Source organism: Cajanus cajan, chromosome 10, assembly GCF_000230855.2.
Source record: "Cajanus cajan strain Asha chromosome 10, NIPB_CcT2T_4, whole genome shotgun sequence".
In the NCBI taxonomy this organism is placed as follows: Eukaryota; Viridiplantae; Streptophyta; class Magnoliopsida; order Fabales; family Fabaceae; genus Cajanus; species Cajanus cajan.
The window spans coordinates 52,424,215-52,707,996 of NC_138526.1; the positions used below are offsets into that span (position 1 = coordinate 52,424,215).

General features: G+C 31.5%; 25 protein-coding genes and 1 long non-coding RNA gene across 53 annotated transcripts; 12 read left to right on the forward strand and 14 right to left on the reverse strand.

Annotated features, from left to right (window-relative positions):
- Positions 1–16,223: 16,223 nt before the first annotated feature.
- LOC109812644 (CBL-interacting serine/threonine-protein kinase 25) lies at positions 16,224–18,141 on the reverse strand. The gene has a single exon (XM_020376646.3). It carries the CDS (start codon positions 17,748–17,750, stop codon positions 16,407–16,409), a length of 1,344 nt encoding a protein of 447 aa, XP_020232235.1. The 5' UTR covers positions 17,751–18,141; the 3' UTR covers positions 16,224–16,406.
- Positions 18,142–40,099: 21,958 nt separating this feature from the next.
- On the forward strand, positions 40,100–42,151 carry LOC109812663 (putative WRKY transcription factor 40). Its single transcript, XM_020376674.3, has 5 exons — positions 40,100–40,403; positions 40,506–40,568; positions 40,837–41,163; positions 41,267–41,383; positions 41,474–42,151. Exons 1-5 carry the CDS (start codon positions 40,329–40,331, stop codon positions 41,822–41,824), a joined length of 933 nt encoding a protein of 310 aa, XP_020232263.1. The 5' UTR covers positions 40,100–40,328; the 3' UTR covers positions 41,825–42,151.
- A 6,615-nt stretch (positions 42,152–48,766) lies between these two features.
- Positions 48,767–51,720, reverse strand: LOC109812651 (ACT domain-containing protein ACR11). Of its 2 annotated transcripts, XM_020376656.3 has the most exons (10): positions 51,406–51,719; positions 51,006–51,066; positions 50,748–50,873; positions 50,551–50,645; positions 50,083–50,167; positions 49,903–49,962; positions 49,678–49,733; positions 49,348–49,453; positions 49,104–49,172; positions 48,767–48,977 (listed from the first exon to the last, which is right to left on the reverse strand). In XM_020376656.3, the coding sequence occupies exons 1-10, from the start codon at positions 51,546–51,548 to the stop codon at positions 48,915–48,917; spliced, it is 864 nt and encodes a 287-aa protein (XP_020232245.1). In that variant the 5' UTR covers positions 51,549–51,719; the 3' UTR covers positions 48,767–48,914. The 2 variants fall into 2 exon arrangements, with proteins under 2 accessions (XP_020232245.1, XP_020232246.1); XM_020376657.3 differs by lacking the exon at positions 49,104–49,172 and having other exon boundaries at positions 51,406–51,720.
- Positions 51,721–53,320: 1,600 nt separating this feature from the next.
- LOC109812652 (beta-ketoacyl-[acyl-carrier-protein] synthase III A, chloroplastic) lies at positions 53,321–56,868 on the reverse strand. The gene is made up of 8 exons (XM_020376658.3): positions 56,574–56,868; positions 56,211–56,359; positions 55,549–55,685; positions 55,191–55,296; positions 54,995–55,113; positions 54,578–54,642; positions 54,268–54,490; positions 53,321–53,813 (listed from the first exon to the last, which is right to left on the reverse strand). Exons 1-8 carry the CDS (start codon positions 56,723–56,725, stop codon positions 53,592–53,594), a joined length of 1,173 nt encoding a protein of 390 aa, XP_020232247.1. The 5' UTR covers positions 56,726–56,868; the 3' UTR covers positions 53,321–53,591.
- A 17,801-nt stretch (positions 56,869–74,669) lies between these two features.
- Positions 74,670–99,602, reverse strand: ABCC13 (multidrug resistance-associated protein 11). Of its 6 annotated transcripts, none has more exons than XM_020376626.3 (36): positions 99,451–99,601; positions 98,982–99,022; positions 98,798–98,897; positions 98,330–98,485; positions 98,099–98,230; positions 97,852–97,952; positions 97,449–97,512; positions 96,307–96,558; positions 94,329–94,398; positions 93,933–93,993; positions 92,818–92,905; positions 92,515–92,633; positions 91,276–91,373; positions 90,713–90,779; positions 88,957–89,074; positions 88,682–88,798; positions 88,482–88,562; positions 88,148–88,393; positions 87,733–87,834; positions 87,592–87,659; positions 87,319–87,450; positions 87,072–87,219; positions 86,565–86,848; positions 85,603–85,762; positions 84,968–85,143; positions 84,776–84,887; positions 84,627–84,680; positions 84,244–84,366; positions 77,366–77,464; positions 77,089–77,181; positions 76,892–77,002; positions 76,645–76,806; positions 76,369–76,556; positions 75,713–75,902; positions 75,356–75,523; positions 74,670–75,036 (listed from the first exon to the last, which is right to left on the reverse strand). In XM_020376626.3, exons 1-36 carry the CDS (start codon positions 99,490–99,492, stop codon positions 74,956–74,958), a joined length of 4,404 nt encoding a protein of 1,467 aa, XP_020232215.1. In that variant the 5' UTR covers positions 99,493–99,601; the 3' UTR covers positions 74,670–74,955. The 6 variants fall into 6 exon arrangements, with proteins under 6 accessions (XP_020232215.1, XP_020232217.1, XP_082922153.1 ...); XM_020376628.3 differs by having other exon boundaries at positions 98,798–98,833; positions 98,962–99,022; XM_083066027.1 differs by having other exon boundaries at positions 98,653–98,833; positions 98,962–99,022; positions 99,451–99,506.
- A 1,825-nt stretch (positions 99,603–101,427) lies between these two features.
- On the reverse strand, positions 101,428–104,053 carry LOC109812658 (EKC/KEOPS complex subunit tprkb-like protein). The gene is made up of 7 exons (XM_020376664.3): positions 103,893–104,053; positions 103,338–103,421; positions 102,728–102,794; positions 102,325–102,447; positions 102,161–102,244; positions 101,983–102,069; positions 101,428–101,883 (listed from the first exon to the last, which is right to left on the reverse strand). The coding sequence occupies exons 2-7, from the start codon at positions 103,403–103,405 to the stop codon at positions 101,797–101,799; spliced, it is 516 nt and encodes a 171-aa protein (XP_020232253.1). The 5' UTR covers positions 103,406–103,421; positions 103,893–104,053; the 3' UTR covers positions 101,428–101,796.
- A 2,518-nt stretch (positions 104,054–106,571) lies between these two features.
- On the forward strand, positions 106,572–110,299 carry LOC109812680 (galactoside 2-alpha-L-fucosyltransferase). Of its 10 annotated transcripts, XR_003805399.2 has the most exons (6): positions 106,572–106,799; positions 106,981–107,320; positions 107,436–107,519; positions 107,865–109,330; positions 109,517–109,614; positions 109,709–110,299. XR_003805399.2 is itself a non-coding variant. In XM_020376699.3 (5 exons), exons 2-4 carry the CDS (start codon positions 107,026–107,028, stop codon positions 109,328–109,330), a joined length of 1,845 nt encoding a protein of 614 aa, XP_020232288.1. In that variant the 5' UTR covers positions 106,572–106,799; positions 106,981–107,025; the 3' UTR covers positions 109,441–110,299. The 10 variants fall into 10 exon arrangements, 4 of the variants coding, with proteins under 4 accessions (XP_020232288.1, XP_020232289.1, XP_020232290.1 ...); XR_002240939.3 differs by having other exon boundaries at positions 107,865–109,893; positions 109,960–110,299; XR_002240938.3 differs by having other exon boundaries at positions 107,865–109,893; positions 109,963–110,299.
- Positions 110,300–111,547: 1,248 nt separating this feature from the next.
- On the forward strand, positions 111,548–115,000 carry LOC109812670 (uncharacterized). Its single transcript, XM_020376682.3, has 2 exons — positions 111,548–111,696; positions 114,576–115,000. Exon 2 carries the CDS (start codon positions 114,635–114,637, stop codon positions 114,806–114,808), a length of 174 nt encoding a protein of 57 aa, XP_020232271.1. The 5' UTR covers positions 111,548–111,696; positions 114,576–114,634; the 3' UTR covers positions 114,809–115,000.
- A 3,521-nt stretch (positions 115,001–118,521) lies between these two features.
- Positions 118,522–121,557, forward strand: LOC109812677 (Protein kinase superfamily protein). The gene has a single exon (XM_020376697.3). It carries the CDS (start codon positions 118,714–118,716, stop codon positions 120,931–120,933), a length of 2,220 nt encoding a protein of 739 aa, XP_020232286.1. The 5' UTR covers positions 118,522–118,713; the 3' UTR covers positions 120,934–121,557.
- Positions 121,558–123,613: 2,056 nt separating this feature from the next.
- On the reverse strand, positions 123,614–126,228 carry LOC109812649 (Tetratricopeptide repeat (TPR)-like superfamily protein). The gene is made up of 2 exons (XM_020376654.3): positions 125,649–126,228; positions 123,614–125,274 (listed from the first exon to the last, which is right to left on the reverse strand). The coding sequence occupies exons 1-2, from the start codon at positions 126,164–126,166 to the stop codon at positions 124,269–124,271; spliced, it is 1,524 nt and encodes a 507-aa protein (XP_020232243.1). The 5' UTR covers positions 126,167–126,228; the 3' UTR covers positions 123,614–124,268.
- An 873-nt stretch (positions 126,229–127,101) lies between these two features.
- Positions 127,102–131,776, reverse strand: LOC109812662 (magnesium transporter MRS2-1). Of its 3 annotated transcripts, XM_083065221.1 has the most exons (7): positions 131,513–131,776; positions 130,283–130,892; positions 129,096–129,224; positions 128,661–128,993; positions 128,530–128,577; positions 128,338–128,411; positions 127,585–127,725 (listed from the first exon to the last, which is right to left on the reverse strand). In XM_083065221.1, the coding sequence occupies exons 2-6, from the start codon at positions 130,871–130,873 to the stop codon at positions 128,358–128,360; spliced, it is 1,155 nt and encodes a 384-aa protein (XP_082921347.1). In that variant the 5' UTR covers positions 130,874–130,892; positions 131,513–131,776; the 3' UTR covers positions 127,585–127,725; positions 128,338–128,357. The 3 variants fall into 3 exon arrangements, 2 of the variants coding, with proteins under 2 accessions (XP_020232262.1, XP_082921347.1); XM_020376673.3 differs by lacking the exon at positions 128,338–128,411 and having other exon boundaries at positions 127,102–127,725; positions 131,513–131,775; XR_014430029.1 differs by having other exon boundaries at positions 127,650–127,725; positions 128,338–128,577.
- An 11,530-nt stretch (positions 131,777–143,306) lies between these two features.
- Positions 143,307–147,483, forward strand: LOC109812653 (shikimate O-hydroxycinnamoyltransferase). Its single transcript, XM_020376659.3, has 2 exons — positions 143,307–143,886; positions 146,361–147,483. The coding sequence occupies exons 1-2, from the start codon at positions 143,446–143,448 to the stop codon at positions 147,252–147,254; spliced, it is 1,335 nt and encodes a 444-aa protein (XP_020232248.1). The 5' UTR covers positions 143,307–143,445; the 3' UTR covers positions 147,255–147,483.
- Positions 147,484–147,839: 356 nt separating this feature from the next.
- LOC109812632 (uncharacterized) lies at positions 147,840–148,958 on the reverse strand. The gene is made up of 2 exons (XR_014430197.1): positions 148,235–148,958; positions 147,840–148,156 (listed from the first exon to the last, which is right to left on the reverse strand). It is a non-coding gene; the product is annotated as an uncharacterized LOC109812632 (long non-coding RNA).
- Positions 148,959–150,425: 1,467 nt separating this feature from the next.
- On the reverse strand, positions 150,426–154,499 carry LOC109812669 (putative leucine-rich repeat receptor-like serine/threonine-protein kinase At2g24130). Its single transcript, XM_029274244.2, has 2 exons — positions 151,458–154,499; positions 150,426–151,180 (listed from the first exon to the last, which is right to left on the reverse strand). Exons 1-2 carry the CDS (start codon positions 153,982–153,984, stop codon positions 150,765–150,767), a joined length of 2,943 nt encoding a protein of 980 aa, XP_029130077.1. The 5' UTR covers positions 153,985–154,499; the 3' UTR covers positions 150,426–150,764.
- Positions 154,500–166,286: 11,787 nt separating this feature from the next.
- On the forward strand, positions 166,287–170,929 carry LOC109812661 (uncharacterized). Of its 5 annotated transcripts, XM_083065767.1 has the most exons (7): positions 166,292–166,424; positions 166,567–166,626; positions 166,714–166,833; positions 166,991–168,283; positions 169,259–169,333; positions 169,424–169,936; positions 170,496–170,929. In XM_083065767.1, the coding sequence occupies exons 4-7, from the start codon at positions 167,047–167,049 to the stop codon at positions 170,705–170,707; spliced, it is 2,037 nt and encodes a 678-aa protein (XP_082921893.1). In that variant the 5' UTR covers positions 166,292–166,424; positions 166,567–166,626; positions 166,714–166,833; positions 166,991–167,046; the 3' UTR covers positions 170,708–170,929. The 5 variants fall into 5 exon arrangements, with proteins under 5 accessions (XP_020232260.1, XP_082921894.1, XP_020232259.1 ...); XM_020376671.3 differs by lacking the exon at positions 166,567–166,626 and having other exon boundaries at positions 166,287–166,424; positions 169,472–169,936; XM_083065768.1 differs by lacking the exon at positions 166,567–166,626 and having other exon boundaries at positions 166,290–166,424; positions 166,714–166,796.
- Positions 170,930–175,483: 4,554 nt separating this feature from the next.
- Positions 175,484–177,530, forward strand: LOC109812656 (Eukaryotic aspartyl protease family protein). Its single transcript, XM_020376662.3, has 2 exons — positions 175,484–175,701; positions 175,998–177,530. Exons 1-2 carry the CDS (start codon positions 175,548–175,550, stop codon positions 177,254–177,256), a joined length of 1,413 nt encoding a protein of 470 aa, XP_020232251.1. The 5' UTR covers positions 175,484–175,547; the 3' UTR covers positions 177,257–177,530.
- A 5,203-nt stretch (positions 177,531–182,733) lies between these two features.
- Positions 182,734–185,515, forward strand: LOC109812642 (ent-kaurene oxidase). Of its 2 annotated transcripts, none has more exons than XM_020376644.3 (8): positions 182,734–183,048; positions 183,190–183,350; positions 183,597–183,758; positions 183,871–184,011; positions 184,104–184,358; positions 184,442–184,603; positions 184,697–184,891; positions 184,976–185,515. In XM_020376644.3, the coding sequence occupies exons 1-8, from the start codon at positions 182,913–182,915 to the stop codon at positions 185,288–185,290; spliced, it is 1,527 nt and encodes a 508-aa protein (XP_020232233.2). In that variant the 5' UTR covers positions 182,734–182,912; the 3' UTR covers positions 185,291–185,515. The 2 variants fall into 2 exon arrangements, with proteins under 2 accessions (XP_020232233.2, XP_020232234.2); XM_020376645.3 differs by having other exon boundaries at positions 182,913–183,048; positions 183,152–183,350.
- An 8,060-nt stretch (positions 185,516–193,575) lies between these two features.
- On the forward strand, positions 193,576–198,123 carry LOC109812679 (AP2-like ethylene-responsive transcription factor At1g16060). The gene is made up of 8 exons (XM_020376698.3): positions 193,576–193,816; positions 193,917–193,999; positions 194,131–194,139; positions 194,213–194,301; positions 194,397–194,470; positions 194,588–194,638; positions 195,270–195,346; positions 197,571–198,123. The coding sequence occupies exons 1-8, from the start codon at positions 193,722–193,724 to the stop codon at positions 197,975–197,977; spliced, it is 885 nt and encodes a 294-aa protein (XP_020232287.1). The 5' UTR covers positions 193,576–193,721; the 3' UTR covers positions 197,978–198,123.
- Positions 198,124–200,250: 2,127 nt separating this feature from the next.
- TLP8 (tubby like protein 8) lies at positions 200,251–202,602 on the reverse strand. Its single transcript, XM_020376676.3, has 8 exons — positions 201,905–202,602; positions 201,647–201,823; positions 201,525–201,580; positions 201,349–201,445; positions 201,126–201,215; positions 200,943–201,035; positions 200,663–200,730; positions 200,251–200,577 (listed from the first exon to the last, which is right to left on the reverse strand). The coding sequence occupies exons 1-8, from the start codon at positions 202,361–202,363 to the stop codon at positions 200,502–200,504; spliced, it is 1,116 nt and encodes a 371-aa protein (XP_020232265.1). The 5' UTR covers positions 202,364–202,602; the 3' UTR covers positions 200,251–200,501.
- Positions 202,603–203,567: 965 nt separating this feature from the next.
- On the forward strand, positions 203,568–205,532 carry LOC109812686 (protein FAR1-RELATED SEQUENCE 6). Its single transcript, XM_020376706.1, has one exon. It carries the CDS (start codon positions 203,568–203,570, stop codon positions 205,530–205,532), a length of 1,965 nt encoding a protein of 654 aa, XP_020232295.1.
- A 30,220-nt stretch (positions 205,533–235,752) lies between these two features.
- LOC109812645 (P-loop containing nucleoside triphosphate hydrolases superfamily protein) lies at positions 235,753–242,402 on the reverse strand. 4 transcript variants are annotated; one of them, XM_020376647.3, is made up of 12 exons: positions 242,018–242,393; positions 241,853–241,938; positions 241,736–241,745; positions 241,284–241,346; positions 240,752–240,865; positions 240,358–240,419; positions 239,470–239,524; positions 239,118–239,319; positions 238,732–238,838; positions 238,289–238,344; positions 236,959–237,051; positions 235,753–236,081 (listed from the first exon to the last, which is right to left on the reverse strand). In XM_020376647.3, exons 1-12 carry the CDS (start codon positions 242,307–242,309, stop codon positions 235,974–235,976), a joined length of 1,248 nt encoding a protein of 415 aa, XP_020232236.1. In that variant the 5' UTR covers positions 242,310–242,393; the 3' UTR covers positions 235,753–235,973. The 4 variants fall into 4 exon arrangements, 3 of the variants coding, with proteins under 3 accessions (XP_020232236.1, XP_082922019.1, XP_082922020.1); XR_003805398.2 differs by having other exon boundaries at positions 236,025–236,081; positions 236,959–237,073; positions 242,018–242,402; XM_083065893.1 differs by lacking the exon at positions 236,959–237,051 and having other exon boundaries at positions 242,018–242,401.
- Positions 242,391–245,219, reverse strand: LOC109812646 (putative pectinesterase/pectinesterase inhibitor 46). 2 transcript variants are annotated; one of them, XM_083065895.1, is made up of 2 exons: positions 244,628–245,219; positions 242,391–243,221 (listed from the first exon to the last, which is right to left on the reverse strand). In XM_083065895.1, exons 1-2 carry the CDS (start codon positions 244,908–244,910, stop codon positions 242,530–242,532), a joined length of 975 nt encoding a protein of 324 aa, XP_082922021.1. In that variant the 5' UTR covers positions 244,911–245,219; the 3' UTR covers positions 242,391–242,529. The 2 variants fall into 2 exon arrangements, with proteins under 2 accessions (XP_082922021.1, XP_020232240.2); XM_020376651.3 differs by having other exon boundaries at positions 242,391–243,209; positions 244,628–245,189.
- A 2,167-nt stretch (positions 245,220–247,386) lies between these two features.
- Positions 247,387–250,431, forward strand: LOC109812676 (4-coumarate--CoA ligase 1). The gene is made up of 5 exons (XM_020376696.3): positions 247,387–248,443; positions 248,526–248,724; positions 249,203–249,416; positions 249,496–249,601; positions 250,091–250,431. The coding sequence occupies exons 1-5, from the start codon at positions 247,466–247,468 to the stop codon at positions 250,217–250,219; spliced, it is 1,626 nt and encodes a 541-aa protein (XP_020232285.2). The 5' UTR covers positions 247,387–247,465; the 3' UTR covers positions 250,220–250,431.
- Positions 250,432–255,290: 4,859 nt separating this feature from the next.
- On the reverse strand, positions 255,291–264,536 carry LOC109812637 (vacuolar cation/proton exchanger 3). 2 transcript variants are annotated; one of them, XM_020376631.3, is made up of 11 exons: positions 264,029–264,533; positions 263,877–263,944; positions 263,758–263,786; positions 263,409–263,605; positions 263,092–263,304; positions 260,431–260,562; positions 258,010–258,126; positions 257,881–257,934; positions 257,574–257,690; positions 256,546–256,639; positions 255,291–255,630 (listed from the first exon to the last, which is right to left on the reverse strand). In XM_020376631.3, exons 1-11 carry the CDS (start codon positions 264,296–264,298, stop codon positions 255,620–255,622), a joined length of 1,302 nt encoding a protein of 433 aa, XP_020232220.1. In that variant the 5' UTR covers positions 264,299–264,533; the 3' UTR covers positions 255,291–255,619. The 2 variants fall into 2 exon arrangements, with proteins under 2 accessions (XP_020232220.1, XP_029130079.1); XM_029274246.2 differs by having other exon boundaries at positions 255,532–255,880; positions 264,029–264,536.
- A 2,337-nt stretch (positions 264,537–266,873) lies between these two features.
- LOC109812673 (DNA-dependent metalloprotease WSS1) lies at positions 266,874–270,116 on the reverse strand. The gene is made up of 5 exons (XM_020376689.3): positions 270,073–270,116; positions 269,696–269,826; positions 269,414–269,609; positions 268,363–268,803; positions 266,874–267,383 (listed from the first exon to the last, which is right to left on the reverse strand). The coding sequence occupies exons 2-5, from the start codon at positions 269,737–269,739 to the stop codon at positions 267,195–267,197; spliced, it is 870 nt and encodes a 289-aa protein (XP_020232278.2). The 5' UTR covers positions 269,740–269,826; positions 270,073–270,116; the 3' UTR covers positions 266,874–267,194.
- A 6,316-nt stretch (positions 270,117–276,432) lies between these two features.
- Positions 276,433–278,988, forward strand: LOC109812684 (D-3-phosphoglycerate dehydrogenase 2, chloroplastic). The gene is given in 5 exon segments (XM_020376704.3): positions 276,433–277,079; positions 277,190–277,566; positions 277,651–277,857; positions 278,024–278,419; positions 278,421–278,988. Coding segments are annotated over 5 exon segments (1,782 nt in total). The 5' UTR covers positions 276,433–276,553; the 3' UTR covers positions 278,697–278,988.
- Positions 278,989–283,782: the final 4,794 nt, after the last annotated feature.

The window sequence follows — 283,782 nt, forward strand, 5'->3', positions numbered from 1 at the left end:
TTTTTACCTATTTTTTATGTGTCCCTTGCATTACTAATTTTATATGTTCTATATATCTGATTTATATATAAAAATATATAATATGTATAACTTTTTTAAAATAAAAATGTTAAAACATAATAATAATTATAAAATAAGAAATTTGTGTGTATTATAAATTAAATAAATTTATGTATAATTGTTACTAACATCAAGAAAAGTGAACATAATTACGTATAGAAATTATATTAGAAATATTTGAGTTAGTATGAAGTTTATGTATATTTTGTAGAAGGAGAAATTTGGACCGTGGAAGGTGTGGTGAGGAACCATTCTGTAGCCAAGAAAAAAGCACGCGAAGGCAAGTCGCCACGTAAGACCAAAAGTTCAAACTTAGGACCCACCACCAATAGATTATAAATAATTGTTACCATTCCCAACACACTGACGAATGGTTCAAATTTATATTTTATTTAATGAATTTCTTTATCATAATTTTTAATAAATTATGTTAAAACAAGGAGTATTATCATAGTTTTAAAAACCGGACCGGTCATCGAACCGGTTAAGGTACTGGGTCAGTGGGTCAAAGGTTGAACCGGTGGGTCACTAGTTGAACCGCATGACTCGATTTTTATTTATTTATATTAAAAAATTATTCATATTAAATATATTTTATACTTATAAATTTTAATAAATTTATATCTTATTTTAAATTTCAATTTTTCTATCTTATTTAAAATTATTTTTATTTTTATTTTGTAAAAAATATATAAAAAATTACATATTAAACTGTATATTAATACAAATTAAAAATACAAATAATATGTACATATATAATATGCTTGCAATTGATATCACAAAATAATATATGTAATATTTACATATATATTATATTATTAAATATATAATATAAAATTATTAATATATTATAAAAGTTATTTAAGTTGTATATTATATAAACAAATACATTAGAACAAGTAGTTATTGTTATATTTAATAAGAATTTTTGTTCTTCTATTAAAAGATTCAATTTTCATTATTATTTTTGTGGTTTATGGTCCCTTAAAAAATAAAAAAAAATAAAAAAAATAAAAAAAAAGTGGTTGAACCGGTTTGACCTACCGGTTCACCAGTTGAACCGGAAAATTGACCGATTCAATCCGGTTTGAAACGGGTCGACTGCATAACCGATCCAACTTAAGGTTCGGACCGGCTGGACCACCGGTTCCCGGTCCAACCGGTCCGACCGGCCGGTTCGGTCCGGTTTTTTAAACACTGAGTATTATAGTTCATCTGTATAAGATTATATTAAATTATATATTCCAGATAGTTATATTATGAACTACTCTTTCCGTTTTTTTTTTCATAGTCATTTTGTCAGAGTTTGTTGTTTTTTTTCATTGTCATATTACTAAAATTAATGAGTTATTAATTTTTTTCTTCTATTTTTATCCTTGATAATTAATACATGTTTTCTAAATAATGTGTGTATTTATTTTTAATGTCTACTTAATTTTTTTCTAACTACTCATATAAAGTTAATGTACATTTATAAGAGTAATATGTTTCTAACAAAATATTATAAAAAAATTAAAAAAAAATGGACAACTATTTAATGAAATAGTTCAATAATCTAAAAAATAAAAATAAAAAAAGATAAAATAAAAAAATAAGTAATAAATATTTTTAAAAATTAAAATATCAATAATTTTCTTAATTCCCGTGTAAAATCTAAAAAAGAAAAATAGAGGGAAGGGCATCGACAATAAATGACATGGAAGGTCCTATGTTGTACGCAACTAGGCCCAGTTTGGATTCTGCTAAAGGGACAGCACCACCACAACTCATTCAATGGCACACCTTTTTAGGGTCTTCAAATTCCATTTTTCTACAAATTCTCTTTCACTTCGTATAATTTGTAATTAAACGATAATAGAAGTGGGCCCCTAACGCATAGTCCATGGCTGTGGGCTAAAGACAGATCCATTCCCACAAAATTCTTTCTTTTGAACCAAAAATAATATCTACAAACAGACCAAACATTAAGAGCCAACAAAAACACACCTTTCTGATCAAAATCTACAGTGCAGCCCAAAACACAAAAAGTCTGACTGCCACAAGCGTTTTATAATTCAAACAAAAATATTCCTTCAAAAATATAATATCTTTTCAAATCTTTGATGTCGGAGTTAAAAAAAAAAAAAAAAAAAAAAACAGCGGATTACAATTTAAATGTGTGTAATTTGACTTCTTTGCTTTTAATTTCGTGATGTTATAGTTTTCTATTTCTTTATATTGAATACAATTTTTTTTTCCTGTGTGTAAAACGCTTATTTGAAAAGTTATTTTTTATAGATATTGCTTAACATGTTAATAATAATCTTATATAACTTAAACATATTACATTTAAGACAGAGGATTTTGTTGTTTAAAATAGTTTTACTTAACTTAAAAAGGATTGTCTTCTGTGAAAGATACTACCTATGATTTCTATAAATAAAAAAATATATATATATATATATATATTGAAAACAACAATGGAGGATTAAATTTGGATTTTTTATTAATAGGGTTTAAGTTGGTAAAACAGAGTAGTGCAGGTCTGAGATAACCATGAAATTATTAATTTTTTTCAATATTCACTCAACAAAAGATGTTCATAGTAAATATTCTGAAAATGTCGAGACAAGAAAACGATCCAAACCATTTTCAATAGCACAAAAAGAGGGAAACGAATATGCCTCCAAGAGAAATTTGAGGGCATCCAATATTAAGATAGAACTGAATACATATATTCCCTAATTCCATACTTAGGTTCTAGTTGCTAGTCCTTAGTGTCTTGGGCCTATGAGATTCTTTTTGAAAGCAAATTGGGCTTTATTATTTCAAAGGCTTCACCATAAGTGCGTCTGAGTTTAAGCACTAATCAATAGCAAAGCATACAACAGCAACATCACAAACAAAGTTTTATCGGACCAAGTGAAGTTATCTACATTAATTACGCGATGTCCTTAGACTTGATTGAAGATCAAAAACTATGCAAGAGGGAAAAATTGAGAACAGAGAAACCTTTTTTCTGCATTCATAATCATCAAAATGCTTGCAAGTTGTGTTTATTTGATCATCAAATTAACTAACTATTATTAAAGTGGCAGGAAAAATATTAAAGAATAAAGTATAAGAGGAGTGTATATAAAGTAATAGATAGAAAAATGGGATAAAAATAATGTGATAGAGAAAATACATGTATATAAGAACTTTCTTTAGAAAAATCATTTTAAAAATTTAAATACATCAAATTTTATTATTTTGATCAATATTTTAAAAGTAATTATACTTTATTAAACACACATTAATCTTCCTTTTATCCCTTTATTTTGTGCCGTCCATTTTAAGGTCAATTTGCCTAAAACTAAAATAAAATGTTAAATGGTCAGGGGATGTTTGATAAAAAAGAAGTTATATAAAAAAAATCTTAAAAAGATAGTTTAAACAAATACATAAAAAAAATTAATTATTTTATTAAGAGTTTTATTTTAGAAAGAAAAAAAGATTACTTGTAACACCATGTTTTTTTAATTATATTTATTTTTATAAATAAAAGTAAGTATTGTATTTCACTTTGTTTTGTTGTTGTAGCTTTAGTGAGGTGAAAGTTAGAGTTGAGATAACTTTAAACTTAAACCATATAAGATAAAACTTAAATATATAAGAGTTGGTCCAAAGAGGACTGAGGTATATAAGGAGAATTTTAAGAAATGAATTTTATAAGTTTATAACTCTAGAATTGTAAAGAGAAATTAGAGAGAGGGCTCTAGAAGGCTGAAAATCAAGTGGTGGTGGTTCTGCGTGATGTTTCACGAAGCTTGTTTCTTCTTCCTTCGTCCTTGTTCTCTTTAAATTCGAGTTAAGGGAAGCTAAATCCTTTATTTTTTGGTGGATTGTTTGGTTATTTATTGATTTGTGAAGTTGAATGTCTTTGACTCCATGAAATTCATGGTTGTGTTGGCTAAGTTTGAGTTGAGTTCATGTTGAAGTTGGGGGCCTTGGTGTTCTTTAATGAGTTGGGCAAAACGGGTGATCTGAAATAAATGTTGGTTGCATGTGTTGTTCCTTGCTAGAATTGAGTTGAACATGATGTCTAAATGTATACTCTTAAGTTGCATGCATGTATTGTTGTATGGGTTAAACGAATTTGAGGTTGTTCTTAATTTGTTGGATTTTCTCGAAGTCATGCATGTTTTTTGGGTTTGGTGGCTTAGAGTGTTTATGGGGGGCGGGGTCGCTCAAAACAAGCTCTAATGGCAGTTCAAAGATGCTATCTAACTTGGGTCACTTTGAACGAATTTTGACCTCTCCAAGTGAGTTGTTAGGCATTCTAAATGAATTTCGACCACTTAGAGCGAGTTGTTTGGCAACTCAGCTCTAAGTTAGATGTCTAGTAGCTCTTAGCTAACAACTTGGTGGTTTCAAGCTAGTTCTTGGTAGCTTTGAGCTAGTTGTTGGTAACTCCAAGCTAGCTATTGGTAGTTTCAAGCTAGGTGTTTGGTAGCTATAAGCTAGTTATTGATACCTTTGAGCTAGTTGTTGGTTATTTACATGATACATGATGAAGATTGAATGTAGTTCTTAGTATACAAGTATATTGATCTATGATGATTGAAGTTGCCTATTGTCGTTTAAGTTGTTAAGGTTGAAAGTTTTTTACTATTGAAGTTCATGATGTTGATTTAACCTATTCCATTATGAATTGAACTATGATGAATCAGTTGCATGATGGAAACTTGTTGTTTAAGTTATTTTATTAAAAAATGATGATGAATAAGTTGTATGTGTGATGAGGTATGTTGATTAAATTATATGTTATAAGTTGTTAAATGATTTATGATGTTATGGCGATAAGTAGTACGATGAAGGATGTATGATGATATTTGTGTTGTAAGTTGTAAGTTGACATGTTAAATGTTGATAAAGTTGTTAAGTTGTAAAGTTGCTAAGTTGTTAGGCATGTGGTTGAAATATATGTTCATTTAAGATACATAAAAACTAAATGAAAGTAAGTGATGATTTTGAAAACTAAATATCCTATTGTGCGAATATGAGTTATGGTCCTCTAAGAGTTTAAATGTTAAAAAACCTTTAGTAAGTGAGTTGACTATTAAACGGTAAGTTGTATGTTGTTTCCTCTTGAATTTATGTGAGATTTATATGGGTTCAAGTCGAATCATACATGTATAAATTGACCAATTGAGTAAAGTATAAGGTCAGGGATTTAGTCCTTAATCGAGTATTGGAGGGGCGTAGTATTTGGAAAGTAGTTAGTTGGCTAATCTCGTAGGTGGGTTAGTGATGAAAGCTAATGTCTTGGTAGACCTATACTCAAATTATTCTATCCTGATAATAGTATTAGACTCCCTAATTTACGTGAAAAAACCTAAGAAATTAAATTGAGTTTTTAGTTGGCTTGGTTGAGATAGGTCACATGTTATGATTTGGTAGGGTCTATTTAAACTGCTTACCTATGTTGTATGAGATCTTCTAGTTGAAATGTGAGATGATACATATAATTGTTGTGTTGTGCATATAATGTGTTGATTGGGCTGTGTTGTTCATATGCAATGTGAATTTGTGATAAAATGTGTTGTTGTGTTGTTCATATGCAATGCGAATTTGAAATGAAATGTGTTATTATGTTGAAATCTGAGTTGTTGAAAGTTCTGATTCAAATTGTTCACTTGTGTAGTTGTTCTCAAATGATTTTTAGCATGTTTCTGTTGATGTTATGCTTAAGTTGAAAAGCTGGTCTGATGTTTAAATTGTTATATTGCTTTGATATCTTTAAGTTGATGTCTTGCCAAACTATGTCGTGTTGTAAGTTTGCTACATTACCTTTATATTGTGTTGAGATGTTGTACAATTGAAACAATAAAATTTTAGATTAGAAACTTGGTGGTTGGACTCAATTTTTTTACACTTATAGTTATGATATAATAAAAAATTATTTTAGTTTCTACTAGTATTTTAGATTGTGCATGTTAATTATGTATATATTTAAAATTTATAATAAATATTATATTTGACTATATAGATTTATTTTCAATTTATATAAATATATTTTTAATATATATTATTATATATGTATGATGTATATTTATGTTACGAGATTATATTAATTATTGATCATTTATTTATAATATTAAATTTTAATTTATAAATAAATATGATAAATATAAATTATATGAAAGGAAACATATAATTTTTACGTAATAACATGTTATAGTGACAAACATATGATTGCTAATTGTACATAAACAAATATATGATTAAAGAATGATTTAAATATATTTTTTAATATCTCAATTTTAAGATAATTTATTTTAATCAAATTTAAAATTGCTCTTTTTAAACCCTACAATTTAAAAAAAATAAATAAATCCTTATATTTAAATTTTATTAGAGAATTAGTTAAACATTATTGCATAAAATCTATTTATAAGTGTCTATGTCAGTAAAAATATTACATTAAATTTAATTAGTTTTACATGACTGTTTCAATCAATCATTTTAAAATGTGCAATTGGTGATATGATGAACTAAAATAAAATTTTTAAAAATTATAAAAATTAAAAGCAGATTAATCATAAATTTAAGAAACTAAAATCATAGTTATTAAAGTATCAAGGAATTCATGTTTTTAACTGAATTAAGAGTGTTGTCAGGCATTCCTATTTGAATAGGTTTCTGTTCTGATGGGTAAAAAAGCTTCTCTTCTCATATAGATAAGAAAGCAGCTTCAGGTGATATGTGAGCATGCAATGCTTTGAAGGCACTATGAAGTGTGAAGAAATATGTAATGATTAAGAAAAGCATTGATTTAAAAGTAGAAATTAAAGTTTGATAATTCATTAACAATCGTTACCCTGGCGGGCCTTACAAATTAATTCGACCATCAACCAACCAAATTGGTTCCCTGCTCTAACAACATGGTAGGACAAAACAATGTCCGTTTTACATGGGTTTTCATTTCTTTATGTTGTGCAATCAGGTTACTTAATACGCATATCTTTATATAGATAATATATTGTCTATTTTGGTTTAAGTTTTCATAACTTTTTTTTTAGACATCATCCAAAAGATTTTTAATTAATAAAACGAATTATATATAAACTGATATTATTTTTTTTGTTTACATAGTTTAAAACTTTACTTGTATCTCAATACTTTAATTATCGAAACAGACCAGTCAGTATTCGCAACTAATTTGAAAAGATTTGACAAAGTTATTAAGGTGATCAAGTAAAATGAACACGAAAATTGACTAATTTATTGCATATTATATTAGTATGAAATAAAATAATTAATAGTAATACTAAAAATGTTAAACTAAAAATAAAAGGAAAACAAAATTAACTTTTAAATATATTTTTTTTACTATTTTATAATTCAAAATTTAATTTTGTTAATCTTCATTTATGTAGGTTTAGATTGAAGATGCATTTCTTTCAATAACGATCCTAGATCGGATAAAAAAAATAAAGTGAAAATATATTAATTTTATATTTGATGTAATTTTTTTTTTGTAAACTATCAGTAAATATTAAAAGAATTAATAAATGGCTTTAAAATATATCCAATTAATTCGTGTAAATAAATATAAACAATTAAAATTTAAAAACAAATAATATAAGAAAATGAAAAACTTAAAGTTTAATGAAAAATAATTCTCAATATAAAATAAATATTAAAATATTAAAAATATAAAATATTAAATAATTATGAAATCATGCATTATAAAAAAATATTATAAAGAATAATGATTATAGTGATGGTGATAGTGACGATAGTGGTAATAATAATTAAGAATAGTAGATAGATTTGGGTTCATGGATCATTTCGTAAGTATGTGAACTTCGCAGATAAAAGATGCACATTTTTTTCAAATTTGTATAATTATTTTGAATTTTTTTATTAGTTTGATTTGTGAAGACTGTGGATTTGACAAACTTAATGTGTAGGTTCGCGGGTTAGCCTACAAACTTTACTAATTTAATTGTATATTTAATCTTTTAAATTATTATCACATTAAACTATATTTAGTTAGTATGTATTTGTTATTTAAATTATTTTTATAACATTATGACACTTTTATTATTAAAATTTTGATATTATTATAGAAGTATTTAGTAATATTTTTTGTTTTAATATTTTAATATTTAATATTTAAGACCATTTTAAATGTTGATAAATTTTATAATTAAATTTTAATCTTAACTATTAATTATAATCTTGAAGGCAAAAATAGTTATAATCTTGCAAGAAATAGATTTATAATTGAATTTTAATCTTAACTATTACTTATTTTTGTCTATAATCTAAAGTTATTATTAAACTTTCATATTTTATAATTAATAAGATACGATTTTGATAGACTTAATTTAATCAATAACTTTTATATTATATTAAATTTCAATGATCTAATCGTTAAATTAAAAGATTTTAAATCATAGACAAATTTATAATTAAAAAAAAATAAAAATTATTTAATATTTTATTTTATTAATTTAAATTTATATTAATTATAAAATATTTTATACATCGTAAAAGAAAAAAGAAAAAGAAAAACCTTGATATTTTAAAGAAGTTATTTATTGTTTTTAAAAATATCTTCCTTTTTCTAATTTTCCACAATGGATTGGGGTATCGTACATCAAATAAAATCATGAAGGACTGTGGACTGAAACAATTAAACAATTATGTAAGCCGATAGTACTTGATATTGTTTGCTGTTGGAAGGACATCTTGAACTTATTAAAGCCAACGGAGTCAAAATATCTTCCCATACTCATAACTCATAACCCTCTATTCTCTATGTGTCGCCTAACACCCTTGTAAATTAAACACGTCTTTAACTTATATTTTACTCGCGGACTCCATATATATTTTTCATAAAATCAAATCAAATCTTTTAAATAATTGTGTATAAAATATAGTTAAAAAATATGAAAGTCTTATGATTAGAAGAAAAGTAAGAGATAAGAAAAGGAAAAAAAAACAATTATGTAAAGAGTGAAATTTTTTTAGTTGCAATAAAAATATAACGTACAATTATTTAAGAAAGCTAAAAAATTAAAATATGAAAATAATTTTTTTATACTTATTAGTAAAAATAAATGAGTTTATTGTTTTATGAAAATTTAAAATGATAAAATAATTTTATTGAAAATGGAAATAAAAACAATCGAAAAATAATGCATATCTTTTATCTATTATTATAAATACTTGAGTTATTGATATAAAACAAGTCTTTAAGTTCACTAATGGACTGAAACAATTTGTTTCTTTTAGGTTTTATTTATTTATTTATTTTTATTTTATTTTTTTACTTTTAGAATGCAAGTAACAGGTCAAAACTTCTTAAATATAGGATTAATTCAGCTTATTTATGTAAGGACTTATTCGACTCTAGCTTATTTTCATACTTCAGAGTAACAACAACGATAAGTTATACACTTAATTATCTTTTTAGTTTTTTTAAATTTGGAGTAATTTTTTTTAATTCTTTAAATTTTAAAAAATATTTTTAGTCCATATAATTTTAAAAAATAGTTTAATTTTTGTGTGTGTATATATATATATATATATATATATATATATATTTAATTTCTTAAATTAAAAATATGGATTTTTAGTTCTAAAATATTAAAATTATTATTTTAGTCGCTCAAATTTAAAATTTATATTTTTAGTCTTTGATTTTTTTTAAATATAGTTTTAGTTTCTCATGACCACTAATAATATAATTTATAGTGCTAGATTGGGACAATTATGTTTAATTATATCAATTAATTTAATATGATATTTTTAGTTTTTTACTAATAATGACACTAGCAAAATAATTCTAGGCAACAAATCTAATAATGATATTTGGTCAGATAATTTAAATTTTTTTTTTATATATTTTAGACACTAAAAACACATGTTTTAAATTTAAGGAAAATAATATAAATAAAATTTAAAAATTTATAAAGAAAAAATAAAATTTAAATTTAAAAGATCAAAATAATAAAAAAATTTCATATTTTTTAGAGTAATAGCATAAAATTTAAATTTCAAGAATAAAAAAATGTACTACTCAAATTTAAAGGATTATTGCTTTTGTAACTATGCATGTAATGTGATTGATATTATCGTTCTTACAATATTACCTCTATTTAATGAATGTATGGTAGGGTCAAGGAGTAGTTCGTGGAATTATAGCCCCTCTTATTATGTAGTGAGTCTCATCATAGTCATTTATAACAATTTAAACTTATATGTAAAGCATGAGATTGACATGTGTGGATATCATTCTTATGACATTAATCATATGCCATAATGTCGAACGAAGTATCTGTCTCAAAGAAGAAAAAAAAAAGTTGGGAAAAAAACAAAATTAAAATTTCTTAAAATAATTATTTTTTAATTTAATAAAAAATATTGTTATACATGTTGTTTTACCTGCTCCTTCTCCTTAACTAAATATAATGTAGGTAAAGTAAAACTCGATGGTTAACGATATTTAAATTTAAAGATAGTTTTTGCTTATTTATAATCTTTATTTAATTTTATCCGATTCCATTTTATTAAGCATTATGTTTAATAAAAAATAAAGTAAAAGAAAATAAGATAAAAACTTAATTTCTACTATTTATTTAAGAGAAAAATTAGGGAGGAAATTTTTTTTAAAACTTTTTTTTCCACTTATTCAAAGAAATGACTTCTCCTTTTTAATTTCAAGCAGCTGTAAATGGGATAAAAAATAACATGCATGAAATTGAAACAAATGAATCGTTAACAGATCTGATACATTGTTATAAGAAAAAAAACAAAAAACTAATACATCTTTTAAATTCTCTTAAAATAGGTATTTGTGTTTTAGTGTTATTAATTAATTATATGATTTATATAATTAATTGATAAGTTATAATTGCTGTTATTTTAGAACTTTGAAGGTAAAGGGACCCTTGACATTTAAGTTGATTAAAATAATTTTATTTAAAGTTAAGTTAATTTAATTTAAGAAATGATATATAAAATTTTTCTTAAGATAAAAACTATATATTTTAAGAAAAATAAGGAGAATTTAGAGAGAGGGGTATTAGCTTGAAAAATTATACACAAAGAGAAAATAAAAATAAAAATAAAAATAAACTAAAAAAAAGAAGAAGAACAATTCTACATTATAAGACTAAAAAAATAATTTAAACCTTGAAAAAAGTAAAGAAGCCAGCATGCTTGAAACGGATTTAAAGTTGGTTCCTTAGCATCAAAAATCAAAATGATGTTTCGTCTTTAGCTTACATAGGATTGTAATTTACTCGATTATTATATCTCATTGTATTATGAAATCTATATAATTTATTTCTACTCTTCTGGTTGGTTTAAATTTTCCATCCAATCGGGTGGCCACTGGCTTTCGAATTTGATCTCGGGTCTCCTTCTTATCGTTCTGACCCATCAGCCACTCTAGTTTCAGTATTTTTTGGAGACAAATTAATAGTTAATACAGCCAAAGAAGAAAAAAAAACAATCTCTTGGCCACGAAAGAGGGAAAATAATATGCAATTATTATTTTTGGGTCAGATAAAAGTCGGTTCTGCTCCTGCACCAGATTTCTTCAACAATGGACTCATCCAAGTGGGCAAGCAAAGCAATAGTGATCACAAATATTTTGAGAGGACTCGGCAAATCCACATATTAATTTGCGATAACTAGCTTGTCCTTTTATTTTATTTAAATTCCCCCCAACGACTTAGTTTTGTATCAAGCAAGCTTAAGGATACATCATACGTTAATGTATGTTTTGGTTTGATAGAAACATGAGAATAGGACTTGTCTTTTATGCCTTATCATGTTTCTGTCACCCTATTTTGGCCAAATATAATTCTGTTTATAAATAGTTTAATATATGACATGGATTTAGATTTCACCTCAATTAATTTATCCCTTCTCAATCCAACTTAATAATAATAAAAATAGTTAAAGTGATGGAGTTTGGTTTTAATGAGTGATTAAGTATTATGATTAGGTGAGGTAGGAAGTGATGAAAGATGCGTCAAATCACATGGGAGTGGGAGGGGCAAGTTGACAAATTGAGATTTAGCAGGATTCGGAAAGGGTGGATAAGTCCACCGCAATGTGAGGCGAAACTGAGTATGATCCGAGTCAGCTTGTTCTGAAGGGAGGTCCCATAATGAATATGATTATTTCATAAAAGGGGACCCGTCGCTGTTCATGATTCATGAGGCCTAACTCGTACGCACTTTTAATTCTCCGCCACTGCCACCATAAAAAGGGAAAAGCCAGCAAAAACCAACACCAGTACAGAACCATGGACATGGAGGACACAAAATATACGGATAGCACAACAACAATGCCACCCTAACCCAACCCAATTTTATTTTTCTGCATCGTTAAATCAAACTGAGAAATACCACAAATAAAAATAACTAAATATTTATTTTAAAATAAGGTCGGTGTCATTTTAACAAACTCCAAAAGAGGTTATGACAATTTCTCCTTCATTTAATTGTAAATTTATTTTACTTTACTTTTATTTTTTGCAAAACAAAAAATGTTCCTTTCACTATTTAGGCACGTTGTTCACATTCTCCAGAACATTACTCGGAAACAAAGGGAAAGTGGTAAAAAAAAAATACTCGGAAGATGGAGAGAAAAATTAATTTTTATTATAGAAGTAGAAGAGTGAATGAATAATGCCAGAGTAATTATAATTCGACATTTGTACGATTTTTTAGTTGTTGTATATTACTCTTATAATTTATGATTAAATATCTCTTTTGGTCCCTTATAATATTTTTTTGTTTCAATTTAGTCTCACTTTAATTTTTTGTCTCAATTTAGTCCCCAATAACTTAAATTAGTAAAATTTGGGACTTCCGTCCAAATGATTTAGACGGAGTTAACTGTTGGCCACGTGGCATCTACGTGGATGTCACGTGGATGCGCACATGGACGCCAAAATTTCAGAAAAAAAAACCTGAAACCAGAACGGCCCATTCTGAAACCAGAACCCGTTCTGCTTTTAGAACGGGTCGTTCTGCTTTTAGAACGGGTCATTCTGCTTTTAGAACGGGCCGTTCTGCTTTTAGAACGGGTCGTTCTGAATTCAGAACAGCCAGTTCCAGAGCGCCATGCTTTTTATTGTATTTTTTTTTGTTATATCTATATTAATAAAAATATAATAAATAAAAAATATAATAAATTAATATTCATTTATGAATAAAACTAAAAAAAATCAAATAAGATAAGACCTTCCAAAATATTTCTTTGATTTGAATTTATCCAATTCAAAATCTTGACTAAAATGCCGCAATGTATTTCAAAAATTGAAAATAAAATTTAGGGTTTAGGGGTACCTCCTCAAGAACAGGTTGTTATTGTTGGGGTACATCGTCAATGACTTCTGTAACGCCTGATTTATATAATAATAATTATGTATTTTCTTATATAATATTTTCGCAATTTTATCATTAATTTTTTTTAATGAAGATAAAGATAAAGAAAAAGAATATTTTGTGAATTTATTACATGACATATCGTTCTAAAATATTTATAATAATGTACTATTTTACACATTATTTCTTTCTTCCATTTCTATTACAATATTTACATTGATAGTAGAAAGAAAATTACAATTGAAATAATATGGTTAAATAAAATTATAACAGATCCACAAATAGCCTCCATATTCCAATTCCTTCTAAGGAAGACAGTAGTATAACAACTGCAAAATGATCTGGAATCCCAAGTAGATCCATCTATTTTATAATATATATAATTAAAAAAAAAAAAAACAAAGAAAACAGAGGAGTGAGAACAATATCCAATAAATACAATAACTCAAAAGAATATACAAAATTATTTATAATCAATATTAAACATATATATATATATATAGATCATATATTAGATTTTCATGATACAATAAAATTTGAATTATACTTGTAGAGTGACTAGTCAGGATAAATGAGCATTATCATAATACCAACCAACAAAAGGATATTTCACCTTAACCAACAAGAGGATATTTCATCTTCATTCCTTATCATTTAAATCTCCAAGATCAAACCTCCGGCTACAAATAATTCAAACATTATCTTCTATGGCTATAGAACAATATTTATCTTCATAAATACGTGAAGAAATAACAATAAGACGATTCCAAGATATCACAACTATATCATAGTTGATTATAAATATATTTACAATAAATATATTTATGTAAAAAGAATATATTAAAAATACCAATGATATAAATAAAAATGACAATCATTATAAAATAATTAAACAATATAAAATATGAACACCTTAATAATTAATATGGATAAAAATAATCATAGATTAAGCAAATAAATGAGGTTAGGGGCACCCCACTAAATAAATATACATAAAAAATAATATAAATAAATATACATAATAGTATATAAAATTTTAAAGAGATAAGGTTCTCCTCCCCCTTACCTAGATAAGCAAGAACTAAAACTTGAGCAAAATCGCCCCCTCTAGACTCCCTCTTTCTTTCCCTCTCTTTCCCTCTCTTTCTTTCTCTTTCTCTCTCTAAGATTTTCACCTTCTCTCTCAGTTATAATTTTTTTCACCCCTGCCTCCTATTTATAGGCATTCTGGCTACCCGGAACGGCCTATACTGAATCTGGAACGGCCCGTTCCGGAGCCTTCGAATATATGCAAAATTTTAAACTGGAACGGTCCGTTCTAAAATCGGAACAACCCGTTTTCAAAAAGCAGAACGGCCCGTTTTGGGGTCCCATTTTACATAGATTGACCATACGTAGAACGACTCGTTTCCAACTTCACTTTCTAGGCATTTTTAGAATTCCGGAACGGCCCGTTTCGCTTTGGGAACGGCCCGTTCTGGAAAAACCTAAATAAGCCTTTTTACAAATTTGGAACGGCCCGTTCCACTTTTGAAACGGCCCGTTCCAGGCCAACAAACACAAGCCTTTTTGAGAATTTGGAACGGCCCGTTCCACTTTTGGGAACGACCCGTTCTGAGCCTTCAAAATACCATAATAATATTTTTTATTATTTTTAATTATAAAAATTCCTTTAATAATTCCCATTCATAATAATCAAGTATTAAAATCTCTAAAATATTCCACATAAAAGACCCATTTTTATTAATTAATAACTATAAGAAAATAATTTTCATAAATATAATAATAATTAACCCTTGTATAAATTTTGAGATGTTACAACTTCAAGGAAACACACTGTTTCGTTTTATCCAATGTATAGTGTCAATTTGGTAGTAAGTGGTTCACTCCAGTTTGACTAACAATGAAATAAAACTTGTTACCATTGTCCTTAGTGATACACTGCATCATCCTTAATGATATACTGTATAGTCCAAATGTTTAGTAATTGAAGTTATTAATCCTCATTAACAATATTACCAAATCTAGTGTTTAAAATGTTTTGTATTTTGGTTTTTTTGTGCACGAAATTCTGGACCAGAACGGCCCATTCTGAAACCAGAACGACCCGTTCTAGTTACACTATTGGTGTGTTAATTTTGAACCTGGAACGGCCCGTTCCAGGTGCAAATTTTACACACTAATAGTGTAACCAGAACGGCCCGTTCCGTTCCAGGTACAAATTTTACACACCAATAGTGTGTGTAACCAAAACGGACCGTTCTGGTTCCAAGTGTATTCAAGTATTTTTGGATCCACCTACGTGGCATCCACCTGACATCCACGCGGCCACTAGTTAACTCCGTTTAAATCATTTAGACGAAAGTCCCAAATTATAACGATTTAAATTATTGGAGACCAAATTGAGACCTAAAATTAAAGTGAAACTAAATTAAAATAAAAAAATATTGTAAAGGACCAAAAGAGATATTTAATCATAATTTATCGTTACATGACTGTATAAAACTATTTTCTATAGGTTGTAGATGAAAAATGTCCCCATTCTCTAAAAACAGACATTGAAAAATAACACTGAAACTGGTGAATATAAGTGTTTGGCAGCAGGCACTTTTACTATGGCATATAAATTGGAGAAGCCTTGGAGACAAGGAAGGAACATGGATTTACCATTAATTAATTCTAAAAAGGCAGTGGGAGGAGTGCATAAGATTCGAATGCAAATATATTTATGTTTTCAAAGAGTAATGATTCAGATGTTGCGTTGAATTATGTAATTTGTTTGCATAAGAGAAGAATGGTTGCTATATATATATATGAGAAATGGTAGCGTTAACGGAAACAAAAGTAGTAGAAAAGCAAGATGAACAGAGAAAGCAATGTGTGTAGGAGAGTGATTATTAGAGAGAAATGGAAGTAATAAAAATAACGAGAGATATAAGTTTAGGAGAGGTGTTTAAGAGTGAAGAATTAATGGTGGGAATTGGCGTCCCCCTGCCAAGTCCAGACGATGTCCTGGAGCGAGGGTCGGACCTGGTCCTCACAGAACTTGATGTACTCGAGGGTGTCGCCGGCGGACTTAGAGAACTCAACGACGGCGACCTCCGGGGCAAGGTCGAAGACCTCGATGGTCATGGCGAGCTTGCCCTTCCTCCCCTGGGTGGGACCCTGCATCCTGACCATGAAGTCCTTCTTGCCGGTGACCTTAAAGTTGAGCTTTTTCCCGATGGCCTCCAGCTTGGGCATGAGGGCGGAGGCGGAATGCTTGGATATGAACATGGAGGGCGACCTCTTGCGAGTCTCAAACAAGTTCCTGAGATCAAAGCCGTTGGAGAGCGAGGAGATAATCTCGAAGGCGTTGTAGGAGGGTCGAGCAGGGCTGGCCCCCACCCATTCCCCTTCCCCTTCCTCTTCCTCGTTGCTGCTGTCGCTGCTGTTGCCGCTGAAGTCCATGTTTCCTTCCACCGCGCTCTCCTTCATGGAAAACGCAATGGGCCTCATGAACCCATATTGAAACCACGGGTCCTTCATGATGTCCGGGATCGAGTACCTCTTCTGGGGATCCACCACCAGTAGGTTTGAGATCAAGTTTCTAGCCTCCGGGGAAATCCAGTCGGGGAAAGCGTAATCCGCTTTGAAGGATTTGCTGTAGATTCTCATCACATTCTCACCCTGAAAGGGTAAATAGCCGGCCAGGAGAGCGAAGAGGATAACCCCGCATGACCATATATCAGCCTTCGACCCATCGTAGCCCTTTTTCTTCAGAACCTCCGGCGCCACGTAGGCCGGCGTGCCGCACGGCGTCACCAGCATCCCGTCCGATCTCCGCTGGTCCGGCAGCGCCGACAGCCCGAAGTCCGTCACTTTAAGGTCTTCGTTCTCGTCCAGGAGCAGATTCTCCGGCTTTAGATCACGGTGGGTGACGCCGCGGCTGTGGCAGAAATCGACCGCGCTTATGAGTTGCTGAAAGTATTTCCTGGCCACATCCTCTTTCATCTTCCCCTTGGCCACCTTGGCGAAAAGTTCACCTCCTTTGACGTACTCGACCACCATGAATATCTTGGCTTTGTTGGCCATGACCTCTTTGAGCTCGACGATGTGGGGGTGACGAACCAAGCGCATGACGGACACCTCTCGTTTTATCTGTTTGACCAGCCTCTCCTTCTGGAGCCTCTCTTTTTTTATGACTTTGATGGCCACGCTCTCGTTCGTGCTGAGGTTTCTGCCGTGGTAGACCTTGGCGAAGTTCCCCTGCCCCAGAAGCTTCCCTATCTCGTACTTGTTGAAGAGGATGTTCCTGGATCGCCGATCCATCTCGCCTCACTCAACCACAACGCTAGCTCTTTTCCTTGCTTTTCTACCTTGTTTTTTGTTTCCTTTTGTGGGTGGGTTGGTTTCAATTGTAGGATTTGAATTGGAATTGGTGGAGGTGGGAGAGACCCAGATCGAAGGGCTTCACCCTTTTAATGAAGAGGGTGTCGAATGGACACACCACGTTCTGGAGGAAGCACTTGGAAGGGTTGAAGATCTTCATGGTCGCGCTCGCATGCAGGGGGACTCAGGGGTGAGGCGTGAGGGACAAAGAAAAGAATAAGGGGCCTGTGTTATATACCACTTGATCTTTGGCCGTGTGCCAAAAATAGAAGAAAAATGCTATGTTGTTAGAATTGGATAGCCAGAACGCGGTTTTATGAGGACTATGAGCTGAATCACGCGTGACACGGGATGCGATATTCATATGCGATGCAATCATGCAACAGAAAAAAATAGATAAGAAAACACACCACAAAATATCTGGAAAAACCTAAATTAAGATAAATCTGCCCCCCCCAAACACCCACTTTATTCGTTGCTTTCTTCTAAATTAATCACATTTTTGTTTTACTTCAACAATCTTTCCTCTTAATCCAAATCTAATTACAATACCCTTACCCTACTTCCATTTTTTCCTGTTTATTACCTTATTCATTTTCTCTTAATTTATCATTTTTTTCATTGTTATTTATTTATTAATTTTTTTTCTCATTTTTACTCTTGATAATTAATGTATATTTATTGAATAATGTGTCTATTTATTTTTAATGTTTACCTATTTTTTCTCCAATCACCTATATGAAGTTAATGTTGTATTTAAAATGATAATATGTTTTCAATGAAATATTATAAAAATATAGAGAATAAAATAAAAAAATAAATAATAAATATTTATAAAAATTAAAATATTAATTATTTCTTTAAATTTTACTACCTATTCTATATATCAATAATTAAATGGTAAGTATTTATGAGTAATTACAAGCATAAATGCATTAGATAAGATCAAATTTTGATGAGGAGTCGTGGAGATTGGAGAGAGATAGGATTAATGATTGGGGATGAATGATGAGGGGGTGACGTGGATGTGAGTCGAATACAGCTAAGTGCTTGGTTCGTGCGAGACTTGGATCCATTAACCTATATCCAATGGAAATTCGACGCGTGTACTTTGAACGCCGGTTTGAACTAGAGAATTCACAACTCATACGCCCATAAAATAAAACTTTGGGGTTGCCATCCTCTGCCCTAGAGTTGTATTAAAACTGTAGGCGTGTAAATGCACATCGAACCGTTAAAATTAATATTATACAAATTGAGTGGATGAGATTCTCGCCGTTCTTATTGGAACCGCACTGGATCCAAAACCCACAACTTTGATATTTCAAACTTCAGGGTCGCCGCAGAACACAGATTTTTCATTTTTCCTTTCACACGCACGCCCACGTTCTAATATTTGTCTTCATTTATTTATTTTATATTAAAACATACTATTCACCTCTAATGTAATTTATTCATTCAATTTAATACCATTATTATGCACTGTGTATTATATTTTATTGCATATTTCAATTTTATTTGATAGCCACTTGACAACTTGTAGTAATCTGTAATTAATTCATTCAAAGTATCATTCATACCCAAAGTTTACTATTTTTCTCTTTTCCTATATTTACTTCATTTCACTGTCATTAACAATCAAAGAGTTATCCTCTATATATATATATATAACAAAATATAAAATGGAAAAAAATTAAGTGATGCAATATATATCAATCACAAATTATTATTATGATAATTTTTTTTAATTTTTATAACAAATAAATAAAATATATATTAATAGTAATATCAAAATTTCTTATTATCGTTGAATGTGAAAGTATAACTTATTTTTACTGAATTAATATTTATAAGAGTAAAATAATAATTTTAGTCACGATACTATATATAATATTTAGGTCAAACTTGAATGTTACGTTAAAAAATATAAATAAATAAAAACTTTGTCCATAGAATATTTACGATCGATAGCAGTGACTAATTTTCTCGCTATATTAGAGGTATTTCAAAAAATGAGATAGTTATCCACGTTAAAAAAAACATAAATGCATTATCATTAAAATTTAGAATGGAACCAATAATAACATCATAAGTTTGAAAGTAAAATTAAGTTAATTTTTCAATGAAAATTAAATTATTAAGACATGCTTATTTTAAATTTGAATAGAAGTCATTTTAAATTATTGAATATAATTCATATATCACATTAATTTCAAACATGAATTTATATTAAGATTTATACTTTCCAAATTAATTAAAAAGTTCCAATTAGTGGGAGAAAAATGCATCGATTGGAAACAGCCTTAAGTTGAAGGCAAAGTTTGTCCCCAAAGAAATAAAATTGGATGTACTTCCAAGTTCCAAGTCCCAAGCAAAGATTAGAAAGGCGTGTCATTAATTTATATACACAGACAATAAATTATTTTTTGTCTACGCATAAATTTATCACACTGTTTATTACATTATTAAAAATATGTGACAATAAAATACATTTCTTCTAGATTTTTCAATATAAAAAAAATTACGCGGGCAACATAGATAAATTAAATAATAAATTTGACATTCTGTATCAATATTTAAAAGAAACAAAAAATCAAATCAAATCAAATAATTAATACAGCAAAAATCACGTGATTAATGTATTGAAGAAAAAATAATTTCTATAAAAAAACTTTCATGTGGAGGATTCAAATTTATAATTTATTAATTTATTAATTTATTAATAGGTTTCCGATAAATTGTACAAAAATTCGAATTTAAATGAAATTAAAAAATATGAGAGGAATCATTTTTATTCAATCAAGATATATAAATTTATGCTTCGATGTAAATATAAGCTGTTTGGAGTTTTAAAATTAAGAAAAACAGTTTTGAAAATAATTTATTTCAATCAAGATACATCATTTCTTTGTCTATTAATATGATATTGATTGCAAAGTAAAATTTTCATTGAGTGAATATAAATATAGTTTTTTTGATGGATTTCTTTTTAAATGTTTATATAAAACAAAGAACGAAAATTTACATATTTATAGTATAAAATAGCACAAAAATTATTATTATTAATTTAATTAAAATACAGGTGTAAATTATCAAAATTACACTTCATTACTAAATTTTGAAAAAATTTATTGACTATACTGTAACATTTAAAAAGAAATTGACGAATTTTTTTTTTTTTTTTTTAAGATAGCATCAATTCTATATTTTTTTTAAAAAAAAATTGTTCATCTTTTTTTTTTTTCAGAATATCTTCTGGATGAGTACCAAAGAATATTTATTTTTTAGTATTTATTGGCTTTTCTCTAAATTTAAAATATATAATATACAATCATTTATAATTACATAAGAGTATACAACTTTCTTTAGAGACTAATTATTCTTGCTTAAAATAGTGTGATGATATTATTTCCTTTTCAATAGCTTGTTAGTTTTTTTTTTTTTTCCCGATGGTTCCTTGTTAAGTGATTTCTTTATTATGGCCAGAAAGACGTGATCTTTGTATCAACTAATCTAAGATACACATCACAATCAATCAGTAATTCAAACTTTAAAGCACACAAAACGTGGCAATATTAAATGTGTGAATACACGCATTCCTCTCAATTGGGTTTGAATTGTAATTTTAAATTTTAAGCAATTACTTTATTAAAGAATTAAATCGTTTGTATATGCTTGATTGTAAGTAACAACTTGGGATCGTGATTTCTAACACCACAAATTATACGAGTATACAGCAATAATATGCTAGCTAAGAATTAAATGAATTTTAAGTTAGGTATGAGGATTGAGGATGCATGATATTCTTCCTAACTTTATATCTTTGTATTTTTATTACCGGTAATTCAATAATTTGGGTTTAAAAGTTTGTAAACTTAAATTTGAATGATCTTCAGTTTGCAAATTGCAAATAAAAATTTGATGTTGCTTTCAAATAAAACTTAGTTTGAAGCCAGATTTAAGAGTGTAAATGTACTTTTGAGAGAAACTAAACATATCACCAAACTAAGCTTACTAGAATAAATATAAAGTTGAAGTGTCTGCACAATTGTTTAGATATTTGGTAGCATGAGCTACAGAAAACTATGCCAAGGACATAACCCATCTATGCTATCGTTGTGACATGGCGTGGCCCCTTAGTCCGGGCCCAGCTTTATTGACAATTCATATCTTTGGGTTTAGCAGCTACTTTTGGGCCTGGAGGACCACAGTCCAATTAAGAGAAAAATCCCAGTATGCAGGGCTAACTTAATGGAAAAAAGATTATTTTGGTTCTGCATAATCCATGGTGCAGATATAGATTATAAAAAATAAAAAACAGAAGAGGGGCTCCATGGTTTAATTATGGGCCAATTTGCAAAAACTTACGAATTAAACAGGTTTTTTTTGGTGAATTCGTTGATAAGATATAAAATATTTTTAAAAAAAGTTTACTGTAGTAATCTTTAAGTTAAAAAAATTGTGTGGAAATGGAAATTGTTGAAATTGTTTTAACTTAATCAATGACCTTGAGTATATAATTGTGTTAAATATTCAAACTGAAATGTCTCATGTCTTTCATAGAAAATACTTGTGGTCCATTAAAAAAAAAAACTTATTAAAATGGGCTATACATCATTGGGAGCTATACAAGAAACTTTGTAAAAACAAAAACAAAAATGAAAGAAATAGGCATGGGAATTGGTGGATGGTTGGATGATGTAAGTCTAACCACAGATTAAGTAGGCATATTAAATAGGAGCCATGGAAACGTGGTACTATTCAAATAGGCTAAAATTGACTGTGGATATGGATTGGATCCCATGAGGATAATCAATATACCCAACTCTAGTTTTTATAAAACAAGAAATAGCAATGTACTTTTTTATCTCCTTCTTTTGAACGTACTTTATGATATTAATTGAAAAATATTGAAATGAACGAAATATGTAAATCTCATTTCATATTTAACAAATTGTACACATAATCTAATAAATGCTGATATCGGAGGATGTCTGGTGACAGTATGACTTAGTTTAAATTTTGAGGTGATAAAAGGCGAGACATGACAGATTCATAAAGCAAGCATGGCATATAAGAAAAATGTTAAAGTTTGACTAATGTGGTGATTGGACCGACAGAAGAAAGTGATATGAATAATTAGCTTTAGGCTGGGACTTAAAAGTCAATCCTCGTGCGCATTCCTTGTTTGTTTGTTTCCCATGTTTTTGCTTACTTTTTTGCGTTCGCTTGATCTGTGGTTGTTAAAATTAAACAGAAGAAGAAAGTTCCGATTTGGAGTTCTGACAAAGTGGGCCCAAATAAGTTCAACTAGAAAGAATATAATCAAGTTGCCATACATTCCTTGCACCGAATCAAAATGAAGGAAGAATAATAACAGTGATCCTAAGCAAACATGTGCTCAGGAATTTGAATTCCACGGTTTCTTCTTCTTCTTCTTCATTTTATTTTATCCCTCAAATTCAGATGTAGATAGATGAATTGAATGTGAATGCCGTAGACCATTTGAACGGAATATTCACGCAATTCTCTCTTCAAACACATTCTTCGGTCCAAAATGTTCTACATTTACACAGTTCAACAATTAAAAATTAGTTGATTTTTGGGATGATTATTATATGAATAAAAGATAAAATAAATATTCAAATAAAGAGTTTTTGTTAAAAAATTATTTTTGTCAAAGCAAGTATACAATGCGTTGAATTAATCAACAAATTTAATGGTAGTTTTGCTTGACCTTGCGTGTTAAAGAATAAGATAATGATAACCGAATAACAGACTTATAGGGATTTTATCTTATTAGATAGATAAATATTTTATCTTTCTACTGAAACAAATCTTTACTGTAACAACTTTCTGTTACAGCAGCAGTATATATATATATATATACTTGTACTCATTCATTATCAATATAATATAATCAATCTTTCTTGATTGTCTTCAATTTCTATCTTGGTATCCAGAGCTGCGTTCGATTCCTATGGCAAACTCTAATTCATCTTCCTCATCCAACTTCAAAAATATTCTTTCCATTCCCTGCTCTGTCAAGTTGGACAGAAGGAATTACAGATTGTGGAAATCACTGGTATTACCATCGCTTAGGGGTCACAATCTTGATGGTTACATATTTGGCACAACAAAGTGCCCTCAAGAATTCATCATTGATGAGACTGGCAAAAAGAACAATCCTGCCTTTGCAGATTGGACTTCAACAGATCAACTACTACTTGGATGGCTCATCAATTCCATGACCCAAGAGGTTGCAACACAACTACTTCACTGTGAAACATCACAACAGATTTGGGAAGATGCCCAAAGTCTTGCTGGAGCACACACACGATCAAGAATCACCTTCTTGAAAACTGAGTTTCATAGAACTAGAAAAGGAGGACTAAAGATGGAAGAGTATCTCACCAAAATGAAAGAAATTGCTGATGACTTAGCACTTGCTGGCAGTTCAGTTTCAACAATGGATCTAGTCACTCAAACACTCGCGGGCTTGGACAATGAATACAACCCAATTGTGGTTCAACTTTCAGATAAAGAGCATTTGACTTGGGTTGAGATGCAAGCTCAACTTCTTACCTATGAAAACAGGTTAGAACAAATTAATAACCTATCAAATCTAACTCTAAATCCATCAGCCAATATTGCAACCAGAGGAGATAATAGAAGAGGTAAAAGCAACTCTTTTGGAGGATGGAGAGGAGGACAAATTAATAGAGGTGCAAGAGGAGGCAGAGGTCGTGGCAGAGCAACCAAAGACAGAATTGTATGCCAAGTTTGCTGTAAACCAGGTCATGCTGCAAGCCATTGCTACCACAGATTTAATAAAAATTATATAGGACAAAATTCTGATGAACAAAAATCAGAAAAAGACAAAGAGCAGAATTACAACTTTAATGCCTACGTAGCGTCACCAAGTACAGTGGAAGATCTTGATTGGTACTTTGACAGTGGGGCCAGTAACCATGTCACATATGATCAGAACAAGGTTCAAGAGGTGAATGAAAATGATGGTAAGAGTTTCTTGACTGTTGGCAATGGTGCAAATCTTAAAATTATTGCTTGTGGTGATAGTTCACTTGATACCCAACAGAAAAGCTTGAACCTCAAAGACATACTTTATGTCCCCAAAATAACAAAGAACTTGCTAAGTATTTCTAAATTGACTTTTGATAATGATATATATGTGGAATTTCATGATGTTGCTTGTTTTGTGAAGGACAAGTTAACAGGGAGAATCCTACTAGAAGGGAAAATTAAGGATGGACTTTATCAACTACCTGGTGGTTCTACCTCAACAAATAAAAGACCACATGTTTTTTTTTCAATAAAAGAGACCTGGCATAGAAAACTTGGGCACCCGAATAGCAAAGTACTTAATGAAGTGATGAAGTTATGCAACATTGAAGCTTCTCCATGTGAAAATTTTGAATTTTGTGAAGCATGTCAATTTGGGAAGGCCCATAATTTACCTTTTCAAAATTCTGTATCATGTGCTAAGGAACCTCTTGATTTAGTACATTCTGATGTTTGGGGGCCTGCACCAATTAGTTCTGTATCAGGCTTCAAATATTATGTTTTATTTCTTGATGATTGGAGTAGATTTACATGGATCTATCCTTTAAAACAAAAATCAGATGTGTTTCAAGCTTTCATTCAATTCAGGAACCTTGTTGAGAATCAATTTAATAAAAGAATTAAAACACTTCAATGTGACGGAGGTGGAGAGTTCAAATCCTTAAGCAAAGTACTAATAAAAACTGGAATTCAGTTGAGAGAATCATGTCCATATACATCAGCCCAAAATGGAAGGGCTGAAAGGAAGCATAGACACGTTGTTGAATCTGGTCTAACACTCTTGGCTCAAGCCAAAATGCCACTACATTATTGGTGGGAAGCTTTTTCCACAGCTGTATTTCTCATTAATAGGCTACCTACTCAAGTTATAAAAAATAAGTCACCTTACCAACAATTGTTTGATAAAAATCCAGATTATACTGCCATGAAAACCTTTGGGTGTGCTTGTTACCCCTGTTTAAAACCATACAATCAACACAAGCTGCAATTTCATACTACTAAATGTGTGTTTTTAGGGTATAGTGGCTCTCACAAAGGTTACAAATGCCTAAACTCAACAGGAAGAATTTTTATATCACGCCATGTTGTGTTTAATGAACATCATTTTCCCTTTCATGATGGGTTTCTAAACACAAGGAAACCAGCTGAAATAATTACTGACCCTACAAGTCTATTGTTTCCTATTTCTCCTACAGGTTCCAACGTTGCAAATGAGGAACAAAGATTGTTGAATGGCAGGGACTTGGAGACAAAAAATGTTGAAGCTCGAGCCTCTCCAATTTTTCATGGCTCAAGCACTAGAAGTAATAGTAGCATATCACAAGGATCCACTGACAGACACACCAATAACAATTCTAGCAGCAATACTAAAAGCAAGCATCAAGTTGAGCAGGCAGAGAACCAAAACACAATAGATGCAACAATAAGCCAAAACACTTTCGCTAACAGTAGAATAGAAAACAACATAGAGTCCATCAATCAACATCAAATGACAACAAGAAGCAAAATGGGAATAATCAAGCCTAAGAAACCTTATGTAGGAGCAGTTGAAAAGACGTTAGAAGAGCAAGAACCCGAGACAACTTATGAAGCCTTAGAAAATCCAGAATGGAAAAAGGCCATGATAGCAGAATTCAAAGCATTAATGATGAACAAAACTTGGACTCTAGTGCCTTACCAAGGACAGAAAAATATAATAGACTGCAAATGGGTGTTTAAGACAAAGTATAAAGCTGATGGTACAATAGAAAGAAGAAAAGCAAGATTGGTGGCTAAAGGTTTTCAACAAACTCTTGGACTTGACTATGATGAAACATTCAGCCCTGTGATTAAAGCAATTACAGTGAGAATAATCTTATCAATTGCAGTACATTTCAACTGGGAAATTAGACAAATGGATATAAATAATGCATTTCTGAATGGAGAATTAAAAGAAACAGTATTTATGAGGCAACCAGAGGGATTTTTGGATAAGTCAAGACCTCAACATATTTGTAAGCTAACTAAAGCCATCTACGGATTAAAGCAAGCACCAAGATCATGGTATGACAGATTGAGGAATGCCTTACTTAAGTGGGGATTCAAGAACACTAGAAGTGACTCCTCTCTTTTTGTTCTCATGAGTAAGGCGCATATTACATTTTTACTAATATATGTTGATGATATAATTATAACCGGTAGTAGTAGCAGTTTTCTATCCTCATTTATCAAACAACTAAATATCATGTTTGCTCTCAAAGATCTTGGAAGTCTACATTACTTTCTTGGAGTAGAAGCGTGTAGAGATGCAAGTGGACTATATCTCAAACAAACTAAATATGTCCTTGATCTTCTAAAGAAATTCAACTTAGAGCATGTCTCTTCTTGTCCTACACCTATGGTGACTGGCAGATCTCTGTCTGAAGAAGCTGAATTAATGAAAAATCCTACACTTTATAGAAGAGCAATTGGTGTATTACAGTATTTAACTAATACAAGACCTGATATTGCTTATTCTGTTAATCGACTCAGTCAATATATGCAAGCACCCACTACAATTCATTGGCAATCTGTCAAACGTGTGTTCAGATATCTAAAAGGGACAATGAATCACTGCCTACATATAAAGCCATCAGTTGATCTAGACATAACAGGCTTCTCTGATGCAGATTGGGCAACAAACATTGAAGATAGAAAATCAGTTGCAGGATATTGTGTGTTCCTAGGAGAAAGTCTAATAACTTGGTCCTCTAAGAAACAAAGAGTCGTGTCAAGGTCAAGTACCGAGTCATAATACAGAGCCTTAGCTGATCTTGCAGCAGAAGTAGCTTGGATAAGGTCATTGTTGCAGGAAATTAAATTAAAAATACCAAGAACACCAATACTATGGTGTGATAATCTCAGTGCCAAAGCTTTAGCTACTAATCCAGTTTATCACTCAAGGACCAAACATATAGAAGTGGATGTTCACTATATTAGAGATCAAGTGCTAAACAAACATGTGACTATTGCATATGTTCCAACTTCAGATCAAACTGCTGACTGTCTTACCAAGCCATTGACCTCTACTCGATTCAATCAATTAAGAGACAAGCTAGGAGTAGTCAAACTACCCTCTAGCTTGAAGGGGGCTGTTAAAGAATAAGATAATGATAACCGAATAACAGACTTATAGGGATTTTATCTTATTAGATAGATAAATATTTTATCTTTCTACTGAAACAAATCTTTACTGTAACAACTTTCTGTTACAGCAGCAGTATATATATATATATACTTGTACTCATTCATTATCAATATAATATAATCAATCTTTCTTGATTGTCTTCAATTTCTATCTTTGCGTACGTCTGATCTCTGTTATAGAGTTATACAATCATTCATCGTTTTGCAGAAGAACTCGTATTTATGAGTTTCCTCATATGTATCATAAAGTGATACATCTAACCATAGTTAATTAGCAGAGAAGGGTATTCGTTGGTTGGCAAAGGTATCATTCTTTTAGACTATGCTCTAAGAATTATGATGTTGAAATTGACAATGAGAACACACTAAAGGATTGTTATTAGATAATGTTAGTATTAGAAAAAATTAAAGTCTCACATTGACTAGAGATAAAGTAATTAAAGAATATATAAGTGGAGAATATACTTTATAAGCCAGTTTTATAGGGTTGAGTTAGGCTTAAATTCACTATTCTAACATAGTATCAGAACTATCTTAGATCATTTAAAAGGGTCATCCACCATTTATTCACATACCAAACTCAATAATACTGGACATTAAGGGGTGTATTAGAAAAAATCTAAGTCCCAAACTGACTAGTGATAAGGCAAATAATATATAAGTAAAGAGCAACCCTCACCTTAGAACATCTTCAGTGGGAGTTACTTATAAGCAATCCCTTCTGCCACATCATGCCACATCAGTTCTTTTTTACTTTATGAGTTGTTTAAATTTTAACATTAGAACTTTTATAAGCAATTTTGTTAAAATTTAAATAATCCATAAAATAGAAAATAGCTGATATAGTATGATGTGGCATAAAGAGTTATTTATAAGTAATCTCGCTCTTACAAATCAATTTTATAAAATTAAATTAGACTTAAATTTACTATTGAAGAGGTATGTTTGTTTTTAATTACTGGAATAGGTTATAGTTAGGTACAAGGGCGGAAAGAGAAAGTGGTGATTTATATTAATGAATTAAAAAATGGCGGTCATGTGTTTAGCGCACGTAAACATAGAACATGAGACACGCGGACCATGGAAGTGACTAATGCACACGTGAATACGTCTAGGTCATTCTCTTCGCTATTTGACTAATAACAATTCCCCAACCAGATCCAATTCTTCTCTTCATTCCCCTTATCATACATTATATATAAATTGGACTAAAAATTATTCATGCATTTGCTGCTAGGGTGTAATTATTTTTAGCTTATCCAACAATAAATTTTCAGTATTTAATTATTATATTCAATATTTAAAGAAATTTTTTTTTTTATTCCTAGTAATCATATCTAACTTATACAGAATTGGTGTGGTTTATATAAAAAATATTCACTCAATAAGTTAAGATATGTTTTTTTAATAGAAAAACATTGACATTATCACTTCGTTACTTCCTCTAATTCTTTTGATAATCATTTACAATATTTCTTTAAAAAAAAACCAGTGAAGGAATATAATTTTACTGAATTTAATTTACTCAGGAATACTAAGTCCAGTAATTTATATAGAAAGAGATCAAAATTGTTGGTTTATCTCGTAAATATTTTGCAAGATATCGATTTAATCTTTTAAAGATAAGTAATATCAAATGTGTTTTAAACATTTAGAAGACTTAATAATAATATTTTCCCTATTGAAATTTTAAATTATTTTTCTAAATTATAATCATATTACGTAGGAAAACCAATTGCATTACAATCACAAGAACTAAAAAAACCTAAGATTGGAACGAAATAGAGGAAGCCGAATAAAAATCGTGAATATATCTATATGGCGTTTGCGTTGCTTACATCATGCATGGCGTCATTTGCGATGATCCGTTTTTCTTTTTCCAACTTGTGTTGTTTTTGACATTTGAAGTGATCAAAAGTATTTGGAAAAGCACTCTCGCGTGTAGATTCGATCGCAATAGTTATCAGCATAACATAAGCATGGTTATTGGTTAGGTTCCATGCTCCAATGAGTTACAGGTTTTGTGCGTGTCATCGTTGGTCATACATAATTCTCTTGTTGGACTACAAAATTGGTTTCTTCGGTCTTACAAAAGGCTCATAACTTCTTCTTATGCTATGCTCTCCTTTATTTAATCATTTATGCTTTGACACAACAACCCAACATCAAAAACACACCACCTCTAACAATCTCAAAACAAATAAAATCATCAAGTCATTGTTCTTGTTTGGGTAAAGGAAAACTTGCAATAAAGTATTTAAGAGTGTCTAATCTACCTTTTTTCTTTGTTAGATCCTCTTATTCTCTCTCTCTTTCTTCAATCTTACATCGTTGTAAAATATATATATATATATATATATATATATATATATAATTTTTAAATTTTTTTTATGCTTTTGGATCTTGTTTAAAATGTTTTTTTTAATTAATTTACATGTTTAGGTTAAATGATCTAATTTTTATTTTTTATAAGTAATCTTATTCGACTAATGTTTCACATAACACACTTGTTTAGTCAACGATCGAGTATATACCACTATATTATTCTATAATAATAATAATAATGTTTTGGTTTGAAAAATGCCTTAGAGATAACCTAGTTACTTGTTCAAATTCAGAAATTCAAAGTATTTTACATGTCTTTAACCTAGGATGAAAATTTTATACTCAACTATTATCTTTTATTGGATCCCCAAAATCATGGGATTTTGTAGAAATTTTGTCTTGTTATTGTATAATGTATTTTGATACTCAAACATGAACATTGATAATTAGATTAATTTAGTGTGTGATATGAGTCATTTGTCAAGAAAATGACGAGCTATTTTAAGCACAAAAATTAAATTGATAATTAACGATCTATTTCAAGGGAGGAAGAGAGGACAATTAAGGAAATGCTCGACCAAGTAGTCAACAAAGACTCCTCGAGTAACACATTTTGGTTATTGACTAAGATAGTTCACTTGCCTACTAACCTATAACATGAAATGCGTAAAGGTTAACTTAAATGATATCTTGGATAACATGTCTCGATTTCAGGTTGGGATAGTCTGCCAAGGTAAACACATAACAAAAAGTTTCCAAGTTTTGAAATATGAAGTGTGAGTCTAGTTTTGGCTAGGATTTTGTGTTGATTTTGTCCTCGACTTACACATCTTTTCCAAGTAGATGCATGATAATCGAGTTATTTTTAACTTACACGACTTTTTGAGTTGATTTTATGCATGATGGTCAAGTTGTTTCTAACTTACATGTTTTTCTAAGTCAATTTTGTGTGTGATTGTCGAGTTGTTTTTTACTAACGTGTCTCCTAAATTGATGCATGATGGTCGAGTTGTTTGACATACACATCTTTTTGAAACAATTTTGTGTGTGATGGTCGATTTTGTCCCCAACTTACATGTCTTTTTCAAATCGATACGTGATGGTCAAGTTGTTTCTGGCTTACATGACTTTTCAAGTTGATTTTATATATGATGGTCACATTGTTTTCAACTTATATGTCTTTTGAGTCGATGTGTGATGCAAAGTTGTTTCCAACTTACATGTCTTTTCTGAGTCGGTATTATGTGTGATGGTCAATTTTGTCCCCAACTTACACTTCTTTTTCAAGTTAACTTTATGTGTAACGGTTGATTTGTTTTCAACTTACACGTCTTATTTGAGTCAATTTTTTTTCATTGACATTGTTTGTGCACAATGTATCTCATTGGAGAAGACTACGAAACACAAAATTGTTATGATGGAGAAAGAAAGTGAACAAATAATCATTATATAACTTAGAGGAAGAGAGAACGTTCTTGATTTGTGTGGTCAGGATAAGTTTTGTCGAGTCTATAGTGGACACCAAAATGTTTGAGTTTGAAAAATGCACTAGAGATAATTTAGCCATTTGTCCAAAGTTAGTGTAACGACCCACCCTAGGCCGTCACATGCAGAACCAACCAAAATAAAATAATATATAATAAAGAAAATAGAGCAAGGGCCAGCTACGCTAGAGTGTAAATATACAATAATATATAAATTGTTTCCAACATATATAACATATTTTTATAGCAAAGTCATCATCCTCAGTAATGATTATACAATAATCCAAAAAGATAATATAATTACAATATTATGAAAATATCAAAATGAGACACCCTAGGTGCTGGTCAAGCTTTAAGTCTAGCCACCTCTTAAAGCAGTTACCCAAAAAGACTATTTGTTATCGCAAAGCCTCACACCAGATCTGCTCCCCCCACATAGTGAGATCATCATAGTCCACGTCATGGAAATATAAGGGTTAGCACATATAAAACCAACCATAGTACAATAAAATAGAATATCATTAAACTAGATATTCATCAACAGTATGTATCCATACCAAAGAAATGAACTTTATAAATAGTTATTTCCATGCCAAATATAAACCAATCCAAAATCTAATGTATACACATCCATGCCAATGCATACATATTTTATGATAATAAAGAATCCATAACCAATGTATACAATTCATACCATATGTATACATATTCCACATCCAAAACAAAGTCACACCACTGTATAATCCATGATGTAACCAACACATCCAAACCAAATGTTGGCCTCAACACATCCAAACCAAGTGTTGATTCGGTGAAACATGTCATCAACCCATGTCACACACCTAACCTCTCATGGAAAATATACAGTTGAATTACGTCGTCACGTAACCCTGGTGATCGTGGTCACTTCGTCCATCGGTATGACTCGGCCTTGCCCCCATACTGGTAGCAAATATAATACTTAGAGGAGTACTTCAGAATCCACCTAACATCTGAAGTGGTTTATTATATAACCTTTGGAAAAGTTCCATATTGGAATCCTCACCATGGGACTCCTAATTCCATATTTTCCCAAAGATTATATCTTGATCTCACCAAGAGATCTAATCCATACCATAACCTTACTCCTCTAAGTTCTATTAGCTTTCCAAACCACACACATATAGCATATTCCATAATTACATACAATCTTTTCCATAACCATGCCAAATCATTCAATATAATAACATAAATAATTAAACACCTAAAACAACCATTAACTTAAACACATGACAATCTTCATATAAACAAAATAGCATATTAAAAATTATACTACCCATATCATGCTCATACATACTAGATTAAGTCTTATAAGTACTACCCTTACTTGGATAATCAGGAATCGAAACTAGGGCAGAACCTCCTCCTCTCTTTCTTAAACAGGAACCGAAACTAGGGTAGAACCTCCTTCTCTGGATTTCTCTTCATCTCTCTCCTCTTTTCTTTCCCCTCCTCTCTCTTTCTTTCTCTCTCTAAGATCTCCTCCTCTCCAATTCTCAATTTCCCAACCCCCAGCCCCCTATTTATAGAATTCTGCCTACCTAACCCGGAACGGCCCGTTCCGAAAGCGGAACGCCCGTTCTGGGCCCGAAAAATCTACGTAAATTTTAGAACCGGAACGGTCTGTTCCAAAACCAGAACGGCCTGTTCCGGGACTCATCCATAATGGCCCGTTTTCCTTCCGGAATGGCCCGTTCCGCTTTTGGAACAGCCCGTTCCAAATTACCAAAACACCCTATACCTTTATAAAAATTTACGAAAATGCCATTAATAAATAATAAAAAAAATGGGTATTACAGTTAGAGCATTCAAAAAAGTATTTTGTTTATCTTTGTCCTAAGATGAAAATTTCATACCCAACTAGTATGTCTTTTTGGGCCCCAAAATCATGAGATTTTGTGGAAATTTTGTCATGTTATTAGGTAACACATTTTAGTACTCAATCATAGTCATTAATGATTAAAGTTGGTGTGTAATATGAATCCTTAATAAAAAAAATGATGAACTATTTTAATTACAAAAATGAAGTCGGCAAATTGACATACTAGTTTAAGAGGAAGGGGGCAATTAAGGAGATGCTCGACCAAGTGCTCAACAAAAACTCCTTGATTAACACATCTTGGTTACAAGTTAGGATAGTCCAAATAATAATAATAATGACTTTACTTTATTGTATAATATCACCAAGTTGATTTCCAGTTTCAGAAAGTATACAACTTGTTCAACTTTAAGGGTTTATTTGGGAAATAAGAAGTGAAAGAGAAGGACGAAGTGTGAGAAAGTAAAGAAAAATCATAAAATATGATGTGTTTAATAAAAGGAAAGACAAGAAAAATGTGGTTAAATTTCTATGGGTCTCACTCATCAAAATTTTCCCTCTAAAATGAGGGAAAGTGCATAAAAATATATTTTTGAATGTTGAGACTATTTGTGGTCGTTGCCTATTAGTATTATCTAGTTATGTGATTATGGTTATATATATATATAAATTATTATTTAATATGTAAATATATTTATTTTACAAATAAAATAATACATAATATAATCTTTAAAAAAATAATAAAAATAAATTTAATTATTATAATTTAAAATTATTTATAAAAAATAAATTTCTATTCTATTTTCATTCTATTTCTCTTTTACTAAACAATATTTATTTTTACTCTATTTCATACTTATTTCTCTACACTTCCCTTCTCTTCTTCTTCTTTCTTCCTTTCTCTTTCTCTATTTCTTTCCTCTTTATCAAACATAGTGTAAGTTTAAAAGATAAAGAATTTGCGTAAAAATCAATTTTTAACCAAGGTCAACTTTAATTTGTTTTGAGATTGGTTACTGTTATATCAAATGTGAAGTGAAACACTTATTTTATTTTATTTTGTAAAAACATATTTTACAGGGAGGATAATAATCAATGTTTTTCATTGTGTGTTTTTTTTTCCTTTTAATTCTAAAGTTTAACAAAATTATCAGGCCATTAGAATCAATTTTAAAATACTAAAAATTAATTTATAAATTTTATACACTATTTAAGATTCTAAAAAAATAATTAAATTAATTTATAAGTTCTTATATCTTTAATTTTTTTTTATTAAGTCCTTTCCTTTTATTTATTTATTTTTATTTTTCACTAAATCTTAAAAAGTTTGTAACTAAGCCATAAGAATTTAACAACGGCAAACCATAACAAATTATTATTGATATTTAGTTTTTCTTCGGAGTGAGCATGGATTCAACCTTTATAAGCATTTTTTATATTATAATATTGATATAAAGAATTCATCCTTGAATTAATAATCCTTTGAAAACTCTGGGCGTGAATAAAATGTGTATTTCCCGCACAACATAGAGACTATAAGTATCCAATCTTAACTACATTGAATGGAAAAAATCAAGTTGGTTTAATCCATCAAATTATTTTGTTTGGAGTTTAAAATTACAAACTTATTCATACGCATTATGATATCATATCTTAGCACAAGTGACTTGAGTCCACCTAATTCGAATAAAACTAATCCGAACTTGATGACATATATTGTGATGCGTGTGGTAAGCAGTGGGAGCACGGGATTTGAATTGGATGCAGAAGTAAGTATAGATAATTAGATTAGGTGGCATAATTAATTGGATGTGGACATGGAAGAAAAATTAAAGCGGTTCATGAATGTGAACTTGAAGAATGACAAATCAGGTTTTTCTTCTTCCGGCTTCAATTCAATGGATTGACTAATTTGCTGCTCAATATGGGGTGGTCTTCATTTATTTGGTCATGGTCAATCGGTGGGTCTCACTTCTTGTACTTTCTTCCATTACCTTTTCATCTTTAATAATTCCATTTATCCCATTACATTTACACCTTCAATCTCTAACTCTATTATTCTAATCATTTTTTTACACTCTTTCATTTAACAAAATTATTCTCTTTTACTTAATTTTTCCCTTTCAAAATAAGTAAATATAACCCCACTCTAAAACCAATAATACATTAATTGATATTTATTTTTTTACTTCTCAACTTTTTTCAAGAGGGTATGATCAATAATGATTGACTAAGTGATCATGATTAAGTAATTTGACGGAACAATTTGATAGACAAATTATTTAAAGGAAGTAATAAAAATAAAGAGCGAAGAGAGATATGGATTTTTGTTGGGCAGCTTGAATATTTAGCGAAAGAAAATAAGGCATAGGATTAGGAAGAAACATTTGCACCGAAAGTATGGACGTGGAACTGCGATTTGTCTTCTTGCAAGTTGTAACGCAACACCCTAACTTCACTGCATCCATTATCCAACCATTCTACCCATCTTCCTCTTTTTCCTTTTTCTTTTTCTCCACTTCAACTGCTCGACCATTTTCATGTTAACACTAATTTCCTATATAAGAAAAAACCAGAGAGACAATTCAATTATTTTTTTTAACTCTTCTATGCTGTACTTCAGAACATATTGCGTAATTTAAAACGTATACCTAAAAGTCTCACATCATTTAGGAATCGAGGCTAAAGGTAGTTTATAAACATCTTCCTTTCTTAACTTACTGAGGCGCCTTTTAAAAAATAAAACCGTGACGGTCCAATGAGGTCAAAACGGACAATATCTAAGATGCGGTGACCCTAACGATGGCCGTAGACTTACGGTAGGAACAAACATTTGGCGCTAGAATGTTGTCCCTTAGCATCGATTGGGGGATTTGTTCCGGTTTGCCTAAAAGTTCCACATCGCATCGACTGGGGGGCTACATTTGACGCTAGGATGTTGCCCCTTAGCATCGACTTAGGGGCTTGTTCCGGTTTGTCTAAAAGTCTCACATCGCTTAAGAATCGAGGCTAAGAATAGTTTATAAACATCCTCCCTCCTTAACTCACTAAAGTGCTTTTTAAAGGACAAAACCGTGACGGCCCAACGAGTGGCAAAGCTGATAATACCTTAAATGCGGTGACCCTAACGATAACAAAGGACTTACAGTAAGAACATTTACCATTTTAATCTATCTAAAATTTTAAAAATACATTATCGTTTACCTTTTATTTTACATATAATACTTGTATATATAAACAACAAAGCAACTCTCACAAACAACTCAAATGTACCAAAAAAAAAAAAAAAACACTCGTAATTTAAAGATTCATTGATGCAACGTGGAAAATGTTTGAAATAGTAATCGTGACAAGAAATAAACAATCGAGGACCCCACTAAGAAACAAAGTATGACCAGGACAAATTAAGACGACTTCGGGTCAATATAAAACTTCTATCCACAGATCATTTTTATAATATCTTTGCTTTTGGTCTTGTTATTATGTTATTATTATTAAATATATGCAACCATTGTGAAAGTGAAGGTTCTTTTTGCACAAATTCAACAGGGCATGCACACTTCAACTTCCTTTTAAAATTAAATTTAATTACCTTCTCTTCACAAGATGAAAAGAAACAAATTCTTAGTTACCCGTCACTATAAAAATAATTCATCTATATTAAGTAACATATTTTAAGTTTATAGATTTTTACGCTATAAACTAATATTTAAAATAACTTTAAATATAATTTTGAAGAAATTATTCCAAAAATTAAAATATTACCGTATATAACAATTTATAATTAAAATGTTAATTTAAAGTAAGGCAATAAGCTTAGGTGCGATTAGATGTAGACTGTAATCAGTAGATATTAATGAAAATAAAGTAGGGTGTGAAAAAAAAAATCGTAGAGAGAGACGTCGTGGATATAAGTGAATCCACAAGTTTATTTGAATTTTGATGTATAATGAATAATTTAGTGCAGATTTTTCAACTTCCAAGTTCCAAGGCGGGCTTGACTTTGAAATTAGAATTCTATCGAGAATTCACCGACATACAGTATATAATTCACGTCAACTAGTATATTCTATTCTTTTAACTTTTTATCACGCGCGCACACCCAACACAGATTCTCTTTTTTCAGCCCTTATATTTTTGCTATCCCATATGTATCACAAGATACTCTTAATCTATTGTTTTTATTACTCTATTATTTAATAAGAATTTCTCATCAATAATAAAATTGTTTGAAGGTTATACTTGTTATAATTTGTGATTGCTATCTGTACATGTATTATTTTATCCTTAAATTTGTTTACAATATAATTAAGAATTTTCTTTTTAATTTTGTATTTCTTTTTATATACTAAAAGTCACTAATCAGATTTTTAAACAAAAATCATTCACACACAAAGTTGATTAATACTTTGTTTTAGTAATATATTTAAAAATTATCACATTGTATTATAATACTACAATTATTTTCATTATAATATGATGAAATAATATTTTATTATCATTTGTGTCCATTTTATTATTACTCCCGGTTCTTTTTATAAAAAACTGATAATCATTTATTTCTTATAAAAATGGACTAGAAAAGGAATATAATTTTACTGAATTTAATTATTCAGAAATACTAATTAAGTCCAGTAATTTAATCTTTTAAAGATAAGTAATATCAAACGTGTTTTAAACATTTAAAAAACTTATGGTTTTATACTCGTATTATAAGTGTTTGTATTATTTTATTTCATTTATATTAATTATTGTGAAGTTAGTCAATTATAATATAACTATAGTAATATTGTTTAAATTAACTATCGTATATTTTAATAAATAAAGTGTTAGTATACTTTAAACCATTTTAATTTTTTTTATAAATTATAATTTAATTATATATATATATATATATATATATATATATATATATGTGATTTTTAATTAATGTTGTTTTGTCAGTATCTAAATTAAACATTGAACTAATAATAAACACTTTATTATTGCCTACATACATTATAAATTTAGAATACTCAACCACTTATTTTTTTTTCCATTTTTTTATATTTTTTATTGACTATTTTTTCTTGTCAATTTGTAACAAGTTCCACATTGGGGAGGTCTCCTTACCAGGGAGGCCTTATAAGGCGGGAGGTTCTCCAACCTGGCCGACTTTTGAGGGATGCATGGTTCCCCTCCTTAACCTTATGCTCGTTACAATGGCTCTTTCATTGAGAGCTAGCCAACTCGAGAAGGGCTACCCATGGAGGGTTCTGACCGGCAAAGGCCGAGTGAAGTACTGTGAAGTGCGTCCATCGAGGACGTTGACTTTCGAAGGGGGTGGTAATGTAACAAGTCCCACATCGGGGAGGTCTCCTTACCAGGGAGGCCTTATAAGGCGAGAGGTTCTCCAACCTCTTGGAACCGGCTTTTGAGGGATGGTTCCCCTCCTTAGCCTTATGCTCGTTACACAATTCAACTAATGTTTTCAAATATATGTTTTCTGTCCATTTGCATTATTGTTCAGTAATAATATATTTGATCTTTTCCTGTGTTTGCGTGATTTTTTCCCACTAATTTTCTTGCCCATTTTGCATAGTTTTTTCAACTCATTTAATGATGCCCCTCCCAATACATCTAATTTTTTAGTTTTTAAGTGCAAATATCTGTATCATGTATATAACTTCTTAAAAAAATATAACATTATTTATGTATTTTTTTTAATTACTAATGTAAGTATTAACAATCGAATAAAACTTGATAAGTTACTTAATTTTAACTCTGAAATTATATCTTAAATATGATTTAAAAAATATATCAACTTTAAGAAACAATATCAAAGAATGGGTTTATAAATTATTATTTTCAAAATTGGAGAACAATGAAATTTTCGTAAAAAAGACAAAATATTGTATGTAATTCAGAAATTAAGGATAAACATATATATGATTAGTAGAATATGAATTAACTTTTAAATATATATTTTTCTTTCATTTTAACTAATAACGTTATTTTAAAGGAGGTAAGTGGTTTTAAAAAATTAAAGAAAAAGTTTGTGTCCTTTAAACAAATTTCAAAGGAGATGAGTATAATTTTTCCTTGTTCTACTCATTTATTGTCCTTTTTCTTATAATATTTTCTTGTTCATTTAAATATTTCTCATAACGTATATTTTTGAGTGAATTTAACAAGTATTTTAAGAAGATTAATTTAAAAAAAGATGTAAATATAGAAATTAAAGTGGTGGGTGATTTACTTAAAAAAATAATAAATGAAAAAGACACGTTGTTGTTATATTTTGGAGTCTAATCCAATAGGTAAAAGGAGGTGTGTTGAAATTGAAAAAATAATAAATGGGAGCTGTGGAACAAGTAGCGGGATATATTCGCTTCCCTCTGTTTCCTCCCACTTTCCTTCTTCAACTTGTGCTCCTTTCCCTCTCCCATCTCCCTTCTCCCTTCTATAAATCTTTCTCTCACTTCATTTACTACAAACTCTCACCCTTTCAACTTGCTCAACACTTTCTTCATCTCGCTTTGCTTCATATAAATCTACAATTTGGCTTTCCCTTCCAACAACAAATTGCTTATCACCCTCAAACTGCTGCTTCAATTGCCACTCATGGATTGTTCATCATGGATTAACACTTCATTGGATCTCAACATTAATCCCCACAGGCTTCATGAAGATGTTCCCGTAAGTGTATAAATCATGTTGTTTGGAAGATCCTCTGGGAATTGTTTCCCTCAGAATAATGTTTTATATGGGAAATAATTCTTTCTTGTGTGTTCATTTCAGAAAAAGGAGGTGGAAAACAATTTTTTCTCATTGGGGATGAACAAGTCTTCTCTGAAAGAAGAGGTTAGTTCTGCCAATTCTTCTCTCTCCGTAATTCTTTTCTTGTCAACAATCTAAACTGATTTACGCGATGTATAGTTCAGTCAGAGTTGAAAACATTTATTTTATACATCCAAAATTGACCCTTTTGGTTCAGGGATATTGCTGCCTGTGGCACTATTTGGTTGAATGATTCTCTTGTAAACAAGTTCATTATGGATGCTAGATATAAGCCCATCTTTTTTCCTTATTAAAAGCTGCATAAATGATCATATATGTGCTGTCATTTCAGGCCTCTGGTGCCTTAGTGGAGGAGCTGAAGCGGGTGACTGCAGAAAACAAGAAGTTGACCGAAATGCTCACGGAGATGTGTGAGAACTACAACGCTTTGCGAAGCAATTTGATGGAATATATGAGGAAGAATCCTGAGAAGGAGCTCAGTTCATCCAAGAAAAGGAAATCTGAAAGCAGCAACAACAACAATAGTATTCCAATGGTAGTCAATGGAAACTCTGAAAGCAGCTCAACTGATGAAGAATCATGCAAGAAACCAAAGGAAGAAATCAAGACAAAAGTTTCAAGAGTTTCTGTGAGGACCGAAGCATCTGATACAAGCCTTGTAAGATTCTTATCAGCTACAATGCATGTAAACTCATTAAGTCGTAACTCATAACCATGGTTGAATATAGCTTGACAAGCTTTCCATTTTTTGATGTTTCCAGATTGTGAAAGATGGGTATCAATGGAGGAAATATGGACAAAAGGTGACCAGGGATAACCCTTCTCCAAGAGCATACTTCAAGTGCTCTTTTGCTCCAAGCTGCCCGGTAAAAAAGAAGGTAAATCTAGAGCTAATTAGGGACTAAGCATTCAAACTCAATTAAGGAACTGGATCTCAAGCTAAAATGTGTTTGTTATTCAATATTCAGGTTCAAAGAAGTGTGGATGATCAATCTGTTCTGGTTGCAACTTATGAAGGAGAGCACAATCATCCCCACCCTTCTCAAATGGAGGTAACAACAAGTTCCAACCGTTGTGTGACCCTAGGTTCAGTACCCTGTTCAGCTTCTCTTAGCTCTTCTGCACCAACAGTTACCCTAGACTGGACAAAATCCAAGTCAAGCACCAAAAGCGAGTCTAAGAATATAATTCCCAAAATCGATTCACCAGAAGTACCGCAGGTTTTGGTAGAACAGATGGCTACCTCCTTGACCAAGGATCCTAATTTCAGAGCAGCACTAGTTGCAGCCATCTCTGGAAAAATGTTGCACAATAATTAGGTAGAAAACGAGTGAACTGTATTTAACTGAGTGATCAGTATTTTCTATAAGTGGATCATGTTTAGAGTATAGGATCTCTATGTAAATACAACATAGGACATTAGACATATTCCTCAATTTGATCAATCCTTTTAGTGGGAATCGAGCTCCACTCAGGATAGCAAGTCTAGCTGATAATGCATTTGCTAATCAAGCTCAGCTCAGTCTTCTCTATTCTTCGACATCAAAGTAAACTAGGATAGTTCGAATCAGGTTTCCAATTTAGTTCTTGCGGAATTTCTATTATTCTATAGCATACAAAGGCAAAGAAAAGCTTTGTTTCGGAAAGTGCGACTCTGTTGACAATACATTATCTCCTTTTCATTTTCCAACTCTATTCGGAATGCTGCTGATTCTTTTTTGTATCTTAAAAGATTAATAATAGCGGTGCAACGCAACGATCACAAGTTCTCAAGATGTTTAATACATTGTATAGATTCAGTTGTCTGAGATTTTTCACTGCACAAACTATATTCTATATCAATCTTTGAGTATTGTAAGCGACAGAAAATATCTATAAATCAAACTGGAGGGAAAAAATGACCTGTTATCTATACGATGATGTGAGCTTTCACTTCTACGATATTTCGGGTAGTCGATCCAAATATAGTTAGTTTGAATGTCATAGGATGGATTTTTTTTAATTAAACCAATTTTTACTAATAATATACGGCATTTATAAATTTTATAAAACAAGTTGAAGAAGTATTTAACACAACCACTCTGAATCCAATTTCAGAATATATGCATGTCAGACTGTTGAAGAAGATTGTTTATTGATAACTAGATCAATCTTCTTGGCTGACAAACTAAATATAATAATTTCTCACAACACCTAAGTTGTGTTGAGCAAAGTTTTAAAAAAAACTCCAATAGAAAATATGGAATAATGGAAGCGTTCTTTAAGTTAATTGTGTGACTGATTAGTGAATTGTGAATGATATATAGCAGAAGTAATGTTGGTCTTTCAAGCTCCACCCAACTTAGCTATTCATCTTTCATCCAGAGTGCCATTTAATATTGAACAAAATAGTCCCGGGATTTTAGTACTTTTACACCCTCTTGGACTATGTTGGAGGTTACTCCTGGACTAATTGCATTTCACCCAACATATTCAAGTCCAAAGCCTAAATTTCATAAACCAAACTCTTTGGGAGTTTACTCCTAGACTCTATTGGAGGTTACTCCTAGTCTTGTTGCATTTTATCCAACATTTCCAGGTCCAAACGCTACTTTCATAAACCAAACTGGTCAGAATGCCTAGAACTAGCTCCTAACTGCAATATTTCAACTCTGGAATTCCTAAAAGTAGGTAGCTGGTAGAAAGTATAAAGCACCACAATCCTGAGGCGTTCAACCAACACTGCAAATGAATCAAGCCTGATTTCCTTAGATGAGAACCGACAAGGTAGGTACATAGCAGCTATAGTTGTACTTAGTTGACCGCAAGATACGATTGAGGATTCTTAATGACCCAAAGATTAGAAAAACAGAGTGGCAGGGGGAATAAAATACCTCTAGAGTCTAGACTAGTGTAAAAGGAAGCTGTTCACGACCCCATCAAGAAAGAAGAAAGTAGGTGAGGTGACAAATGCGGACCGACTCACTCTGGCCATTTCAATATGCTCAATACACAAGAACTTGAAGAACTGCCAAAGATAAATTTGCTTTTGATTTGTAGATTCCACTCCCCAACCCACCCGTTGACAAAGACCTAGTAGGCTAGGAGAAACTCAATGACCCACTCACAGCTGAGGGAGCTATTTGATTCTGCATCTAAAGCAACTCATGAATGTATAAATGAGTGTTGGTCTCACACCATATTCCTGAAACCTTTGCCTTAGCACATTTCACATGCACCTGCTGTGCGTGGATATGGGAACTGGTTGTGTAGCAATAGCATCATGGTTCACAATGTTCCAACTTCCAAATAAATGTGTCAAAGAACCGAAAAATTGCATGTTAGAGAGATAAACTCACAAAGAAATCGATTTGATTTTGTCAACTACCTTTACATTTAATATTCATCCGTGGGTCTGAGGAAGCAGGTTTGGTTCATTTTTCACACTAGTAGGTAGCGGAGAAGTTTGAAAAGAACAAGTAATTGTTTAAGGCTGCCCTGCCCCTCACTCACCTCATTGCTTTTTGTACAAATGATTAGAAAAATGAGATACATTTTTTTTATTATTATTTTGGAAATATTAACAAAATGGGACATTTAGGTAAACTCTGATGGCAATGAGCTGAGCAATTAATCCAGAGCTGAGTTCCAAGTTCCACTTTCACATAAAACCTTCACCTTCAGCTTGGATTCTTCGACCCTGTTTCAGCCTTTCAGGTTCCCGTCCAACGACATCAACATTGACATTCATGGATCCAACTCATACGGATATGTCAATTCTGTATTTAGAATTCAGAAAAAAAACCCTTCACATAACCACACTTTTCCCCCGCTGCATTGCTCCGAACACCGAGTTGAATTTAAGATAACTATGTTTTTAAAATCTCAAACCAACGCGCGCGCATATATATATATATAAACGAAGAGAGTTATAATAATTTATTTAAGTATAATTTTTATTAAGTATTATATTGCTTAATAATTTTATATTAAATGTAAATTTTATAAAAAGTTTTTTATTTTTAGTTCATATATATAAAATTTTATATTAATTTAAAATAATTTGATATTTTATTTTTATAAGAAAAAATTGATATAATATATACATTTTAAAATATATTAAAATATGAATACTTTGATTACATTCAATTTATTGTTCAATTTTAACAAAATTTGATATAAATATATAAAGTTATATGAACTTTCAATCTAACAGTTGAATTTACAAAATTCATATTTAATATAAAGTTATTAAGTGGTATAATACTTAGTAAAAGTTATACTGGTGTTATTATAAATTTTCTTTATATATATAACAATAATTTAATTTCTATCTTGCAAATAATATTTTAAGTAATTCTTTATCTTCATATTTAATTTGATTTTTATTTAATATAAATGTAATGACTCATCACATCAATATACTTAAAGGTTCAACAATTAATAGTGAAAAAATAAAACAAGACTACCTAAGATTCACATACTTATAATACTTGGATATACATGTCATAAAATATACACATACAAATAAAAGTGTATATATATATATATAGTAATCCTATAATCAGGTAAAAAAGAAAATCCTAGTTGTCAATTAAGCAACATTGCTACCATCTAGCTACACCAAGGTAGCTCTAAAGATCCGCACCGTCATCACCCTGCATGGCATCAAAACAAATTCCAATTGTAACTTATTCTTATTCTGCTCCCATATTAAATATGATAATTATAGTCTAATCACATGAAAACATGCAGGAGTAAGCTAATATTAAAAAATATTCAACAATAATCTCCTATAAACAACTACACTACTCATATAAACAACTGAACTAATCTCTATTCATCATCCACTTGCAACTTCTCAACATACAACACTACCATATGTACAACACATCAATTTACTTAAGCAACACACCATAATATATGCACAACATCAATCATCAACTCAACAACATACAACTACATGCGTCACTATAGATTCAACTACACAGATTTCGTATAACACAGGTGAACAATATAAATAGCTTGACCCTACCAAACCAACAACTTGATCTTTTCGATCCAGTTAGATCAACAATAAATTTGGATAAAAATCCACAACATGGTTTCTCAGATGTTGTTACTCAAACTATGAAGTCTATTATTCTTGCTAGGATAAAACAACTTGAGTATGAATCTATCATAAGATTAACCAGCATAAGTAAGTCACCTATGGGATTAATCAATCGACTACTCTCCAAATATTATATTTTTCCAATACTTAGTTTGAGATCTTAACTCTTGACATCACACCTTACTCTAATTTTGGTCGCTTTATACACGTATGCCTTGACATTACTCACGTATGGATTAACAATGGTCGCTTGTATTTGATATGACTCAACCTGACCCACATACCATATCAACTAAAGTTTTAGAGGGGACTCAATTACCCACTTCAAGGGTCAACTTCCTAAGAAAGATTTTCATAAAATTGGGCTATCGAAACATCACAACACAATATCCTCATAAGATATGCAACTTAAAAAAACCTCTCCTTTAGTCCTAAATCAATTAATAGCTTTCAACATCATGCCTTAAGCATTCTCAACATAGTTACTCAACTGAATAACATACAACTCAACTCAATGTTCAACCATTAAATAATCTATATACAATATCCTAAATCAATGTATAAAGATTCAACATCATACATCAACATGCAACATATAATAGATTCAACTAATCTATTCATATTCACCACCTAAGCATTCAAATAACAAGTGTCCACAAGGAATTCCATGTCTGACGTTATTCACCTAGTGTTTAGTGCCATTGAGACAGAGTTTTCTACCTCGCTCACGCTTGACGCCATTCAACTTGCGCTTAACATGGTTGAGGTGGGGAGCCCCAAGACACTCATGCTTGATGTGAAAAAGTCCATGCTCAACCTCATTTCAGATAGAGAGTATCTGCCTAACTCATGTATGACTTCACTCTATTGGCACCTAGCGTTAAGTTAGACAGAGATGATTCCCTTTCCTCACACCTAATGTAATTCAACTTAATGTTTAACATGACCAAGTGAGAGACAATTCTCCCTACTTATTTTTGACACTACTAATCTTACGTCTGACACGAGTAAGATAGACTAATTTAAGCTATGCCCAACACCATGAAGGCGCGTCTGACATGACGGTGAATTCTGCACATAATAGATTCATGTATTTGCTCAATCTGTGCCTAAAACCTAGAAAATCCAATATGCAACTCAAGAAAACATAACTACACAACATCATCAACTCTTTTTCAGCAAGAACTTCAACATGTAACTAACAAAATGATCAAATCAGCAAATTCTCTCATCATGCTTCATAAGAAACAAAAATCCCAACCTCATTTATTCAATCAAAATTCAACCGACATAAGTTTATGGACATAAATCAATATACAACTTAGATAATTCAACAAGAGTTAAAAACCTAGCTTCCTTCACCTCAAAATCATATCGAACAAGATGAAGAAGGAAGATAATGAATTTTGAGCTCACTCTCTTGGCAACTCCGCACAACACCTCAGAAGCCTCAGTTCCTAGCTTTTAAAGCTTTGAATCACCAAACCACCACTCAACTCAAATCTTCACACTCTTAGGAAGGCTAGAAAAAGAAGAAAGAAATCTATGAATCAAAGTCATTCTCTATAACTCTTCTTTAAGTTTTATGAAGAAATGAACTTATAAAGTCCACTTCTGAAAAAGGTCTTATATACCTTCCCATATAGGTCACACCTAACATCTACCTAGAGAAACTCCTAATAACAAGTAAAACTCTTAAGGAATTTCACAATTCCTCTCAACATAAAAACATGAAATCAACACAACAATATGTATTTAATAAAATCACAATTATTTTTTTTTAGAGGAAATAAAATCACAATTATTAAAAAAAGTGTTATAGTAATTATTTATAAATTAAATTTTAATTTCAAATAAATTATTAATAAATAAAAATACTTTTATGCTAATATAAATAAATTCCTATATGTTAAATACGAATTGCTATCTAGTACAATTGTATTTTTAACGACTTTTTTTAAACGAGAGAGTTTAGAGATTCTTTTAATTTCTGATCTAATTAGTTTTTATTTATCATAATTATTATGAATTACATTTTAATATTTTTAAAATAAAATATTAATAAATAAAAATAATAGTATGCTATAATATAAATTATTTATCATAAATCTAAAATATAATTTATATACTTAACAATATCTATTTATATAGTTTTTAATTATAACATATATTTATATATTCAAACATAATATTTATTTGTTACTTTTTTGATTTATTATCATGGAGTATTCTCCGTCAAACACGGGTTTCTCGAGAATTTGATAGACACCAAATAGGTAGATATTCCCTTTTAACTTGAATTTTTTTTTTTTGCATTCGTAAGAATTAGGATTTGAACACTAATCACTTGGTTGAATGACATGAATCCCTCACCACTTGTTCCAATTCAAGTTGATATAATAAATTTTAGTTATATATAATAAACTTTTATCATGTGCATTGCACATACTAAGATATTAGTTTAAAATAAATTTGTATTTAATTCTTTAAATTTAAAATTAATTTCTTAATCATTGTGATTTCAAAAAAATTTATTTGAACTCTTCAAGATCACTATAGTATAATTGAAAATGAAATATTGAAGTAATTATGATATTCACACTAACAAGAACATTATTAGATGGATTTTTTATGATATTTGAATAGGAAAACTAATAAGAAATTTTTAAAAAATTACATGAACTAAAAAAATTTTAAATTGTAGAGATTAAAAGTAAATTTACCTATATTTAAGAGACTAAATATATAATATTGAAGTTCTTAAATTTGTATTGTTTTAAAAATATTTTTAATATTTAATGAAACACTTGCTCCACAATCATTTATTAAATTAAGAAAATGTCTTTAAATTTATATTTTGCGAAAAAATAAATATTATAAAAGATGTTTTAAATTAGTTTTTATGAAAAAAATTGGATATAATTTGATTCTTATAATAAAATCGGAGGAAATAAATATTATATTGTTAATTTTTTTCTTAATAATTTTGTTAATAAATCATCATTGTATTAGCATATTACTTTTACCTTTTTAATCTATCTATTATAATAACTCGAATATAAAGTTATCCAATTCATCGTAGTAACCGAATATTGCTGAGTATGGAGGTAGACTTGACAATCAATCTATGATGTCAACAAAAGATAAAAATAAAAATGAACGGACAATGTGTTTAAATAATAAATTTGCAATGGTCAACTAATAATGGTATCCATGTTTATTAAATTATGAGTTAACTATATACCGCAAATATTGTCCTCCAAATGGAAAAGAATACATTCGAGAGGCAAATACGATGGATGCATCATGCATGCCACTCAAAAACTGCTTTCCTCAGTCGAAGGTCGCCTCAAGAAATATCGCAAGCTGTTAACAAGAACCTACCACATAACAACATCAATTTTAATCACTTCACTGTTCATAAACCAAATCTCAACAATCTTTTACATACGAAGCAATGTTGGTTTCTCATCCTTCAATAAAAAAATGTTAGAAGTAATAATTACCAGCTGGAGAGGCTTTATGAGGGATTTATCCTTGTAGTTCACATGAAACTTTGCCTTAGCCAACAGACCCTACGTATACGTTTTACAGCAAACCTAATTCAGATATATATATATATATATATATATATATCTCACCCCTTCTCTATCTCTCTAAATAATACTCGGAGTTTGAATGATTAGGACTGAAAATAAAATAAAATTTGTACACTTTGGCTATCATATACTGTACTATATATTTATTTACCTCTGTGTCAAATTCTCCGGATTCAACAGAAATGTTAATGTCAGTAATAATCTTTACAAGATCCACCAGTAATCCAGGCCGATCAGCTGTCTCCACATAGAGCAAACTGCCATCAGGAAAAAATAAAAAGGTTAACAACATCAACATCGTATACCATCTTAATTCAAAGGTGGTGTTGACTGTTGAGCATGCTAAGTACAAGGTTGTCTTGCGGCTAATTAAGACCTCCAATATTATTACATTAATTAATTAATGCGTGTTTCGGCTAAGCAAACTTCTTTTTGGATCAGCATAGATATAATGTTGAGGAAGAAGCTCATTTTGCATCACCTTCGATTTGGGCCGTCATCAGTGATGGTTATGTGGGTTGCTATCTCCACATCAACCTGAAATATTTTGAAAAGATGTAAACCAAATTCCACCAATATCTTTAATATAAAAAGAAGGTTATACCAAAGATGTTTATTAACTTGATGAAAATCAGAAAAGAATGAAAAAAGAATAATGTTTTACAACTAAAAGTTCAGCATATATGTAAGTATTGATCATCGTCACCTGCTCCTTTGGAGTCACGAGTCCAAAAGCTGCTCCTAGAGCTAATTGGGCGCTTGATTCCTTGATCACCAGTTTGAAACAAATAAACTCTAATTAAAAGCACAGAACTCCTTGATGCGTAATTTGCAACTACTTGATCATGCTCCAAGATAAGAGAATAATGAGAGTTGAGAAGCATACCGGGTGGTACTGAATCATATTATTTAAAATTGTCAAACGTATTGCCTCTAACAACTCTGGATCTTCCACTTTTCTACCAGAATCACTGCAAACGAAGCTCCACCATCATATTCAATGAATAATAATTCGTAGAAAATCTAGTTAAAAACAAAATTCAAAGGTGAAAACAAACCAAGCAAGTTTCATTACTAAATTTACAGAGGCCAATTCTGAAGTCCATTTGAAAGTAAATACTGGATGCAATTATAAGCCTCATGAGTCATGTCCAAATAAAATCTCACTTCAGAAGCCATTTCGAGGACTTCTGCTAAGAGAACAGTGCCTATTATTTTGCAATCTATGATATCTAAATCAGCAATAGTAATTTGAAATTGAATAATTCTAAATCCTTCAATATGATCTATGTTTTCGTTAATCTCCCCATCATAGGACAATACATATACATATAGCTTAACATATGATACTTACGCTTTTGTGATGCAAAGCTTGTTGTGTTTGCCAGAAGAATCCAGATAGACATTTGCCTTAACAACATTGAGCCCTAAGTTTTTTAACGCGTTCATCTGCAATCCATGTATAGTTAGTTTCTCAAAACTTGTTTTTATTAATGTACTTGTTATCAACAATGAAACAGTAAAGGGAAAAATAATAAACGGCTTAATTACAGTGTCAAGAAGAGCCCCTAGCCGATCACCAAAGGTTATCTCCACCACAGTTGCATCTGGATCAGAGTCTTGATCAATTATAACTACTGGCGTTGGAATGGTATCAGCCTCACCTTGATTTCCATCCTGTTCTCCACACACAAAGTTGAAGGCAAATGTTTCAGTGAGAGTCAAAACAAGCATGAATGAAGTGGTGCCTATTCACATGCAATATATGGCAACCATAATGGTTGGTTTTGCTAAATATATAGTAAATACCTCCACAGTACCAGTAACTGCTGTTGCTCGTGGGATGATTGTTATTCCTGAAGATGATAATCTGACAAAATGGTACATACAATTAACAGAGAATGGGCACATCATTGGGGTGCAGTCCTAGCTAGCATAGGTTACACTCACTTCTCAACTTTTATATCTCCACAAATTGAAGATATTTATTAATCAACCAATATTTTTCAGTACTCATCCTATTCCTGTCTATTAACTTAATGCAATCACACAGTGAGAGTTTGTACAGATGAAGTTTTTAGGAGTATTAATTGAATTAAGTGAAACATTACAACTGAATCTGACACGAGAAAAAAAAAGGACAATAATAAATTAATAATAGAAGAAGCTCGGGTTTCGCTACACACAATTAAAATTATAGTTGGCATACCTTGTTTTGTGAGTAATGAAACATAGTTTAGTAGCATCATAGATAGAAGAGGCCTTCAAGGCAGTGATTTTTTCGAAAGCTCTGGAGGTGTTATCGACACTCAAGTGAAGTCCAAGGCTGCAAGCAGCCACAGCCACAGCCATTTGAATTTGATGAATGTAATAATTGAGTGGAGGGGAGATAAGGGTGTTTGAGAAAGAGAGAAAACTTAAATGTGGAGAGAAGAAAAAATAAAACGAGACAGCATTGGTTAGCAGAAGAACATAACATAAGAGTGCATTGGTGTGTCTTTTTATCTCTCTGACATCCACTCATAATGTAGTTGGGCCTATATACATTTAGACAACAACGAAAACAGCGACGCGTTTGGTTGAGAATTTACATCTTTGGGAAGCTATGTAGGATGTAGAAGCAGATAAAAGCGGTCCCTCCTCACTTTAATGTTACATATCCACAAAAACCACCACCAAACTTATCGGCAACTTGTACAGATATTTTTATCAAAAATATAACACTAACTTTCAAAGCTTTTTGTTCAGACTTGAGAGGAAAATGAATCTGACATATCTTCCCATAATGAGAGAAAAATGTGAAGCATATCGCAATAAAAAAATATTAAGTAATAGGATTGCAATCATGTATTCATGTAGAATAATTGTTAGTAAAATTATTTTATTCAATAATTTCTTGCATATATGTATGTGTTTTACAAAAATTATATTACTTTAATAATTGATTATAATTAAAATTAGTATTTTCTTTGTTGATAAACGTGATTTATATAATATTTTAAAATTAATAATTAAAAACTACTATGTATTCACATGACAATACTTTTTTCAATGATACATATAATTAAGTTTGTTTAAGTTGTTGTATAAAGTTGTTTAAGGTATTAATTTATTGACCTTAAGTCCCTCTACCTTTAATTTATTATATTTATAATTGTTTTTACCAGAACATTTTTCTTATTATGGTAATCGAGCATCAATATTAAGAGAGTTTATAACATTTACACACTTCGCTCAACTTATTGAGATAAATTACTTGTTATTCTTACTAAAACATTATGCATTATTAAGATATATGTGAATTTTTGTGGAATCTCTCATATCTCTTTAATACTTAAGCCTATTTAAGTAAATATAATAATAATATTATTACATTAAATTTTACTATAGTATTTAAAATCATTTATTTGTTAATTTATATATAAAATATATACTCATTCACCTAAAGACTTGGTTTGTTAGTTTATTTTAAAATAACTTAAGCTTATTTTATTTTATTTTTTACGTTTTTTTGGGTACATGACTTAAGCTTATAAGTTATATGTCTACGTAAAAGGTTCAATTATAAAATAAAATTTTAAATTAGCTGTCACTCAATCGTACTTATGAAAAAGGTCATTATCGTGAAAGTCAAGTCTTGAATTCAAAAGCAAGAGAAATTCATAAGAAAAACTTGTGACCAATTTCCATCCTTTGACATCAATTGTGTCATCAACTTCAATGATGCAAATTCATCTGTACTTTTCAACATGAGATTTTACAGAGTTCGTTGTGCTGTTTGTTAATTTTCTTTTTGTTTGTTTGTGAATTTCTGATTTAACTTCATTGCCGTACCGAGTGTTTCACCAAAAGCAGGAAAAACTTTATTCCTTTGTGAATCCATGAATAAATTGGTTATGCATTCAGAAGCTTTTAGCTTGCGAAGGATTGGTTCATGTATTGGGCACAAGTACGGTGGTAATGTTAGATTGTTTCTAAAAATTGAAATCCCTATTCTCATCATTTCAAGTTATTAGATCATAAAACAAGTAACTTACATTGAGTGGTGGCTTGGTGTTGACTAGGTTGTATAAAGTACAAACAAGCAGACACTTTACATGTTGCATTTTTATTTACAAGTAGCCTTGAGAAACATAAATAGTAAGCCTCTTTTAAAATAAATCTGAATTACAAATACATGCTTGGGAAGAAGAAAATTTGGAACTTGAGAACGTAATTTGAAGAAGAAGAAAAAAAAAATGGACAAGTTGAGGGAGTGCTGGATGTTATTGATATCTATCCTTTTTGAATATTCCCCAAACCCTATTTTCTGTTGGTGATTTGGGGGTATTTGGACAGCTGCACTTGCAACTGAAACTCTTCTCTGCTGGTGATTCTGCTGTGCAAGAAAAGCATTCAACCCCAACGAACAATTGCCGAACCCCAAGTAAGACCGGCACCGAAGCCGGCAGTTGCAATAGTCTGACCTGGCTTAACCTTACCACTTCGAACAGCTTCATCTAAAGCCAAGGGAATGGATGCTGCACTTGTGTTACCATAATTAGCCAAATTTGATATCACTCGTTCTAAGGGAAGTTCTAACCGAGTGGCAACTGCATCAATAATCCTCTGGTTTGCCTGCACTTATGAAGTAAGACACCCTAAGTGCATGTAACCTTACCTTTCTCCAAGATATTATCATGTATGCTGTGCTGAACAATTCCCTAGATAACTATAATGATATTCTGTTTTCAATCATGGAATTGATCTTACCACTCAGCAAAGTGATAATATAAAACATGTGCAGCTAATGAATTGTTGGATATAAAGGATATGTTAGGTTTTCCACCTTTTTAATTTATATTTCACATTCTTTTACTAGAAATCAAACGAAAAGATGAACTTGATATCAGCTAGTTTGGCAAGTAAAGGATAAAAAGTTAAAAACAAAACAACCACCTTCTATCAACTAGGGTTAACAGATGAAGGAAATGGTTTGTTCATCAGTAATACTCCCAGCATAAATTCCGAATACATTATCGAATTATTGATAACATACTTGAATTTTATTTTATAGATCATTTCAGCGTACCTGATGGAGAAGTAACCAATCAATGTTAGATGCAGGAAGACCAGCCTTTTCAAGGGCAGATTCAATTGATTCTGGTACACACCGTACAGCAAAGCGAAAGACTTCTTTCCCATTCATTTGAATGCATGAATATGAAGATTGCTTGGGAGGAAAGCCAAACACCGAACCATTTGAATTCAATGCATTATTTGCCTCGTTTTCTTTAATGGCAGCACCCAAGTGCCTACACGAAGTATGAGTAGGTGCTTAATTACATACAGATTACAGGAAGAAGAAAACAGTTATTTTCAGTAATATAAGAAGCATAAACCTTCCACCACTGCCATCACTATGCAAATCAAAGCCAAATAAACCATCTTCCTCACTATTGCAGGCCTGCAAGTAATCATAGTACCAGAGCTAAGACATCAATTAACTATAAATGACTTCAACTCGTTGAATAAAAAAGCATCAGCTCATTGTCATTCTAAAGCAACAACAAAATCTTGAGAAATCCTATGGACATCAGACTTCATTTCAGAATATAAGTCATATTATTCACAATTTTAAACAGTTATTCCAGGATGGAAACAACAGTTTGCCAATCTTCATCCTCTTAAGTATTAAAAACATTCTCAAAACCTTGCCTTCATCTTAAACAAAGATAACACAAACATAACCAACAAAACCGATTTCAAATAGACATTTGCTACAAATGTTGGACAATGCCAGAAAGATATACAATTACCTGTACCAGTACAGCACCAGCACCATCCCCAAAAAGAATACAGGTCCCTCTGTCTGTCCAATCAACATATCGTGAAATAGCATCGGCCCCAATAACTAGAACATTATTAAATCCACCCCCTGCACTCACACAATAAAGGGCAATGATTTTCACCTATTTAGCAAGTATTAAGCCAACAAAAATAACCAATTCATACCCCTAATGTGACAAGCAGCTGATACTAAACCCAACACAAATCCACTACATGCAGCTGTAATGTCATAAGACAATGGATTTGTTTTGCAGCCAAGTTGTTTTTGAATCTACAAATTGTAAGGAAAATAAAATTATAGGAGAGGATACAGAAATGAACAGGAGATATAACTTGGAGAGGATAAGTGTATAACAATAAGCTCTAATCATTAGCAACAGGGCACTTGAAATCTCATAATTGCTCAAATACCCACTAATCATTTAAGTGCTAATATAAAAATAAAAAAGATTATTTGTCAAAGTTTAAACACAACTGCAGAATGTAAGAAATATTCTCAACTTGATAAATCCTGAACCCGTACCTGTGGAGCACTACCGAAAAGATCATCCGGCGTAGATGTGCACACCAATATCAGGTCAAGATCATCAGGGTCTACCTTTGCCATCTCAAGAGCTTTCCTAGATGCCTCTACTGCTAAACTTGCCAAGTTTTCTCTGCCTGAAAGCACAGCAGCAAGCAATCAAAAGCAGACACATCACTGTACTATCAAACTTACAAAAAGATTTTACACAAGTTTGGATATATACTTATTTGTAGGATTATAAACAAGTAGAGGGGTTTTTCATAAAGCAGGCAATGCGCCATAAATGGAAGCTTCACCCTCTTCAGATGCCTAGTTTTGGTTATACCCTTGCAAATTTATCCTTGAGAGGCTAAGCTAAGAGCAAGCTATGTGTGTTTGGATTAGAACTAGAAAGCTAAGTCCAGTTGAACTTATCTATCCAAACCAACATCAAAAGAAAAATAACAACCTCGTTGCTTTTGATTCAAGCGAGAATTCTTTGCAATTTATATTCCACAGAACATTAAAAAAAAAAGTTCGCCAAACATGTAGGTACTGAATTCAGGATCAACTAAATGAGGTTAAAAGATGCAAAAGTATAACCAAACATAGTATGTAACTATGTATTTATGGCAGTCTGATGATGAGAGATGGGACTAATGCCATTGACAATGACTAACCTGAAAGAACTCGGCGCGCACGAATCCCGGTGCGAACAGATATCCATTCGTCAGAAGTATCAACCATTTTTGAAAGGTCATCATTAGAAATTTGAAGAGCTGGCACAGCAGAGCCACATCCAACTAACTTGCACCCTTTGCTGACAAGCCTGTGAAGTATAGGCACTTCAATTATAGTATGAATGCTAGAAAGTACAAAACAAAGCAATGATGTTATATTTTATAACCAAGTAATGATGTTATATTTTATAACCTAGAATTAGAGCTTTTAAAAGTAATGATGGTAGAGACGGGAAAATTGTTGGGTATGATTAAAAATGAAAGCTTTAGCATGCATAGATGAAGCAAAGGAGAAAAAGTGACCTGGGTATGGGAGATTGGGGAGGGAAAACAGTGGAAGCATGTTTGTGAGCTCCTTCGATGGTTCCAAAGCAAACAACTTTGGCAGTGAGAGGGCGAACCCTGACTCTGAAGTGGGGAACCGAAGGGGTGAAGAACCCAGATGCATTCGCCATTTACAACAACAATCAAGTAATGGAAATGTGTTATGGTTTTTTGTATGAAATGGTAGAGAAGAATGAAGAAGTGAATGCAGTGCAGAGACAAAGAAGTGAAAGAGACTGTTTGGTTCAACCAGAGGAAGGAGGTACAGATTTAAATCAAAGGAAAAGTTAGAAATTCTTTTAATGGGTTTTAAGGGAAAAGATATCAATTTTTAAATATTAATTTACTCTTATAAGTTTAATTGATATTTTAAACGAATATATTTTAAATATCTTTTTTCCTTTGAAGTGCTTTTTTTTTTTTTTTGGTAAAGTATGAAAACTAAAACAAACAGACAAGTTCAAGACATAGAGTTTCTTCCTGACGGTAGCAGGATAAAGTCTGGAGGACTCCTCCAAAATACATTGAAACCTAGGTTCCGTACACCCCAATTAGCAAGCGTATGTGCTACTGAATTTATCTCACGAGGGATATGACTTACGTACACTACCTAGTCCGAGCTAACATTCGCTTAACACGACGAATGACATCATAGTGTTTATGCAGGTAGTCCCTATGCGCTGACCGATCTTGAAGCAGCGTAACAGCTCTCAGGCAATCACATTCGCAACTCACCTTCCTAAACCCACCTTCCCAACAAAGCAATAAGCCCTCCTCCAAGGCCAACAGCTCAGCACGTAATGCATCCCCATATGAAGCCCCACGCAAAAACCCCCCCGCCACATACCGGCCCAATCACGAATTGCGCCACCCATCCCCATAGCAGCAGTCTCACTCAACCAACTCCCGTCCGTGTTTAACTTGACCCATGGATGCTCCGGAGGCCTCCATAATGCTTGCTCCACCCATAAACGCCTCTTAGCATAATACTATGTGAGAACTAAAATTAAAAAATAAAAATATATTATTTATATTTTCTTTTCCTCTCATCCTAATTACAAAAATTTATAAAAACTTCTTCTTATATCTTCTTTATTTTATTTTTTGGAAAAATTGTAGTGGTCTTTCTTGAAGTCTTTTTAAATGATACACTTTTTTTTTTAGTTTTTAAATGAATATTAAACTCATATATTGTCCCTTATATAAAATAACATAATTTTGTCCATAAATATGATTTATGCATTATTTCAAAATTGACAATTAAAAATTATTTTATGTTTATAGGACTTTTACTAATCAAATATTATTTTAATATGTTTTGTACATTGTTAAGAGAGAAAATAAATTATTAATACAAGTGTCAACAATTAAATGAGATTTAATCTCGTAGTCAATTTTAACTTCCAAATTATATTATAAGTATCATATGTGTTATGATTTAAAAAAATATATCAATTTCAATAAATAATTACAAAGAACGGACTAAAAAGTCATTATTTTTAAAATTTAAAAATAACGAAATTTTTATAAAAGCAAAACATTGTACATAATTAATAAATTAAGGATAAACATGATTAATAAAATATGAATTGAATTTTTATTTATCTTAATAATTTTATTTTAAAAAAGATAAGTGATTTTTAAAAATTAAAAGAAAAATATATACATTTAAATAAACTTCAAAACGATAAGTACAATTTTTCCTTATTTTTTTCTAACCAAATCTTTCTCTACTTTTGAATATATAAAGAATTATATTTGTTAGTCTTAAATATAAGAAAATTATAATTAACTTTACTTTATTTAATATTATAACCTCTAAAATATCCATTCATTTGATTAAAATTATATTTTTAATGATATTTTTATTTCTAATATTAATAAAAAAATGTAATGTAGAAAATTAAATTATTATTTTTAAATGAGATTAGTATACTTAAATAATATTAACTAAATTTTTTAGTTTGCGCTAATTATATATATATATATATATATATATATATATATATATATATATATATTTATATTTAGATGAAATGAGTAATATAACATGTGAGAGACAATAACCCAGACAAATAATATAACTAGCAATTATGGGAGTCCAATTTGAAAAAACTCTAATGTTCTTCGTTCTTATTCTATCGTTTGTGATTATTATTATTATCTGGTTAACAGAATATATTTTTTATCTTATTCAAAAAAAATTGTTTTCGATTTTTTTTTTTTTAAAATATTTTAATTCTTTAATTTTGATATTTAATTTAATAAATCAATAAGGTTTAGTCGAGTTGATTGAGCACGATGGATAAATATTATAATTTTTTTGCCCTTGTTCCAAGTTTGATTATCGTGTATAAAAAATTTGAATTAATATTATTTTTTTGAAAAAGTCATTTTTTTATTTTAAAACATAATTTTGAATAAAATTTTATTAATTCAAAACATGAGATTTGTTTTATTAGATTCACTTATACAAAAATCATGAAACTCAAAATATGTTTAATATACATAAAAGTACAATATAAAGAGAGAAAAAGATAAATATATTGTTCGATCAATATTAGACAATATAAATAAAATAAAAATTTATTATAATATCATTTTTAATATTACTTATCTTAATAGTGATAAACGATAGTGATAAATGATAACAATGACAAAATAATAATGATAATAATGATAATATTATTTAATAAATTTTTTATCTTATTTTTTTTTATTTAATTAATTTTTTTAATTTTTTTAATTATATTTATTGTATCTAATGTGATTTTTGAAAAATCAAATAAATCTTAGTCGATATGTGAACAAAAAAAATGTTATAAATGTTAAAAAATATATAAAAAGTGAGTTACACAAGTAATCAAATAATGATATGATATTATATATATATTTTTAACTTTTTGAGTACTTAGGACTTACTATTTTAAAATTGATTATTTATTTTAGAATAGAAGATAATCACTATTTTAAAATATTAATATTAATTTATACTTAAAAGTTAAAGGACAAAATAATATTTTAAATGAAAAGTAAGAAAATATTTATTTAATATGATAAATGACTAAAATTATATTATAATTTATTATTATTGTTATTAAATAATTAAATAGTCAAAAACTCATAATGGATTTGAGCTTGGTTTAGAGGAAGGCAAATCTTATAGAAAAAGTGAAAGAGAAATAAGTAAGGGAAAATGATAATAAAATTATTAAGTTGAAAAAGACATAAAAATTGAATCATGATATTTTAAGAAGTAGTTTAATTTAGAAATAATAAATAAAATTAATAGTATTTAATTTTATATTATTAAAATTAAAATTATTTTATTTATTATTAATATTATATTTTATTATTGTTTGGTGGGATTGGCAATTAGGGATTACCGTGAGTGACTGATAATCGATTATGTGGTGAGGAGAAAGCGTATCAAATCAGCTGTGGATTACCAATACTTTATAATTAATATATACCAAAACAAATATCCACTTATTTTAAAAATAAATTTATTTTATTCAATAATTTCATATTAAATTTTATTAATTTAATTATTAAATTAAAAATTTTAATATATAAATTAAATTTATAAATTTTTAAAAATTTAAAAATTTATTTAGTATTTTATTTTTTTAAATTATATATATAAAATAATTTTGTGATTATTCATTGAGTTAAATTAATGACATAGAATATCAAATAATTTAATTTTTTAAAACATATAAATTAATATAAAATAATCGTTTGATTTGATTCTGGAAAAAAAAAATTCAAACTAATTTAATTAGTTCGATTAAATTGTTGAGTTCATCATATTGCTCTGACTCACACTTCGAAAAATATAGTGTTATAAATTGTATGTTTATAAAATAAAATAATAATAATAACACTTGCATTCACAAATCCTAAAATGGCTTACGGGATTAGGCAGTTGATGTTGGGCGTTGTGAAATTTAGAATGAGTTGAACCAACTAAATACACAACTAATTAATTTAAACAACTTAACAGACCAAATTATTGGTTAGTCTCACTATCAATTTAATTGATTATTACGAAAATGAAACAGACCCAATTTTCGGTGAGTGTCAGGTGACTATTAATTTAAGGTTAAATTAATGTATGCATTCCAGAATTATTTACATTTTTAGCAACTTGCTATACTTGAAAATTTATTATTAAGTTCCTAAATTTATAAATTCTATATAATATGGAATAAGATATATTCAAGTAAGTGTTGGTGAATGAACCAACTAGTTGCACCCACCTTCAATGTTATATAGGGTTTACAGATTGCAGAGGCAAAAAATTGAGATGTTCCATTAATCTCGATGAATGGTTACAACTCACCTAGCAGTAGAATTAACAGTTGTAGCTACCTATTAATAATATTATAAAATGTTCCATTAATATCTTCGCAAATCATAAATTAGCTGACCAACTAAAAATGCAGCTACTTAATTATTAAGAAAAATAAACAAACTATGTTGTTGGAGAGGATCGCTATTTTATCTTTTTTGTATGAGAGAAAAATTCTTCTTAAACAGGTAAGATTATTACGAGTGGTTTATTTTTTCTTTAAACATTGAGAGAAACTCTATTAATTTAAGGCTTAATTTTACCTTTATTCCCAAAATATTTCTAAATTCTTAAATAAATTATTGTCCTTCAAATATATTACCGGGTTCCTAAATTTATAAATAATTTTTAATTCGAATTCAATACTAGAGTTTTGTTAATTTAGACCGAATATTCTTATTAATTAGTATTTTAATCTGGGTAATGAATAAGCATGTTTATTATATATAATAAAATTAAAATTTATAATAAATTATATTAAAAAAATGATATATTTAAATATATAAATTGTATTTTAAATATATATATATATATATATAACATATAAATTATATTTAAATTTATGATAAATAATTTATATCGATAGAATGATATTTTTTTGAAATAATTTGGGTACCTATTAAATAATTAAATTATCAATTTAATCTTTATATTATGTAGCTAACTTGAGTTACATACAAATGAAGATATATTTATAAAGAATATATTAAAAAATTATATACGAAATATGTGAATATAAAACTATTTGAATATATATATATATATATATATATATATATATATATATATATATATATATATATGTGTGTTATAATTATATCAGTGTAATTTTTATTAAGTATTACACCGCTCAATAACTTTATATTAAATGTGAATTTTATAAATTCAATTGTTAGATTGAAACTTCATATTACTTTATATGTTTATATCAAATTTTGTTAAAATTGAATAAAAACTTGAAGATAATCAAAGTATTTATATTTTATTATATTTTGAAATGTATATATTATGTCAATTTTATTTTATAAGAATGAAGTATTAAATTTGTGAGACCCTTCCCTCTTTCTCTTTTTCTCCCCTCATTTTCACTCTTTCACTTCCACTCACTCTCATTTTCCTTTTCTCTCCTTTCCTAGTAGCTGATTCCTTCTTCTTTGTAGTGGCTGTGGTAAGCTTGGTTGTTGAGTAGGTGGAAGAGCTTGTGGACGCACAGATTTCCTTCTTCCTCCTCCGTTCACCATCTTTTCCGATCTTCTTCTCCATTCTCCGTGATCCCGAAGCTCGGATTCTTCACCGAGGTAAGGGAAGCTAGTTTCTTTTGTAGATTAATTGCTGAAAATGAGTTCTAGTAGCTCATTGTTGTCTGAACGTTGGATGATTTGAGCTGAGGTTGATGAAAATGAATTTTTCCGGGGTTTTGGGATTTGGGTGAAAATTTGGTGATCTTTCCTTGTTTGTGGTTGCATGTTGAAAAAGCTGGTATTTTCGGGTTGTATGATGAAAATGTGATGTTTTGGACCAATTGCATGTGCCTAGGATGTTAATTTTGCAGGTTTTGGGTGGAATTTTCGAACTAGGGTGAGTTGCTGTTTGAATCTGCGCCGGGCGCAGTTCTTCGCGCTGAGCGCGACTTGAAATGGGGACTCACTAGGTGAATCGCGCTGAGCGCGGGGAGAACCGCGCTGGGCGCAATAGACCTCTGTAGGTCTCTGGTTGATACGCGCTGATCGCGCATTTGAACGCGCTAAGCGCGCATTTGGATTTCAGAATTGGACTTCATAGTCTTCATGAAAGTTGTAGCCTTGGATCTTAGCTTTCCAATAGCGCTGGAATCACCCAAAAAGGAGTTTTAGAACTCCAGATATGGCCATTTTAGTGAAGAGGGGTCAGGCTGCCAGCTTTACCTATAGCTGTTGCGGTTTTTAGAATATTTAACAAGGTAGATGAATGAATTAAGACTTGGTGTCTTCATGAGAGTTGTAGGAAATTTGATTATCTTTCATATGAGATAAGGATGAACATGGTAGGAGTAGTATAACTCATGATGTGCTGTTTTCTGTGAAGGTTGCCATTTCACATTTAGTGATTTGGTTAGGTTGAAAGTTGTTCTAAGTAATTAGGTTGATTGGTGTCGTTTGGGTGGGTAATTTGACAAGATAGATGAGTTGTAAATAAGAGGATTGGGTCGTATTATGTGTTGAACATTGTCGTACGTTGTGAAATTGTTGATCATGCTATTTTATGTTGTTGACGATGAAATGGTACGTTGTAATGGATATATATGTATATTGTCGTGCTGAGCTGAGTTGTGAGTAGTAAGTTGTGTTGTATACTACCTAGTTGTACTGAATGCTGATTTTGATGTGCTGCGCTGAGCGCGGCCCTTGTCGCGCTGGGCGTGAGACTCCTTGGGAGTCTCTGCCTTGTGGGCGTCGGGCGCAATTGGTATTGCGCCAGGCGCGAGTGAGCCTTGAACTCTCTGGCTGGGTCCTGCCGGGTGCGGGCGTGCTTGCGCTGGGCGCGCTGGCCCCCTGGTGCTCTTTGGTTGCACTGCGCTGGGCGCAACCACGAGTGCCCCGGGCGCGGAGATGTGACTTCATTAATGGATGTTAGAGGTTATTTATGTTCAGTTCAAGTAAAAGCTGTTGATTATAATTTGATGACTTGTGGATAACGCTGCTTGTTGATGTTGAGTTGTGCCAGTTGTAAATTGTTGTAAGTTGCTATGTTGAGTTGTATTAGTTGTAAATTATTGTAAGTTGATATGTTGTATTGTACCAGTTGTATACTGTCGTAAGTTGATATGTTGAGCTGTATCAGTTGTATACTGTTGTGAAATTGATTTGTTGTGTTGTACTGTGTGTTGATAATGGCTGTGTGGGCCAAAAGGCTGAGGTGTGTAGGCCGAATGGCTGTGTGGGCCAAAAGGCTGAGGTATGTAGGCCGAATGGCTGTGTGGGCCAAAAGGTTGAGGTGTGTAGGCCGAATGGTTGTGTGGGCCAAAAGGCTGAGATGTGTAAGCCGAAAGGCTGAGGTGTGGAAAGAGATCTCCGAGTTGATATGCGTGATGACGCATTGTGTGCTTATTTCTGATTATGCTGTAAAATCAATGAGTGGTATACTGATGATGTGAGATGTGGGCTGTTATTGCTGAATGTTGTGGTATATTGAGTTGATGTTGTTAAGCTGGTTGATGTGCGGATAACTATAGTTATATTTTTCTTATTATTTAATTACATATTTATATATGTATGTTATTTCCTTTCACTAGCTTACCCTTGTTGTTTCCATGTGGTTTGGACTGCGATGATCATACTATGTATGGGAGCAGAGCAAGGATAGGTTGGTGGCTAGTGGTGAGTTTGCAGCTGGCAGGCGGAGCTAATCCTTGTTAATGCTTGTTGTTTCAGCTACTTGGTGTAGTAGTTTCGGATGTATTCTTGTACATTTTGAATCTAGTCAGACTTGGACATGTATATATGTATATTCTAGACACTATATGTATACACTTGTTCTTTTCTGTCCGGTTTCAGGTGTACGGTGTAGTGTGTAGTGACCAGCCGGGTCGTTACACTTTAGTGGTATCAGAGTAGTTCGAGTCTAGTGGACACTCTTTGGGGGTGGTTCCTTTAGGCTTTTGTTGTGCTGAACTCTGTGTTGTGCTGTCTTGTTGTGTTGTTTGTTGTGTTGATTGCTGTGGTGTTTTGTTGCGTTGTTGATGGTTGTTTGGTTTAGTTATTGTATACTGAAGATGCTGTTACTTCTGTAGACAATGACTATAACCAATGGGCAGATAGTCCGTGCCATCAAGATGATGGTTATGGCTGTGTAGTAGCAAAATGCTTATTTTGCTAGGTTGGACGCTGATAGAGCTGCAGTTGGTGCAGCAAGGCCATGGGGTCACAGGAGAGCCAGGATCTAGCTGAGTTTCGGAAATGTTGTCCTCCAAAGTTCAAGGGAGATGCCGACCCAGAGGTAGCTGACCACTGGATCTGTGAGCTAGAGAAGATCTCCGCTGTGTTGGGATGTTCTCAGGGGAGGAGGAGGGCATATGTTGTCTATATGTTGGTTGGGGAGGCTGAGCATTGGTGGAGAGGTACTCACCATATGCTTACTGCTAGAGGAGGAGCTGTTGATTCAGCTGGTCAAGTTGAATCGTTGTTGAGGGATGGAGCAGAGTGCTATCTTCTGCTTGCTGCTATGAGTGTGGCGACTAAGAAGGTCATTGTTGAGATTGATGTGGCGGATGATTTTGTTGAGGTGTTCCCTGATGAGGTGCCTGGGTTGCCTCCTACTAGGGAGATGGAGTTTAGCATTGACTTGGTTCCAGGTGTGGGGCCAGTGTCAGTGGCTCCCTATAGGATGGCTCCTGCTAAGTTGGTTGGACTGAAAGGTCAGTTAGAGGACCTGTTGGAGAAGCAGTTGGTGCGACCGAGTGTATCGCTGTGGAGTGCTCCTGTGTTGATGGTGAAAAAGAAAGAAGGAGGTAGTCGACTGTGTGTTGATTTCCAGCAGTTGAATAAGTTGACCATTAAGAACAAATATCCACTTTCTCGGATAGATGACTTGATGGATCAACTGAGGGGAGCATTCGTTTTCTCGAAGATTGACTTGAGGTCAGGCTATCACCAAATTAGGGTGAAGGAGGGTGACATACCGAAGACTGCTTTCAGAACTAGGTATGGTCACTATGAGTATGTCGTGATGCCGTTTGGTGTGACTAACGCCCCTGTAGTGTTCATGGATTAGATGAACAGGATCTTCCAGCTGTTCTTGGATAAATTTGTAGTGGTGTTTTATTGATAACATCTTGATTTATTCAAGGACCCTGGAGGAGCATGGAGAGCACTTGCGGTTGGTGCTGGAGATTTTGAAGGCGAAACAGCTGTATGCTAAGCTTTCAAAATGTGAGTTCTGGTTGGCGGAGATGAAGTTCTTGGGACATGTAATCTCAGTTGAGGGGATTGCTGTTGATTTGGCTAAGGTGGAGTCGGTGTTGCAGTAGGAGTGTCCCAGAACTGTCACTGATGCTCAGAGTTTTGTGGGTTTGGCGGGTTACTATCGAAGGTTCATTGAGGGATTCTCCAAGATAGTAGCGCCTCTAACCCAGCTGATGAGGAAGGAGCAACCGTTCATTGGATCGATGCCTGTGAGCGGAGTTTTGATGAGGTGAAGAGGAGGTTGACTACTTCTCCTGTGTTGGTGTTGCCGGATTCTAGTGAACCTTTTGATGTGTACCGCGATGCTTCTCACCAGGGACTGGGGTGCGTGCTGATACAAAACAGGAAAGTAGTGGCATATGCTTCAAGGCAACTGAAGAACCATGAGAGGAATTATCCCACTCATGACTTGGAGTTAGCAGTTGTGGTGTTTGCCTTAAAGATATGGAAACATTACCTTTATGGTGCTCGGTTCAGCGTCTTCAGTGATCACAAGAGTCTGAAGTACCTGTTTGATCAGAAGGAGCTGAACATGAGGCAGAGGCAGTGGGTGGAGTTTCTGAAGGATTTGATTTCCAGTTGATGTACCATCCTGGTAAGGCCAATGTTGTGGCGGACGCGCTGAGTAGGAAATCCATCCACATGTCGAGTATGATGGTGAGGGAGCTGGAGCTGGTTAAGGAGTTCAGAGACCCAAATCTCTGTGTAGAGTTAGCTCAGGATCACATTAGTTGTGGGATGATTACCATAACTAATGAGTTCTTGAGGCCGGTTGGACAGAAACAGTTGTAAAATGTTGAGCCGGTGAAACTTCTTGGTTTGATAGGTACTTAGAAGACTGTTGGTTTTGAATTGGGCGGAGATGGAATCTTGAGGTACAAGGCCAGGATTTGCCTACCTCATGATGTTGAGCTGAAGAAAGCGGTGTTGGAGGAGTTGCTGAGGACTTGTGTGTTAGGCCAGGGGAAGCTGGGAGGAGGTCCTATCGCTGGTTGAGTTCACGTATACAATAATAGCTTTCATGCTAGTAATGGGATGACGCTGTTTGAAGCCTTGTATGGAAGAAGAAGTAGGACTCCTCTGTTATGGTATCAAGATGGTGAGTCAGTGGTCGTGGGATCGGAACTAACCTTATAGACTGCTGAGGAGGTATGTTCATGACTCTGGTCATGTAGGGGAGCTAGATGATGTGCAAGTGAAGGAGAATCTGACCTTAGAGAAGTTGCTAGAAGCTATAGTTGATCATAAGCAGAAGGAGCTGAGGGGAAAGTCCATTGCTCTGGTGAAGGTGTTGTGGGATACAGCTACTGGTGAGGCTACTTGGGAGGTTGAGCAGCAGTGCAGGGAGCGATACCCGTTTATTTTCCCAAGTTAGTCTGTTTTCGGGGACGAAAACTCTTGTTGTTGAGGAGGTTGTGAGACCCTTCCCTCTTTCTCTTTTTCTCCCCTCATTTTCACTCTTTCACTTCCACTCACTCTCATTTTCCTTTTCTCTCCTTTCCTAGTAGCTGATTCCTTCTTCTTTGTAGTGGCTGTGGTAAGCTTGGTTGTTGAGTAGGTGGAAGAGCTTGTGGACGCACGGATTTCCTTCTTCCTCCTCCGTTCACCATCTTTTCCGATCTTCTTCTCCATTCTCCGTGATCCCGAAGCTCGGATTCTTCACCGAGGTAAGGGAAGCTAGTTTCTTTTGTAGATTAATTGCTGAAAATGAGTTCTAGTAGCTCATTGTTGTCTGAACGTTGGATGATTTGAGCTGAGGTTGATGAAAATGGATTTTTCCGGGGTTTTGGGATTTGGGTGAAAATTTGGTGATCTTTCCTTGTTTGTGGTTGCATGTTGAAAAAGCTGGTATTTTCGGGTTGTATGATGAAAATGTGATGTTTTGGACCAATTGCATGTGCCTAGGATGTTAATTTTGCAGGTTTTGGGTGGAATTTTCGAACTAGGGTGAGTTGCTGTTTGAATCTGCGCCGGGCGCAGTTCTTCGCGCTGAGCGCGACTTGAAATGGGGACTCACTAGGTGAATCGTGCTGAGCGCGGGGGGAACCGCGCTGGGCGCAATAGACCTCTGTAGGTCTCTGGTTGATACGCGCTGATCGCGCATTTGAACGCGCTAAGCGCGCATTTGGATTTCAGAATTGGACTTCATAGTCTTCATGAAAGTTGTATCCTTGGATCTTAGCTTTCCAATGGCGCTGGAATCACCCAAAAAGGAGTTTTAGAACTCCAGATATGGCCGTTTTAGTGAAGAGGGGTCAGGCTGCCAGCTTTACCTATAGTTGTTGCGGTTTTTAGAATATTTAACAAGGTAGATGAATGAATTAAGACTTGGTGTCTTCATGAGAGTTGTGGGAAATTTGATTATCTTTCATATGAGATAAGGATGAACATGGTAGGAGTAGTATAACTCATGATGTGCTGTTTTCTGTGAAGGTTGCCATTTCACATTTAGTGATTTGGTTAGGTTGAAAGTTGTTCTAAGTAATTAGGTTGATTGGTGTCGTTTGGGTGGGTAATTTGACAAGATAGATGAGTTGTAAATAAGAGGATTGGGTCGTATTATGTGTTGAACATTGTCGTACGTTGTGAAATTGTTGATCATGCTATTTTATGTTGTTGACGATGAAATGGTACGCTGTAATGGATATATATGTATATTGTCGTGCTGAGCTGAGTTGTGAGTAGTAAGTTGTGTTGTATACTACCTAGCTGTACTGAATGCTGATTTTGATGTGCTGCGCTGAGCGCGGCCCTTGTCGCGCTGGGCGTGAGACTCCTTGGGAGTCTCTGCCTTGTGGGCGCCGGGCGCAATTGGTATTGCGCCAGGCGCGAGTGAGCCTTGAACTCTCTGGCTGGGTCCTGCCGGGCGCGGGCGTGCTTGCGCTGGGCGCGCTGGCCCCCTGGTGCTCTCTGGTTGCACTGCGCTGGGCGCAACCACGAGTGCCCCGGACGCGGAGATGTGACTTCATTAATGGATGTTAGAGGTTATTTATGTTCAGTTCAAGTAAAAGCTGTTGATTATAATTTGATGACTTGTGGATAACGCTGCTTGTTGATGTTGAGTTGTGCCAGTTGTAAATTGTTGTAAGTTGCTATGTTGAGTTGTATTAGTTGTAAATTATTGTAAGTTGATATGTTGTATTGTACCAGTTGTATACTGTCGTAAGTTGATATGTTGAGCTGTATCAGTTGTATACTGTTGTGAAATTGATTTGTTGTGTTGTACTGTGTGTTGATAATGGCTGTGTGGGTCAAAAGGTTGAGGTGTGTAGGCCGAATGGATGTGTGGGCCAAAAGGCTGAGGTATGTAGGCCGAATGGCTGTGTGGGCCAAAAGGCTGAGGTGTGTAGGCCGAATGGTTGTGTGGGCCAAAAGGCTGAGGTGTGTAGGCCGAAAGGCTGAGGTGTGGAAGGAGATCTCCGAGTTGATATGCGTGACGACGCATTGTGTGCTTATTTATGATTATGTTGTAAAATCAATGAGTGGTATACTGATGATGTGAGATGTGGGCTGTTATTGCTGAATGTTGTGGTATATTGAGTTGATGTTGTTAAGCTGGTTGATGTGCGGATAACTATAGTTATATTTTTCTTATTATTTAATTACATATTTATATATGTATGTTATTTCCTTTCACTAGCTTACCCTTGTTGTTTCCATGTGGTTTGGACTGCGATGATCATACTATGTATGGGAGCAGAGCAGGGATAGGTTGGTGGCTAGTGGTGAGTTTGCAGCTGGCAGGCGGAGCTAATCCTTGTTGATGCTTGTTGTTTCAGCTACTTGGTGTAGTAGTTTCGGATGTATTCTTGTACATTTTGAATCTAGTCAGACTTGGACATGTATATATGTATATTCTAGACACTATATGTATACACTTGTTCTTTTCTGTCCGGTTTCAGGTGTACGGTGTAGTGTGTAGTGACCAGCCGGGTCGTTACAAAATTCTTTTAGATTAATATAAAATTTTGTATATATAATCTAAGAGTAAAGAACTTTCAATTTAACGGTTGAATTTATAAAATTCATATTTAATATAAAATTATTAAACATTGTAATATTTAATCAAAATTATACAGATATCATTTGAACCCTCCTCCTCACTCTATATATATATATATTTAGACTAATATAAACTTATACACATTGACGGATCCACATTGTAAGTAGTGGGGGCACTTGCCCCCACTACTATTTCACACATAAATATTTTTTTATTTAAAAAGATAATATATTTTTAAAAAATAATTACATTTTAATAAAATAAATAAAATATATTTAAATTATTATATGTATAAAATATAAATTCAGAAAAAAGATTCATTTATTTGATATTTATCAAACTTTTGAAGGATATTAATTCTCTTATGTGATAAAGAATATTTTTTAATAACAAGTTAATTTTCTTAAAAAGTCTAATTATAATATATATAGAGTTAATCACCTATATACTGACAGTGTAAAGTTTTTTTACATTGGTAACCAATTATATCTTTTAATTGTGCCATGTCACTGTTAAAAGTAAATGTGTTAAAAGTAAGCCCTAAACCAATTATATCTTTTAAATGTGTTTACAGTGACATGACACAATTAAAAGATATAATTGGTTGCCAATGTAAAAAAACTCTACACTGACAGTGTATAGGTGATTAACTTATTTATATATATATATATATATATATATATATATATATATATATATATATATACATACATACATATATATATATGTATATATATATCTTAATACTCACATATATAATGTAATATATTAAAAAAATTTTTTTTGATAAAATAAAATTTACAGTATGCATGTTTATCTTTTGCGTTTTCTAGTTATTGTATATTTTGATTAAAAAAATCAAAATAAGAAAATCGAAAGATTTGTGTTCCATTTAGAATTGTTATATAAAATATATTTTAAAATAAATTATCATCTAAAAATATATATTAGATATTAAAAATATTTTTATATCATAAATAAATTAAACTTGATTTTTATAAAATTTAACTTAATTATTTTATATTTTTAATAGTGTTAAATCTTTATAAAGTAGGTCTTTAGGATTGTAGTTTTAACCAAACATTTAAAAAATATCTATGATAGATAAATAAGTCATATTTAAGATATATATTTTTAAAGAAAGTTAGGTTCAAATCCATTAAATTATAATAAAATTTAGTCTAACCTAATTTATTTTCATCTTTACTTGTAATTGTAGATATAAAAACTTGTAAAAAATAATTATAATATATATTTATGCTTTTAAAAGTTATATGTAAAATTTTTAATACTACAAATATATGAATAAGTATTGTCCCTACTATCTAAAATTTCTGGATCTGTCACTGCTTATACAAGGTTTTTTTAAAAAATGAGAATTACATAAAAATTAAAATTTCATAAACCGTACACGCCATGAGTTATTACGTTAATCTTTTTACATATACAAAAGAAAGGAAGCTTATACGTTAAAAATCTCGTCCAAAATAGGATTAGGTATGATATTTTATAACAACACATTTATTACGCTTAAGATTATTATGATGAATTATAGGGTGCTCTAGCTTTGAATATGGCCTATGGTGGACTAGTCAGTAGCGCGGTATCGATTAAAAAAAAATTTATATGCCAAATGACTATTATATCCTTATAAAAATTATGGGTATTTTATAACAACTGTCGCCTAGACGGTTGTGGTCGTTGCGTTGTGTTGGCTCGAATTGGGCAGACAAAGTGGGAATGGATAAATGCATAGTTTTAAAAATCGGACCGGTCATCGAACCGGTTAAGGTACTGGGTTAGTGGGTCAAAGGTTGAACCGGTGGGTCACTAGTTGAACCGCATGACTCGGTTTTTATTTATTTTTATTAAAAAAATATTCATATTAAATATATTTTATACTTATAAATTTTAATAAATTTATATCTTATTTTAAATTTCAATTTTTCTATCTTATTTAAAATTATTTTTATTTTTATTTTGTAAAAAATATATAAAAAATTACATATTAAACTGTATATTAATACAAATTAAAAATATAAATAATATGTACATATATAATATGCTTGCAATTGATATCACAAAATAATATATGTAATATTTACATATATATTATATTATTAAATATATAATATAAAATTAATAATATACTATAAAAGTTATTTAAGTTGTATATTATATAAACAAATACATTAGAACAAGTAGTTATTGTTATATTTAATAAGAATCTTTGTTCTTCTATTAAAAGATTCAATTTTCATTATTATTTTTGTAGTTTATGGTCCCTTAAAAAAAAAAGAAAAAAAGTGGTTGAACCGGTTTGACCCACCGGTTCACCGGTTGAACCGGAAAATTGACCGGTTTAATCCGGTTTGAAACGGGTCGACTGCATAACCGATCCAACTTAAGATTCGGACCGGCTGGACCACCGGTTCCCGGTCCGACCGGCCGGTTCGGTCCGGTTTTTTAAACACTGGATAAATGGGTAAAATACAATTATATTATTTTAAAAAATATTCATTTAAAAAATTTTGCTACAAATATTATAAACCATTCATATGAACTGTTGAATCTTTTAATAATAAATCTAATAGACAAATTTCACTCGACCATGACAAATCATTTGCAAGACTAGCGACATTAGAGTTTGCACAACTTTAAATATGAAATGTAGCCATGTTGAATTCAGAGTAACTTTTATAATTTGAAATACATGTATCACCTACACATAGGCAGATGATGTTTCGTAAATCTTTAATTTGTTTTTTTTTTTTATGCTATCTATCTATCTATATGTTTAAATTTTTTGAATTAAAATATAATTAAATTTTAATTAAGTCAATTTTATTTAATATTTTTAATAAAAAAAATATTTCTTCAATAATAAATAAGAGTATTATTTTTCATGAAAATATTTTAAAAAATATAATATATATTTTATGTAAAATTGTGAAAATTATATAGTTAATAATTTTTTTAATATATATAAAATTAGTTATTTTTGTTTATACATAAGTCTAGAAAGAGTACCATAATTATCTTTTACATAATTTTGTCATTAATATCATAACTAATGCATTAAGCAATCAACATTAATCACATGAGGAAATAAGTTATAAACATTAACTATAAATTTAATGAAATTCAATCCATAATTATATTGTATTTCTAGTGATTAATATTTTGTATCAATATTATAGTTAAAAAGAATATTGCAGTGATACCTAATTTCATTTACCTAATTTCATTTATTAGATATATACCTAATAAGCGATCAATATTAATTAACTAAATTTGAGGATTAACTCTAAGCGTGTGGTTCAGCGGTAGGGGTTGATCCACGCTTAAGTAAGGCCAGGGGTTCGAATCCTGCCTTGTATATGCAGCCGCGTTAAATCTTGGGGCCAACTATCCCACCCTTTGAGGTGCCTTCAACGTAACAAGGAGAGTAGTCACTGCTATCGGCCCTGGATACTCCAGGGACGAACAAAAAAAAAAAACTAAATTTGAGGATTAATTTATTTTAAATAGTGATATTTAACTATACATATTCAAATTTAGAATATTTTTTTTTACTAAATTGTAATAAAGGCAGACAAATATTTAACTATCCATATTCAAATTTAGAATATTTTTTTGACTAAATATTTAACTATACATATTCAAATTTAGAATATTTTTAGAATATTATATCTAAGTATAATAAAATATTATTCTCAAATGGTAAAATAGTTTTCTTTAATTATCAATAATTTTAATCTTAGTATCTTTGAAGGAGACAAAAATTCATGTCATTTAACATCTTTTTTTTTTTGAAGGGTCATTTAACATCTTAATAGTATTTGTTAAGTTTTATCATAATCTATAACTTATTAATAATTTTCAAAGATTAATATTTTTGTATTCAAAATTCATTTTTTATCACAATCTATAAATTAAAATACTGAGAAATATCATTTTATTTTTAAATATAATTAATGCTAGTCTTTTTTTTTATGATGAAAACTTATTTTAAAAAAAATATATGAAAAACTGTTAATTTTAAAATATAATGTAAATTATATTTTATTTTTTTTAGTGAAATTATGTATATAACCAAGCTACATACAACTGAATATGTCTTTATAAAGAACATAATTAAAAAATGATTATTTATGTACATACGTAGATATAATATTACGAGTATATATATCAATAATTATAACCATGTTAATATATAATTTTAAAAATATTTATAAACATATATACTAATATGTACTTATATAAAATTCCAAAAATAATTGATAATTATATTTAAAATATTAATAATATAAAATTTAAAATTATAATATATACATTGGATGACATAGGTCATTACGTTAGACTTTACATATGTACAACAGAGTGGTTTATTATTGAGATTAAGATGATATATATATATATATATATATATATATATATATATATATATATATATTTATATAAAAGGTTTATGAATAAATTGTTGGTTGGAATAAAATTCAACTCAATCTCTTTAAATAAAATTTTCATTTTCGTCTTTATTGTCAAATTGATAGTTATATCTAATGAGAAAATCCAAAAAATTGTAAAGACTAAAATAGAAAAGTCAATAATTATAGGACCGAAAACAACTAAAATTTAAAAGGATTAAATTGAAAATAACTAAAATTAAGAGGATAAAAACAAGAACAATATTGTTTAGATTAACAAATCCTTCAACTCTAAAACCCTAAACTCACTAATCAAACGGCATGAACGAATATGAAAAAAAATAAAAATTAAAAGGAAAAAAATGATTTTTTTCAAAAGATTAAAAGCAAAAAATCTCTATTTTACAAAAACACAGTTTTTCATATGCCTTTTCAAAGGCTCTAAGAAGTAAGAATGCACTAATAAGTTTGCTTTGACCAACTTATAAATAAAAATAAATTTGTTTGTTACAACAACTTTGTAGTTGCGTTGATCTAAACGTGATACTTGAGCAACATTAGCAATATGTAGCAGTCTGCTGAAGTGTCATGTTAAATAATGGCCGAGAACCAAACTGTCCCTTGCATGGTTTGGTTACATTGCTGAAGCTCTAACAAAACTAGAAAATGTAGAGGTGTCATCTTTCAGAAGAACCTGCGGATTTCCCTGTTCAGCCTATGCGGACGAGAGAGAGAGAGAGAGAGAGAAAGAGAAAGCTCATGTTATTTCATGTTGGTTAATAACTTTTAATTGATGACAGCCAAATTGTACGAAGTTCTACGAATATATATTAGCTTAACAAGTGAAATGATGTCCAGAAAGAGAGGAATGAAATTGAGCCAATTTTCTTTAATTTCATTTGTAATAAGAATAGGAACTAGCTCAAGGTTATTCTTTGTTGTCAACTTCATTTATTTATACTAACTGAGAATAAGTGCATGAATTTATTTGGATGACAAGTGGGAACTGGAAAGTGAAAGAAAATAAAACATACCAGCTTCCCATGGTCAAGAATCAGAATGCTGTCCATATTTATAACAGTTGAAATCCGGTGAGCAATTGTCAGCACTGTCATTCCTTCGCATTCACTGGATATGGTATTTTGCAGCAGCGAAGCAGTTTGAATGTCTACACTGGCCGTGCATTCATCCAAACAAAGAACCTAAAAGAACAAGAGGAACATTTCAATACCCTCATGATCAGATTTAGATGAGGCGAGTAATATTATCTTGAGATGCTGACGTTAATAATGTCTAGAAACGTATAACGAAGTAGTTACTTAAGATAACAAAGATGAATTTTTACAGCATGACCACTTCTATTACATCATCATTATCATCATCATTCTTACCTTCGAAGATTTCAGAAGTGCACGTGCAAGGCAAAGAAGCTGCCTCTGGCCAACTGAAAATGACATCCCCGATTCCTTTACAAGAACATCCAGCCCTCCAGCTTCTTCAACTTCCTCTTTCACATGGCATTTCTCCAATGCATTCCAAATTTTTAAGTCATCGTTCATTTTGAACGGATCTAGGTTATCCCTAGAATATTGAAAAAATACAGGGTATAAGTAGACATGAAATTTAGGTGCAATAAGTGGCGGGCTTGCGTATTGAGAGAGAGCATTTGTACCTCTCGACTTTAAGGATATAATACGTATGTGTTTTAAGTTATGAGTTTTTCGCTCCTCTAAATTTATAATTTGAATCTATACCTAATTTCTTAATTGTTGTTAAATTTTGTTTTGGTCTCTTTTCAATTACTTTTCATTCCTAACGAGTGTCTCTCATTTTTTTATGTAATATATATATATAATTATTTTTTATTTTTTAAATAAACTACTCCCACTGAGTCAAGGTCTTACAGATCAGTCACTCAGCAATCAAAATAAATGCTTATGCAGTTTCTTCTAAAAAAGAAAGTAAGAACATTATCATTGAGACGGAGCTAAATCAGATTTTACGTCAGAAATATTAACTTTTTTTAATATATTTTTTTATAGAATACCTTAATGATCCTTCAAACAAAAATGGACTCTGAGGAACAACGGCCAAATGTGTACGTAGTTCTCTGACAGGAATACTCTTAATATCCACGTCATCAATTGTGATGGAGCCTGTACATATTGGGGTAAGGCGGAAAAGGGCATTTAACACACTAGACTTTCCAGCACCTGTTCTTCCAATTATGCCAACCTGATTACATGCCATGTAAAAAGTATTAAACATGATGGGTGTTAAATCTAAGAAAACTTTGGTACAAATTCAAATAAAGTGCACTGACTTGTGTTCCTCCAGCAATTCTAAAACTAAGATTGCGTAGTGCATCTGGCAAAGATGGCATATATTTCAAAGTAACATACTGGAATTCGATAACTCCTTGATTTGGCCAATCTGTATTCAAGTATAGGCATCCAGTTTGTTCTTCTTGAGGAATGTCCATGTACTAGGAAACATTAATGAATGTTAGGTGTCTGCGTATTATACATCTAAATATGTGTTCTACTAAGTGAAGTAAATCCTATTCATACTTGAAGAGCTCTTTCAACTGAAACCATTTCCTTTTCTGTTTCAGTGAAGCTTGACAAAAAACTTCCCAACAGGGACACAATTGGAGCTGCATAGGAGAGGGCCAATCCTACCTGTTGAAAAAAAATGTTCCATGGTCAAATTTTTGTATTAATTAGTTGATCAAATCAGAAATTTAATAAAAGGATAACAAACAAACCAGTCCTGGGGAAGCAAAGTTGACAGGCAGACTGCCATGAGATCCCACAACAGCCATCACAGCTATGAATGAGATTATAAATGCGGCTAATAACTGGAAGAAAGTCATTAGAAACAACTGATATTCCAGATTTAATACAAATTCAAATCTAATCTTGAGACATACTTTAGGGTTGCATGAATAAATCTTATATAGTGTAAACATTTAGGCTTGTAGGTGAATTGCTGTATTTTCTTAGTTTTAATTTTCAATAAATATACTTGACTCAAAGACATACCTGAAGACGCAAGGAAAGCCACAAACTTGCCACTATCTCTGTGTAGGAAGTCTTCTGATACAAGGTTATATGTTCAGCGAATTTGGCAAAGAAAAAGTCCTGTCAAAAAATGACCATTGTATTATAGTTAACTAGTTTCACTAATAAAAATCACGGCACATATGACAAGCAGCTAAAGCTTGCAGAAGACCGGAGGAAAAAAGAACCTTAAAAAATAAGTACAATAAAAAGTCATGAAAGGTACAAAAAAAAGTCACCCTAATGGTTTGACAAGTCTCACCATAAAAGTAAAATGAAGCATTCTAAGCACATATTTCAAGTTAAACAAACCAAACTAAACAAGTACTTCAGAAGGAGGTTCAGTTGACAGTGCTTTGGGTATTTCCAGAGTCCAAGTAACCTTGATGAAAATAACTTAGCTTCAAACTAGTTTGAATGTGCCAATCAATGTTCCTAGCAATATTTTCCTCTGACAGTAACAGATATTGAAAACAGGAAAAATGTGCTGCCTGTTCATCTTCTGTTGCTTTTTATTTGCTTTCTTTAGGAAGATACAATATCTTCCATTTTATACTCCTTAATTTTGATAAGATAATTATTATTATATTATAAATGTAAAATAATTTGTCTTCAGCCACATCTAGAGTGAAAAACTCTTCATCTTCATGCTTTCCATCTTTTCCAATTTCCTTTGTATTTGGCAGCTACCCATGGAAATGAGTAGCTAAATTCTCCCTTGTTGGGGTTAGATGTAACTAAATTCATTCTCTTGTACTTATTTTGATTAATATATTTGTCTTTGTACTTCAACACTAGTGTTTTTACTACTATGCTTAATGTTTGACGTGTCTTGATCATCCATAGCATAATTTATGATTTGGTGGTGATTGGAAACTACTTTCTTAATCTTGAATTGAAATAAAACTCTTAATGAACCCTATTCAGGAATGAATATAGTTTGCTAATCATTTTTAATTAAAATAACATAATGCAAGTTGTTTTGTTAAATGTTCAAGGGATTGACATTTAATAAAGCAACTTATGTTCTTTTGACATAAGGGATTAGGGTTAAGAGAGTATTTGTAAATTGGTATGATTTTGAAGCTCAAAGATTTTTTTCAATAAAGTTTTTATTGAAAAAAGAATGTTATTTTGGTGATTATGAGAGAAAGAATTGAGAGAACTTTTGTGAGAAGATATTATTGATTAAAGAAATTAAGACAGTGATACACGAGAGGTATCACTTACATATATAGTCCTAACAGACTAACTACCTCGAGGGTTAGCAAGCCTACAAAACTAACCAACTTGAAGAGTTGGCAAATACAAAACAGAAAATACATTTGAATAGTACAGCAAATAATAAAAGTGTTTATTATCCTATTCTCTTCTCTAATACATCCCCCACAAGCTCAAGGGGGATGAAACATAGTAGATGAATCAACAACATTGAGCTTGGAGCAAAGAAACAAAAATCTCTTAGGCGACAAGGCCTTGGTCAGAACATCTGCGTATTGATGTTGAGCAGGAATATGCGAAACAACAAGAGACTTGCTGAGCACTTTTTCACGAACAAAAAAGATATCAAGCTCCATGTGCTTAGATCTTGAATGTAAAACATGATTGTGAGATAGTGCTACTGTGCTTTGATTATCACAGAGCACTATAGGAGTGTTTAGGGGAACCTTTAATTCCTTTAGAAGTGACTGAATCCACAAGACTTCAGTTACTGCTTGAGCCAAAGCTTTATACTCAGCCTCAATGCTGGATCTTGCAACAAGTAGCTGTTTCTTGGACCACCAAGACACTAGATTAGGACCAAGATAAAGGCAGGCCGCTGAAGTAGACCTTCGATCATTCGGATCAGATGCCCAATCAGCATCAGTGAAGGCAGTAAGATTGAAGGAGGCAGTATACTTTGCAGGCGAGAACACAAGTCCATGTCCGATAGTTCCTTTTAGGTACCTAAGTATTCTTTTAACAACTTTCCAATGTTCTTCCATGGGAGAGCACATAAATTGACTTACTTTATTAACACTAATGGCAATCTCAGGACGAGTAATTGTGGCATATTGCAATGCACCAACTACAGACCTGTATAAGGTAGGGTCATCAAAGAGAGTACCATCTTTAGCAAGCTGCTGGCTGCCAATCATACGAGTGGAGATGCCCTTGGAATCTTCCATTTTGACCCTAGTAAGAAGATCAATAATGTACTTGTCTTGGGAAAGCATCAACTTCCCTTGAGAGAGGAACTTGACTTCAATACCTAAGAAATAATCCAAGGTACCAAGGTCTTTAAGAGAGAAAATTTCATTAAGTTGAGTAATGAATTTTTGCAGCAAGGAAGGAGAATTCCCAATGAGAATAATATCATCGACATAGACAAGCATGAAGACGGTGGCAGCGGATGTAGAGAAGATAAAAAAACTAGGATCACACTTGCTTTTGCTGAACCCAAGCATGAGTAATACAGATGTTAGTTTGTCAAACCAGGCACGGGGAGCCTGTTTCAAGCCATAAAGAGATTTGTGCAGCTTGCAGACAAGGTGTTTGTTGGCAGGATCAACAAAACCAGGAGGCTGAGACATGTAGATGTCTTATTCAAGCATGCCATTGAGAAAGACATTATTAATATCAAGCTGTCGAAGAGGCCATCGAAAAGAGACAGCAAGAGATAGAACAATTCGGATGGTGACATGTTTGACAACAGGAGAGAAGGTTTCAGAAAAATCTAGACCAGGTTGTTGATGAAAACCCTTGGCAACAAGCCAAGCCTTGTATTTATTAATGGAGCCATCAGGATTTTCCTTGACACGAAAAACCCATTTGCATCCAATGGGTTTTCTGCCAGAGGGCAGGGCAACTAATTTCCAGGTGTTGTTGTCATGTAAAGCTTTGATTTCAGCTTGCATGGCAACAAGCCAATTAGGATCAGCTAAAGCAGTTTTAACTGTCTTAGGCACAACATGAGAAAATAGGAGTGTGGAATGAATTCTGGGTTGAACAATGCCATTTTTGGAACGAGTGGTCATTGGATGAGTATTGGGGGTCTGCCAGGGGATAAAGCCGAAGAAGAGTCAACAGCAGTAAATGAGGGACTTGAAGATGAGACAGGAGAAGTAATGAGGCGTTCAGCAGATGGAGAATCAGAGTGTGGGAGACTAAATTTTGAGGAAGCAAAACTCAAAGAGGGATCAGGTTGAGGATGAGAAATTGTGAGAGGTAACAAGAGAGGGAATGGTAGAGACAGAGGTGGCAGGGATAGAGGGAATGGATTTGGAGAGAAAAAGATCATTGTAGGGAAATCTTCCTTCATTGAAAATGACATCCTTGCTGATATAAATTCGGCCAGACTTGCTTAAACATTTGTAGCCTTTATGAGTAGGTGAGTAGCCCAAAAAGAGGCACTCCTCTGACTGGGGTTGAATTTTATGTTGATTGTAGGGTCTGAGTAATGGAAAACAGGAACAACCAAATACTTTGAGAAATTGATAGTCAAGTTCCCTGTGATGAATCAGCTTGTAGGGTGATTGATGACCAATGGATGAAGGGAGCCTATTAATGAGGTAGGTGGCAGTCAAGAAGGCATGACCCTAGAATTTGAGTGGTAATGATGCATGGTGAAGCATGGCCAAGCCAAGTTCAACAATATGTTTGTGACACCTTTCAACCATGCCATTTTGATGATGAGTATAAGGACAGGTGAGTCGGTGAATGATGCCTTCTTGTTGAAGAAACGAAACTAAGGAGCAAAACTCACCACCACCATCAGTTTGAACTGCCTTGAGTGGGGTTTGAAACTGTTTTTCAGCAAGTGCCTTGAAATTCAGAAAGTGAGAAAGAACATCTGACTTTCTACGAAGGAGATAAATCCACATATATCTAGTACAAGCATCAACGCATGTTAAAAAGCACAAATAACCACAACTGGAATCTAATGAAGCAGGTCCCCAAATATCAAGAAAAACAAGTTCAAGAGGTTTAGAATAAACAGTGGTGGAGGATTTAGAAGGAAGTTTGTGAGATTTAGCAACACAACATGAATCACAAAAGTCAGAAACTTTATTAACATGAGGAATGCGAATATTACACGTTTGTAAAGCTTTGATTAGCGCATCATGATGAGGATGCCCTAATCGTAAATGCCACTGTTTATAGGTATTGGAAACAACATTTTTACATTGTTCAGAAACAAAAATACAGGGTTCAGAATTAAATGGAGCAAAATGCTTCGGTATGTCGTCACTGTTGAAGTCATTTTTTGCAAGCGTTGGGTGAAAATGATAGAGACCATCTTCACCAAGTTTTCCTTCAAGAAGAGTCTCGTTCAAATCCTGTGATTTGACAAAACAGGAATGAGGATAGAACACAAAGTAGATATTGTTGTCTTTGGCAAACTTAGAGACACTGATAAGATTTTTGGTTAAAGTAAGAACAAGTAATAAATCTTTTAGAGAGAAAACTGTGGAAGGATGAACAGGGGACCTAAAAACATTAGAACCAATTGAAGCAATAGATGTACCTTGGCCATTGGCCATGACAATGTGCTCGCTCCTATAAACTGAGCACTCTGGAGGAGATGTTGAGGATCAAGCGTGGCATGATGAGAGGCACCAGAATCGGGAATCCACACAGTAGCAGTATTCAGAGTTGGTGCAGCATGTGGAACAGAGGAAGCAGCACCAGAATAACTTGGCTGGGTAGATGGTGAGGCAGGGAAGGTGAACCCAGGTGGTGGAAGGCAAAAAACAGAAGGAGCAGACCCAAAGGGGCCACCTAAGGCATAGGGAGGCCATGAGACTTGTCCTGAAAGACCAAGCATATTGGCAGAACCAAATTGAGAAACCGCGCCAGTGTTAGGAGGAAAAACAAAACCAGGACCAGAGTTTTGAGACAGATACGAGTGTTGAGGGTTAAGACCAAAGGTGGGGTAAGAGACAAGCATTGGATTGAAAGGCATTCCAAAACCGCCTAAAGTAAAACCACTGGAACGTTGATAACACGTGGAAGCCTCATGTCCACGTCTGTGGCAGATTTGGCATTGGACAGGCAGACCACGATTTCGGCCACCACGACGGCCACGACCACCATCACAATTTTGTGCAGAGAAGTTGGAGAAACCACCTTGAGACTAAGCTGGAAAATTCTGGAACATATTGGGCTGAGAATTGGACAACTGCGATTGTTGAAAGGCTAAATTGACATTGGGAATCCCATGTGGAACAGAGGCAGTTTGCGCAAGGTTGATTGTTACAGGTTCTTGAAGGAGAGCAGCTTTCGCTTGTTCAAGACGAGCTTCTTGAGCAAGAATCATGGTCTCAAGTTTTGCAGGAGAAAGGATGTCATCTCTACTGACAAAGGCAGTGACAGTAGAGATCAGCGAGTCATATTCAGGTGGAAGCCCACCAATAATGCACTCAGCATGTTCTCGGGGTGAAACAGGGTTTCCAATCGAAGCAAGAGTTTCAATTATAGTGCTAATGCGAAGCAGATATTCAGAGCACGACCTAGTTCCCTTCTTGATCGTGCGAAGTTCAAGGCGAAGTTGTGTGGCTTTGATTTTGGTGAGGGACTGAAAGTGTTGAAAAACCAGATCCCAAATTTGATAGGAATGGCGGCAGGAGACGACACGAGCCTGGATTGATTCAGAGAGTGTTGTAAAGAGTCAAGAAAATAGCAGCGAATCTTTGCGATCCCAGGCCGTGTACGTAGGGTTAATATTGTTGGAGTCACGATCCTCAGCAGTAAGAAACTTCAGCGGAATCTTTGGATTAACAACAAACCGTTCGAGATCATGAGCGTGAATCACAGCAGTGACCTGTTGCTGCCAGGTCATGAAATTCTTTTCATCCAATTTGCACGTAACAGATTGAGAGAATGTGTGCGAAGCGGAATTGTCAGAGGTAGCGGAAGCAGAAGCCATTTGAACAAGAGGAAGAGAGAGCACAACAAAAACAAGAAAAGCAACAGAGGCAAAGAATCGCACGTCAAAGAGAGCGCAAGCGAAGAACAGAGAAAAAGAATCAGCCACAGGGCACGCGCACCAAAAGCGCGGGCAACAGCAAGGGCAAGGCGTGACAGAGGCGCGGGCAACAGCGAAGGAAAGGCACGATAGAGGTTGTGGGCAGAAAAATGAAAAGAACCAGATCTCACCGTGCTCACTCTGATACCATATGAGAGAAAGAATTGAGAGAACTTTTGTGAGAAGATATTCGTGTAAGTGATACACGAGAGGTATCACTTACATATATAGCCCTAACAGACTAACTAACTCGAGGGTTAGCAAGCCTAAAAAACTAACCAACTTGAAGAGTTGGCAAATACAAAACAGAAAATACATTTGAATAGTACAGAAAATAATAAAAGTGTTTATTATCCTATTCTCTTCTCTAATAGTGATGTCTGACCCCAACCCACCATGATCCTTATCATTTCACATTTGTTTCATCTATATTTGAAAAGACCAAAAATATCTTTTAAACTCCTTTTATGCAAATCATTGTAACTGAACCTAAATCTATCAATTTGTCACTTGAGTTTTTCATTTGAATATGTAACTTGTGATTGTATTGCTAAGTATTACACAAATCTGGGAATGATACTTGCTATCAAATACTTGACAAATTGGTACGTTTGCCAAAGAGTTACCAGGTGCCACTAGCTGTAGGACTATCCCATCTTTTGAAGTTCTCTTTGTATTTATGACACATCTTTGAATGAAAAGGCGGAGAAGTTAATATTTTCTTAGTATTACCTAATATCTAGCCGTAATGGGATAGGATTTCTATACTATCATTTTACTACACACTATAAATAAATGATATTAGGACAAATTTTCTATTTATGATTATCACTTCAAAATTACATATATTTACCTCTGATTTGAAAGCCCTAATAGTCGATGATCCATCAAGAGTTTCAGTGAATGATGTGTATATTGGAGATCGAGAAACACTGTCCAGTCTTCGTAATTCTCTTGATGTTGACCTATAGAAGAACTGAAGCCACAACATAAATGAGATGAATGTTTTCTATCATACCAAGTTACAGAAGTGATAATGGTTTTAAACATTTGAAACTCAATAATTCCTTATATAATTTATTTGTATTGTAAAAACCCCAATTTTATACTCCATAGTTATGAAGATTTCCAAATCATACAACATAATAACAAATAATACTAATAGTTTTAGAACTTGCAACTTAAAACAAGGAGAGTGGTTAAATACAAGAAAGTGGTGATAAGAAAAAAGAATACCTGAAGTCTACTGTAGATGTACCAAAATGGTAATAGCAAGAGTAAGAAAAAGACCTATCAAAAACAGAGATGAAAATATTTTAGTCATGGGGACAGTTAACACAAATCTCAAAGTTACAAAGATGACAAACTAAGAAAATTGTGGATACCTGTACATAACACAAAATTATTGCAATACCCAACAAGCCTACAAAATTAGCTAGGAGAATGTTCATAATGAATGGAAGAGAATCATCAATTGTATAAAGATCCGAAGATAACCTGCACAAAAATCATAAATCATGAAGCATAAATTTTATATCATCATAATGTGCTATTACCTGAAGACATCTTATTCTAACCTGTTCAGTATTCTCCCACCCGGGGTCTGATCAAAGAATTGCACAGGTGCATTAATAAGTTTGTTGAGCAATTTATTGTGTACCTTAGTTGCTGCTTGTAATCCACCAAATGCAAAAGAGAATGCCCTCACCAATGTGAAAAAAGAATTCATAATACAAAAGAGACATAGTATAACCTGCACCATTAATTATCATCTCAAACAAATTAGAAAAATCACATTCAATACTCAATAGTAGCTAATGGTCTAGGTAAATGATTAGGTTTTTTTTTTTAATTTACTAAAAATGGTTTATAAACAGTGAACTAAGAAGCTAAGTTTTAATAACGTTTTATATTGAAATTATATGAATTACAACAAGTTTCATTCAACTACTCCATTCTCCAACATGATATTTACCGGGTGAAAGGGGGATTCCATTTCTTCCTTTTTTTTCTTCAACAGATTCAAACTTTATAAACTGAAGTTTCTGATAAAGAAACTTTCTTAGCATTACTTTGAGAATAGTGATATTATAATAAAAACAAAATTTGAATTAAAAGTATTTTGTTGTGCAACGTATTGTGCCACAAAAGATTTAATTGTCCATCAAGAAAAATGTACTATGAAAACTATTACAATAGATCATCCCCTCACCAGATAGAAAGACACAGAGTATCTTGTTTGACTGCTTTTCGTTGTTGTATCAACCCAATATGACAGCCATAAATCATTCCCATTACGAGAAGCTTGCATCAGAATAGCTGATAGGCATATAATGACTGTGATGATCCATCCAGTGAAGACAGCATAATTCCTGCAAAAGGCAATAAATTGTTAACCAACCATTCATGATCCCAGAAACTTGTCTACAAATTGACAAGTTGATGGAAAGTCATTTTTAATTGAGGTCACCCCTAGCCTGCCTTAGTTGTGGCTTCTTTGGGGGCTGCCTTAATTGCAGCCTCAATAAGTAAAGCTTACAAAGCTTGAGCACTCATCACCTTACAAATCGATTTTGTGAACTTGAGTTAAGCCCTAAGGCCAAATTCTAAGATAGATAGATCCATTGTTGGACCACCTTCATTTGCCACTTTCCAGGGTCATGAATCTTGGGCATGAGGGGGAGTGTTGAAAAGTTGCCTTAATTGTGGTCACCCCAAGCCCACCTTATTTGCAACCCCTCTTTGGGGGTTGCCTTAATTGCAACCTCAAAAGTACATTGGCTAGATATATATTTTAAATAAAGCTGATAAAAGTCCCACATTAACCATCCAAATCAGTTTTATAGGATTGAGTTAGTGTCTCCAAGCCAAATTCTAAGATGATATTAGAACTTACCCTAGATCTATTGTTAGATCACCTGCACCTTCCATGCTCCAAGCTAGGAGTCCAAGGCATGAAGGGGAGTGATGGAAAACCTCCTTAATTGTGGTCACCCCTAGCCCAAGGGTAGTGGTTTAATCCCACATCAAAGAGAGATATGGCTTAAATAAAACTTGGACAGTCTTCACCTTATAAACTGATTTTGTTAAGTCCTTAGACCAACTTCTAAGATGAGTGAGAACATAAGCTCCCCATACATCTATGATATCAACAATGTGTATGTTTATACTTACTTATACACTCCAAGTTCAACTTTTCCCTCTTTCCTCAACTCAACTTCAACTATCTCCTCTGATCCCTCCAAAGAATGCATAATAACTGTATCAGGAAGAGACTGCTCCGTGGATTTGGAAGAAAGACTTGTGCTGCAAGATTGTCTATGATTCTGTAAAGCTGAATCAATTTCATTCAATGGAGAGAATGCTGTATATGAAGAAAATGGAAAGTCAGTTGATCTTCCCATCCACTTTATGTGTCCTTTGTCCATAACAACAATCATATCAGCAGAAGATATTGCCTGCATATAAATTTAGATACATCAACAAGTTAATCCTTATATAAGTTCACATTTTATAGAAATACAAAATATATAATACATATCTTCTGAAAAATATTTTGATCAAGTATAGCTGAAAATGTCAGTGATAACATCATGCTCATCTGATTTTAATCAGAATGCTTGACAAAAACAATGTAATTTATGATAATGAATAATAGTTGTGAAGAGAGTACGCAACAACCTGAATGTTGTGGGTACAGAGCAATCGAGTTTTTCTTTGCATAAGAGGACCTAGAATGGCATTGTGTAAGATGCATTGAGCAACTTGTACATCAACTGCACTCAGGACATCGTCAAGCATAACAACATCCGAGTCATGATACAGTGCCCTAATAATTGAACAGTATGAAAACACTTTTCTTTGATAAATAATCAGGACATAAAAACCCCAAATACTATTAGAGTGAAAGAAAATAGGAAGCTAGAACCTTGCCAAAGCAAGACGAGCTCTCTGTCCACCTGATAAGTTGACTCCTTTCTCTCCTATATAAGCCATGTCACCTCCAACCATCAGTGAGACATCAACATCTAATGCACATGCCTGCAGTGTATCAGTATACCTGTTTATAGCAGGGAAAAGATTCGAATAGCATTAGTTCTTTTGGTTCAAAACATGTTTGTAAAGCGCTAAAGGTCACTGAGCAGGTCTAGGTTTCAATCAAATAAAAATTGAAGAAAAAACTTTCCTATTGGCATTATACCTTTCAGTATCATAGCTTTTCCCAAATAATATGTTGTCACGTACCGTTCCAGATAAAATCCAAGGGACCTGCAGTTTCAGGAAACAAAGACTCAAGAAATTTCATTTTAAGACTAAAGATGTGACATTATCGCATACAAACCTGTGGTACATAAGCAATGGATTCTTTGGAATAGATAGATCCACGAGCAAGCCGCATTTCTCCAAGAACTGAATATAACAGGGATGATTTACCCGAACCAACCTGAATATATGCAGTTGATGAAGTGAAAATAAATATAACCAAGGTTGTGCTTAGATATTAGTAGTAGTTTCTTTTATCAAATTGAATTTGTGAAATTGAAAAATGCTAATGATCTTGACAGATATACAAGACAAAGCGAGTGGAACCATGACATATATATTTTAAACTAGTGATGCCAAATATCCTTTTTTAACAACCTGTGATGTCAAAAATATGATGGGTGTATATCCATTAAAATTACTTTACCATATAAGATGTTGATTTTACTTTATTTGCTAAAGACATCTTGGTTAAAATCAAACAGTGGTCTGACCTCTCCAATGACTGCAACAAAGCAACCCTGGGACACGCTTAGAGTTACATGATCCAACACTGAATTTAATGCTTGTTCCTCACTGCTTGACCAAGTACAACTTGCATCTTGAATAAAGACAGCCAGACCTTGTACAGAATCAGGCTGTTTACTCGGGAATGGTGGACAGGAATTTGTCTCTCCCACTTTAAATTTATGTTCAGGACAAGAGAGAAACCTACTCAAACGTCTGGAGGATATGATGGCCTATAATAAGTTAAAAAGAAATTTTTTATTCTAAAATGTATACAAATCAAATTTGTTTGCAAAAATTCATGGAATAGAGGAGACTCACATCAATCAATCCATTAATTACCCAAGGGAATGAGTTTAGTGGTGAAATCAGTGTGTTAAACAAAGCAAGACAAGTGAAAACCTGCAATTAATATTTTTTTACTGCATCGAATTTCTTAAGAATGACAGAAAATAATTAGGTGCAAAATAAATTTTAAAAAATTGTCAGTAAGACTATAGGTTAAACAAATTAGAAAATACCATTGCTGCATCTAGTTGATGTCCCATCAATGCAAAGAGTCCAAATGTAAAAAGAGAAAAGAGTGTTGGCGTTGTAGCCCAAAAGAAAACACACCATGCATCCAAGTACTTCCGAGTCTATAAAAATGGATGAAACGTGATGGTCAAAATTAAATTAGAACAAAAAGAAAGTAATTCATTTGATTTTGCCATTCTTGTATACATCCTCAGTAGGTTTTAGGAGAAGTTTTACAGTTTTATCTGTAACTAAATAAAATCAGAATATAAAGTCTTACAGCTAAGTGTTTGATTTCCAAAGATCTTGTATTCATCAACCAACTAGAAAAAAGAAGTTCCCATCCGTACATCTTCAAAGTGCGAATATAAGTCAAAAGTTCACCGGTCCTACGAATTCTGTAAGAAGCATATATTTTAATATCATAAATGCGCACCAGCAGCTTTTATTCATATTTGAAGATCACACATCAACTAGTGATATAACTAAAACAGAAAATTAGGAAAAGAATAATAAGCTGTTAATCCTGAGCACCAAATAATGAGAACATCAAATTTCAAAATAAGTAATTACTGGGAAAAAATTGCATCATGTCCTTTAAAGTATGAATTGCTTCACAGCCAACACACGTTACATTTTAGAAAACTCCAATCATTCACTGAACCAGAAAATTTCTCCAAAGCAAAGAAATAATTTTACAGAGATTAGTATTTTATGCATAGCAGCATATGTCTTGCAAATTATTACATGTTCACCGGAGATATATTAACTTAAATTGCTTTTTTAACATTGTGTCACAACTTCAGGAGTTAACCAACTTTTAAGCAGCATATCATGTGTTGCTTTTAGGTGTCCTCTGCAAGTATAATATCTTTTATGGAAAAATTATAATTGCATGTATAATATATAATTTGAAAAGAAACAACAATGTAAACCACACAAAACTTGCAACATTCTAGGGAGTTGAGCTAACCAAATATGAGATGGAAATACGAAAGTCGAAGTATGCTCATCTTCGACAATGGTAAATTAGAACCAAATAAGATGCCAATAATAGGTGTTCTCAACAATTTTTATTTGTATTTTTTTTGGATACAAGAGGAATTTCATTAAGACAAATAGAATACAACTACAAAGAGTTTGGAGGATATGGGATCCTCTTAAATGCAAAAGGAAAATACTTTATTGGAAGATATTTGGGAATTACCCAGATTCTGTAGGATATCCTAATATCTTTTATCAGTATAATTATGCATTTAATGTTGTACTACTTTCGGATAGTGAATGACTTGTGGAACATGCAAATTAGGTAAGAATTAGTCTTTATGCTATTTCAGTCTCTTTATTTTAAAATAGTGATATTTAATCTCTCTAATTTTTAAAATATGAAATTTTGATCCTCTCATCAAATTGACTTTTATTAATCATTAACTTTTAAGATTTACTTATACTTAAATGATGTGACATTTAGTAACATAACATTTCAAGAAAAAAAAAACTAAAAAAAGCCATGCAAATAAGATTTACTGGTAAAATAAATACTTATTACTTGTTAAAATAGATACAAATAAAGATCTTTTGTATGTTATTTTTAATTTTTACTCCTATATTTCATGTCACTAAATATCACATACTTAGGTGATGGTAGGTCACCAGACAACATCAAAATTTCATGATCAACGAATATCAAACTGATAGTAGGACCAAAATTCCATATTTTTAAAAATAGGAGGACTAAATGTTCTTATTTTAAAATAGGACCAAAATTACAGATTGACAAAAATAAAGAAACTAAAAATGAAATTTAGCCTTATTTCTTTCATTGTTTCTGTCTTTATAAGGGAGATTTATTTCCCTTTTTGTACCTCAAACTTGGTTATAAAATTTGTACAAAAATTTGTATGTACAGAGAATTACAATCAATGAGAAATAATTCCTCATATTCTGTCTTCTCATTTATACTTTCTCCAAAGGACAAATAAAAACATTTTATTACTTACAAAAAAGAATAAAGAAGGCAATTGTTTTATGATTACCTTTCATCTTTCTCCTTCATCATTTGCTCAGTAGCACTTGCAATCAATGTTGATATCCATTTATTCACTGCATTGCATTTGGGGTTGAGAATATAGTCAGAATACTCTTTATAGGGCGTAAACAATCCTTGCCCCTTTGAGCAAGCATTTGGGGTTGAGTTAGGCACATTCCATTTCTATAGAAATCTAATATATGGCCAAAATTACACTATATAATTCTACAAAGGATCATGTTAGCATGGCCAATCACAAGAAATTTTCAAACCATGAAAATGAACAGAACAGATATCTTGCCTGCCACGAAATTTTCATTTCTATAGAACAAGCATTATTGATAAATTTCTCTTTGAATTCAGTTATTGATAATAATTAAAAAACATTTAGTGTTATGATTTAGGAAACAAAATCAGTTATAGATGCAGTTTGAACTTCTCTGAAAATTCATTCCAGCTCACATTCTTAATGAATTCAAGTAGGTGAAAAACAAATTAAACATGTATTGAATTGAAATATACAAGTGTGGTTTTCTGTCACTAATTTTTTTGCAAGAGTGATATTTCTACCTGGTATCAATAAAATGGTTATTGCTAATCCGGATACAAACGCAAATTTGACTTGAGTATACAAAAGATAAAGCGCCACTCCAATTTGTAAAGGCAGGCTGAAACAATAAAAACCACACTTATAGTTAAATGTTAACTATCATTATTAAATGTAAAGGCAGGCTGTAATCTATATAAATTACATTATTAAATGTTAACTATCATGATTTGATATCAAATATAAGCTACACAATATGGCTTCTAGTTGGTATAAATTCTATCAAATATATCTGATGCAAAACCCAATCTTATCACATACAACTACCCGTAAATTCTATCAAACATTCATATAAATTCTATGACATATCTGATGCAAACTTTAAACCTCAGTAGGTTAAATACATATCATATCTTTAACCAACAGAATAATTAATACATGGAAATTTTATTGAACACCTGTGAATTTTATTCCTACTAAGATAGAAAATAATGGTGTGTTTGGATGAGGAATTTTAGAAATTCAAGAAATTTGAAATTCTTAGAATTTGAATTATTTTAATTTAAATTTTCATCATTTTTTAAATGTTTTGTTTGGATAAGTCAATTCAAATTTCTTAAATTTTAAATTCTTAGTATGGATGGTCATTTGATTTCCACCATGATTAAAATTGATATATATATATATATATATTGAGATTTTAAGATTAAAATTTATAGAAATAAATATTATTCAAATTTTAAATATTTAATAGTTTTAAAAATTAATATTAGAAAATATTTAATAATTAAAAATATTTTTTTATATTCAATAATTAAAAAAATTATTGATATTTTTGAATATTCAATAATTAAGAAAAGAAATAGAGAGAAAAAAAAGGAAAGAGAGAGAGAGCAAAGGAGAGAGAGAAAGAGAGAGAATAGAGTACGGGAGATGGAAGAGAGAGAGGCAAAAGGAAACATAAGAGATAGGAGATAGATAAAAGATATATAGGTGAGATAATAAAGAAAAAATATAAAGAATTTGAAATTCTTACTTTTTTTTGGAAGAATTTGAAATTCTACCATTATAAGAAATTTCACAAATGCTTGGATTTCAAACTCTTTAAGGTTCTTCAAAAAAATAAATTACTCCATCCAAACATACTCTAAGGGTATTTTATAAGTGATAAGTCTCTTGGACTACAGATATTCAAAGAGATAAAGAAAAAAAAATAGTTTGGTAAAATGTCTTGGCATAAGAAATTAAAATTTAGGGAATACCTCCACATATCATGGAAACTATTACACAAGTTGACAGTTCGATCAGCATCCACAGACATAAATGTCTGAATTTCGCCATTTGTGAATTTTGAACGCTCTGCTAAGTTCACATGTAGACACTTCAAATACATGAAACAATGTGTACATTTTAGTATGAAACTGTGATCATGAGCTACACTATCGAAAGCCATGCGTGCATCAGTTACAACATTAGGAGAGTAAATAAGAAGAGTATGAGCATTTCATTATTATGAAAATCTATAATTTCAGCATTCACAAACAAATAAAATAAAAATAGCATACCTTCTCATAGATTAGAGTCATGATACTAGATCGCAGCTTCAGCTTCAGTTTGGAAAGATGAAAAGTATATTGTGTATCTAAAAAAGATCTAGACCAGAAAGACACTATTTTACTAATTGTTACTGGTAAATAAAGCAAAAAATACCATAGAAGTTATACATCCATAAAGATTAAATATATGTTGCTCAAAGTCAGAGAGAATGCAACATAATAATATCATGTGAAACAAGAAAATGCAATTAAGACATGTTCAGAGGTTCACTAAAATAATCCTTTCTCTTTGCCGCCGCACATGGTTGCTTTAAGGGGGGATTCCAATTTCTGAATTGCAGAGAGTGGACAGATTTGTTGCGTTTACCTACATTGTCTCTCTGTTTCTTTCGGTTTATATGTTTAGAGGCTAGCTTTTGCTCCCATAATATGCAACATAATAATATTGTGTGATACAAGAAAATGAAACTAAGACATGTCCAAAGGTTCACTAAAACAATCCTTTCTCTTTGCCGCACATGGTTGCTTTAAGGGGGGATTCCAATTTCTGAATTGCAGAGTGTGAACAAATTTGTTGCATTTACCTACATTGTCTCTCTGTTTCTTTCAGTTTATATGTTTGGAGGCTAACTTTTGCTCCCATAATTTGCATTCTTCTCTTACCTACCTGCTATCTTAGAAGCTCAAGTTGTTTATGTGGATGCCTATGAATATTTTATATCTCAAAAACACATATAATTTCTTTTCCTGTTGAAAAAGATAATGATTTTTTTTTCTTAGGTTCTCATTTCTCACTCTTTCTTAATTTCATGTTATTATGCAATTATGTAGCCATTATATCAAATGAAAAATGGTTGAATGGTGAGAACTGAGAAGTTAATCTATACAGTTTTGTTTCATACATTTTATAACATTTATTTATCAACAATATTAGCATGCATCTTTTGAATGAGTAGTGAACAAATCAACCATAAATATGTTTATTTATCCATAAATCTTATGTGTGATAAATCAAAACAGTAACAAGGAAGGAAAGTAGAGCAAACCCTAGAAACATAAAGCATGAGAAGAAACAAAAAATAGGAAAAACACAATGAGTATACAATTACAAGAATCAAACTTACTTAATTATAGAGGTGAGTCCCAAGGATAATGCAAGTAAATACCCGTCCAAATTCACTGAACCTGAAAGACATAATAAAATTATTATGGAGGTTTCTTTTCTTGTCCTAATTGATTGAAATGCAGATAGAAGGTAATTTTTAGCGGAAAAAAAAAAGGAATGACATTACCATCACTGTAATCATGTTTATAGGATATATTTGACAAGTAGATGTTTGGAACTTTTCATGTGGAAAATGCAGTTATGTATCAAGGATAGTAAAATAAAAGTACTGTGCACAAAGGGGATAGAATAATGGAGAAGCTTTTTAAGTAAGAGAATAAATAAAGCATTAGGAGCAAGCCAAACTTTTAATGATCAACAACAGATAAACACAAACTATTCCTTGTTGCAACACCTTGCTGAAGAAACTGGATCAGCTTATTGAGAAGCAATGGTCCCGCAAAACCAATACAATCATTAATCACCTGGAAGAATTTCAAACACTTTGTAGATGTAGAATACAAAATATAATAAAATAAAGCATAGTTAGATTAAAATTTTGGTTTATTTTATTTATGGGCAAAAAAAGTGGTATTTTAATGATGACATAGATATACTTCATAAAGAGGAGTAGTATCAATACACTCTCTACAACATACTCTTTCTAACACACACAGCTATTGGTTAAAATTTATTGAAAATTAAAAAAATAAGAGAGAGACTCATTAAATAAGAGAAGACCCACAAAAATTGGGATTTCCAATAAATTTTAGCCAATTGAAGTGTGTGTTCAGAAGAATGTTAGAAAATGTGTTGCAGTATTTCTCACTTTATAAAAACATCTCAATACATACAAGAGCAGGATAAGGACTCAATATCATTTGGAAACATCCTGTTTTCTCCCTTGAAAACTAATATAGAGTATTTATGGCATCTGTCAAGGTGACAACACCATTAAGATTGATGTCCATATTTTTAATTGACATGATAAAAAATTTAGCTCCTATAAATAAATTCTCACTGCTTATCTGGAAGTTGATAAAAATCATCGCTTTACAATAAAGATGTCTAAATAGTAAATACATGTAAAATATGTATGTCATGAAACCTGTCATGCTATTGATATATATTCCATCAGCATAGCTGGAATTACTAGGCACAAAAAATATCTATGATCTACCACAGAAGTTAGCAACTATCAGTATGTCTGACCACCATTGCTCGTTAGTTGTTACTTGTTACAAATATTGTGGATATATTACAGATATTGTTGATATAGATATTATGGTTATTATCCTCACTATCAATTAGGGATATCACTATCAGTTAGGGATATGATTAGATTAGTTTCCATAATATTAGAGATTAGCATCTTTATCATTTATTGTATTCTCTCTATAAATAAAATTGGTGTGTGTACAACAATACACACAATTCCTGAATCACAACATGGTATCTAGAGCTTAGGTTTTTCTTTTAGAATATATTTTTTCTCTCTTCTTGCAAAGGCTCTCGCTGCCACCTTCGGCCACCGTGCCGGCAGCCGCGGCCTCCGGTCGCCGCGCCGCCAACCGTTGCCTCTGGTTGCCACACCGCTGACCGCCACCTCTGATCGCCGCACCGCCACCTCCGGTCGTTGCGCCGTCGACCGCCGCTCGCCGCTGCCGTTCAACTTCCATGAGCGGACTAAGCACATAGAAATAGATTGTCATTTTGTAAGAGAGAAAGTGCTCTCAAGAGAGATCACCACTAAATTCGTCGCTCTAGTGACCAGTTAGCAGATGTGTTCACAAAATCACTTAAAGGGCCTTGGGTTGATTACATTTGTAACAAGCTTGGTGCATATGACATATATGCTCCAGCTTGAGGGGGAGTGTTACAGATATTGTGGATATATTACAGATATTGTTGATACAGATATTATGGTTATTATCCTCACTATTAATTAAGGATATGATTATATTAGTTTCCATAATATTAGAAATTAGTATCTTTATCATTTATTGTATTCTCTCTATAAATAAGATTGGTGTGTGTACAACAATACACACAATTCCTGAATCACAACATTACTTAAACCAATCTACAGTACAACACAAAAAGCATCTTCTGTAGACATAAACTTACTGAACAGGGATTAAATTTCCTTTCATTTCCAGTTAAAAGACTAGAATTTCCATATCCATGAAAATAGTCAGGAACCCATGTTGGAATTTGAAAGTTCAAAAGTCTTGAAGAAGTTATTAGTTAGAAGAATTAAATACCACCAGTCCATATCAGCTTAAACATGGAATAAATGTTGTATATAAAGAGTAATACACAAGCTTTGGTTTGCATCAACTTAGATTTATCCAGCACAGGGGAGGAAACCATGATTTGGTATAGAAAAATACCTTCAATAAACCCAGGCGGAGGTATGGCCATCCATATGCACTACAGAGTGCTCTAAACAAAGATGGGCTAGAACCATTGTTACTCAGTTGAGCTTCCCAGCAGGACAAAATCACTTCATGACAGGAGGAAGGACCCAAATCATCAGGTAGCAGCAACAGATCTTCAGAGTCTAATTGCTTTAACACACCATGATTCATTACTGGTGTTATGAATTTGAAAGTCATCAAATCCCAAAAGCTCCCATTATTTCCCTTTAGAAAGTAAGTTTAAAAGAGTCAACTAGTAAAAAGCATACCGATCTCAGTAATTGGAAATAAATATAACAGAGATGATGATAAAACAACATGAAAAGAGTATAGTTTCTTTCAAAAATAAGCCAAACATGTAATTATCCATAAAAGAATTATTAAATCGTTAAAATCATGTTATTCTAGTGGGGAAAAGCCTTGTGCGGATTGCCAAGAACAAGAAATACACTCCACACTCTTGCTTTCAAATTATTTTCGGAGGTGACACCAGACACAAGAAATGACATCAACGGACAAGGCTATAATTATGTTCAAGATGAAAATAGTTGTGAAGGGCAACTTATTTTATGTACATAAATATCATACTGAGTCAAAGATTCAAAGAAGGGATGCAGTGAACAAATGAAAAGGAAAAAGAAAATAGAGCTGCATTTTAAAAGAAGAATATGATTGGGAACACTTTAAATAACTTCACCAAGATAACATTCTACAGGGGGAAAAAAATAACTCAAGCAAAAATGCTTAACAACCACCAAGTTTGCAAAATGCTTAAGTTAACTCTTTGTTATCCATTTTTTAGTTAATGTATCTTCAGCCACTCTTAAGTAAAAAGATTAAATTCTCAATCCATAAACTGATCCCCAAACACTTAAGGAAACAACATTTCTAAAGTTACAAATTTCTTTGAGCATAAAGTAACTATTGACACAATTTTCAAAGTTAAAGGATGTTGACTGTCAAAGTTGAAATTATTTTAAAATGTATTAAAATTCAGATGTTATAGTTTAGACTTCATCCCATACATAATGGAAACGTATTATTTTAAGAGAGTAAAACAAGAGTCTAAGAAGAGAATTATGAGAAGAGAATTATGTTTAACAACATATACTTACAAGGTCATGATAGCCACCTTCCTCAAGGTCTACACCATTTGAAAGAAGTGGATCTTCCAATAAACTAAAATTATGACAGCAGATTCAGTCAAGAAATAAAATGTAATTTTTTTCTATATATACTATTAAATAAATGCACTATGCTTGCTACTACAATCAAATCAACTCATTTTGAATAAGTGATAAGCAGCATGGCATGTAATGCATCCTATATAATATAACCAAGGATATTTAGGAATCAAGCATGGCCAACTTTTTAAAGGCCAAGTAAATGGGTTTAAGTAATGCGTGTGTGAGAGAGAAAGATGATCAGTTCTACTACCTTCTAAAATTTTATCTAATGCTTAATACTTATTACTAATTTAAGAGAGTGACTATGTAAGAATAACATGCCAGTATATACCTGCTTTTGAAAGATGGTCTCTTTATCCTGATCACATTGATAGCTATTCCAAATGAAATATTCAAGAGAACAACTAAGCTTTCCATGATGCATATTGAAACCTACAACAAAAATTATGCCAATCTTTCACATTTAAATGACAGATATGCAACTTATTTGAAAATGAATAAACATTATTAGTATTAAAGGTAAACTTGACATGCCCAACTTAAAAAAAGAAAAAATCTAAGCCAGAAAATAATAGCACCTCCAATGATGGAAACTTTGTAATCAAATAGAAAACAGCCAGTACGGCTTTCAGAATCCACCAGAAACATAAGACACGGTTGAAGACAATGAATTGACTGCTGACACACTTTGCGAAGAGAATGGTGTTAATCTACACATAGTATGAGTGCAAATACTTAGTCCACAAGCAATCAAATGCATTAAACTCTACAGAATGTTGTAGCTGACAGCTAAAAATCAGGAAACTTACCCACACCATCAACTCAGAACAGCTATAAAACCATTTGTGATATCCATCAAAGTGACTATTGTGTTCTTTCTTCCACAAGAAAATTATGTTTATGATTGAAAGGCATGCTCCAACAGCTGGTATAAAATCCAGGACAAATTTTTCTGGAAGGGTCGTCTGTTTATACATTGCAAAAGCATCAAATATGAACACATTTATCTCAGGTATATACTGTAATACAGAGACCATATGCGGGAGTAATGATAACTCTTTCCTGGTGATTCAGATAATTTCAAAATCTTGACAATTAATGGACAATTCATGATCTGCAGAGAACACCTTACAGAGAAACATTACAGGATAACAGAAGGCTCGCAAATAAGTGTTGTGTAAACAGAATACACTGGCCAGTAGCAGTTTATAGATTTTTGACATATTTCTTTGGTGTTTTCTAGTGCCTTCTCAAAAACCTTTAAGATCAACTGGTACCTGGGCATCTGATCTCCGAACTCTTTGATCAATCTTCTGATTAAATCCAAGCAAAACAATCATAACAACAGTTACTATGTTGATTGCAAAACCTAACACAGTAGGGAATTATTAAGGAAAATCAATTCATATATATAATCAGTGCACAAAGTGAAAGCTAAAACCTCAAAAAGAATAAGGATATATGTCTTCAAAACACTCTGAGAATCTCTCCCCATTCCATACCTGTAAACCGGGAAAAAAAAATGAGAGTGCAATGCATCGTGTTGATCTTTAATGTGTAAACAACAATGCAAAAAATAACTGTTAGTAGCTCTGGTGGCAGTGTCACCAAAACATAGTTAATCTTGAAGTCAATTGAAGAGCAGAAACAGATTTTGAATTATATGATCTCAAAACTCCAATAACGTTCCTGTACTCATTAATGAAGCCACAGGCCAAGAATTTATTAGCAAACAGAATCTGACGAGTATGATCAAGATTTTCACGAGAAATGGAGTTTGAGAGTCTTCATGCAATAAAGAATTACAGTTCCTTGAATTGAAAAAGATTTGACAAGTAAAATGGTGGAGGTGGATCAAAATTATAGAAATATTTAGCGTGAAAAATGTTAAAAACGAAGAAAAGGATTGGATAAGGGAAGAGACACGTACGAATGGAGAATTAGGGCAAATTAGAGCGAAGAAGTCTTCCATGGAATGCAATAGAGAAAGAGAAGAGAGTGAGTGAGTGAGTCTGAGGCAGTTTGAATGTGACCAAGTCGAACGGGTTGGGTTGCTTTATATTATGCTCTGTTCATGCAAATAAATAACAGGCGCGTTTCGAGTGGGTGTTTCTTTTTCTAATGATACGCGCAAATTTATTTATTCAATTTTAATATTATTTTATCATATAAAATCATTTAATACTTAATTTAAGTAATTTAAACTAATTAATATTTTTACTCCATATCATCATAGACACACAAGAAATGATATTTTCAATTTTGCTAATCATTAGTTTGTAATATATAGTATTATTAATATATCGTTGACGTACTTTTTATAGAAAATTATTATATATCAATTCTTTGTTATTCTTAAGATAATTAGTTAGCAAAACTAAAGTATTTTATACAACAGTTTTCTGATTAAAGTTTTATTGTTTCCAACTTAAATTATATAATTATAATAAATAATAATTATCGTAATTAAATTTGTTTAAACGTGATTTAAAATATTAATTTTTATTGCTTAATTTTCCTATTAAAAATGTGAATTTAAAATTAAATCATACATTCATTGGAAATGTTGATGCTTATTAATGCATATTGTTAAGATTAAATTGAGACTCACCAAAGTAAAAAGATAAATATAGTAAGTTAGAAGAATATTAAAGACTCCAAAGAAATTAAAGGCAAGTCAAAAGAAATCAAGAAAATAATGAATTTTTAAGATGACACAACTTGCATTCTTGCATTTCATAACATAAGTACATTTAGATGGAAAGTCAATCGTGCGAATCGTCGCAGCAAAGAGATTGAGTTTAATTAAGGAGATTTTTCATCCGTCAGAAAAAAATTATCAACTTTTGTTTCCCCGTTTTAACTTTTTGTTTTGTTTTGATTATGATAATTGTGTTGACTATTTCCTGTTTGATTATAAAATAAATAGTTAAAATTTTGTTTAGGAAATTCAAGAATCCACTAAAATATGTGAATTTTTATGTGAAAAAGGCTTTACGATGTTAATCAAATTTTTCCGCGCGATTTTTTTTCATTGGAGTAGATGTTAATTAGAATTTCAAAACGTTACGAGTTTAAACTAAGAAGAACACACCATTTTTTTTTAATATAGACAATTTTTTTTTCTAATATTATTTTCCTGGTCTCAGAAAATTTGAGAAACTTTTTAAGTAAATGGCTTAATGCTGCTGGACCGTTTCATTACCATGAAGAAAAATAGTGTTTCGACCATTCACGAAACAGTTTAACCCGTCACGTGGGAACTTTATGCAGAAGACAAATTATAAAGATACTCCACAATCCGGTCACACCCAGATTTAACGTCATGTGTATTGCAACGAGACATTAAAAGATGGGATAAGGGATTAAAGTTTCACGAATCTCTGCTCTATTAAAATCTGAGCTCACTTTTACGTGCAAATGGTGGCATTGTAATGGCCTCACACATGCCATCCATGTCACAATTCCACTGCACTAGTAAAAGAAAAGTTTGATTGGGATTTTATATGAGCTGAACCCCTGATCATACTCAAACTTTTGAACTTCGTTCAATTTTAATATCTGAATATGCTTTAGTAGACGTACGCAAGAATACACTCTTTCTGATAATGTTAATAAATCTGACTGAAAATTAAGAATTTAGTTGGGAAAATATATAAAAGTGCTTTCTGATAGGAATTACCGATTCTCGCAGAAGTTCATGCTATGATAGAAATTAAATCGCGAAAACATATTAAAATTAGTTACATCACAGCAACAAGATTATGGACGATTAGTCGATAAAATGATAGGAATCAAAAATATTTACGAACTACCAGTCAATAGAATGATAGATTAACAAAACGAGTTTTGGGCCAATTTTCGCGTATTCGTGTCCATTTCTTTGAATGATAAAAAGAACGCCAAGTTGATTATCCCACTTTCATACTTGAATATAGAATAAAAATAAGGTCTACATAGCTAATAAACATTCAGATGAAGACCACTCACTTTTTCATGTGTCTTACAATTTGATTCCCTAATTCAGTCGTAGTGATTGTGTATGTCCTGATTTGGTAATCTTTTAATCAATATCGCTCCAGAAATCAAGTCCATGGCTCCATGCACATATTTAAGCAGGTAGGCATTAAAAGGAAATCAAAATTAGAACATGAAAGCTAAAGTATACATAATGGGAGCTTAAAGCTTTCTGTTAAATATTTCATGACATGTTCTACGGTAGATCAAGGAAAGATAAGGAAACTGGTAGTATATAAGCTGATCATGTTCATTCTTCTCACAAGGCATCACGAGCGGCTATTCGGCAAGTTATTGCATCAGCAAGTGATGATACTCCAAGTTCCGAGGCAGATATCTTGTAATGCTGAATCATAACAAATTATTGAATATGCTAGTTATGCACATAATTCATAATCATAAATATACATACAAAGGGATCTGGAATAGCGCAGCCCTTACAAACCTTCTGTATCTGGGATTGGTTTGCTCTCCCTTCCAGCTCCTCCAGATCAACCTCTTTGCCATTAATGAGCTTCTCCATAGCATTTATCTAGTTAAGTAAGTTACAGAGATCACACTTAAGATTTGTAGGTGAGAGAATTAAAAAAAAGGAAGCCATATTTTCTGTACAGTTGTCTCACCACATCAGGAGTAGCATCAAATCGAGCAGCAAGTACATAAGTTGTGCTGTCAGAGATGCCACATCTTTTCAAGGATTCAGTAATCTTGTTGCAAGACACACCAAAGTTAGCAACTCTAATTGGAAATATAAATCATAACAGGTTCAATAGCAATACATAATTACATGCTTGGACCCTGAGTAGTTGTAAACTAGCTCTGAATGAAGAGTGCGCGTGGTCAAAGAATCTCGTGACTTGGCTACAAGTGTCTTGTGTGCAGCAGCTAGAACAGGGAAAATATCTGGAATCTAGTTCAAATGAACATTAGAAAGAAGCAAAAATGTTGTTAACAGTCATTGTAAAAAATTAAGCACCAGCATCATTAGAATCCTCTCATGTTACATACTAACATGTGATGGTCATGTTATGAGAGAGAAAAAGAAACAAGTAAAATTATTAAATCCTCTATTGAAAATGGTGGGTTCAACTATAATTACTTCTGCATATTTTTCTCTCGTAACATGACCACTTGATCCTCTTGTAAATGGTGCTGGAGATGACATAAAACCCAAACATAAGAAATCATACAAGTAAAGCATTGAGGAATGCAACTTCTGGCTCCAATGTCCCGGCTTGCATACTTTCCAAGAGTTCTCTGGAATAATAAAAATTTCATAAGCTAAGTGCAGGTTCCCAATCTTTTGGATCAATTACAAATAAATAGATAAAGTTTTTTACAATGTATTCTGTAGATTTACTTTTACAGATAGGTGTATGACCATAAATAGCAAAAAGTTAGCAGTCAGCCAAACAATTACTAGGGACTTGGGAGGAACTGGTTTATCAACTATCATAAATTAACTATCGTAACTACACTACTAGCACCTAATGCTCTTACTAGTTATCACAAGCAAAAAGAATCAAATCAAACTCTAAACTATGTTAAAACTGAATTTTGAGACAAAGTGATCCCTTTTGTCTAGCGATAATATTTGAAAGTTACCCAAAAACAATCATTCACCTTATAACCATTTAACCTAACGACATAAATAATTTGAGGTAAACATAATTCTTATAATAACAGAACCGCCTTGACAGTTGGCATGAGGAAAAAAATCTTAAATTTAAACTAATTCTAAATTTCACTTGATGGCAACACTCCCATAACAAGCCGAGAGAAAGAGGGAGAGAAACTAACTTTGAATTGGTTACGTCGGAGTAGAGTGCAAGAGAAAGAGTGGTTCCATTTATATTGAACGACTTCATAGCTTCTGCTTCTAATCTGTAACAAATGCGTTAGCTGCTGAATGTAATAAGGAGAAAAACAGGAAAAATGAAATTACTCCAACCTACCAAATCTGTTTTTCACCTTTTCAATTTATCTTACTTAACAAAGCATATTATTTTCACTATCCAATTTATTTCCCCTTATATTTCTTCCCTATTTTCTCGTCCAAAAAAAGTTAGTATCCTTTGGTAAAGATAAGTATACTCAAATTCACTTATCCAAAACAACAGAAGTGCATTTGTTTCAAAGTTTGAACAAATTGCATAAACTAGGGCTTTAGCACACCCGCCTATCCCGGGAATTTCTCATGGACATTCTCCATCTGTGATAATAAATTATAACTCTGATTTAAGAAGTTCAAACAAGAAGAGGGGGAAAAGTAAAACTAAAACCAGTTTCAAGATTGAATTAGATAGAAAGAAGAGAAATTGCATAACGCAATAAACGCAGAAGTCGTGGGCTTACAGAGATGGTTAAGGTTGTCGTTGCGGCTGTCACACTACACAAAATGGGGTTCGGCTTTCCCACCAAAGCACACAGACGAGATGAGACTTGTGAATTTGTGATATACCAATTACCAAGTTTCTTGTCTTTTAAATTCTAGGGTTTATAAATTTTCAAATTTATAAAGAGCTCCTTCGTTACTTTGACAATTAAAAAACAGGGACTACTGCCGTATGACAAACAAACACCAACTTATTCAACAGCTTTTTAGTATGCGGTACATCATCCGGTGAACTGTGAACATAAATTAGTTTTCTCTTCTAAATTTACTACCATATATCTAATTTTATATTAGTTATTATAATAATTATTTTAATGAAATGATGATAATAATTATAAGAAAATAATGATAACAACCATAATAATGTCAATATTACTTAATTTATACTAATATATAAAGGAGATACTTTTTTTTAGTAATCACCTTAATTTTTATATTTTTTTAATTATTATATCTTTCTATTTTAAAAAATTAGAAAAAATATTTTTTTAATTTATATTAATATATAAAAGGATACCATTTTCAATAACTACGTGATCTCTATATTTTTTGACCATTATACCTTTTTGTTTTAAAAAATTAGAAGAAAAAAAATTAACCAAATTTAAGAACTTGAAACTAATGAATTAATCATAACACCAATTAGATCAATATACTTTTACTATTTTATTTTATTATTTTATTTTTAATAGAGACACGAAATATCTCAATCCTACTAGTATTAATAATAAAAGTATCGGTAGAATAATGCATGATAATAATGTTTATAGTGATAATAGTGTCTATTTTTGTCCATTAAATATTTTGGACTTTAGATTAAAAATAAATTTAAAATACTTTTTAGTATTTGTAGTTTTGTTTATTTTACTTTTTATTCTTTATAGTTTGAAATAATTTTTTAGTCCCTATATTTATATGTTTTTCAATCCTTTTTAATTCCTATAATTTAATATATATTTTTTATCTTTATATTTGTAGTTCTTTAATCCCTTTAGACTCTATTGTTAATATTTTTTTATAACATTAATATTAGAAGTCTTGAATTTTATAAGAGATAAAATAATATATCTTAGACTCTCGGTAATGGGTGTCGCATGTAAGGATTAAGAAATTGAAAACCTTTATCACCTTGATATAAAAGAGACAACATGAAAGAAAAATTAACAACAAGATTTAAGAGGATTAAAAAAATTGTAAACAAGATCTAAGAAGATTAAAAAATTGTAAAGATATAAACCAAAAAAATTATATTAAACTATAAGAGTTAAAAATGATTAAAAAATATATTAAAAATAAAAAGTTAAGTAAATGAAACTATAAAAAATTTAAAAAATATATATATATTTTAACCTAAAAATAAAAGTTAGAAAACATAAATAAAACAAAATTGATAACATTCTAATTCATGATAATAAATTCATAAAATAAAAATAATAAAAATAAAAGTATATCAAGAAATTCTTTAAAAATTAAATTAAATTAAAAAATTTAGAAAATGAAAACAAGTTAACATGAGCTAATTCCCTCGCTTGATTTGACTCATTTTAATATGTGAATTGAATTACACCATTTTGATTTGTAAAATATGAGTCACATTTTTTAACTCATTTGATTGAGTTGTGATTTGAAATGACACTTTTAAAAAACTTTAATTGTGATATAAAAAAAACATAAACATGATAATACTTTTTAATTTATTAATTTATATTCTCATAATATTTATTTTATATAAAAAAAATTAAAGAGAGAAAATGACACTTCAATTTAAGACAAAATATTTGTTCTTAGAAATATTTAAAGAGGTTTCACTCTAAGAAGACAAATGAAAACTAAAATCTACCATCAATCATATCTTATTCTACTTGATCAACCATTAAGATTATTATTGAAATATTTGTTAGTGTTTATCTTAAATCATTCAATAAATTTTTGAAGAAAAAAAATACATTTTATTTATTAATGTAGAAAATTTAAAATATATTTTTAATCTTTATATAAACAAATTGATTTTGATTTTGATTTTAATTAAACAAATGTTCTTCATTCCTACATAAGCCAACATTAAAATATTTTTAGGCTTAAATATGTTTTAAATCCCTCAAATTTAGGATAAATTTGTTTTTGTCCCTCAAATTTAAAATTATTATTTTTAGTCCCTGTAATTTCAAAAAAAAATTATTTTAGTCCTTATATTCAAATTTTGTTAAGAAATTCATCAAACATTATTGCATAAAATCTATCTATTAGTGTCCTTATTAGTAAAAATATCACATTATATCTGTTTGATATTGTATAACTGTCTTAATTAGTCATTTTCAAATATGTTATTAATAACTGAAGAGACTAAAACAAGATTTTTAAAAATTACATAGACTAAAAATAATAATTTTAAATTTGAGAGACTAAAAATAAATTTATCTTAAATTTGAGGGATTAAAAACATATTTAAATAATATTTTTATTATCATTATAATTCCTACACATTAAAAAGACTGTATGTTACTTGATAACAGATAATAATAATTTTATACTTTAACAAATAAAAAAAAATATCTCAAAATAAAAAATTTGTAAGAAATTCGAAATGTATTTAAATTATAAACAAAATGACAAAATCATTTTAAAGATCTTGGGTGAAATCTCATGTATTACTAGAATAAAATAGTTGATCCCAAAAACAAAATGGCGCTGAATCAGATCACAGTTGTCGGAAATCATTTTACAATTTCCCCCTTATGGATTACGACTTTCGACACAAATAATTGCAGGCAGTAGTGAAGGAAGCTGTTTTGGAGAAAACAAATTGTTCGTCAATTTCTGCTTTATCGCTCGCATTGTCAAATTCGATTCCGACACAAACGAAATGAGTAAGTAAACTTGAGGATCTGGCTGTAACCCTTGTTTTGATGAATCACCTTCAATATAACTTGCTTCCTCTCTTGGGCTTCGTTCGATTTCTTATATATGTAATATGTTGATCCTTCTTTGTATTGCATAATGGTATCAGTATGTGCTTCTATTTCAATGTACACGTTGTTGAAAATGCAGGCAATTATTTAATTCATATCTGAATCTGCATGCTATCGAGTCACGATGGATAAAGTAGTAGGGTGGAGTTTGAAGAGCTTCAGAACATTATTGGTTGTGGCTTCTGTAACCTTCCCTATTTTAGTCACATTTACTCTCATACGCCAAAACTCAACTTTTGATGTCGTCCAAGGATTTAACGCCTTGACTGGAAGAACCCAGAATACTACTACTAATGTCGTAAAACAAGGGACACAAAATGCTACTACTGCTGATGTCTTAAAACAAGGGTCTCCAAATGCTGGAGTTCAAGCTGGGAGACAAAAAGATCAGAATATTATTATTAGAGAGTCAGCTGTAGGTAACTTCACTCTTTTCAGAATATTAATGTTATGCCATTGCGCCTTTAATTCATTACAAGTTACTTCATCTAATGTCCTTGACATCTGATCTGATTTCTCTAAATTATATGTTAGACAAGATTTTGGGAGACAAAAATAAAAATGCTACACCTGGGATCTTAGAAGAACGAAATCAGGCAATAACAATCTCAGACATTGGTAATACTCTTGCTTGCAGCTTAATTTCAGCATATTTTATTTCTTCATTTTTCTTACTCTGTTATTCATTTTCTTATTTTTATAATGCATAATATACAAAGGAATAGTTTCAAGATTTCGGTAAGCGTCTATTTGTAACAAATACTTACAACTTCTTGTACTTAGACCTGGCATGTTTATTTTGTTGAATACTTGAGAAAAATACCAATCAATACCAGCATTGGTTGGTTATCATTGGTTAAAACACTTGGATTTTTTCTAGCAAGATCATATATTAAAATGAGCTCAGAGATGGTTTTATAAAATTGTGTATGATTTTTATTTTCTTTATTTCCGCATCTACAGGTCTAAAGAATCATTCATTTGAAGATGGGAAGAATGTTCCGTCCCCACCTACTACTACCATTGCTAATGACAAACTCCTTGACGGACTTCTAGTTTCCTCATTTGATGAAGCATCGTGCTTAAGTAGATACCAAACTTACTTATACCGTAAAGCTTCTCCTCATAAACCTTCTAAATATCTGATATCCAAGCTACGAGACTATGAACATCTTCATCGAAGTTGTGGACCTTATACCAAATTCTACAATAAAATCATGAGAAAGGGCGCAAAATTTAGCAAAAATGGTACCAGTACGAAGTGCAAGTATCTTGTCTGGACAGCTTCCAATGGCTTAGGGAATAGGATAGTAACCTTGGCTGCAGCATTTCTTTATGCTATCCTTACAGACCGTGTTCTACTAGTCAAATTCGGGGCAGATATGTTTGGTCTCTTTTGTGAGCCATTTCCTGATTCCTCATGGTTATTGCCCAGGAATTTTCCTTATTGGAAAGATCAGAAACATATTGAAACGTATGAAAGCATGTTACAGAATAGCAGGGAAAACAGTTCACAGGAGTTTTTGCCATCATTTCTTATTCTTAATCTACAGCACACCCATGACGGTCACAATAATTTTTTTCATTGCGATCCAAGTCAAGATCTTCTCCAGAAAATTCCTGTGCTGATTTTATTGTCGGATCAATATTTTGTCCCTTCTCTTTTTATGATTCCGTCATTTAGACAAGATCTAAGTAAAATGTTCCCGGAGAAAGACACAGTTTTTCATCATTTGGGACGTTACCTTTTACACCCATCAAATGAGCCATGGGAAATAATTAGAAAATTCTATGAGGCACACCTAGCCAAGGCAAATGAGAGGATTGGGCTGCAGATTAGAGTATTTAATACTCATCGAGCACCACATCAAACCATTATCAATGAAATTATGGCCTGCGCCCTTCAGCATAAGTTGCTGCCTGATTTTGACATACAAAAGTCAACAACTTCTCCTTTGAAGAAGACCTCAAAAGCTGTTCTGGTAGCATCTTTATTCTCAGAATATGGTGAGAAGCTGAAGAATATGTATCAGGAAAATACAACTGTGACGATGGAAGTAATAAGAGTTTATCAACCAAGTCATGAAGAGCGTCAAAAGTCAAATAATGACATGCACAACATTAAGGCATGGACTGAAATATATTTGCTGAGTTTGTGTGATGCATTGATTACAAGCCCCAAGTCTACTTTTGGGTATGTTGCTCATAGTCTTGGAGGTTTGAAGCCATGGATTTTGCAGAGGGCATACGGGGAAACCATCCCAAACCCACCTTGTCGACAAGCCAAGTCCATGGAGCCTTGTTTCCATTATCCTCCCAAGTATGACTGTAGGGTCAACAGCACAGTTGATTTTACTTCACTTTTTCATCATATGAAGCATTGTGAAGATGTATCTAGTGGATTGAGGCTGGTTAATACTAATCACTAGGTAATGAACAAACTCAATATGAGAATCGAGTCATTGGCTTTGCCAACTAATGTCAATAATTCCTGTTTGCTCTAATATTTAACTACATTACTTTCTTCTTTGTTTGACAGCATTTGAGGTTGTCATGAACAATAGAAACATCCCTTGGTTTTGCAATTTCCTCATCTCACTTTTCACTATTTCCAGTCACTCAGGGATCCTCATATTTCTAAATATCTGGGTTAGAGGCTAAAGATTTTATTTTTTGCAAGGCAAATTGAATGCGGGCATTTGTGTGCTCCCATGTATGTAATTGTGGTGTTGTGGATCACGTGACTGAAATCCTCTTCTAGTGCCTGTGCTAATATATTTTTTTAACCTTGGTGATTTGTTTTATAGGCCATAGACAAATTTCCAGTAATACCAAATGGACTGCAACTGATTAGGATACTGTTCTCCACCATGTAATCCTGCCCTACAAAATGGTTATCTGGATTCGAACCCGTTCACAACATTGAAGGTGGTTTGTGTTCATGGGGACTACTGGTAATGTTTGAAAGCTTTAAGAATGAGTGGCATTGGAGGTGAAATCCTAAATATATCCTCAATGACAACATAAAGGCTATTATTGATGGATGTATTTTTTACAGCAGGGATCGTGTTGGTTCTCCATTCTGAGAAAGGCCATTGTAGATATAATTCAACTTGGGAAGGATGGTCTGTCAACAGAAACCCACACAAGATATATGCATCATTCAGTATCCTATATGCATCATTCATTAGATATAATTCTCAAGGCATGTTATGATTAGTTTGGCTAAATGGTTCTTGCCAATAACTCCTTTTCACCCCTTGTTTTTACTGTTATTTGTTCATTAACTTACATCATTAAATTGTGTATTTAGAAATTTTGTAATATTCAAACAATCAATTTTGTAATATTGTTATATATCTAAACAATGTAATGACCAGTACCATTTACCCATTTAATTCAAGAGAAGTAAAATTCAATTCGGCATCCTACTCATAAACGAGGCAAGTTAATATTTAAGGTCATATAACCAGAGTGGACCAATTCGGTTGACCCATTTTGGGCAAGCTTGGTGGCAGTGCTGGCCAAAATGTGGGAAGGCTGGTGATTTTGTGATCCCAAAATAAAAGTGGGAAAAATAGATAAGAAAAAGAAGAAAAATGAGAAGACTAAAAAAATAAAATTCATAGCAAAAGAAAATAGTTACGGTGAAGAGGAAAAGAAAGGTAACAAAAAAATGAAAAAATGTTTTAGTTGTTAAAAGTTTAGAAGAATCGATAATCTTATAAGCAGCATAAATGCATTTGACAGAGATTTTTGGAGGAAAAAAAATGAAGATCCTATGTCCCATTTTGTCTATAAGCATTTCTTTATTATTTTTCTTCTTTTATTTCCCCTAACTCTCAACTTGATAGTGTTACAAATCTTAAAAAGTCTGATTTGATTAATGAAATATGAAAGATTGCCTTTGATTTTCTAATATTTAGTAAACAAAGTTTGTACTTCTACACGCTTTGAATTCATTGTTTTGCAAAGACAACTTAAGCATAAATTAAGAAAAAAAATTGATTAAGGAAAGTTATTTTCTTTGATAAAGGCAAAGTTGGTTCTCAAATGACCTATGCTATAGTAAATTATTCCTAAGGTCTCTTAGCTTGGGTAGATTTGCCTTCAAATAACTTATACTACGTTACATTTTAATTTTTAACCTACTTAAATTTTAGTTTATAATCGTAAATGTAAATAATATTTTATCTTTATAAAAATCAATTTGCTGAAAAGAAATTATATCTTCTTTTAAACAAAAACAATAAATTTAATTTTAAAGTAAGAATTTATTTTAATTTTAGTAATTACATTTTTTATTTATTATTTTCATTATATATTTAAATTTCACAGTGAATAAAATAGAATGTAGTATATTGACGTAAAATTATTGTCTCTTATTTGAATATTAATATTGTTTAACTCGTGTAATATACTGTTTATTATATAAATAATTGAAATTCATAATAAATTATATATAAATAATATTATATTTGAATATATAAATTATATTTAAAATTTATACTGATATAGATTTTTAAAAATATAAATTATATCTTAAATTTATGGTGAATAATTTTATCGTAAAAATATTATTTTATTTATTTATTAATAATTTATTTTAAAATAATAATATTTAATTTATAAATAATTATAATAAATTGAAAATTATTTTGAATGCTTTAACTTGAAGGATCCGCGGAGGCGGGTAGTGAGCGAGATTTGTATACATTTGTTGGTTCCTTCGGGCGTCGCTCCACCACCGTGGGCATCATCTCCGATTGCTCCACCAAACCCTTCTTCACTTCAGGTATCCTAACATTCTCTCCTCTTTCCTCGCTTAGCTTTACCCGTTCTGTTCGTATTAATTAAATCTACAACACAACAGAATTTCTTCTTGTGCAAATTTCATTATGTATCTGTTTCTGTTTTAGGTTACTTCAATTTTTATAGATTGATTTTATGCTAATCGCAGTTTAGTCGTCACTGATAAAGATGGTCTGTTGAACTTTTAAGTGTTTAGGAATCTAATTCATCTGGGGACGGGAAAGGGAAATAGCTGTTATGTCTCTCTTTATTGATAATATTTGTACACTGCTTTTCTTGCTAAAACCCTTTCATTAATGGACATAACTTAGCTGTGCTACTTTAAGTGCTTACTCTTTCGATCAAATTTAGAGTTTTACCTCGGTAATCCCTAGGTTAAAGGTTGACAAGATATAAGTCCAATTTACTCATTATTATATGACATATTGAGTCTTGAACTTTGCTCCACTGCAATTGCATGGCAATAACTTTTTGTTTTAGTTTTGTATCCCACTGTAATTGGTGCACTTTTCTTTTTCTAGGATTGAAAATTCAATTGCTCTATAACTTATTTCACTGTGAGCTGTAATTAGTTTTTGCTATGTAAGTTTTTGAATGTCCTTCCAAAGATCATGTGAAGACACTTATTAATCAAATTTGTAAATTTATACTTAATACTATTTACGTTTACTCCTCCAATAGTGAGAGAGAATATATAAATTGCAAGTTCTGGTTTGGGATAAATTATACTATAAACAGTATTGTAAATTACATATGTTTTAGATTTTGTAAATCATGTAGACTCTTCTCATGTGGTTCATGTTTTTCACCTCTTGTTTTTAATTTCCCAAAAGTTGTATTGGTTGATTTGGTTAATGGTTTCTTGAATCTTTGAAGATTTACCTAGCACAAAGGAACCTCCACTGTAATGGATAACGGAACTTTGTAATGTACTTGCTCACTTTAGGGACTTTTCCAAATTTGTTTTTAATGAAATAATCACCTTTTTGGAAAAAGGGTGCAAAGCTGCATGTTGAGTTGAATAGAATTACAGAATATGGCATTAGCAGGCATTCTGAGAGTCTTGGGGTTGGGGTTTGCATATCAACTGAGTAATGCAATATGGTATGATTGATTATTTATGCACATGTATCTTTGTTTCGACTTTCAATGTCCATCGTTTACATTACATTAATATTTTGATTCATATTATAATATAAAGTAAAACAACAATTAGCATTTTTTTTTTATTTTCATATACTTTACTGTTTCTACTTATTTGTGGATAGATAAAGTGGAGTGAGTGAACTTAAATATTCTACTATGCATGGAACTCATTTTTTCATTTTTGTTATTTATGCAAAATATTTACGTTGAAAACAGAATTTTAACTAAACTTCCATAGGTTTTGCTCAAACATCTAAGAACTCTTTATATTTTTCATCTTCATGCAAAGAAATTCCACATGTTAACTCAAGGCAAAAGCCTCAACTACAGCCCCCTTCCCATCTACTTTTCTCCTTCTTCCTCCACCTTCTTCCCTTCTGGTTTATCTTCTTTTCTTCTTGTTTTGGTTATTTGGGTTTCACTTTGCATTTTCCTTGGCTGTATTGCTCTGTTATTGCATATCTGTTTGGGCCTGTGCTATACTACATTGTTTTCTGTTTGTATTTTCTTCTGGGTTATACTGTGGCCATCTCTGTTAATTTGCTACTAGTCAGGTTGGATATCTTCCTATATGCTTCTAGAACATAGGTATATTTGTAATTATCTCTTTTTAGGTCCAACACATACTGATTGAGTTTTATGAGATGTATATAAATGTGAGCATAGTTTTTCATACATATTGGTGCTTCTATTTGTACATGATTCTCATTTAAGATATATTGTATTTTGTATCTACTATCTAGGGCCTGTTTGGATAAGCTTCTCTAAAGGAATGCCAAAAAAGAAAAATTGGAATAAACTTTTCCATAAGCTAAAACTAGCTTATGATGCATGAGTTAAAAACAAGATTTTGGAGAAGTAATAGGAGAGAGCTTCTACAAATTAGCTATGCATAAGCTAGTTTCAACTTATGGAAAAGTTTATTTCATTTTTCTTGCCATTTTTTCCCCTTAGAAGTGGTTTTTGAGAAGTTTACCCAAACAGACCCCTTGTATAGTATGAGCTATATTTTAGAATAGCTTCAGTTTGATATGCTATATGACAAACGTTACGTATCATTCCAGCAACCTATAGGCAAGTGATCTATTCTCAAATCAGGAGTAGAACTTTGGTTTCGTGAATGATAAATTAGAAGAACTAATTGGGAATAGTTTTTCGTAATGTTTTCTGAATCATGTAAAACACTAGTATGCACTTGAAAGTTGAAACTGTTTTATGATTTTTTATCTTATGATTGTTGTTTGCTAGAAATTTCATATAATTTTCTATCAGTCTAAAAGTCTATTTTATTGTGTTAAATACAACATATTTTTTTTATGATTAATAATTTCATTTACAACTTAAGTTGACAAAAAATAATAAATGATTAATATTTGAATTAATCTTTTGAAATAAAAGGTTAATTCAAAAGAAACCAGTAATAATTAGTTTTAAACCGGAAAAAGCTCAAATTTATATCGATTTACATAACTAGTTTTAATTTGAACAGTTCTGAACTACAGTTCTCTTGTTTGCCAAGCACTCCTTAAGATTAGAAGTTGGAGGCACTATTTTGCATCCATACACTACTCATTTAAAAAATGTTTCATTATGTGAGTGGTGTCCTTTATTATATGGCTGTATTTTTTTTTTCCTCCCAACCAATGGTCAACCACAAACTCCAAAATTTCTTCTTATATGATTTTAACTAAATGCTGATTTGCTTATTTCTGACAGTGATTCTTGCTAAAGCAATTTCTCAATAGCACAAATTCATAGCAAGCACTTGAGCAACTATGGGTATAATTAGGAGTTGCTTCTCTTTCATAGCAGGGACAGTCTGTGGGGTTTATTTGGCTCAGAATTATCAAGTTCCTAACATCACGAAGTTAGCTGACACTGCGTTGTTCATGGCAAAAGTTGTTGAGGAAAAATACCGCAAGCCCAAGAAGAAGGATGATGATGGTTAGTGCCTAACTGGGTGCTATATTGGAATCAGGTTCTTTTTTTTTTTATCAAGAGGTTCTTGTTTTGTTTTCTTTTAAAGTCCTGGATTTTAGGATCAAATACCTCAATTAACTGAACTTTTGGAAAACACAAATTAGTAGAAGATTTTATTTTTATGGAAGCATTCATAGCAATTATAAGCTTATTATTTTGTCCTTTCCTGGGAAAACATTCTCATTCTTCTGTTGTCTTTCTTGCTCTGAATCTTACTCTTGGACACTATTTAAAAAGTATCGTATCATATGTTTAGTTTCTTAAATCTTGGATGATAAGTTAGCTTCGAGCCAGAAATCTGTTTCATGGTCATCAGAGTTGTGTTTAATATTCAATTACAATTTATTTCCCTAGAAACAAATAATTTTTGTGATATTATCCATTATCTGATGCTTTTAATGATTAATATCTTATCAGGTTTTTTTTTTTACCTTGTTATCTTGTTAGTTTATTGAACAATTTGCTTATGTTTTTGAGTTTTTTGGTTTAACAAGTTAACATGGATAAGATGTCAGGACTGTTTTGGTGGGCTCTGATTTTTCACTTACTCTTGCGTGTTGCAAGTTCCAACACCTACAGGAATAAGACTTGGTTATTGTTGTTTTTTACGGTACCACCTTATAAATGTACAAATCTTTCCCCTTGGCAACCTCTTTTCATAAATGTATATTGGTATGGCTCACATTGAGCAAACATAGAAGATGTATTTAAATCACGAGGTCTCCCTCTTAAAAGGCTTAATTTTTTAGGATGGGATCTTTTCTTTTTTTTTCTTTTTCTTTATAACCTGCCAACGTAAAAAAGGGTAATCTTAAAAGGAGCGACCTAAGAAAGAGTCCTCAGGGAAAGAGTTATGGGATATGCAATGTCATGACCCACTTTAAGCAAACATGGAGCATTTACTTGTTACTAATCATGTCCTTTCTTCTTAAAAGGTCTATCCTCCCGTTTTTGGATGGATTTCAGTCATAACAGGTAATAATTGATTTATAAATAAATGCTTTAAAAATAAAGTCGAGCAATAAACTCAAACAAGTTATACTTCCTTTATCTTTATAAGACTGACTTAATACTAACAACTTATACCTCCTTTAAAATAATAAAAATAAAAATAAATAAATAAACTCAAACAAGTCAGTAGCATGGAAAGATGTAGGCTGGGCTTAATTTAAAATGTCCTTTTACTATACATAAATGTACATAACCTATACTAATCAACAACGTGAATGGTCTAGCAATGTTTGATTGAATGTATTCAACTTCATTCATTAATGATTATACTTGGTTATTTGTGATATTTTCCGTTGAGACATCTAGTTATAATATTTTAAAAATATATCTGTCTACACTATCAAGTGCAATATTGAATATCATCGTTGATTGCTTAGATAAAGTATCTTAACTGGAAAGTATATGCAGTGACGAGAAATTCCGTTTATACTCTTAAGAATTTTTAATTAATAATTTATTTTACTGTTGGAAATCCCCCCTCCCCATAAAATTCCCACTTGAAGTTTCACTTTCAGTATGAATTATATGTCTTTCCATATACAATAACTTCTGGTACTAGGTCATTTTCTTCTGATGGATAAAATAAGTATGAACATGTTGAAAATTGGTCGTACTTCAAAAATTAAAAATTATTTTTGGGTACAGCGCTGACGAAAGGGAAAAGCTATCTTATAACGAAAGCAGCACCTAAAGCATCAGCCAACGAGCTAGGTTAATGTTGAAGTAACAACATAATTAATTGATTATATGGATATGTATAATTTTATCTAAAGCGGTAAAGCCCATATAAAATTTTGTTGGTAACTTAGATGGCCTTAATTCACTCTTTTTCTTACATAACTTTTTATTTTGTTTTCTGTTTTCTAAAATTTATATAATAAAAAGTGAAAGAAAAAATATTTAAACCATTTCTTGTGCAATTTTGTAAAACAAGAAATAAATTAAAAAAAAATGGAAATAGGGCCCTTAATTATTATCAAGAGTTTTTCCTAGAAAATAGAAGAAAACGGTACTGTGCGATGTTTGGTCCTCCTCAACAACAATTAATTATTAATGTGTTGGAAGTGGAAAGGAATAGGGTGACATATGATTGCATGGGAAATAAAAGAGAATTTGAAGGTAGTAGAATTTCACCCGCAAACAACAAATATTGTGTTGGTGGAATGGTGTTGATAGAGGTCCCACACATTCCACCAGCACCCATGTTCTTTTGCTCACAATAAAAAGTTAACCATGTCTCTGTGCACTGCACATTAGCAAATAGCAATAGCAACATTCCACCTATCATTCCCTTAAGACAGCTAATTATGTCTATGTGTTGTGCACTTCCCTTATCTGTGGGCAAGTAAAGTAACAAAGAGGCATATGCTCAGAGCAATTGCAGATGATGTGGACACCACTCTAAGATACATCATACGTATACCTTTAATTCGTTACATTCTTCACTGCTTTGGTTCAATAAGAGGGTGACCTGTAGTGATGCCTAAAAAGTAGAAAGTAGAAAGCAGAAAACAAAGCATCTTATAGGTCTGATACCATGCAAAGAGGAGGAAGAACTAGAATTTCTTTATTCTGAGATATTCCAACTTCTGATTAATAACACCCCTTTTCTGCCACTAGTTGTTCTGGTATATAGAACAACAATTAAAATAAACCGGAAAAAAAAAAAGAAGTAAAGATAGAGAATTTACTTTAGCTTTTTTTTTTTTTTGACGATATATTTTTTCAACACATCCAAATTTACTTTAACTACAAATAACACAATTGCGTATGATGACAATCCAAAACAGTTTCACCCAACAGGCCAACACCACTGTCCAGTTACTTTTTACCAAACTATTAACAATTTCCCTTCATTTTGTTTCACCCGTTACCTAATTTTATCTATTCCGAAATGTCCTAGTACCGTCATTGGGAACCTCATACTCAGTACAAAATGCAGACACGTGTAACTTTGAGCACAGAATGAATTCAGTTAATATTGTGAGTAATATTTATTTTCCTTAGCAAAGTGTGCTTTGCATTTACAGTATATTTTTTAGCGTAATTTTTATTTTGATACAGTAATGTGAATAAACTAATTGCAAGATATGTAGTCCACCCTAATCAAATTATATACGATAAGAATCAAATTCACTATTGTAGAAAATCACGTTATCTATCTAGCCGCGTAATATCTGTCTTCAACCATGACCCAAATTTATATGACAGTGTATTTTAGTGCAACATGGGACCGGAGCTGCAATGTAAGAATGATGGAAGACAAGATATCATCGTTATCCAACCATGTGTGAGTATGAAGTGTGAACCTCTGGTCAAAAATTACCAAACAAAAAAAGAGCTAAAATGAGTAGTATCTCTAGATTCTAAGCAGTGCACGTGGTCTAGTGATGCGTATGAGACAAAATAATTGCGCATAAAATAAAACCTCTCATCCCATCTTCATGTTTCAACCAGTATATGTAATGCATAATAATATTAATTAATAACAATAATGTATACTTCATTACTGCCCCCAACATTATCACACTTTCAGCAGTATTTGCATCCCTTTTCTTTTCTCTCGTCTTCACGTAAGTGATCCCAAGACTTTGCCGCAAAACTTTCTCTTTAGTCAAAAGCACCTTATTGGGTCCCTCCCTTCCCCTTCCCTTTTTCTAATAATGGCTAATCTCATCTCATTTAAAATAATGAGTGCATAGAAACGAATAAACGGTACCATAAATCAAGGAAAACGAGAAAAACAAAAGAGAGTTAAGAATAGTTGAATACAGCTCCACCTCTGATGATTATCTAATCGTAAAGCAATCCACTTTGGATACCCATTGGTAACAACACAAAGAGAAAGAAATGGAAAACCAGCATGCCCATCTCCCTTTTCTTCACTCACCTTTTCCTCATCACCAGTTGTTGCTGTGATCAACATTCATTCATCCACACTACACACACACAAACCATGCCTTCAAGACCCTTCCCTCCAACAAGTCCCACCAAAACCAAGGTCCTCTTCCTAGCACTCACCATTTCAGCTTGTGTTGTGATTTTCTGCTCATTCCTCTACTTCCTCTACCATCTGTGGCATTCTCTTGTTCACAGGGCCAAGACTATCCCCTTTGATGCAAGTGCTCCGTTGAAGCTCCAAAGATTCTCATACAAAGATTTAAAGCAAGCCACCAATGGCTTTGACACTGCAAATGTCATTGGCAAAGGTGGCTCTGGCACTGTGTTCAGGGGAATACTTAAAGATGGCAAGTTGATTGCTATCAAGCGCCTGGACACCTTGTCTTTGCAGTCAGAGAGAGAGTTTCAAAACGAGCTGCAGATTCTTGGAGGGTTAAGGTCACCATTTTTGGTGACCCTTTTGGGTTACTGTGTGGAAAAGAACAAAAGAGTGTTGGTGTATGAATATATGCCCAACAGAAGCTTGCAGGAATCTCTCTTTGGAGAAGGGAGTTTGACTTTGAGTTGGGAGAGCAGGTTTTGCATAATATTGGATGTTGCTAGAGCTTTGGAGTTCTTGCACCTTGGATGTGATCCTCCAGTGATACATGGTGATATCAAGCCAAGCAATGTTCTTCTTGATTCCGAGTGGCGTGGGAAGATCTCTGACTTTGGCTTGTCAAGGATTAAGGTGGAGGGTGAGTTTGGTGTGGACTTGTTTAGCCAGGACCTTGGGAGGAGCCAGGATCTATGGAAAAGCCAAGAGCTTTCAGGTAATTTGACTGCAGAAACTCCTGCTATTGGTACTCCAGTTGAGAGTGTTAGTGAAGTAGATTTTGCTCTAGCTTTGCAAGCCTCTTCTTCATCTAAAAATAGTAGGACCTGCTTTAATGTTAAAGCTTTGAACTTGAATTCTTTGAATTATAATGCCAATATTGCCAGTGAAAGTGAAATTAGGAGCGAAAATGCAAAGGGTAAGGAAATTTCAGCTTTGGAAAGGGATGATTGGAATGGTAAATTTTTTCCTTACGATGATGAGCTTTCTAGCATTGATTATAGTAAGGAGTTAACTGTGAATGCTTCTTCTTTGGTGGATGATGAGAAGGCAAATGGGAAACAATGGGGAAAGGACTGGTGGTGGAAACAGGATGGAAGTGGAGAGTTATGTAGTAAAGACTACGTTATGGAGTGGATAGGGAGTCAGATTTGTCCATCAAACCCTGATTGGGATGATGGTAAGAACAATGTTCACGAGAAAGTAGAGTTGGAAAATTCAAGTCCCAAGGATAAAGACCATGATGCAATTGCCCCCCAACCACAGGTGTTTGGGATAGGATATACTGCAGATAATGGGGTTGAGAAAAAAGTGTCAAGGGGAAAGAAAAATCACAAAAAGAAACACAGGAAGATGCAAGAGTGGTGGAGAGAGGAGCATCTTGCTGAATTAAGCAAGAAGACCAATAAACTGAAAAGTCTTCATACCAAGTGGAAGAAAGGCTTGAAAGTGCCCCATTTTGATTTGGGTAGAAGGTTTTATCTTTGCAGACGTAAGAAGTTTGGAGAGGAGGGTGAGGACGAGTGTGATCAAAATGGGGAGTTTAGCTTCAGAAGAGGCTGGAGGAAGAAAAGTACTCTTTCCATTGGAAGTGACATGTGGAGTGGAGATCTTTTCAGCCGCGAGCTCAGCAGCACAACTAGCATGAGAGGGACACTGTGTTATGTGGCACCAGAATACGGAGGGTGTGGGTTCTTAATGGAGAAAGCTGACATTTATAGTTTTGGGGTTTTGATTCTTGTAATTGTGTCCGGTAGAAGACCATTGCATGTTCTTGCATCACCCATGAAGCTAGAGAAAGCTAACTTAATAAGCTGGTGTAGACACTTGGCTCAAGCTGGTAACATTTTAGAACTTGTGGATGAGAGATTGAAAGAAGATTATAACAAGGACCAAGCAAGTCTGTGTATCAACTTGGCACTCACTTGCTTACAGAAAATTCCAGAGTTGCGGCCTGATATCGGGGATATTGTTAAGATTTTGAAGGGGGAGATGGACCTTCCACCACTTCCATTTGAGTTCTCCCCTTCTCCACCTTCCAAATTATACAGCAAATCAAGGAGGAAACAGAAGGGCACTCCAGAATAGGTTTTATAATGTTGAAGGTTTCTTTATGAGTCATTCGCTCACCATGTTAGATCAGATATGATGAGTGCAGTACGGGGTGGTCACTGAATAGCACACTAGTATTGTTAGATTTATGTTAAATGCATATCAGATAAGTTATTTATGATTTTCTCCACTAAAAGTTGCATAAACATGATTTGATGACCCAATTTCCACTGATTGTTCTCAGTGTGGATATGTTAGAGTACTGTGTTGACTGTCTCCCTTGATGGCTCATGGTTGCGGCTGAACTGTGTATAAGATGGTTAGTGGTTAGCTTAACTCTTCATTGTAATAGATAAGGGCAAAAGAGTATCTGTTAGTTGCAGTTGTTTTTAAGAGAATTTGTTTGGTAGGCTTGCTTTGACTTGATGACAGAAACTCATTCTTACTCGCGCACTCTAGTTTTTCTAAGATGGATTGACCTTGTGTATTTTTTCCATCTTCAGAAAGCATTTACTTTTGTTGTGATTTGGTACATATTAGAAGTAGTTCACCCATCAAACTTCTGATTCTGAATGTTGTCAATGCTTTAAACAATTCATCTTGAATGATGAAAAAACAAGATCTATGAGGCTTAAGTTCAAGCATACTTTCTTTTATTTATTTTTTCATTTTTAATTTGCGATATGAAACTTTATTCCTGACAAGAGGACAAAACAATGGCACCACATCACTTTGAACTTGACAAACATAAAGAAACTATAACAAATAGATTCCTTGTTGCATTGGTTTGAATATAGGAGATCCAACGAAGTAAGCTGGTTTTTGGTTAACAAACAATTCAAACACCTAAATGGTTTGAAATTGGCTGACTTTAATTGTACAGCATATCTGTAATTGATTCGTGGTGTAATAATGGACAACAGAGAAGTCATATTCAAAGACTAAAGTTAGTCACTATTTTTTTTTTATTTTTATGGAAAAGTTAGTCACTATTAAAACAGCATCATTAACACCCCCTTGTTCTATCCCTTAGTAAAAGTATGTGTCATAATGTCGTTGACATAATTTTCTTTTCCATGATTTTGCACGACATACAATCATCTTCCTGTCTTTATTCTGGTCGTTTATTAAAGAGGACAAGCCCATATCAAATGCCACGCAATCCGAAAAATTCGGGTATAAGGACAAACCTAAAATTAACCGAGTCATATACATATAGACTGTTATTATATTATTCTGATGTACTGCATGCTTCAGCTCTGAAAAAGCATATACTAACCCACCAACCAAGCTGTCCAACGTTGCATTGCATGATTTGCATCTCTTTGTCATTTATTATATTTATTGTTGCTTCATAGGTATTACTATTTGGATTACTATTTACAGTAATTCTTTTTGGAAATGATAATGTACAATAAATCTTACAACTAAGAGAGAGAAAAGAAGTAAAAATTTGGCAGATAATAAATGATATAGTGAAGAGAGATTAAAAAAAATGGTGTATAAAATGTTTTGTTTTTTGTAGCAGCAGTTATTTTTTCCTTAAAAAAAATAAAAATAAAAAATAGAGAAACGGACGTGAGGGTTTCAACTTTCAAAGAAATTGAACTTCAAATTTTTAAACCACACTGCAGTTTGTCCGCTTTCAAAGAGATGCTAGTAACTTTGGACATATCCCACTAAAAAGCATAAGAATTTTAATTTTAATTTTTAAAAAGTGAAACTAACAAAATTTACTCAATAATGAAATGTGATAAAAATAAATATATTTCATTTTTTCCTTTATAATAGTCAATTAAGATTGTTTTATACAAATAAAAAAAATTAATAAATTTTCCCATTTTTCATAGAATGATTTTAATCTTTTTTTATTTTTGTCTTAGAATAAATACATATAAATAACCACTAGGGTTAGCTTAATGGTTGGATGAGGAAGAGTTAGGATAGTTAGAAGTATGAAGATCTGAGTTCAATCCTCATTGCAATCATATTTATAATCTTTCATATCTTTAAAAAAAAACATAAATTGTCACATGTAAATTAATTAAAAGTTAAGTAATATATAAAAATATAATTGATAACATAATAATTAATGTTTTGAAATCTAAAAATGACAAGTAAATCGAAAAAAAACAAGTAAAAAAAATGGAAGAAGTATTAAAGACCAATTAGTGTCGTTAGTTTTTCTAATCTATACTAATATATAAGGGGATACCTTTTTTGGTAACCACCTTGGTCTTTATTTTTTTTTTACCGTTATACCCTTTTATTTTAAAAAATTAGAAAAAAAATATTATTTAATCAAATTTAAAAACTTTAAACTAATAAATTTATACTTATATAAAGGGGATACCACTTTTAATAACTACTTTTAGTTTTTATTTTTACATGAACTATGTTATCCTTTGTTTATTTTTTAATAATTATTTTTTTTATGAGTAATTTTTTATTTTTTTTAATACAATAGAGACATGGAGTGCCTTTTTTCTGCTAGTCATCTTAAAAGCAATGCTTATCTGCAATAGGTTGTTTCATATAACATAATAAATTTCAGATTTCGAAGTTAAATATGCCTGGTCCATTTGTCGACTATACTCCGCATGAGACAAGCCTCCCATTATTTTTTGTTTCTTGGGACAGGCAAAATCGCAAAGAAGGAAAGTGGGCAGGGCATCTACAATGCGAACACATTCTTGTTCAGATCTGAACAAAATAATTTCCTTAGAAAATGTTCAATCATCGTTCATTCTTTATGATAAAAAAATGAGTTTAAATTCACATAGAATTTTGACAATAGATAAAGTTAATATTGAATCCATCTCGCAAGGAAGGGAAGAGGGCTAGTCATGTTTTTTTGGCATTGGCATAACGTGCTGTTTTTTATATAGATAAGAGGTTGAAACGGACTGCGACTAGACGAATATTCAAATCAATGGAGAACTCCCAGGAAGACACGATCAACGTATGAGCTTTGATGTTGAATTATGACCGTGACAATCAAAACTAGGGAGTACGAGTTCAGGAGAATGCAGCAGCAACCAAAATCATCAAGCATTTACTTAATGATCAGATGATTATGGGTTGACTAGATACTTTTCCATGTCTTCAGTACATCTGCTCCTGTAATGAAATTCAAAACTTAGGTAGGTTGCCAATGGGCCATAGCCAGGCTGCATCATCTGTCAGGACTACGACAAAGCGAACTTCTCAAGATATCCCACCATATTTAACAATATTAGCACTAAATGCTACATGGTATTTACAATGGTAAAATGTAGAATGGCAAATCTTGGAAGCTTCTGTTTCTCTGCTCCATGTTAGAGGATGTCTTCTTTCTTAACTGGTCTTGATAATTGTTCTACTTCATCTTATCATTTTTCAGAATATTTCACACTTTTAGCCTTTTTAACATTCTGTTTTCCTTTATCACCACCATCAAGTACTTCTTTCTGAATGAGCTTAATAAGCTTTGGATCTGCTGAGCATCCATTTGAAATCATCTCCTCATAAAAATCTCTGGCCTTTATGAACCACCTACACGTTACAAGCCCTTCAACCATTATTCTGTAATGCACACAACTGGGCACCACGTCATATGTCTTCATTTCTGTCCAAATTTTCAATGCATTTACGGGTTGCTTCAACTTCAAGAATTTTCCCAGAATTATGAGAAAGGAATCCTTATTTGGACCCAAACCAGAATCTTTCATCCTACTCAGAAATTCCAGAGTTCCTTGATAATCTGATCCCTCAAAAAATGCATGATAGGTCTCAGCAGTTGGACTAACATTCTCCTCTACCATTGTGTTTAACAATATCCTTGCCTCTGCTAGTTTTCCAGCTTCACAAAGAGGGAGTATCATGGAGTTGAAGGTGGCAGAAACTGGCTGCAAACCTTGTTCTTTCAACTTATCTATAGTCCTGACAGCTTCCTTCAAGCAATTTTCACGAGTTAAAACATATACCAATGAATTGTAAATGTCTATCCCAGGGATCCATCCCCTTTTCTTCATCTGATCATAGAGTCTAAGAGAGTCAAAAAGATTCCCTTCCTTAGAAAAGCAGGAAATCATGTAGCTATAAGAAGTAGCATCTGGGGTCATACAGTATTCCGACATTTCTCTCCAAACTCTTTTGGCTTCATATACATCCTTCGTTATGTTACACCATCCATTAAGAATGATGTTAAAGCTCTCGGTCTCAAGTGGGAAGAGCTTCTTATTTACTAGCATAAACTCTTCAGCCTCTTCCACATTTCCATATTTACAAAGAGCAGTCAAAAGTGCATGGAATGCTTCCTGATCAGGAGTCAATCTGAACTTGTCCAAAAAGTTGAATGTTTGAATAGCCTTGGCACAGTTGTTTGCAGATGCATATCTGATTGAAACAAAATACCAAAAGTGAAAAGGGGTGGAATTTATCTGTTATCAACAGAGTTGACATGACACTAACAAGAATCAATGAAATTTATGATCCACACAAGAAAACAGCCCACATGAATCAGAAGTTTTCAATGGAAGACTGGCAGTAACAATCTAATGTTATGAAAACATCGCAGTAGGCATTCTCGTCAGCCATAAGCAAGCAAAATAATTCATGTCCAACAAAAACTGAAGGAAAACAAGTTAGTTATACATTTCATTTACTATGCATTTCAGAAGTAGAGTTGTTCACGTTGTTTAAAGATGAATTTACAAAAGTAAGGCCATTTAGAGTTATAATTTGGCGTTTGAACATTGAAGCCACCTTACCTATCAATCATAATAAGCATAGCCTGACGCGTGGAGAGAGAGGAGCGATGCATATCTCGAATGATGCACCAAGCAGTCGAAAATTTTCCATGAGTTGCCAAGACCCATATCATCAAGTTGCAAACTTTCACATCATTATGATGACAATTCCATTGAAAGGCAAGCAACGCAGGTTTCCATTGGTCCCTCAACGCCCAAATAGCGGAACATATAAAATCCCTATTTGCTTGGAAACCTGACAAGTGGAGATCCTCTGCTTGCGGTGAGGAATGGGCCATCCTTTTGAGCAATTCAAGGAACTGTGGTAGGGTTGGGTCATCGGAATTGAAGTTGAAAGGCGCATAGTCCTGGCTCTGAGAGTGAGAGTGTAAAGAAACTGTTTGATGCATTGCCTGAGAGGAAAAACTATTACTAATTGCAATTCCGATTACAGGCACAATCAGTTGTGAAGGTTTTGCGATGACATTGAACGCTCTTGAAAGGTAAAAGTGTAACTGAAGAGGACGAGGTACAGCCATTACTTCAACTTTCAAACGTATTGCTTGCTTACTCCACTCGTTTTCTACACTACCATTACCATATAATAGAATAAATAATAGGAAACTTCAACTAGATTGTAAACTCAAATAAACAATAATTTATATTTCTTTAATATTATTTACCTTAATTATAATTTATTATCATTTTTTTTAATTGTAACATGATATATTAATATGTCAATTATCTCTTTTGTTTTTATTTATTTTAAAGGCTTCTAATTCATATAATTTTAAGTTTTAACTACCAATTGATATTAGCGAAATTAGAATGTTTTAATTGGGTGATTAAATACATATAATATTATTAAAAAAAATTATGCAAAAATTATTATTTGAAATAAAATATACTACCACCTTATGAACCAAGAAATCTGAGTCACAAGATTATTATTTGAAATAAAAAATTATACATTATAATAATATCGATTAAATTTTCTTAATATAATTTTTTATATTGTTATTTTACATTGTAAAGTTTTACCTAAAAAATACTAATAATCTATATGAATTGTGAGATTTGTTAGGTTAAATTTAAAAATTAAATAAATTTTGATAAAAGAGTTAAATACTTAGATGCCGCATTTGGAAGAACGTAGCTTCGCCCCTGGAGATGCATAGACCAGCTCAATTTTCTTAGCTCGTAGATGTCCCTTCTAGTTAGAGTTCTAGGGGCAAGGTTGCTGATTATTTATTTTTTTTAATGTCCCTCCTCTTGCTTTTTGGAAGCTAAGAAATGATTGTTTGTTTGTCTACTACCTCTGTTTTATTTATTTGCCTTTACAGGGAAAAGAAAAAACACCTTCATTAAATATACAAAAAAAAATTATTTCCGAGTTTCCACCTATGCATGAAATTAAGGATTCAGAAACCTTTAACAAATAAAAAAGATATAAAAAGTAATTAATACAGTAAGATATCATGTCACCGTATTCAGCTAGCATAAACTAACAAAATTAAAACAATGTTAGTGAGTAGGAGATTTAATTACAAGATTTTCAATCTATAAAGACACTTTTTTTTACTGTGTTTTATTATAAGAACCTAACTAAAAATTTGAAGGAAAAAAACTATAGGAGCTTACATATTAATTTGTCGATTCAAATATTCTAAGTATCAGTTTTGTCTAAAGAGGCATTGTTGAATCTGAATATCATGAGAAATCATCTAAAACTGATACAAAATTGAATTGAAAGAATTGCTCGATATGAGCAGGCTTTCCATTTGAATTTTATGATTGCATTCACGAAACGGTAAACATTGGTAGAACGGACGCAATTGTTTAATCTTCTTCACGGTGGTCTAGCTTACTACAGGGGCATGAGTCTTCTGTACTTGAAGAACCACACAAATGCACAAAATATGAAGACTCCACAAACTCCTGTTATTATCAGGACCCACTGGAAAGCAGAGGGGACATCAAATAATGCAATTTCAAAATTCATCCCAAATATTCCTGCTACCACTCCAAAGATAGCAACCACAAATGTTGCAGTTGTGAGTAAAAGCTCAAACTGGATAAGCTGATTACGCACATTATCCTGTAAAGGAAAAAAAATCAGTCGGCTATAGTTTCAATAATCAATTACATGAATAATAGATTACTATAATCAAGATGAAATTTTGCTTGTTTAAGTTTTCTAAAAACCAATTTTAAAATGTTTAATTTCATTTAGATACAAAAAAAAAAATTATGTAGCAAATCAACTTTAAAGAAAAAAATATTAAGAAATAATTATAAGTTTCAAATTTTCAGCTTAAAAAACAGCTTATTTATCATGAATAAAAGTTGATTACAAATATAAGTTGTTTCAAACAGTTTTTTTGTTTGCGAACAACTTTTTTTCAAAAAACAATTAAAATGAGAGATTATAATCTTTCTCAAACACACTCTCAAAGGGGAGTTTGTTTCAAGGTACATAATTGTAATCTAAAAGTGATACTCAGGGTCAAGCTACATAGTTATATTTTCAGGAATTACATTTCCAAGAATATGATGTTTAAGAATATTATTCCTACGAATATGTTTCGTTGACATTTAGTAATTTCAGGAAAAAAAATATTTAATTGAAAAAATAAAAGTTAAAGAATGAAGTGGAGATAGATATTGTAGAAAGTAACTTTAATTTCTATGAGAATGTAAAGATACCCACTTTCACTATGAAATATGTAGTCATTGTCCGATACACCTATTATCTTGAAGCAACAAAATTTGAAATGCCCCTACCTCTCTCCCCATTGAGTTATGTGAACATGTGCAGTTGCATGTATGATCAGACATAAGAAACATGACCAGAATAGGATAAATAAAATTGACATGAACACTGGGTTAAAGAAAAACAAACCAGTTGAATGTTGATGAAATCTTCTGTGTCATCAATGTACTCTTTCAACTGAAACAAAAATCAGGAAACGGTGGTTGATAAACTGTTACGAAGCCAGAAATAAGAGGGCAAGTGTAGATAACAGTGTTTACCGATGTCAACTTGTTTAGAGTGCTGTCAATGACCACGAAATATGCTTCCAGCAACATCTCAAGCTCCTCTATATTTTCCGTAGTACTTTCAGAACTCCTTGTGCTCTCATGTCGACTCCTAGCAATGCTGAAGCTCTTTTCAAGCTTCCGAGAATCAGGTGGTGATGAAACAGGAGAGACTGGAGCAGAAATGGATGCACCATCAATTGATTTATATCCAACCATAGACTGATCTCCATAAAATGACAACTCCATCCGCCTTTTCTTCTCAGTAAGATACATCTCGGCCATATCACCATCATCATCCATAAGCTGCTCTATTTCATCTCTAACCTGAATATATGCATTCACAAAGAAAATAATAATAAAACTCAGAAAATATGGTAATTGTCACTTGCAATCATAAAGAAAGAAGAAAATATAAATGAGTATCACCTTTTGAACCCTCCTGGTCAGGGCCACAAGTCTGCTTTTCAACCGACGAACACGTTCCAAATTTAGAGTACTGATCTTTGATGTCAATTCGTCCAACAACGGATAAGCCTCAATTTCTAACTCTGCTGCCTTTTGCAAATGGACAGAGCAGAACTGAGAATATTACTAATTAATTTATCAAAATCAAATGAACAAGAATACCAAAGAAGAGAATACGCAAACATGGGGATCAGAATTCTGCTTGGATATAATATGATAGAATTTTGAATTTTGTACATTATCATGCTCATAGGACTTCTCATGCCAGCATATGATATTTTTTTTTTCTATATCAATGAAGACCATATGGAGGTTAAACTGCTGCTTTCAATGACTTTCCATCATACCACTCAGCAGTTATATAGCCTGTATGGTTGACCTCTCTGGCATAAAGTTGACTTGGTTAACTAATATGTAAATCTCCATATTTTCTACTGTCAATTACTGTTTCCCACTCTTCACCACAATCAACCTAACATGTAGAAACTCCACAAAAGATGCACTGATTCATATTTAATTCCTATCTTCTTTCTCTCTCCTTATGTCTCACTTGTAACCTAGACAACTTTACTACCAACAAAACACATAAGCTACAAGATACATCAAATTGAAATCATCCTATTATTGCACACAGTCAAGTGAACCTCCATAGCTTTCTCTACAATAGGATGAAGACAAATGTGTTTACACTCGAGGTCACTTAAAGGATTAACTGCACCAGAGGGGGCAAACTTGCAATAATACCAAACCTTTTAGTGCCAACAGGAAAACAAGTGTGCTATTCATCCAATACAGGATGCAGATGTACATAGGCTTTATCTAAAAAATTGCAACAGAAGATTCTAAAGACTTAGCATCCTGTTACCACAAAAGGGCATTTTGGCCTTAATCAGTAGACAGTAGGTACGCATCAAAACAACAATTACCAACAAGTTCACTTAACCTTAATATGATCATACTTCCTCCAATGCCATGCGTTAATATTTTCAGAAACTCAATGATATTATGTAAAATATTTTATAGAAATAAAAGACCACCGATCATAGCAACCACTTCTCTCCTCTATAAATAAATGATTACAGAAAGAAATGAAGAACAATTTAAATTAAAAAATAAATAAGTTAGCCTCAGTATGTACTTCTACAAACCTGGGAATCAAGAAATGTGCATGCCGCCTCCAGGGCAACTTCAAGAGCCCTGAACTCAAAAGGTAAATAATCAGGGGAAGAGTTGCTAAATACATTTTCAAAACCCCTACTTCCTCTCCTTCGGTTCATGTCAGAACTGTCTGATTGCCAAACCTCCCCTACCCCAGTTGTTGTCAACCGTCGTTGTAGCTCCATTACATAGTGCAATACATAACTATCAAGGGAATTCAACAGAAGAACCTCATCTGCTGTAATGATACACCGTATCTGCTCAAGATTCACAACAATAGCTTTTTCCCTACCAAGGATTGTTGATGGGTAGACAAACAGAGGATCAAGTAGGCGAAGATCACGTGCAGGTAGATCACAGCGCCGCATCATGGTAAACTTGTCAACCTCAATGGCCTGCGAGTTTCCAGTTGTGTCAACACGAATCCATGATCGGAGACCTTGACCTCGCTTCTTTAGCCCCAGAACATCCACCCCTTGGAATGCTTGCCTTCCAGAAGCAGATGGTCGATTGGCAGCCTCTCTTACATTAAGAGCAGATGCAGGTTTTGGTGGGAGTAGCCGCTCTTTAAGATCCGCCATTATGAAGGTACACTAATAGCTGAAAACGTATATGTGGTACAATCATTAGCCCCCTATTGATTCCAACAGCATTATACAAACATAATATCATGCATATGACAGTATAGATCAATCTAGAGTCTAGACACATATCAATCTCTCAACATAATTGTGGCCCCGACAGATGAAGCATGCATCTATTATGAATCTCCCATTATATACTCAGTGAGTCAGTGGCATCACGGTCTGAAGAATGATAAAAGCCTCAGCAAAGTACGAAGATAGTGGGAGGACGAGAACCATGTCCTTAATTATTGATCCCTCTCACAAGTTTGCTTTGGCCACATGATCATAACTGCACAACGGTTATATGCATCTTAAAATGATGCAACCAATTATGTTATTAAGGATAGAAATACTACATACTAGACTACGATTATCAACTTCAACGAGTCCAAGTACCCGACCTGATACTGAAGACCAAAATATCATACAAATTAGAGACCCAAAAAAAACATTTATGACAATATGTTTCATCCCCCACACACCAATATATCATGTAAATAAAATCACGAATTTTATATAAGACGACAAAATCTCCAGGCAGGAAAACGTAAGGGTATAATAAAAATATTGACAGAGTTGTATAGAGATTCATACCCCCAACAGAAATCTGATAATATCTGGGATTTGCAACAAATCCGATAAGTGTGTCTTAAATTGAGCGATAAACACAAGACAAAACCGCCGAAAAAGAGGAAGGGGAAAAAGATTGAAACCCTTGAATTAGAGTGTGTGATTGATTCACGGCCAAGTCCGTACTGCTTCTCCGTGTGGGTGTGGACTGTGGACTGTGGAGTTCATCACACTGCGCTGAAAATAATAATAAATAAAAAAAAGGCGAACAAACAGAGAGAACTGTGGTAAGTTCTCTTCTCTGTAGTTTTAAGTTTTTCACACAAATAAATATATCATTTTTTTAAATGCAAAATTATTAATTATAATTAGGGATGACAATGGGTATAAATTCTTCACCGTCCCGTTATATGAAAATTAATCACCTTTTTATAAATTTTTTAAGAAATTAAAAAAATTATATTATAAATAATTTTAAGTTTATATTTAATGTCATTAAAATATTAAAAATAAAAATTTAATGTTAATTTTAAACTTGTATTTAATATTAATTTTATTAAAATAATAATAAAAATGTAAGATAATCAATAACTTAAAATACATTAATCTTACTAGTAAACGAAAGTCTCATATCACAAAAATGAGAGAGTGTAATTTTAGGTTATGTGATACAAAGATAATTAAGATATTTAAAAAATATTATTAAATAGATATTCACAAATATGAATATCATCGTATCTGCCCCCGTCCCGTTTATAAACGGATAAAAAATTATTTGTTCTTATTATCCATGTGTACCCAATTAACTTATCTATTTATTATCCTAACAGATTTTAGCCACACATACTCGTAAATATGGATATTTTTGTCATCCCTAATTATAATAATAAAATATAATAATTTTAATTATAATAATAAAATAGTCATAAAAAGTAGGATCAATCATCAAACAAAGTAATAATTTATAGAGAGCCTAAGTAATAAATTCTTCTTGTCGAATATTTAACTGTATACACCATCTGTCACAACGTGAACATGTGTTAAATGTGAATGTCACGGACTCACGGGGCTCTCGCACCTTAAGAACGTACTGACTCATTATTCACCAAGAAAAACTTTATAAAGGAATCATTTTTTACTATAATTTAATACACTTGCATTTATTTATTTATCCACGGTATTTAATAGTATTGCATTACTAAATGCGATTGATTATATTAATATAATTTAATTTTAATATATTGTTAATAATAATTAAATTTTTCACTTCCATCTTAATATCAAATAATTTTTTTATGAACATGAATATCAACTATAACACCCTATATCTTAACATTAATACACAATAAATGTAAACTATAATTTTCTGAGTAAATAAAATCTTTCATAGTTAATAACATCTTTCATGGATAAACAAGTGTCTCACATTCACAACTCATAAATCATAATTTCAATGTAGAAATTACAAGAGAAAAGAAACTAAGATTTTCAAAACAGTTTAATGAAACACAACATCCTAGGCTAGTCCTAACTACACCTTGATGTCACATGTCTTATCAGAGCACGCCCAATTGAAGTATAAATTTTGTCACAAACATCTTCATATTGATGGTCACCTACAACACAATAAAAAACATACATAGAGCAAATAGGGGAGTGAGAAACATCTCATTCAGGTTAAGGTAAAGAAATAACGGTTAGACAACACACATAAATCATAACAAACACAGACATAACTACACATAATTAGGTGCAAATTCAAATTATACAAACAATAGAAACACATACACAGTCATTCATCATACAATGATGTCATGGACTCAACTCATAAATACATGTATGTGGGGTCAGTCACATATCACATATCACTGGTGTACTCCCTAAACAACACACCTAAGGTAGTCTAGGAGTACATGTAGGTAACTACTCATACACTCTCAACTAGAAGGATGTACTGCTAGGGTCTGGTCGGGATAGTGAACCTGCACAAGTTACGTCTTGTGCTCACAAACAGGCAGAATCGAGACATTCAAACCGCACTATCCCCTAGGACTCCCTCAAGCTGTTACACAACGAGGGTCTTCCCTAACGGTGTACTCCATATCGTCTCCTTCGCTTACCTAGTTGAACAGAAGATGAAGCACGGGCAAAATCTGGTTCGTCTCCTTCGCTTGGTTCTCCTTAGTATTCAGAGCGTAGAAAGAAAATAAATAGGGCGAAGTTAGGAGAATGAAGCCTAAGGTAACTTCTCATAACTCCCTTCTTATAATAATAATAATAATAATAATAATAATAATAATAATAATAATAATAATAATAATAATAATAATAATAATAATAATTAGGGGTGGGTATGCGGACCGGTTCGGCTCGTTTAAGGCCCGGTCCGCGAAGTCCGCATTTTTAACGGGCCGGATAAATCTGATCCGCGAAATAAATAGACTTAAATCTTCAAGTCCGTATCCGGCCCGTGATGCCCGCGGATAAACGGATAAGTCCGCGGGCCCAATTAAATCTAAATTGTTTAAATGAATATTGACTCAGATTTTAATTTTTTTTCCTTTATTTAACCTATGAAAATATGAGAGAAAAAAACATATAAAATGATATAAATATACTTCTAATAATAACATCAAACATTGTAAATAATAAATCAAAGTCTTAAATAACAAAGTTTACACATTCTAAATTTCTAATAGAAATATTTAAGTCTCAATGCCTTTAAAATTTAAAGTCCAAGCATATCAACTATTAACCAAATATTAAAGTCTTACTACCTTAAAACTTTAAAAGTCTTAATACACAACCAAACAAATATAAAACATTTCTAAGTCCAAGTACATCAAAGTCTAAATACCTTAAAACATCAAAGTCTTAATTAATATCTTAAAAATAAACATAAAATATTTGTAAGTCCAATTACATCTATCAAATATAATCAAGCATCTTCAATAATAAAATTTGAGTCCACATTTAAACGAGTAATCCGCGGGCTCGCGGATTAAATCCGTAAAATCCACGAACTAGACGGACCGGACATAAAAAGTCCGTATGATTATACGGATTAAAAAAATGGGCCCGTTATCCGTGAAGTCCGCGGACTTACGGACCGGTCCGCGGACTCAAGTCCATATACCCACCCCTAATAATAATAAACACACTTTCTTCCTTTTATAAGATAACTTAAACATAATTATTAATAATAAAATACAATATTTAATAATTAACAAATATATAATATATAAAATATATTTATTTCTTCCAACACAATTATAATTAAAATAAAATATATAAATAATTACAATAAAACATATAATTTTGTCTAAATACTTATTATAATAAAATATCATAAGAATACATAGTTCTCTAATAAATATTATACAAAATAATTTTTATAAATATTTATTATTTAATTAAAGTACTCATAATTATTAAAAACTTTTAAAATATTCTTCAAAACTCATTTAATTAATTAAAAAAAATTATGAAAAAATAATAATTTCAATAAATATAAAAATGAATAATAATTAAACTATTATATTAAAAAAAAATTGGGATGTTACATCAACTATTCTCAAGATCCTGAAATAATTGAAATAAAATTTATCTTTTCTAAAGAATTTGAGACCAATTCCTTTCAAAATATAAAAATTACCTAAGCAAGATTTATTTCTTTTAAAGAAACTTTAGTTATTTATCATCTGTCATAAATATTTTTTCCTAGTTCATAAACATGAATGACTAATTATCTTAAACTAATAATCAATAATATGTGTTCATTAAGACATTTTATTTTTTACTAAATAATAGTTTAATATTAAAAAAAATGCACTGAACGTTATTGGTATAAATAATTAAATATATAATCAAGTTTGTAAAATAAAATTCTAACAATACATTAAACAAAAATATAAAGAAGTTTTTACAGTATCAATTTATTAAAAATAAGTGTTTAAAAATTAAGTTAATGAATTAAAAAAAAATAAGAAAAATATTAAAATAATAAAAATGATTGTAGATAATATATTAAAAGTTAAAATAAATTATAAGTGAAACAATGTACATTTTTATTAAGTGTTGTTGGTTTTGTTAAAATTTGTGTTATGTTGATTTAATGTTAAGTTGTTCAAAAACTCTATGTGAGACCCTTTTTTTTTCTTTTCCTTTTCTTCCAGAACACTTGACTCTCTACTCACTCACTTCTCACTTGCACTTCTCTGTGGCTGATTTTGTGCTCTCTTGTTGGTGCTCCATTTGAAATTAAGGTGCTGATTGAAGGTTTGATTTCTGGTTGAAAACGTGTGGAGCCTCTTCCTTCATCTTCTTCTCCAACTCTCTTCTTCTCCGTTTTTCGTCTTCCGTTTCCCGGAGCTCGGAATCTTTGTCCGAGGTAAGGGAAGTTATATTTCTTGATGCATGTTTGATTGGGATGAGTCAAGGAACTCATTTGGTGGCTCATGATAGTTGATTTCTGGTTGAGAATGCTGAAATGGAGTTTTTGGGGTTGTTGGGGTTATGAGAGAAAATTTGGGGATTTTCTTATTTTGTTGTTGCATGTGTAAAAAGGTAGTATTTTTGGACTCTTGGATGAAAATATGGTAATTTGGACCGATTGCATGTGGAATTTTCTGAGTATTGTGCAGATTTTTGAAGAGTTTTCGAAAAGTATGAGGTTTGCTGCTGAACTCGCGCTGGGCGTAGTTCTTCGTGCCGGGCGCGTGGCCACCTAAGGGCAGCATTTAGGCAAGCCGCTGGGCGCAAAGATGTGTGCGCCGGGCGTGCTTGGAGATGTTATCCTCTGGATGGCCCACGCCGGGCGAGGGTTGAATCGCGCTGGGCGCGATGTCGGTTGTGACTTGTTTTTGGGCTTCTGGCATGGCGCTGAGCGCGATCTTGGTCGCGTTGGGCGCGGGGACTCCTTGGGAGTCTCTGCCATGGGGGGCGCCGGGCGCAATTTAATTTGCGATGGGCGCGAGACCTTGGTAGGTCTCTGCCTTCCCCGCGCTGGGCGTGGGTCTGGGCACGCTAGGAGCGTGAGACTCCATGGAGTCTTTGCCCGCAATTGGTATTGCGCCAGGCACGAGTGAGCCTTGGGCTCTCTGGCTGGGTCCCACCAGGCACGAGCATGCTTGCGCTGGGCGCGCTGGCCCCTAGTGCTCTTTGGTTGCACTACGCTGGGCGCAACCACGAGTGCGCCGGGCGCGGAGATGTGTTTTCACAAATTGGTGTTAGAGATTGTTTATGTTGAGTTTAAGTCGAAGTTGTTGATTATAATGTGGTGACTTGTAGTTAACGCTGCTTGATATGTTGAGTTGTACCAATTGTATATTGTTGTAAGTTGATTTGTTGAGTTGTATCAGTTGTATATTGTTGTAAGTTGATATGTTGAGCTGTAAAGTTGCGTTGTGCTGTATGTTGATATGAGTTGTTGTAGGCCATAAGGGCTGAGTTGTTGTAGGCCTTAAGGGCTGAGTTGTTGTAGGCCATAAGGGCTGAGTTGTTGAAGGCCATAAAGGCTGAGTTGTTGTAGGGGATCTCCGAGTTGATATGCGTGACGACGCATTATATGCAAATTGCTGGTTTGTTCTATAATCGATGAGTTTTAGACTGACGATGTGTTGATAGTTGTAGTTGTTCTCTTACTTAAATCTTGCTATATGTTGATCCTTTTTATACTAGCTTACCCTTTTGTTGTTCCATGTAGTTGAACTTCTATGATCGTACTATGTACGGGAGCAGAGCAGGGATAGGTGTGTGGCTTGTGGTGAGTCTGCAGCTGGCAGGCGGAGCTGATCTTAGTTGATGATGTGTTGTTTCAGCTACTTGGGGTAGCAACTGATGATGTATTTGGCTTTGTTTGGTTATTTTTGCACACTCTAACTCTAGTCGGATTGGGACTTTGTATATATTTATATTCTAGATCCTATATTTATATACTCGTTCTTTCTGCCTGGTGTTTCCGGTGTGTGGTGTGTGTAGTGGCTAGCTGGGTCGTTACACTCTAAAGTTATGAAATTCTTTAAAAGTTTTTAGTTGTTTATGAATATTTTTTTGGCAGAGGTCAAGTTTGACCTATAGGAAAAGATATATGAGATTTGACTTCTTTTTAGACTAAAGTCTCGTAAGTTCATTTTTCATAGAACTTTAAAGAGATAGTAGTAAGAGGAGCTTTAAAATTCTAAAAATTTTCCTCTTTTTCTTTTCAGCTTCCAAAGAATTATAGAAGTTTGTGGTTGAACACCAAAGTAATGATATAAAGCCTCTAGCTGAAGTTCAGAGTGGTGTATAGCCTTTCCAATATGCACTTGAAGTTTCTTGCATTTTTCTTCCTCTTACTCTTTTTTCAAAGTGATTTGAAGAGGTAAGTGAAGTTAGATTTCAAATTTTTGTTGAATTGTAAAGCTGCATGATGCTTGATTATACTCATTTTGCGATTGTGTTGGTTAATTTTGTATTATAGAATGTTGCGATTGGGGGTTTTGGTGTTTTCTTAAATGTGTTGAGAGAATTTGATGATAGGAAATGATTTGTGAATGCATGTTGTTATTCTGAGTTGATTTAAGTTGTTGATGATGTATATGAAGGATATCATGTGTTGCATGTTGGAAATTTTATAATTTTCAAGTGATTTAAGTCAAATTTACGAGTCTGCAAGTGTATAACTCATCGTCACACCAAGTGTATCTTCGTGATGTTAAAGGTTGATTCAACCAAGGATACTTTATCTTGCTCATGATGGGTACATAATTGATAACACGAGGCATGAGGAGAGAAAATAAAATAAGTATATTTTTTATGTGTTTGACTAAACTTTTTTTTAATAAGTAATTATATATTTATAAAAAAAATAATTTCTATCTGTTTTAAAAAAATAAAAAACATTTGCTTAGATTTTTTTTTATTTTTTTTTAAGTTTGAGTGAACGGACTCATTAAGATATAAAAATGACAAAAAAAATTATAAAAACAAAATTAGATAAAATTACATTGATATAAATTTAAAATTTATATAAATCTCATATAATGTATTGACATAAAAGTTTGAATTTATAATCTTGTGTATACTATTCTCAACTCTCACCATCAAATATTTATTATATATACTTAAAATTTATAATAAATTATATATAAAAAATTATTATATTTGAATATATAAATTATATTTAATATTTGTATAAATATATTTCTACATATATTTTTTTAATTTATATTTATAATAAAAAATTATATTGAAACACGATTATTTTAAATTATTGATAATTTTTTAAAATATTAAAATTTGATTCATAAAATAAACATGATAAATAAGAGTTTGATTAGATAAATAGTTAAAAAAATTAAAAACTTTCTTGAAATAGATAAAAAAATTCTATATAAAAAAAAGTCTATTTGACTCAAAGGATGGGAGAGGTGAAATTTTAATAGAGGGAAGGAGGGGGATTAGAAATTCTATTTTGTTGAGAAGAGGAAAAATTAAGGATTTTAATGGAGTGAAAAAGTGATAATTTTTATTTTTATTTTTGATTCACGAAGATAAAGGGATTTTAAAAATAATTTTACCTTGTATTCTTGTAATTCTAAATTTTAAAAAGCAAATAAGAATAATTTAAATCAAACAATAAAATTTAATAAAAACCTCTCCTCTTCTCCTTCTTCCCCTCCAACCAAGCATTGTATAAATGATAAGTAGATGAATGAATGAAATACTATCATATATCATATTTATTTGTATTAAATTTAATATGATGTAATGTATATATTAATTATGTGTGTTAAAGATATTTTATATTATTTTAGAAAAAATATATATTAATTTTTAAACATATTTAAACATTGATAAGATTTATTTGAATAAGCTTCTTCTTAAGATCCTATCTATTAGTTCATAATTTTTTTAATTTATATGTAAATTAATTTTAATTTATAAAAAAACTAATTTCAATTTTTCTTCATATTATTTTCTCATAAGTGGTTATGAAGAAATTTATTTAAACAAATCTCAAGTGTGGCTATTTTTTCTTGTTTTGTAACATAAATTTAAATAAGACATAAATTTAAATTTTTATTTGACTTATTTAAAACATAAAACTTGTTTCATTATATTCACTTATATGGAAATTATGAAATTCAATTGATTCAAAGTTAAAAAAATTATAAACATAATATAAATCACATAAAAAAAAATATATCACATAAATAATTATAAAATAATGTGAAATTATCTATTTTTTTATAATGTTTTTTGGTTGTTCTTTGGACTCATTTTCACCATGTATAAGACTCATTTTCATTCAAACATCAATTGTTATCAATAACTTTCTTATAAGTAAATATAATAAAATATTTTTTAGGTTTTAAATCAGTAAAAAAATAACTCAAAATTATATCTCAAAATTAAAAATAATAGTTATTTCAAAATATTTAAATCAACTCAAATTAAAAAGATAAAGGAATAAAATACACATTTTTAAAATAAAATACCAGATTAAATCTTAAAAATAAAATAAAGAACTAAAACTACGATATACCTTATAAAATAATTATTTATCTTTTATAATATCAAAATACTGGTATGAAAATAATTTCAAATATATTGAATTCGAAACATTGAAATTTAATCTGATTTGCAAAATAAATATCTTGTTTGATTTTGAAATTTATAGATTTTTTTAATCTTACATATTCTATTGGATGTATATTATTTACTAAAAACTAATCTTAAGTATAATTTTAGAATTTATTTGAATAACTTTTAATATAAAATATTTACATTATTAGCTAATTAGATATTTTTAATTTAAATTTTATAATGATTGATATAAAAAATTTAGATTTAATTATATTTTGGACCGTTTAAGTATTATAATTATGTATTTTAATTAAATTGAATAATTTTAGCACCTCAAATATTATAATTATGTAATTTTGATCTCTAATTTTTAGTTAAATAATTTTACTTTCTCAAATATTACAATTGTATGATTTTAGTACCTCATTAAAAATTTAATAATTTTTGAATTATATGATATAATATCTTTAAATTATATAATATAATATTTTAAAATTATATAATTTTTGACTTATTTAAATTACATATATTATAATATTTATTTATGTATAAAATAATATATTTATTATTATTAAATAAATAAAAATTATATATATTATTAGTATTTTAATATTATTGATAAATTAATGTTAATAATATTATTAATATATTTATAGATAAATTAATAATTTCATAAATATAAATTAATGTACAGTAGTATACTTTTACAAAATATATTAGATAAAAGTAAATATATTTTATTAGAATAAAGTTAATTAGAAGTATCACTTGATAATAGTGTATTAATAAAAATTATTAAATTTTTAATGAGAAAAACTAAAATTATATAATTATAATGAATTAAAATTGATTTATAAAAAACTCATGAACTAAAATCTTGTAATACTAAAAAAATTAAAATTATTTAATTAAATTTGAGAGACCAAGTTGTATAATTATAAATAAAAAAAAATACATTTAAGTTAAAATTTTCCGTGCTTTGCCAGAATCACCATGGCCTTGAGGTGCAACACTTGAACTTAAAGTTTTGGATCTGTTAGTGGTGCTTTTAGAATAGAAGATTGAGAAGTGCGAAATAACAAAATAGTGTATCACATTGCGTATTATTCAGAACAAGAATAACCTCTTCAAATAAATGCAATTTGCACTTCTGCAAATATTGAAAGAAATTGTAAAATTATTTATCTATCTTATTGCAAAGTTTTTTTTTTACATCGATTATTTGTTAAATCAATATGAAATAAAAATTACATCAGTTATATTAATAACTAATCAATTATCCTGAAATCAAGAATACGATTTATAATTTTATTAAAAATCTTTAAAGAAGTTAGTTATTAGTTTTAATCATGTATAAAATTGTATTTTTTTGTAATCTAAACTTTTACTTTAAAAACAATATTAATAACTAATGTAATGAAGTAATTTTGCATTAATTATTTAATAATTATTGCAGAAAATTTTAAAAATTATATTTATATCACCATTTTTTTTACGTTGATTATTAACTAATGATGTTAACTCGACGTAAACTTTCTTTTTTGTTAGTAGTGTTCCGTTGCAACAGAGGCTTTGTTGTTACTATCTAAACTAGAAGCATGATTGAAAAAGTTTAATTACGAATATATATATTAGTAAAAAGAAGATTAAACTATATCAATTTTAAAACAAAATTATTCCGGTGTTGGAGACCGCCGCCGAAGAATCCTTAGCAATACCGTGCTAAAAGAACTTAACAGTAGTCTTAATCTAGAACATTTGATGAGAGTAACCTGTCTTTTTAGACCTAATCATTGTTATATATAATGATGTAGCATTACAGACATGAATCCCACATTTCTCTTTATGATCCCATAAATAATGCCTTATTATAAACTCGTAACTCTCGGTGTTTATAACTGTTATCTTGCTCATCCCACGGATCGTGAGATCTTATTGATTATTTGAGCGAGCAAGCAAATCTTCCCATATCTAGGTCTATATAATTTCAGGCCTTGCAATACACAACATTTCTCATTTATCCAAGAGACATTTTGGTCGGTGAGCTCAACATTTTGCCGATGTGACTCGGATCGGCCAATGGGAGACCGCCTCAGTACAAAGCCCTCTCAGCTTGAGCACGGTAGAACGATATATCAAGTCGGCGTATTATTGATGTGCTTTTGATTGGCCAATGGATGACCATCACCTTACAAAAATAAAATGTTTAGATTTATTAACAAAATGTTTAGATTTGTTAACAAGTACAGAAATACAATATACATGAAAGGAAAGTTTCCATTATATTAAAATTATTATTATATAATACTATATGTTTTGCAAAGATGTGAAAGCAAAATCTAAACTTTTAAACTTTTGAACATATTTGGGAGATAATAATAAGCATAATGTTATCCAAGGCAATTATTCTAGTTATTTCAGCTCAAACCATTTGATGAGCAAATAATTTAAGGCCCATGACTCAGAAAGCCCAAAAGTTTCTAGACTCCTCTCATTGCAAGTGTTTGGATTCTTTAACTGGACTACTTTTCAAATACGTCAATCTAGTATTTACATTTTACAAAGAACCGTCGTCATCTATACACTAAATAAAGAGAATATTCTATGCACACAATTTTTAACTATTTTATTTTTTTATAATTTTAAAATTATATTTATTTACTTTTTATAATAAAAATTGGCTCCTATTGAATCTTAATTATTATTTTTTCAATATCTTTAAAATAAAAATGAGTGTTTTATTATATATTTATTTATATTGGGTGAAAAGTGAAAAGCCGTACTTTGGGTCTGAATTCTGAGCCTCATTTGCGGGCACATTAAAGTTAATGATGTGACGGCAACCACTTTACCTGAACCTAGCCAATGTAGGACCCACCTAGCTCATTGCCTTTGTCTTTCACTCTCCGAAGATAACTATGAAAAAGTTGGTCATTTAATTATGAGTTCAAAATTTCTTGCAACCCCAATAATTATACTCAAACACTTGAACCATGTTTGGTTGGTTAGAAATACAAACACAATAGCTTCCGACTGACGTAAAAAATAAAATGTAATGAGAGCAGTATTGTATTTGGCATAAATTAAAATTGAAAAGAAAACATGAGGTGGGGGTCTCTGACCGTATAATGACGTGGCGACATATTATTGGTTGATGCTTGGCGTGGTTGGTGAGTGGCCCCAGCATTGGTTAGAGGATGCGGCGCATAAATAATCAACGTACTTATGTATGGTATTGCTATTGGAGTATAATGAAATTAAATTATGTTTGTTACCATATACATATGATATGACGTTAATTATATATTACAATACGTAGGTATGTTATAGGCACTAGGCAGGTTATAAATAGTAGTAAGTTATGAGTTATGAGTTATGAGTTATGAGGTATGAATTATTTTTGCATAGCAGAGACAGAGATGTTGTCGTTGAAAGTGAAGCAGTCCACGATGGTGCGGCCGGCGGAGGAGACGCCGCGGAGGGCGTTGTGGAACTCCAACGTGGATTTGGTGGTGCCCAATTTCCACACGCCAAGCGTTTATTTCTATAGGCCAAACGGAGCCTCCAATTTCTTCGACGCCAATCTTATGAAGGAGGCTCTCAGCAAGGCACTCGTTCCTTTCTATCCAATGGCCGCACGCCTCCGCCGCGACGACGACGGCCGCATCGAGATTTACTGCGACGCTCAGGGCGTGCTCTTCCTCGAGGCTCACACCACCGCCGCCATCGACGACTTCGCCCACTTCGCCCCCACTCTTCAGCTCCGCCAGCTTATCCCCGCCGTTGATTATTCCGCTGGGATCCAAACGTACCCGCTCTTGCTGCTTCAGGTCCCTTTTCTTTTCACGTACTTTTTTTTTTTATTACCATTATTTCCTCATAACTTATTGCCTTTTCTCTATAATTACCTAACTTTAGTTTTTTAAATGCAACACAATTTAACATTAGTGTTTTAGGATAAAATATGAAATATTACTGCGTAACACGATGAAATGAAAATCGGATAAAAATTATAATTAGGTGGTTAAGGATGGAATAATAATAATAATAAAAGCGTTTAAGAGACGACGGTTAAGTTAGTATATGGAGTTATGCTTCTCCCATCTAGCCTCATTTGCGCATCCTACGCGGTTCACGCTTTCATTGTGTAGTTGGGGAGGCTAGGGCACAATTTGTTTCACTCTTCAAAAACCAATTTATTACTGTAATTAGACGAGAAATTCTACGGTACCCATTATAATTGTGGAGTATCGGAACAATTATTTTATTTTTTTTTATTTTTATTTTTTTTATTTTTATTTTTTTATAATTACTTGTTTTATTTTTTTATTTTAATTTAATATTTTTAATAATTTATTTGTATCTTTATATTATTTTTATATTTTTTAATTTATATCTTAATATAGTATCTATTATAATTAAAAATTTTAATATTAATATTTTTTTAATATGTTTTAGTTTTTCTTTGATGATAACTTTTTTAAATTTATAGTATAAATTAATTTTTCAGTTATATTATTTATTTTTTTTATTTTAATGTTTTTATAATATTATTATATTTTTTTTTTAATTTTTTAATTTGGTCAGATATAAATAAAATTTGTTATGAAAATTGATCTTTTCATTATTTTATTTTAAATTAGTCTTTTTGATTGATTTATTTTATACAAATTTTTAATCTAAAATTTATATTGTTTTGAATTTATTTTTTAAAATTTATTTGTTCACATAATGTGATGTATCAAAACCCTCCATTTTCATGGGTACCGTAGCAATTCCCATCCACGTATTGTTTTTTGTGTTTGTTAAAAGCAATGACACCCTCATAATTGATGAGTAAAAAGATTCTCTCAATTTCTTTTTCTCTCCTTTTCTTTCATTGGAAAATTTTAAAAGTATAAATGTCATACTTTCTAAAATATACATCAATTTTATCAATTTTATTTTATTAATTTTAAAAAAATTAAAAATGGAAGAAATGGAGAAAAAGAAAATGGAAAGAATCCATTTTCATAATTGATATGTTAACTATATATCATACCTCGTATGAATATTTTTAGATCCAAAGTATTTTTAAAAAATAAAACTATTTCTCAAATAAAATAAACTTTTAAATAAAAATTAAAGAAACGATTTAAATTATATAGATATTTAATTACTTAAAATAATTAAATTTAGTATTTAAAGTATTTTTTAATTACAGTATTCTTAGTAAAAAAAACTTGAAAAATTAATCACTCCTAATAAATACATATTATAAGAGTAATTATTATTAAAAAGCTCATAAATCTACACTGTTTGTATATAATTTTTTTTAACATAAAATAGGAAATGGAACTTGTATAATAAGTTGTAAAACAATTAATACATCATTTTTATTTATTTATTTATCTATTTTACATTATTTATTAACAATAAAAAGATGTAAATACAAAAAATAATATCTACTTCTAAGTTATTATATAAATCGTTGCATGTGTATTATTAATAAAAAAAATTAATGAAGGTGGGCGTTCAACTTCGAACAACTTTTTCAACAAAATAATAAAAAGGCTACATCTAGTATCCAAGAATAAATGAGGGGTTCAACAAACTCAATTAATAGTATGACTCAAGGATGAATCACATTATTCATTTAACAAACTATACAACAAGAAAAGTAAACGCCTGCCAACAACATCATATTTGCCTGCGGCATTCTCTTTAATATACACCAACGTATTACAATAACCGTCAAATTAGAAGAAAAAAATTATTTTAAAATAAGTATCATATTAACTTTTTAATATAATATTAATTAATTATATATATATTTATAATTTTAATGATATTATATAGAAAGTGATTATGTTACATAATTTTTAATAAAGGAGATTAATTATACAATTATATTTATAAGATCATTACCTTTTTTCATTTATTTATTAGTTTTCTTTGCTTTATATAAAATAACACGATCATACTTATTATGGAATGGATAAACTATTATTTCTAACACTCATTCTTATTATTATTATTAGGAATAATTTTTTTAAGGATCTCATGCATATTTTATTTAATAAACCTTCTAATTTAATAATAGAATTTACTAAAATTTGTCATTTTCAATAATAATAAATAAAATATTAGACTATGTGGCTAATATTTTTCTTCGATAATGGTTGTTTATAATTTCATGTTAACTACCCAATTTTTTTTTTGGTTGTTCGAGAGTAATATATCTTATTTTATATCCTTACATGATGTTGTAACTTGTAATAATCTGAAGTTTCATCTCTCAACTTCTGGGCCTGACTATTTACAGGTAACATATTTCAAATGTGGAGGGGTCTCATTAGGTGTTGGTATGCAACACCATGTAGCAGATGGAGCATCTGGTCTTCACTTTATCAATGCATGGTCGGATGTGGCTCGTGGTTTGGACATTTCCCTCCCTCCATTCATCGACAGGACACTACTTGGTGCCAGGGATCCACCTCGACCTGTTTTTGAACACATTGAGTACAAGCCCGCACCGGCCATGAAGACCCCCCTGCAACCTTCAAAACCAGGCTCTGACAGTGTGACTGCCTCTATTTTCAAATTGACTCGTGACCAATTGAACACGCTCAAGGGTAAGTCCAGAGAAGATGGCAACACAGTCAGCTACAGCTCTTATGAGATGTTGTCTGGTCATGTATGGAGAAGTGTGTGCAAGGCAAGAGCACTTCCTGATGACCAAGAAACCAAATTGTACATTGCAACTGATGGAAGGTCAAGGGTGCAACCTCCCCTTCCCCCAGGTTACTTTGGCAATGTGATATTCACTGCCACTCCTACAGCAGTGGCAGGTGATCTCATATCAAAACCAACATGGTATGCTGCAAGCAGAATCCACGATGCGTTGATACGAATGGACAACGAATATTTAAGATCTGCTCTTGACTATCTAGAGCTACAGCCTGATCTAAAGGCCCTTGTTCGTGGAGCACATACTTATAGGTGTCCAAATCTTGGTATCACTAGCTGGGCAAGGCTTCCGATCCATGATGCTGACTTTGGTTGGGGAAGACCCATTTTCATGGGACCTGGTGGGATTGCATACGAGGGGCTGTCTTTTGTAATTCCAAGCTCAACAAATGATGGCAGCTTGTCTCTGGCAATCGCTCTGCCACCTCAGCAGATGAAGCTGTTTCAGGAATTGTTTTATGACATTTGAAGGGTTCAGTTAAATATGCCTTAGGAACTTCTTCCCCGTTTTTAATCATGTGGCGGCCTTTTGGAATGCCACAGTGATTCTAAGCTCATCTTTTCTTTCCTTGTTTTTATTTTCATGAACCATATATCTGTGGTTACACAACACATAGTATTAGTCTATGCCTTGGCAAATTACGCGTGATAATCCTTAAACACTAATGAACTATGAAACAAGTGTTTTTTTTTATTTATTTTTTTTATTTTTATTTTATATGACATCACATTTTGACAAGATTTGTGAGTCAGCGCAAGCCGTCTCCCCTCCACCATACCATATTTGACTGCATTTGCGAATGCTTGGTGTATTTTTTTTGCTCTCTCTCTGCATTGTCATGAACAATGAAGAAATATATTATGGAGTTTAATTAGCGTCACCTAATTGCTTCTTTTCAACATTTCATTTTTGGCAAGAGTAATTTGTATTACAAACTTTGTTGGGGAAAGCTTTGTAAGCCGATAAAGCTGTAATTTTTTTTAATCAATGATTTGATTGGCATGATAGGATTAAGCAAACTTAACACATTATTACATAATGAATCTTATAGAGTGAATGAGTAAAAGATGTTTATATTCATGATTGAATATAATATAAAATACATCATAATCTTGCTCATTATTGTGTTTTCCGATACCAGAGTAGAACTCAAATATTTAACACATCTAAGCACATGTAGAAGGAACATAGAAGGATTAAAGTGAGGCCTGCAGATAGAGTTGAGATGCAGGGTAACGATGATGAGGCAGAGTTGTGCGTAGGGTGGTGATTAACATCTGCTCCCCCGTAAGCTCCTTTTCCTCTCTGTGTTCTTGAGCCATGAGATAGATCAATTTTTGTATGTGCCTCCTTTGTGATTCCGTATTTCTCTACAGTTGGAAATAAATTTAGAAAATCTATAATTGAAGGAATTATTATGTTATGATTGAAAAACTAACAACTCTTACCCACGACCACGAGGTCCTGTGTTTTCACATTGTGGCTCTTGGAGGGGTTTGCATTTGCAACTATGTGTTCTGAACTTGAAATGGCTTGAATACATGAAACAAAGACAAACCATGTAAGAACTCCTATCCCCATGGGAGTGGCTGTGGAGGGAATTTTCTCTCTACACTATTATATACTACGTCGTTTCATCTAAGGAATAATAGTTTTGTATTCTTTAACCAGTTTTAAAGAAAGAACATGTTTACTGTCAAAAAAGAAAAAAAGAAGAAGAAAGAAAATGTTGAGTGTTGACGCTTTAGTTTACTTCATTGATAAAAAAAGTAAAGGAATCTGACACGACCAAAAGAAGTAAAGAACGCACGCTGCCAGTTCTTATACATCTATGTGTAGACAGAAAAATTAATAATAAAAAGTGTAACAATTCTTTTAACATAAGATCTTCTTTTAAAGTTAAGCAAATAAAAATGAATAATTTTAAAATTTCATATAATATTATCATATTAATTCTCTTATTATCAAAGAGTTTATCTTAGTTTAGTAGAATGTGAAAGTGTTGTAAGTATTATAATCATCTTTGATATCGAGTTCAATTCTCATGAATAAAAGAAGTCTTTTATTTAGTTTTCATTGTTAACATCATATGTTTTACGTATACTAGCGTAAAAAAAAATCTAGTACGTAAAATTTATAAAATAAAAATAAAAATTATAATTTATAAAAGATTAGTTACTAGAGTAAAATTGAATAACATTGTTCACAAAAAAAAATTCAATCCTGTTTATTATAGTGTTATATATTGATTAAGCATACTGTTTTTTCATTTAATATTTTCTTTATAAAATATTATAGAATTATAAAATTGATTTAATATGAAATCAATATATGCATATAGCAATTAAATTAAAGTCAATTATTTTACTAAATTAAAAGTAATCTTTATATATATATATATATATATATATATATATATTTTGGGAATTGCATACAAGAAAAATAAATAAATAAATAAATAAATAAATAAATAAATAAATAAATATATATATATATATATATATATATATATATATATATATATATATATATATATATATATATATATATATATATGTGTGTGTGTGTGTGTGTTTTTGGGGAATTGGATACAAGAGAAATATAGTGCGCTAGAGCTATCTATCGTTGCATCATATATGCCTCAAAAACATGTTGTGACTACAAGATATCAGAATAATAGAGTAATAATCATATATAAGATATTATCTTAATTTTTGAAAATAATTATTAAAGAAAAGAATCATTAATAAGATAAAAAAAAACTAATTTAGATCTGTAAAAAATAGTCTGACTTGGTGAACATGTTTTAAACAATTTTATCTTAAAATTTTTAAATATTAAAATATAATATTAAAAATTATTAATTCCTTTTATAAATATAAGACTCAAATCTAGAATTTTAAGATCTGAGGATCAAATCGATAAATTTTAAATATTTTTATTAAATAAAATATAAAAGTAAATTAACCCTGCTAGCATGATGAAAGGGTTGGCTAATATTATAGTCAACTTTCCCTAGGCCATATATTTATCAGCTAATCAAATTCTTCTTTGTCGCTTTTGGGTTTAGCAATTTAAGAGTGGATGCTATAATCTTCCTCTGTTGGCAAGTTTTAACAATGCCCAATTGCCCATAATGTTATATGGTGCATAGAATCAGTACGTATTACAGTATTCAAGCTTTACTGTTTGTCTGATTGCCAAGTGTGGTTTGTTGAGAAGCAAAATTGCTCTGTACCTGGATCATTGTTTCACCATAATGTTATTTACTAGTAACATCATTTAGGTTGCACAATTAGAATACTTGACTAATACTCCCTCCGTTTTTTTTATTGTCCTTTAAGATTATGCATAAGAATTAAGATAATTATTGATATTTTAGATTTTCAAAATATTTATTACATATTTTTCTGTTATATCCTTTGAGTGATTGAAAAAAAAATAAGTACATTAAAAAATGAATAGACATATTAGTTAGTAAACATGCATTAATTATCAAGGATAAAAATTAAAAAAAAATTAATAAATTATTTATTTTAAAAAAGTGACAATGAAAAAAAAATAACAAAATTTGACAAAATGACTTTGAAAAAAAAAGGAAGGAGTAATTTAGCTTCCAGACTAGAGTACCTCACTTGATTTCTTTTTTCAGTATAATCACAGCCTTGTTATTACCGGCAGTATTTTATCTCAAGATGTCAAAAAATGACCCTGGGAAATCTGCACTTCACGGATCATTTTGGTGTCATAATTCACTGTTTATTAAATGCTCACAGCGAAAGACATGTCATGCTATGCAATTTAGATGTCTATAATGACAATTTTGATGCTTATCTAAATGGTACATTATGTAAAAAAAAAAAAAAATCCATTTATCCATTCATGGTTGTAGGTTGGATGATCTGCCATTAGGCTCAGCAGAAGTATGAGACAAATGACCGTTTTCCATTATCTGCTGAAAGAAGAGAAAAGTGTTAATCACCATTCACCCCCTATAGTGGAAGATGAAATTCCAAGAGATGAGGCAAAAGTTCCTGTTGTGTCACCACCAAGGTATTTCTTGAGACGATCTAAGTCATCTGCTGCATCAAGCATGGTTGGTCTGGTCGAAGGTGACTCCTGTGTGCAAAGAAGCCCCAACTCAATTAACTCCGCCATAGCAACTTCCCACATCTTTCTAACCTCTTGGGTTTGATCTCTTGAGGCTGTCACCAAAGCAGGATCTACCACTTTTTCTATCCTTCCATGAAAGTGTCTCTTTACCCATCTATGCAGACTTAATCCACCAACAAACATGTCATCTGTTGGTCTTCTTCTAGTCACCATCTCTAGAACTAGAATGCCAAAGCTATAGACATCTCCTTTGGTAGATGTGTTGAATCCAAATCCATATTCTGCACGAGAAAGTATGGAAGAGTGTACAGATGACTTCTTATTTGAACTAAAATTAAAGTTTTCCAAAATTGTGAAAAATATTTACAGCAAACCTATGGTAAATTAGAGTATTACATTTCTAGTATATGTATGCGATAATACAGCTACCAAAACATTATTTAACACTTTTATTTAGACTAATTAAATCACTTGGCCCCTGGTAGTTAGATCAAGCTTGGTTTTATGTTCCTTCTAACGGTTTTCATTTTTGGTAATTTTGCAAGATACATGCATTACCTGGTGCAGTGTATCCAATGGATCCGCATAAATTTGCAGTAGAGTTGCCCATGTTATCAATAACCCCACCTCCAACACTCATAATTAGCCTTGCAACCCCAAAATCAGAAACAAGAGCTGTCATGTCATCATTGAGAAGAATATTGCTTGGTTTTAGATCACAGTGTATGACTCTGACAGGAGAATGATGATGCAAATAGGCCATCCCTTCAGCTATATCACTGCAAATATTCACCCTCTGGGCAATGCTCAAGTCTGATGATCCAGAAGGAGGATAGAGTCGGCTCTCCAAGCTCCCATTGGCCATATAAGGTAAAACAATAGCCTTAAAATCTGGTAGGCTACATGCTGTGATAATCCTTATCAGATTTCTGTGTCTAATTCTCTTCAAAACTTGGCATTCTCTGTTAAAGCTTTTGGTAGAATTTCCAGATTGCAATTGCAGCACCTTGACTGCTATTGGTGTCCCATCCGTGAGAACACCCCTGTAAACATGTCCGTAACTTCCTGATCCAACAAGTCTTTGATTGTCAAATCCTCCGGTGGCATCTGAGAGTTCCTTATATGTGATTCTTGGGAAGTTACTAATCAACTCAGGTCTGGCTGAATTTTTGCTTGCCTCAGTCCTCTGAGACCAGATGATTACTTTAAGACGCTTACATCCAATTACACAGCAAATTATTGACAACAATGCTGATATGAAGATGACCAAGATAAATATAATCAATAACAAACGAGTTTGAAACCATTTTCTCCTTTGAGAGCACAAGGGTATGCCAGCAATTGTTCCACAAAGTTGTGGATTTCCTAAGAATGATAAGTTTGAAACTGAATTAAAGATACCACCAGATGGAATCTTTCCTTCAAAATTGTTAAATGATAAATTGATAAAAGTGAGTGTGTCAATTTTACCAAGTGCTGCTGGTATCAGTCCAGATAAATGATTTCTTGAAACATCAAAAGATTCAAGGTTCCTCAGATCACCTAGGGACTTTGGGAGGTCACCTTGAAGAAAATTGTTTGAAAAGTTAATCACTGAAACAGCAATGCAACCTGCTATCTGAGGGAAGATACTTCCAGTTAGGTAATTGGATGAAAGATCTATCTCCTGAACCTTTTCTAATTTGCTGAGCTCAATTGGCAAGGGACCTTCAAGGTGGTTATGAGAGACATTTATGAAAATTCTGATCTCATGCAAGCCTGTCAGTTCCAGTGGAATGCTTCCTGTTAATCTATTATGGGACAAGTCAAGCCTGTACAGATTAGTGCACTGTCCCAACGTGGGAGGTATTGTTCCTGAGAGAAGGTTATTGTTGAGAAACAAAGAATTTAGTCTAGCCAAATCTCCCAAACTGTCTGGAATCCTACCTGAGAATTGATTGTGTGACAGATCCAGTAGACCTAGATCACGACACTTGCCTATTGCTTCTGGAATTGGAGTTTTGAAAAGGTTGTGTGATAAGAAAAGTTGTTCCAACTTTGGTAATCTGAAGATATCAGACGATATAGTTCCATTTAGAAGATTGGATGTTAAATTCAGAATGAAAAGCCTTGAAAGGTTTGCTAAGCTGCGAGGAATTGATCCAAAAATTTGGTTTTCCTGCAGGAGAAGGGTTCTTAGACCGGTGAGTTGGCCGGCGACAGTATCGGTGAACCTTCCCCCAAGGCCCATTCCTGCCAGTTCAAGCTCCTGTAGATTACTGTTGTTTCTGAGAGCAGTGAAAAGTGGATCAAGATTGGTGTTGTTATCATGGCTTACCATATTGTTGTATGATAAATGAAGGTAAAGGAGATATGGCCAGCTGCTTACAAACTTTGTAGGCAATTCACCAGACAGATAGTTGTACTCCACGTCTAAATTTTGAAGTGATAGATTGGTCAACGAGAGAGGAAGTTGTCCAGTAAATTGATTATCGTATAAACTGATGCTCCACAGGCCAGGGCTGTTTCCAATCTCTTCCGGGATTTGACCAGCTAATGAGTTGCTGGAGAAGTCCACAACATCTAGCATAGTGCAGTTGGAAAAGATAGATGAAGGAAGTGAACCTGACATGTTGTTTTGTTTAATGACTAGAATGTTAAGCTTGGAGAGTTTGGAAAAGGACTCTGGTATTGAGCCATGCAAGTTATTCCCCTCAAGAATGATATGGTGAAGGCGCCTGAGGTTGGAAAATTCATGAGGAATAATGCCAAATAAGTGACTGCGAACAATCTCAAGGCCGTGTAGTCCAGTGAGATTGGAAAGAATGGGTGAAAGCAGCCCCACAAGACCCTTATCATATAGGATTAGTCGTATAACACGGTCATGGAATTTGTCACATTCAACACCTGTGAAGTTGCACACATGAACAGCTTTATCCCAGTTAGCAAGTGCGGAATGTGGGTCTGACACAAGTGTTCTTTTGAATTCCAGAAGAGCAGCTTTATCTGTGAGTAAAGAATGAGAAGAGTAGGGGTGGTGGTGCCTTGGAAAGGAGTGACCAAATATTACAAGTAAAAGGAAGAACAAGGTTTGTAAGCAAACCATGTTGTGTTATTGGTCGTAAACACTTGTCAGTAAAAACTATAGACACTTTTTGTATGAGATCCTTCCCCTACAGTACCTTACTGCCACCCATTTGGGGCATTGAGAATGAGAATACTATTACTCAGACACTAGGCAGTGTGGTATGACTTATTAGTCAAGGTGGAAATGCTTGCATCATAGAAAACATTCGGTAGACGCGATGATTTGAGGAAGGATAATTCATTAGGTGATGGTGATGAGTAGATTCTCAACTCAATTGGGCAGATCAAGAGACAGAAGAATCAATTGGTGCTAGAGACAGGTAAGTTGATAATGGATGAACATGTCATGGACTTAATCACAGCCATTTTGCGCATGACATTTCCAACGCAGCTTGCAACCTTTGCTGCTTTCAACAGCGGCGCACTCACACACACAGCTCCCGTTGACATTTGAAATTGCAAGAATGGCTGCGCAGCATCCAAAAGAGAATAAGAGAAGTAACACAGATTTTTTTGTGCAACGTCACATAGCAACGTATGCAAACCAAGTTGACAATTTTAACATGTTTGGACTATTGTTTGGTTTTCAGTTTGTCAATTTTTATGTGTGTATGATAGAAGTGGACTTGGAAACAGTAAATGAACACAAAACCTACGAATTGTTCAGAATATTGACGACCTTCTTCTCCATGGATAACACATTATAATTTAAAACCAAAAAATGCTGTTAACCTTCATTCATAAAATTAATGGACTACCCAAAAATGAAAGCAACAAATGCATTTACAAAAAAGTAAATATTTTTATAAGGTTCTTTTGAAAGAAATGAAAATAAGAAATAGTTTGGAAACTGGAACCCACTACTGTTGGTTTTGTTTTGACTTGGAAATGATGATCCAAATAGGACAATAGCATTTGTGTTTCACACTCTTGCATTTCATTAGCGGAATCGGCTTAGTCCAACAACCATAAGATTCATTTGTGGCTCGTACAAGAGAGTGACGTCCACTAATTGTAGTTGCACAACATGCTCCAATTCGTCATCATTGTGCTTTTCTACTGAACTATACAAGTTTGTTTGCATAAATATTGTCCTTTAGATACAAACACTAACTGCATAAGCAATTAAGTATGGTATTTTTTAAAGCTCACCAAATCAAAGAAGGCAATAAAGGCTTTGGGCCTTGTGTTGTTTACGGACTAACTCTCATACATTCTTCATTGGTATATACGTAACATACTTCATTAAAGTTTAAGATGATGATCGAAAATAAAAAGATCAGAATTTGATTTTAAAGTGTACAATATTTTATCATTGTAAAATTGTATATGCAAATATTTTCCAACAAAATAACTTTAACTCTCATACTTGTGTACAAATATTTTTTTTGACAAAATAACTCTAATTTTGGTATTAAAGTCGTTAGTTAGATTCGGTAACAATTAATAATCCTTCATAACTCATAAATTTTTAACTTTTTATCTAATTTGATTTCTATTTATTATAATTATTTATTAATTAAATATTAATATTTTAAATTAATTATCAATAAAAAAAAATTATAATAAAAATTATTTACCATAAATCTAAAATATAATTTATATGTTTAAAAATATTTATATATACTAAATATAATATTTATTTATATATAATTTTCTATAAATTTTAATTATAATTAATAAATATTTAACATGTGCATTGCATGTGGTAAAATACTAGTAACAATAACAAAATACAATATAAAAAGTCTTTTAAATAATAACTAAAAATAAAATTATGAGAGTTTAATTCTAAAATAGACAATATTTTACTATTATGAAATTTTGTTTACAAATACTCCAAATGCCCCCGATAAAAATAATAAATTATAATTATCCTCCTAAAAATATATCTCATCAAATAAAATGGCAAAATAACCCTCAAAATAACAATACTACAAAATAACCCTAAAAATATATATCTCCGTTAACAATTCCTCTTACCAAAGCTTTTTATTCAAAGTAAAACTTCTTCAAGTACTCACTAATTTATATTCAGTTCTTTTTCCCTTTCAAATTACATCTAAGGATATTCGTTATCACATTTTTTTATCAATAGTTCTTGTAAAATAAAAAAAAATGGTTTTTATTCTTGCAAACATTTTTCTCAGCTTTTCATGTTTCCAAAACCTAAAGTAATTATTTTTAATCTGAACAAAATTTTATTTTTTATACATAAAAATTATTTGATTTAATTAACTTTTAACATCTCAAATATAATAATTACGTGATTTTAATTTCTTAAATTTTAATTAAGTAAAATAAATACAATGATGCAAACCGTCCTCTCCTGTAGGATGCAGTTAGGGGTGTTCATGGATCGATTTTTTCAAAAAACTGATCCAAACCGAACCGTTTTATAAAAGTGGATCGGTTAACCGATCCATTTTTTATAAAGCGGATCGGTTTGGTTTTCTTAAAATATGGATCGATTTTTTTGAAATTGGATCGGTTCGGTGCGGTGCAGTTATCCACTTTTTTACTCATATATGGATTGGTTTTTTTAGAAAACCAAACTGAACCGAACCGATCCACTTTGTAAAAATGGATCGGATAACTGAACCGGTTTATAAAGTGGTTCGGTTCAGATTTTTTTTCAAAATGGATCGGATTTTTTAATATAGATCGGATCGGTTATGGATCAGTTCGGATCAATTTGGATTTTTTTACACCCCTAGCTGCAGTGCTATCCCTCCAAGTCTCCAACTAACAAATTAAAAGGAAAAGCAGAGTCATAATGAAAAAAATTCATAAAAAAATATTTTAAAAAATAAAATGTTAGAGAGAGAGAGAGTGCTGGAGAGATCTGAAAGAGAACAGGCTATCCGTACAAATACTGAACTGCTAAACTAATGAATAAATAACTTTTATAAATTATATACCGTCCTACCATACATATATGTTTATATATTGTCTTAGTGTCATTTTTTTAGGATAGGAAAGATATTTGTTTTCATAGGAGCTGAAGTGTATCAAAGAAATCTCATAAGTCATAATAGCTCTTTTGCAAAGTCAAAAACCCTTGACTTACATGATTTATCAAAAGATGTGCAATTTAGAAAGTAAAATGTACTACTAGTGTATTTTCTTTGATGAAAAACATCCTTATCCTCGGCTTAAGAATTATGTTTTATTTTATCATACATTTGATTGGTCGGTGAAAACAATAATATGTATGTACTCTCTTCTATCATAAGTTTATTATATTATTATATACTCAGTTTTTCTAGTATCCCTAAATGAAAAGAAGATACTAATCTCTAAACTTGTGTATCGGTGTAGTATGCGAGATTTTATTCTTAAAATTGAATTTGAAATTTTTTAAAAGAACTACAAACATATTTTACCAAAAAAAAAAAAAATCCTCGTGATTAAGTCTAAAGAGATTCATTAAAAAAAATTTACTTGTAATGATTTCATTTTTCATTTAAATTTTTAATGAATTTCTAACGATTGAACATATATTTGAATTAAGAAAATCAATATAAAAGTTTGTTATCGACTGATTTTCGTCAAAAACATAATTGAATACCTTTATTTCTGTCACAAAGTTTAATAATTTTACCATGCATAATAACTTATAGTTAAACAATGGTATAAAAGTTCTTTATACAATTAGTATATTCTTAAAGGTAATTATCTATACATTGTTAGTATAAAGTTTTTTTTAAATGAATAATTAATTATATCTTTTAATTGTACTATATTACTATAAATATATTTACTTTTAACAATGACATGACACAATTAAAAGATATAATTAGTTATCAATGTAAAATTTTTTTACACTGACAGTATATAGGTGATTAACTCATATTCTTATATTTCTTACGGGTTTGCAGTGGTATATACTACCGGTTTGTCAAGAAACTTTTTTTTTTATTTAATAAATATTCTCATATTCTTTTGTTAAAAGGGATTGATCGCCTAATAAATGAGGTACGACTTGTTTGATGGCAATGTGATTAATTACTTTAAATTATTTTATAAATAATTTTTCGTATAGTTACTATACTTAATAATTTAATAATTTATGATATATAAATTTAATTTTTAAATTAAAAAATTTTAATATATAAATTAAGTTTATAAAATTTTTAAAAAAAATTAAAAATATTTAATTCTTTATTTCATCGATTCAAATTAACGAATAATTATAAAAATATTTTATATATTAATTTAAATATAATAAAATATTATATAGTTTTTAATTTTTTTAAAAACTTGTAGACTTGATCCCTATATTAAATTTTAATATAATGATTGATTGTTAAAATTAAACATACATAATGAAGTAATTGTATTAAAAGTTTTCTTAGAATAATTGATTTATCCTTTTATATATAGAGAGAAAAAATTACTTAATTCAAGAATAAATTATAAAAAATTTTACCATCAATTTAAATTAATAAAATATAATATCAAATGATTTTTAATTTTTTTTAAAAATTTATTAGCTTAATTTATATATTAAAATTTTTTAATTTAACGATTAAATTGATGAAATTTAATCGTAAGTAAAATAAATTTACGTAGATTTATTCATTTTGAATATATATATATAATATAATATAATATAATGTTTTTGCTTTATTTTTTGTTGATCGTGATTTGTCTTAATCGCGGCAATCGAAATAAAAAAGGCAAGGAAGGTTATGTGTGTTATGGCATTTTTAATAAGACGCATTACTGTTTGTGTGGTATGTGAGTCGGACATGTTCAAATATTTTGTATATAATTAATTATTTACATTTGCTTCTAGCTTACATACATTCAAATAATGCTTTTGCTTTATTTAGTAAAACACTGTTTATTTTTATCGTGAAAATCCAAATAAAGAAGACGACGAAGGTTATGTGTAATATGCATTTTAATAAGCTTTTGTGCTTACAATACGAGTCAGACATGTTCAAATATTTTGTATAGTTAATTTAAATAAGATATTTAATATATATATATATATACATATATTATTCATAATAAAAAATTACAATAACTTAACGAAGATGAAACTTAGATCATCTTATTTCTACCCTAACATCTTATAAATATATTTAATATATAAGTATGACATTATCAAACATTTATCGCTATATTTTTCATATAAATTAAACATTGTTTTAGTTTATGAATTATTTTCAATTTTTATTTTAAGTTTTGAACAAATTTTATTTAATTTTAGTCTTTAAATTTTTTTGTGAATAAAAAAAAATTAACTTCAAGAGCCAAAATATTAATGAGAGGATTAAATTCAAAAACTAAAAATGAAAATCAACAAAAATTCAAGATTAATTAAAAGTATATATAATTCTTTTAATTAATATTATTATTTAAAAATTTGATAAAATTTTAAGGCTAATAATATATATATATATATATATATATATATATATATGTAATTCTTTTAATATTACAGACAAAAACAAAAAAAAATAACCTTATAAAATTGATGGTATACGATGTGATTTAATTATTATCATCAGAATTGATGATATTAATAGGTGAAGATGAACTTTTCTTTTGTAATTAAAAATCTTATTTCGCGACAGAAAATATTGAACTCGTCCTTCTGTCTAAACTCTAAAGGTAACATCCAACCAATTAAAAACAATTTAAATAAAGCCAAAATAATATTATGAATAATATTAAAAACAATTTAAAAGATGTGTAAATATAGTAGGAGAGAGAAAAGATTAATTTTTGTTTGTTTGGGATAAAATGGTTTAATAAAGTAAAAAAAAAAAAAGGAAATCTGTTTGAACAGAAAATTTTTTCTCGAAAATTTGACACGTGGAGAAGTGGAAACATTGTTTTATATATATAGTAATAGAACAGATTGATGATATTATTATCAATTAATTTTAATTTGAAAATGTTCACATCAATATATAATTTTAAAATTATTGAAATTAAATAAATTTTAATTTAATTTATTATATGAAAAGGATCCACTGTTTTTGTAATAATTTAAATAAAACATTTTAAAATAAAGTATTTGTTTTTAAAATCTAATATGTATATAGTGTAATTTTTTTAAAAATATATAAATCATTTTTAAGAGAAATTTTTTAAAAAAATAAATGATTAATTATCTAAAAGAATATTTGGATGAAAAATTTTAAGAAAATAATTAATTTTTTATTGAAATTTTAGTAACCTTTATACTGGTCTATGCCACAACTATTTGAACTAGATACTACCAGTTGAACTGGAATAACTCTATGCTAATTGCAGAATTTTGTATTCTACAAAAAAAAAGAGTAAAATTTTAAAAAATTTCATACATACCTTATATTATTTGTAGTAGTTAATATTTATATTAATTCAGGTAATTGAGAAAATAGAAAAAAATAATAAAACACTCGCTATGTATTTGACCCTACCAAAATTCGAAAAAGATTTTATTTTATTTTATAAATATTTGATAAAATTATGCATATAAACTTTTCTACAAAAAAGTCTTTTTACATAGATATAAGACTAAAAACTTAACATCAAATATTATATTGTTAATAATTTTTTTATATAATATAAATTTAATTGATCTAATCATTAAAATATGTGATATTATACTTAAGATTATATATGTTAAAATTTACACAATTCCAAAATTTTTTAATATATAATATATAATGTTATTTTATTTTAACGTTTAATATGATATTTAAAATATGTATAAATATATTACATAATTTAATAGTTAAATTAGTTAAATTTGCGTTATACAAAAAGTTATTAAATATATAAGATTTAATGTATGTTTTTTAGACTTTCAACTAGTGTTAACAAATTTTAACTCTTTTCGAATCAAGATTTGTTTACACTACATATATAAATCTAAAAATTAACACAAAATTTTATACCTTCAATAATTATTTTGTATAATACAAATTTAATTAATTCAATTATTAAACTATTTTATATTATACTCAAAATTATGTATACAGGACTACAAAATTATTTAATAGTTTATCATATTATTATTTTATTTTAACATATAATATATATAATATTTAAAATGTATAAACATTTATTTTTAGATAACAAATTTAGAAAATAAATAATATACAAATTTGATATATATAATTTTGAGTATAATTTAAATAATTTAATGATTAAATCAATTAAATTTACATTATGCAAAAAAGTTAATCAAGGTATAAAATTTGATGCAAATTTTTAAATTTATATGTAGTGTTGTTAACAAATTCTAACTCTTTGTACAAAATTTATAAAAATAAATTAAAAAATATATTTTATAGTAATCGATAACAAGACATTTACTAATTTATCACCATCTATAACATAAAATAAGTTAAAGCAAATTATTTATAATTTTTTTAAAACGGAATAATGTGATAAGACTCCTTAAAATAACCCCTTAAGGAAAGACTAAGATATCTCCTTTCAATAAGTGTACAAATTAATTCCACCTAATCCACTCCATCACGTCATTCCCCTACTCTTAGATACGGATTATCTTTCATAATACTTAACAAACACCAAAATTCTATCAAATTCTTACTAAGAAAAACATTAGATTATTTACAAATGACTATCACCATCATCTTCTTCCAATACCCGTCCGATGATACGCCAAATTCGTTCAGAATAATTATTTATTTTAAAAAATTAAAACTAAACACGTACAGATATTCCAAATAAAAATGCCAACCATATAAATGTGGTACCAAATATAAAATTTCAAACACCCGACAATGTTACTGTCAGCCGAACCTCAGATTACCTTATACATATGCAATACATCTTTATTTACGTTACTAGATATTAAATTATTTTGTGTTGATTTATAATAACGAGAAAATTGGTAAGGGAAGAGCATACGAATTTATAACGAAATAAAAAAATAATTATAAAATAAAATTGCTATATTTCTCATAAAATTTAAATAAATCTTATACGTGTGCCTGCATTTAAAAGCCTATTATTGGTTTTGAAAGGGTTAATTTGTTTTATAAATATCTCGATGATTAAGTTTGATAAGTACACTGACTAAAGACTATTAAATGAATGTTAAATATTATTGCATATATCTGAACTAAAATATATCAACATTTCACTATTTGTAATAAATTAATTACTATTGTAACAGTTATTAAATAGTGAGATACATGTAAAAAAATCAATAATACTTTGGATCTGTAAAACATCATTGATAAAAAAAAAAAATCTGTAAAACATCAATAATTAAAAAAAAAATCAACATTAATTTAGTTTTCCCGAAAACATTGGGTCATCGAATTAATGCCTGTAACGAATAATGCTAACATTTATAAGCACTTAGTTATTATTTAAATCACCAGAGTGGCCAAGTATAGTGAGAGTGTTAGAAGTAAATGCACTTAGATTTGGTCTTATCTTTTATTGATAAAAAAAAAAAAAAAAAACTTAAGTTATTATGTATTGTGTGGTGTTAGCTCAACCGCAACCTGTGAAATGTATGCCGATCCAATGCTCAAGCATGAAGCAAAAACCTCTTACAAACCCGGTGAATAATCAATCACGTCCCATTTTAATATTCATGAAACATTTTCGATAATTAGTTATTAGACATGCAGTATATCCTGACATCGTGGATGCCATTGGTCTGCATATATATACCAAACTCCTTATAATTTCGCACATATTATTGTAACCTACCTAATGCAGGAAATAAAATTAAAATTTTCAAATGATAGCAAATTATTCGGTTCAATGTTTTGTCTCATGCTAAATGGGAATGCATCCTTTTGCTCAAATGTGATTGGACCCATCAACTACTTCCACACAAACACACATCTTGTGTGTGTGTTTCCCTCTTTATATATATGCTAGCGTTTGTCTGAAGAATGTCATGCATCAATCTACGATCTACTTGAGTTATTAGGAGAAGATGAAGACTCTCCATATTGTCCATGTCCTCCTACTTTCTCTCTTTATTGCTTTGCTGTTTGCTTCTACTCCTACAGAAGCTAGACGTTTACCGACTCTGTCACTCGGTACTAATTACTTCAATTCTTACTCGTTACATTTTCATATAATATAATATATATATATATCCTTTAGTAAGAGATCATAAGAAGAGATGAGAGATAAGGGAAAAATGTGATATATATGTAGGTATGGTAGTAAATATATAAATATATGGACATATATGATTGTTGAATTGGTTAAGCAGGTTTTGCACAACAAACACCTTGGCATGAACATGAAGCAACTCTGGAAGTGACTTTGAGGCCACCAAGACATCCACGACGCTTACCACCACCGCCACCATCTCCGGGCTATTCTCCGGAACCTGGTCCAGGACATAATCTAGGATCTCTTCCAATACCAGCAGCTAATTCTGAATCACTCTTGCTCAATAAATTTCCTCTCAATGCTTCTGCTGCTTCAGCATGATTATTGTAACATTTCTATAGCTATTGTGTGTGAAAGCTTTACTCTCCATGTGCTTGCTCAAAATAAAAGACTTGAGTTCCTAAACCCTAAACCTACTAGCTAGAGATACTAATATGATCTTTGCATGCTTTATAAGAAGGATCAGCTTCCTGTAAATTATGTTGTGCTAGCTTCCTTGTATTTGTGTTTTCAGAGTTAATGAGTACTACTTATTAAGTTGATATTTCATTGATCATGATACTTATTTTAACTCTTATTTAAAAACACAAACATGCTCAATTAATACATTTTAAAGGAGCGAATCGGTGGTTTACTGCATGTAATGGTGCAATTGAATGATCTTAAAATTAATAAAACAATTCTTTAAAATTTAAATTGTATTTCATCATTTAATTTACTCCATAAAATTATAATAGATGATCAAAGTACGATCTTTAAAATAAATAAAAAGAAAAATAGTTATTGAAATTGTAAGTTATCAATTTAGTCATTAAAATTGTAATAATCGGTCAAATTAATTAGTCTTAAGATTTCAAAAAATTTAATTGCACCCTTGCTTATCAAAGTTTTATATTTTGCAAATTGAAATGATCCGCTTGCCTCGAAATGACCTGGCCCAATAGGAAAATCCCAATGAATTGGGCCTTTCGATACAATCAAATAGAAAGCCCCAGGGGCGCCATATTCTAGGAGCCCAAACGATGTGATTGAAAAAATCCTCCTCTATCTGTTGCGGGTCGAGGACTCCCCCCCCCCTTCTTCAAACTCCGATTCATATTTTCATAGAGAAATCTTTGATCAACGATAGAATAAAATCCATTTTGAATCATATTTAAGGGATTCCTTGGTTCGGACCGAAGAAGCAATGTCACTCGATCATTATCAAACTGACTGCAATCTTTTTCTGTCCGTGAGGATCCCACCAGAGCGCCTTCTACTTCTAATAGGCCATGAACTAGATCAGAATTATTCTCAACGAGTTCATAAGACGTGATCCCATTTTTTTCATCAGGTCCACTCCTATTTTTTATTATTTAAACTAATATATATAATTTTGCAAAATTTTTTCCTAACTCATATTTTCTGTCTCCTACTTTCAAAATTTTACTTATTTTACCCTTAAAGTATAATTAAACTCTTAATATTTTCTTCTTCACAAGAATGAGTAAAATCATTAAATAAAAATTAACTTAAATTAATATTAATGATGAGAAATTCACTTCATTTAATTAAATGATTGCACTTTGAATCTCAACTTAAATTAAAAATACTAAATATTTTTATTTTAAAATAATTTTTTTTTGTAAATTAATAAAAATGGATATCAAATGTATAATTTAGTCAAAATATTTTTAATCGTGGTCATGCAAACAAGATAACCATTCCATCTAAACATTCACACATAAATATGTTATAGCATAATCATTGCTCTGAACATCCTTTGGTCCCACGTATATATGCAGATCCAATAAAATTTGCCGTCTGAAAATAATCTAGGACAATGTTTAGGTTTCACTTCAAAAATCTTAGTTGACTCACACGTTTGCTATTGGTCCATCCATATTCACTTCCTGTGTATTACAACAAAGAATTTAGAGTTCGATTAGTGTACAGAATGATATGATATATATAGGATATTAGATTTACAACAAAGAATTTTGCATTTACGAATATTATAATATTTTTCCTAAATTATTTTTATTATAAATATCTATAAAAAAGTGGTGCAAGAGTATGTATTAAAGGAATAATTTATTTTAAAAAAATATCATTAAATAAAATAAATTAGTTGAAAATTATTTATATCTAAGAATAGAAATGTTTTTTTTTCTTACAAAAGGAAATAGGAAGCATTCAAATGAAATATTTATACATAACATAAAGACGTATTCAAACTTACACACATTCATGTTAATGAGGAGGAATTGAAGAAGAAAATCAATGGGAGGCTAGAGTAGGTGAGTTTGTTGCAAATAAGATCCTTAGTGAAAGTGTAAAGGACATCAATGAGATTGGAGAGGTGGCTAGTATAGGTATCTTTTTCGATGTTAGAATCGACATAAGAATATTTATTACCTTTAAAGTTTTAACATCTCTTAAATTAATCTTTTCTTATTTTATTTAATATTTTTCATCTAATTAATTAATATTTGAAAAAAAAAATCATAAGTCTAAAAGAGAGGACATTTTTTTATCTCATTAATTTCAAATATTATCTTTTGTCTAAAAAAACTATTAATTAAATAAAAATATTTAAAAAATATATAATTCATGTGATTAATAACTAGAAAAAGGTCTTATAAAAAATGATAAGAGTGAAAAATATCTTATATTTTGATATGAAAGTAGTATTAATTATTTGTGAAAAGTTTACGAGTTAATTTAGTTTATTAAAACCATGCTAAACAAGTCAAATATAACTAATTCATATTTGATTTACAAAATGATTATCATACATAACAAATAAAATGAAGAAAAATAATATAAAATTTTATATAAATAACTTTTTATCTTGAGTACATAATACTCAAAATTCAAGAAACAAAATACTATTATTATCATTATGTGATATTGTTAGTGTTACTTGTTATTAATGTCGTCTATTAACATTTTACCTCTAATATATCATTATCTTGATGTTAATGCTTATATTATTATTATTGTTATGGTAACTAAAAACATTTCTATTAAAAATATCATCATAAATTTAAGATTGTTTTATTTAAAAAAAAAAGTATAAAAAAGCTTATGCGTTTTATCTTATACTACTATAATAGGAAAAATGCGTTATATTGGAGATATTTGGAGTGTTATAGTAGGATTTAAAGGAATGTGAAGTGTTTGAACTAGAAAGGAGGAATGAACACGTGGAAGGATGATTAAAGAGTGAATGGTAGACCCCACACCGAACCCTTTAAAATGTCTAACTCGCTAGGGCGCCAAAACCCCCAATTCCTCTCCTGTCTGTCCCGTCCTCACCTTCACATTCACCATTCACCGCAACCCCAAACCCAACTGGTATCTCTCTCTCTCTCTCTCTTTTGCTACCATTCTTTCTTTCTTTTCTTCTCAACTCCTTTCTTTCTTCAATATTTTAGATTTTATGCTTTTCTCGTTACCATGCTCTCGTCTTTGCTCAAATGCTACTTTTCTGACTTAGGTTAAAATTTCGTGTTTGAGGGTCCATGTAAATTTTGGGGAAACTACAGGGTTAGATTAAGTATATCAATCATACTCATTTATGGAAATTTACAATTTTTACTTATTTTGCACTTATCTTTTCTAACCCAACTTCAATTTTTTCAAGTTTCTTTGCAGTGCCTAGCATCTCTGCTGGCTTCTTGCTGTTCTTGATTTTCATTGTCTAAAGAGTGAAGAAGAGTACGGCAGGTGAATTGGCAGTTTCCATGTGAATGCTATTGCTCTGGTAATTCAATATTTTTGTACATGCTCAGAAGGATCTGAGACATATCTTTATTAATTCTTTGTAGAATCACTAGCAATCGATTCTTTGGTTATACTTGACTTTTATGAGTTTTAACTCATTGGATTTACTTGTGCTCTTTTTTACTATTGTGCGGCAGAATTATTCATGTTGGATTACTGAAAGAACGAGAATACGCCCTTTGCTTCTGCATCCATGGAAAAAAGAAATGAAGACCTCGGATTCAATTTAATGAACACTGATTCGCCTAACCGTGACAGGATTCCTGGTGATTGTCACCGTAATGATACAACCACCTCTCTGCCTGTGGGATCACCATCTCCTTTTCCCAGCCGGAATTTGAATGCAGCATCTCAATATTATAGCAGGCAACCCGCTGGAGGCAATTCAAGGATTGATTCCTCTCAGTCCAAAAGTTATCAGAATCTCCTGATGGACCATAATTACACGCATAGAGGAGTGGAACACAACTTCCTTCCATGCAGGCCAGGTTCTATTTTTCCATCTCCAGAAGGACACACAGGGTGGCAATATCAACATAATAGGCTCAATAATCAAACGATCCCCACTGATGTGAGTAATGCTGCCTTCAATCTAAATAGTTTTGAGAAGCCTGACAGTGTGACCCTAAGTTATGGTTCAGCCAGAAGACCACAAATGGTCAACCCTAGTAGAATAACAATGAGTGGTAATATTGGGCTTCCTCCACTAGATATGAATTTGGGAATGTCTCAGTATAATCCAAACCAAGGTGGTGCAGAGCCATTGCTCGCTATGGGTAAATGCGATGAAAACTTTATGAGCATTGGTTCTGGAAGCAGTAAAATGGAGTCTGAATCCAGTGCTGTAGTACCAAAAGTCAATGTGAGGGGTAATTCTGAAAGGGCATTTTTTCCTCCAAGCGATACTGATCATAATCAACTGGGTAGCAGAAGTTCCTTAAGCCCTGGTTTAGACATGAATGGTGCCTTTTCTGCTTTTCAGAATGACAGTGAAATAATATCTAATTTAGCACATGCAGGCAATCATGAAGCTCTGTTTGATTCTAGACCTGTTTTACGTCTGGGACCGTCATATGCTTTTCAAAGCCCAGCTGCTGGTGACCAAAACCATTATTTAGGGAAGGTCAACAGGGATCTAGGTCTGGGAAATGTGAAAAACATAGGGATGGAATTTACAGATGTAGGTCACAAAAATGGCCTAGAAAGATGCATGGATCTAAATTCATTGCCAATTGTTGGCAGTCAATCTTTGCCTTTTGAAAGTGGACAGAGCCGGGTGAACAGACAGCTAGTTTCCTCTTCAAGTGGGATGGTAACTGATAAGTTACCTACGGAGCTGTTTCCTATAAATACCAATAAGTTCTCATCACAGTTTCCTAGTCGTCCTTTAGCTGTGGCCACTAGAAGCACCAGAGGGCAGGATCCTTCAAGTATGTGTTGTACCTCTTAATTCCTTATTTTCTGCTCTTGAATATTGATATATGAAACATCTCCTTTGATTTTGTGAGTAAATGTCAAATCCATTTCAAATGTAGTTGATGATTTTTGTCTTGGTCTTAAAATCTTATTTTTGATGCTACTTTCTCTTGTTTTTCATAGAAGTTTTGGGCTTAGTCTTTCAAGTACCAGTAGTCCACATTCTTCCATTTATTGTCTTTGTATGCTATTCAGTGGAGATAAATAGATAAATTATCTGCTTCTGATTTGCAGTGACTAAATACTTGACTCAGAGACACATTTGTTGGATTTATAAAATTGTTTCCTGTATCTGCTGATATCTGAATTATCTTTTTATACTTTCTTTTACATAAATAAAAGTAAAACAGAGGATTGTAAACATACAAATGGATCAGATCCCAAACTTCTCAGGTGGCACCTCTTAATGTTTCTCGCCAACTCATTGCTTTGTTGTGCTTGAAATGAATTCTTATGAAGTACCTCAAATCGAATATTTCTTCTTGTGATGTACCTAAGATTAGTGTTTTTCTCGTTGATAAACTTTAAAGTACTTTGCAAAATACATTTTCCAGAAATTAAATTTAGTGTTGTTCATGTTTGTTGAAAGATGATCATTTAACAGTATTGCCGGCATGTCTAAGGAATAGCTTAAGGATATTTACAAACTTTTTTACTTGGCTTAATTATCGTGCTTCCTGCCCTCTAGTTTTGTATATGGATGAATAATTACTTTGGTTAGTTTTCATGATACATGACAACTGTGACATAACTAAGTATTAACCAGGGGCCTGACTATTTGCTAATCGTTTTCTGTTTGATTTAAAGTGATAGCGTTTCACTTGATGCATATAGACAGATATTACATGTCTGTCAATTTTAAAAATTGAATGAGTGAAATGTGAATGGTCTATTATTATTTATTGATTAAGATTCATGGTCTCCTGTAGGTCATCATGGTCAATCTCAGGCAGTTGGTTCTATTCAGCAATCAAACTCTCCACTTCGACCACATTCTACTTCTGGTGATTACCTTATTAAACATCATGATTTCTACTCACTTTTGGATATTTCTTTATTTTTATACAATGGAAGCAATAAACTATCTTTTTCAGATCTAGGAATGCAAACTGGAAAGGGAAATATGACTTCTCAACTTTCAGGGCCAGCCATCATGTCATCTCTAAAGAGACCTGCTTCCCAACCACTGTCATCCACTGTCCAGAATCAACACAGGAAGACCCTACCAACTCAGTTCATACATCCGTCAATACCAACTTGGACTAGATTGGATCCATCAGTCCTAAATGCAAACCGAGCAATTTCTCCCTTGGTCCGCCCAGCCCAATCACTCACACCCCAAGCTACTCACTCTGTTGTTCCTCCATCGTTCCCCACAACTCAGGCTAAATCTGCTGTGCCAGCCCCAAACACAACTCGGGCAATTCCTCCTTTAATGCACACTGCTCCGGTTCTCCCACCTAATGACAAGAGAATCTCATCTTTCCACCACCCCTCATCCCATACTTCACCTCGTACAAACCAATTTAACCATCAATTAGCTCGGGCTCGCCAACGTTTGAAGGCTCAGATTATGCCATCTGCTTCCGGTTACATTAAATTTAAAGGTATTCCTTGAAGCTTCTTTATTTATTCTTGCATGTTTAATGACTTCCTTTTCTGTCCTTACACGATTTTTTCGGAAAGTTAATTATCTGATTTTACTCGCAATATGTCTAGGTACACTTGCATCTACTTTACTGTGCATTTAAACAGTCATCGAAACTATGTTCATTATTCTGATGAGAAGAACATAATGTTGTTAGATTTCATTTTCGAGTGAGATTGCTCAATTAAAGAAAGCTTTTCATGATTTGTTCTTAATTTCTTATCCTATTCCTTTCCCTGAATAAAATCCATAGAAATAGGCCTAAATATGTTACATATGCATGTCGGAAAAGCCAACTATTTCATCAGTGAGAATCCTGGGTCAAAAGAAACGTAGAGATCACTGAAATTTATCCAAGGATTGAACCTTAACTCATGAGGCCCGATACCCATCCTGAGTTATGGTCCAGTCATTATACTTTAATTGGCATATAATGTCACTAATATATGGATATGGGTTTTGTGGAGCATTCATTATTATGCATTATGTTCTAATGTGGGAACTTTATGCTGGTTCAGATGAAACACCAGAACCAATTGGTTATAAATGTTTTTTGTGCAAGAGGGATCTATCCTACTCACCAGAAGGGCCCATTTCCCTGCCACCTACTCCGCCTGCTGTTGCTGTCCTATCATGTGGCCACACCTTTCACGATTGTTGCTTGGAGCGAATAACCCCTGATGACCAATCCCATGATCCTCCATGCATTCCTTGTGCTCTTGGCGAGTAGTGTATTTAGTCTTAAATTTCCAATTCTTCCATTTTGATCTCAAAAGTTCTTAGTGGTTAGAAAAAGTAAAAACAGAATTTTGGAGCAGAAGAGGTAGGCTATTATTGAGAATATCATAGTAAGATTATTACATTTATATATGAATATATTGTCTGTTATGTCCGAGCATATAGCTGTTGAGGTATAATATTAGAAAAATAGCAAGCACTCATATTTACTAACGATATATATTACCTGACATTTATATATATATATACATATATATATATATATATATATATATTATCACAGTCGGTCTAATATTGTCTTTTACACGCCAAAATTATAATTCTTTCACGCAAACGAATTCGAGAGATGTGAGGATTTTAGGACCCGTTTGCTTTTAAGAGAATTTATGTTAACTTTGTTTGAGAATTGTATTTTAAATTTGACTTTAGATAATTAATTTTATTTGGATGATTTTTTTAAAGTGTAAATATAAATTTATATTTAAAAGTTTTGTAGCATCATGGAATTCGTTGCTGCAATTTTATTTTGGAACAATATATATATATATATATATATATATATATATATATATATATATATATATATATATATATATATAGATAGATAGATAGATAGAGAGAGAAGAAGGATTTGTTTACTTCAAGAGTAGGTCTACCGTTCAATAATTCATGTTTTACATCAATTTTTAATAGTCTAACCGTTGAATTTAAAGTTCTTAATACATAGATCAAATCTGTAAATTTTTAAAAATTTTGAAAATTATTTGATATTTCGTTTTATTTATTCAAATCAATGTGTAAAATAATTTTATAATTATCTGTTATTAATGAAATGAAATATTAAATGGTTTTCAAATTTTTTTTAAAAATTTGCAGATTTGATTTATGCATTAAAAACTTTAAATTCAACGGTTAGATAGTTAAAATTTGATATAGAACATAGATTATTGAACGGATTAAGTCTAGGTAGACTTATTCCTAGAATAAATGAATCCCTCCTTATATATATATATATATATATAACTAGAGAAAAAACGATTAGTTTCTCTTAAGAATTTTTTTTTCTTCCTTTTCATGGACATAATTCATCCGCTATTCCAAAGCTAACAATCAAAGTAGGAAAAGTGTTTCTAAAAATATATTTTTGAAGTTATTATTTCAAAAAAAAAGTAAAAAATTGTTTTTTTTTAAAGTACAAACCTGTTTATTTTATTACAAAAAAACATTTTTTTAAAAAGAAATTTAAATAAAAAGAAGACCCTATATCAGATGACGTTTTTTGCATTTGGGTAACACTCAAGGGTTGGGAAATGAATAGATCAATTTAAGGCGTGAAGTATATATTTAGGATTTAAGTTTTGGAAGGAAAAGAAATAAAGTGCTAATTTTCATTTTTAATTTGATATTTTAAATAAAAATAAATTATTTTAATTTATTTTTATGAATATAATTCTTTTAATTTAAAAAAAAAAAAATTACCTTCTACTTTCCGAAACCAAACTCTGAAACATATCGTAAAGAAAATGCCATACGTGTATATTAACTAAACCATGCATAGCCTTTCCTCTTTTTTATCTTTACGAGTATTTTAGGAAATCCATGGGATAATAAAAAGAAGAGAAGGTGCAGAGTAAAAAGAAGTGAGTCTACTTTGTTGTTTCTTTTGAAGGTGGTGATGCTTGTAGAAACCATGAAGGTAAGCTTGTGAACGTGTTCACGTTGCATGGATTGTCTATAGAGTACATGCTGTGGAAATAGAAAATTCAATGCTTCAATTCTTAATTAAAACAATTTTTAAATAAAAAATATTCAATTGTTAAAACATCTCTTTAAAATTATAGTAATATAGTTTTATAATTATTATGTACTGTATGAAATATTAATTATTTTTAACAATTATATTTTTTAAATCAAAAGAATGAGGAGTTTTTATATTGTTACAAAAAAGAATTAGGAGTATACTTTCATTATTACGTTTATTTTTTTTTAATATTTTAAAAAATTAGAGACACCTAGTAGTTTGGCGTTTTACTTATAAATAATAATATTAATAATATAATTAATATAAATTAAAATTATTAATATACTTAAAATTATAAACAATGAAAAATGTATTTTCTTATAATAATTATAGAAGTGTTTAAACTTTTCAAAAAGAAAATAAAAGACACCTAGACATTTTTTACTTAAATATTTAAATTTGACATTTTTATGCTAACTATACTTTATTGACGCTGATTAAATAGAATATTCTGTTAGCATGTCATAAAAAAACTGTTAATAAATTGATATAAATGGAGTGGAATGTAATATTTAAAAAATGGAAATTTTCCTTAAAAAATGGGAATTTGGTGTCTTATAAATAAACCTCAGTTATTATTTAAATAAATTTGGATTTTGGCGTCACATGACAGTAAAATGTAATTTACGATCTTTTTTCTATTTGCTGCAAAAACAAACACACATAAAGATTGTGATGTTCTTTATGGATTCTTTTTAAGGTTAAATCTTCAGTTCCTTTCCTACGTACTCTAGCTAGGTTCCTATTACATATGCCTCTAATATAGATACATGTATCCATCCATCTTTGCACATCCCGTTTTACTAATTTACATGGTGAATCATAATACCTTAAGTTCCTTCAAATTTCATCAATCATAAAGTGATATTATCAAAATCTAATTTTATAAAGTTCAAAATGCAAAGGCTCATGCTTATATATGTTATTAACCAGCTGGTGAGAGACAGATATTGAAGTATTAACTGAATATGTAGTTTTTCACCAAAAAAACTGAATATGTAGTTGTCACGTTCAGTTCTCACACATGCACATGCTTATCGATTTTCACCACTTTGTTCATATACTCAATATATTCAGTGTGATTGTGTATGGCACTTTGAAGAAATTCCCTCCGCAACCAGTTGTGGTCATGATGCCTCCAAAATTAAACAATTTATGACACAACCAATGCCAAAGCAATCATAATGCGCAAGTATGTGATGTTTACTGAATAGGGAACATAAGTCTTTATTTGAGAAACGTTTTCAAAGCAATGAGTACTAACCTGCAGCAACCAAACATTTGTGTGCTGAAAAACTTTGGACGTGGATCCATCATATATATAAACACAGGTGCCATATATATAATATTGCATGTTTCGTTGTTTTAATTTATTTTCATCAGTGTTTTGCCTTTATTCTTCTCCGTTTTATGTGATAAGGTATTTGTACCTCTCTGGCTAATAATTTGAGAAGAGCGTCTGGGACTAGTACGTACATCCTCCAGTATCGCCTTACACACTAAGTGTTTATGAGAACTGATGAACCCTCTCAGTAATAATTGGACAAGAGCTCATGAGACTTTGTACGTGTATCCTCCCAGTAATAATCCGGTTGCAGCTGCTGCCATGCCATAAAAGACAATTCTATAATAATAAAAAATCAATTGAACCTTTTTTCTTTTTACAATTTTTCACACTGCACTTTCTTTACCCTTACTTTAACACATCACACATCCTTCCTGCGATAACAACCATTAATTCATTTTCCTAGGTCACACCCATTAATTGATAAATAAAAAGGGAGTAGAAGAGTGTTGCGGTTTGTATATATATATAAACACATACACATGACTTTTTAGGTTTAATTTCGCCCCCTAAAATAATTTAGATTGATTGCAAATTTATACGGTCCAAAAGATAGTTAAACATGATTTACATTTTACACTCTTCAAATTCAACACATGAAAATAATATAATATTTACATTTACTTTTAAAGATTAGACATTGATAAAATTGGTAAATATTTATCATCAAGATCATGTTAAAGAAAAATCATCCTTTATTTAAGCAACAAAAACTTGAAGAAAAAAAAAAGCTATTCAATAAATTCTTTTTGTGTTAAAATCAATTTACTTGTTTAAAGTTTTTAAAAAATTTCCCTCATCTTACTTTTCCATAAGTTAAGGCATAAGTTAAAGTTTTATGAGGAAAATTTCATTTAATTTTTATCCTATATATAATATTAAAATGTGATTCCTCACCTCGATGGAACATCAATAACAGACCAAGTTTTATATAAAAACCAAATGAATTCCTGAGATTGGATTTTTTTGGAGTGGAACTGTTTTTGACTTTTGAGTATCGCTTTCTCTAACTGATTACTTGTGTTCGTTGAGTTTTCTATAAAACAGAACAAACTCAACTAGTACTCCTCTAGGAACCCCCCACTTTTTTGTATAAAAAAAAAAATCAAACAGCAAGAGAGTTTGGCGAAACGCACCAAATGCCAAGCAGTGAGACATTCCATGATCCTTATGGTCCCTGAACTCATCTTCTGGGTTAAATTTGAAAGTACACTGTACACTTGATTCCGTGAAGATGCTGAACCTTATCTCAGGGTTAGGTTCCAAAAGAAAGTTCAAGTTCCTTAATCCAAGAAATTCTTCTTCAGTGTTGACATGGACATGGCTTTACCAATCACATATCTATATATATGTATACATGTCAAGAGTAATGATTTAACACTACATTCATAGCAATAAAAATACACATACCTATGTACATAAGTTTGTAGGAGTAGATATATATCCCTTGGTCCCACTGCACCAACAAAACAAACAGAACATTTGTTTTGTTTTCTCAATATGTGCACGTGAAACCCCAATAATTTCTCATGCACAAGTGGGGTCTCAAAGCCAGCGCTTGCTCTTTTGTTTTCATGCCAAAATCCATCGCTCAGAATCTCTCTATTACCCCACTCTCTGCCTTCCCTTCCCTTGCATTGCTATTGTCTTATAAACTTTTCTCATACCATTCCTTATCCCCCAATAATGGCCGAGGCAACGCCCATGTTGCCACACTTTCTCATCCTTCTTTCTCTTTACCTCGTCATTGCAAATGGTGTTCACTCTTATGACAAGAAGAGCTTCAACTTGCAGAGGAAACAGCAACATGGTACCCCAGGGTGCCACCTCCCCGAATCAAGTGAGTTCATTGACAACCATCTTTGTTTATTTCATATTATACTTTGAGATCTCTTAATATTTATCTCAACTTTCTTTCCTTTTACTGTTAAGGCTTGCTCTTTCTCTTGAAAGAAAACATCCATAGTTGCTTTCTCTCTGTGCTTGTCATATATCATAGTCAAGAAGTTGAGATTAATGGGCCTTGTTAGAACATGCGTATGCTGTTTGTTATATTTCTCTAGATTGCATTATACTATGTATTAGGAAGTTGTGAACTTCAAATTACAAATTTAGAATAGTCTTTTTATTTGTCAGGAAGGGAGAAAGGTGCTGTTATACTTGAAATGAAAGACAAGGGTCATTGCTTAGAGAGAAAAGCTGATTGGCTTGAGAAACAGTTGGAACTGGATGCTCTCCACGTTCGTTCAATTCAAAATCACATTCGAAAAAAGACCTCTAGCCAAATTGAAGATGCCTCGGAAACCCAAGTTCCATTAACTTCAGGCATAAAATTCCAAACTCTAAACTACATTGTGACGATGGGATTGGGTAGCCAGAACATGACCGTCATAGTAGACACTGGAAGCGACCTAACATGGATCCAATGCGAGCCTTGCCAATCATGTTATAATCAGAAAGGACCTTTATTCAAACCTTCTACCTCCCCTTCCTATCAATCAATTCTGTGCAATTCCACAACCTGTCAATCTCTTCAATTGACTACCGGAAACTCAGGAGCATGTGATACTAGTCCATCAAATTGTGGCTATGTGGTTAACTATGGTGATGGATCATATACTAGTGGTGAGTTGGGAATTGAGAAGCTGAGTTTTGGAGGTACTTCAGTGAGTAATTTTGTATTTGGATGTGGAAGGAACAACAAAGGTCTATTTGGAGGAGCCTCAGGCATTATGGGGTTGGGAAGAAGTGACCTCTCAATGATATCTCAAACGAATGCTACATTTGGAGGAGTTTTTTCATACTGTTTACCTTCAACTCAAGTTGGAGCTTCTGGCTCATTGGTTATGGGTAATCAATCTGGGGTTTTCAAAAATGTTACTCCAATTGCCTACACTAGGATGGTTCCTAATGTTCAGTTATCCAACTTTTATATACTCAATCTCACTGGCATTGATGTTGGTGGTGTGGCTGTGCAAGCTTCAAGTTTTGGAAATGGTGGGGTAATACTTGATTCTGGGACAGTGATCTCAAGACTGCCTCCATCTGTGTACAAGGCTGTGAAGGCAAAGTTGTTGGAACAGTTTTCTGGTTTCCCTTCAGCACCAGGATTTTCAATTTTGGATACCTGCTTTAATCTCACAGGGTATGAGGATGTAAGCATACCTACCATAAGGATGCATTTTGAGGGCAATGCTGAGATGAATGTGGATGCAGCTGGCATATTCTATTTGGTTAAACAGGATGCTTCGCAGGTTTGTTTGGCCCTTGCAAGTCTTTCTGATGAATATGAAATGGGGATCATTGGGAACTATCAGCAGAGGAACCAAAGGGTGATATATGATGCCAAACTCTCTAAGGTGGGATTTGCAGGAGAGCCTTGCAGCTTCACTTGAGTAGGTCATATAACTAAGATAGGTGTCTTACTGGGGATATAATTCTTCAAGCTAGTCTAAAATTAAGTAACATGTGGCAGTAACATCTTCCGGTTACAGATAACTGTATTTTCCTTTTTGAGCAAGTACTAGACATAAGATAAATGTCTGGCTTATTTTGAATGTGATTGTGTTTTAAACTTCTATTTGTAAACCAAAGGTGGTTTAATTGGATTGTAAATTGACTCGTATTAAGTTTCTTGAATTTAAGATATTGTAGCAGTAGTAAAATAAAGTACAGAGACTACATATATTAGTTAGCATCAGTTATTGAACGTTGTTGCAGATAATCTACTCAATTCACCATGTTCACCCAACCCTCCCGTCCCACCTTTACCCGTCAGATTGGTAAGTGTTCCGGTATGGATTCTATAAAAAAAACTCAGTGGTTGTCTTGATTCAGAATATCAAGTGAGTGTAAATATTGATCTTTTCTAAGACATAGTAGTCCTATATATAAATTTAGGTGACATTATAAACACGAATATTTTACTTTTTGTTATAATCTCACAAATCACGTTCTATCCTTATTAACATCAATAGGTCCATAAATATTGGTATTTATGAATGTTATCATATCTATTTTATAAATCACGACATCTTGTCCCCGATTAATTGCATGAAGAATGATTCAGAAGTCAACCGAGTTTGTCATGTGATGTATCTAACGAGTTGATCAGTCATTAATAAGAGAGTCTATTCAATTTGATTGGTTGATAGAAGATCAGTATAACACATAGATCTTCAAGCTTGATTGTCAAAGGTGTGAATAGTCTAAGTGATTAGTCTAAGTAATCGACCTACTCAATTATTAGGAGATCATAACGATACAGTAAAAATTTCTAGTTTTAATCTCTCAAATTTATAAGTACTAGTATCATTAACTAAGTTAATTCCCTTAAAATTACAAAACCAATTAATTTAATCCTTAAATTTAGCCATTATAATCAACTTAGTCTTTGTATTAGGCAATAATTAATCAATTTAATCCTTTGTATTGAAAATTATTATTTTTTATTTGTAGGAATTAAAATGATGATACAAAAATTTAAAATTTGTACATATTATCTCAATTTTTACTACTGCACAAATTCTAGTGGTTTGCATTGAAAATCAAATTAATTGAACCACAACAAAATTAGACACTAAATTAACTAATATACACCAAAATTATATAATAAAATACTCCTTCCAATACTTATAAACATTTTTAACCAAATCGACATAAATAATTATGTTAGTTGATTTTATTCGATTTATAAAACAAAATTATAATAAATCAATTTTACTCTAATAAATATGATAGTAAATAATAATTAGAGAGTTTAAGAGGTGAGAGAAACATATATTCACACAATCTTTAATAGAGACATAAAATAAAAACAAAAATTAGTATTTTTAAAATTTGTAGAGTACCATGTGAAAAAGACCACCAACGTTTTCTAAATTGTGTCTTATTATATAAATAATTATCAACTTCATATCAAATTGACATCTCTTTAATACATATAAGAGATTAACCTATCTTTCATAATTATCAATATGATGAATTGAAACATTTTTGTCCTCTCTTCTTTAAACAATATCACTTTATCATCTTATTAACAATAGATTTAAAAGTAAAAAAACATATATGATTGTTATGCTAACAATTAATGGTAACTGTTCCAGCCAAAGGGTGGACTAGGATTTTTTCCTAGATCGTGCCTTAGAGCCAGAGCATTCAAAAGTGTAATCTGCCCTCTTAGCCTTAGGATTTTAGGTTTTATACTTCGTCGTTCATGGGCCTTATGGGCCCCGAGAACGTAGGGATTTCCTCAACCGTTCTTGCTACGAGGCCGCGCAATGAGTGAGGATTAGTCAAGTCGGATTTTGACCGACTAGGCCTGTGCCAAGGGTCCAATCAGGTAAGCGCCGAGCAACAGTCAAGTCGGATTTTGACCGACTAGGCCTGTGCCTAGGGTCCAATCGGTTAAGCGCCAAGCAGCCCCCTTATAGGCGAGTGGAGTCAAACCAGGAGTGAGTCGGCTCGCGTAGGGATGTCAACTCGGTTGTAGGCCGAGTGGCTTCCAATCAGACAGAGGATCTAGTCGGGTTTTTACCTAGACGGTACAGTAACCAAAACTCTTTGAAAAAATTGATTCGACACATATACTTTTTAATTAAAGATTGTGTTTGATCTATATCTTGAACATGAAACTGTGACAGGATGGTTGGTTCGGTAACAACCAATAACCCATATAAACAAACAACAATATAATATAAAGATAGATTCTACTAAATGAGATATTAGATCCTTTATTTGAAGAAATGATTGTTAGGGTACAAATAAAGTCGTATAATTTAACATCATTGAAACAATAGGATAAACAAAGATTTATTAATGAACATACATATCCTATTGGTAAGAAGTCTTTTGGGTGATGATAAAAAATAAAATCATTAATTCAATCTCAAAATGAACGATATCATACTAATGTGAAGTCATGTGCAAATACCCTATATTACCAAAAAATAAAGTTCAAATACCCTATACAACAACAAAAAAATTACACATTCCTCATAACAAATATATCTCTACAAAATATAACTAAAAAATAACTCATCTACTTTACTCCTATATAGATCAAACCCTAAAAAAAATAATAATTTATATCTCTTTCTCAAAGCCAAATACATAAATAAATTAGTTAATGATACCTTTAAATGAAAGTCCTTCTTTCTTTAAATAATAGGATATAAGTATAATAGGATATATATGTGTGTTTAAAAGAAAGAAATATACATTTGTTTTACATAATTAGTGAATCTTATAATTAATCACAATAAATTATTATTTGATAAAAAAATATATCTTTTCTTAAATACTAGTTTAAATTATATTTTTAATTTTTTATCTTATTTTTTTAATATTTATTTTGATCTTTTATCTTTTAAAATATTTATTTTAGTATTTATCTTTGGATTAATTTGATCATGTTAAAACAATGACTATTTTCAATTTTGTGACACAATTTTAAATTAATTTTTACTTATTCAATATATAAAACTTGTAATATTAAATCATCTATATAAAAATTCTGAAATTAAATTGACATTTGAATTTAAAAAAACTATAAACATAATAAAAATTATATGAAAGATATATCTCATGAGCAATTAGAAAATACTATGAAATTAAAATTTTTTGGAGTTATTTTTATGTAATATTTATCATGTTTATAAAAAAAATTTAACTTTAACTTTAGTTGCATTTAATAATATTCATATAAATGAGACAAAAATCAAATTTTTTTAATAAAAATATCTCAAAATTAATTACAATAATTATTTTGAATAAACTAGATTGATTCAAATTTAATGAATAAATAATTAAAATAAATTCTTAAAAAATAAAAGATGAAAATAAATTTAAAATGTAAAATAAAAGATAAAAATATAATAATTTGTTCTAAATATTATCGTTATTATTTAGGAATATGAAAGAATCCAAATTATGTGTAGGTTTATATTCTTAATGATCCGCCTTGGAATATTGAACCCTTAAACTATGCGGTGGCCTAACCGTTGATGTTGATGTTAACGTTTAACATTCCTTAATTTTTTATGGTCCCTATGCAAATGGATGCTACACCAAATACCAACGGTATATAAAACAAAAACAGGTAGTTTTGAAAATTATTTATGAAAATAGGGTTCTTTTCTAATTATTTATATTTTTGCGGTTATTTTTTTTTACGGTTTTGCGAGAAATATGCTATGATTTTTTTTTCCAAAATTTTGTATGAACCATTTATCCTGCGTTGATGTCGCTACACTAATAGTGACATCAAGGAAGTTGTTATTATCTGTAACAATTTGTTAAATAGGATCACGTCACGTATCTCGTTTGGGTCCTTATAATTTATAATATCATATATATGTATAATTTTTTTTTTGCTATTACTCAGTACCATCATTTTTTTTTATTTTAGTTTGGTCGTTATGACTTATAACACTATCAGTTTATTTATTTATTTATATAATTTACTTATTTATTTACTTTCTTTTGTTTTTTTAAACTGATAAATAAAGATAATTTATTTTAAGAAGTTAAAAAATATGCAAGATTTTTTTAATAAGTATATTTTTTTTAAAAAAATATATTACTTTCATATTTTTTTAAGTTTTACATAGTTTTCATTATTATTTTTTAAAAAAACTGGGGGTCGTTATCGTTGTAGTGAGTGACCTCCCTCTTTTTATATTTACTTATTTATTTATTTTCTGACTTATTATTTTTTACTTTTTAAAAATACAAGATTTTTTAATAAATATATCAATTTTTTTAATAAATATATTACTTTCATCTTTTTAATTTTACATAATTATTATTATTACTGATAAATGAAGATAATTTATTTTAAAGTTTTAAAAAAAAATATGCAATATTTGTTTAACAAATATACCAAATTTTTTAAAAATATATTACTTTCATTTTTTTTATTTTTTCTTTAATTTATGTAATTTTTATTTTTGAAAGTGTGAATATTTAAAAAAAGAAAATGATTTCTTTTTCATGTAAATATTAAATAAAATATAAATTTTAAGTAAAATAAAAAATTATGATCATTATGACCTATAACACTATCATTTTTTTTTGTTTTGGTTGTTATGACCTATAGCACTATCAATTTATTTTTTATATTTATTTCTTTTTTGTTTTAGTCACTTTGATCTATAGATCCATCAATTTTTTTTAAACGGATGGCTATGAATTATAACAACCCAAAAAAATAGTCATACTTAAATTGTTACAACAGATAACAACAAAATATAATTCTCATAAATAAAAAACATAAAAAAAAATGTGATATATGTGTTACTATAAGTCAAAACAACATTTTTAAAGGTATAAATAATTTTAAAAGAATCTCATGTAAATAATTTTGTGAATTGTCCTACAATGGTAAAAAAAACCACAAAAAAAACCTTAAACTAATATGAAAATAAGTTAGGATTACCTTGAAGACTTATAGCTTAACCTTTTTAACCTTTTTAATGATTGACTTATTTAGTTAATAAATCAAGTCTAAGCTTAAAAAACATTTTTTCAACTAAGTAGACATATTTTATAATTTTAATTATAATATAATTTATATATTTATAAGTATTTATTAATTATAAATTTTAGTTTTATACGATTAAATCATTAATTATAAATTAATTAACTTTATAAAAAGGTATATAGTTTTAATAAATCTTTATTTTTAAGTTATGCAGAATAAGATTACTTTTTTTTATATCCAATGTTGACAAAATATTTCTTTCAATTATATATTATGATTTGAATTAAAAATTATTTATTAAGTTAAAATAATTTGTAACTCATGTTGTTAATTAAAGTCTTAATATCTAAAGTATTATATATGTATAGTTTTGTCATGCAGGTGTGCGTGTAAATAAAATATTTGTATCCCGGACCCGGTGGATGGAGAAAGGGAATCTGAAAAGGGAAAGATGCTGTCACTATAGCTTCCAAATTCGAAGATAGTACTTCACATCTTCATCTGATTGAGGATTGGAGATTCATTACAAGTCACTAGAGACTATAGACTGAGACGTGTAAGTTGTGACTATGGACACCATCACCCTGCTGCAACTTCTTCAGACACACTCACCTGCTGTGGCTGCTTTCTCTCTCTTCTTCTTCTTCCTGCTACTCCGCCTCAGACCTCACAAATATAAGCATGAGGGACTTCCCCCGGTACCAGGTATGTATCAACTCTCACTCATATCATTTATTATATAAATACGGACTCACATGTTATTTTATTTTTATGTTTCATGTTATTATGAAATTATGAATGAATACAGCATAAGCATTAAGCAGTAATTCAATTGGGTGGTTGCAGCGGTTCCAGGTTTACCAGTGATAGGGAACCTGCTGCAATTGAAGGAGAAGAAGCCTTACAAGACCTTCACACAGATGGCTCACAAACATGGCCCCATTTATTCCATCAGAACCGGTGCTTCCACTCTCATAGTTCTCAACTCTGCCCAAGTTGCTAAGGAGGTCCCTCCTTCCTATCTTCTCTTCTCACCACGCATGCTACTTTGATTCTATGATTGATCCACTGTACCAACTTTTATTAGCATGTTGTTTAAGTCCTATGTAGGCGTAGGCGTAGCATAGTAATTCAGATCGGTGACCTACTGCTTTATATTCTTCGGTTGTTTCTCATATTAGTTAGTACCAGCAGGCACGGATTCTTATTTAATTTATGGTTAATTGGATTATAAAATCTTATGGCTATTTCAGGCAATGGTGACCAGATTTTCATCAATTTCAACAAGGAAGCTATCAAATGCACTGAAGATTCTGACTTCTGATAAATGTATGGTTGCCACAAGTGACTACAATGAATTTCACAAAACGGTCAAAAGACATATTCTTGCAAACTTTCTGGGAGCCAATGCACAGGTTGGTTACAATAACTTCATGCTTACTTTATCAGTATTTCAGTATATAGAACTCGTTTTTTGTGTGTGGTTTGGTTGGTGAGTGTCTCTGATGTCTATTTTTCAATATTCAGAAGCGACATCGTATCCACAGAGAAGGCATGATGGAAAATATTTTGAGGCAGTTCGATGAACATGTGAAGACCTTCTCTGATTTAGCAGTTAATTTTAGGAAAATATTTGCAACTGAACTTTTTGGATTAGCACTGAAGCAAGTGAGTTTCTACTTCTTAAATGAAGATTAAATAGATATTTTCTTAGAATAGAATATTACTTATTTACAAAACTGGGGACCGGAAATGGACAGGCTCTGGGAAATAATATAGAGTCCATTCATGTGGAGGAGCTTGGGAGTACGTTATCAAGAGAGGACATATACAAGATTCTAGTGGTTGATATAATGGAGGGTGCAATTGAGGTGGATTGGCGAGATTTCTTTCCATACTTGAAGTGGATTCCAAATAGGAGCATGGAGATGAAAATTCACAATTTGTATATCCGCAGAAAAGCTGTCATGAAAGCCTTGATGAACGAGCAGAAGAAGAGAATGGCTTCAGGGAGGGTAGGGTTTTCTTGAGGACAACGTCAAATCTGTACAAAGCCTATGGTAGAGTTATATTAATTTGATTGTTTGGGATGTCACAGGAAGTAAATTGTTATTTTGACTACCTGGTATCAGAGGCTAAAGACCTGACTGAAGATCAAGTTTCCATGCTAATCTGGGAGACCATTATTGAGACATCTGATACTACATTAGTTACAACAGAATGGGCTATGTATGAACTTGCTAAAGACAAAACTCGCCAGGTTGTTTGTTTTTCTGTGTCTGGCTAATCATCTATTTATTTGTACATGGTAGTATATGGACACACTTTCACGGGATTCCTCTTTACATGGCAGGGTCGTCTGTATGAAGAGCTCCGAGATGTATGTGGGCAAGAAAAAGTTACCGAAGAGCAATTAGCTAAGCTACCTTACTTGGGGGCTGTATTTCATGAAACTTTAAGGAAGCATAGTCCAGCTCCAATTGTGCCACTAAGATATGTTCATGAAGATACACAATTGGGAGGGTATCATATTCCTGCTGGAAGCGAGGTCTATTTATTTTCTGAATTCACTATCCATAGTCTTCATCTTTATCATATGTGATTACCATTATTGACAGGGTTATTTTAACAGATTGCAATAAATATATATGGATGCAACATGGATGAGGATCGGTGGGAAAATCCTTATGAGTGGAAGCCTGAGAGATTTCTTGATGAGAAATATGACCCCATGGATTTATACAAGACCATGGCCTTTGGAGCAGGGAAGAGGGTGTGTGCAGGCTCTCTTCAGGCCATGTTGATAGCTTCCACCGCAATTGGAAGATTGGTTCAGCAATTTGAGTGGGAGCTAGGACAAGGGGAGGAAGATAATGTGGATACAGTGGGCCTTACCACCCACAAGCTCCATCCCCTCCAAGTAAAACTCAGGTGTAGAAATCAATAGATGAAGTTGTGGTTGTGGTACATGTCATTTGCTATTGCTGGCCGTGTATTTACTAAGAGCACCTCATAATAAGTTAACCCCTGAATAAGGCTTTGATTATGTTTGCTATATTGTGTTTATTTTTCATTATAAAGTGTATCCTCCAACTCTCCATCCGACCGAGCAGGTCAAATTCAAGATCACTCACGAATTTTCTAAGACTAATTAAGACAGTAATTTCCATAATTCTCGCACATATTTGATTACAGTTATATATGTAATTTATAGGTTCATTATGAAAAATAAAATGAAGGCTCATGTTAAGAGATTGTGATTGGAGAAAAATATTTGTATCCTGAAATATGACACCCATATATATATAAAGGAAGAAGGGTTTTACTAATAGTAGATTATACTCATCAAATGTTCTAAGTCAAGACGACAGCTAGGTTCTCTTAGAGTTTGTATTACTAGGGTTTCTTTGACCGTTATCCTTTGATTGGAACATTTTAGCGCCTACCGTGTGGGGCCTCGGGAAAACTCTTCCCACGACCATTACAACTTCAACCCATGATCACGTGGTTAAATTTCAACTCTGCCATTAGACGTTGGACACCTAAGAGGTTTATGTAGTTATCAAACTTGAAATAAAAACAGCTAAGTATCGAATTCCCATTCCTTTTAATCGTTGTCACGTAAAAATGTTCAATTAGAGTCAATGTTTCAGTTCTTGTATCATGGATTGAACCTTGATCTGTTTATTAGGGATGCTTAATTGCAGGTTTTGTCAATGTTGTTGAATCAAACAAATAATCGTTTAAATCGATCAAGAATTTTGCAAAGTTTGGATGATGTCGGTGATGATCATGGCTTTTCTCTACTTAATGTTCATGGTGTTGTCTCAAAACATAGTAATCAACACAAGATTCATTTAGTAATGATGGTTGGTAAAGTCCTTTAAGAGATTATGTTATATGCAGTTACTTGAGGATTGTGATGGGTTGTGAGAAAGGTGAGTCATGTACATACACATAAGGTAGTTTTTTTTCTTGTTAATAGACCTTTGCCATGTCAGGTTTGCTAGCATGATGGGTCCAAAAATTGTTAATAAAATTTATTTGTTTTTTGTTTAAGGGGAGGGATGGTTTCGGGAGTTTATTCTGTTTGATTTATTTTTATCCCGATTCTCCTCTCTCCCCTTCTCGTGTCGTGTTCTCAATTACTTCTTCTCTTTCTCTTTCTTTTTTCTTCAATTTGTACTATGAATTATTTTATATTATATTATGTTATATATATAAATTGCTATTGTTCCAAAAATTGAATGACAAACAATTAGCAATTTGACAAAATATATGATGCTCAACATACACTTTAATTTATTTTAATTGCATTATTTAGCTTATATAATTTCATAATTTATAATAATTAACATTATGTCTAACATGTAATTAATTTCTTGATTTGGTTTTTAAAATAAAAGGCAAGCAATACAATTACAATTAATTCATTGTTACATATATGTTTATGGTATGGTTTTATGGTTTCATTTAACAAATCATGTATTTTATAATTTTGTGATTAGAAAAGGATTCATAGTTTCTTTCAATTAAATAACTTGTTCAAAATTATAATTAATTATAATAATTAAGTTTGTTGTTGCTAATTGACTATAATTGTGGAACGATCATTACCAAATTGATAATATAACGTTACAATAAATTATCTATTAAAATTAATTACTCTTTTAATTTTTCAATAATAGAACATAAATTATTACTTTATTGTTATGAATTTTAATATCGATAGAGTAAAATATTTATGTCAAAATACTTTAAGGTCTTCACCAACATACACCCTTAGCGCCGAAGACGCATTATAAGGTTGACTAAATTCTGATTCCTTGGTGTGAAGACTGCTTTAAGGTCTTCACCAACATACACCCTTAGCGCCGAAGACGCGTTTTAAGATCGACTAAATTCTTATTTTTTGGCGTGAAAAGTGCTTTAAGGTCTCACTAACATACACCCTTAGTGTCAAAGACGCGTTTTAAGGTCAACTAAATTTCAATTTCTTGGCATGAAGAACGCTTTAAGGTCTTCACCAACATACACCCTTAGCGCCAAAAAGACGCGTTTTAAGGTTGACTAACTTTCGATTCCTTGGTTCCTTGGTGTGAAGAGCGCTTTAAGGTCTTCACCAACATACACCGTTAGCGCCAAAGACGCGTTTTAAGGTCGGCTAAATTTCGATTCCTTGGCGTGAAGAGCGCTTTAAGGTTTTCACCAACATACACCCTTAGCGCTAAAGACGTGTTTTAAGGTCGACTAAATTCTGATTTCTTGGCGTGAAAAGCGCTTTAAGGTCTTCACCAACATACACCCTTAGCAACGAAGACACGTTTTAAGGTCGACTAAATTATGATTCCTTGGCGTGAAGAGCGCTTTAAGGTCTTCACCAACATACACCCTTAGCGCCAAAGATGCGTTTTAAGGTCGACTAAATTCTGATTTCTCAAGTGAAGAACACTTTAAGGTCTTCACCAACATACACTCTTAGCGCCGAAGACGCATTTTAAGGTCGACTAAATTTCGATTCCTTGGTGTGAAGAGCACTTTAAGGTCTTCACCAACATAGCGCTAAAGACGCGTTTTAAGGTCGACTAAATTTTAATTCCTTGGCATGTAAAGCACTTTAAGGTCTTCACCAACATACACCCTTAGCGCCAAAGATGCGTTTTAAGGTCGATTAAATTTTGATTTCTTGAGTAAAGAACACTTTAAGGTCTTCACCAACATATACCCTTAGCGTTGAATACGCATTTTAAGGTCTTCGTGAAATCGGTTGTTGACTGACTACTTGATATGAACTAAAATGTTTATCTACCATACACGAAATGTTATCACATCCACTCGGTAATTAATTGTTCAATAACACGATTATCTTGTGAACAATTACTAATTCGACAATGTAAAAACATGAATTTGGTATAACAAGTGAGACTCTTTGCACTTTAGTTCTCAAGCCTGGAGGGTTATATACTGTTTGACTCTCCAACCGACTGAACGAGTCAACTCGAGACTTTTCGCGCCCTTGATGCTCGAGCCTGAAGGGCTATGTACCCTCCAAATCCCCAATTGACCGAGTAAAGACTTTTCGCGCCCTTGACGTTCGAGCTTGGAGGGTTGTGTATCCTCCAACTCCCCATCCGACCGAGCAGGTCAAATTTAAGATCACTCACGAATTTTTTAAAACTGATTAAGACAGTAATTTTCATGATTCTCGCACATATTTGATTACAGTTATAAATGTGATTTATAGGCTCATTATGAGAAATAAAATGAAGGCTTATGTCAAGAGATTGAGATTGAAGAAAAATATTTGTATCTTTAAATATGACACCCATATATATAAAGGAAGAAGGGTTTTACTAAGGAAGGAGGGTTTTACTAATGGTAGGTTACACTCATTAAATGTTTTAAGTTAAGACAATGACTAGGTTCTCTTAGAATTTGTATTACTAAGATTTTTCTCACCGTTATCCTTTGACCGGAACATAAACCATCCAATCATTTATAGGGAAAATTAACAATAATCATCATCATCACCATGTTGAGTTGTTCCACTTAGTCTGAATCACAGTATTCCCGACCTGGTATTTTTGACATCATGATGCAAGCCACCTTGCATAAGCATAAGCATAACCATAGGACTTGAAGCGCATTCCTTTTATTCATTTATTTTATGTGACTGAAGTGCATTGCTTCCCTGGGCCCCCACAGGCACTAGCCACTGACAATTATGAGACAGCATCAGTATCGTATATGTTGTCCGAGGCATATCTAATCTTGAATTTCTCTTCAACAGTGTTTCTGTTTCCCCAATTCTAGTGCATTGGGTCGCTAGATGATTCAGTAAATTATTTAGTGTGTTTGGATGTGTATCTCATCAGAACTTGTGTATGGGGGTGCCTAAGTTCTAGTATAAGATGCTCGGTGGAATATTATTTAGATGATGATATTGCTGATAAAAACTGCTATGGATTATTAAAATTATGTATAAGTTTAAGTACGGGCAGAGCTTGTTGTCGGTGTCTCGGAAAGGAGTTCAAAGCCAGACTTATCTTTAATTTGATTCACAACTTACTAGCAAATACCCAAACATATTTTTTCTTCTAGTCACGTTTGACTATCATCAAATAAATGGAGAAACCAAATCCAATCGCACACTAAAGTTGTACTTGTTAGAGATGCTAAAATAAAATTACTTATGTATTTTCACCTAATTGTTTAAGCTTTTACATTAAACATAGCAATGGATTTGTGTTTTAATTAATGAGCTAAGTTCGCTGAAACCGGATGGGTGGTTGAAACCCTGTTTACTCTTTTTAGGCAAGCCATGGAAAGCAACGATTGAATTCATAACTAAGTGTTGATTCAATCATTCTTTTAACCTTTTTTGGGTGATCTTGATTCAATCATTCTATTTTTGTTTTGTAACTGAAATTCTATTATATACCCTGCCGTGAGTGTAAAGTTACTTTTTTGCTGTCTTTACTTTTTATAATACTCCAATTTAAATATGAAGTTACTCCATAGGTAACTTTAAAAAGACAGAGTTAGCTTCCATACTAAACCTTTATTTTCTTTTAATGTAATGGTTATAAATGAATTATTTGTTAGAACTTCTGAATTTAAAGAAAATGAATGGTGAATTCCACAAATTTAATTTCTTGAAGTAACTTTTTTTTTTCCCACAAAAATCAAATTTGATATAAAAAAGTTTAAAATACTCACACGTTACATATGCCCAACAGCTCAACCAACTGAGTTAATATCCATCAGTTTTTTGAAATAATATAATCCTTCCTCTTTAAATATACATATTTTTTAAATTTTTACGGGAGACAATTATACATACTAAACATAATTACATATTTAAAATTCGAATTTAATACTATTAGTTAAACTTGAATAACATCCTCTTTGTTAATTTATGTACTTGAGATGTATGTTAATTTGTATTTAAATAAGTTTATCTTAAAAAAAATCAGCTTTATAATAGAGTAATTTAAAAAAAAAAAAAAAAAAGATTTCTATTGAAACATTGCTGAAGTACTCTTCTATGTAAGTGGTATTGCTTGTACTCGGAAACTAAAATCGCACCAATGTATTTGGGCGTAGTGTGCAAATCACTATCTTACAAATTCTCCACAATTTTATTTTTATTTAATTTTTATTCTTTGTTCGTGTACTATCCGTGGAGACCTCGGCCAAGACGAAGCTCACTATCCAATTAGGTCATAACTGATCTCGGACCCAAGGCCTAATAAACCATAATACACACAAAGGTACGTGCATTACTTATACTACTCCCACAAACACTAATTTTGACATTGAAATCTCTTTTGCAGGTATCACCCTCATCTTAAAGCATCAAATGTATCAGTAAAGAAAGCTCACCGATCTTACTCAGCAGATTGTCTCCCACGACCGATCTCCAGTGAGAACAGTTCGATAATGAATTTTTGCATGACAGAGAACCAATAAGGAGGTCCATAGAAGAAAAAGTGTGATTTGAGATGAAAACATTTTCTCAATGACAGCTAACGATGATCTTTAACTGTAATGTATTTTACTTGTCAAAAAAAAAAAAACTGTAATGTATTTTATTAAATTTAGGGTCATAAACTTGTGGTTTTGATTTCTCTACCTTCAGTGAGCAATGTTCTTTTAAAAAAGAAAAGGAATAAAAAGTATCAAATATCTTAATTGAATATGATAAAAATAAAACATGGTAAATGACCACTAACATTTTTATTACGGATACGGGGGACAGATATGATATAATTTTTTTTTCCTTCAAAGAGGAGGTATAATATGAAATAATTTAACACAAGATAATTTGTCTTCTTTATTGTTCACTGTTAGTTAAAATATATTGAAAAGTACAAAATTAGGAAAAAAAAATATTCGTTAAATAAGTAGTGAAACTAATAAACATTATAGCTTTTAATAAATTTAAGTCAATATCAAATAGTGTATTTAAAAGCATATATTTCTAAAAAAAAAAAAAACCATATGTTAAAAAGTTTGTTATTATTATTTTTTTTTTATAATTTATCAAGTCTAAGCATTATATATATTTTTATTAATAAAAATCAAACTTATAAAAAATTATATCAGTTTATGTATATTACTTAACTATTACTATAATTAAGAATTATTAAGATTAATTTAACGGTGAAGAATTGAAATAGCATATTCTTACATTCGGACTTTATCATCATTGTAATTTCTATAAATTAAAAAAAAATTATTACTCAATAAATTTATTGGTCTTCAAATGTTATAGTAATTTTTTTTTCATTTATCAAAATTACAATATTAATATCAAAATTCGAGTCCAAATTTTATCTAATATTATTTAAACCTTATCCATTAGGCTACTCCAAATGTTATTTGTTCACATATAGTCATATAGTGTGTCATACTTCAAACATATATATTTTTTAATTAACTTCCCCTGTATTTAAATATATTTAATATCCAATTAATTGGTTCAGTGATGCAAATGAAATCGTTGATCTACCCGTAGGTTTTTCAACAACTATAATACTCACATCCTTCATACATAAGATAATATTGTTTGAGTTTAACAAGGTCATTATAAGCGGGAAAAAAAAAAATCTTCTAAGTATTTGATGCAAATGAGGACGTGAACTCAAAACACTCGACTTGTGTCTTAGGTCAGTTAATTCATGCACTGGTAAGAATTTTTTTTTTTTACACATTAAAACTGTAAATATTTGTACACTACTAGTATTAATTAAAAATGTTCCTGAATATAATTTTTAAAATAATTATTATCAAATTTAATATTTTTATATGTTAATCTACAATTAAATGATGATGTAAAAATATTTTCTTTATTAATACATTTTAATTAAATTTATAATTTTAAAAATATAATAATCACCATCTATGTTGTCCTTTGATTAAGTAATTTTAAATCTTAAACATATAAACAACATAAAATAATCTATTTTATTTTTTAATTTAATTTAATTTAATGTGTATGATCCTTGTACCTTCCTGGTCTCCAATTGGCCGAGTTGACCGATTAATAGCTCTACGCGTCGCTAACGCTCGAGCCAAGAGGGCTATGTACCCTCATGATCTCCAATTTGCCAAGTTGACCGATCAATGACTCTTTGCATCGCTAATGCTCGAGCCAAGAGGGCTGTGTACCCTCCCGATCTCTAATCGACCGAGCAGGCCGAACAACACATACTTTCTTGGTCTCCAATTGGCCGAGCAGGATGAACAACACATACTTTCCTGGTCTCCATCCGACCGACCAACCTGAACTTTAGGCTAGCCATCGGTATATTGACGAGCAAGTTCCGACAAAACTAATCAAGTTTGTGATTCCCGTGATTATTGTGTAGATTTGATTATGATTATATATGCGGTTCATGGACTCATTACAGAGAGGGATCCGCACGCATTTAAGGGGATGAGAATCAAAGATTCGTGTCACGTATATGGGACCCATATAAATAAGGAGAAAGGAGATTGATGAAAGTAGGTTATTCTCACTCTTAAATATTCTAGGTCAGGACGGCGGCTAGGTTCTCTTAGAGTTTACATTACTAAAGATTCTTCGGCTATTATCTCTTTACTGGAACAATCCTAATTAATTGCTAATTTTTAAATATAAATATACTTTATTTATATATACTAGTAAAAATAATATTTCGTGTTTCTATTAAAAAAAAAAAAAAAATAACAAATATCTTTCAGGTGAAAATTTTTTCAAAAGAATATACAAAAAAAATTATAATTATTAAAGAAAAAAAATAAAAATAGATAGAAGTATCTCCATTTTTATTAATACTAATGTAAAAAGATATTTTATGTCTCCATGCATTATTTTTAAAAAAGGCGAATGCCTTTTGTTGTAGTTATATATATAAAGAGATTTGACTAAACGTGTATAGAGGTTTTAATGGATTCTATTTATATACATTGAGTTTGAAAATAGAGTGATTTGAAAAGTAATTTTTTGGTATGAAAAGCTAAAGAGAAGATTGTTAATGTTAAATGCAAATGATGATGGTATTATGAATAAGAAGTTAGCGTTGATTAATATAATTAAAAAGAAGAGAAAGGTTGAATTAGTAGAGGTAGAAAGATAAAGACAAAAGCATTGAGATTTGAGGACTAGGGGAGGGCCAGGCAATAAAAAGCATGTTTTGTAGCCGGCTATTATGCTCAACTCCCAACTGCTTTTGCCTTTTGATGAGCCAATCCTAAAGTCCTAAGAGAGAGAGAGCATTTATGTATTTCCAGTAATGCCCCTCCTTGTCCTTGGTTGTGAATTGTGATATAACTAAACTCTCCAACTGTAACTGTAAGCGTACACTCTCTCTTCTCTTGTCTTGTCTTGTGGGATGGCTAAGACCAAGACCAAGGGCAAGGTTAAGGTTAAGCGCCCACGCAACACCATTCCTTCACAACGAACCTCCATCTACCGAGGCGTTACAAGGTACCTTCTTATTGCTTATTGCTTATTGCTTATTGCTTATTGCTTTGCTTGTTGCTACCCCCATTTCATCTATTCATCTATTAATTATCATAATTTATAGGCATCGATGGACAGGTCGATATGAGGCTCATTTGTGGGATAAGACTTGCTGGAATCAATCGCAGACCAAGAAAGGAAGACAAGGTACCTTCTTTAATTCATTCATCCTATTTCTTATTTCCTATTTCCAATTTCTTCCACTCTCATTCATTTTATTTATCTTCTCTTGCTTCTTCATGGCCATGCTTATGTTATTGGGGAACTACTGAGTGCAGTGTATCTCGGTAAGAGTCAAGACTCAACATTTTTCCTTCATCTATTTGGACTCAGTAGTAATAAGATTAATTGGATGGTTAGGGGCATATGACGAGGAAGATGCGGCAGCACGTGCCTATGACTTGGCAGCATTGAAGTACTGGGGCCAAGACACCCTCCTCAATTTTCCCGTACATCCCATCCTTCCATTTCCATTATTTCAATTTTCAACCCAACCATCTTTCTTTTTTTTCTTTTACTCATTTCAAATATTCATCCTACCTAGCTATCAAATTATGAAGACGAGCTTAAGGACATGGAAGATCAATCTAAGGAAGAATACATCGGATCCTTAAGAAGGTTTTCTGTTATTAAATGTTTACACATTAATTCCATGCATATGCATTAAGCATTATTTCCAAACCCCACTTCTTATGCCACGTCATCGAGTTTCAGGAATTAATCTTTAATTTACAGAAAAAGTAGCGGCTTCTCTCGAGGAGTCTCAAAATATAGAGGCGTCGCAAGGTAACATACTTCCTTTCGATTCAATTATTACATTTTTTTAAGTCAGAGGATTTGCAGACACATTCAATTTTTGTGGGTCATATTATGCTCAATAAAAGAAATATTTTAGGTTCTGCGTGGGATCAAGGACCCAATATTCTGCAAAGCATTTTCTGTAGGACAAGTCTTTAAGTCAATGTTTCCTATCCACAAATTCGGTTGTTAAAAATGAACATTAATGAACTTACACGTACATCACAACCGGCCCATTTTTAAACAAATTCTTTTACATGATGGGAAAATATTCTCTTTTTTTCTTTATAATTAATAAAACTTCAAATATTTCATATTTTTAACACGCATATTTCTAACTTTTTTTTTTTTTTTAATTGTAATGCTATTTCCTCATCAAAACTCTCCCATAGATATTTCCACATGGTGTATTATTTTATTAAAAATATTAAATGAAACTAAATATATGTACTATTTTAAAAACAGATCACGAATTGAATATTTACCGTACAAAAAAAAAAAAAAAAAAAAAAAGAGGAGAGGGTTTTAGCAAGATGATGATGTAGTTTATTTTTTTCACCAATAAAATAAATTGAAAAATTGTCTGAAATGCCCTGACTTTGTTTTCTTGAATTGATAGACATCATCACAATGGAAGATGGGAAGCTCGAATTGGCAGAGTCTTCGGCAACAAATATCTATACCTCGGAACTTACGGTAATTTCACAGAGATTAAAGCTAATACTATAATTAAGTTTTTTTTATATTTATTTTAATGATATGGATAATAGTTTAATTAATTGTATTATATTATAAATAAAAAATTAATTTCACGGACATTTATATTTTTTATCATATTTTTTTTCTCACCATCATATCTTTTAAAGATAAAATAAAATAAAAATATGTATAAAAATGAATTATTTATTCAATTAATAATAATTATTCTCTTATAATCATTTTTGGTTTCTAATTTTACTTAAAATTATTTTAGTTTTTTTAATTATATATTATCTAATTTAATTTACATTAAATCGTAACCTCTATTATTTTTAAACAAAAAACATCAAGTACTTCAACTCTATTAGTTTCAACGTAATAATATTTATTCTCATGATTTTGTTAGGTAATAAAAATGAATAAGAAAATAATAAATTGAGAAAAAAAATAATAACAAATTAAATACATTTATTAAAAATTAGGATAGAAATATGTTAATAATATTAAATATTTCATTTTTTAATAATATTTTCATTAATAAAAAATATACTTTTAATTCCTTATCTTGAAACAGTGATTAACAAAATCATTTTTCTTATGTAACAAAAAATCATTTTTCTTCTTTTTTAGATTCCAATAAAAGACAGTAATGTAAGTACAATTTACTCAAAAATTTGTCGACATAAACCTTAAAAGACATGTTTGGGATTGCTTGCGTTATACATATTGATTTGAAGTAAATGTTGTGTATTGCTTTTTAATTTGTACTGTAATAAGTTCACAAATTAAACTTAGTTTTGCTTGGAGAGAGAGATGTGCATTTTGTTTTGGTACAAAAGATAGATGCTTTGTTTAAAGAGTAGGAAAGATATGCATTAATTATTTTAGGGTTTAGAGAGATACATATTAATTATTTTGGCAATTAAAAGTTCAAGTTATACACTAAATATATTTGAAAATTAAGCCTCCATCCATTCACTATTATCCTTTTATTTTTTAAAATCCCCCCATTCCTTTTTTGTAAATATCGGTACTAATAACATATATAATTATTAAAAGAAATGGAGAATATATTTAATGACAAGATTAATTTTATACAAAAGAAATATGAATTATAAACTACATATAAATAGTTAAAATAAAAGAGTAATGTAATTACTTTAAAATATATAACTATTATATTTTAATTTTAATTATTTATGATAAATTTAGTATTTATTGTTTTATTTACTTAATATTTTCCTCAATACTCACTTCATTTTTTTGTCACTATATGCCAAATGAATAAGTCAATCTTAGAAAGAAAAAAAAAAAAGAAGTTCCAAGAAAAATAAAGTTCGTACGTCATTTTAATATGGATCTAGCAGGTCAAAATCAACTGGGACTCTTAAAATAATGAAAATATGCAATCAAATCTAATTCGTTGGGATGTAGATCACCAAACCTCAACTGCTTATTAAGACTAATTAAAAATGATCTCGTTCTTTCTACTTTCTAGGGCCCTTTTACAGGATAAGAAGCAAAATATCTTCCACCAAAATTTGTACGCAAATTAATAGAATGCTAACTAGTATTTTAAAATTTATTTTTTATTTTATTTTTACTTAATAAATATTACATTAGAGTTTAATTTTTATGAGCTATTTGTCAACTAATAAAAAATATTGTTGATATAATTTTTAAAGTGGTTATTATAAAAATTAATAAATTCAATATATATGATTTTTTTTGTTACAACGTATATAATGATTTATTATTAGATGAAATATAAAAGCACATTACATTTTTAAATCATAAAATATTTACTCATTATATCAAATATATAAATTTTTAATATTTATTTTTTATTAGTAAATATTTTTCGTATAAAATATATTAAATACTTATAGATCTAATTGGTATGTTCAAAATCTTATAAAATTATGTGTTAATATATTGTGGTTAAAAGTTGAATTAAAATAACAATAAGATAGTTTCAATTTAACGAGAACCACGCTGTGAAGTCACTCCATAATTGTTGGTCCATGTATAAAGAATAGTAAATTTTTATAATATTAGTTTTTATTTAATTTATCGACATATCTCATGTTACACATTTATGTTTTTTTCTTCTTATATCTCTATATTATTGTACAGAATTTTATAACAATAATTGTATAAAGACAATTTATGTTTGAATTGAAGTGGTGAAGCATTTATAAATTGTAATGTGGCAATGCAGGTACAGAAGAAGAAGCAGCGATGGCGTACGATATGGCAGCCATAGAGTACCGTGGACTTAATGCGGTTACAAACTTTGACCTTAGTCGTTATACGAATTGGCTACGTCCAAAAGCCCAAGACGAAGCCCAGTCTGAAGCCCACAACGTGAGCCCAAGTACAAGCGAGATCACAAGACCATCATCTGGGCCTATTTTTGAGTCATTGAAATTGAAAGAAATGGTACAGGATTGCCCTCCACCCTCAAAGTCAAAGTCAAACCCTCCTCCTCGATCATTCCCTGAAGATATTCAAACATTTTTTGAAACTCAAGATTCTGGAATCTACGCAGACACTGATCATGACATTATATTTGGTGACTTGACCTCCATTCATTCACCAATTTTTCATTTTGAGCTTAATGCTTAGCATAAACAAACTATGTCGTTGCTTAGACAATATATGCATGCAACATTCTCTAATCCTTTTGTATAACCTCAAGGGAAAAAAAAGAAACACGTCTACTATTTTTTATTGGTTGTTATAATTGAGATAAAACGAAATTTCAACTTCAATTTAACAATTTCAAATTTTAGTATGCCTACCCCCTACGGATTCATGCCCACAGCCCCCTTTTTCTTTTGATGCAAACTATAACTAATGATCGTCTAAAATAACCAAGGTCCCTATATCCAAACAACAATCATGCTGCAAAATTTTGTGTTTAAATATGTTTTTTATTAGTATAAAATAAATAAGTTTTAATATTGATCTTTATAATTTTTTTTATCCTTTTAAAATCTGTATACATAAGTTTTAATCTTTGTGAAATGAGTAAGTTTTGATTTTGATTTGTATAAAACATTTTTCTTTAATTTTTATCTCTTTAATATATAAAATTATTACTTTTAATTTTTATCAATGATTTTAAGATAGATAAATAATATTTATTCTAATTACATATAAAAAAATTAGAAATAACACATTAACATGATGTCACTAACAATTATGAATAACAAATAAAATAATCACTTACTTTTTAATAACACAAATAAATCATTAAAAATAATTACATAATATATAAACTAAAATTAATAGTTCTAAATTAGTGTGAGAAAAAAAAATTTCAGGATCAAAATCAAAATCCTCATTTTAACTAAAAAAACATATTTAACACATGTTTTCAATATCATTTCTTTATGTCATTTTAACATTATTTTGTGTAAACGAAACAAATGAGCTCTCGTACCCGCTTTCATGTTTTTTCTTATATAAAAAATGTAAGAAAAGCGTAAGTTTTTTTTTTTTACACAAAAAGGGTAGTGTTAAGATTTTGATGCATGAATTTTGCTAATTGAAAGTCTAATAGGTAAGAAGATGAAATTGCATGTTATTTGTCACCTTACTTTCATTCGTGTGGTTTAGAGAAGAAAAGGATAAAAATAAGAATTAATCATCTATATATTATAAATGTAAAGTTTTTTTACACGGACAACCAATCATATTTATTATTAGTATTGTGTCAATTTTTTATTTAATAAAATAAAAATAAAATAAAATAATTTAAAAGATATAATTAATTGTTAGTGTAAAAAACTTTATATTAACCGTATATAGATGATTAACTTTAAAAATAATGTTATAATATACGTGGTTTCTTTTCTTTATTATTGAAAAAGTATACTTGAATTGTACAATTAAAATCAATCATGAATATCATTTTCTAATGCATATTGTTGGATCGAGCGCGCAGCAACCCAAGCGCCATGAGTTCGACAGTGATTTGGCCCATCTAGTCTCCGCTACAGGACAATTGATGTAACCCGCAACAATCTCCCCCTCAGCAATTGCCCCGCTGGATATCGAACTCATGACCTTGGCTCTGATACTAATTATTGGATCGAGCGTTTACCACTAGGTCAAAAGCTATAGTTGATAGTCAGGGCGCAACTCTTTTTACTTAAGAGCGCAGCAGCCCAAGCGCTATGATTCGACAGTAACTTAGCCCACCTAACCTCCGCCACGGGACAATTAATGCAACCCGCAACACATACAGTTGCAACCTTTGATTAAAAATAATGGATTAGCTATTCTTTGTAGCCGACAAAATTGATGTGAAAGAAATACCACTTACAACACAACAAGGGAAAACAAAAGGATAATGACAGAGATGATAAGATTAAGACATAAATGTATTATTCATATAACTGTTGGACAAAAAAATATTATTAATACTTTCTTGAATAAATAAGCTTTACCAAATCAAGTAAATTTTTATCCCTTTCATTAAGATTCACGTAAAATTCACACAATAATAAATATTATATTTATGTAAAAAAAATATTACATTAAAAAAGATTTAGTAATATATGCATTGGTAATATAAATATTTTTGCATTATAATGCAATGTAAATTTACTGTTTTTTATTATAACTATTTAAAATATTGCAACAATAATATATACTTATTTGATATTTACATCGCTCTTTTCTTTTTCTTACTTTTTCTTTCTAGACTATTTCCCTTCCTCTACTCGTATCCGAAAAGGATTTTCTTATATTCAGCACACACAAAAAATTGATTTTTCTTATCATTTTGAATCGAACATGTAAAATGTCTCTATTTTTTCTTCACTGCATTTCATTTACATCAACATATATTGTCATGTCATTCTCGTAGTTAATTAGACGAAATGGGAAGGTACCCCAGAAAAGAAACATTACATTATATAAAATAGAGATAAATAAGCTTTCAGAAACAAGGTTAGCCAAGTTCAAAACAGAGACTAGAGAAGTAAGCATTCTACAGTATTGGTTGCGAGATTTGAACACTTTAGTAGAGAAGAAGATCTTCCATTTCCTTTGAAAAACGTACTCAACGACAGTCTACTTGTGTGGCAGTAACATCTCATAGTTCAGAGGTTGAACCACGTTTGGTAACATAAATTTCCCACTACACTGTGCAACAAAGCTTTGCATCTATAGAAGCCAAACATATGCAAAATGCCTGGTAACCTGTCAAAGGATACCTGCAGGCGCCAAGAGGAAAATGTACTTGCTGTCAAACCCACTCCCATTTTTCCAAAAAATAAAAGCTATTGCTTTATTTGATACCTGTACTCCATAACGAATTTTGATTTTCCCACCCTCCCTAGCTGCAGGATCGTCTGCTTTCCATTTTCCTAAACGCAGATTGGTGTGAGTGAGAACAGCAACCTCAAATAATGCCTTACTTAGCATATAAATATAAATATGCTGGACTAAACATGCATATGGACTAGACAATAGGATTTAAAGGAAAAAAGGAAAAAAGACAATTTGACATGAAGGTTTTATAAGTTTTAAGATTATTCACCAATCACCAATCACCACCGAGAAGATACTTTCAACATACCTCTAAAGTTAGCTGGAAATTTTTTACTGATCTTTGGATTCTAAGTCCTGCCTTTCCTTTATCTCTAAAGTCAAGCTCATATTGTTTCGAAATCTGTAGGAAACCAATAGAAATTAATCAAGTCCAGAATCCAGATGCATGTCTGATTGTAGATACCTAGAAACTTCCCTTTTAGGCTCCTACCTTGTTGTAAAGTGGAACCTTTGAGAATAGTTGATGGACTTTGTTAAGTTTTCCCTCCCAATTCATAGGCAATCCTTTTAGATGTTGTACCTGTACCAAAAGCACCCCATTTTATCAAATTGAATCATGCAACTTCTAATCCAATTGTTTGCAAATAATGAGACTATAGTAGATGTGAATTGTTGAAATTGAAGATAATGACGATAGAATAATTTTAGTTAACCTGGTTTGTGTTTTTGAATGACATAGATTGATGTTTTGGTATATAGGCCCTCATGCTTCTGTGACTTCCCGCACACGTTGTTATTGTAGGTATATACCTTGAAAGACAAGGAAATGTTGCAGTTAGAGAGATGTGAGTTTGCATGATGGAGAAAGATGAAGATATTTTTGGGTTACCTGACAACAGCAAGAGGTGGATTTGGTTGTTTAGCAGGGGAATTATGACGAAATCCCTAACAATGAAAGAAATTAATAATAGAAATAATAATGATATTGAGAAAGAGATAGATATGAAATACCTGATCCCAAATGTGGTATTTAGAGCCAATGAGGTTAGCTGTTACGGTGCCAAGAAAAGTATTATCAGAATGGGAGAGTAGTCCTTTGAGATTCTGAGCTAGAATGAAGTGAGACCTTCCATTTCGGCGCTTGTGGTGGGCCACAGCTAGTTTCCTATTCTGGCGTCCTTCACCTTCCTATGATACAAACAATGGCAATGGTAAGACATAAAAAGATGGGTATAAAGGAAGGGAAAGGGTAGATCAGAAATGCATTACATTTGTGTAAAGAGAGAAGAAAGTGCCCCCAGAGAGTCCCTGTGGCGTTGGTTCCTTGAGAATGAAACATGTGCAGCTTCCGATATCTAAAGGCAAGGGTCTACAGATCAAGGACTTGTTGGGCAGCGTGGCCCACGAGGAAGCAGGGGCAGCCTCCGAATCAGAGTAGTCCCAGATGTTGCTGTTATTGTTCAAACACTTTGCTTCAAGGTCGTTCATTTGCATGCAGAACTCAAGCGAGGAAGGCTTCAAGATCCTGTCAGTGGACAAAGACCTAAAGGCTCTGGGCCTGTCGCCGTTTTCCTTGTCGTCTTCCAAGAGAAAGGTGTCGCCTTTGCGGACATGGTCGGTGGTGCTGCAGCTTCGGCAGTGCCTGAGGTCGTTGTTGAGGGGATTGAAATACAGAGAGCTGTAAGTGCGTGATTTTGTGGAGGATGAATGCATGTTCTTCTTCTTCATGCTTTCAATTCACATGATTCAGACGCACACCTTGAATTGGGTAAATACTAAATACTAGATTTCAATTCAATTTATTCACGTAGTCGCCGGTGGGTCCCTTTAATACCATGTTTGAAATTCAAAAGCCTTTGGGAAACGCACTCTTCTTTTCCCCATTTCTATCTCTCTTTAACGGTAACTATTCCACTCCAACCCACTTACAAATACTGCAGAAAAATACTTCAAACTTTCTTGTCTTCTTGTATCAGGGTATCTTGGCCCTCAGAGGAAAAAAATTAAATTCAACCTTTTCAAAGATTTATTGAAATCATTCACCATATGTGGATAAAATTAATTTTATACTCATAATGCTATCGAATTCATTTTACACCAATATGTTTTATTACTTAAACCACTAAACTATCTATTTTTAAAATTATAATATGAGATAGTGATGTTAAGGGTGTGGGTGATATACCAAAATCATGATAAAGAGTCTCTTTGTTTGAGGTAAAAGAATAATAAAAAATATAATTTTTATTTTGTCCAACTCCATTTTTTTTCCTATTTCACAACTTTTTTATAAATCAAATGTAAAATAATTATATTTATTTTACCCAATTTTTTAACAAATTAAAGGACTCTATATGAACAAAAAGTTAAAATATAAAATTATAAGAAATAAAAATAATATATATAGAAACTAAAATAAAATATTTTTAATTACAAGAATAAAATTCATAATAATTTAAGTGATACTAAATTCGATCTTCTTAAATAAAGTCTCATGTTACGATATTTGATAATTGATAACATTTTATCTAAAAAAATATAAAATTCATAAAAATATAAGGATGAAAATGATAAATAATCATATATCATATTATTATATGAGTTAATTATTTTTAAAATTTTATTTTATATTGTATTAAATTTAAAATTAATAAATATTACGTAATTAAAAAGAATAAAATCATACGTTACAAGAGATAAAAATATAATTTAAAATAAAATAGAAAATGGTGAGAAAAGTAAGAAACAAATTTGAATTTTAATCACGTTGTCGCGAAAGTCTGGCAAAGAAAATTGAAAAAGAAAATGGAGACGGTGGCGCACGAAAGGAGGTTCGAAATAGAGTGACAACAGAACAAGGTAATTAATTAATCATAAGGATTGGAATAAACGGGTGTTGTGTTGTGTTGTTTAGGGTTTGTGTTGGAGTTGGATGGATAAAGTTTGTCTCAACAGTGAGGCTGTAGCTGATGAGGAAGGGGAAAGTAACCCTAACCCTGTTGCTCCTGCGGTTGGAATGGAATTTGAGACTTACGAGGATGTCTATTACTTCTATAATTGCTACGCCAAGGAACAGGGATTTGGGGTTAGGGTCACTAATACCTGGTACCGCAAGACCAAGGAACGTTACAGAGCTAAACTTAGCTGCAGCAGTGCAGGCTTCAAGAAAAGTACCGAAGCCAATCGCCCTAGACCCCAAACCCGAACCGGCTGTCCTGCTATGATCAAGTTCAGATTGATGGACTCCACTAGATGGAGAATTATAGAAGTTGAGCTTCACCACAATCACTTGATTAACCCCACCAGTGGCAAGTTTTACAAATCCCATAACCACATTGCTCTTGGGACCAAAAGAACCCTGCATTTGGATGCTGCTGCTGCTGCTGCTTCTCAACAGGTTCACAAAATTAGGATGTTTCGAACTGTCATTATCGATGCTAGTCTAGATGTTGATGAAGGGAAGTCCCAAATCAGCCTCTACTCCAATCAGTTGAAGCTGAAGAAAGGTGATGCTGAAGCCATTCTTAATTTTTTTAGTCACCAGCAATTGGCAGATCCAGACTTCTTCTATGTGGTGGATGTCAACGAGAGGGGATGTTTGAGGAATTTGTTCTGGGCTGATGCCAAGTCCCGTGTGGCGTACAGTTATTTTAATGATGTTGTAGCAATTAATACTGTGTGTTTGACAGGTGAATATCAAGTTCCTCTAGTTCTGTTCCTTGGGATGAACCACCATAAACAATCCATCTTGTTTGGTTGCGGATTGCTTGCTGGTGATACCGTTGAATCATATACGTGGCTGTTCAGGGCGTGGCTTACTTGTATCTTAGGCCGCCCCCCACAAGTCATCATTACTGACCAGTGTGGAATCTTGCAAACTGTGGTTGCTGATGTCTTTCCAAGATCTACACACTGCCTTTGCTTATTTAATATCATGCAAAAAGTTCCAGAAAAACTGGGAGCCTGTGTAGAATATGAAGCAATCAATGCAGCTTTGAACAGAGCAGTTTATTTCTCTCTGAGGGCTGAGGATTTTGAAGCAAATTGGGAGGACACCATGAAAAGCAACCAAATTAGAGGCAATAAATGGCTTCAATCTTTATATGAGGATCGAAAACGGTGGGCTCCAGTTTATCTGAAGGAAATCTTCTTGGCAGGAATGCTTCCAATTCAACCAAGTGATGTTGTATCATTTTTCTTTGACGGGTACCTCAACGAGCAAACTTCCCTAAAAGAATTTGTAGAAAAATATGATCATGCGTTACAGACAAAACGACAACTTGAGGCTTTGGCAGATTTGGATTCAAAATCTTCTAGCTTTGTGCCGAAATCAAGGTCTTACTTTGAGCTGCAGGTTTCAAAGTTATACACCAATGAGATATTAAGAATGTTTGAAAGGGAAGTGGAAGGGATGTTTTCTTGCTTCAACTCCAGACAGATAAATGTTGATGGACCGGTCATCACATACATTGTTCAGGAACAAGTTGAAGTTGATGGAAACCAGAGAGATGCAACAGACTATGAGGTGTGTTATAATGAAGCTGAAATGGAGGTCCTTTGCATTTGTGGTTTGTTCAATTTCAGAGGTTACTTGTGTAGACATGCTTTATTTGTCTTGGGTCAAAATGGGATAAAAGAGATCCCTGCTCAGTACATTCTTTCACGATGGAGAAAAGATATGAAGCGTAGCAATGTTTATGATCACAACTGTTGTGGCATTGATATTAGTAATCCAGTTCATAGGTATGACCATTTATACAGACAGATTGTGAAGGTCGCAGAGGAAGGTAAGAAATCCCATGACCATTACAGGACTGCAGTGCAAGCATTGGAGAATATATTGAGCAAGCTTCATCTTGTAAACGTAGGGGATCCCAATATAATGTACAACTATTAATGTCCAGATGAACGTTGTATATTTGCCATTTTTTCCTTGTTCGTCTTCCTTATCATTTTATGCCGATATTTGGTTGCTGAAAGTTAGAAATTTGTCGTGATTATAATTCATAAGAGTAGACTTTGAGTAGGATCTTACTATCAAAAACCATTTCCGAAATAAGGATGACAAATAAACTCGTACCCGTGAGTAATATCCAAACTCGTACCTGTACTCATCCTTGATTTAATTGTGTTAAAAATTTAATATTTTATTATGTGTAACTATTTATTATAATGTAAAATATTTATAATTGTTTAATTATTAAGAAATTTCTTGATTAAAATATAAGATAGAGAAACAATCTAATTATAATTGTATTATAATGAAAAAATAATTTAAAAATATTGTGTAGTTTTTTTTAAAGAAAAATATAATATTTTTTTACGAGTACAGGTACGGTACGAGTATATCTGATACTTGACAGAAACGGAGATGGAGACGAAAATTATATACTCGACGAGTACGAATACAGGTATAAGAATGGGTTTGAATCACAAAGATGGAGACGGGTATCATGAAACTCGTATTCAACCTGCCCCGCTGCCATCCCTACTCCTAAATGAGCAAAGCCAATAGAAGGAAATGATCTTTACATATGTGTATGAGAACTGATATTTACAAATGGCGTCATAAGAAGATTTTTACGAAACAGGATAGAACAATCAATCAGGTGAGATGCATAAACAATTACATAAACGAACGAGTAACAATTTAGGATTCTTAGTTAATTTAGCAACTTCCACTGCTTCAGGAATTCCCTGCAAATAAAAAGTAAATAAATAATTGGTAATTCAAAAAAGATACAGCAGGTCAAGCCAAATAATTACTAATTAGAGCAGGCCACCTTATAAGTTGTCAGGCTAGCCCAATTTAATTTCAGCCCGGTTTAGTCCGATGTGATATCAGGCAAAAATTAATTTAAATAGTGCCAAAAGTAATCAGGTTAGCCCAATCAGCATCAAGCTTAATTCAAATAAAAAGATACATTTGATTTCACCTCTTGAATGTATTACTATAAGTAAAATTACCAGCATTCAGATAGAAAGAACTTAAAGGCAGTGCATAAAGTAAAGAAACTACCAACAAGTCATGGGGGTTCAAATGCAATTGAACTAAAAGTGGTTAGTCATCAGAAAAATGAGTGAATATTTTGCCCAAAAAAATAAATGAATGAGAATTTCATCACAATTTATTAACGGTATATTAGAGAATTGTAGGGATAAAAATAAAAGTCATACTTTGTAGTTGTGACGTCTGAGGCAAATGCATTGTTGTGTCTTATATTTTTGTATTCTATAAATAGTCAGATTTTTTATTTATTAATTAGTGTCTATTCTAAATATAGTTAAGAATATGTTGGTGGACTCAAATCATGTTTAGTAAGCAAGTAACAGAAAGCATTATAATGATTAGAATGAAAGAAGACATTTGTTCAAATTGAATGAAACAAGAGATCAACATATGTATGGAAAATAGCATAATTAAGATGATTATTGTCTCTAAGTCGATGCTTAATATAGAAATGGCATGCATGAGATTAAATGAAAATTATGCATATAGAAAGAAAAGCAATGAGAAACTAAATATAGAGAATAGGATGTGAAACGTGAAAGTGACCTAGCAATTTGAAGGACTCTCGTTAATTTCTGAGTTTGCATCCGAGTAAAGGTGCTGAATATTTGGTGGAACAAATCATAGCATAGTATGCTTGGGATACGGATCTGAATTGAAAAGCATAGTACTAGTATGCAGGTATATATGGAGAGAAGGTGACAGCAATTAATGAATTGAAATAGAGATGGAGTGGATGAAGATGAAGATGAAGATGAAGATGACGTTGAGAGTGACAATGTTGCTGCTGGCCATGCCCTGCCTTGTGGCTAGCTTCGACGTGACAGAACTGCTATCGCACTACCCAGAGTACACCACATTCAGCAACTACCTGACGCAGACAGAGCTGGCGACGGCAATAAACGGAAGACACGGCGTGACCGTCCTGGCCGTCAACAACACGGGCATGGGGCCTCTCTCGGGGAAGCCAATGGAACGCATAAAGAGCATATTGAGCGTCCACGTAGCACTCAACAACCTCCACCTCCACCGCCTCAAGCCCAACCAAACCCTCACGCTCACCACTCTCTTGGAATCTCACGGAGTCCTCAAGATCCATAACGGCGCCGTTACCTTCGTGTCTGGCGCGCTTCCTAACGCCAACGCCGTCCTTCCCGTTAGGTTGTTGAAAACCATTGTCTCCCAATCAGACCAACACGATATTTCGGTGATGCAGGTGGACAGCCTCATTATGTCACCCTCTCACACTCACCTTTCAAATCCCAAGGATCTCATCCCAGTCATCTCACCCGTTCCGGTCATATCTCCCGTTCCCATTATCACACCAGTTCCGGTTAAGTCCCCCGTTCCGGTACTTGCGCCCGTTCCAACACCCGTTCCGCTTCTTGCACCAGTTCCGGCTGACATTTATGTACCCGTGCCAGTAATCTCCCCGGTTCCGGTCAAATCCCCCGTGCCGGTCCTATCACCCGTCCCTGTTACCTCTCCGGTTCCGGTCATTTCTCCCGTCCCAATTATCACACCGGTTCCGGCTAACCCTCCTCCGGCGCCGGTACAATCTCCGGGGCCAGTAATTCAAGCGGTTCCGGTGGCTTCCCCAGTTCCGGTTGTGTCGCCTGTGGCTGTGCCGGTGATGACGCCAGTTCCGGTGCCGGCAACGGGGCCAATTCCTGGAAGTGATGCACCGGCGGGTCCAGCTGATGAAGCTAAGTCAGGGGTGGCTGAGTTTGGCGTGAATATCTCTTTAGCTATTCTCCTTACTTTCTTATCAATCTATATGAATAATGTGTGATTGTGAGCAGCTGCACCAGAAGAAGGTGGAGGAGCACGTAGGAGTAGGACAATTAATTCCTTCCTTTTCCTTTTCCTTTTCCTTTTCCTTTTCCTTTTCCATACGCTTTCTTTAGTTTCACGCTATTTCTGTATTCTTCCATATGCAATGCAATGCAGAATAGTACTTTAATTATTACATGTTTCTATTCCTTTAATTAATAAATGTTTTAGCCCAATACCCACATTTTTGTTGCCTAATCCTACCACTCATATATATCTTTTATGCTTCATACCTTTTAATTTTAATTTTTAATAGATATTTCATATTCATAGCCACAACATTACCGTTTATTTGCGTAAACCTGGAGGTGGATGACTGGATTCAATCAAAAAGACCCCTGTTAAGATTTGCCTCTGTCTCATCCATACAAATTCACTTTTCAATTATTATTATTTTCATATTTCAATTATTTTATAGCATAAAAATCTTATAACAACAAAATTAATCGAATAGTTGTGCCTATGTTAAAAATTTTGACTTAATAATGCTTATTGAAGTTTATAGTGCTATGCTTGGGGAGGGGCAAGAATTAAAAGGAAAATGATGAGAAAATAAATGAAAATTGATTTAATAAAAAATAGATAAGAAATAAAGAGAAATTTACAATTAATTGATAGAGTTGAATTGATTGAATTATATTTTATGTAATTAATTTTTTATAGAAAAATAAATAATATATAATTATTATTTTATTCTTCTCTCTTTATTCACATCATTTTTACCTATATGAGTATAATGGATTATCTATTCTAGCATATTTATGCTAGAATGTTGTAATTTTTAGGTATAATGTATTATCTATTATGATAATGTATTACTCACAAGAGGACTTTGCTTTTGATAATACATTGTCCATTATCATAATTGATTATTGATGGGAAATAGTTTTACTTCTTTAATCACAGGTACATATAATAAAAAAAAAATTATTTTTGTCTTTTTTACTCAATTTTGCGACAATCTTCGTATTTTAAAGGGTAAATTTGTAACTCATAAAACTTATCATCTTATCCACTCGAATATCCGTTAATTTCCTCTTCTAATCACAAGTACTTTTTAAATATATTCTCTAATCTATCCCCTCAACAATCTTTTCTGCCTAGAAACCTCTTTAACTTATTTTCATAGGGAAACTTATAAAAAAATATATTTCAGCTCATTTAAAATTCTATGCTGAAGCATATGATTTACTTTTCAAACCAACTCCAAGTTTGTTGTCAAGTGACTTGCATTAAGGTATATTTCTCATGTGAAAGTTCTATTCTTTCAGCCGTATTAATTTTCATACCGTTTAATTCCGTAGTTAAAGATAATATTCCTATAGCTGCATTCCTAGGAAAATGATTTCTTTCGCACCAACTTTCGTGCATGATTTGGATGAACCGATCTTTAGACAACCTTATTGTTTCGTTGAGATGAGTTGAAAATTGAAACATTAATTCATCCTGATAATGATTATTCTTCTTGGATGGCTATTATTGTAGATTCCTCACAATAACTTCTATGGTTTCATTTACAAGTGCATATAATTGGATATTTGGTATTCAGTCGGTGGTTAATATTTATGTGGAAAGAGTGCTACAAATTAAATTAAATTAGAAACTTGTAATGGATGTTTGTGGAATGTTGATTTATGTTCTAGATGTAACGTCGTTTTGACCTTCTCTTAAACCATTCAACTGAAATCTTTTCTTTAGGAGGTAGATCTTCATTGTAGCTCAAATACTATGTGGGCTAGCAAATTCCAGCAGACTACGAGGGGGAAACTATATTTGTTTAATAATCGATTCTTCTCAAATTGATAAAAACAGTAAACAATTGGAACAATCTAATACGCGTTTCCAATATATTTATTTGACCCATTAGCAGTGTGAGGACTCTGAAATAGAAATTCACGTATGCCTATCGTGATGTACTTGAATGCTTCTTTCTTTTGTTAAATAATTAAACATAGTTATTGTCTGCAAGTAGATAAACATTAGATTATAATACCACAATGTGCCCACTTATACTGTTCTACAGTATGTGTCAGTTTTGAGTTTTTACTCGGGATTTTACACTTAACTTGTATTTAACTACCAGGCATACAGACAAAACCTGTGAGAATAATCAAATTAAAACACTCTGCACCTAGTTACTAAGAGTGACCATAGTTAATTATTGTGATCTTCCGGGTTTACTACGCTGTTTTGATGTCAGTGACTCATGAAATCTACATGCTTTGCTGTTAGATAAAGAGTAGGTATTTCCCAAAAGCTCTTGGGTGTGAGTTTTGACAAACTATTGGCATATTTACATACTAGTGTCATAGGGCAATACAGTTTGAGTTGTAAAAGAGAAACCTCATGATATCGTTATCATAGTGACATGTACTTAGTTTTAGTAGCCATGAACAAGAATCATGCCTCCGCAACGCTGGCAATGGGAAGATAAAAGGATGGTGGCTTGCCATTTGCAGACTGCAATACATCAGTAGCGGTTTTATTTGTAAACTAAAAAGTTGAGTCTGGTTTTTAAGAGTGATTTGTAGATTCTGATGAAACCTCAGTATGGTTGGACCACACAAAGATTCTCCAGAATGGAAGTTGCTTGCGCTTTGGGTGGTTTTCTAAAACAACTTCGCCTTCGGTTCTTTGTAGCATTTCCCACATCACTTGTACATCTTGATATCCACAAGTCTGTACATCATCCTGAAGCTTCAGCAATCCTGCTCCTGTAGAAAATAACAGGTTCATCATGTTAGTGCACAGCACCTGATCTTATAATAAGATTAATAGTCTCAACTCAATAATGTCCTTGAGATGCGTGTATGAGTATGATGTATCCTGTAGTGTTATTATAAATTGACCATCAGCAAAACACAATTTTCTGGTACGGCAGATACTTTGGGAGATCCATTTTATTTATATCAAGTATGATTCATTGAGTGTGATGTAACAGGTATTGGTTGTGGCACTAAAGTTTGATGTTGGTTTGAGGCCACCACTAAAGTTGCACTGAAAAAGATGTGGATCCTACCTTAAATCCTTCTCTTTGGGTGTGGCATTAGTTAGTTGAGTTACTCTAGGCATGGATTGGAGGTGGCGTACGGGCTGAAAATATGTATTTATTCTTAAATTCAGAGTGATGTGGAAAGGTAAGATTATAGTGCGAATTATGTGGTGGGTTTTGTCTGGAAACGGCGTGCATATATTAATGTTAGTGGAATTGAATTAAGTAATCTTAAATAACCGAAAGCAATACATAAATAGTATATTTCAATCTGTAATCTGTAATCTGTAATCTTTATCCATCCATCTACCGCGTCTGTGTCATTAAAACAAAAACAAGGCGTACAAAGGGAATTTTAAGACAAGACAAGAACCCAAGTTTTTATGTTTTTTTTTTGCAATTTGTGATGATAATTTGAGGGGAATTGAATTAGCAAAGGGGGATGCAGAAAAAAGAATTGTGGGTGAGATGAAAGGTACCGTTTTTGCGAGACTTGAGGCGAGCAGAGAGAGAGAGCCAGACGCGTCTAACGGGAAAAATGATGTGGCGGCAGATATCCATGAATTTGTTGGGTGAAGAAGAAGAAGATGGTGTTATCTTCTTTATCTTCTTGTGCTTCCTCCTCTGCCGAAGTGGCACCGCTATTCTCTTTAACCCGGCCAGACCTCTTTTTCATATCACCATCTCTTCTCTTCTCTTCAAACCTCATATTCGCTCGCTTTCCCATTTCTCTGTTATAAAAACCCACCACTCTCATCACCGACACGTCATTTTTATTATTCCCATTTTAACTCCTATTTTATTTTATATATTTATCACCCTACCATAACAATTAACAAACATAACAAAACACTAACCACTTTATATCAATTTCATTGCACATGCCAAACTAATCAATTATTTTAACTATAATCACATTCTCAACATTTTAATTAATCACAAATATACGCCTTTAATTAAATCTACACCACCAATTCAAATTCAAAATTATACTTAAATGCTCATACATTCATTTTTTCTATATAAAAAAAAAACTATGCACTTATCCGTGTATATTCACTTTAATTCAAATTATATACAATTCGCCAAAATATTTATCAGATTTTTTTTAATTAATAATACTTACAATAATTCTTTAACTCAACACATTACAACGGTAATAGTGGTTAAATATGTCTACATATTTTAATTTAATTACTACTAATATATTTTATATTTATAAATCTTATTTTATTATAAAATACTTAGTCAAAAATTACTTTCATTCTAAAATTTATTTATTTAAACATGAGATATTTTTAATATTTTTATTTATTATTCAAAAGGAGAATGTTTCAAGTTACATAGAAGATAAGTTCCAAATTAATAAAACTCATTAAAAGTGACCAACAAGTTGTTCTAACCAAGCCAAGTCAGGGAGTAGCTTTGAAATATTATATTAGTTTGCTTATAGCAAGCTACTTGGATGTTCTAAACCAGCAAAATTCACTCACTCATTACAGTTTTTCTTTATGTGAGTGAAGTTAAATAGCATTATGAGTGAATAGTTTTGACCTAAAGTACGTTAGAAACTATTATAAAAATAAGATATTTAGGAAGTTTATGTATCATTCATTACTTCCCCAAACACAATTTTAGAAAGATTATAGAAAGTCTCGGTGCGAACGTTCTTATAATCATGAGTCAATCAAAGATCCTTTTTAACTTACATAATCTTTAGTTATGAATGTCTAAGTTCTCTATTGTTGGAGATTGAAGTTGCTACATGAATCATATAATTTTCTCTATGTTTTTCTTTCAATAAACTATTTATTTAGTTAATCATTTTACTTTTGAACTTAATGTTTGTTTTAACTTGATCAAACTCTTCATGATTTTATAATTTTTAATCAAGATTAGAAAATTCCTTTAAAATTATGACACAAATAAAACATTGATAACATTTGTTACCAAGAAATTAAGATAAATCTCATCAATCAACTTTTAATTCTTAATCTTAATGTAATTGTTTAACAAAAGTTACTAAAGAATTGAGATTTTTCTTAAAAAATCTAGACTTTCTCACTTATGAAATTAAGATTTAAATATATTTGTGAGTTATCAACTGTATCATTACAATAATAAATGAAAAATTAAGAGATTTTACATAGAAAAAAAATCAATGAATCAATCTTTCATTGTTCTTATTACAAGTTCAGTTTCATAATAATTAACTTCTTTATTTTATTTTCACTAAATTTAAATATTTATTATTAAACAAATTCAATTTTTTATTATAAATTATCTATTTAATACCAAAATTATATCAGATAATTATAAATTTGTTTTTGTGAGTTTGATAACCTAAATTTCTATCCAATTTATTATTTATAATAATTAATATATTTATTAAATATGTATTAAATCGCATAATATACTAATAATTAAACATAATTTTATAATTAAAAAAACCATTCCATGTCAGCCATAATTTATGTTGTTGTTTTTATGAAAAAAAAAGACTAATATCCTACAATGATTAGTAATGTGTGTATAACTTGTTTTGTTTTTAAATATAATTTTTTTTAAAGCAAAAACAGTGGCAATGGTTCAATCATTTCCCCTAAATTATTAGGAATTGTCAGAAAAAGGTAATTCAACAACAGCGGCACCTATTCCCGGTCACTCTGTCCTTTTTATTCATCTCTCATCAATATATTAATTCATCACTACCAAAACAAAACACGTGGTTCATATTGTCTTCTCCTCTTTCATATCCTCTTTGCTTTTGCAAATTCATTTCTTATCATTTACTCCCAACAATTTCATTAACCAATATCTTAAGAGAGATAAATATAATGTTTTTTAAATTATCATTATGTTGTTATCATAATTTTTTAATTTCTTAAGTATTATTTTCCAAAAATGATAAAAAAAACCTAGTATTTAAATTGATTTTCAACTAGAATTTTATTAATTCAGAATATCAATACATTTTAAATTTAATTTTCATATTCAATTTTTTTAGACATAATTATTTTAATCCATTACTAGTTTTATTCATTTTGTTTTATTTTTCAAACAAGTTTTCTATAAAATATTTTCCCTTTAGTTTTTTTTTTCATTTTATTTCCCACACAGTTTCTTAAAATATAATGAGTTTTTTTTTTAATTTAAGCCTCCATTTAAACTAAATGAAAAATTATGACATTTTTTAAGACAAAAAAGTTAACAAAACTGTATTTAATAAAAGAAAAAAAATGGAAAAATGAGTTTCCGTTTAGTAAGAAAATTTGTTTTATAGTGTGACAATATAGTGTCATAGTTTGTGTGAACTTATGCCTCGTAGTTTGATGGAGTAATATAAAAACCTTCTTATGTTCGTACCAAATGATTTATACTTTTGAGATAATTAATTAATTGGCAATAAAAAATCTATAATTATGTGATTTAGAGTGCATTGTAGATTTGTACCGACTTAAAGATAGAAATATAGATGATAAGTTTAGTTAAATGGTTTTATTATGAGATATTTAATGGAAAGGGTGTCGGTGAAGTTTGGTCCACGTGTTAAAATATGAAGCAGACAAAGGTTGGTTGCGTGATTGGGGTTTTGGTCTTCTCATGAATCTAGCACTGCATTTTCTAACCAAAATGTCGGTTTTAAATCATTTATATATAAAAATTGACCAATTGAGCAGTTTTCGTTGGGTTCTTCTAAGTCCAAAAATGGACCCCATTTTCTAATTTAAAAAATAACGGAAAGCAGTAATTGAATTTGAAGGAAAGAAATTAGGTTGGTTGGTTACACGTAGACGTAGAATGTGAAAGATGTGAGAGGTTGTAATTGTAATTGTAATTGTAATTGTAATTGTATATATAATTCTTTAATTGGAAAAGAAGTTGATTTTGTAAATAGATATGTCTGGATTAGGCGTACGTGTTGAAATTGTCAATTTGTAATGTTGTATGGAATAATAATTCACACTTCACAGTTGGTGAGTCGCTTTAGTCCTAGTTTTCACTTTTCAGGACCATGCACCCTAACAAATCATGCCTTCCAACTCAATAATATTAATATCACTTGTCTTTTATTATTTATTTTACGTCGCCCATTAACTATTTTTTTAAATATAACAAACAATATATAATTTTTTAAATACTATTTTAATGCTATTCTATTAACTCCATGTAATTAAACACATGTATTTTTAACCCATCTATTATTATTATTTTAATTTAGAGTTTTAGCTTAGTTAAATAGTGTGTTACTTATTATATCTTTTTAGTATTCAGTTCAATCTTATTAATAAATAAATATCTATTTTTAACTTTTTAACTATAACTTGAGTTTTGTTCTTAAAAAATTACTTTTAACTATAACTTCAATCTTGGACCTTTTCATTCTCTGATTAATTCTTTGGTTTACCTTTTGTCTTACTTTTATTTAAGTTCTAACTCTTTATATGCGAGATTTAATTAATTTAAATTAGCTACATGATTAATTAGTTCTTAAATCAATAAATATTCAGGTTTACAAAATCTAATAATTTATTTTATGGTAAGTTGAAGGATAAAATATTAATACTTTTCCTTTTGTTTTTTAATAATCACATTATTAACAAGAAATATGATTAATTAATATCTGTAAAGAAATTTAGCTAATTATCTTTTAATAGACTTCCTTTCTAATCACATTTTTTAAGTGACTTTAAGAAAATTTCATTAAACTTTTTCTCAATTTAGTATTTACTGTTGTAGCATGCTAATTTGTAATTTTTCTTTTCTAAATCTTAAATATATTTCTTCTTCCATGCTTATAATAATGTATTAGTGACAACCATTGCAATTTTTCAATAATTTCATGTATTAATAAACTTTTTGACGTTTATAACATACCAGTTGGTATCTTTATTAATAAAATTAATCGAAGCAAATACCAAATGTTACTCTTTAATAAATTATATATATATATATATATATATATATATATATATATATATATATATATATATATATATATATATATATATATGGCTAGCTCAAGTCATCAAAATGAATTTGTAAATATTTTTAATTTTAATTGCTATTCGCAAGTATAAAAATATGTAATTTTTGTATATATAAAATTGTAAGTTTATATATTTTCTATCCAAATTATTATTATTTATATGTTTTCCATATATTTACATTATAAAAACCTTAATTATATACTACTTACCTAATGTATATTACTACTATAAGTTACATATTAATGAATAATATATTAAAATATAATACTTTAATAACCAGTGACAGATTTAAGATCTTGAGTTAGTAGAGACAGTTTTTTTTTTTAAATGATAAAAATCTAGTAATAATCATCATCACGTATAAGAAAAACAAAATATAATTGTTGAAAATAATCATCATCAGTGAGGTCAATATATAAAATTAGAGATACAAGATACAAATTTTTTAGATATATATTATTAATTTTAAAAAATATTACTAATTTAATTAAAGTGAAAAATGCAATTGTTCATTCTCAAATGAGTGTAAATTTATCACTCTCAATAAAATTGTGAATCTATTGTTAAAAGATTGTTTTAGCTTAATTAATAATTTAAATTTTGAATTTGAATATGCAATTATATTAAATATTTAAAAGAACAGTTTTGTTAATATATACAAATAAGTATAGTATTTTTCAACACCAAAAAAAAAATAAGTATAGTATTTTTAAATGTTTTAAAAATTAACGCAGCAACTTTTTTCCTTAATACGCGCGGCTCATTATTCGCTTAAAAACATCAACATAATGGGTAAGTTTTAGAAGAAAAAAAAAGTTTGGATACTTGGATCAGTTTCTAAATAATACTCCTAGGAAAGTTCATCATGTTAATTTTAATTAAGTGATTAGTATTTTGTTTTTTTTTACGGTTGTCATGTTTATTCATATCGACACCAGGGCCCACTTTGACACCGAAGAAGTCGGACTACATTGATCTATCAAGTCAGATCGCTCTCTAACTGATAAGATAAACTGATCAATCCGCAATTTTATTGAATCATAACTGATCTCACTCTCACTTAAGAGAAAAATCTTAATCTACATCGAGGTACGTGCATTATATATATGAGGCTTACACATCTACAAAAATTAACTTAAGTATTGAAGTCTCTTTTGCAAGCACTCACCCCATTCAAGAGTGACGAACCCGTAGAGCAGAAGAGACTCATCGATCTCGCTAGAAGATTGTTCCCACACCGATCTTAGGTGAGAACAAGAGTGGTTAACCAAGTACTCCCCCTATTTCTTTTTATTTATCAAATTTTAGTAAAAACTCATTTTTATTTACGTGTGATTTTTAAATTTTAAAATAATATTAATTATTATATTCTCAATTATATTTTTACATTTTACTTAAATTTTTAATTAATTTATACATTACAATTAATATGTATTTATTATGAAATAAAAATGAAAGATAATATAATACGTCAAAATCATTTTATGAAAAATATAAAAAATTATTATATTTTTTTATTTATATAATTTATATAAAATAACTTTAAATAAGTATTATAAAGGAATTGGGTAGTATTTAATTAGAAAAAAACGTTGTTCCAGCCTCCTAATGCTTCTGTTTGAGAGGGACAAGTTCCGGCTTTATTGCCATTGTTCCCTTTCGAATGATTGAAGTTGATAAAAATAAAAAAAAATGTAGCATCGATGTTTCTGTTCATGAAAACATCACTAGGACAAAGAATAATCCCGAGATTCATCCAAATTTGCGATCGAGCACTATATAACATTGCTACGAATATGAATCCTTAATTTACCTTCCACAATAAATATATATATATATATATATATATATATATATATATATATATATAAACCATTTAGCGTATAGTTAGGGATGAAAAGTAGTAGTATTTTGTTTTGGATAAGATACTATATTAGTACTATTTATCATTCGAAGACATTTGTTCATCTATGAATAACTTTACTTAAATTTTAATTTCTAAAATCTAAATTTAGACCTATTTTATTTAATAATTCATATTTTATATCAAATTTTAACAACTTAATTATTGAATTTAAATTTTTTAATATATATATTAAATTTATTAATTTTTAAAGAATTTAAAAATTATTTGATATTTTATTTCATTAATTCAAATTGACGAATAATCATAAAAAAAAATTATACGTTTATTTGAATTAATGAAATGAAGTATCAAATGACTTTCAAATTTAAAAAAAAATTGCAAATTTGATCTATGCATTAATAACTTTAAATTCAACAATTTGATCGTTAAAATTTTATATAAAATATGCGTTATTAAATAGGATAAATCTAGATAGATTTATTCTTAAAGTAAACAAATCTCTCCATATATATATATATATTACTACCTAATAATGTTTACTTTCACACACTATTGTTAGACATAAAATTGTTAGATACCAACATGCTTTGATAACAACTTTACAAATAGTATTACGAGACAAAAAAAATGATATGAAAATAGGCAATAAGATATTTCAACTTTAATAGAAAAAAATTAATTTATTTAAATAATACTTATGATTGTAAAATTGTAGAGATATAATAATAAGTTTTTATTTTTGTTCTGACCATAAGTCTTATGACATCGTTAGGATCATTCTGTCGGTTTACTTTAACACTTATTGAACTTTTATGTTTTTATCCTTAAAAAGGCACCTTCGTAGATTAAGGAGGAAGGCGTTAATAAATTACCCTTAGTCTTAATTCTTAAATGATACAAGACTTTTAGATATATCAAAACAAGCCTCCCACATTGGTGTTGAAGTCTTCAAGCAGAAGGTGCTCATGATCATCACTTTGCTAACTTGAACTCGATCCTGTCTGCACCAAGTGATGTCTGCTCTTTAGTGAGCTGATTTCCTCTCGCCTTTGATCTCGTCTTTGCACAAAATCCTTCATGTGGTTGTCCTTAATCAATCATTCCATCTGTTGGATCAGAGTGTAGAACTCCTTTGTATGCCTAGTCAAATTCGCACCAACTCCCTTTGTCTGAACCCAACGTGCGGTTGCCCTTTGGTAGAAAACTTAACAATCGCGAGACATTCACATCCCTTAGAGCCTGTCATTGAGATATGCTTAATGGTGTGAGATTCTTGTTCTCTCCAAAATTTGAGCTTTCATTATATTGGGTTGTATTTTAAAAGCCTCCACAACTTGATTGTTGCCCCACTCTGTCTTTTTGGCTAATTGTCCCTGACCTTCAGATGTTGGCTACCGATGGTAACTCAAGAACTAATACTTTCCCTTTTCTCGACCTCCTTTTTTAGGGTTTCGCTCTCTTTTGCCTTAATGTGACAAGCGGCTTGTAACAGAAGAGGTACACGAGTGGAATGAGAAATCAAAAGTAAAAGAGCATGTGCAGTCTGTTAGCTCAAGTGGACAGGTGGCAATCAGTGAAGGAGGAGATGCTGAAATTAAGATCAAGCGTGTGAGAAGGCCAAGTGTGCGTATGAGGGAATATGTGTGGCAGAAGAATTAGTTAAATACCAGGGTGGGGTAGGAGAGAGAATTTAGGCAATGATTGGGAAATTATTCTTCTCTCTCTCAGTGTATTTTTTTTCTTTCATTGCTGAAGTATGTACTGAACTTTCCATTAAATACCAATTGAGTGATTCCCTATGATCTCGTTTGATCTCATAGGAAGTGCACTATTTCCAGTTTTCCATTAAGTGGTTGTGCTGTCCTTCTCAGTTTAATTGCTGCACTGTTTAATTGTTAGAATTAATTCCTCCTTGTTACATTTGGTGCTTTCATTACCCCCACAATGTCTTCTTCTTCTCCATTACCGGAACTGGCTCAGATCCTGGAGCATTTGGAAAAAAAGGATCGTGAACATGCTCGTGAGATCAATGAGCTGCGACATGATTTTGATGAATTCAGAGCCAGTGTTCAAAGTGGAGGGTTGAACTCAAAAGGATTCCAGAACCCATTACAAGTGAGGAACGTGAAGCTCGATTTTTCGAGGTTCGATGGCTCTGATGTCCTACAATGGATCTTCCGGGCCGAACAGTTCTTCGAATACTATAACACCCCTGATGAGCAACGCATTGTGATAACTGCTGTCCATTTCGAGAAGAACGTTGTGCCGTGGTACCAAATGATGCAACGAACCAGTCCCATTATTTCGTGGAACACATTGACGCGATCCTTGGAATTGGAGTTTGGACCGTCGCCATTTGATTCACCGCGCTCTACTCTCTTTAAATTGGTACAAACAGGTTCAGTCAATGACTACTATATTGAATTTACTAATTTGGCTAATCGTATTTATGGCGTTAGTGCTGAGGCCTTGTTAGATTGTTTTATAAGTGGATTGAAACCTGATATTAAGAGAGAGATTATTGCTCAAGCACCTAATTCTTTATTAAAAGCTATTTCACTTGCTCGGTTATTCGAAGAAAAATACAGTTTCAGATCTCGACAGTCTTTTGTTACTCGCAATACTTCACATTCGGCAGGGAACCAGTCCTATACAAATCCTGCCCAGCAGCCCCTCTTGAATACCCCTAATATCAAACCAGCTGCTTTTCCAAATAGAAATACTGCGGTGCGGAAAATGTCCCCTGCTGAAATGCAGTCGAGACGAGAACGAGGTTTATGTTTTACTTGTGATGAGAGGTTTTCTGCTAACCATAGGTGTCCCAACAAACAATATCTCCTTTTACAAGTTGAGGATGAGGAGGAATTGGAGGAAACAACCAATGTGGACAGTACTGCATTAGAAGACGAATTAGAGCACCACTTGTCTTTCAATGCCCTGAAAGGAGTTGCAACTGTGGGTACAATGCGGTTTACAGGTTCTATTGCGGGAAAGGAAGTTCACATCTTACTTGATAGCGGTAGTAGCGACAATTTCTTGCAACCTAAGCTTGCTCATTATTTGAAATTACCTATTGAACCTGCTGCTGGGTTACAGGTTATGGTAGGCAATGGAAGTTCCTTGTCCACTGAGGGCAAGATATTGAATTTGCAAGTTCAGGTACAGGGTCAAGTCCTTCAACTGCCAGTTTATTTGCTCTCGGTCTCAGGAGCAGATTTGGTTTTAGGTGCTGCGTGGTTAGCCACATTGGGTCCGCACATCGCCGATTACGGTTCTCTTACTATTAAGTTCTACAAGGACAAGAAATTAGTGACTCTGCAAGGTGAAAAGTCCAGGCCTGCTGCCATGTCTCAATTCCACCACCTCAAGCGACTTAATCATACTCAAGGTATTGCTGAAGTTTATACGCTGCAGCTCCTGTCCTCTTTTGTTGAAACTGATCAATGGAAGGATATTCCTGATAATGTTGATCCTGAAATTGCTCTTTTGTTGCACTACTATCGCCAAATTTTTGCTAAGCCTACTGGTTTACCACCTCCTAGATCGCAGAACCACAGAATTCCATTGTTACAAGGAAGTGGTTCAGTGAAAGTCAGGCCGTATAAATACCCCCATAGTCAGAAACAGCAGATTGAACTTATGATCAAAGAAATGCTTGAGGATGGGATTATTGCACCTAGTTCGAGTCCGTTTTCTTCTCCGATCATTTTGGTCAAGAAGAAGGATGGTTCATGGCGTTTTTGCACTGACTATAGGGCACTTAATGCTATCACTGTTAAAGACAGTTTTCCAATTCCTACTGTAGAGGATTTGCTGGATGAGTTGTTTGGCGCTAAGTATTTCTCCAAGTTAGATCTTAGAGCTGGGTATCACCAGATTTTGGTTCAAGAGGAGGATAGATACAAAACAGCTTTTCGCACTCATCAAGGGCATTATGAGTGGTTAGTAATGCCTTTTGGATTGACAAATGCTCCTGCAACGTTCCAGAATTTAATGAATGACATATTTCAAGGGCTTTTGCGCAAATCAGTCTTGGTGTTCTTTGACGATATACTGGTTTATAGCTCTTCTTGGTTCTTGCATTTACAACACCTTCAACAGGTTTTGGATATTCTGGCGAAGCATGAACTGTATGCGAAGATGTGTAAATGCTCATTTGGCTTAGAGCAGGTGGATTATCTTGGTCATGTGGTATCTGGCGATGGGGTCTCTATGGAGACTAGTAAGGTGCAAGCTGTCATTGATTGGCCAGTCCCTAAAACAATCAAACAACTCCGTGGTTTTTTAGGCCTTACGGGTTATTATAGAAGGTTTATCCAAGGTTATGCTTCCATTGCTAACCCTTTGACGGATCTATTGAAAAAGGACAACTTCAAGTGGTCCAACGAGGCTGATGCTGCCTTTATCGCACTTAAGCAGGCCATTACAACCGCTCCTGTCCTATCTCTTCCTGATTTTTCTCAACCGTTTGTGTTAGAAACAGATGCTTCAGGGTCTGGAATTGGTGCAGTCCTCAGTCAAAATAAGCATCCTATTGCTTTCTTTTCCAAAAAGCTCTCGAACCGAATGACTAAGCAATCTGCTTACACTCGTGAATTTTATGCTATCACTGAAGCTATTGCTAAGTTTCGGCATTATTTGCTTGGTCACAGATTTATTATAAGAACTGATCAGAAAAGTCTTAAGTCTCTCTTGGACCAAACCTTGCAAACGCCTGAACAACAAGCTTGGTTGCATAAATTCCTTGGTTATGACTTTTCCATTGAGTACAAACCAGGGACTGAGAATTTGGCTGCAGATGCGCTGTCACGATCATTTTTTATGGCTAGTGCGGTCACAGCTTCTGACTTGGTCCACCAGATCAAGGCAGCCTTGGGATCAGATACTGCCCTACAACCTATACTTACTGCTCACTCGCAGGGAAAGGCTTTGTCTGCTCCTTACTCATTTTTGGATGGGTTACTGTTTTGGAAAGGCAGAATCGTGGTTCCTAATGTCCCAGCCATTCAAAACCAGATTCTACAGGAGTTTCATTCTTCACCCTTGGGAGGTCATTCGGGTATTGCGCGTACATTTGCAAGAGTAGCAGCCCAATTCTTTTGGCCAGGAATGAACAAGGATATCAAAAATTTCGTGCAGCAGTGTTGTGTTTGCCAGCAAGCAAAGACAGCAACAGTTTTGCCTACTGGTCTTTTACAACCCTTGCCAATTCCTACTCAGATCTGGGAAGATATCAGTATGGATTTCATTGTTGGACTACCACCTGCTGAGGGTTACACAGTGATATTTGTAATCGTGGATAGGCTGTCAAAGTATGCTCACTTTGCGCCTCTAAAGTCTGACTTTAACAGCAAACGAGTAGCAGACGTTTTTCTCCATACTGTGGTTAAGTTACATGGTTTTCCCAACTCTATTGTGTCTGATAGAGACAAGGTATTTACGAGTACCTTTTGGCAGCATTTACTGAAACTGAGTGGTACAACACTTAAGCTTAGCACGGCTTACCATCCTCAATCGGATGGACAGACAGAGGCATTGAACAAGTGCCTCGAGATGTATTTGCGTTGTTTCACACATGAGAAACCTAAGGACTGGATCAAATTCTTACCATGGGCAGAATTTTGGTACAACACTTCCTTTCATCATAGTGCTCAAATGTCCCCCTTTAAGGTGGTTTATGGCAGGGATCCTCCAACGCTTGTCAAGTATTCTCATTCTGCGACAGACCCACCTTCCATTCAAGAGATGTTACTGCAGAGAGACAGAGTGTTGGCACAATTGAAGGTGAATTTGATGTTGGCTCAGCAGCGAATGAAGAAATATGCTGATCAAAAGAGATTGCATAAGGAATTTGTGGAGGGTGAAATGGTTTTGGTGAAGCTTCAACCTTATCGTCAACATTCCTTAGCCTTAAGAAAGAATCAGAAATTGGGATTACGCTATTTTGGTCCCTTTCCAATTCAGAAGCGCATTGGTTCCGTGGCTTACAAGTTGCTACTACCGGATTATGCTAAGATCCATCCATTATTTCATATATCTCAGCTTAAGCAATTTTGAGGGGTTACTGATACAGTTTATGTACCATTGCCTTTAACAACTACTGTGGAGGGACCTGTTGTGCAACCAATTCAAGTACTTAGTGTGAGGGACATCATTCAAGCGGGGAAATTGGTGCGCCAAGTCCTGGTCCAGTGGGAAGGATTTGGTGTGGATGCAGCAACTTGGGAAGACCTTGACAAATTGGAGCAGAGTTATCCAAATATCAACCTTGAGGACAAGGTTATTGCAAAAGGGGGGAGTAGTGTAACAGAAGAGGTACACGAGTGGAATGAGAAATCAAAAGTAAAAGAGCATGTGCAGTCTGTTAGCTCAAGTGGACAGGTGGCAATCAGTGAAGGAGGAGATGCTGAAATTAAGATCAAGCGTGTGAGAAGGCCAAGTGTGCGTATGAGGGAATATGTGTGGCAGAAGAATTAGTTAAATACCAGGGTGGGGTAGGAGAGAGAATTTAGGCAATGATTGGGAAATTATTCTTCTCTCTCTCAGTGTATTTTTTTTCTTTCATTGCTGAAGTATGTACTGAACTTTCCATTAAATACCAATTGAGTGATTCCCTATGATCTCGTTTGATCTCATAGGAAGTGCACTCTTTCCAGTTTTCCATTAAGTGGTTGTGCTGTCCTTCTCAGTTTAATTGTTGCACTGTTTAATTGTTAGAATTAATTCCTCCTTGTTACACGGCTCTCATGCATACATCAACCATGCTCTCAATTGTGCTTCAGATGAGAGATTCCAAGAATGGTCCCAACCTAAGCCCCTTGTTGAAGGCCACAACGAACATCCTCTCATCTGGGTTAGTCACCTTAATTATGACCCCATTAAACCTATCCAAGTATTCTTTTAGAGCCTCCCTTGAGAGCTGATGAATGTGTAGCAAATCTACAATCTTCAAAGATTTATTTTTTGTTGTTGTAAATTGAGCCAAAAAAAAGTTGTAATTAAGTGTCAAAAACTACTCATTGATCTATTCATTGATCGAATGTACCATTTTAACATCATGGCTGAAAGTGCCCACAATCAATTTGCAATATGCAACATCAGACCCCCCCCCCCCCCGCCCCCCCCATTGATCAACATGTGGGCTAGATAAGTTATCAGGTGTTTGTCCGAGTCTTGAGTTCCGACGTAAGGTTGGATTCTCAAGACAACTAAGTGGACCAACACAACCTCATTTTTTATGGCCTTAGAAAAGGGTTGAATCCGTGATTTAAAACCCGGATCGAACCGGTCGGTCGGACCGGTGACCGGTTGGACCGGGAACCGGTAATCCAATCGGTTCCCGGTACAACCAGTGGGTCAAACTGGTTCAACTACTTTTTTTTTTCTTTTTTTTAAAATTTTTTAAGGGATCATAAATCACAAAAATAATAATGAAAATTGAATCTCTTAATGGAAGAACAAAAAGTCTTATTAAATATAACAATGACTACTTGTTGTAATGTATTTGTTTGTAATATATACGACTTAAATAACTTTTATAGTATATTATTAATTTTAAATTATATATTTAATAATATAATGTCTATGTAGATATTACATATATTATTTTGTGATATCAATTGCAAACATATTATATATGTACATATTATTTATATTTTTAATTTGTATTAATATACAATTTAACATGTAATTTTTTATGTATTTTTTTACAAAATAAAAATAAAAATAATTTTAAATGAGATAGAAAAATTGAAATTTAAAATAAGATATGAATTTATTAAAATTTATAAGTATAAAATATATTTAATATAAATATTTTTTTAATAAAAATTGTGAAGGTGTGAATCTCCGTTTGAGAGAACTGGGAGAACAGAGAGAACAGAGAGAAAAAACTTCTATTGTTATTGCTAAAATAAATCTGAATCTGTTACAATAGAAAAGCTACACTATATATATATAAAACAACTTAACTGACACTTATATCAGTTTTACCTCTAACACCCCCTCTCAAACTAAGTGTTCTAAGAGAGTGCACATTTAGTTTGGTTCTAAGAGTAAGAAACTGATTACTAGAAGGAGCTTTAGTTAAGAGATCTGCAATCTGAAACTGAGTTGGTACATGTTTGACATTTATTTCTCCTTTAGCAACCTTCTCACGAACAAACCATAAATCTAGCTCAAAATACTTTGTTTTGGAGTGCATAACTGGGTTAGCAGTAAGCATAACAGCTCCCAAATTGTCACACCAAATCAGAGGAGGAGTAGTTACTTTTAATCTAAGCTCTGTTAGAATAGATTTGAGCCACTGAGTTTCTGCTACCAAAGCTGCAAGGCTTCTGTACTCTGCCTCTGTGCTGCTTCTGGACACAACTTGTTGCTTCTTGGCCATCCAGGATATCATGTTGCTGCCAAGGAACAAACAGTAACCAGAGGTGGACCGCATATCATTTTGATCAGAGGCCCAATCACTGTCACAGTAGCCGATTAGATGCAAATTATGTGACTTTTCAAAGAGCAGACCATGATCACGCGTCCCATTTATGTACCGTAAAACCCGCTTAACAATCTTCCAGTGACTTTGTAATGGCCTGTGCATATATTGACACAGTTTGTTGACTGTAAAGGCAAGATCTGGTCTGGTAATGGTTAGATACTGAAGAACACCAACAACAGAACGATACAGGCTTGGATCTTCAGCTACTTCTGTTCCTGCAGATTGAAACTTGCATCCAGGGGCAAGAGGAGTCTTCACAGATTTGGCATCCTGCATATTAAGTTTATGCAACAAGTCAGAAGCATATTTGGACTGACTTAAAAGTAACTTACCATCACTAAGACTTTTGGCTTCTATTCCAAGAAAATAATGCAATTCTCCAAGATCCTTTAAGGGAAAAATTTTATTTAAGGCAGAGATAACATGTTTCACAAAGTCAGCATTGTTTCCTGTGATAAGAATGTCATCAACATACACAAGCATATATGTGATACTGTTAGCAGTACTATGTATGAATAATGAATGATCACATTTAGCTGAAACAAATCCAAAGGATACAAGTGTAGAGGCTAGTTTGCCAAACCAAGCTCTTGGAGCTTGTTTTAACCCGTAGATCGCCTTCTTTAATCTGCACACCAGATTTGGATTGCTGTTGTGAAACCCTTCTGGTGGTTTCATGTAGACCACTTCCTGTAAAGTTCCATTCAAAAAAGCATTATTAATATCCACTTGTCTAATAGACCAGCCTTTAGACAATGCAATGGACAGTATGACTCTGATAGTCACATGTTTAACTACAGGGCTAAACGTTTCTTGATAATCCAAACCATGTTGTTGGGTATATCCTCTTGCCACTAACCGAGCTTTATATTTAGAAATACTGCCATCAGGATTGTGTTTGAGCCTAAAAATCCACTTGGAGCCCACTGGTTTTCTATGCGGAGGTAAAGGAACAAGATCCCACGTTTGGTTTTTGACTAAGGCATTGAGTTCCTCATGCATAGCTTGAACCCACTGAGGAGATTGAAAAGCTTCTCTAACTGTAGTTGGTTCCATTTCAGTCACCATGGCCTTTGGTTTAAAAATTCCAACCTTGCCTCTTATGACCATAGGATGATTATTAATGACTAAGGGTGTAGCTCCACCGCTAGGACCTGTATCAAAAACAGTCTCAACAGAGGGGTTAACAATATTATCAGTTAAAATAGGTGCATCAGTATGAGAAGGCAGAACTGCAGGGACATTGGTTAAAGGACCCGTAGGTGGAGGAGTATCCTCAATTTGAGGTGCTCTACAAGTAGAAACAACAGGTATAACAGGAGGATGAGCGTTACTAGTAGTAGGAAGAGAACTCAGATTTTCGTGCCTGTTACTAAGCATAGGAAAATCAAATTCATCAAATACAACATGCTTAACAATATAAATTCTTCCTGTTGCATCAAGGCATTTATAACCCTTATGATTACAACTATAGCCTAAAAATATACAAGGTTTGGACCTGTAATCCATTTTATATTGATTATAAGGTCAAAGATATGGGTAACACCTACATCCAAAACATCTAAATATGCTGTAATCTGGTTTCTTATGAAATAGAACTTCAAAAGGAGATTTTAATTTCAAAACAGGTGTAGGAATGCGATTTATAACAAAGATAGCACAGGCAAACGCATGGTACCAATACTCAAATGACAAACCAGATTCAGCTAGTAAGGTGAGACCGGTTTCAGTAATGTGACGATGCTTCCTCTCAGGAGAACCATTCTGCTCATGCGTGTGAGGACAACTGAATCTGTGAATTATGCCACTCTCTTTGAGGACAGAACTGAAACTTTGATATTCTTTTGCAGCATCAGTTTGGAGAATTTTCAATTTCTTTTGAAATTGTAACTCTGCCATCTTTTTAAATTCAAGAAAAGAGTTTAGTGCTTGAGACCTGTATTTTAAGAAGTAAGCCCAAGAGAATTTCGAATATGCATCAAGAAACACAATATAATATCTATATCCTTCTTTTGAAGGTATGGGTGATGGTCCCCAAATATCAGAATAGACTAATTGCAATGGCTCAGTATAGACAGTTTCAGAAATAGGAAATGAAGATTTATGCATTTTGCCTAAGCAACAAGAACCACACACTGTAGCATTGTCATGAAGCGGTACAGAGATATTACATTGTTTTAAGACATGCTTGACAATTTTGTTTGCACAATGGCCTAGCCTAGAGTGCCATATGGGTAAACTATTACATGTGCTAGAAGAATATAAAGCTGAAATAGGAAAATCACTATTAGGATGAACAATTTGCAGATTCTCAAAAGCATATAGACCATCTTTAAGTTTCCCTTGTAGTAGAATCTTCCGAGAGCCCTGAGATTTAACAAAGCAATCAGTGGAATGAAATTCAAAGAAACATGAGTTTTCTTTGGCAAATTGAGCAACACTTAATAGATTTTTAGTTATATCTGGTACATGTAACAGCTTATTAAGAGTAAAAGCAATATTGTTGGAAGGATTTTTGAGTTTAGAAGTGCCAATATTGTGGATAGGTAGGCAATTACCATTACCAACTACTACCTTTTATGTTCCTACAAAAGGAGTTTTGATCATTAGATTTGAGAAGTCATTAGTAAAATGATTTGATGCACCTGTATCCGGGTACCAAGTTTCATCCAAAGAAGATTGAGTTGCAGAGGTTGCTGTCATAGCTTGATGGAGAGGTTCTTGTATAACAGCATCAGATGTGTTATGCTGAGTGGTCTTGGGGTCTGGGAGATTTTCATCAAAACGAGACCAGCAATGATAGGCAGAATGTCCCAATTTGCCACACAGTTGACATTGAATTCGTTGCCCTCGACCTCCACCAAAGCTATGTTGATTCGAGCGGCCAGACCTGCCTCTTCCACGATTCTAACCACGTCCACGCCCGCGATTGGTCACAAGATTACCTTTCTTGGGTTGAGACTGAGCAATATTTGCCTGAGGAGTGAGCGACTCACGTTTCTTATGCCTCTCAAGACGTTCTTCTTGATGCATCAGAAGAGCTTCAATTTCTGCAACAGTGTATGCTTCAGTCCGTGTGATACACGAAGTGATGAATCCATCATAGTCTTCGTCAAGACCATCAAAGATTGCGTCTATGTGATCTTCAACTGATAACGACGATCCGATTGCAGCTAGGGTTTCAACGATTTGTTTCACCTGGACAAGGTACTCAGCGGTCGATCCAGTTTTCTTGATGTTGCGAAGTTGAATCTTTAATTGCTTGACACGCGCTCGCGTTTGAGAAGCGAAATACACTTTCAAGGCATGCCAGATTTGATGTGACCATACGCACCCAACCATGCGGATCTTAAATTGTGAATCCATAGATTCAAGCAACCAAGATTTCAATAGGTTGTCTTGTTGCTCATAATTTTCGAATGCAGCATTTACCGAACCCTTCCGTTCATCATCCGTAGTCAAGAATTTTGCAGGGATTGATGTGGCTCCATCGATATGTCTTTGTAAGCGGAAACCCTTGATCGTCGCTTCTGCATGTTGCATCCAGGTGAGGAAATTATCATCCGTTAGTTTGGATGAGATCGCATTGGAGAAGACATGAGGGTGAAACGGAGTTTCTGTGGAAGCCATAAGAGAGACCTAGGATCGTGGCGTAACTGATACCATGTGAAGGTGTGAATCTCCGTTTGAGAGAACTGGGAGAATAGAGAGAACAGAGAGAAAAAACTTCTATTGTTATTGCTAAAATAAATCTGAATCTGTTACAATAGAAAAGCTACACTATATATATATAAAACAACTTAACTGACACTTATATCAGTTTTACCTCTAACAAAAATAAATAAAAAAAATTGAGTCATGCGGTTTAACTAGTGACCTACCAGTTTAACCTTTGACGCACTGATCCAATACTTTAATCGGTTTGATAACCGGTCCAGTTTTTAAAACTATGGGTTGAAATGCTCATGGGATTCTATTCCTCCCTTTATGTGCCTTGTCGTAGCTCTGCAATTTGGACTTGCAACAATCCTTGGGTTTCCTCCACCCTCCTTTGGTGATCTTCGTTGAAACAATACATAACTTCCTGATCCTCTCGCCATAATCGTTCTGACTCTTTCACTTATTACCATAATATTTTAATAAATAAATACATATATTCAAACTCATTTTCATTATTTAATAGAATAGTTAATTTTCTTTTCATAATAAATATTTTTAATTAGTACACATTAATTTGGATCTTACTAGCATTCATGTTGGCAGTGAAGCCTGAAGCTAAGATAATTTCCTACGTTGTATTGCATCATCAATTTCATGTGAGATTTAACTCTACATTGTTAACAATTTCCTCATAAAAAATAATTATTATAATTCTATATATGTATTACCAAAAATTTGAAAAAAAAGAAAAAAAACCTCCTCGTAGTGTAAAATATCTTATTTTGAGAGACGTTACCTTCATCGTATCATTTGATGGGAATAGCTATTTAGACGACAAATTCACTCCCTTTCTCATTTCTCATTGTTATGACTGCTTTTATTTGAGTTACCACACCTATCTTTTCTCTCTCTATATATATATATTTAAAAAGGAAAACTTCTAACGTCAAATTTAAACCCAGTATTAGTATATTTCAATTATCCATCACTCAACTCAACTTTTTCCTTTTTTCAGATATATTTTTAAAAGTAGTAAGTGCATTCCTTTGTCGTTTCAAAAGTAAATTAACAATTTCCTTTCCCATTAAGTTATTTCTAAGAATTTAATAAAATAATGCATTATCTGGGTAACTTTTTTTAACATTACCATATGATATTGTGCTGGTATTTCTTTTAGAGACGTTAGCATATGAAACTATTAATACCAATTAGATATTAGCAAACGGCGTGAAATGCGAGTGTAAACCTTTTCAAATTAAAATACACAAAAAATTCTATTAGCTAAATATGGAGACGACATTGAGACCTCATGCGAAAATTTAATTGGGATCATGTCTCAGTTTGCATATGCTTTAGTGTATTGAGATTATTCTGGGGTTGAATAATGGCAGTATGGAGAAATAATAGAAAAAGGTACTGAAGCACAAGCACATTGATAACATTGGAAAAGGGCATTATTCTGGCCAACTTAGCACCAATTCAGATTTGATTTTTGGCTGAGCCATCCCACCCAATTTTGTTGCTTTGAATGTATGTACAATACAATAGAAAAAGCAGGATCAATCTGGGCCACATCATGTTGTCATGTTGTGGCACCCACAATCAATTTGTGATTAAGTCAAACACACATCACCCTCCTTTAATCTCAAATCTTACCATATAAATCTCACATTCGTTTATTCTTCTTTATCTCACACCCTCTTTTCTTTTGGCTAAAGCCAATCACAAAAGATAAGAGCTAACATTAGTGCTTGTCCTTCTTGTTTTAGATCAACTAATACCTATATTACACTTCACACCACTAACCACGGAAGGAAATATAAGTAAAGTTTTATTGTATTGGAACTTTTTAAGGGTGTAATATTACCGATCCTTTTAGATGCTTTTAATCCAACCCAAAGTTAGCATGACTAAAAAGTTGTCAACTTTCCAAGTTACCCGAGCATAGGATTCCGATAAAGAGTGGAGTATTTGGATTGTTCTGAGATAAAATGTAACCTTCACATGTCATCAGCACAAAATACTTAACATAGAAGGATGGCCATAGATAAGAAAGGAACCTAAGGAATCCAGGATACGTTTGTTTAATATTCTTTCCAAGTGGATATCTTTCCTCTATGGTCAAGTGTTCGTGATCAAGACTCTTATAAGCACCACAAATAGATGAAATGGAAATGGCTTCCTCTGTTTCAATAGTACATAGTTATTATTATATTCAAGTTCAAGCCTCATTGCTAAAGAGCATTATGTAGGGTCTGGTCAATTTCTCTCCATTCTATTCAATTATGTAGCCAAGTTAGATTTAAAAACAGAAACAGCCAAGAATGCTTGGTTTACATCACAAGATAAAATTCAAAGTGTTTATAGATACTTTAGATAGTATCCATACAAAGAACTACTGGAGCAGCAGACAGTGGCCTAGTTTTCCTCTTCTTATATTATTATTAATGTTTAAAGCTCAAAATCTAAACCATCTAGAGAGATTTGCATATATTCTAATTCTGTGGTGGCTGAACAAGTGGTTTTGTGCCCACGAATGCAATGGTATGTATTCCTGTGGTGGGGTTGTTGATTGAAGTTATGTTGCTTGACCTTTGAAGCACTTAATTTATATGGAGACAAGACCAACATTAGCCATGGTCAAACCGTGCTTCAAATACAAAATGATTATAACCTTGAAATGTCTCGAGTGCAAGCAAGTGATTATATTATAGGCTGAGGTGGTTGGTTATGTGACATAAAGTTAGACGCTTCTGTTAATATCATTGCGTCATTTACATAATCGAATCGTCAACACATTTCAGGTCGCTTAAAAGATAACATGTTTTTATCACAATTGTTTTTTGTAAACGCAAGTTTGTCAGGCGAGACTTGCATTTTATTGCTTTTTTAGAGAAATTGGGAAATTTTGCTAGCTCTGCTTTCTGCATAACATAGATATTTTGTTAACAAAAAATAAAAATAATACGTTCTATACAGATCTGGAATAGCGCAAAAGATTTTCTTTTGCTTGGGGAGAATAATTCAAATAAAATACATATTTATGAATAATAAGTCGCAACCAAAATTTCGAAGTAGTAGAAAATCAATCAGAATTTATAAATTATCTGTGCAAACAACAGCATGAATCATCCAGGATGTCAATAGGGTTGACGATTTGAGATAACTTCGTTGCCAATTCTGTTGCTTATTGATGGGTTGCTCATTGATGATCTTTTTTGGGTTTTTTCCACTACAAATACTTGGATTCAAATACTATAAAAGCACCAGCAGGTTAAATTAAAAGAATAATTACAACACCCTTATATTAAATAGGTTAAAACCCTATTTTGGTCCCTTATAATCTTTTTTTGTTTCAATTTAGTTCCTCATTAATTTTTTGTCTCAATTTGGTCCAAAATTAATTAATTGGTTTCAATTTAGTCCTAAATTAATTAATTGGTTTCAATGTGGGACTTTCCGTCCATATTGCTTTAACGGTGTTAACTTTTGGCCACATGGACGCCACGTAGTTGCATACGTGGCATCCACGTGGATGAGAATTTTTTTGAAAAAACCTGGACCCAAAACGGCCCGTTCTGAAACCGGAACGGGCCGTTCTGGGTGCACTTTTGGTGTGTTAATTTTGCATCCGGAACGGCCCGTTCCAAGTGCAAAATTAGCACACCCAAAATGCACCAGAACGGCCCGTTCCAGTTTCAGAACGGGCCGTTCCGGTTTTATTTTATTTTTTTTATATATAAAATATTAATAATTTTATAAAATATATATTATTAATTATATTTTAATTATGTTATTATATCCAATAAAATAAATATATTAATATTTTTTTTTATATTTTATTTTATTATGTTTATCTTATTAATTTTTATCATTTTATTCTTTTAATCTTAAATAAGTTGCAAAAAATTATAAAGTGATATTCTTTTTATCTTATTAATTATTATATTTTTTAATAAAATTAATTAAGAATATTGGTTTAATTGCATTTTTTATCCCTCAAGTATTACAATTGTGCAGTTTTGTGATCTCCAAGATTTTAATTGCATAATTTTAGTCCTTAAAGAATTGCAATTGCGCGATTTTGGTCGTTCAATTTTTAATTGAACAATTTTAGTCCCTCAAATATCATAATAGTATGATTTTTGTTTCTCCCATTAAAAATTAATAATTTTAATATATATATATATATAATGTTTTAAAATTAAATAATTATTTATCTATTCAAATTAACGTATATTATAATTTTCGATATTATATCAATAATATTATTAATATATTTATAGATAAACTAATAATTTGATAAATATAACTTGTTATATATTAATATACTTTTACAAAAATGTAAGTATATTAATTAGAAATATATATCTGATCTTATATATTTATATTTTTGTAAAAGTATATTAATATATATTAAGTTATATTTATCAAATTATTAGTTTATTTATAAAAAGGGTAAAAATATTATTGATATTAATTTATCAGTAATATTAAAATACTAATAATATATAAATTTTATTTATTTGGTAATAGTAAATATATATCATTTGATACATTAAAAAAAAAATATACGTTAATTTAAATAAACAAACAATTATATAGTTTTAAAACATTATATATATATATTAAAATTTTAAAATTATTAAATTTTTAATGAGAAAGACTAAAATTTCACAATTATGATATTTGAAAGATTAAAATTGTTCAATTAAAAATTGTGAGACTAAAATTACACAATTATAATCTTTTAAGGACTGAAATTACTTAATTAAAACCTTAGAGATCAAAATTGCATAATTATAATATCAAAAACACAATTAAGTAAAGAATATTTTATTCACAGTTCTGGAACGGGCCGTTCTGAAAACAGAACGGCCCGTTCTTATTTCAGAACGGCCCGTTCTGAAATCTGCTTCACTGGTGGTGTTTTAATTTTGCAACCAGAACGGTCCGTTCCGGTTTCAGAACGGGCCGTTCTGGGTCCAGGTGTTTTCAAAAAAAATTTCTCATCCACGTGGATGCCACGTATGCATCTACGTGGCGTCCACGTGGCCAAAAGTTAACACCGTTAAAACAATTTGGACGGAAGTCCCACATTGAAACCAATTAATTAATTTAAGACTAAATTGAAACCAGTTAATTAATTTGGGATCAAATTAAGACCAAAAATTAATAAGGGACTAAATTGAAACAAAAAAAGATTATAAGGGACCAAAATAAGATTTTAACCTATTAAATATGATGCACGAACAAGCGGTTCCGCACCGTTAGATTAAAATTGCGCTTCTTTTGGATAACATTTCATGCATTTCCTTATCTTAAAAATAGGTAACATCATCATAAATATCGATCGTTATAAAAACTGGGAAATCGCTACAGTGAACCACCCTGTTCGAAAGTGGAACGTATCTATGATAGCAACTATACAAGGATTCCAACTGGCCCAATCATAATTCCTTAGGACTTAATCCACGAAACATTCTTTATATTAGTCTTCTATGTTCTTCATGTATTCCTTTGACAGTTTAGTTTCCATTACCAACTGTTGTTCTTTGAGCAGAGAATAACCAGACTCAAGTAAAGCATCCAACGTTTGCTATCCAACAAAATACAAAAGCAGAGTCAACTTCATTCGCATTGTTTTCACAAAAACCAAATCAAGATGTTAAAACTTAAAAGGGAAAACAGAAAATATAAGAGACGGAAAAAGAAAAAGAAAAAAAAGACACGAAGGAAACAAGAAAAGACAGTCAAACAGGTCAGTTAAGTATGCTTGCTCAAATATTATCAGCTTTTCTAAAGAATAATTTCTCGTGAATGAAATGAAATGTCGAAATATTAGAATGAGTTAAAGGCTGTATATGTCTAATGACGCAGAGGATGCCTATATGTTGGGCAGAAAAAGAATTTGCCCAAATGAAAGCCAGTATTATTACATTGTCACATAAAAAATTACTAACAGTGAAAAATCTTATGAAGTGCGAGAGATACTAACGATGAAAATATCACAAAACATCATGGATGGAAATCCTTGAGGACAGGCTAGTATGGGTTAAATATTTATATATTAATTGATTTTTTAACATCTGAAGTCAAGTTTATTATGTTGTTGAAAATCACAATTCAAAACATCCTCTTGAAGAATTCAATTCAATTAAAAACGAACAAAACAGACTATACTTTTTAACTTCTATCTACTTAGTGGCAGACTGGAAGTTATGGACATAGAACATGCTTGCATAGCATAAATCAGTCAAGTCAATTTCAATTGCACTAGAATAGAAAATCCACGACACTAATTTGTTTTGGGGATTTTGGCAACTAGATCTTATCTTTTCATATTTGCCAATATTTTTCAACTGAAAAATGAGCTCTCAAGCAATATTTCATCGATACTAATTTGATCAACATTAAAGTACCATAACATAACACAGAGTAAGTGCAGAAACAGGGAAAAGGGCCGATTAATCTACCTCTGGAGGAATAAATACAGGAAGGCTTTGATCCTTTCTTCTTTTGAGAAGTTTGTTTCCAAAATTTTCAACACCTCCAATATCATCAATCCACTAAAATCCACCACAAACGTGTCTGTTATTAAAAAGTTGAAACTGAGCTTTATGGAAAAAATAAATGAATTTGGAATTGGATACTGAACTTGAACTTCCATTTTTCTGCTCTCGCGTATAATGGCGGTTGTCAGTTATCATTGTTGAAACATCAGCTATGTCAAGCATTGGTATTTATAACTATTGACCGTAGATAGTTGTATTAGTCATTCTCTTGTACCGTGAAAACATATTTCCTTAGTTATATAATATTAAAATGCAAGGTGATAGAAACATTAGCGTTCAAGGTTCTCCTTCTAGATTGTTTCTCTTAACATGACATTTGACTAGAGCCTTTTATGACTAAATGGTGAGGCGTTCAATCCTTGTTCCAATCTTCATAGTCAAACTAAATTTCAATACAAGGTGATGTGGGTACGTGTGCTGCCAGGCTTCAAGCCTTAAAGGATTCTTAGAGAAACAAACCATTCACCCAGTTTATGCAACCATGAATCCAAATATCGAATGTCTAATTTGACAAAGCAAGCCACTATCAAACAGTGAAAACCGGAAAGTACACAGCTTGAACTAGGTCGCTTTCACTCATGACTCAACCAGGCATCTCCTTTAGTACATGTTGTTTAGTAATCTTGTACTACACACGTAGTAACGTATAGAGAGAGCTCATGACACAAATTGGGCAATCATTGATGGTTATCTTCAAAGATATTACAAAAAAGGAGTGTAGGCAATAAGGCAAATGCTGCAGTATTAATTTGTCTACGGAAGGAACTTGATAAAAGTTAGCCTAAGGCCCTATATATAGACCCCGCAGCAAAATCCCATACTTCTAATGTAGGACTCAAATCCCATACCTAGTAATTGGATCCCAACAGAACTTCAACTAATTGTACATCCCAAGTTCTGATAGGATTTTGTGTATATAATTATTTACTAATAACTAAGGAGTTTGTCATGAAGCAACTTAATTCCCACACAGAACTCTCAGATATAATCAGTGAGTAATTTCGATAATACAAATTGATATCACAAAAAGAGAGAATTTATCATGGTATATCCTCTCTCTCTCTCTCTCTCACTCTGTTTTCTCCTTTTGATATCATTTGACCTGGTTCACCTAAACCTACTGTTAGTATTTTGATGGAATAATAAACAATAAGGCAACTATAAATTATAAGTTTGCCTTGTTGAAATGGAATACCGGATAGAAATCAGTAACATCTAAATGTAAAATTACCTTTAAAATAGACCTGTCATATGTACGTGATCTTAGAGCTCCATAAAAGTCCAATGCTGTAAACAACAAAATAAATGAAAAATATAAAACCCTGATATCTCAGACATGATGCCTTCAAAATTCTATCCTCATTACAAATTTGGTAAATGAAGAAATAAGTTACTTCAGATAAAGAATGAAATGAAATAAGTTACTTTAAACCATATCTGACACATATAATAACTACCAAGCTTGGAATAAAATAGCTAGTATGTGGACAAGCTCGAAATTTCAACCATATTACTATCAATCCATGGAAAAATAATTAGGTAACCATAACATTTTCCTCTATATTACTTAATTTATGAAATAATAACATGTTCTTTATAACCACTCATTCATGCTTTAACAACATGACTGTTAAATAAAACTTTTCCTGACCTACATGATATACAGATGAGTACCTTGATTCGGGAAAGTGTTGACAACCTTTTCAACTTCATCCCTAGATATACCATCTTTCTCATACATTCTGTGAACGATATTCAGGATATCTTCAAGGTTAGGTTGCCTGTTCCACATTTACGGAAAACATTTTAATTTTAAGGAAGAGTGGTTAGTGGTTACCTACCTCCATGAAATAAAATAAATTCAAGTCATTACATAAGCAATGCGATATATGATGCAATCATTCCAAATATAGCTTTATCAAAAACATCAATAGTGAAAATTCCACTTGCAACACTAATGTAAAACTTCAACTAAAACCTTTTATCTATATATGAATCCTAAAAAATTCCCTTGAAATGATAAGTATGATAATCCTAGAACAAGATGGATTACAATTTACCAATAAAACTTATCCATCCTTCCATCACGAATCAGTGGAGCATAAATAGTTGAAAAATCGTTCCCTGTTACAATGATTGGAATTCTGTTTGTGATATCTGAATCTCGCCAATCTTGGCCAACACTAACTCTAGTAGGATTGTCTGACAGATTCATAAGAGTCCCAACAACAATTTGATTGTTAACTGTCATCTGAGTATTCCCTGCATGAAAATAGAAAAACCTCATTTAATCAGTAATTGACCAAAAATACCTGCAACACACAATTAGAGTTTAATGAACAAATAAGGGAGTATGTACCAAAAATTACATAGTATTTATGTTTTACCATTCTAAATCAGATATTAGCTTACCAAATCTACCAAGGCCAGCGTCAATATCGTTGATCATCAAACAGCTCATTTTCCCCTGTATCGGGGAAGCAATACTACATAATGTCAGCAGATTAAACAATTGCAATAGCATTACTCAATTCAAAAAATAGGTATTGAAGCTAGAGGTAAAACTGATATAAAGAATCTTGAACTTTCAGCCAAATTAGAAAGTAAACATTGGACATGTCAGCCTTCAAGATGTCATCACTTGGTATAAACATTGTTCAAATAACACTGGACTGCGTTATCAAATCAAGGAATTGCAAAAACATCGTTCAACTAATAAATATTCAAGATAGAGGTAAAAATGGTATATAGAATTTTAAACTATTTCAGCCTAATTAGAAGGTGAACATTGGACATATCAGCCTTCGGTATTCCTCACTAGGTGTTTTTTTACACAGCAACAGTCAAGTTGAAGGTGCAGAATAGGAGTTTGAGCTTTCCCTTTGTAAGTTAGATCCCTTTGATGGTAAATATGAATAAGGATTTAGGCCCGGATTCTTGCATTTTCCAATGAAAAGCATACACTCCAATGCAATTTCTTCCTTGACATTTTCAAATAAATTATAGGGAGGGTAAATTCCAGTAAGTTTGATTTGGATCTGTTAGTATTTAATTTTAAACTGTTTTTCATGTTTTCATTTATCAATATTTTTAATAATTTGTTTCTAGTATCTTCATCAAAGAAATGATAACTCAATGCAACATTTTCATAATACTTACAAAGAAGAGAAAATTGTAGCATTCAACTTCCATAAAACATGGAATATTATCTTTTTCCGAACCCAAATTCATGAAATTAATCACATAAAGTAGCATTTTAACATCAAAACAAGACATACAGAAAACTTTAAAACTCCTAACTTGATTCTGGACCACTTGAGATGCTGTTCTATAGCGTTCACGAATCAATTTTCCTGGCTCTCCTGTGAATGGAAATTAATAGGATGGGGATAATTTTACTGGTAAAACATAACTATGTATGAAAATACACGAGAATCAAAATTAAAGAAACTGCATAAGCATGCATAATTAAATCCATTTTGAAATAAGGGTAAGAACTAATGTAAACAAAAATTGCAATGAAAACAATTTCCAAATAATTCCATCAATCATTTTTGAGTGTTAAATGGGAGAACTAATTAACATCAGAATCATATTATATCACAAAACAGACATTACTTTGTTCGTTTTTAATATTACTTGCTGATTGCCTTGAAGGAACAACGTCTATTAAGTATTAAAGCAAGCAACTTACCAGCTCTCTCTGATTCTAGTTCCCCAGCAGACATAATTACAGGTTCAATTCCCATGGCCTGAAATATAAGTTCTGTTTGAAATGATTTCCCTTGCCCTTTTCCTCCCCAAATACCTGGAAGAAAGTAAAAATATAGTTTAAACTTTAAAACAGAATGTGCAAAACATTCCCAATTGCATTTAGATTGATTATACATGAAGCCTGAAATTTTGTGTGCATAGGTTTCACTTTTTGGGCCAGATTAAATATAAAATTATGTGTGAACTAATAATAGACTAAAAAATGGGCAGAATAGAGGTTTGCCAAATTAGCATCAATCAACAATCGCATTACAGATGGAGACAAATACAGTTTTTTGGTGGAGACATACAGTTTTTGAATAGATATTACGAACAGCTGGAAGCTCACAATAACAAATTTGTGAAAAGAAAGAATCTAAAAATCTAAAATTAGTCCCTAGTTATTTGTTATTCTACATTCTTTAGGGTTTTAAACAAGCTACAGGAGAAATCATTCGCAGTTTGGTTGATACCTAGAATTAAAGGAACTTTAGCATTGATGATATGAGCTAGGTAGTTCTTCACAATGTGACATACTGCATTGACAGAAAAAAAGAAGTTACAATAATGCGGATCATGTATAAGTAGCATTTTAAAGTTGAATACATAGAGTTATATAAAGGAAAACAGAGATGAATCCAATCCACAATATATGAATTTTGTGATTTTAGAATATTTTCCCGGCAAGATTGGAATAGTTATAAGTGCACGAACTAACTAGATATTTTTTAAGTGAGTGGGATAAGAAAGCAGAAGGGTTGATAGAGTCACAGGATGATAAACATAATGCTGATAGAAAAATAGAGAATGCATTTAGAACAGGATGATGACCCATGGTAATAGGAGTATGTTAGAACCATTTTCTTACTACACCAAAATGACTGAAGACAGTTTCTTCAGATTGGCCCATTTTGAAAGAACTTACCAACTTTGTCCTGTGAAAAAAAGAGTGAAGAAAAGCTGAAAAATTAAGTAGTATCCCAAAAAAAAAAGAAAAAAGGAAAGGAGTAGGAAGTTGGTGAAGGAATGAGTTTGTTATTACCATGAAGAGAGGAGCAATGTAATAATCGCCCTGGAGGTATTGAAAGGACCTGGTAACTTTTTGACGATAATCAAAGACAATATCCGCTGCAGGAGGAAAGAAAAGGCCCGCGTTTTGTTAATGCATTTTTGAGTGTGAGAATGAAAGAAGGAAAAGAATAATTACAATCTTTGCCGAGAAAGTTGCCGGCGAAGAGAGAATCGATGACGCCAGCACGCTGGCCGACGGCGATGTTCATGTTGTCAGCCTCTTTGCCAAGTCTGTAGAGATAATCTCTTCCCTCGGCGTCTTTGGCTTCCCACGACGACTGCTGAGACAACCTCTTCTCCTTCTTCTTCTCTTCCTCACCATCACTACATCGAATTCGCATTCTCATTCTCTGTGCATGTACCCTTGAATTTGAATTTGGAATTGGAATTGGAATTGGAAGAAATGAAGGTGATAACAACTTGGCCATCGCTCACAATTCCCCGCCACTCAATCCTATATTATATAATATAATATAATATAATATATATCTTGTCTCAAGTCTCAAGTCTCAAGTCTCAAGTCTCAAATATTTATTTATTTATATATTCAGCTTAATATTTAATTAAATTCGAAAAAGATAAATAAATAAATAGAGAGTAGGCGGTAATTTAAGAATGTTTGATTACAAACAAGATAATAAAAAGTATCTAGAGTGTGTTGTCGTAGGGAACGCCTGTAGAGGGAATCCAAGAGTCGGCATCTAAGAGATAGGAAGCAGTGAAAGGAAGAGCTTGGGCTGGGTGGAGAAGGCGAGTAACGCCAGGCCACTGAACTCTACCATCGGTGTGGGAGCCCGGCCCAAGATTTAGAAACTCAATGTAGGTGGCTTTGTCAGTGGGCTGGTGCGGCATGGGCTCCCAACCTTTAGGGTCGACGAAGGAGTCGATGTAAGAGTGGAAGATGGCCACTCTGGAATAGGGCCTCAAGGGACGGCCCAAAGTGGCACGCACCTCCGACTTTCGGTCTGAGTCCTGCGGGGAGATGGTGAAGTTGCATCTCTGGAAAGTGAAACCCGTGTTGTCGTTGGGATCCTCTCGCGACTGAGCGGTGAAGGTCACGTAGGGTCGGTAGCGTGCGTAGAGCGTGCAGTCCTGGAAGACTGCGGCTGCATTCCCGTAGATGAAGTCGACGGTGCCGTAGATGTCGCTATCTTTGTAGAATTGACGCCCTGAAACCGCCCACAGCGTGTCTTGGAGGCCTTCGATGGAGCACCGGAAGAATATCGTCTTCTTTCCCTCGTTGCGAACCGCCACTGCACCGCTTGCGTTCAGCCCTGCCCAGTTCGCAAATCCCATGTTTTCCGCCATGAACCCTTCTCCACGGATATCTGCAACATCACCTTAACTTAATGATTAATTGTGTTACCAGTAAAATAGATTTACAAAAACTATATAATAATCTAATAGTGGGTAATATAATAAGATCAATAATCGATAATTGATATAATAGAATGTAAGTTATAAATTTAACTCAATTTTATAAAATAAGTTATAAAGCAAAAATTATTTTTTCATTCATATATATTATTATATTTTTATTTTTAGTTGATCTAAAATTTTTAATAAATAAATTTGTTGATTTTTATAATAGTTTTATATAAAATAAATATAAAAATAAAAAAATAAAAAGATTCTGAAAATTTTTATTGGATTCATATTCCTGTTGGGATTAATTAATTGAATCTATTTTAACGTAACCAATTCGAAATGTCGTTCTTGCTCAATCCTTATTCCCCTTTTTAAAAAAAATTGTTACTTGAGAAAAATATATTGCGTGAGAATTTGAACAATGACGTAATTATGTTGACAATGAGCACAGTAATAGAAGTAACACTCAAAGTAGTTTTCAATTGGCAAATTATGCTCACTACATGTAGAATTTGATTCTGAATAATACAGCAACCACAAGCATCGATCTGCACAGTGACGCCGATGACGACGACCAATTAGGTTAGAATTATATTCTTGTGGTAGTTTGCCAAATACCCATATAAAAATAATAAAATATATGGTTTGGTTAATTATACAGTGATACGTACTAAGATTTTTGTTGGGCGTTGGCGCATTGGCATTTGTTTTCTACATTTTGTAGTTTAGACTTTAGAGTCAGTGATCTAATTAAAAAATTCATCAAACATCTGCTCTTCTCCTGAGTACATAGCTGTAATCTATCACACATCGGCACCTGCCTCTAATTGCAGGCGAGTATACCACCCCTTTCCTTAATTTATTCTGCCTTCAAATATAATTACCAAATCAAGAAAAGTTGTGCTGTATATATCATGGGAACGTGAAAGAAGAAACCTAAATATTATTTGATCCCGTTAAATTGAAGCATCGATCAATCAATCAATTTACAATGCATATTTGTTGCCATAAATTTGGTGGTGTAGCCTTCTCTGTTCCAACTCGATCAAATCAAAGTACGTACAAAAAACTCGATGGGTATAACTCTTAAATTATTTAGTAGTATTAACGAATCTTCCATTCACACTACGCAGTCTTCTACCATAAATTGCATGTTTATGTTAGAGTTAGCAAAAAAAAGAAGTTCTATATAGCCTTTAAAATTAAATACAAAAAAAATGGAAAACGTAACGGTGAAGGTTTTTGACTGTACTCATGATGATTAAGAAAACAACATTGAATACGTAGGTTAAGAAAATTAAGCAGCACTGAGAGGTGAAATAGGGATGCATGATTAATAATTAAGAAGAAGAATAAAATGAAAGGAGGTGAGTTATACCTATGGTGGAACCATTTTGGTAGCCAACTATTTTGGTGTGATGAGGTCCATCTCCAACGAGCTTAATATTAGTCTTATGAGAAGGAATGAGTATATACTCTTGATAAGTACCTGCCCGAACGTGAATGGTATAAGGTTTCTCACTCAAGTCCGGAGCTTCCGTAATGGCTTCACCCACCGTTCTATAATCTCCACTCCCATCCTTCGACACGATAACAGTACCGTCGCAAAACACTGAAACCCAAACTAAAATCAGCAACACTACTGCAACTGTTGACTCCATCGTCTAATTAGCATGCAATGCAACCACGTTTTTCTTCGATGACAACCACGTTGACTTGTCTTGTGTACACTCTCCTTCTATTTGCTTCAACATATATATAAATATATATAGATGGAGAGAAAATTAATAGCTTATGATCGACTCCTTAACTTCACAGGGGAGTCCAAGAGAAAGATGCCAATTTTTTTTTAATTTTTTTTTGGTGTTTAACCATTTAGACGTACGTAAGAGAGAGAGCGTAAGGCAAAGGGTCAAGAAATTATTGATTTTAAAATTTATCTTTTGGCTAAATTTATTCCTGAGTAATACTACCCAATGAAACTATCCAATATAAAACTCCAAATGACAGTGCAAACATGTGTAATGTAAAGATGCAATTTATCCTTTAGAAAAAAAAAATACTAACCTATATATATATATATAGTAATAATGGAAGTATAACTTGTGTCCTCTGGGTCGTTTATTTAAAGTGGTACCTCGTATGTGAATTCATGCTCAAACTATATTAAAATCTTAAGATTTTATTAAGACAAATATTAAACTACTTATCATCCTGTTCTATTTTGAGTAGTTAGGAAAGAATCCAATCAACTTTTTTTACTTTTTTAGGCATATAAGAATCCAATGAATTTTTGTAAAACATAATTAATAATATGGCATGAATTTCATGGTGGTTGCAAATAAAATTTTGCATCGAGAGACGCTATCCTCCCAACTTTTCTCTTACAAGTTACAACTAACGCAGGTTAGGTGACCTAAAACACCAAACTGGATTTGGTACAAAATTCGGAGAAGTCAAAATCATCCCTAAAGAAATAAATTATGGTTTAATTTTTTATATGTATATTCGAAGAAGTGCTTATATAATTTACCTATTTAGTTTTTAATTAGGTTTTAAGTAAATTTTTCTTTTATAATATATTACTTATTTAGTATATACAGTAAACATTATAAATGTTTATTTTTTTTATATAAATATATAATATACATATACAATATATTTTAAATTTATGATAAGTAATTTATATTGAAATACAATGTTATTTTTAAATATTTGATAATTTCTTATTAAAAATATTAAAATTCAATTTAGAATCAAAAACGAAAAGGAAAAATTAAAATAGATAAATGGTTCAAAAAAATCTAATATACAAAAATGATAACAACTTCTAAAAATCTTTCAATTTAAAAATATCTCTTAAAAATACTTTTGTTAAAGAATAATTACTAAAAATATTTTCATGTAAGATAGTTATTTTAATTTATATAGAGAGACGATTTGTGAGAAATTAAAAATAAAATCATTTTTTGTGTGTATTTAAAACATTAGGACCCAATTTTTACTGTGAATTAATAAAAACTTTATAGTGATTATAAGTAATTTATATTCATACTTGGTAGATATTTATATAACCAAATTAAACTTGTTCTAGTGAAATAAATTATTTTACATTGATCAAAACGATCTTTTTCTACATTAATTATGTACTTAGTATGTCTAATAAATCACCGTGTCATATGTAAATTGTATAATTCTTAAGAAATTCATTGCAAAAAAGGTGATTTTATATAATTTCAATTTATAGTCTCCTTTAATTGGCACAAGAATAATAATATATTTCATTACTAACAACAACATTCCTTTTATCGAATTCTATAATGTTTGTCTCCCATTCCATTTTTAAGATAAATTTAATTCAATATACCATTCTTAATATTTTAAATTTTAATTGATTTTAATTTACAAAAGGTTTGATTTAATTAACATAGCCTAATATTTTTAGTTTTTTAGTTGCTAAGTTTTAATAACCTAATTTATGTCAACTATTAATATAGTCTAATTTAGTTTTATAAGTTTTAAGTTAGGTTAGACACTAGTATTAGCATAATGATTAGAGGTAAGAGATTAAAGTAGTAGAAACATAAAGTTTTTTGTGTTTATTTTTTGTCCTACTATGAGTATCCTTAACTCATTGTTCGCGTAATGTAACAGAAATAAGGATTTAAGTTTGAGAGAAACCTATTTTGAGGTAGACTCATTTGTGGCCTAGTAATTTAGCATAGTTAATTATGGAGAGTTATTTAATAAATATTGCAGTAAATATTTGATCAGATTGAATGTTATTAATTAAGTGTATATATATAAGAAGAAAAGAGTTAGAAATATGAATTAGAATTATTAAGGCGAGCAGAAGAGAGGAGGTGAGATGGGGTTGGAAGAGGAGAGAATAAAGTGAGGAGGGAGATGGTTTTAGTGGATGTTGTAGGTAAAGGGCCGGAATACTAATTTGGGCCAGGAATGGGGAGTGTGGTAGGTGTGCGGTAGGTAAAAAAGTCTTTAGGAATAAGAAAAAGAAGGGCGAACCGAAATTAGGCTTTAATTAGTCAGTCCCACAGGCCTAAGGGTCTTTCCGTTTATGCCCTTTACCAACCACCACCGTAACCAACCTTGCCTTTTATTTATTATTACAAATAGAAATACAAATAGAATGAAGAAGGCAGGTGTTTTGTGAGTTGCTCTTCTCTTTCAAGTTTCACCACAAACAAATACTAGAATGGAAGGAGGAAAGGAATTCATTTTCAGGTCCAAGCTTCCCGATATCTACATCCCCCACCACCTTCCCCTCCATTCCTACTGCTTCCACAATTTGACCCACTACGCTCAACACCCATGCTTGATCAATGCCCCCACCGGAGCCGTCTACACCTACTCCGAGGTGGACGCCACCGCCCGGAAGGTGGCCAACGGCTTCAACAAATTGGGAGTGCAACAAGGAGAGGTGGTCATGATCCTGCTCCCCAATTGCCCCGAATTCGTGTTCGCTTTCCTGGGAGCGTCTCACCGCGGCGCCATGGCCACGGCGGCCAACCCCTTCTTCACCGCGGCGGAGATAGCGAAGCAGGCCTCCGCCTCCAAAGCAAAGGTGGTGATAACGCAGGCCTCCTACTACGACAAGGTGAAGGATTTGGACGTGAAGGTGGTGTTTGTGGACGCTGTCCCTGAGGGTGAGGGTGAGGGTCTCCTTCACTTCTCACAGCTGTGTGAGGATAGCGAGGAGGTGGATGTAAGAATCAAAGGCGATGACGTGGTGGCGCTGCCGTATTCGTCGGGGACAACGGGGCTGCCGAAGGGAGTGATGCTGACGCACAAGGGGCTGGTGAGCAGCATTGCGCAGCAGGTGGACGGGGAGAACCCGAACCTTTACTACGACTGCGATGACACCATCCTCTGCGTCCTTCCCCTCTTCCACATCTACTCTCTCAACTCTGTTTTGCTGTGTGGGTTGCGTGCTAAGGCCACCATTCTCCTCGTGCCTAAGTTCGAAATCAACTCCCTTCTCTCTCTCATTCACAAACACAGAGTCAGCGTGGCCCCTGTCGTCCCTCCCATCGTTCTCGCCATTGCCAAGTCTCCCAACCTCAACAACTACGACCTTTCCTCCATTCGGCTCCTCAAGTCTGGGGGTGCTCCTCTCGGTAAAGAACTCCAAGACACTCTCCGAGCCAAATTCCCCAACGCCAGCCTCGGCCAGGTACGTTAATCAATACTATACTCAACACTCAACCTTTCATCTCTCATTTAATATATATAATATAATATATCCATCCATACAGGGTTACGGAATGACCGAGGCAGGCCCTGTCCTATCCATGTCCTTAGCTTTTGCTAAACAACCCTTCCATGTTAAACCAGGAGCATGCGGAACCGTTGTCAGAAATGCAGAGATGAAGATTGTCGATCCTGAAACCGCTCACTCTTTACCTACAAACCACCCCGGTGAAATTTGCATTAGGGGCCACCAGATTATGAAAGGTACCATACCATGCATCATGCATGCATCTTACTACTTCATTCAACTCCCTTGCATTGCTTCATTCATAAAAGGAGATCAATTTTTTTGTTTAACAGAGAGGTGAGGGACACAACCAACGGACTTTTTCTCTTTCTCTTATTTCAATATTTAAATAACAAATTCATGTGTTTTCAGACATCAAAACAGACACAAATCATATTTTTGTTTCATATTTAGTTTTATATATATAAAAAAATAAATAAAAAAAATTACCCTGTGTGTTTATTTTTGTAATGATAATAGGAGGGTAGATTGGAAGTGATTTAATAGCTGCGTAGGTAGCTGTAAATAATAGAGGATGGGAAAGAAAAGTAGTTTGGGGGGCTGATAACATTGAAAGAGTGTAGTTAGTTGGACATGAAGAGATGATGAAAGGAAAATATTAGTTGCACGCACGGGTGATGAAGTGAATCGTGTTGGATTGGAATTAATGTTCAGGTTATCTAAACGATGGTGAGGCGACGGAGAGAACCATAGACAAAGACGGATGGTTGCACACCGGCGACATCGGTTACATCGACGACGATGATGAGTTATTCATCGTTGATAGGCTTAAGGAATTGATCAAATACAAAGGATTTCAAGTGGCTCCTGCTGAACTTGAAGCCCTTCTTCTCACTCATCCTAAGATTTCTGATGCTGCCGTCGTTCCGTAACTCCTTTCTCCCTTTCACAATCATTAATTATTCTAATAATACAACTTTCATAATTAAATATAACTTCAATTTCAGAATGAAGGATGAAGCAGCAGGAGAGGTACCCGTTGCATTTGTTGTCACCTCAAATGGTTATACCGACACGACCGAAGATGAAATTAAGCTCTTCATCTCCAAACAGGTCCTTTCATATTTTTATTATTATTTTCATCTTTGCAATCCAATTACAATTAGGACCATCACTCTTCAATCTTCTTTTACATAAGTTTCTTTTTTAGGACAAAAGTTATTAAATATATTCTCATTTATTCATTTACAAAAATTAAATTAAATATCTCCATAGGCTATTTTACTTTAGTCACTCTGTGCATATACAGATAACCCTCCCACAATAAATGTTAAGAATAATTTTAAAATAAATAATCCAAGTTTTTGATAAATTTAGTAATCTCAACTAAATTAACTAATTTTTAGTTCAAAGATCTTGTAAATAGAGAGATAAAAAGGTAAGGTAAGGTGGACAATATAATTTGTCAAAAAAATTTATAAATGCTGCACCTACCCCACCTCCCACCTAATTTTAAAGGCCTCAGTTTCAGGTATAATATAAATGTGTGTTTAATTAAAATATGTAGGTATGGAGCGTAATGAATGAGTTTGATTTGTGCAGGTGGTGTTTTACAAAAGAATAAATCGAGTATTCTTCATTGATGCAATTCCCAAGTCACCGTCAGGCAAAATCTTGCGTAAGGATCTAAGAGCAAAGCTAGCAGTAGCAGATGTTCCCAATCCCAAGTGAAAACGAAAGCCATTGTATGCATTATGCTTGAGGATTATGTTATTAAACCATATATGCTTCCTAACAGGAACAAGCTTGAGGATTCATACCTTTTACATGTATAAGTTACGAGTGTGATTTTCTCCAACAACTACTATCTTCTGTATAAATTGAATCTGTCAAGGACTTTCACCTTCTATAATATCCAAATTTTATTTTTTTTTTTGTAAAAATATATTCAATTGCATTTTTTTTTAATTTATTAGGATAGCAAAATTCCCATTCAAAAATTCCTTTTGCCAATTGAAGTGATAAACCTAATTGACACTTTGCTTATGACTTGCGATATTAATATGATTTAACTCTGAATTTTGATGACATATTTACAAATATAATTAAAATACTTTTTATTAATAAAATATAATTTCAAAGTTAATTTAAAAAATTATATTTTATATTTTAAATACTTGTAAAAATAAGTAATATCAATTAATATTTTCACTTTGACTAAGAATTTTAAATTTTAATTAATATTAATTTTAATGAGATATAATAACCTAACTATTATAGTTTTAATTAATTTTAAATGATCAAATATTTTAAAATTAATTAGTTTTAATTTTTGTGATTAATTGTAGCTACAATGGTTAATATCTCTCTTCTATAAATGTGAGATTTTTCTATAAATATTGAGAATCAAATATATCGAATAGTGCTCTCTTTTCTATTTTATCTTTTTTGAATTAAGAACTTATCCGTTATACATATGCAGTCTAGTACTAAAAAGATCTTCGGTCTAATTCTACATCATGTTGTATCTTGAGGGACTTTCATAAAAATTTGGGAATAAGTCCTTTAAAAAAATGCATTACACGCAGGGACGGATCTACTTACATCATAATGGGGGCACTTGCCCCCACTACCATTTTACACACACAAATTTTTTTTATCTAAAAATAATATTTTAAAAAATAAAAATTGTATTCTAATAATATATATATATATATTAAAATTATTGTATGTATAAAATATAAATTTTAATGAACTATTCATTTACCTAATATTTGTCAAACTTGCAAATGAGATTAGTTCTCATATGTAATAAAAAAATACTTCTTAATAACGAACTAATTTTTTAAAACAGTATAATTATAATATATATATATATATATATATATATATATATTAATGCTCACACATATAATGTAATATATTGATTTTTTATAAAATAAAATTTACAGCATGCATGCTTATCTTTTGTACTTTCTATTTATTGTATATATTGATAAAAAAATCAAAAATAGTAAAAATTGTAAAATTGTATACATTGATTTAAAAATATCAAAATAGGAAAACTTGAAAGATTTATGTTCTATTTATAATTTTTATTATAAAATGTGTTTTAAAATAAATTATCATCTAAAAATTTATATTGTATATTAAAAATATGTTTATATCATAAATAAATTAAACTTGATTTTTATAAAATTTAACATATTTATTTTTATGTTTTTATTAGTGTTAAATTATTATTAACTAGGTCTTTAAGATTATAGTTCTAACCAAACATTTAAAAAATTTCTATGATAAATAAATATGTCATATTTAGAACATATATTTTTAAAAAAAATGTTAGGTTTAAATCTATTAAATTATAATATAACATAGTTTGACATAGTTTATTTTTATCTTTAATCGTAATTGTAGATATAAAAACTGTAAAAAATAATTATAATATATATTTATATTTTTAAAAGTTATATATAAAATTTTTAATATTACAAATATATGAATAAGTATTGATCCCACTATCTAAAATTTCTGGATCCGTCACTGATTACACGCCTTAAACATTTATATTAGTTAATGCTTTTAGTATCTATGGACAATAATCTAAAGGACTTAATTTGTCTTAATCAAGCGAAATAAAGGCCATGAAGGAAAAGTGACTGAACTAGTTCATTAAAAGCTAGTGGTCAAAAATGTAGTGTGGCTGCATATGGAAGAATAGGTGCATAGTTCACTTACACACACCATGAAGGGTTACCAATCTAGGTAAACACATGTAGTAAATTCTTCACATTTAGTAAAAATTGGAAACGCTTCTTGCTTCATGCACCAGAAGCACGTGTTGACTGGTATTCAAGTATATCTATACTCAAACCTATCTTTATTTTTGTCTTATATATAAGCAATAACATATGATTATTTCCTATTTTTTAAACTCTTATAGCTAACAATTATCAATTTAAGTTAATTAGTCAATTTTATCTTCAAGCTTATATAAATATGATTGTAATGAGATTGATCTGTAGGTTATCAATATATTTCTCATTCTTCAAAAATTTGATGAGTTCTTTTCTTTCTTTTTCTTTTGACTCTAAAAAACCCTAGTAATTGGTTATATATATATATATATATAATCATATGAGATGGTTGGCGGAACAACTTTGCTACTAAATATTGTGATGATTCTTGGATCGATCACCGAACACTTTATTAAGAATCTTGCATGATTCCATATTCTATTATTTTGATATTGATTAAATTTGTTAATTGTTACATGTTGCATTTATATATCTTTTAATTGTTGCTATTATTTTTAGCACATTGTCTTAAATATTTGAAATTATTTATGGTGATGATGTGACTTTGTATAATTCAATTATTTCAATTGCTACGGGATAACTATGAGAATTGATGGACCACGCCAAACAAGACAATTAATTGAGTGTGGTGACAATTAATCGATGACAATCATTTTAATTAGTGAATGTATGTTTTCCTTTCATTTTTTAAGTGTTGTATATATTATTGGAAAACTAACCATGTTAGCATGAATAAAAGGCTTTTTACATTTATGTGTTGTGTTAAAACCTTTTAGGTGAATTAAAAAAAAATTCCATGCATGTTTGTGTATAAGTCAAAGTTAATTTTTGAGAAAAAAAAAATGAGGAGTGATGAAGGGGGTAAGAAGAATAATTGCGAGACATTATACGAAAGATGACATAGACAATTAATTCTAGAATTTTTCTCCATAGTGGGAAGAATTAATTATTAGTAGATTTTCATGTATGAGATGAGACTTACCTTAAAACTAATATTATTATATATATTGATACCTTGATGATATGATGGTATTATTGATGTGAGCCTTTTGAGATTAACTCTTAAAAGTTATTGTCATTTATGACATGAATTAGTAGAAACGTGAAATTGTTAACAATTCTAAGCACCATAATTGGTTATAGTATCAAATATGATGTTATCCATATTACAAATTTTACGTAACAATGTTATAGAGATTCCATAAATTATATTATTTAACATTGTAAATTTTTCATGCTATTAGAAAATACAATGATGATTAATTGAGTCTTGGATCTACATGAGACAAAATTCATTAATGTTGTGTCATCATACTTTGTTGTAGTGAAATTACTTTAAGATCAACCAATAATAATTATTGAATTAGAGTTTGTTACTCTAAATATAGTTGATTATAAGACTTAATAGTTGAGAATATCTTAGTTAATATTCCATTGGGAATATAAAATTAAGAAATGATGTGACATAGCAATTGCTTGAACATTGAAATTTATTGATCATATGTAGTCAATAATGAATTTGGTCGATCGTTTGACTTTAAACCCTTAGGGAAGATATTATTTACAATACATCGTGAGTTAATTATAAACATCGAGTGAATGAGATTTTATTAAAACCATTTGAAACAAACAGTGATGGTAATCCAACCTTTATAATTAGAGATATCATGAAGAAGGTTAATTGGGAAAAATAAATCACATATTAGTTCTATTGGCACTAAAATTGATTTTAATCAATTTTAATTTTTTTTTATCTCTTTCTATGGTGTGAGAAAGTGCTAAGGTTGCATTAATGAGAGGATAATCTTTATACTTAAACTTTATGTGATTATGAAAAAGTTTGACCTCTTATAAAGGTTTTAATAATTTTCATATCTCTTATGGGTGGTGTATGAATTTAAGTATGCACATGATAAAATCCTCTCCATGAGTGTAAGTGGGATCACTTTTATGGAGTTTTGATAAAATCTCTAAAGAACACGTGAATACTGAACATGACTTGAAAGTGCAACACAGTAATATTGATAAAGATTGTGAAGGTGTATTGTGATTGGTTAACGTTTAATGCACGCGAGTGTTTTGGGTTCAATAATGTACTACACTCACTACATTATGTGTAAAGTTTTATCAATCTAGGTTTGGTTCAATAACTTATTACACCATATTTGATGCATTATATCCTATAGGAGAACCTATAATTTATTTTTAAACCTTTTGACATATGTGGAGAATTATTGTATATTTTGAGGTATTTTAAAAGGTTAATTTATTCATGAAAATATTTTAAATTTAAATTTAAATTTATTATTTTATTAATTACAAATCTTAAAATTAATTAATATTGACTTTAATGAGATAAAATATACTTGATCATATTGTTTTAATTAGTTTTAAATGATCAAATATTTTAAAATTAATTGATTTTATTTCTCGTGATTAATTATCTACAACAATAAGTATTTCATTCTATAAATATTGATAATCAATACTTCCTTCTTTGTTCTCTCTTTTTTAGGTTCAGTTCTACTTCATGAGGCCGGTATTAGAAAAATCAATCTAGTACCAAAAAAATCATGTTGTATCTTAAAATACTTACGTAAAAGTTTACAGATAAATCCTTTAAAATAGTATATTGTACATCTTAGAAATTTAGATCAGATTGTGCTTTTAACATCTATGGACAACATTTTTTTGAAAATATCTAGAGAGAACTTAAAATATTAATGTACCCAAAAACAAATATATAAACTTCCTCCTAAGGTTAAGATAAGGCAAATTAAATTTTAAGCCTTAAACCTTACTTTGCATAACATGTAAGAAAATATGAAAAGTGCATGGTTATTAGTCACACCTAAAAAATTGACGAGTTCATACTGATCAACATGCCAAATTACCCGATACCCAATTCTGAATAACTGGGAAAAGTAAGTATGATTGGTGTTAACCCCTCTAATAATTTCAAATAGACGCCACAAAACCAAAAATGAAAGAAAGATTTGCAATGATTGGTTACTTTCAACGTGATTCATTGGAGATATGAGAGCCGAAAGGCTACAAGATTTTATGGTGAATGAATGACAACTATGGAGATAAAAATAATACAGATAACATACTTTCAAAATTCAATATGATACATGGCTAAAAAATTTCAGTACAGTAAATTGCTCGTGATCACTTCGGGGGTTCCCAGGTCATGTTGAAAGCAGGTTGAAGAATTTTCTTGAACCCTTTCAAAAACCCTGCTTGCTACCTTTCTGATACAGAAAATGGTAAAGAAATGCAGCATTGAGAACTGCCACACCTACACTAATATTTAGTCATCACCTGTACCAGATTCCACAAGCAGTATTACAACAGGCCATATGCATACGTCAAATAAACAGCCGAAAATAATCCTAAAGAAGCAAATGGGGAAGACGCATGCATATATTCTGATTGGTGCCAAATTGACAGAAGCCAAACAGTGGACATCCTATCTAGGGGATAGACTATATTTACCATAATATAAACCCCTCTATCTTTACTTGTATCAAGGCCTAAGAGATTGATAAGTGATAACAATGTAGATTAGATTCTGCAAAGATAAATTGATTAAATCAGAAGAATTTGGTGAACAAATTCCGATAGGCATCATGATATGCCACGTGACTTACTAAAAGTAAAAGGTTCAGTGACTTCAGCCTTCCAAAGGCAAGATCAAGGAACATTTCTAAGTGTAAACATTTCTGTTGAGAGTGGAGTGCCTATTTAGCTAAAGCATTTAGATAGAAATTCCCCTAGCCGAAAAATTCTAGAATTTCATCTTTTCAACAAAATCCATTTGTATCCAAATTAATTAGGCAGTAATGAACAAGTATATTTGATTTTGATTATAAGAATAATATATACTGTTAGGGATTATGGTGATTTTACTTAAATTCATCAATAACTCTTTTTTGCTGAAATGTCACTACCAAATCTTCTTTGGTATAACACATTCAAACTAGAAAGATGGTACTCCAATGAACCTGGAAGGTTCCAAGCTCTAGTGTCCAGAAGTTCATGCCGTTTGACAGAAGATATAGGCATGAAGCAATGGGGAAGAGACAAGTAGTTGGATATATCAAACAAGGGAAACAACAAACTAGGCATGTTGTTAGAAATTTACTAAGCACAAAGAGTAATAGTGTAGATTTGACTAGCTTCTGCCTCATATATAAGTCTACAGTGAACTCATGCAGTACATTCACAGTAACTCACCACTTTTAGGGTCTACATGTACGAAAAAACTGGCAGCTACTATAAGATAGCACAGAATAAGCATCAAGCCTTTAAAATAATTTGAGGTTCCTTCCTGCAAGGAATTATGTAAATTAAAGATTGCTGTAGCAAACATACATAATATAGTGGCAACAAAAAAAAAAAAAGATACAGTAGAAAGCTAATGCATCGACTAAAAAGTAACTTTGACTCAACATGACAGGACGAAAGACGTAAGTCTTAAATACCCAAAACTGAACACACTGATACTTTCCCAGCATATGTACGAAATCTACATTGGAATACATTTTTTTTTTTTTAAAAGAGAAACGCAGAATGAGATTATCACAGCAGGAGACATGAAATAACATTCCATATAGTGAAATGAAAAACCAAAATGCTTAAAATGGATTCTCATGGCATGTTGCTCTCTTTGCCTGATTATGTTACAAAAGTAACACATTTATATAGATTATATTATTGAAGGACCTGAACTTTCCTCATCTCATTTTGCCTGATTTATCTATCATAACCACATTCTCAAATGAAGAGAAACCCAATTCAAATACCACATCTTGATGCAAAACGGGAATATGCTCATTAAAATGTAAAAAAATTTCCAGCTTGTGTTTATTAAACATTTAAGATAGCAACACCTCAGCCTTCAAATGAATTATTGAAGTCGATTCTGGAATTTTAGTATTCGTACAAATAAAAAAAATTTATTACTGTTGCCTAATTATTGAAATAGGTTTCCTAAGAAATAATCATGAGACACAACATACTAAATTTTATATCAGACAATGATGAAGAATTGAGTTAATTCAGAATTCCCCTAGGCCCCCTCTGTCTCTCCCCAGTCATTTTGAATTTTCACTCTACATGAACAAAAAATTCAGACTTCGCTTGACTAAACATTTTACAAGAGAACTAGCTTCCAACGATTAATTGCTTATAAGTTGGGAAACATTAACAACCGCTACCAGCCTACCAACACATTTTATAGGGGCAAGTAAGAAATCAAATACCTGCATCATAAATGCAACTACCAGCACAGTGATAAAAAGTGTGGCAGTCTCAAAGAGTTGAAAATTCAAGTCCATTTCTTTTCCCATGCACCATCCAACAACCACACAGAAGGGGATCTACAATTTTCAAGAGAACAAGAATCATCAGCTTCCTCCAATGATCATCATCTGATTAACTGATTTTAAAATGCTAATAAACACAAGAAATGTTTCCTATGGTAAGGAGAAATTCAGGATAGTTTATTCACAAAAAGATTTAGTAATGGTATACCCCGAATAACCATTTAATAACAGTTCAAGGCCATACCACAAACATAGATATCTGTGTAGATGATCCAATAGCAACTCCGATAGTGATATCCTGAGGAGATATTGAATCCATTAGCAGATTAAACATTATTTATAGAATAAAGAATAGGCTTTGAAAGCCACTTACAAGCTTGTCCTTCATGGCAAACATGATAGCACTGGCATGTTCTGCAGCGTTCCCTACAATTGGAAGCAAGATGACAGAAATAAAAGCCACTGACATATTCAGTGAGTCAGATGCTCCCTGCAAGAGACCAGAAAACAAAATGTTTATGAATTCTACCTATTACGCAGAGTTTATGGACAAGAATGGCAATATTAGAGTTTCTAATGGTCAACAAGGACAGGAAAATGCAGACATATTGTAACAGTATAAAATCTCAAACCACAAAGCAATCACAACTATCAAATAAAGTGATTAGGTCCAGGCAAAATAAAGATTTGGCAGCACTACATTCAGCCCACCTAATATAGAATCCCTTCATACTGCTCCTGTTTAGTTTTTGGCTCAGCTAAGGTTTTTAATGAGGATTGTTGGGTCGGGAAGTTTAAAAATCAAGGAGCATCCACAATGGATAATAAGTAAACCACATAAGTGAACTTGACACCACAACATAACTTAAAACCTTAAAGCATTAGGTAGGTAGGTCTTTCTCACTTATATGTTACTCAATATGCCTTAACTTTAACCGATGTAGGATTCACTTCACACTTAAACTCCAACGCTCTCCCTCAAGTGTGACCTCAAGTGTGAATCATGAGTATTTAATGGTGGCCTACTTGCACCGTATAAGGGATGATCCAACTCTTGAATCTCCTACCAATTCTATTATTTAGGATCTCACTCTTGAATTCATCCACTGCTAATTTTATTGGTCAATACTCATCTAAGCCAGATCGGATCTCACTCTGATACCACTATTGGGTCGGCGAGTTTAAACACCAAGGAGCATCCACAATGGGTAATGAGTAAAATACATAAGTGAGCTTGATATCACAACATAATCTAAAACTTTAAGGAATTAGGTAGATAGAACTTTCTCACTTATATGTCATTTAACATGTCCAACTCCAACCAATGTGGAACTCACTTCACACTTGAACTCTAACAAGGATAAGTGTGTCAAACACTTTACATATAAGATTATCTTTCAAGTGAGAGACCCTACGAATTAAATGATTGTTAGACTTTTAAATTTATTAAGTGATTATTATCTAACATAAAATTTTATAATAATAAAGAAAAAAATATCCCCCTTTTAATGATATTTTATGTAATTGCTACCCCAACAAAAATAGTTTAGCTCCATCACTGTGTCAATTGCAATTTTAAGAAACAGCAGCTCAACCAACAGCATATTTAATTGTTAAAATACAATTTTTTTCCCAACAAAAACAATAAGACCAAAACATCATAAATACTTCCAATAGAACATTAGGGAATTGTATGTTGGATAATATAATTGCATTGTGTTATATTGAAGTGTTGGTGAGTTGGTCTAGTATTACTGTCCAGTAGTACTTGATCCAGATTATTAGATTAGTACATATAAGGGTATAAGGCCAGCATTATATATCACAATTATATAAAATCCCGAGAATGTGATCATGGGAATGTAATATGCCCATGTTTGTTATGAGTTATAGAAAATGATTCCCGAGTATAATTCATTCTCAAGAATGTTTCCATACCATGTTTCTTACTTATTATTTCCACGTTGAGAGTGTGGGAACATGATATTCCCATGGGAATATTGAAAGTTACACTGTAACACATTTGTAACTTCCATTTTTGATTAATTTTTATTTAAATTATTTTAAAATTTAAAAAATAATCCAAGGAATATTAGGATATAATCAAACACATTTTCTAAATATACCCAAGAATAACATTTTGGTTAAAATATTTCTGAGAATGCAATTCTTGGGAATACAATTTGATACCTTGAAACAAATGCCCCTTGTAACTCCCCTCATTAATTATTTTCTATTTAAATTGTTTAAAATTTCAATAGATATCCTAGAGAATATCAGAATATAACCATACACATTTTTTAAAATATACCCGAAAATTACATTCCATGAAATATTCCTAGGAATGAGATTCCTGGGAATGCAATGTTATACCTTGAAAGTTGAAACAAATGCCCCCATACATCCCACCACCAAGAATCCTATTTGATTCACCCAAGATTCCTAATTTTCTTAGACATCTCATATCAAATGAGATTAGCACTACTTTATGATTCTCAATTATCTTCCCCAACTATCTTTCTCTTGAAAGTCAATTGTTTATCACCTTTGAGCTGCCAATACTTGATTATTGGATCACTAACTAATCAGGTTTTTTATTACGGCTCTTAAAATGAACATCAGGGATTAAGGCCTTATATTGTGTAGTAAGACTATTTCATGAAATCATAAAACAAAAATTATGAAGAAAATATAAAGGCTCAAATTCAACATTCCACGAGAATAGAAGCTGTAGTGGTTCAATACAATAATAGAAATTAATGATCATGAAATTCTGAAAATGGTATAGCTATACCTGAATGGCATCTACAAGGTATCCAGACAATACAGATACCCATGCTGTTAAAATAGCAAGCCAGATTATTGCCTCCCATTGAGTTAATTCAATTTCTTCCTCCTCATCAGAATTTTGACCATTATCTCCTTCCTACATTATAAAGTGTGAAGATTATGTGTAAATGGACAGTTGAATAATGGAGAAAAACTGCATTTTAGGCACCAGTTCATTCACATAAACTCTTTATAATTAATATTTTGAGCAAAGCCGCATACCTTCATTGTGCAGTGGCAGATCTAAGTTCTGACAGGGGAAGTCATGTCCCCCAACTTTTTACAATATGATATTTTGTAATATTCTCAAATACTCTTTAAAGTTGGTTATTTCTTAATTATTAATATTTTCAAATCATTGAAAGAAAATAGAGCAACAATTTAATTTAAGGTAAAAAAAAAAAATACATACATATATACATATGTAAATATTATTATTATTATTATTATTATTATTATTATTATTATTATTATTATTATTATTATTATTATTATTATTACTACTACTACTACTACTACTATTAGTGGGATCGAGATACTTCGTACTTCTATATTTTATTCACTAAAAATGTTTTAAAATTACTAATGTTTAGTACATCAATTGATGTTACATTTGGTCTTCAAACCTAAAGGTCATGAGTTTGAGTCTTATCTCTATAAGAATGATTAATTTTTAATATTATTTTTTATTATTTAAAAATTTAAGGGTAAAATCATCCAAAAAAATGTGTACACCAAATGGGACAATCCCCTTTATTATATGTTATAGATTATTATTATTATTATTATTATTATTTCATATAAAAAAATTATGTTAATATTACACTTCATGTTTCTGCTTTTGATAATATTAACCCTTTAAACTAATTTTAAGCATTACAATATGACTATTTTCATTAATTAAATACCTTTTCAAAATTTAAAAATATTTTTTTGCATTTTTCAAACCCGTTTATACAATTTGACTTGAGTCTGCAGAATTTCCTTATGGATTTTTCATGCAATTTTTTCTATGAATTTTGTTATTTTACGATTTTTTTGACAAGAATTTTCAGAAGAATTTACTATGATTTTGACAAAATTCTATTATTTCATTAAAATTGTTGAAATTTTCATTTTAAAAAATTATTTTGCATATTCTCATGTAAATTTTGTATTGTACAAAATAAAAAACTTGTTTCTTGCAAAAATTCTCAAAAAAAAAATAAATACAGAAACATTCCCCTATTTCTATGCTTTAGTGGCAAACAATGGTATAAAAGGCATAGCAAATGAAACTTGACGAGTGTTAATATCAATTAAAAAAATAATATTATAATAGACAATTGATTATAAAAATAGTTAATTTTATCAAAACCGTTACATTTAATTTATACATTATAATTTTTAGACTTGAATATATTTTTAGTCTCTACAAAATGAGCAAATTTTTATTTTGATTCTTGTAAAATTGTTTATTTGTTTTTCATCCCTCTAAAGTTGAAATCATTATTTTTGGTCCTCTTAAAATGAACAAAATTTGATTTTAATTGCTGTAAAATATATTTTTTTATTCCATACCTCTGATATTTAAATTTACTATTCACTATTTTTGATCCTATTATTTATTTTAAGGTAGATAAATAACATTTATTTTAAGAATTTAGAAAAAAATTAGTAGTGATGCATCATGACATGGTACCATAAACATTAGTGGGTGCCGCTAAGAAGGTCACTTGATCTCCTGGGTTAACAAGTGTCATATAATAATAGGAACTCAAAACAATGATTTAAAATTTTTGATGAAAACCAAATATTCTTTTTTACTAAAACTAAAATCAAAACTCGCTTATTTTATGGGGACTAAATCCATATTTAACCCTACTTTTATTAATTTGGCTCCAATTGTTTTTCAAGCTCTGCTACTATCATCATGAATGTTGTAAACGAAGTTCAAACATAGCTTCTAGTGTTAATATATAGTTTGCTTTGATGAAGCAAAAAGAATGATAATAGCCTTACCATTACGGTTTCCCATTGTCTTCAGGAGTCTATCAAAATTACACTTAAGATCCAACCCTCAGTCCCTCACAGTCACACAATGCCTAAGTAGTTATTTCTCCCGGTTCTTCATTTTTAAAATATTTTCCACCCACACTTTTGGCAAGATACTTAACTAATTAAAATATTTGAATCTAGTCAACAAAACACCTTTTTGTGTGAGTGTGTGTGCGTTTGGGGAGGGGTAGTGAGAGTGTAAGACTCTGCATTGCCGACATACACATTATCATATATATCTTTCATCCACTAAACTCAACCATGTGTCTTGAAGTTGGTTTAACCTGTAAAATAAGGCCCTACTCGCAAAATGGCGACTAGTAAATGTGTAATACTAATTAACACAGTGAAAATACAATGACTGAATGAATAAGTACATGACCATAGTTGAAACAAGTGGGATATACATATTCATCTCCTTAAATAGTACCATGAAAATTCCAAACATCTACCGTGCCTCTATGCAGTATATTTCTAAAAAATAGAAGGGCTTCGCCTGCACCCCAAGGGCATCACATGGTGCATGACAAGATAATCATACATCATAAACCTAAGAGACAAAGCTAAAAAAAGGGCCAAAGGAACTAACCTCATCAACCGGACTATAAACATTTTGCTGACTTCTAAGTTGAAAGAAAAGGTAGCTTGCATAGGCCACTAGCATTACACAGCTGCTAAATCTTGATAGAGACAAGACTGACTTCCCTTGATGGAGTTCTGAGTGAGTAAAGTAAAGCACCGCAGGAAATAGTGTTCCCATTACAGCCATCAAGAGTAGCCCAGAGTTGACAACAGCAGCTGCCTGTTGCAAAGGCCAACTACAATGTGAACTCCGTGACATCAGGAAGACACAAATGCAAAGTAACAAGTACAGGCACAAATTTTGAATCAGGTCATGATATGTACCTTATCGAAAACCTGTACTTTTTTGTAGTGGGCAAGACCGCCAGTAAAGAATGCACAGCCAAGAACTAGAAGCATATTTGACAAGATTGAACCAAGTAAAGATTGTTGAACAACCCTTATCATATCGCTTTTCAATGCATAAATGGATATAATCATTTCAGTTGCATTGCCAAACGTGGCGTTAAGAAGACCCCCAACTGCAGATACGAGCAGAAGTCAGTTCAGCTTTCCATGTTATATATGTTATCACCAATGAAGTTGGGCAGGGTCAAAAGTATTAAACACGGTCATATGTCATATGGGTGGAACAAAAGTATATGCAATCTAAAACAATATAATAGAGATTTACCTGTTGGTCCTGTGTAGAAGGCAAGCTGCCTACATGAAAGATAAGGAAATTGGGCGTGTTAGTAGCAGACGTTGATAGAAAGAGAGATTTGATTAGAGATGTGAAGAGTGAAGACTTACTCGGTAGCATAGCCCAGACGTTCTGCAAGAGGAGTAATACCCAATAAAGTGAAGAAGAAGACCCATCCCTAACAGAAAGGAATTAATTAATTAATTAAAAAAGTTAAAATAGGAAATTGATGATAAAAGTCAAAAGGAAAGGGGAAGCGTACATGGTGACCGGTTAGGTAATGTAGCAAAATGGCGAGTGGACCAAAGGGAAGCAACATGTTGATCTTAGCTTTAATCAAGACGACATATACACTCCTGCTCATACGTGTAACGTTGAAGATGGAAGACCTGCGGAAATCAACGACGGAAGTCTCGAAATTGAAAGTGTGAACTTTAGAGATGGAAGCAGATGGAGAAGAAGAGTGGAAGGGAGTGTGGTCGTCTTCGTCAGGAAAGTGATGAGGACCTATCTTCTCCTCTACCGAACCCATTTCCTCAACTGAAGGCGCAGATCCAGCAACCAAGCCTTCGATCCACCTTTCTTCTTTCTTTATTACTACTATTCCTAATCCTATTGGCGTTCGATGGCCGGCAACGATGCGATGCTGATGCTGATGCTGCGAGGGAACCTTCTGCGAAATCTCTCTCTCTCTCTCTCTCTCTCTTTTTCAAATCATCATTAATATTACCATTACTCGTTCAACACAGTACAACTAATGCTTTACACGTCAATGCATTTTCCTTCTCTTCTACCCTTTCCTCTTACTAATTACCAATTAAATATTACATACTGCCCATGTGTCTTGTCTTGTCTTGTCACTATATACACACACCATCACACCTTAAATCCTTATACTTTGCTATCAAATTTCTTACATTCATGTCTATAAATATTATTCAAGTTTTTCTTGTATATAAAAATGAGATATTTGGTACCCTTGTAATTCAAGAAATTTTAGGATATGTTTGTTGAAAGACTTCAAAACTAAAGCTTTTCTAATGGGCTATCCCAAATTAGAATTGAAATAAGTGTGCAATGATCTCGCGACATTCTAGATTATAGGAGTAATATTATATGCCCCCAACGACTATAGTCTAAAAAGACCAAAGGAAATTAAGCCGCTCTTTATTTAAATATTTTACTTAATTATCTGCCTCATGTTTCCCAATTCAGCAGTGTTTCATCTTCCGGAAAAATAAACGTCTGAATCACGTTTCGAAAAGGTTAAAATATTATTTTTATAATAAATTTATTATAAAATAATTATTTAATTTAATATTTTATAATTTAAATTAATATTTTATTTTTTCAGAATGATTTTCGGAAGATCTGTCATTTTTCTTCCCAATTTTGGTCTTTTTTCCAAAGCAGTAATTTTTAAGGACACGCATAAACATCAATCAAATCGCAATCAAGAACAATGCTAGTTTCCTCTGAATAATCGATTCAAAATGCAAAATGTAATGTGGATGGATCGGTTTTTGAAGTAGGGATTTAACTTAAGTGAGTAACGATAAAGTAAGTCATTTTAGTTAAGAAAATTAACTAATATTATAACATTTATGATTTGTTATATATGTACATATTGTATATAATTATATAATATTGATTGTTGATTTTTTTCATCAATGACTTATTTTATTTACAGCATATTTGGGTTTTCAAGTAATATCACTTATAAGAAAAATAGGAACTGCGGCGAGCGCCGTTTATTATCTGACGCCTAATATTTTTTTTAAAACGAAATTTATTTAAAAAATTTATCATGATGTCTGTAGTAAAAAAGAGGGGTACCAGTAATTGTTAAAAACATTGTGAACGAGGATAATTTTTTAAAAAATAATGATTAAATTATATTTTTCTCCTTTTATCTTATTTTTTAAATTTATTTTATTTCTTTATACGTTAAAATGTTATTTCAAATCTTTATTTTTTATATTTAGATTAATTTAATCTTTTTGAAATAATAATTTGTAATTTTATAAAATAATTTTGGATCATTTTTTTATTAATACAATATGTAAAAATTATATTATTATATTTATCTATATAAAAATTATGAAATTTAATTAACATTTGAATTAAAAAAAACTATAAATATAACAAATCATGTGAAAATATATTCTATGAATAATTAAAAATAATATAAAATTAATTTTTATTTTTATTATTTTTTAGATTTATTTTTATGTAATTTTCACCATATTTATTACACTTTTTATTTTAATTTCAATTATATTCATTAGTTTTCATATAAATAAATATAATAAGATAAGTTTAAAATTTTGAACTAGTCAAAAAATTATTCAAAATCACGTTTCAAAATAAAAAAAAATAGTCATTATTTCAAAAGAATCAAATAGACTTAAATTTAGAAAGTAAAAAAACTAAAATGAACATTTTAAAAGATAAAGAATTAAAATAAATCTAATAAATAAAATAAAGGATTAAAAGTATAATTTAACAAAGTATTATTTATATTCATTATTATTTTTTACACACATCTAATATTAATGAATATACTGATGTCAGCATAGGGTAAATTTTCATTAGATTATGTGATTTTACCAAAAAAGTATGCCATAGCCCACAGGTTCCTCTATTGTGACAGTGATCAAGCGAACTTAATTGGAAATCATAAGACTCAACGAGCAAGGGTGCAAAATTTTTTGGTTTTTATATAAAGAGATTTATGGCATTAATTGGCAGAATTTTTTATTCACCACAAAAATAATATAGCAGATCTACCTAACAGTGCACTAATCTCAACAAATGAGCAAGAACGAATAATATGGATCCCGATCTCTTCCTCCATATTTTTTTTTATGAAATGCATTTTTTTTTTATAATTTATAATTTGTTAATACAATATGAATTTGAATCCAATAATGACATCAATCATCAGAAGCCTCTGCTGCTTCCCACCGCCCCAAAAAAAATTGGCACTTAGCTCCCTCCAACAGTTGAGTTTTTTTTTTCACCATTTAACAATATTGATAGTTGGTAGAGAGTAGAGAAGTAATAGGAAACACACTGCCTTTCCAAAAACAAATGAGAGAAAACTCTTCGGTAACAAGAACATATACATGAATTTAAAATGCTATTCAGCCAAACATTTCTACAGTAATTTTTTATACAATGATGTGGCATGCTGGTTGATTATTAGATGCCGTTTGATTTCGTCAAACCACCAACCCTATCACATTATAGTCAGTAGTACTAGTACCTCTATTTTCACAATTTAACTCTTTCAAACATATAATTAAGCTATATTCGTAAATTACATTTCTAAACTTCGTACAGCAGATGCAGTGTCACGCTAAAATGATGTAGAAACTCGTGACTACATTACCAAAGTAATCATGGATTCATCGACTTTCGTCCAGTTAGGTGCCAATGTAAGGCCCACGGACGGACACTGGTGGGCCATGAGAGTATTTCCATTCTCCACAACACAAGCATCTATCTACATCAACACTGTTTTCTAGAGTACAAAATTTGCAAGACCAAACTTTGAACTTGGAAACATCTCTCTGCTTCTGTGTTCCGCAGGCTTCACATAGTAATGCTAATGGCTGCAGTACATCAAGTCATCGGAATTCATTTCTATTCAATGTGTGGAAAAGTTGTTATACACAAATATATGAGAAATTTTCTAATCACATAAAAAATGATCAAGTATATATAAAAATTAAAAATTAAAAAAACTGCAAAACATAGATTTAGATCCAAATGCAGTTAATTAACTAAACCAACAAGCCCTCGATCAATGGGTTATAGGGATCGTAGGGTTGCAAAGCATAAAAACTCCTCTTGACGTTCAAGCATTTTTTGGTTAATCTTGATTAAATATGTTTTTCAACAATCTTCACTGATGAAGGTGATACAGATAAATAGTGATGGACAAAACCAATACGCCTATACATACATGATGTTCCGTAATTTTTTCAAATAATAGGCTATAACTGTTATGAATTTACACCTTAGAGAATCTTAGCATAACTAATATATGCTCATATAATAGATGGTAAAAGTTTTGGCGTGGGGGGCATGGCCCCTCTTGGCTCCAAAGAAGATCTGCCAAGCATGGGGCGCATATGCGTAATATTGATCCAAGTACCTATTCAAAATTGAAGTCACAAGGGAAGATCTATAATGTACTTATATGACAGGGGAAGACTTACCTAATCCTAATACCTACAATCACAATAGCCGGGCTACATTCATACGCTAATTAATTAGTAAGCAAATTGACACCACTCTATATCCTTGACCCTAGAATTCTGTAACCATTGTACAACTTAAATCATTTACTTGCTAACAAAGCACATGGGCACATCTAATAACACTTACTTATCACTGGCTCAAGGCACAAATTGGCTTTTGAACGATCCTTTTCATTCTTCTATGTATGCTGAAGTTAGATGGAGAGTGGAGAATGCAAAATTTCAGATTGATAGGGTCATTATTTCTGATTGAATGCGGCAATGAAGCAGATTGTACCTTTTATGCATTCTATCAATTCTATAATCATACCAACATAACAAATTGTACCTTATTTAATAAAGTGCAAGTAATGCATTTCCATTCTGCTCCCTCAAATGTTTCCTTGACTGATGCAGATTGAACAGCAGAAGTTTGAATAGATCTTGCAGAAGGTCCTATAGAACCTGTACTCTCCTGTATACAAGTCTTGCGCCCTACAGACTTTGAACCACACCACATGTCATCATGCAGTCTCCTTTCAGCAGCCATGGCAGCAGCTTGTATTGGACTCAGAGCAGACTTAATCTTATTATCACCACCTAAATACTGAGGTCCAGAAGGCAGCAAAGCTCTATGATGTGCTCTGTTTTCAGCAGCAGCCAATGCAGTCTGGCGAAGTGATGACAAAGGTGGTTGCCCAGAGAACCCACCAAGACGTCTCCCATAATGGTCAAAGTCAAATCCTTTCCCAGTGCTGCTAATCCCTTTAACCATCAGTTCTTCACATTCCTACAGTTGAATAGAATCTGAACTGAGTACACAAATTATCTATATCATTATCGATCAATGCCAATAATGATGTGTGTATGTATAATAAGATAGCAAGTCAACACAAACAGGATCCTAATTTAATAGAATATTATTAACACAGCATTTGAGAATAAGGATTCCATTTGTACTTAGGCAGAGTGTGTATCAGATGGCAATCTTCTTTTTTAAATTCATCAATACATGAAATACCTTTTTTGATTAGGGAAAATAAGTAAGAGATAGCCAGATGGGTGCATCTGCCAGAATAACTTGGTGTGAATATAAAGTTTATGCAACATCTTAGGACACAAGGTAACAACAGTCTCCCAGTCCCCAAGTTATTTTTCCGCTTGCGTATGTATGTGCACCCTATAGGAATGCACTAATTTATGCATATATATTGACATGTAAAACAATGCATACATTACCAGTATAGTGTTTGACCATTAATTGGACATTTTTCATTTGAAAACCCCATGTAAAAGGTGAATACATACCATTCAAAATATAAAAGTCATATGAACTCGAAGAATGTATTTATAGCCAAGTGTAGACAGCATCAGCTTGACAGAGAGCTAAACATCATTACCTTCCTGATTTCATCCAAAAGATCATAAAACTGAGCATTGTGGGGACCATGTTCATTATGGCAAAGCTCGTGCAACATAGTATCAAGAATCTGCTCATAAGGGAAGAAATCCCACTCGCGGTTAGGCCTCCGAAGTCTTAGCTTTATTTCTGCACCCGGTCCTATATTTAGCCCTAAAAGTGATGGATTGGCAGGACTGCACTCTGAAGTTTTAGACAAGTAATACTAGCGCATGTTTATAACATTAAAACATAAAATGAAGGGATGTAAATAAGCAAGTACCAGAATTCAGAAAGAACATTGACTTTCCATTTTCTTTTTCGCATTATTGGTTGAACCTGCTTGGCTACCTTTTCTAGAATCTTCCCCGCTTCATCTTCTCCAATTCTTTTGAGCGGCTTAATTTCCCATACCTTGTTAAGATCATTAAGATCCATGCTAGCTGATAAGAAAATGACAAATGAAAACCCTAAACCCTAAAAATCAGATAAGTTTCTAGTCTAAGACCACGAATCAGTAGTCATACCAAGTGACTTGGGAGCGACGGAATTTGTTCGCCCCAGAAAATGAGTTCAAAATTAGCTCACAAAATACAGAATTGAATCCAGTGAACAATAAGGTAATTGATAGAAATTAGGCAAGAATTCTCAGAAACTGACCTCAATAACGCAACGGGTGGGTACAATTGCCTCGTTAAATTTATTTTCTTCAGTAATTCATGATATATCAAAGTCTAATTATTTTATAATTGAATTTAAATTTTTTAATATATATGAAATTTGTAAATTTTTTTAAATTTTAAAAATTATTTAATATTTTATTTCATAATTAATGAATAAAATATTAAATAATTTTTAAAATTTTTAAAATTTTGTAAATTTAATTTATATATTAAAAATTTTAAATTTAATGGTTAAATTGTTAAAATTTGATATAGAACATGAACATTAATTTTTTTAAATTTATTATTAAATTAAAAATTTTTTACTTCTAAATTATATATATAACACTTTATATTAATCCAATATAATTTCATAGATCATTCCTATAGAACAAAATTAATGTAATATGTACAAAATTGATATAATATATATAATTTAAAATATATTAAAATATGAATATTTTAGTTACCTTCAAATTATTATTTAAATTTAACAAAATTTGATATGCACATACAAGATTATATGAAATTATAATTTAATAATTAAATCGACAAAATTTACATTTAATATAAGATTAATAAGTGAAGTAATAGTTGTTAAAAATTATAGTAGTGTCGTTTACACTTATTCTCTCGTACTTACATACGCATACATATATATATATATATATAAACTAAATTATAGTTTTCTGTCTCTTTATTTATTTTAAGATTCAATTTTGGTCTTATTATTTTTAAATATTTTTATTTTTCTAAAAATATTTAATATTATCTTTTCATTTAAATTAATATTAATATTGTCAATGAAATTCAATAGAAAAAAATATTAAATATCATTTAAAAATTAGATAATTATATTGAATCATTTAAAATATTTAATTTGATCTTATTATTTTAAAATATTTAATTAAAAAAATATTTAATATTATCCTTTTTACTTAATTTCATTAATACTGATAACATAAATTTCAACGAATTAATAGTATTGTACATTTTAAAAAATTAAAATATTAAATTAAATTTTTTAAAAATAATATAACTAAATTAAATTTTAAAAATAAATAGAAGAATTAAAAATATAATTTAAGTTATTTGTCAATAAAGAAGATGACCAATTGATCATCCAGTTAGACTCTTTGGGCCCAAATTCCTAGACTCTTTTCTTCTGCTGTGTGTAAGGAGCAACATGCTGCAAAAGACAGTCAGGCCCATAAAGATACGAAAAAGAATTCTGGTATTACTTTGAGAAAGGTTAGAGTGGGGAAGAGATAAATAACTTGTGTGAAAAGAAAAAAAAAAAAAAAAAAAAAAAAAAAAAAAAAGGACACAAATTAGAGGAGTTAATAAGGTTTTATTTATTTATTTTAGTCCAAAAATCATGTTTGATTCAGGAACATTGATTCATAATGTTTTGATAAGAAATAGAATGCAGAAAAATTAAAATAAATAAATTTAAAGTATTCAATTTAAAAGAAATTAAAATATAAAATAAAAAAATATTATATATTTGTATACTATAGAAATAAATAAATAGAAAAAATAAAATAAATAATAAATAAAAAGTAAAAGTGTTTGATTAAATAGAAATAAGAACCTACAAAAGTAAAAATAAGAAATAAATATTAAACTTTCATTAATTACTTTTTTTTTATTTTAATGGATCAAATCAAAATATTAAATCAATTACAAAAAAGTTATAATCAATTAAATTTCTCAATATAACAATAGTGGCCTTCGTAAAAGTTATAAACATGAAGTTTAATCAATTAAATAATATAAATTAAGTTTTTGATTTTACTTTAAAATTAATGTTTTTAAATATCAGTTTTCTTAAAATATTAATTGAAAATATTTTTTCTAAATAAATGGATCTTAAATTGTCAAAAATTAAACTTTTTATAATGTATTTTTCAAGTACATTAAAATTTGATCTTATTTTTATATCAAGATAGTTTTCTTTTTAATAGTATAATATATGCTCCGCATGATAAAATGTCATTATTATATTTTTCTGTTTTCGAAGGGGTAAATTAATCTAATTTTTTAAGACAAATGACATGACTTATATCTTTTAAAATGTTATATTTGCAAATGTTAATTGATTTGTTTTATATCAAAATATCAATAACGTGCCTCTTTTAATCCTATTTTATTATTGAACATTTTTAATATAAACCTTATTATATATATATATATATATATATATATATATATATATATAGTTATAGCCGACAAGTTATTTGAAAAGCTAAAAACTTAGTTGAAATGAAAAAAAAAACTTTTTAAATGAAATTGATTAATTTAATTTTTTGGATTAAAATTTTCATAATATTAATCATTAATAATAAATGTAGATTAATATAATTTTCATATAAAATTTATAACTGTGTAGATAATTTTTATGTATTTATAATTTATATTTTTATTTTATCTTTTTTTTTTTGCTTAAAGATTAGACATTTTATAATTTAGTTAATCGTTCATGTAATTTTTGTTATGTTTATATATATTTTTTTATAAATTATTCTCTATTTTATTATTATTATGGATTAACATTAATTAATAAATTATATTTATATATTAATATCAATTATATTACATATTATTATTAATTTATGGGTAATGTTTATTGGGTTTCTAATGAATGGTTCGTGATGGGTTGAACTATTTAGTAGTCTGTTGAGAGGTTTCTGGTCTCTACTGGTAAGGATATAGAACTGATATCCCATTATACATTTTCTGTGTCTTTTGCCTTTTCACCTTCTACCAGGAAGAGAGCAGTTTTTTCTCACGTTGTTCAAAACTAACATGAATGGATCCTTTATTGATTTTGGATACGCAATTCTTTCTAAATATTACTCAGACATACTATAATATTGTATCTTATATTATTCATTATTTGAGTTATCATTATGAATTTCTAATAATTTTCAGTTATCTTATTAACTATTTTTTAATTAGACGTAACTTTTTGGTAATATATGCACGTAAAACTCTTCATTTTGATAAAATAAGTTTATTAATCACATGACTGATAAATTAGTTGAAATAGTCAATCAAATACACTGGAAAATCAATTATTTAGAAGAAATCATATAAACTTATTTGATAAAAATGTTAAAAAGAGGTGATTGAAAATATATTATTATCAATATTTTATTACTCTAGACTTAAATATGGCTAAACGATCATTGTAGTGTAGTTTTAGAAACTTATTACCATAATGGGGCTGTTTTGAAACATTTTACACCTTTGGGGTTGTTTTACTGGGTGTCGCTATGGGCCACAGCGACACCTATGACACGTGGCAAATTTGGGTTTCAATATAAGCCATGAACGCCATATTAAACGAGTCGTTGTAGCTGGTGGAGACTTTTATAGAGGCGCTATAGGCTAAAGCGCCTTAAATCGGCTTAAAATAATGTGAAATAAATTAAAAAACAAAAAAAAAATTAAAAACTGAGGCGCTGTGGCCTAGGGCGCCTCCAAGGCGTTTGGGCTCACAGCGCCTCAAGTGGTCTGATATTTATACCATATTTAATATTTTATAAATACAAATAATGAAAATTAATTTTTTTAAAAATCTCTGATAAAAAATAAAAAAATAATAGAAATTTTTAAAAATATAAAGTTAAAAAATGAAGTAATATAATGTGAAATAAATTTAAAAACGAAAAAAAAAAATTAAAAATTGAGGCACTGTGGCCTAGGGCGCCTCTGAGACGTTTGGACTCACAGCGCCTCACGTGGTGTTTTTGTAAAGTATATATATTATATTTTATAAATATAAAATATGAAAAAAAATTTATAAAAAAATGTCTGATAAAAAATAAAAAAGAATTAAAATTTTTGAAAAATTATAACTTTTAAAAAGAGGTAATATAATGTAAAAAAAATTAAAAACAAAAAAATATATATATAAATTTGAGGCGCTATGGCCCAGAGCATGACCACACACAGGCTGACACGTGTCCACAGCTAATTTGAGGCGTTGCAACTCATAGCGCCTCATTAATTGACCGCCTGCGTGACCACACAAAGGCTGACACGTGTCCACACCTAATTTGAGGCGTTGCAACTCATAGCGCCTCACTTGGCGCGTAATAAATTCACCGCGTGCTTGGCCAATGAGACGCTGACACGTGGCACTGCGGTTAAAAACTTTTTGTATGTAATTTATAATTATTAAAAAATTAAATTTATATAAATTTTAAAATGATTTCATTTAATTCTGTGTTATTTATGTTAATTAAAAAAATATTTTATTTATATTTGAAATAGCTGTAATTTAATTCTGGTTAATTTAAATTTTTTCGTAAATAATTATATTGAAATTATAAATTGATATAATTTATTTCTGTGTAATTTATGTTTATTAAAAAAATAAATAATTACAAATTTATAAATGATTTAATTTATTTCTGTGTCATTAAATTTATATAAATTCTAAATTGATTTAATTTAATTCTGTGTTATTTATGTTAATTAAAAAAAATTGATTTATATTTGAAATACGTTTAATTTATTTCTGCTTAAATATTGAATTTATTTATTTTAATTCTGTTTTAATTTTATTTAATTAAAAAATAAGTTTATTTAAATTTTGAATTTATTTAATTTAATTCTGTTTTAATTTTATTTAATTAGAAAAAAAGTTTATTTAAATTTTTTAATTTATTTAATTTAATTCTGTTTTAATTTTATTTAATTAGAAAATAAGTTTATTTAAATTTTTAATTTATTTAATTTAATTTAATTCTGTTTTAATTTTATTTAATGTAAAAAATAATTGAAAAACGAAAAAAAAAAGGGGCACTATGAGCCACAGCGCCACTCAGGCGTACTGGGCCACAGCGCCTGTTAAGAAAATAATTTAAAAAATAATTGAAAAATGAAAAAAATAAATAAAAAATGGGGCACTGTGAGCCACAGCGCCACTCAGGCGTACTGGGCCACAGCGCCTACTAAAAAATAATGTAATAAATAATTTAAAAACGAAAAAAATAAATTATGTGGCGCTGTGGCTCACAGTGCCACTTTGGCGTACTGGGCAAGCCTATAGCGACACTGGTCCAGCCCAATCAAGCCTAAAAAAAAAAACCCACGTGTCATGAGTGTTATTATGGGCCATAGCGACACCCAATAAAAGAGCCTCAAAGGTGTAAATTGTTTCAAAAGAGCCTTATTTTGGTAATAAGTTTTTAAAAATGCGCTACAGTAGTCGTTTAGCCCTTAAATATAGGATACAACTTAAACAAACTTCTTTTGTACGCTTGTTGTCAATTTCTTAAATTAAATAGTGATATATAAACATTTTTTTTTTAATTTGATAACACATATCTAATTATAAAGGTGACTTAATATCAAAAAATTGTTCACGTATCATTAATTTTATTTAAAAATTTGATGGTAAAAATTACGTGCATGTTTGGATTGGATTTTGAAACTTGATTTTACACTCTCTCCACGTTGAAGATGAATTTTACGTGGAAGTAAATTTTTTTTACTTCAACTAAACTTATTGCTTTGAAACCAAACATGCACTACTTCAATTTCACCATCCACGTGAACGTGATTCCTCAATTTTGTTTCTATCGCACATAGTATATGCGCCAATCAGCACTTTTGCAATAATTAAATTGAATAGATAACTATACTTTTACACAATTTTTTAAACAATTATTACAATTTTGAAGAGAGATAAAAAAAAAAGGAAAATAAATAAAGAAAGTTTCAGGGGAAACAACCATTACAAAAAATCCTATAAATATTTGTTATTACTTTAATAATGGACAATTTTATCAAGAATAATATTATTTCCTTTTTTTTTATAATCATTTTGTATCATATCGGTCATCTTATTTCATAAATTTCTCCATTCTCTTGTTTTTTTTTTTGGGTTGTTGTACATATTATCGTGGGACATATATTGACGTGGAAATTACGTTACTCTTCTGTGAACATGTTGAGAAGTGAAGGTGAAGATGAAACCATAAGATAACCAAGAAATGAGACGACATTGATTATCGAAACCACATTAATTGAGGACCTCTAAAATATGAGATAAACACACTTGTCATGTTTTGCCATAAATATCTCTAATGGTTACTTTAAAAAAGAACAATTTAGGTGCTTTAAGAATGTTTCAAATATTTTTATAATGTATACATAAATAAAAGATGAGTTAATCACTACTATGCTAAAAAAAATTTACACCAACAATTAATTGTATCTTTTAATTATAATTATATCTTTTAATTATATTATATTATTATAAATATATTTATTTTTAACATTGATATGACATAATTAAAAGATATAATTGATTGCCCAATAAAAAATTTTTATTATGATAGTATATAAGTGATTAATTGAGTAGCTGAAAAAAGCAGTAAACCAGGGGCGAATTTATTCCTGGATGGGCTTTACATTAGCATTTATAGGCAAGGTAGATGAAAGTAGAGATTTAGAATAATTGAATGGCGTATGCGTATACGAAAGGAGGCTTGAGGTTTAGCTGGATTGGTTCAGAGCAACGTGGTAGTAGCAGAGGAAGAAAAGGGTCTGTTGTTTCATTGTTGAGCAAGGAGAAAGGAGGTGGTGGATGTTGGAATTTGGATAATAAAGGCAGCAACACCATCTTGGTCTCCGAGAAGCTTGGAGAGGCAGGGCTTCAAGTGCTACGCGAATGGGGAGACGTTGAATGCGCCTACGACCTCTCACCCCAAGACTTGTGCTCCAAGATCTCAGGTTGCGACGCTTTGATTGTCAGGAGCGGCACCAAGGTCACAAGAGAGGTGTTCCAAGCTTCCCAAGGAAGATTGAAGGTTGTTGGGAGAGCTGGTGTGGGCATCGATAACGTCGATCTCCACGCTGCCACTGAGTTTGGCTGCATCGTCGTCAATGCACCCACCTCCAACACCATCGCTGCTGCAGAACATGCCATCGCACTCCTTGCCACCATGGCTAGAAACGTTGCCATGGCTGATGCCTCCATCAAAGCTGGTATATATTTATTTATATATTTCTCATTACTTTCTACACATGCATGTGCAACACAACCTTCTTCATAATCATACATATATACTTGTTTCATTCATAATTCAATATTACAGGAAAATGGCAAAGAAACAAGTACGTTGGTGTTTCTATGGTGGGAAAGACATTGGCGATCATAGGATTTGGAAAAGTGGGATCTCAAGTGGCACGACGTGCGAAAGCGTTGGGAATGAATGTGGTTGTGCATGATCCTTATGCCTCTGCGGATAGAGTCCATGCTATCGGCGTTCATTTGCTGTCTTTTGATGAGGCCATCTCCAGTGCAGATTTCATCTCTCTCCACATGCCACTCACTCCATCCACCAAAAAGATATTGAACCACACCACTTTTGCAAAGATGAAGAAAGGTGTGCGCATCATCAACGTGGCCAGAGGCGGAGTCATTCACGAAGATGACTTGGTAAAGGCCCTTGATGATGGAATAGTTGCTCAGGTATGCTCCTTTTCCTTCGTTCATTCTCAAATCTCAATCAGCAAAACAATCCTCATTGGTATGGCTATATGGAACATGGAACAGGCTGCACTTGATGTGTTCACGGAGGAGCCCCCTCCCAAAGATAGTAAGCTAGTGCAGCACGAGAAAGTGACAGTTACACCTCACCTTGGAGCTAGCACAAAAGAGGCACAAGAAGGTGTAGCCATTGAAATAGCAGAGGCTGTGGTGAAAGCGTTGAAGGGGGAACTTTCAGCGACCGCTGTCAATGCTCCCGCGGTTTCACCTCAGGTATTTAATTAATGATAAACAAAAGTATGTCGATTAGTCATTAGTTGTCGTTATCATGTTAATGGAGAAAAAAAAAAGCATAGCATATATGTATTAGGCATATGTATATTTGAGTCATGAGTTAATTTGTATATACGATGAATGAATGAATGGAGCATGCATGCAGGTGGTGTTAGAACTGGGTCCATATGTTGTGCTGGCTGAGAAGCTGGGGCGGGTAGCTGTGCAGTTGGTGTCTGGAGGAAGTGGAATAAAGAATGTTAAGTTGGTTTATAGATCAGGAAGAGGGGCAGATGATCTTGACACTAGACTTGTGAGAGCCATGATCACAAAAGGCATCACTGAACCAATATCCGGTAAAGCCATCAACTTTGTAAATGCAGATTTCATTGCCAAGGAGAAGGGGCTCCACATAAGTGAGGAGAGAATAGTTGTTGATTCATCTCCGGAGCATCCTCTTGATTCAATCCAGCTAGAGATATCAAATGTGGAGTCAAAATTTGCGAGTGCTGAATCAGAGGGTGGTGACATAAGCATAGTGGGAAAAGTGAAGTACGGTACCCCCCCACCTGACATGTGTGGGATCCTTTGATGTGGATGTGAGCTTAGAAGGGAACCTAATACTGTACCGGCAGTTGGATCAGCCTGGTATGATTGGGTTGGTTGGAAGTATATTGGGTCAACATAACGTGAATGTTAGCTTTATGAGCGTGGGAAGGACATCTCGGAGAAAGGTGGCTGTTGTGGCTATTGGTGTCGATGAAGAACCAAACAAGGAAGCTCTTCACGACATAGGAGCTCTGCCTTCTATCCAAGAGTTTGTCTTTCTCAAACTCTAGTTGCAATTGCCTCACCATGCATCAGTACTTTGGATGCTAGCTAGAAAACCTATTTGTCACCTAATCAGAGGTTAAATATATATATATATATATATATATAGGCAACAATAGAGAGACACAAATAAATCATTAATTTTAATTAGGTCGTTGAAATGGTGATCTATCCAAATATTATTGTCAGTGTGTGCTTCTCCGTTGGCTTTGCAACAAGTTTTGCCATAGTCAGGGTCAAGGTTCGGCTATTTGCTTAATAAATTCTTGTAACTGTTGCTTCTTTATTTGTTATCCATGTTCTTAAATTTTAAATAGATACATAATGAAAGAATAAAAGGAGAGATAAAAGTTGAACAAATTTGTGAATATGATTAGCTAATTAATAGGATGCGATACAAATGAAGTTTTATATGGTTATCAATAATTAGTGCATGTTTGCAACCACATATTATACGTGCGTCAGTTGGTGAAACCAAGTCAAATAGCAAACTAAACGTGGAAGTCATATATATCAACTTCTCTATGATGCAGATCAAAGACATGCGATGTGAAAACAGACATGCTATCAGTAAAAAAAAAATAACACGTACTGAGCAATAATTTAAGTCTTACTCATCAATAATCCTCGAAGGAGTTCCCTTTAAGTATCTAATTACTCTGTATGTTGAGTTATAATGTGTCATGGTAAAGAAGCTAATGAACTAGCTAGCTTAGCAAACCAAGATAATATCTAATCTAGTCCTAGGTAAGCAGCGAAGTCTCTCGTAGCCTTCTATATCCCAAAACATTCTCATATGCCTTGCTTGAATCTTAATGAAGGGGTCCAGAGGAGTTCTTGCTGGCTTAGACCTAAGTAATCATCATGTAGCAAATCAAGATAATATTACTCTTTGTGAAACTTTTTGGTAGAATCAATATTTATATATTAAACATTAACCTTTATTTTTTAAAGAGTTTTTAGAAATTTCTACGAGAAATTATAGGAAATTTTTTAACCACTTATCTAATTTAATTTTAATTAATTAATTAATTATTAATATATTAAAATAAAATATCAATAAATAAAAATATTTTTTTACAACATAAATTATTTACCATAAATCTAAAATATAATTTATATATCTAAAAATATTTATGCATACTTATTTTAAATATAATTTATATATTCAAATATAATATTTTTATATATAATTTATTGTAAATTTTAATTATATCACTATAATAAATATGAATGTGCATTTTACAACTTAAAATATTAGTTTACATATAATCTAGTTATCTAACAATTTCATCAAAATCATTAAGATTTCATATGAATTTTTTCTCATTTATTTATTTATTTTCTTAACCTTTTTTTTCTCTCTATCTTTTCCGTCTCTCGCTCATCTTTTTTTTTTTTCTCTCTCATTCTCCTCTATTTATTTGCTATATATTTTTCCCTCCATTTCTCCCCTCTCTATATTCTTCTCTTCTCCCCCCCCCCCCCCCCCCTCTCTCTCTCATTCATCTTTCATTTATTTTTCTCATTTATTTTTTTTCTTGGTTTTCTCTCTATATTTTCTCCTATCATTTTTTATTTGTCAATAATGTATTGTATTTTTATCTATCAATATTGATATATAATTTATTTTTAATTATTAAATAATATATATTGTTAAAAAATTTAAATTAATAAAATTTAACAAATATTTATTTTGAATAAAATTTAATATTGAAATATAAGTTTTTTAAACATATATTAAAAATATTTTTCAACAATTGTACTAGTTAATGAATATCATAAATTTGAACATATTGTTCAAATTCAATAATATGAATGAAAAAGATATAAATGTATTGAGAGTTGTACATAGAAAAATGTTAATTAAGATGACATAAAATTAGAATCAATTTTTTATTAAAAAATTGAAAATTATATTAATTTAATTTTCTTTATTCAAACCTCATAATTTATGTTATATATATTTTTATAATTATATTATTTTAAAAATATATATTATCATTTGAAATCTAATTAAAAAAAATTTAAAACCCTATAAATTTTTAAGATACAAATCTATTAAAATTCATATTAAAAAAATGAGTAAATTGCATTATCATTTTTTAGTGATAAGAATATTACATTATTATTTTCTCTTATGTTAAAATATATAATTTAGTTTATAGAACTTATCTTTATTAATGTAAATTATACTTCCTTCCATTGAGAAATGTAGATATTATACTATTCGTCCTGAATATATTAAAATATAAAACAAACTACATTTTATCGCCTAAAAATATAAATATTATATTATCATTTTAATGTGATATTAACTCAACGAATACTCATTATAAAAATTTAAAATTTAATTATTCAAAAAAATATACTTTTAATTAAAATATATTTTAAAATACTTTTAATTCATCATCAATCATTCACTTGATTAAAAAACTGTAAAATATATGATTAAATTTAAATTAATTATTAAAAGAATAAATATAATAGAAACTACAAAATAAATTATATATACGTTTTTATATACACATCAATAATATAATATAAACTAACTTATATATATATATATATATATATATATATACATAAGTATTAAATTTTGTAATAATTATATTTTAGTTAATATATAAATAACAAATATACATATTTTAGTATTAAATTAATTAAATATAATAAATAATACATATAATTAATGTTATATAATGTAAATATTATTCTGTTTAAATATTTGTTAAAAAATATTTCATTAACTTCGTCAATTAATAATATCAATTTTATTTTACTTACATAAATATATCATTTTTATTTTGTTATATAATTTTAAAAATATTTGTAAAGATAATAATGAAAAATATTTTGTAAGGTATATAGTTAAAAGATACAGGTTAAAACCATAATTTAGTTCCTTATAATATTTGTTTATTTCAGTTTAGTCCCACTTTAATTTTTTGTTTCAATTTGGTCCCTAATAATTTAAATTATTGCAATGTCAGACTTCCGTCCAAATTATTTAAACGGAGTTAACTGTTGGTCACTTGGATGCCATGCGGATGCCAAATTTTTTAATGCATCTAGAGCCAGAACGACACATTCTGAAACCAGAACGGCCCGTTCTAGTTGCACTCTTGATGTGTTAATTTTGCACCTGAAACGACCGTTTCAGATGCAAAATTAACACATCAAGAGTGCAACCAGAACGGGCCGTTCTGGTTCCAAAATGCCAAACACAAACTCGATGATTATAGTCAGTGACAGATCCATAAATTTTAGATTGTGGGGACAATACTTATTTATATATTTGTAATATTAAAAATTTTACATATAATTTTTAAAAGTATACATATATATTATAGTTATTTTTTACAAGTTTTTATATCTACAATTACGATTAAGGATGAAAATAAACTAGGTCAGATTATGTTATATTATAATTTAACAGAATTAAACCTAATTTTTATTAAAAATACATGTTATTAATATGATATATTTTGTTAGATGAGAATTGGAGTTCTCCTCTAACACCACTCACTCTCTCAATCTCACACGAGAATAGAAGAGGAAATATAAGAATATAATTGTATTATTGATAATTTGCTGATTACACTAGGATCTTATTTATAATCCTTATTTCTTAACTGAATCTATCTTTATCTTCTAATGAATAATTTATTCTTATCTTCTAGTAGCTAATCTATCTTATCTTTTAATAGCTAATCTATCTTTATCTTTGATTATAAATCACTTATAACAACTTTCCCGCCCATGAAAGATGACCTTGTCCCCAAGGTCAACTAAGTCTTCCGCCAATCAAAGCTAGGATACTTGTTCTCCACGTCATGTAACTCATGCCATGTAGCATCTTCAGGGCTAGTATGCTCCCATTGGATCAAAACTTCAGTGACAGCCTTATTGTGTCTTTTCTTCATTCTTCGTGCAAGGACAGCCAAAGGCTGCATGGAAAGCTCTCCATCATCAGTGAACAGTGGTAGCTGCTGGCATACTGGATGATCACCATGGTGCTTCTTAAGTAATGAAACGTGGAAGACATCATGTATTTTGGTGCCAGCAGGTAATTCCAGTCGATATGCCACTTTGCCTATCCTCTCCAACACCTTGAATGGGCCATAATATCTTGCAGCAAGCTTGTGAAATGCTGAATTTGCTAAGGAATTTTGTTTGTAGGGTTGAATCTTTAGGTAAACAAGGTCTCCTTCAGCATATTCCCTGTCTACTCGTTTCAAATCTGCATACCATTTCATTCGTTCTTGCGCTTTAGTGAGGTTGGAATGAAGTAACCGTGATATCTGTTCTCTTGTTTTTAAAGTATAGTCTACTGCTTCCACTACAGAGTCCGAAAGCTGAATTGGACATGGAATGGAGGGCTTGTAACCATATAATGCTTCAAAAGGGGTCATTTGTATTGCTGTATGGAATTTTGTGTTGTACCATAATTCAGCTAATGATAAGTATGTCAACCATTTCTTTGGAGTCTCACCCGTGATGCATCGCAAATACCCTTCTAGTGCTTTATTAAGAGCCTCTGATTGGCCATCTGTTTGTGGGTGGAAAGCAGTGGAGCGAAGCAACTTGACACCATGAGCCTTTAATAATTCTGTCCAGAAGTTGCTTAAGAAAATAGGGTCCCTGTCAGAAATTATCTCTCTTGGCCAACCATGTAATTTGACAACTGTATCCATGAACAATTCTGCAACCTTTGCAGCACCAAATGGATGCTTTAATGGTATAAAATGTGCATATTTTGTGTATCTGTCAATCACTACTAATATGACAGACATACCATTAGATTTTGGAAGACCCACAATAAAATCCATAGATACAGAATGCCATGCTTTGTCAGGTATTGGTAAAGGTTGCAACAAGCCTGCTGGAAGTTGAGGGATGCTCTTAAATTTCTGGCATACTTGACATTCCCTGACCCAAGTCTTGACGTCCTTTTGCAAACCCTTCCAATAGAATTGTTCTTTTATTCTTCTATATGTTTGGTCACTACCTGAGTGTCCTCCAATAGGAGAATCATGAAAATAGTTAACAATTCGGCTTCGTAGACTTTGATTTGCTCCCACTACCAGTTTA

Excerpts from the sequence above, each read along its gene's own strand:
- LOC109812644 (XM_020376646.3), bottom strand. The coding sequence starts at position 17,750 with ATGGATCGGCGATCCAGGAACATCCTCTTCAACAAGTACGAGATAGGG.
- LOC109812673 (XM_020376689.3), bottom strand. The coding sequence starts at position 269,739 with ATGCGAAAAAGAAAATGGAAAGTCAATGTTCTTTCTGAATTCTG. Across the intron at positions 269,610-269,695 it reads AATGTTCTTTCTGAATTCTG|TCCTGCCAATCCATCACTTT; the intron begins GTACTTGCTTAT and ends TTCAGAGTGCAG. Across the intron at positions 268,804-269,413 it reads TTTTGGATGAAATCAGGAAG|GAATGTGAAGAACTGATGGT; the intron begins GTAATGATGTTT and ends ATTCAACTGTAG.
- LOC109812651 (XM_020376656.3), bottom strand. The coding sequence starts at position 51,548 with ATGGCTGTGGCTGTGGCTGCTTGCAGCCTTGGACTTCACTTGAGTGTC. Across the intron at positions 50,874-51,005 it reads CAGTTACTGGTACTGTGGAG|GATGGAAATCAAGGTGAGGC; the intron begins GTATTTACTATA and ends TGTGGAGAACAG. Across the intron at positions 49,454-49,677 it reads GATGACGGCCCAAATCGAAG|TTTGCTCTATGTGGAGACAG; the intron begins GTGATGCAAAAT and ends TCCTGATGGCAG.
- LOC109812669 (XM_029274244.2), bottom strand. The coding sequence starts at position 153,984 with ATGGTTTGCTTACAAACCTTGTTCTTCCTTTTACTTGTAATATTTGGT. Across the intron at positions 151,181-151,457 it reads CATTGGATACACTGCACCAG|AATATGGATTTGGATTCAAC; the intron begins GTAATGCATGTA and ends TTTCTCGTGCAG.
- LOC109812679 (XM_020376698.3), top strand. The coding sequence starts at position 193,722 with ATGGCTAAGACCAAGACCAAGGGCAAGGTTAAGGTTAAGCGCCCACGC. Across the intron at positions 193,817-193,916 it reads ATCTACCGAGGCGTTACAAG|GCATCGATGGACAGGTCGAT; the intron begins GTACCTTCTTAT and ends CATAATTTATAG. Across the intron at positions 194,639-195,269 it reads AAATATAGAGGCGTCGCAAG|ACATCATCACAATGGAAGAT; the intron begins GTAACATACTTC and ends TTGAATTGATAG.
- LOC109812680 (XM_020376699.3), top strand. The coding sequence starts at position 107,026 with ATGGATAAAGTAGTAGGGTGGAGTTTGAAGAGCTTCAGAACATTATTG. Across the intron at positions 107,321-107,435 it reads TATTAGAGAGTCAGCTGTAG|ACAAGATTTTGGGAGACAAA; the intron begins GTAACTTCACTC and ends ATTATATGTTAG. Across the intron at positions 107,520-107,864 it reads AATAACAATCTCAGACATTG|GTCTAAAGAATCATTCATTT; the intron begins GTAATACTCTTG and ends CCGCATCTACAG.
- LOC109812645 (XM_020376647.3), bottom strand. The coding sequence starts at position 242,309 with ATGGCCAAGTTGTTATCACCTTCATTTCTTCCAATTCCAATTCCAATT. Across the intron at positions 240,866-241,283 it reads TAAAGTTCCTTTAATTCTAG|GTATTTGGGGAGGAAAAGGG; the intron begins GTATCAACCAAA and ends ACTTTCTTCCAG. Across the intron at positions 239,320-239,469 it reads CGCTGGCCTTGGTAGATTTG|GGAATACTCAGATGACAGTT; the intron begins GTAAGCTAATAT and ends ATTTTCATGCAG.
- LOC109812656 (XM_020376662.3), top strand. The coding sequence starts at position 175,548 with ATGGCCGAGGCAACGCCCATGTTGCCACACTTTCTCATCCTTCTTTCT. Across the intron at positions 175,702-175,997 it reads GTGCCACCTCCCCGAATCAA|GAAGGGAGAAAGGTGCTGTT; the intron begins GTGAGTTCATTG and ends TTTATTTGTCAG.
- LOC109812662 (XM_020376673.3), bottom strand. The coding sequence starts at position 130,873 with ATGGCGGATCTTAAAGAGCGGCTACTCCCACCAAAACCTGCATCTGCT. Across the intron at positions 128,994-129,095 it reads TGACCAGGAGGGTTCAAAAG|GTTAGAGATGAAATAGAGCA; the intron begins GTGATACTCATT and ends GCATATATTCAG. Across the intron at positions 127,726-128,529 it reads ATTTCATCAACATTCAACTG|GATAATGTGCGTAATCAGCT; the intron begins GTTTGTTTTTCT and ends TTTCCTTTACAG.
- LOC109812676 (XM_020376696.3), top strand. The coding sequence starts at position 247,466 with ATGGAAGGAGGAAAGGAATTCATTTTCAGGTCCAAGCTTCCCGATATC. Across the intron at positions 248,725-249,202 it reads GGGCCACCAGATTATGAAAG|GTTATCTAAACGATGGTGAG; the intron begins GTACCATACCAT and ends ATTAATGTTCAG. Across the intron at positions 249,417-249,495 it reads TCTGATGCTGCCGTCGTTCC|AATGAAGGATGAAGCAGCAG; the intron begins GTAACTCCTTTC and ends CTTCAATTTCAG.
- LOC109812653 (XM_020376659.3), top strand. The coding sequence starts at position 143,446 with ATGAATTATTTTTGCATAGCAGAGACAGAGATGTTGTCGTTGAAAGTG. Across the intron at positions 143,887-146,360 it reads ACCCGCTCTTGCTGCTTCAG|GTAACATATTTCAAATGTGG; the intron begins GTCCCTTTTCTT and ends GACTATTTACAG.
- LOC109812646 (XM_083065895.1), bottom strand. The coding sequence starts at position 244,910 with ATGGAGTCAACAGTTGCAGTAGTGTTGCTGATTTTAGTTTGGGTTTCA. Across the intron at positions 243,222-244,627 it reads CCAAAATGGTTCCACCATAG|GTGATGTTGCAGATATCCGT; the intron begins GTATAACTCACC and ends CATTAAGTTAAG.
- ABCC13 (XM_020376626.3), bottom strand. The coding sequence starts at position 99,492 with ATGGAAGACTTCTTCGCTCTAATTTGCCCTAATTCTCCATTC. Across the intron at positions 84,681-84,775 it reads TAATTTTGTGTTATGTACAG|GTCTTTTTCTTACTCTTGCT; the intron begins GTATCCACAATT and ends TGTTTTTGATAG. Across the intron at positions 77,003-77,088 it reads ACTTTGCTTCCCCAGGACTG|GTAGGATTGGCCCTCTCCTA; the intron begins GTTTGTTTGTTA and ends TTTTTTCAACAG.
- LOC109812677 (XM_020376697.3), top strand. The coding sequence starts at position 118,714 with ATGCCCATCTCCCTTTTCTTCACTCACCTTTTCCTCATCACCAGTTGT.
- LOC109812637 (XM_029274246.2), bottom strand. The coding sequence starts at position 264,298 with ATGGGTTCGGTAGAGGAGAAGATAGGTCCTCATCACTTTCCTGACGAA. Across the intron at positions 263,305-263,408 it reads AAGTACAGGTTTTCGATAAG|GCAGCTGCTGTTGTCAACTC; the intron begins GTACATATCATG and ends CCTTTGCAACAG. Across the intron at positions 257,691-257,880 it reads CACAGATATCTATGTTTGTG|ATCCCCTTCTGTGTGGTTGT; the intron begins GTATGGCCTTGA and ends TGAAAATTGTAG.
- LOC109812649 (XM_020376654.3), bottom strand. The coding sequence starts at position 126,166 with ATGGCTGTACCTCGTCCTCTTCAGTTACACTTTTACCTTTCAAGAGCG. Across the intron at positions 125,275-125,648 it reads ATGCTTATTATGATTGATAG|ATATGCATCTGCAAACAACT; the intron begins GTAAGGTGGCTT and ends TGTTTCAATCAG.
- LOC109812663 (XM_020376674.3), top strand. The coding sequence starts at position 40,329 with ATGGATTGTTCATCATGGATTAACACTTCATTGGATCTCAACATTAAT. Across the intron at positions 40,404-40,505 it reads GGCTTCATGAAGATGTTCCC|AAAAAGGAGGTGGAAAACAA; the intron begins GTAAGTGTATAA and ends TGTTCATTTCAG. Across the intron at positions 40,569-40,836 it reads AGTCTTCTCTGAAAGAAGAG|GCCTCTGGTGCCTTAGTGGA; the intron begins GTTAGTTCTGCC and ends CTGTCATTTCAG.
- TLP8 (XM_020376676.3), bottom strand. The coding sequence starts at position 202,363 with ATGAAGAAGAAGAACATGCATTCATCCTCCACAAAATCACGCACTTAC. Across the intron at positions 201,216-201,348 it reads CATTCAAAAACACAAACCAG|GTACAACATCTAAAAGGATT; the intron begins GTTAACTAAAAT and ends CTTTTGGTACAG. Across the intron at positions 201,036-201,125 it reads AGGTTCCACTTTACAACAAG|ATTTCGAAACAATATGAGCT; the intron begins GTAGGAGCCTAA and ends GGTTTCCTACAG.
- LOC109812661 (XM_083065768.1), top strand. The coding sequence starts at position 167,047 with ATGGAAAAAAGAAATGAAGACCTCGGATTCAATTTAATGAACACTGAT. Across the intron at positions 168,284-169,258 it reads CAGAGGGCAGGATCCTTCAA|GTCATCATGGTCAATCTCAG; the intron begins GTATGTGTTGTA and ends GGTCTCCTGTAG. Across the intron at positions 169,937-170,495 it reads CGGTTACATTAAATTTAAAG|ATGAAACACCAGAACCAATT; the intron begins GTATTCCTTGAA and ends ATGCTGGTTCAG.
- LOC109812642 (XM_020376644.3), top strand. The coding sequence starts at position 182,913 with ATGGACACCATCACCCTGCTGCAACTTCTTCAGACACACTCACCTGCT. Across the intron at positions 184,012-184,103 it reads TTGGATTAGCACTGAAGCAA|GCTCTGGGAAATAATATAGA; the intron begins GTGAGTTTCTAC and ends GGAAATGGACAG. Across the intron at positions 184,604-184,696 it reads CTAAAGACAAAACTCGCCAG|GGTCGTCTGTATGAAGAGCT; the intron begins GTTGTTTGTTTT and ends TTTACATGGCAG.
- LOC109812670 (XM_020376682.3), top strand. The coding sequence starts at position 114,635 with ATGGGTATAATTAGGAGTTGCTTCTCTTTCATAGCAGGGACAGTCTGT.
- LOC109812658 (XM_020376664.3), bottom strand. The coding sequence starts at position 103,405 with ATGAAGTCGTTCAATATAAATGGAACCACTCTTTCTCTTGCACTCTAC. Across the intron at positions 102,245-102,324 it reads ACTACTCAGGGTCCAAGCAT|ATTACTGAATCCTTGAAAAG; the intron begins GTAATTATGTAT and ends TCTTGCAACAAG. Across the intron at positions 101,884-101,982 it reads ACCAATCCCAGATACAGAAG|CATTACAAGATATCTGCCTC; the intron begins GTTTGTAAGGGC and ends GTTATGATTCAG.
- LOC109812652 (XM_020376658.3), bottom strand. The coding sequence starts at position 56,725 with ATGGCGAATGCATCTGGGTTCTTCACCCCTTCGGTTCCCCACTTCAGA. Across the intron at positions 56,360-56,573 it reads CCCCAATCTCCCATACCCAG|GCTTGTCAGCAAAGGGTGCA; the intron begins GTCACTTTTTCT and ends TATACTTCACAG. Across the intron at positions 55,114-55,190 it reads AGCTGCTTGTCACATTAGGG|GGGGTGGATTTAATAATGTT; the intron begins GTATGAATTGGT and ends GTGTGAGTGCAG.
- LOC109812686 (XM_020376706.1), top strand. The coding sequence starts at position 203,568 with ATGGATAAAGTTTGTCTCAACAGTGAGGCTGTAGCTGATGAGGAAGGG.